Source organism: Vipera berus (assembly GCF_964194415.1).
Source record: "Vipera berus genome assembly, chromosome: 11".
Classification (NCBI taxonomy): Eukaryota; Metazoa; Chordata; class Lepidosauria; order Squamata; family Viperidae; genus Vipera; species Vipera berus.
In genome coordinates, this window is record NC_138214.1 from 9,186,881 (window position 1) to 9,405,115 (window position 218,235).

At 43.9% G+C, this 218,235-nt stretch overlaps 1 protein-coding gene across 5 annotated transcripts; it reads left to right on the top strand.

Moving 5' to 3' along the window:
• Window positions 1-18,382: 18,382 nt before the first annotated feature.
• MID2 (midline 2) lies at window positions 18,383-163,647 on the top strand. Of its 5 annotated transcripts, XM_081336612.1 has the most exons (11): window positions 18,408-18,537; window positions 32,822-32,927; window positions 52,164-52,885; window positions 113,867-113,962; window positions 124,149-124,256; window positions 133,935-134,083; window positions 136,795-136,922; window positions 138,041-138,184; window positions 145,076-145,237; window positions 154,042-154,249; window positions 159,269-163,647. In XM_081336612.1, exons 3-11 carry the CDS (start codon window positions 52,220-52,222, stop codon window positions 159,669-159,671), a joined length of 2,064 nt encoding a protein of 687 aa, XP_081192738.1. In that variant the 5' UTR covers window positions 18,408-18,537; window positions 32,822-32,927; window positions 52,164-52,219; the 3' UTR covers window positions 159,672-163,647. The 5 variants fall into 5 exon arrangements, with proteins under 5 accessions (XP_081192737.1, XP_081192741.1, XP_081192738.1 ...); XM_081336611.1 differs by lacking the exon at window positions 32,822-32,927 and having other exon boundaries at window positions 18,383-18,537; window positions 159,269-163,624; XM_081336615.1 differs by lacking the exons at window positions 32,822-32,927; window positions 159,269-163,647 and adding an exon at window positions 156,913-157,379 and having other exon boundaries at window positions 18,383-18,537.
• Window positions 163,648-218,235: the final 54,588 nt, after the last annotated feature.

Consider the following 218,235-nt stretch of genomic DNA (forward strand, 5'->3'; position numbering starts at 1 on the left):
AGAAACCCCTCTTCCAAGAAAAAGGCCGGAACCGCAAGAAAAAAAAAACCCCTTTTATTCTCACAGACCTGAGGAGGAGGAGGAGGAGGAGGAGGAGGAGGAGGAGGAGGAGGACTGTGGGATCCTTGGTTCTTTCTGAGCTTGGTTGTTTTCTTGCAGACGTTTCACTACCCAACTAGGTAACCTCATCAGTGACAAATAACCAAGCTCAGAGAACATTAAGGACCCCACAGTTCAACCTTGAGCTGCAAAATCTCTCTTCTGCCAGTACTTGAGGATTTCATGCATTAGCCTGGAACTGGATAAGATATCCCTTGAGGTTCTCTTCACTCTTGAAGGCTTTTTTGAGTGACCCCATCTTTGCTGGTGCTTGTTCTACAAGAACGTGCCATGTTGACACCACATCTGCTCTGTTTCTTTTTTTGTTTGGCAAAGGCCAAGCCGCCGCAATGATGAGAAAATGGATGTAAAGGAAATACACGTCTTGCACCATCTACCTTGGGAATGGCAAATGTACCAAGAGATGTTAATTTCTGATTGAAGAAGCCCACAGATATGAAAGCTGCAAGTGATAATAAGTTGAACGTGGAGCAAGATTGCAGCTGAGGAATGACTTACAGTTTTGGTGGCTGGACAGCTTGCATTTCTCCTTCCGCTTTGTTGGCTACTATTTCAACCCAGTCTCCCAACTTTATATTTCACCCACCCTTGTCTTGCTGGGGAGAATCTGAAGACATGGAGCAGCTGGGGAGTAAAATAAGTCTGATCCTGACACTTGAGGGATGGCGGTAAGAAATATTACAGGCTGGAAGGAGCTGAAATAGAAAGCAATTCCATTCTCAAAGGGGCCGTGGCAGAAGAGGTGACAGATTTAAAACAGGCAGAAGAAGGCTTTATGCTACAGTGCTCTCTTCTCCAAAATGAGTTTTCTTTTCAGTAGGGAGCTGGACATAGGCACAAGGCTGTCCATTCCGAAGAACCTTCCAGCACAAATGATTATTTCCAAACTTCAGCTTTATTTGCCTGTTCGCTTGTTGCTACTGTTATAACGGTTGTTTGTACAGTCAGCCAAATGTTTAGACTGGACTTGGCATTTTTTTATCCACCTTCCTGAGGACCTGGAATTGGCAGATGTTGTTGTTTGATGGGGTTAAAGGTATTGTCGCAGGATGTAAGCTCTGCCAGTAAAGCTGCCTTTTGCAATTGACTGATGGTGATTTTGTCAGCGCTGATAGGGTTCAAGTGGTGCTCCAGATGTTTTGGGATTGCACCCAAGGTGCCCATCACTATTGGTACTATCTTTGCTCTCTTTTGCCATAGTTGTTCTATTTCTGTTTGCAGGTCTTTGCATTTTATGGTTTTTCCCCCGTTCTTTCTCTTCTCTTCTGCTGTCTCCAGGTAATGCCATGTCCACTATTCAGTCTTATTTGTCCTTCCTATTAATAATTAAGTCTGGGGTTTTATGTGGCAGATGCTTCTCTGTTTGAATTCTAAAGTCCCAGAGACCTTAGCATTTTCTATTACTTTTGTGATCCCATCAGTTCTGGCTTGGAGGCAACTGGTATATTTTTTGCAGATATTCCAATGCACCATTGTTGCTACTTTGCCATGCCGTTGTCTGTAGTCACTTTGTGCAATCTTCTTGCAGCAGCTAACTAGGCTGTTATTATTAATCACTGAATTGTGGCTCGGCATTTGGAGAATGATTGCAAATGTTGGAAGACACCACCCTGAAAACAGTCTCATTTCAAAACTGAATTTTCTAGCAGTTTGCACTCAGATCCTAAACAAATTCCAGTCCCTCCCCCAGCACAGGACTGTTCTTAATTCTTCACCATGACAAATGAAAGGCGAAACAGGCAACTGTCAAGGATGCTGAAAGCATCAGTCCTACAGGTAGCACTTTTATCACAATGGCTTTCCATCATAATTTTGCAAGCACAGACACCGAAAGAGATGACAATTGCGAAGCCCATTGTGTTCAATGCTTCTCTTTTGCCTGACGGGTTCATTTGAAAGCACTTAACATTAAATAGCATACATATCACCCTCTGAAAATGCCTATTATAGAGATTCTCCTCTTACAGACTCTTCTCTTATCACAGCTTTGCCAGCTTCCCAGTCTGGAACAGGAGTTGTTTCACCCACATAGTGTGGGCCCTCGAGAACTGCGAAGCGGTTGGCCTAGGAGGTTGTTGGTCTGGCAAGCTAGAGAATGAAAAAGGAAGCCTAAGTTAACATGCATGAATGTTTTATCACAGCAGCTTTTCATCACCCTTGTTCCAAATCTCCAGCAGTCCTTTTTTCTGTCTCGAAATAAATTGTGCATCATATTTTATTCATCGGCGTTTGGGTTTTACTTCATGGGTCATGACGGAAGTGAATTATGCATTTTGACAAAATCTCCGAGCTCACGATAACAAATGGAAGATGAGATGGCGTTTGTGGATGCTCTGGTGGTCTGCTTGAACTTTTGCTTGTCTGGTCTATCCTGGGTTTCATACTTTCATCCTGTTGGTTTCTTTACTTCTGGAAGAGGAAGCTGATATCTGGGCAGCATCCAAATGGTAGATTTTCTCCCTTGGGCACGAGTAAATAAGCTGTTGGCAGTGGGGTGAAGTTTCCCTTGGGTCCCCGTAGACAAAGTGCCTGTTCTTGGCAATGGGAATGAAGTTTCCTTTGTCACCGATCACATTTATTATTGATAATAGGAAAAAGCTCTCTTGGGGTCCAAGAATGGCTGCTGTGGAGAATGGAAGGGATGTTCATCCGAGCAGTAAAGGCATCTGTGATTATTAATGAAAGGAAAGGAAAAGATCCTGGTGAATCTGGTGGCCTCAGTTATTTGCAAGGGGAATAAAGTTCTCCTGGGCATCAAGAAGAACTTTATTCCTACTGCAAAGAGCCCTTCTGGCTTCTCTTTTGATTTAAGGGCTAGGAGGAACAGAAGATCACAGCCTGATTCAGTTTGGGTCGCACTCTGGAAGAATAAAGGTAAAGGTAAAGGTTCCCCCGTACATGCGTGCTAGTCGTTTCCAACTCTAGGGGCCAGTGCTCATCTCCGTTTCAAAGAGCCAGGGCTTGTCCGAGGACGTCTCCGTGGTCATGTGGCCGGCATGACTAGATGCCAAAGGCGCATGGAACGCTGTTACCTTCCCACCGTAGGGGTCCCTATTTTTCTACTTGCATTTTAACGTGCTTTCGAACTGCTAGGTTGGCAGAAGCTGGGATGAGTAACAGGCGCTCACTCTGTTACGCGGCACTCGGGATTCGACCTGCCAAACTGCCGACCTTCTGATTGACAAGCTCAGCGTCCTAACCCACTGAGCCACCGTGTCCCTCATCTGGAAGAATATCCAGTCATAACTCCTTATGAGAAGCTTGATTAGATGGGAAGGATCCCAACCTTACTTCTGCTGCTCCTGTAAGAAGTGCACTTCAATGTTAGATGCAAATAACCAGGAATATTTGTTGAGTTCAAAGCACAGAAGAGTTTCTTATCTGGTCAACTAACAATCACAACTAGATTGATGCTAGACAAGGGCCAGCAGAATTGACAGGGAGCTAGAGGCGAGTTTCTTATGGCCATGCAATGATTCTGAACTTATGACACGTTTAACTCCGCCTTCCAGCTCAGCCTGTTCTTCTGCTACATTCAGTTCACCTCGTATTTGCAAGACTGGTGTTGAGAAGCCAGCATGTGTTGAAACCGTTTCGCGTGGGGCTGTACGCAACGGGACAAGCTGTGAGAGAATTTCAGCTCATCTCGGCTGTCCTCCTCCCATATTAAAAAGAACGCCAAACTACAAGCTGGAAGGAGGAGCAGGACTGGGTTTGTTTACAAAATAGCCAGGCTGCAGTGGGTCTTCAAAGCCACCATTGCTTTAATCCTGCATGAAAAGGTTGAGAATTGCCTGCTTTTGACATCAGCTGGTTTTGATGCTTCATTTTTCACAATGTCAGGTTTTGGCCTTCGGGGAAACTTTTATTAAGGACCCCTTTTTGAGGACTTGCCATGGAAAGCCAAAAGGCCAGTGCTCCATCTGTGTCGGTCTGGCAGAGCGGCAGAGCTGAGGGCACAAAATTAAACCCATTACTTGCCCAAATCCAAAAAGCTGACACTGATTAGCCGGCAGGTTGAAAGATTCAAGGGGGAGGAGCAGCTGCAGCGTTCCTGCCCATGTACAGTCTATTAACCTTGAACTTTCTACATATGTTTGTCTCTTGGACAAAGAGATGAGACACCAGCTAACATGACATCTTTTGCAAAATGCTAAGGGTAGCATTTCCATTAAAATTGTTTATTTTGATGTTCGTGGAGTGACCAGAAGAGATAAAATCAGGAATGAGACTGTAAGAGAAAGAACTAGCATAGAATAGAACCAATATTAACCTACATACAAAAACAGCAAATAAAGTGGTTTGCTCACCTGGAGAGGAGGTCATGGGATTCCGTACCATGCAAGGCATGTACAAAAAGAGGAGAAGGTCAAAGAACACAAGGCAGACCCAGAAGAAGAAGAAGAGGAGGAGGAGAAGCAGAAGAAGCAGAAGCAGAAGAAGGAAGAGGAGGAGGAGGAGGAGGAGGAGAAAGAGAAGGAGGAGAAGCAGAGGAAGCAGAAGCAGCAGAAGCAGCAGCAGAAGAAGAAGAAGAAGAAGAAGAAGAAGAAGAAGAAGAAGAAGAAGAAGAAGAAGAAGAAGAAGAAGAAGAAGAAGAAGAAGACTGGCAAATGGATAGAGCAAGAGAAGAATAGGCACAGAGAGTCCTTGATTTACGACCACAATAGGGAGCAGAATTTCTGTTGCTAAGCAAGTTAGGACATTTTATCCACAGTTGTTAAGTGAATCACTGCAGCTGTTTGGTGAATTATATGGTCATTAAGCAGATCCAATTTCCTCCCCATTGACTTCGCTTGTTGGAACCCAAACAGGAAGGTCACCAATGGTGATTAGATGATGATGAGATGCTGTAACCCCCATAAATACATGCTGGTTGCTAAGTGCCCGAATTTGGATAATAGGACCTTGGGCATGCTGTGATGGTCAGGGACTGGTCACAAGTCACATTTTTCAATGTCTTTGCAACTTCAAATGGTCGCTAAAAGATTAGCTGTAAGTCACGGACTACCTCTATGGTCAAAGGAAAAAGTAGCGTCTCCAGAGTATAAACCATACTTCTCTTATCTCTGAACTATTTTGACGTTGACTCCTCACATCTCTTTCAGCTTCACCTACATTTTCCAGCCTTAACACGGCAAGGTTTTAATTTTAATTTAGACAGACGTGGCTGTGCCAGCTCCATCTCTTTCAGAAGCCAGAATTGCTCACTAGATTAAGTCGTGCTCATAATCCTGTTGTTTTTCTGCTGTGTCACAGGATATAAGATAATATTATGATCCACGGGTGCTGGCATCAGAAAGACCTCCTCCCCTGACTGCTGAAATAAGCAGGATGCAGAATCCAGTGGCTGGGATGTAAATTATATATATATATATAAAAAGTCAGATGTGTTAAAGGTTTCAATTACGTGATGCAAATGGCTGTTAACTGAGTTTTATTCAGCATTTCATGCCAAGGCTGCCTTATCTTCCGAAACATCAAAAGCCCTAATAATCCTGCTGTCTGGATTATAAAGGACCCCAAAGCAGCTTACAAAACCTGTAAGGGATCATAAAAGCAAGCCATTCCCTTCACCCACCCACCCACCCACCCGCATCCAGAGAAAACCAATTTCAACCACAAGGACAACATTCAAGGAAGCCCAATCAAGCGAAAGACTGCTGTTATTCAAGAAACAGCCAGAGAAAGTTGGGTCTTTCTAAATTGCAAGACTCACAGTCTGGCTACGCCAGCCAAGAAAAACATCGTCCTGTACACAAAGGAGAGATTCGGTGAGATTCCGTCACAGTGCAGAATCCCTGGCATGGGACTTGGATGCAGACAGGGTTGTTTAGAGATCCAAAGCAAGAATTTAAAGGAAATACATAGCTCCTTTCCATTTCAGGAATTTTAAAAATATTATCAGGAAGTAGAAGAAGTTGAACTGGCCAACAAATTAGATGTGTGAGGCACGTTTTAGCAGAAACCCCTAGAGACGTAGAGCTAAAGAAATCCCTGTTTCCGGTCTGCGCTCCATTTTTCCCACCACACTCTTTATTTAGACTTTCTAGTATCTGTTATGTTTCTGAAAGTTTGCATCAGTTGAGTAGCAGGGCACTAATTATGCAAACTCGGGAGCTATAATCAACAGTTGTAACAGAGCAGGGATGTCCAATCTTGGCAATTTAAAGACTTGTGGACTTTAACTCCCAGAATTGTGGACTTGGGGGTTTTAAACCTGTGGACTTCAATTTGTAGACTTGTGGGCTTCAACTTGTGGGCTTCAACTTCCAGACTTCCACAAGTTGAAGTCCACAAGTCTACAGAATTGAAGTCCACAGGTTAAAATCCCCAAGTCCACAATTCTGGGAGTTGAAGTCCACAAGTCTCTGGTTTAGAGAGATAATGTGATTGGTTGAAGCAAGCACAGCTGAAGCCCTTGAAAAATCTTGGGACAATTATTGGACCCAGAGAAAATAAACATAACTTGAAAACAGACAAGGACAGACATCCAGTTTCAAATAATCCAAATACCTCAGCCGGGGGGGAGCGGTTGGTCTCTTGGAGGATTTTAACTGACAACTTGGAGACTTGGGCAAGGCTGAGCAAGCATGTCAAGGGTTGGATGTGAAAAGAAACCCCCAAGGAGGCTAGGTGGGTTGGGATTCCTCAATGTTGATGCAAAGAGGCTAGACTAGAGGAAGATGCCTGGCTGAAGTTGTGCTTTGCTGGGATGCATCGCCTGACAGTGAAGCCAGGAGGAAGAAATACATTTTGACACACGAGGCCTCCTTAGAGAGAAGGATGGATGGGCAGATAAAAGGTCAACCCCTGTTCAAGCTGAGGGTCCATCTCCTGAAGAGCAGAGCTGCACACAGATGCTAAACCTGCACCCCTACCCTGACTTCTGCTCTCTGCCTCTGGGGTTGGGTTGTCTACTAAACCATTAAGACCTTTGTAGGCAACGGAGACACGGGACGCCCCTGTTGGTCTCTGAAAGGCAGTGGCGGAGAGCTGGACCTTCACACTTGCAAGATTCTATGAATGTAATCTTATACAAAAGTAGATCGAACAGTATAGATTGTCCAGGTAGCCCTTGGCTGACGATCACCACTGAGCTCCAAATTTCTGTTGCTAAGTTGTTAAGTGAGTTTGGCCGTAGGGGTCCCTATTTTTCTACTTGCATTTTTACATGCTTTCGAACTGCTAGGTTGGCAGAAGCTGGGACGAGTAACAGGCGCTCACTCTGTTACGTGGCACTCGGGATTCGACCCGCCAAACTGCCGACCTTCTGATCGACAAGCTCAGCATCCTAACCCACTGAGCCACCGCGTCCATAGAGATATACAGGCCAACAAATTATAATTGTGGCCTCAATGGAATGATCTTTTAGATGAGGAAGCAGAGCACTAGGGCCAAAGCAAAATGGTCTATTCAGAGGCAGCTGAGTCCTTCTTGCTAAAATCTAAGACAGGCTTGGAAAGAGTCAGGCCGATGCAGCCGTGGGAAAGACTCTGGAAATGGGAACAAGGAGACCCTTGAATTTTATTGCTGCAAATTGCTTTGCTAAAGACTTTTTGCTCTGCTCTCCACTTTGATCTCTGCATAGCAAAGGAGGATCCCAAGAGAACTCTTCTCTCTTGCTTTAAAGAGCATCTCTTTATTCAAGGGTCAATAAAGCAGCTAAACCAATGAGATTCAACTGGAAAGGCAGGACAGGACCAGCGGGTTGGAAGGCCTTTATGGACTTTTTCTTTCTTTCTCCTGAAAATGGTCAAAAGTGAACTGGTAATTTGGGGGATTTGCTGGTGAAAAGAGTTGTTTATGGGAAGGAGGGATCCATGTGGTATAATTTGGGAAGGCGGAAATGGTAATAATCATGTTCGTAAGGGCCGAAAGGAATATTGGAAGTAGCTTCTTTAGATTTCCCCCCCACACACACTTTCTCTCTGGCTATTTTTCACTTTTCTTCTATCTTTTCGTGTCTTTTTTCTACCTTTTCCTAAATTTCCCATGTTTCTGTTGTTTTTAATCTTGTATAAAATTATTTTTGAAAAGAAATTATACCAAAAGAAAGAGAAAGAAAAAAAAGAGAAAAAGAAAGAAAGAAAGAAGAAAGAAAGAAAGAAAGAAAGAAAGAAAGAAAGAAAGAAAGAAAGAAAGAAAGAAAGAAAGAAAACATGTTCTGGTAGACCTATGTAGAATAGACTTTGCAAATCTGTTGTCAGCGCTGCTAACATTGGATGTTTTTGCATTGACAACAGATAGAAATGCAGCCATTTTCTTCTTTTTTGCTTTTAGAGTTAGATGATGCTAGGGAGGGGGGAGGGGTGTGCATGAGAGTCTCGCTAGACATAATAACACTGAACCTAGTGTGAGAACCAAGGTTATTGAAATAAGGGATTATAAGAAATGGCGGGCTGGAAAACTGGAGGGGAAGCCTGCATTTCAATCTAATTGGAGAATGTGATTTATGACTGTTAATTGGAGGAGGGAATTGTGCTTTGATACTATATGCTCAGGGCAGGGGAACTCAGGTTTTGGCTTTGATTACGTTGATGCCGATGCTATACTACTCAAATAAAGATTCTCTTAAGTTAAACAACGCCTCAAAGCTCTTTGAAGAGTTTCATCTGTCGGAACCATGACACCTGTACTGGCTGTACGTGTCTTTAAACAGGAAGATTTCATAGGCTTTTTTCACTTTTATCACTCAGCTGGCCAAAAAAGGTCTCTTCTAAAAAGGTCCGGGGGGGGGGGGGAGAGGATCAGACAGTGTAAAAAGTCTTCTCCAGTGTCTTCTCCTCCTTCAGATCCTTCTGAGTAAGCAGCTTCAGCTGTTCCCTCAAGTACTTTTCGCCCATCGGCTGCCACGGCAGAGGATTTTCTCCGTGATAAAAATGGACAGCAGATGCTTGAGGCTGCGCTGCCATCACCTCCAAGGGCTGAATCACACAGAGATAGATTTGCCGGCTAAATGCTTTTTGGAAATCCATGCAGAAGCAGGGGCGCTTGCCAATTTTATGAGGAATTAAAAGCTCACAGAGACGGGCCCTGCCGTTTAAGTACGGTTCACTCCAACTCGCAACAGATGGACTGTGCCGAGCTATGTTGCCAAATTATACAGATAGTCCTCGATTCATAACTCTGCCTTTTGTGTCCATTTGAAATTACAACGGCACTGAAAAAGGTGACTTAACACCGGTCCTCATGCTTACAATCCTCGCAGCGTCCCCGTAGTTGTGTGAATAAAATGTGGGTGCTTGGGCAACCGGCATGTATTTATGATGATTGCAGTATGACGGCCGTTTGTGATCTTCTCAACAAGCAAAGGATTCTGTTCTTCCATCGCCTTCTTCAAATCTTCCTCCTTTTAAAATCTTAAGCAGCAGAGATCTGCACTCAAGGGGCTGTGTGTGTGTGTGTGTGTGTGTGTGTGTGTGTGTGTGTGTGCATACAGGTAGTCCCCGACTTATGACTATTCATGTAGTGACCATTGAAGTTATGATAACATTGAACAAAGTGTTTCTCATAAACACTGACGACTGTGGTGTGGCAGCATCCCCACGATCAGGCGATCAAAATTCGGAGTCTCGGCAACCGACTCGTATTTATGACGGTCGCAGTGCCCCCGGGGGGTGGGGTTCATGTGATCTCCTTTTTTGACCTTCTGACAAACAAAGTCAACGGGGAAGCCAGATTCACTTGACAACTGGGTTACTAACTAATCAACTGCGGCAATTCACTTAATGACTGTGGCAAGAAAGGTCATAAAATGGGGTAAAACTCACTTAACAACTATCTTGGAGCTGACTTACGGTTGTAAGTCAAGGACTCCCTGTATATGAAACAAAGCCATGATGGTTTACCCTGATGCATGTCAGAAAAAGGATGGGTCTTGAATCACCTGTGGACAGCCACCATTCCTGCCTTTTTTTTCAGCCTTTTTTTTTTTACAAATTTTATTGATTTTCTAATATTACATTCACATATTTGAAAAGCAACGTGGTGGCTGAGTAGTAGTAATTCAATTACATACAGATATCATTAGTACAGATTTCAAATTGCTACCATAAACATTTCCTCTCTTTGTCCCTTTATACATACTGTCTATTTGTAAATTTAAAAACAACTTTTATCCGATCCATCACACAGAAAATAACTTTCTTGCATACATCCATAGTTTTTAGTTTACAAATATTCTAGTTGTTTTAACATACAATCTTTTAGACAATCAACGACCTAACAGATTTTTCAGTTTTAATTTCCACTAACATTTAGATTTAACGTTTGATACTGATCGTTCCCAAGATTTTTTAAATGTACTCCCAATTCATCTATCACCATTCCTCACCAAATCTAATATTCAAAATACACATCCCCTCTACCTAACTTCTCACCCTCTATGTCAACTAAGAATACAATATGACATCCTTCCCTTTTGCTAGTTTTCAGGGGTTTTTTTTAAAGCAGTAATCAAACTTTCTTTTTATTTCAGTATTTAAAACTTATTTTTTTTGAGACTTATTTTCCTCTCCCTGAATGCCCTTGCATGCGTTGTAATTTCTTCTATCATTCAAAATTGGGGTTTGGACCCGGTTCCAAGCAAAAACTAATCAGAGGAAGCATATGTAGCTGAGATCTCGAGCAGCTGCATCTACCTGTTTTAAACTTTGCCAATGCATTATGCCAATGTCGACTGGTGGCCCCCAGGGGGAGGGCCTTCTCTGTGGGCGCGCCAGATTTATGGAACCATCTTCCGGTTGAGCTCCGGATGGCGCCCGACCTTCGCTCCTTCCGGCGCGATCTAAAGACCTACCTGTTCGAACAAGCCGGCCTGGCCTGATGGGTGATGGGTTTGGGTTTTATTGTTTTTTATATATTTTAACTTATTGTTATAGTTTTGGGGCATCTTGTTTAATCTCTTTTAACTTTTGTATTCTTGTTTTTTAACATGTATTGCCCTGTTCACCGCCCTGAGTCCTTCGGGAGAAGGGCGGTATACAAATAAAATTATTATTATTATTATTATTATTATTATTATTATTATTATTATTATTATTATTATTATTATTATTATTATTATTATTATTATTATTATTATTATTATTATTATTATTATTATTATTATTATTATTATTGGCTCCAGCTTGGGAGAAGGATGCAGCTGTCAAGGGGACCGAGTTAATAACGGCAAGGAAACCAACCCAATGGGCTTTCTTGGCAGGCGTGATAGTAAATTTCTCAACTGTTTCTGAAATTGGCTTGTGAAAAGCCCGGGAATCTTTATTTTTCAACCTGAGCAACTTTTGAGATGTGCCGGCTTCAACCTCTCCCACAATTCCCCAGCCAGCACGGGGAACTGGCGAGCTGGGGATTTCTGGCAGGTTGAAGCTCAATACATCTTCAAAGTTGCCAAACTTGCCAAAGGAAGCCGAAGCTACAAAACAACCGGGAAAAGATACAAAGCAAGCAAAACAGCTTAGAAAATACATTTCTAGGAAGTTGTTTGTTTACTTCAGACCCCAAAATGCAGTAATGCAGAGTTCAACGACCGTAAAGACGCTGTGGTTTTTGCTTTCGGGCCGTTGGAGCTAAGTTAACTTTGTATACGTTATGGAAACGAGAGAATAGACAATGCGGCCTATTGTGGGGTTTTTTTTAATTAATTTTTTTTAAAAGGCCTTTTATCGACATTGGATCCACATGTCTAGCCTCGCAATTACCGGTGTTATTTAGTCTTCTTCTAGATGCAATACATGCACAGGAAATGGCATCTGATAATAACAGTCCTCTTCAAGCTCAACCTTCACCCTATAATATTAGCAGCATTGTATTTATTTATTTTTTGCCTTGAAGTCAGCCTCGGCTCCTGGAAACCTTTCCTCGACTTCATGACCTCAAATTGAGCCCCAAATTTTGGGTCGCTGAGCGAGAGATTTGCTAAGTGAGTTTGGCCTCATTTTATGACTTTCCTTGCCATAGTTGCTAAGTGAGCCCCTGCAGTTGTTGAGTAACTCAGTCGTTAAGTGAATCTGGCTTCCCCATTGACTTTGCTTGTCAGAAGGTCACAAAAGGGGATCGTGTCACCCCGGGATGCTGCAACCGTCGTAGGTTCATGCCAGTTGCCAAGCGCCTGAATTTTGATCATGTGATCACGAGTTGTAAGCGTGAAAACTGATCATAGGTCCCTTTTTTTTTGAACTGTTGTAAGTCAAGGGCTGCCTCTACTTCTTGTTCGGAACACCTCGTAATGTTGACAATCCTTTAGCCTTCTCTTCTTTGTCCAATTTTTTTGCAGCTTCTTCGTTTGAATATATTTCTCTTTCTCTTCACGAGAAAGATGCTTTTCTGGAAAATTGCAAACGTAACTACTCTTTTTCTGACATCCTGTGACTCCAAGTCCTTGCTTCCTTGGACCCCACGTGTTAAAAAAACAGAGCTTCCTAACCCTCTGGATTGGGCAAAAGATGAAACAGGGCCTTGAAAAGCCTAGAATTTGTTTCCAACAGAAACAAAAAGCCACAAAACTATCTCCAATTATCCTCCACCTATTTGGCAGCTCCAAATATGGTTGCTGGCCACTGAATCTTTGCTTATCCTTCTCAGCAAGCAGCCAAGCTGTTTGCCGCATTGTAAGGGAATTAATCGAATAAGCTGAAAAACCATAATGGCTTTTTACTGGCCTGCTCAGATATTTGTAAAACCCAGTTAAAACAAGGATGTGAATATAGTCGCATACATATTTAAAGATGCTAATTGGGGTATTCATAACTAGTCTAGAACAGTTGTTTTCATGGTGGTAAACCTGCCGGCAATTTACAGGCTTCTAAAAATTCATTTACTGAACCGGTTTACACTAATCTGATGACCTTGAGTGGCCCTGGATTTCAACTCCCATTTTCCCCAATCAGCATAGCTCCTATATAGTGTAGTTCCAGCAGTTGGAAGGCACAACGGTGTGTGTGTGTGTGTGTGTGTGTGCGCGCGCGCGCGCACGCGCAAGGATACAAAACTTGGAAGACCTACACTGGCTAGTAATTAAAATGGGATTAAAGGGAGGAATTTCTGCATTTTGGACCAGCGTCCCTGTATAGGGGAAGCGTTCCGTATTTCTACTGCATTTAAAAAGCGCTTCTTTCTCCTTTGCTTGTCTGCAATCTACCATGTGCATGTCAAGCCATTTAAAATATTTAAATATATTATGGAAAGGTGTTCAATTATTTAGAAGATCATTAAAACATGCGGTGAAAAAGTGATGCCAAGCCAGGCGAATGATCGCAGGGGGAAAGGGAACAGCACAAAACTCTCCTCCTATTCATTAGGAGGAATATTCCCAGCGTGAGCATATCAACAGCACCCTCTCACTTCTTAGGACTTTCTGGCTGATTAATGGCTGAATGTGAGAAGCAGCTGCCTGGGCGAGCAGGGGGTCAATGCAAGGCCACGGCTCATTCACACGTGCCTGAAGCGCAGTGATGCTTATTGAACAAAACAGATCAATTTGTGGAAAGGTAAAATACCTGGGACCCATCAATAGAAAGTCTCTGCCGTGTGTGTGTGTGTGTGTGTGTGTGTGTGTTTGTGTGTCCTTGTAGGGTGTCCAGTGCTATACAAATATTTATACTTGTCTCTGATAGAGGAGAATGTTTATAGCTCAAGCTTGAAATGAGGGGCCCTTGGTGCTCTCTGAGCTTGGTTGTTTTCTTGCAAAAGTTCCATGACCCAGCTAGGGAGCATCATTAGTGCTAGAAGGAATTGAGGTTTGGAGGAGGGGGGGGAGGAGGAGGACTGTGGGGTCCTTGGTGCTCCCCGAGGTTGGTTGTTTTCTTGCAGATGTTTCATGACCCAACTAGGTAACTTCATCAGTGCTAGAAGAGTGTGGAGAGGAGGAGGAGGAGGAGGTGGTTGTCCTTGATGCTCTCTGAGCTTGGTTGTTTTCTTGCAGATGTTTCATGACCCAACTAGGTAACCTCATCAGTGCCCCATCATATTTGTCCCTTTGAAATAAGGCAGCCTTACCAGACCACTAATGTCTAATTTACCTATCACACAAAATAGGCAGTGACCTATTTTGCAGTGACCAAGTCACAATAGCTAAGCTCTCCAGCAGCCCTGAGCTGAACCAAGCAAAATGTATTGCAGTTTAGCAAATGGTGCAACACAGGTCTAAGGCTGGATTCAAACGTGATACTGAACCATGGGTCGCTATCAAGCAGGTCAGAGTGGCTGGCTTCTTACAACAACTAAGCCAAAATTATGCAAGACACAGTGTGATTCAGTACATAGGACGAGAGCGGGGTTCACACATCCTGCTAACCCGTAAATCATGAACTACAGAATGTTTTGATTGAATCACTGTATTATAATTTAGCCCTTTGGGTGAACCAAGACTCCTGTGATCCAGGACAAACCAAGGACTGTATGGGTGAACTTCTCTTGCCTGAGTCAGCAACAAACAAACCTTTGTGATTCCAGCTTTTCAATTTCTCCGCCTTTATCCTTAGTTCTGAATTCCTGATTTCTTTAAATAAACCTCCATTTGAAGCAGCAATCATATTGATGACCCAGATTTATCCAATAACTTCTCTGCAATGGATTTAACTGCGCCCAACATATTTGCTCGCTGGCCGACATGAAAATATAATCTCATCCTGTTTCTGAGAGGCTTACTGCAATGAAATTGAATTGCAGCATCTATTTCACCGTCGGTGAATAATAAAACTCTTTATGAGGCTCATTTCCAAAGTCGAGGCTTGACACAGGTAGCAAAATGCTAAGGGCTGCCTTCAAAAGCATCACTAATCTTGGGGGTGGGTGGGGGGTTAGGGTAAAGGGTATTCCAGTCAGGGCAGGTTCAGATTCATAGCCTTCTCCCAGTAGAAGAAAAATACAAACAAGAATCCTAATTCCACCGGAAAAGGGTGGGGAGGGGGCTTTTGCATAATGCAGTCTTCGATTTGCAACTATTCAGTGACAGTTCAAAATTACAATCGCACTGAAAATAGTGGCTTATGACCATTTTACACATGACAGCTGCAGTTCCCCACGGTCATATAATCAGAATTCAGATGCTTGGTGACTGACTCATATTTATGATGGTTGCAGTGTCCCAGGGTCACTTGATTCCCCCCTTTTGGGACCTTCTGAGAAGCACAGTCAATGGGAAGCCAAATTCGCAACAACTCTGTTACTAACTGAACATCTGGCCGGCCTGGTTCAGAGCAGTTGGCCAACTTTGGTTAATAACAAGAAGCTAAGGAAAGGATACCCCTTTACTGAGGAACAGTGTATGGTATATGTTAGATGTAGCTGCACTGACGGGTCACCAGTCAGTTTCTCTGCTTAGTGCAAACTTGAACAAAATGTTCATTGTGTCCAAGCAGCTTTCATGTAGAAGTTTGATATTCTAATCTAAGCATTCAGTCTTGAAATTCTTCTCGGTTAGAATGACTTGTGTCTTGGTTTCCAGTTGCAATTGGTAAAGCATCCAGCAGAAATTAGTCTGCACGCATCACTCTGTTATAGGGCAGGCCATCTGCAACTTACAAACATTCATTTAGCGTATCTGGTTGTGTATCCTAGCCGGTCTACCTGATAAGGCTGACAGCTGACAGCGCCATAAAGAGCTTTTTTTTCTTTCCATTGAGGAAGCCCAGTTAGATGTGTTGTAGATGCTAATTTTCAAGTCATGGGTTATGGTCTAAGAAACTAGGCTGGGGACCTGTTGAAGTCACAAGAAGGCAAGTGGGTTACCGTTATGGGTTGCAACCTTAAAAGGCAGCCTTCTGAAGCCCAGTGTCCTCCTAACCCTGTAGACTCCATCTGAACTAAAGGCTGGCGGTCAACACATTTGAAAAGCTGGCCTACAAATGTTGGCTTGCAAAGATCCTGTGACACTTTTCTCAGTGATGCTTAGAGCCAGGGCTTTTTTTCTCACAGAACGCTCAGAACGGAGTTCCAGCACCTTTTTTGGATGGAACCTTGTAGGGTAGGCAAGGAGGGTTGTATGACATGTGTGAGTTCCGGCACCTTTTTCTTTTACAAAAAAAGCACTGCAGTTAGAGCCCATAATATCCACCAGGGATAGGAAATATTTCCCCTTTAGAAATATACCGGTACTTTGTTGTGTTTACATATTCCATCTCATCTCTTTCAAGCTGCAACCATGCCTTCAATGCTTCAAAGCCCTCTAAAAGCTTTAATTACCTATTTGAAAGAAAAGTCTTTTGCTAGGTAATGAGGTTAAAATATATATCCTCAGCCTCTCCCCTCTCAAAGCCCATTCTGGGATATGTGGAATACATCCTTTGCCATGGCAGAGATATTGGCAAGGGCTAGCTCAATTTACTTATTGCTTTTGCCAAAGAATTTTAATTTTAATTTTAAGTTACTGGTAATTTTAATTTTAATTTAATTGTGGGCTAGTCTTAATTTAATTCTATTTTAAAGTGTACTTATTTGTATTGTTTTAACTCGCCCTGTAAACCGCCCTGAGTCCTTCGGGAATAGGGCGGTATATAAAATCAATAAAATAAAATCAATAAATAAATAAATAAACATCCAGATGTTTTCAAAAAAAGCAGAAAGAAAATTTCTTATAAGCCAGCGGTCCCCAATCTTTCCGGCTCCATATACTGGAGCTGGGGAAGGGAATGATTTTGTGTGTGCAGCATAATGCAGAACATCTTCAAATGTAGTTTTGCACACTTGCCCGCTGCTTGTGTGACCCAGGTCCAATGGGCCGTGGATCGGTAACGGTCCACGGACCGGGAATCGGAGATCCCTGCTATAAGCCACCTATGGTTGGGTTCTCAAGCCATTTATGGTATTTATCATTATTAATCAGAGATGTTAATTAAGGTTTTAGAATTAACATGTTTTTTCCCCTCTCTATCAGGGATTTGCTTTTTCATTGTAATTTCAAACAGTTGTTAAAAGCAATGGTGGTAAGTGGAGGACTACCTGCCATACCCCACAGCAGTCAGTAGGTGGCAGCATCTGGCTTATCTTGCTTGATCTAGGAAGCAAAGCAGGATGAAGACTGGATGGTCCCTGGACAGGAGACCACACAGAAATCTCGGGGTTGAAAAGTAGGGAGAAAAACCTCTGTACTGTGAACAGGAAAATGACGCTCATGGAAAGCTGAACACAAGACTTTACCGTTTTTTAAAGATGGCAATCCTTTTTTTTTTTTTTTAAAGTCTAATTCTCCTGCAGGAACAACCAGTTATTGGCAAATAACCTGCAAACAGCTGCCAGCCTTAACCCTAACCCCCTCCTCTTTTGGGGCATCTGCTGCTCTCGGTTTTTTTGCAGTTGGCCCCTCCACCCTTACAACACAGCTGGTCGCTACGACCTTTCCCCAAGGTCAGCGAGGGCCAATTTGAGGAGTCAACGCCTCGGATCGCGCTCTTTTTTATCTTAAATCGCCGAGAGAGAGAGAGAGAGAGAGAGAGAGAGAGAGAGAGAGAGAAGGAGGGAGGGAGAGAGAGAGAGAGGGAGGGAGAGAGAGAGAGAGAGAGAGAGAGAGAGAAGGAGGGAGGGAGAGAGAGAGAGAGGGAGGGAGGGAGAGAGAGAGAGAGAGAGAGAGAGAGAGAGAGAGAGAGAAGGAGGGAGGGAGAGAGAGAGAGAGAAGATGGAGGGAATTCTGTCTCTTCCCCCCCCAGCCTCCCCCACCCCCAGCTCGCAATAACATTCTCCTCCTTTAATAAAAGCCTGGAATGAGCCGCGGATCGACGCTCTGTAGCTGCAAGCCGGGCGAAACAGACCTTACTGCCCGCGCCCGGGAGGCAGCCAAGGGTCCCAAAACCGGGGGGGGGGGGGCTGCAGCAGCAGCAGCGGCGATCCAGAGGAGAAAAAAGCGGGCAAGTGTTCCAAGCGGCTGCTTCCCAAAGCCGGGCGAAGTCCGCCCCTACTCGTAACTTGAAGCAGAAACGTTTTCCCCAGCCCCCTTTATGGACCCGCCGGAGGGGACTTGGGGTCCCCGGGGCCGTTTTTTCTTCCTCCCCCCCCTTGCTGCTCCCGGGAAAGCGCTGCATCGGGGTTCTGCCCTTCCGGGGGAGGGGGCGCCACCCGCCAGCGGGGATGGCGCGCTCCGGAGATGCGCCTTGCGCTTTCCGAGCTTGGAAGGCTCTCCAGCCGAGAGGCGGGCGAGGCGGCGGAGGAAGAAGAGGAGGAGGAGGAGGAGGAGGCGCGGCTCCGGCTCCTTCCTGCCTTTCTCCTCCCCTCGCCCGGGCCGGCCGCGCCTCTTCCCTGCCTCCTCTTCCTCCTCCCTCCTTCCCTCCCAGCCTGCCGACCGGCCGACGGCTCCCCGGCGTTCGCCTTCTCCGCCGCCACCGGCGCCGGCTCCTCCTCTTCGCGCCTCCGAACAAGATGACAGGCGGGCGGCGGCGCTGGGGCCGGCGGTGGCGGCGCGGAGGCTCCTCGCTCCGGCTGGTGAGTCGGCAGGGGTGGGTGGGGGGTGGGTGGAAGAGGTCGCTGGAAAGCCGGCGGGTGGCGGCCACCGCCCCGTGGAAGGGACACCCCCCGCCACCCCCCTGGAGACGGCTTTTGCGCGCCCGCTGGCTCCGGGGTGGGTGGGTGGAGAAGCCGGCTTGGGTTGGGGGTCTTCCGCTGGGGCAGAGGCGAGCCGGCGGCCGCGGGGTGGGCTTTGCTGCAAGCGGGGGGTGGGTGGGTGGGTAGGTGGGGGGCTCGGCTCTCCAGGGCTGGGCGAAGGGAAGGGAAGGGTTAAAAGGGCAGAGCTGCGGAAAGCAAGGCGCGCGGTGGCCGGAGGAGGAGGGGGGGGGGCCGGGAGGGTCACATGCCCGGCGCTTGCCCCTTCTCCCTCCGCCGCTTTCCGGAAGGTGCGCAACTCGAGTGGCATTTGCGGGGGCGGAGGGAGGGAGGGAGGGAGGGGAGAGGAGCGCAGGGGAGCAGCCTGCAAAATGGGTGCCCTCCCCCCCTTCCCCATATCCTTTCCCGGCCCGCGGGCGCATCCGTGCCCCCTTTTTTCCCCCCTGGCTTTGCGCCTGGCTTCGTGGCCAAGTCGCTGCCCGAAAGTTCCTCTGGATCGCGCCTCTTCCTCGGCCCTGGGAAGCCCGCTGGGGGTGGGCGGACGGACGGAAGGGTGGCGGGGTCGCCGAGACACGTGCGAGCCTCTCGCCTGGCTTCGCGGACCCTTCGCCCTCCCCTCCCCCGGCTGGTCTTTTGCGGTCCCCCATCTCGGCTCTGCCCCAGGCGGCGGTCTCGGCGCCCACCCCTCACCCCCCCCTTGCGGAAGAAGGCTCGGAGTCGCTGCCAGGCGGAGCGGAGGGGGAGGGAAGTGCCGAGCCTGGGAAAATGCCAGTCGAGACAAGTTCTTCTTTCTCTCCCAGGTGTGACTGCCGGCCCGAACGGCTGAGTTGGGAAAGACAGAAGCGGCCGGTGTGTAGTTAATGCTCTCTCCTCCTCCTCCTCCTCCTCCTCCACCTCCGGCGTTTGAGAGAGTCGCGGTTTAGTCTCCTACTTAGCGCTGCTTGCCGGTCTCCTCTCTCCGGAGGAAGAGGCATGCACGCCAGTGGGCTGCCAGCAACATGTGGCGTGTGCTTCCTCTTCCACTGGACTTGCAGTTCTGACCATCTGGAATTGGCACTCTGATGCCCGTTTCGCCCACCCCCCCCCTTTTTTTTTTTGCAAGTTCCGAATTGGGTCAGCAGCACCATTTGGTCCTCTTCTCCTGGAGATCAGGTAGAGTGCCCTCCTCCCAAAGGGGTGCTCTGGGGGGTGGGGGTTTACACAGGAAAGTAGAGATCAGGATGAAAGCAATTGCGCTGGACAGGTGTGGGCAATTAATCCGTTTATGGGGCTGGCCTGGTCTTGCCAAGAAAATTTAGCCTGATGTTTGTTGCTGGTGTTAACACCCTCCTGGGGCTTTGTGTGTGTGTGTGTGCGTGTGTGTGTGTGTGTGGAATTGAGAACACTTGCAAAAGTGGGGGTCTTTCTGAGGTTCTCCATAGAATGACAACCCCTTCCCCAGTATATCAGGCTAAGTTACTCGGTTGGTTTATCTTCTGCTTGCCTCTTCCAGGTATTTTTAAACTGTGCTTGCAGCTTGGGCGGGCATGGTTGGCTTCTGGATAATTGAAACTGAGAAGTCCTAGCTCAAAAATTTGGATTGTGGGATCTGGTTCTTGCCTGCTGAAGTCAAAATAAGTAACAGGAAGGTTGAGAAAAGGCACGCCTTCAAATTTGGGACAGCTGGTTCCTGCTTGCATCGCCCTTGAGTGAGGTTGGCCACCCTCTCTTAGAGCCCCATCTCCACCTCTGACTTTCTACATTCACCATCTTGCCTAGCAGAAAAAGCAGGCCAGGATCACTTGGGGTCAAAGGCCAGCTGATGCCCCAAGGCAGTTAGGCCCCCATCCTTCCATGCTAGGATGGTACCCTAGAGGCCATTTCAACCGCTTGAGGCCATTTCTCCAGACAGACTTTGAAAAGGGTGGCTAAGCTGCCCAGATTTCACAGTTGTTTATTGTGGAAGTAAAATGCTTTTAACACCTCTCCTTTTGATACTCAAAACAGGAGGGGAGGCTAGTTGTCACTTCTGCCTGGTTTCCTAGGGGTGTAAGGGCAATTAAGAGTTGTGTGTGGGAACCACCTCAAGTGGCAAAGATGTTTTTTTTTTGCGAAGCAAGGCGGGGATTCAGAGAGAACTTCCTCAAGAGAGTCTCTTGTGAAGTGAGAGAGCCGCTTAAGCATTTAAGGCAAGAGTTGTGTTGCAAGTGCAATGTTTGCTGTTGTTTTTTAAAAGCTGTTCTTGCTCCAAGGAGTGAAACCGAATATCTAACTCCACCCTTACGCTCCTACTGATTGTTCAGTGGGGTAGTTGACAGCTAAGCGTCTGTTCATGCCCTTGTTTGTTTGTAGGTATGTATTTTTATCTTGCCTTTGTTATTTTTATAAACAACTCAAAGTAGCATACGTACATAATACTCCTTCCTCCTATTTTCCTTATAACAAGAACCCTGTGAGGTGAGTTGGGCTGAGAGAGAGAGAGAGGGAGAGAGACTGGCGTAAAGTCACCCAGCCAGGATTCATAAAGGTGGGACTAGAACTCACTGTCTCCTGGTGATTGGCCCAAAGTCACCCAGCTGGTTTTCATGCTTACTGCAGGACTAGAATTCACCATCTCCTGGTGATTGGCCCCAAAACACCCAAAGTCACCCAGCTGGTTTTCATGCTTACTGCAGGACTAGAATTCACCATCTCCTGGTGATTGGCCCCAAAACACCCAGCCGGCTTTCGGGCCTAAAGCAGGACTAGAATTCACCGTCTCCTGGTGATTGTCCCAAAATCGCCCAGCCGGCTTTTGGGCCTAAGGGAGGACTAGAATTCATTGTCTCCTGGTGATTGGCCCAAAATCACCCAGCCGGCTTTCGGGCCTTAGGGAGGACTAGAATTCACCGCCTCCTGGTGATTGTCCCAAAGTCACCCAACTGCCTTGCATGCCTAAAGCAGGACTAGAACCCTGAGGACTCCTGATTTTTAGCTGGCCTACTGCCTTAACCACTAGACCAAGTTCTCCCCAGTTCTTCCCTACATCTCCCGGCCCGCCTGTGTCTTGCAACCAGCAGGAAGTCGTTGGCACACAGGGTGGCCATCCAGCAGCTTGTAATTTAGAGGGCAGGGATGGCAGATGGGGCAGCTTGCCTCTTTTAACTTGGCAGCGGCATGCCCAGCTCAAGGACAGACAATTGGGCAGAAAAGTAGGATGATTTCCCGTTTTTTCCTGTGGGAGCTCTTGGATTGCTTTGAAAGAGCGTGTGTGTGTGTGTGTGTGTGTGCGGGGGGGGTGTTTAAGGGGGAAGATTTGAATTATTCCAGGTGAGGGAGCGCCGGTAATATTGAAAAGCCTCCGGCAAGATTTCCTGATGGCTCCCTTTGCGCTGGGGTTTAGCGGCGCTGAATTTTTCAGGAGAAAATAATGCTTTTGATAGTGGCATTTATCTGAAAGGACGGATACTTTCCTTCCCCCCCCCCCAATAATTTATCTTGAATGCGAGAAGGGTGTCTTTAGTTCATGGAACAGTAATAGAAGCAAATGAGGGTGGGTTGTGTTTTTTTCCCCTGACTAATCTTAGTTTGAAGAGGAAGGGATGGCCCTAAATTTGGGGTCAACTTCTTTTAGGGTAAATATGAGCACATACGGTCGAAACTTTCCTTTTCTGCAGATGACTAAGCTTTCAAATCAAATCAAGAATGGGGCTGTTCCCCTGGATACGGGTATCCATCTCTCAGTGAGCTTGACACGTGTGATCTTCAGCTTCCGCTAAACGTTTAGACGTCCAATTCATGTGAAAAACAGGTGCCCATCCATTCCAAGGATAGCGGCTCTCCACTTGCTTTTCAATCCCATTTCCCCTTTCTGACTCTCTCTTCTCCCCAACTTCTCCTTTCTTGCTGTTAGGTGTTGGCACTCTGCGAGGATTTTTTAAAGCTACATATGGCTAAGCCAAAAGTAATTACTGATCGCAGTTGCTGGGTTCATACATCATGCAAGGCCAAACATAAACCCAAAACCTCACATTATGGCTTAGCTTTATGGGTCAATCAGGCCTTCTTTAGCGTTGATCCCATGTGACCTTCTTAGACCCCTGTTCCAAAATAATCTTCCTAAGCGACATCATCTCTCGATCCACCCTGAGATGGAACTGGAAATATTGCAGTGCGAGACGGTTTGTCCTGGGACGGTTTGAAATTACGATGGAGCCGCTCCAGGAAAGGAACGTATGACTGAGTTCTGGTGTTTACAGTTTTGATCAGTTTATAATAAAAGGTAAAGGTTCCCCCGCACATGCGTGCTAGTCGTTTCCAACTCTAGGGGCCGGTGCTCATCTCCGTTTCAAAGCCAAAGAGCCAGCGCTTGTCCGAGGACGTCTCCGTGGTCATGTGGCCGGCATGACTAGACGCCAAAGGCGCACGGAATGCTGTTACCTTCCCACCGTAGTGGTCCCTATTTTTCTACTTGCATTTTTACGTGCTTTCGAACTGCTAGGTTGGCAGAAGCTGGGACGAGTAACAGGCGCTCACTCTGTTATGCAGCACTCAGGATTCGATCCGCCAAACTGCCGACCTTCTGATCGACAAGCTCAGCGTCCTAACCCACTGAGCCACCTCGTCCCTTCCAGTTTATAATATAAAATACAAAAATACAAAAGCAAACAGTAGGGGGAAAAAGGGGAGGGAAATTGGAGAGGAGAAGTATGGAAAAGAAGTCCCAAAGGTGCTTTTTCACAAGGTAACTGGAATTTCCTTCTCGCTTCTCCTCCAAGAAGCTTCTTCAGACGTCTTCAAAGAAAAACAAGAAAGCCCAGTTGCCTCGTGAAAAAGCATCTTTGGGACAACCACGACCAGGATGACTGAGAATCTCCATAGACATGTAGAAAAGAAAGGGGAAAAAAGGCATTGACTTTGGACTCCCTCTAGTGCAGTAGAATAAAACAGTAATCTCAAACCTCAACTTTTTACTTTTGCATAATAGTACAAACTAGCCAGTTCTATAACAACGAATCTGTCTAATCTGTAAAACCCAAAATCAAAGTGTCATTTTTCCCCCCACCTCAAGCACAAAGTCCAGAAGCGGTTTCCAAGTAGAAACAAAAGTTCTTGTTTCCCCCCCCCCCCTTGGCTAGTCTAGTCCAACCGAGCCTCCTTCAAACAGGAGAAACTATACCATTCCAGACAAATGGCTTACTTTTGCGCTCTGTTGTGTTTTGGCTTGCAAAACCAAACATGATTTTTCTCTTCGCCTCTTATCTCTGCCACTTTCCCTACTTATCTTCCTTTCGACTGAATTTAAGATTATAAATTCCTTGAGGCAGGGAATGACTTTTTTTGGTGTGTGTGTGTGTGTGTGTGTGTGTGTGTGTGTGTGTGTGTACAGCAATTCTTTTAAAAACAAACGTGTTTGAGCAATGGCATAGAAAATGCGACACTTGTGCCTTTTGGAGACATGCGGAAGACCTGCCTCGTTATTTTGTGCGGCATCTATGGTGGGTTTGTAGACCTCCTTCACCGTTGAGAGAAGTTCACGTGTTAAGACATCTTGCAGAATTGAAGAAGTCTCCAAAATGGTGGGAGAAGCTTAGCCTAGTCAATCGGAGGTGGATGAGTTTCTTCCTGTTCTCTTGCCTAAGGGAAACATACCCTTGTGGGGAATTTTGCCAGCGCAAATAACAATTTTGCAGTCGGAAGCGCCCGTGTATACCTTCGCTGGCATACGCTGCTCGAATTCTTTGGAAGGGTAAAAGAAATGGAATCCTGTAAAGAAGGAAGACAAATTGGAATGAGGAAGCAGCCTTATCTGAGCTTTACAGTGCAAATCTTTTTCTTTCTTTTTTTTTAAAAAGGTCTCTTCTTTCTCTAGAAGGGATATAACTTTACTTGCTTGCTTGCGTTACCTGCAGTTGTTGTTTCACGAGCCTCTGCTCATTCTTGGGCATGCTTTGGTTCTGAGGGCATGGACTAGTTGTGGCTGTGTTTATACCAGGGAAATGTCTTTGTTTGGCCTTGGATACCAGGGCGCTTTCAGTGCTTGAGTAAATATTTGCTTGTGCATAGTTTTTAGTTCCTCTGCTCTCTGGCTGCCATACTGTGGTAAGAAAAGAGGTAAGTCTTTTTGTGGAACCTAGAAGTTGCATGTCGTTTACATGTTTCTAAATTTGATTGCAGGCTCCGTTCTCTCTCTCTGTCTTTCAATATCTCTCAATCTCTGACTCTCTCTCTGTGTCTCTCTCTTTCTCTGAATCTCTCTCTCTCTCTCTCTCTCTCTCTCTCTCAATCTCTCAATCTCTCAATCTCTGACTCTCTCTTTCTCTGTGTGTCTCTCTCTTTCTCTGAATATCTCTGTCTTTTTTTTCCTCTCTCTCTCTGATTCTTTCCCTTTCTCTGTATCTCTATCTATCTCTGTCTTTCTATTTCTGTCTTTCTCTGTTTGGTATTTCTGTCTCTTCTGTCTCTCTGTCTCTCTCTCTCCCTGTCTCTCGCTGTCTCTCTCCCTCTCTGTTTGCATAGTGAAGGCCTTTTTCATCAGGGCCTGGGTGATTTTTTTTTCACCTAAAAAGGTCAAGGATGGAACCTCTGACTCTCTTGCATGCAGAATATGTTCACCATCTCTGAGCTGTTAGCAGTTCCCCCAAATCTAGTTGGATTTTGCATAATTCAGCCCTGGTCTGGTCAAAAGCACCTTCCCAGTTCAGGGAGCTGATCCTGGATTTGGGGTGTGGGGGTGTGGGGGGGTGGAGAAACACCTTTCTTCTCCATTCTCTTTTCTAAAGCCGGCAGGCCCTTGAAATCTACGCTTTTCACCTCTCTTAAATTCTCCCTTCCATCTCTCAAACATAAGCCTGGAGAGAAACTGGCTAGGGATTTCCTCAGTGGGTAAACGTGGCTGCACCCTGAGTTGATATTTTCGTTTTAAAAACGGGTTTGCTTCCCAGGAAGCTTGGCATACTTCTCCATAATGAGGCTACCGGTTTTCTTCTGTTCGAGCGAACAGCTCCATTAAAGCTGCGTTGATTAACGAGCAGAAAACCCAGTAGGGGAGGCGAAGGGCTGAGCTCTCCAGCATGGGCTGTTTGTGAAACGGCTTCATCTTTGTATGCGAAGCATGAAAGGGCAGGCTTGCAATTGGGGGAACAGGCTGTGAGGGGAAAAGGAGGTCTGCCAGCTTGGAGGGAAAGAAACCAGGGCCCTACTGCCTTCAAAAGTTCTTTTCATGGCCTCCTCTCAGCTTTGGGCACAACCTTTTTGCTGCCTGGCAGACGTGGGCAAAGCTTACCCCGTGCTGATTTCCGGAAGCTTTAAATTCCTGGCAGGTTATTGTTCATGCTTGTTGCCTTCTCCTTGGGGTGTGTGCATGTGTGTGTGTGTGGGGGGGTGGGTGGGTCTGTTCTCTCTCTGTGTGTATTTGTACATTTCAACAGGTGGCTGCCCAATGATTCTTGGGACTGTTTGGACCAGGCTAGCCTTGTTTTTTTGTGGCTTCCACCCTTGCAACTGCCTGGTGGGAGAAGAGATTTAACAGAACAAACAAAATAACACAGCTGGAAGGGATCTTGAAGGTCTTCTAGTCCAACCCCTTGCTCAGGCAGGAGACCCTATACCAGGGGTCTTCAAACTTGGCCCTTTTATGACTTGTGGACTTCAAGTCCCAGAATTCCTCAGTCAGGCATGCTGGCTAAGGAATTCTGGGAGTTGAAGTCCACAAGTCATAAAAGGGCCAAGTTTGAAGACCCCTGCCCTATACCATTCCAGATAAGTGGCAGTCCAGTCTCTTTTTAAAAGCCTCCAGTGGTGGAGCACCCAAAACCTGTGGAGGCAAAAGACTGGTTAATTGTTCTCAGTGTTAGGAAGTCTTTCTTTAGTTCTAGGTTGCTTCTCTCCTTGATCAGTTTCCATGCATTGTTTCTTGTCTTGCCTTCTGGTGCTTTAGATTTGATGTAGGTCCAGCCATTGGTGAAGCAAAGTCAGGTTTCTTAAAGCTGAATGAATGTCTTCTACACAGGGCTGGGGTGTTGGAAGAGTTGCGTAAGGTCTTGGAGCGGCCTGCCAACTCTCCCCAAAGTCATGGGTGAGGCCAGGATGAAAATGAAATGTTATTCTTTTCATGTACAGTACATAAATCATTTCAAATGGAAGAACGATTCTACAGTCATACATGGAATAACTCCTTTGTTTCGACAATAATCCTTGGAGGCATTAGAGCTTGCACTCAGTGCTCTAGAGAGATAGATGCCTAGATTTTTATGACCTCTTACCCTACATACCTGTCCAGGCTTTATGCTAAACCATGATTTAAGGTTTATTGAATAAGTCACCGTATGGTAAGCCACAACTTTGCCATAACCAGTCCCTCAGATCATGCAACTTGTGAAGCCAGCCAACCCCATCATGTCTCGGTTTACAGGATGTGAATCCTAGTCTTTGTCCTGAATTATTATGGGCATGCCGAAAGAACAGTCCTGTGTCAACCTGGGCGCAAGGACATTAAATGGCTCTTTGCAGCAGAGGTCCGCAACCTTTCGGGCACCAGGGACTGGTTATGTGGAGAGAGGTTTTTCCATGGACCGGAGGGTGTGTGGTTTTGAGTGCTGCCTGCATCCAGCGGATGGGATTTCCTTGTTTGTGCAGACCGGTTGCTGGCAACCCGTGGCCCGGTACTGGACCATGGACTGGGGGTTGGGAAACCCTGCTTTATAGCATTTTCCCAGCACAGCTGGAAGAGTGTGGGGAAAATCTGTTAGTCCCACAGTGGACTAACCATGCCCCCTTTATGGCCTAGGGACTCCAACTCCCAGAATTCCTGAGGCTGCCATGTTGGCTTAGGAATTCTGAGCATTGAAATTCACAGGTTATAAAGAGGCCATAGTTGCCCATCCCTGCATTAGAGGGTCAATTGGCTGGCCTGACAGTTCTTCTCCAAGGAAGGGTATTTTCAAGCAAAGAAACTGAGCTGAGATGGTAGCCGGTCTTTTGCAATGAAACTTAGCCCGACACCCTTTGAATTGTTGAAAGAAAAATCTTCATCACGGTCCAGTCCAAGCCGGGAATAAACAACATGGAGACTGCTTTAGAAAGAAGGTTGTAGTTTATTGAATAGGAGAGCCAGACAGAAAGATGGCTCTGGAAAAACTGACCACCTGTAGTAGGGAGTGAGTTTTTATACCTTCTTGGGCTTTTGTTTGGAGTTGTTCCTGTGGCATGAACTTTGACCTGAGTCTGAGTGTGCCTTTCTGGTATTCTGATGGTGGTGGGTTAATCCTATTATGTCCCAAAGGTCATATCTTGCTTCCCTGGGGCTGTGGCTGATGAGTGTTGGGTTTTTTGGTGCGAGGGATTGTTGGTTCTAGGGACCTTTGTCTTTTTAATCCAAGCTTCCTGGCTCCAATCATTCTGACAAGATCATCACATCTGCATTTTTGCAGACCTGGTTTCTGTTTGGGGCAGAGAGACTTGGCGGCGGGGGGTTGGTTTCTTCCTTTAAAATCCTTTGGGGAAATATATTCTGCCTTTTTAATATTTCCCAAAATACTTCTTTCTCTGGATTCTTCCCACAGAATGTTTGGGATTCTGCCAGCTACCTAGCATGAAGCTCTCTACTTAGGGAGCAGAGAAAGCTTCCATTGGATATCTTTTGGGCGATTAAAGACACAGCGCCATTTTGGTTAGGGCCAGTTCCAAAGCAGACGTGCCTAGTGTTTCTCAAGCAAGCTTGTCAACTTTAAGATATGTGGACTTCAGCTCTCAGAATTCCCCAGCCGGTGTTGAGGGTTGAACTGGGTTATAGGCGCTTGGAGGTATGCTTTTGGATAATACACTATTTTAAAGCTTACATCATGGCTTTTGTAGGGTTCTCATCTTAAAAATAGTTGGAGCATCTGTTTTAAACAGGCTTTGAGAACCATCCAAAGCTGCGAGGAGCCCACTCTTATGCCAAGCTATGGTTTGTTTGAACTACCTTTTATTTATTTATTTGTTGAATTTAGATACCGCTTATGGCACTCACAGAGTGTTTAAACTAACACTAAGAGCTGGGTTCCAGCTACGGTTTGTATGCAGGGGTAGTTGGAGCCACCCAATCTACATATTGTAAAAAAATATACCACAATCCTGCCATTGGGAACCCAGTCGTAGGCACATGCCAGTTGCCAAGCATCTGAATTTTGATCACCTGATCATGGGGATGCTGCAAAGGTCGTAACTGTGAAAAATGGTCATAAGTCACTAAAGTCATAAGTTGAGGACTACCTGTATTCTGCTATTAGTTCCAGTCCTGCCATAGGCACAAAGCCAGCCCCTTTCTCTCAGCCCTAGGAAAGAAGCAATGGCAAACCACATCTGAAAAAAAAAAACCAACCTTGCTGTGAAAGCTGCAGGGACCTGTCCAGGCAATCTCTGAGAACTGAACACAATGGAATGGAAGGAAATAAAAATCTGACATTAAAGACGATTTGCCAGGTTTTCCCCACTTAGTTCTCTGTGATTTTTATAACTTCTTTGCAGCTCCTAAGGTTAGCCGAGAGGGGAGCATCCCAGAAATTTACTAGGCAATTCTGTCCTAGGGATGCTTTTATGTTACTGCTACTTCAGCCTGGCAGCCATGTTTGTCTGTGATTGACTCTGTCTTATCTCTTTTAATTTCTCCGGTGGATTAAGCGTACCTGCCTGTTTCTCCATCGGCATCTGAGCTCCTGTAATGACCGGATCTCATTTTTAACAGCCAAGTTAACCGCAGAGACGCATCCCCATTGATTTGCTATTTTATGGCTATATTAACCAGGCTGTGGTAGTGTTAATGATCTAGAAAATCTCTTTTTAATAAAGCAAGTCCACTTTTGCATTAGTCAGGCAGAAGCTGGGGGTTGGAGGGAAGAGAGAAATCTGTCAAGTTTAGGAATGGCAAAAATAGCTGGCAAAGGTGTCCAGGCAGTCCTTGAATTGTAACCTTTTGTTTAGTGACTGTTTGAAGTTACGAGGGCACTGGGCAAAGCGACTTACGACCGTTTTTCACACTTACGACCACTGCTGCATCCCCAGGGTCATATGATCAAGATTCAGATGCTTGGCGACCGAATCGTATTTATGACGGTTCCGGCGTCCCTCAGTCATGTGATTTTCCCTTTTGTGACCTTCCGACAAGCAAAGTCAACCAGGAAACCAGATTTACTTAACGACCGGGTCGCTAACTGAAGAAATGCAATGGTTCACTTCACCACTGTGGCGAGAAAGTTCGTAAAATGGGGGGGGGGGAAACTCAATTAACAACTATCTTGCTTAGCAATGGAAGTTTTGGCTTGATTGCTGTCATAAACTGAGGACTATACCTGTATCGGAATCAACATTCAGAGGCTCTAAATTCTATTACAGTAATTGACTTTTTCATAGGTTTGCACCAGGTTGATGGTATGTATGTTTGGGCTTGGTTCCTTCTGTTCTGCTTTGCTGACACTCTGATACCTTGACGGGAACTTCAGATTAAAGTGAAAACATTCCCCTCTTGCTTTAAAGAAAGATTTTTATTTTTTTTTTCTCTTTCGTCTCTAAGCTGAGACTCAAGATGCTGCTTTGGTTTGGTTTTTCTGTGTTTTGGAAACATAAACCTTGGGGTTGAGGGAAGAGGGATAATCACGTAATAGTTTGCTCCCGTTAAAAAGAGGAGAATTTTAACCTTTGCTCAGTCTGTACAATGTTCTTTAAAAAACCTTTTTTCCCCGCGTTTCCCTTAATAAAAATATAGTATAGAACATGTTGAACAGTGGGTGACTTTTTGCAGTAATAAGCTTGTGCAAATGAAATCTACATGGAGCTAAAAAGCAAGGAAAGTCATTTTGGATTAAACTAGTAATATAGACTCTGGGCTTTCATTATTTCACTATGTGTACAATAATATTTTTCGGCATAGCCTTCTAGAGAATGCATTGAAATATATAATCCAATCACTTCATTTAAGCTGACTGTGATCTGTTTGGTGTAATTTAGGTTGCATATCTTTATAACTAGGGCTAGTGGCAAAATATCCAAGTTCAAGAAGACCTCTAGCGTGTTTCCCTGAAAATATGACCCAACTGGAAAATAAGCGCTAGTAGGATTTTTCAGGAGGCTTATAATATAAGCCCCACCCCCAAAATAAGCCACAATTAAGATAGTCAGCCAGATGGATGCATTTAGTACCATATTTTCTCGAAAATAAGACCTAACCAGAAAATAAGCTCTAATGTGTCCTTTGGAACAAAAATTAATATAAGACCCAGTCTTATTTTGGGGGAAATACAGATAAGCTTCTGATGGCCCAAGGAGGTAAATCAGTTTGGGCTGCAGGATATCCTGGTTGAATAAGAAGAACAGTGACAAACAGCTTACCAGCACATTGAACTAAGAGATCTGGAATTGGAGAATTATTTTTAATAAAAACAAATGGTGTTATATCTTGAGTTTGACTGGCAGATGTATCAGAAAGAGCTTGACATCTTGTATGGTTGGTAATCTTTTGGGGTCATAAAATACAGCTTTTTGAAATCCCTAAAAAGTCTTCATTGTACGTGTGAATATTTAGGTTAGACCTAAGGACATGTTCCAAAGGGGCTTTTATTTTAAAGGCAACAAGACTTTCAGAGAGCACCAAGGACCCCACAGTCCTCCTCCTCCTCCTCCTCCTCCTCCTCCTCCTCCTCCTCCTCCTCCTCTCCACTGCCTTCTAGCACTGATGATGTCACATTGTTTGGGTAATGAAACATCTTCAAGAAAACAACCAAGCTCAGAGATCACCAAGGGGCCCACATTTTAGTGATTATCCTTTTTAGATCTCACATGAGAATGAGTGTACTAAGATCTGGGGAAATCTTGTGCAAAAATTCCCTCAATTGGGGCCATTTGAAAAATGTAGCTTTGGGAGGTCCTCTGTAGGTGTAACGTTTGGGACTGTGGCTGCATTCTTCATTAAATCACCGTGCATCTAAACCTAGGTTATTGAGCAAATTCGCAGTCCAAGTATATTGAGTGTTGATTAAACTGGAAGAACACATTGTGTCAACGTGGCCTGGAAAATGGAAACTCTTAGGAAATAACTTTGAATTAGAAAGTGTAGTAAAATTGCTGGCTGCGAGGACTGCAGAGACCATATTTACGCCTGACTTGATTCCCAGCATGGGTTGGAGTGATTTCAAATTATCCACAAGGCACAGTCCCAGTCTGAGCCGTTGCAGATTTACAATCTCTGTCTGCAAGAGAGAGCTTTGCCTCCGTTCTTTAAATCTTCCACTGTAGCGCCTCTCAAATTCTTCTGATGCATCTCTCCAGAGCAGGGCGTTCTCTGGCTCCTGATGAACTTTATGCAAAAATATGAAGAACTCCTTCAGATCAAGAGCCCTTCCACATTTGGCTGTGGCATTTAAAGTTCAGTTTCATGGGTTTTTGCTTTTTTGTTCCTGGGCCTTGCTGAGCCCAGAGCAGCTGTAGTTTAAAAGCCTTGGGCTTCACAGGGTTGATGATGAGAGGGGCGCTAAGATTTGGAGTTGGCTAAGATCTTAAGTTGGCAAGCGGAGAAGGTCAGGAGAGGCTCCTAGTCTGTTCTTACTCTCTCTCTATGGCAGCGCTTGCTCTGTTGCTCTCAACAAGCCAAGGCTTGCCTTGTTCAGGCATAGGGTAGAACACGCTTGGAGGAATTCCGCTCCCCAAGCCAAATTGGCCTAGTCTTGCAGGGAGGAGAATGGCTGGCAAGGCAATTTGGCACGGTTGCGAGGCAGCTTTGTTCGGCCTACTTGTTTTTCTCCGAAAACATCTTCTGACTTTCTTGGGAGCTGGGCTCAGCTTGACTCCCCCCCCCCCGCCTTCCTCAACTCGGATGAAATGGAAGCTTTCTCTCGGAACATGCGTGGGGCTAGCTTTCCCCCCCCCCCTGAAAAAAAGCAAAAAAAAAAGTCTGAAATTGCATTTAGGTGGCGTCCAGCTGTCTGTATCAAGCATGCTCGGAATACGGAATGGAAGGCTGATCTTTTTAGTGCCTGATGTCTCCTCCTGGATCTTCTCAGATGCCTTTTGGGTTTTTCATTCCAGTGAGGAGAAGACTTGCCTTGCCACACAAGGTTTCTTGTTGACAGGGAGATAGATGTCTGGGCTTCAGGAACTGATTTAACAGAAGGCTGTGCCAGCAGATTCCTGCTTTCTTTTTTCTCAAACTGATGACTCTCTTGGTGGCTTTTTCTAGATTTCATTGCTCGGGTGTCGGTTGTCTTCACAAAACCTCGAGAGGCAAATCCAGATGATCGATGTCAATGCATTTCTATCCTTTGGGGGTGCCATAAATGGGAGAAGTATATTTGAAACAGATTATTTCAAACCCAGGGTAGTATAAGGAAGATGACCTTGATAGAGGTCTGCAGGATCTGTTGCCTGGGCAAAAGATGCTAAAGGATTTTGAAAGTCCACAAGGAGGTCGCATCCAGAAGCGGCTCAGACAGTGAAGAAGGAAGAAGAGGTACAGCGCAATCAGACCTGTAAGGTTCCATTATTCAAGCCAATCTCAAGAAATAAAATAGTTTTAGCTTTCCTGTGGAGTTGATATCCTGGTCAGCTCTACCAAATGGGATTGACATCCTGAGCCAGATGCTAGAACATGTGTGTATGTTCTGTCTGACATGAGCCAGATGTATAACCCATATTGCCATGACCTCTCCTCCTCCCCCTCCCCTCCTCCTCCTCCTCTTCCCCCCTCCCCCTCCTCTCTACTACTTCTTCCTTCCCACTCTTCCTCTTCCTCCTCCTCCTCCTCCTCCATCTGTTGAGAAGGAGGAGATGAAGCAGTAACGTCAACACCTTTGAACCAATATTGCAAGTCATTTCAGAGTACCCCCCTAGTGAAGATTTTTTTTTCTCCAGTAGTCTGTTGCCTGATTTATAGGACGTCTCCTCCACTGAGATCATTTTTCTGGAAACAGGCTGTCATTCCTAAATTCCCTGCTCGTAGTTTGGGAAGAGGCCATGCTGTCCGAAGAGGCTTTGGACCATGAGTGTGTGTGTGTGTGTGGGACTCTCTTCGTAAGAATGCCCTTCTCTCTTTTCATGGGCCAAGGAGGTCCCCATTACTTTCAAGACTCTTTTTCTTCTTGTCATATATTTAGATTTTCTTTGTCAGTTGGATTTCTCTCAACTTCACAGAAAAGAGGCAGAGAGAACAATTGCCTGCCTTCTTCCAGGAGTGAAAACCTTTCTGAAGGTTTATGGCAAAACTGGCAGCAAAAACGGCCCAGATACTTAGATGACCATCCCATCCTGAGCTATGAGCCTCGTGGTATCCCTGATGATCACCAGGGATTCTTGAGAAGTGGCATCATCCAGCATTTAACCAACCGCGGCTACCAGTTGCTCGACTGGGGCCCTGATCGGTTTTTTTTTACAAGCTTGTTTGTTTTCCAAGAAGGGTCTTTTCCAGCAGTGTGGCAGAAATGAGCCGTGCCGAGGCTTCTTGTAATTTTCCAGAGAGAGAGTTAAACAAAAATCCTAATTTCCTTCTGCCTTTCTTGAAGCCCTAGCCTCAAAATAATCTTGATCACTGCTGATAAACTACCGGAGCATTAAAACAACAAAGTCAGAAGTGGACAGAGCATTAATCTTAGGAGGCGTCTGGTAGCCTCTTTTCCAACTAAGGCGTTTTTTTTATGAAAAGGCACAGGCTTTCCTCAACTGCAGCTCACTTTTAATCGTATTTGTTAGTTGGAAAAGGTGCTGCCAGATTCTTTGGGATTGTTTTGCTCCTGTAGACTAACCTAGGTCTGTTTTTCTGACAAGAGCATCAGCCCCGTGACTCTTCTTCACACACAGAACTCTAAATAGAGAAAGAAAAGGAAGGAAGGGAAGAAGGAAGGAAGGAGAGAGAGGGAGCGAGGGAGGGAGGAACAGTAAAGAAAGAAAAAGAAAAAGAAGGGGAGAAAATGAAGGAAGGAACAGTAAGGAAAGGAAAAGAAAAAGGGAAAGGGGGAGAAGGAAGGAAGGAAAGAAGGAAGGAAGGAGAGAGGGAGGGATGGAGGGAGGAACAGTAAGGAAAGGAAAAGAAAAAGGGAAAGGGGGAGAAGGAAGGAAGGAAGGAAGGAAGGAAGGAAGGAAGGAAGGAAGGAAGGATGGATGGATGGATGGATGGATCATGGAGTTTTTGGTGTTCTCTAAGCTTGGCGATCAAACCGGTCAGTCCTAGAGGAGATCAACCCTGACTGCTCTTTAGAAGGCCAGATCCTGAAGCTAAAACTCAAATACTTTGGCCACCTAATGAGAAAGAAGGACTCACTGGAGAAGAGCCTAACGCTGGGAAAGATCGAGGGCAATAGAAGAAGGGGACGACAGAGAATGAGGTGGCTGGATGGAGTCACTGAAGCAGTAGGCGTGAGCTTAAATGGACTCCAGAAGATGGCAGAGGACAGGAAGGCCTGGAGGAACGTTGTCCATAGGGTCGTGATGGGTTGGACCCGACTTCGCAGCTTACAACAACAAAGCTTGGTTGTTTGCTTGCAGACATTTCATTGCCTAAGTAACATCTTCAGTACCAGAAATGACCCTTGAGGAACTGGAACTCATTAAATATCTTTCCTCTAAAACAAATAACCTTAATTTTGCTTAAAACACAGCAGAACACAACAAAACAGCTTTCCCTTTTTTTTCTTTTTACAAGACAGGCAGCTGAACTCGAAAAAGCACTTTGGGGCAGAGAGTTAAAAGGGGTGGCTTTCCATTAGGTGCCTTCCCTCGCAAAACCATTAATGGCAAGGTGACTGACTGTCCAGGCGTTAATGCCACTTGCCAAAGGCATCCATTATACACTCCTTTCTTGCTGGGCAGGATTGGAGAGAGATGTGGTGCACTTCTTCAGGAATTATGGTCCCAGCTGTGTGGTTTTTGCTGCTTTCTGTTAGCCCAATGTTTATGTATCAAAGCCCAAGAATTACATTTGTGCTGGTCCGTGGACTTCTGTGCTCTCTTGATTAGTTTGGGCCAAGATGGATCATTCTGGGGTTGATTTTATACCTCAGCAGGCCCATCTGAGAGGGGAGGGGAAGTCAAAAAGTCAAGATGGTGGCTATCATTTGATTATTTTTTTTGACCCCCTCCGACACATGTAGATACGGTATTATGCTTGAATTTTGCTCTTCTTGGTTTTTTTTGCATCAAGCTGAGTATGGTTCTTGGATCCAAGGGAAAGAATAAGAGAATCAGTCTAGAAGCAATCATCATTAAGCTGTGGGTTGTTTAATCCCAGCTTGTGATGTTGTAGCGTGTTCTGTGAATGGGGCCTGTGATTTCCAGGGAAAAATGTAGAGCAGGGGTGTCCAGCCTGGGCAACTTTAAGACCTGTGGACTTCAACTCCCAGTATTCCCCAGCCAGCATGAGGAAGGAAATTTGACTGGCTGGGGAATTCTGGGAGTTGAAGTCCACAGGTTTTAAAGTTGCCAAGAATAAGAGGATAACAGAGTTGGAAGGGACCTTGGAGGTCTTCCAGTCCAATCCCCTGTTAAGGCAGGAAACGCTACACCATTTCAGACAAATGGTTGTCTGAATCTCTTCTTAAAAATCTCCAGAGTTGGATCACCTAGAACTTATTTCCATTCCTCTTTAGGGGAAAGTTTTCCCAAGACTTGCCTTCCTCTTTGTTTTGACCGACGTGCGCTGTTTTTCATGGCGTCGTACTTCGTTGTTGTGCTCCAACGTTGGTTTGTTTGTAATGCCTGCAAGCCTTTCAAGAAAACCTTGGTTGTCTTATAATGCAGAGGTCCCCAACCTTTTGGGCATCAGGGACCGGTTATGTGGAGAGAGGTTTTTTCCACGGACCAAAGAATGCATGGTTTTGCATGCTGCCTGCATCCTGTAGATGGGGCTTTGCTTGTTTGTGCGGACCGGTTGCTAGCATGCCACAGCCCGATACCGGTCCACAGACCGGGGGTTGGAGACCCCTGTTATAATGGGCTTCATGGATATTTCATAGAAATGGAAAGAGAGACAGTTGGATCCTTGTCTCTTGATAATGGCCTTGCATTTATGGCTTCGCCTCATCATAATTCTTTTAACAATTGATTTCCCCCCTCCTTATTTCAATTGCATTTTTGTTAATTGCTGTTCCTGATCTAATTTGTATCATTCATCTTCAAGGGCCTGAGTGATTTAGCGACTGAAGTTTCTAGTTATCGTGATTTATTTGCAAACAAGTCAGGAAAACAGGCTTTTAAGTCTGCATGAAATAGAGTGCATTCAAATTCAAGAAGAAGAAGAAGATTGACTGGTTGACCTCTTGGGATTGAACCAGCTGGCCAGGGACGCTGCTTAATGCCTGCATCCGATGAATGGAGAATGATACCTTGACTGAATTTAAGAGCTCAGTGGGGATAAAAGAAGCACCTTTTCAGAGAGGATCACCACTAAATGTTAGTAGTCCAAGATTGGAGTCCTTCTGCTCTAAGTAGTAGGCTTGGTGCCTACATGGCCAGCATGGTTGGCTGAGGAATTCTGGGAATTGAAGTCCACAGGTATTAAAGTTGCCATGATTGGACACCCCTGCCGTACTGGAAGCAGCATGTTGGAGATAAGAAAAGATCCCCTTTCTGATCTTAAACTCTGCTCCTCCTCAGATGAAAACCATAGAGTAGTAGACTAACACAGTTCTCCCACTGTAGTGTCTTCTCTGCAGTGTTCTTCCTCCCTTGGTTTCCTTCATCCTCATGGTCTTAGGGTGGTGTTCCTCAACCTTGGCTACCTGAGGATGTTAATAGTAATTTCTTTCTTTCTTTCTTTCTTTCTTTCTTTCTTTCTTTCTTTCTTTCTTTCTTTCTTTCTTTCTTTCTTTCTTTCTTTCTTTCTTTCTCTTTCTTTCTTTCTTTCTTTCTTTCTTTCTTTCTTTCTTTCTTTCTTTCTTTCTTTCTTTCTTTCTTTCTTTCTTCCTTCCTTCCTTCCTTCCTTCCTTCCTTCCTTCCTTCCTTCCTTCCTTCCTTCCTTTTCTAGAGTCTAGACAACCAAGGAGAAGCACCTGAAGGCAAGACAAGAAGCAATGGATGGAAACTAACCAAAGAGAGAAGCAACCTAGAACTAAGGAGAAACTTCCTGACAGTTAGAACAATTAATCAGTGGAACAAATTGCCTCCAAAACCTGTGAATGCTCCAACACTGGAAGTCTTTAAGAAGAGACTGGACAGCCATTTGTCTGAAATGGTATAGGGTTTCCTACCTGAGCAGGGGGTTGGACTAGATGACATCCAAGGTCCCTTCCAACATTATTATTATTATTATTATTATTATTATTATTATTATTATTATTATTATTATTATTATTATTATTATTATTATTAATTCTGGGAGTTGAACTCCACCCATTTTCAAGTGGCCAAGGCTGAGAAACTGACAACAATTAACCCAGTGGAATGACTTGCTTTCAGAAGTTGTGGGCACTCCAACACTGGAGGTTTTTAAGAAGAGATTGGCCAATTATTTGTGTAAATGGTATAGGTTGGGCTAGAACACCTCCAAGGTCCCTCCCAACTCTGTTATTCTGTTACCTGTGGCCATTGTTCAGGTTGGTTTTGGCTGCCAGGACTTCTGAAAATCTTTAGGTTTTCCTTCATTAGAAGCTCTTGAGAACTTTGGGCACAGCTGCCACGGAAGCGATCCAAAGTGCAGGTTCTAATGTGGCAGATGGAGAAAATGAATAAGCATATGACCGGAGGGAAATAATATTAATAACTATATTTGGTTTTAATTAAATGTAAAAACAACAATGTTCATTACCCTCCCAGAACAGGCCTTCCATTTCAGGGAGCGGCCTCTGAAAAAAGTTACCCCACCTCTGATTGATCTTGATTTAAAAGATTGAATTTATCCAAATTTATTGTAATTGACCCTTGCGTGGAAACCTTTTGAAATGCGTTGACAAGCAATGCTAGATGCCTTATTTTTACAAGGGAGTTAATTTTAGGCCAGAACCTTTAATTAATAGCATTCTTTGGTCTTGGTTGCACCCTTTTTGTGGAGCGTAGCTTCCAGCAAGTAGAGAAATCTACATAGTTATTTGCCAAATATGCTCGCACATCTCCATATTTGCACCCTGAGATTTGGATTTTGTGTGTCACTTGCTTCCCCCCCCCACCCCCGCTGGAGATTTCCTATACAGGTAGGGCCTTTTTTGCCTTGGCCCCCACCCTTTGGAACAACTTGCCCCAAGATGTGAGATCTGCCCCCACCCTTCTGATCTTTAAGGAGGAACCTGGCTGTGCCAGTTGGGCATGAGGCTTGATTTGAAGAGCTGTAGGATGGTGTTGGATGGTTCAGGGATAGAGATGGCACCACTGTTGCTCTGCTCTAAGCTCATCTTTTACCCTTTTTAATCTCTTGTCATGTTAATAGGATTTTATATTTATAATGGGTTTTATATTGAGAATATAGAATAACAGGATTGGAAGGGACCTTAGCAATCTTCTAGTTCAAACCCCACCCCCGCTTAAGCAGGAGACCCTATACCAATCCAAACTAATAGTTGTCCAACCTCTTCCTTAAGATTTCCAGTGATGGAGCACCCACAACTTCTGCAGGCAAGCTGTTCTACTGATTAATTGTTCTCATTGTCAGGAAATTTCTCCTTAATTCTAGACCAGATCTCAGCTACATGAGATGGGCAGCCGTACAAACGTGATCAAACGAACAAACATATTGAATAACACTTAGCTTCCATATCCACTTTACTTAATTTTGCGAATGTGATTCTCAAAAGAGTCCTTCTGCCCTGAAATTGATACAACCGTAACCTTGGATCATCTTGACAAATTGGAGGTCATCTAGTCCAACCCCCTGCTCAGGCAGGAAACCCTATCGCATTTCAGATAAATGGCTGTCCAGTCTCTTCTTAAAAACTTCCAGTGTTGGAGCATTCACCACTTCTGGAGGCAGGTCGTTCCACTGGTGAATTGTTCTCACTGTCAGGAAGTTTCTCCTGTATTCTAGACTGGATCCCTCTTTCATAATTTCTATTTTCATTAAATAGTAAGCTACCTAGAATCTCCCCAGACAGCAAGATGGGTGGTATATAAATTTAGTAACAAATAAATAGAATAGGATTATAAAATTATTGGAGGATGGCAAAAAAAGAAGAAAGGAAGATTTCAGGGTTGCAGATGACCCCTTAGCTAGTTCAGAGCATTTCATGTCACTCATCTAAGACTTTATGGCAACCTCTCTCTTAAGTCTGGCTGGTATTTTTATGTCTGGCTGGTATTATGCTTCTCTTGCAGACACGGGGGGGGGATATGGCGTGCACGAGGCTCCTTGTGGCTCACAGCAAAGGGCAGCGGGCACCACAAAGCAGACAATGAATTTTCAGGCCAGACATGTAAGCAAAACTCAGGAATGCAGGAAGCAGGATTCTTTTATTTACAAAAGGATGCAAATGAGGAAAGAGCCATAAGGAGGAAGAACATCTCCGATCAGCTGTTGGAGCCATGTTTCAAAACGTACAAAGGCTTCCGACAGGTCCCCGGGGAACAGTTGAGAGGGAACGGAAAATTTTTAAAAGCAGACTAAGCAACGTTGCCCTGAATTGTAGATGATCTGCAGTCTGCTTTCTGTTCTGGGAGATATTGATAAATGTTTATTATTTTCTTGGTGTGTGTGTTTTGGCAAGCTTTTCCTGCTCAAAGCTGCGCACTGTTGATTGGCTGGAGTGAAGCAGTTTCGGCATTCGTCGCCTTCAACTGAGCAGCCTCTGTGCCTTTTTCCCATCTAGAGAATCGGATTGGTGAGGTCACGGAAAAGGCCTGGAGCAGTGAAAGGTTGGAAGTGAAATTGTTGCTGCCTTCGAAGGATGGCCGGGCAGCTGGGTGATTCAGGAATTCTGGACTGAGTAAACTAGCACCCGGGATATTTTGGGGTGCCTTTTTTTGAAGGGTTATTATTGGGCACCAAGAATCAAGATCATTACATTCAGAATAACAGATCTGGAAGGGACCTTGGGGGTCTTCTAGTCCAACCCGCTGCTCAACCCTATGCCATTTCAGACAAAGGGTTGTCCAATCTCTTCTTAAAAACCTCTGGTGATGGAGCATCCACAACCTCAGGAGGCAAGTCATGAAGTTCAAGAACAGAAGATTTATTATCACAGCCTATACACAAGAATTTAGTCAACTAACGGTCAACGCTAAATTGGCGCTAGATAAGAGCCAATGAAATTCAAGAGGGGATGGACTTGGGTCTTTTGTGGGAACGCAAGGACTCTAAACTGACAGCTTGTTTAACTTCGCCCTCCAGCTTGGCCTGCTCTTCTCTCGCAGCTCATTTGTTGACCCCCCCTCCCCCCCCGGTTAGGCTGCCACAGTATCGTAGGAGAATTTATTTCTGATTTGGAACTCGAATGAGAATATACCGCACTTCCCCAACCGGTAGGCAAGCTGGAACACAGCTATCCTGTTACGGCAGGTTTCCGAAGCAATCAGTGTGCATTGACGAGATATGCAAAAAGTGTGCTTCTTAGTGAGAAGAGATATAAATATCATAAGATCATGATGGTATATTTTAGAGCAGTGGTTCTCAACCTTTGATGACTTTAAGCTGGGTGGACTTCAATTCCCAGAATTCCCCAGCCAGCACGTCTCATGACGTCCACCCGTCTCAAAGTTGCCAATGTTGAGAAACCCTACTCTAATTCATCCTCCCACCCTCCCTCCCATTTTCTCCCCTCCTCCAATTCCTTTGCTGTGACGTTAAGACGCTTTCCCCTCATCAGGTTTTGCTGCGGTTGATCTCTGGTGTGTCTTGCACATGTCCCAGCCTTGTAAGGCTTGTTAATATTTTATCATTTTGATATACAGGGAATTAATTACTGTCAACAGAGCAGATTTTAATCTAATCAGCTATTCTGCACGCGGCATCCATTGCAGACATCAAAGTCAGCATCAAAGAGCTCGGAATGAAAGCACACACTGTGCTTCCTAGGCAAGGCACAACCCCATTTGCAAGGATACCTGCCCAATAGCAATCTTTTGGCATGCCCGGCTCCCCTGCCCTTGCTCAACTCCCGGAGTTTTCAGAGGCGTTTCCAGGACTAATGGTTCTCACAAGACTTGACAGGCTTAGCAATGTCACAGGAAAAGCTAGTGGCAGGACACCAGATCAGTGCCTCCCCATTTCAACCTGCCTTTGCTGATTTTCCTGGCTCTCAGCAGTTGCACGGGTGAAACAAACAGGTCCCTTGACTTGTTTCGAGCCTTAATTGACATTACCTTAATGTCTTGCTTTTCTTCAAGAATATCATCTCCTTAGTTGGATTCTCATAACAATTCTGCAAGGAAGGATTGGGCTGAGATAGAGAGAGAGCTGGCTTGGATCTTGGGTTGTGGAAAACAGCTGTTGCAGTAGATAAACTATGAATTACAGTTTAGCATGTGGCGTGAATCCAACTGACTGGAGACGATTGGTAAATAAGACTTGGGTACGGACCACATGATAATGTCATTCATGCAGTGAGCCTGAGTTGGTGGAGATAATGGAGGACAGGGAGGCCTGGCATGCTGTGGTCCCTAGGATTGCAAAGAGTTGGACACAACTTAGCCACTCAGCAACAGGGACCACCAGTCCCAAAGTCACCTAGAGATCTTTATGGCTGTGTAGATCTGAATCTGCTCCTTCCCAGTCCCAACTTATCACTATTCTATGGGTGGGGTGCCACTTAATGCCTTGTAGATTTTTTAGATTCTCTAATCCAGAGGTCCCCAACCTTTTGGGCACTGGGGACCGGTTCCGTGGAGAGATGTTTTTCCGCGGACCGGAGGGTGCATGGTTTTGTGTGCTGCCTGCATTTCGCAAATGGGACTTTGCTTGTTTGTGCGGACCGGTTGCTGGCATGCCGCGGACTGGTATTGGTCCATGGACTGGGGATTGGGGACCCCCTGCTCTAATCTTTGCTACTGGTGATGCTGGCTGAATTCAAGCAAGGCGTATTCCCAGCCAACCTTCTTATTTGATGCCTCTGCTCATCCTATTCCTTCTTTCCACTTATTTTCTCTTTGCTGCTGTCCTGCATGCTCTTCCTCCCTGGAGTACTTATGCTGTAGTCACTCTAGACCTGTCCACCTGCACCTGGCTGTTTGGACAAAGCAAACAAGTATTTTATGTTTTGCAGCCCAATGGCTGATGGCTCCCTTGTTCCCTTGTCCAAATGAGATGATGCCTGTGGCTGTCTCCCAGTCTTTGTTTTTTAATTATTCTCAGCGTATCCCTACTTTGGACTTTCAATGTGATCTTTCTTCTTCTTTTCAACTGGGTCCAGTTCTCAGATGGGACAAAGACCCTGTGGTTTTCTTGGCAAGGTTTTCCAGAAGTGGTTTGCTATTTTCTCTTTCCTAGGGCTGAGAGACAGTGAGTGGCCCAAGGTCACCCAGCTGGTTTTGTGCCTAAGGCAGGACAAGAACTCCCAGTCTCCCACTTTCTAGCCTGCTGACTTAACCACAATACTAAACTGGCTCTCTGCTTTGATCTTAGCCCCTTTTTAAATACAGGTGAACTCTTATAGGAGGTTATTATGTTATGACTAAATTTGGCACTTGGATATCTAGAAGAAGAAAATCTGAATTATTTGAAGTAGCAGCTATATCGCCTGTATCAAGGTCTTAGACTCTGAAATGATCTTTATAGATTTGATTTCAAAATCCATTATACTGGGGAAGATTTTTTTTTAAAAAAAGATCCTTCTCATCTCCGGCTCCCTTTGCAAGTTCTTCCCCTTTGCATTACTTTTAAAACCGGAGTTGAAAACTCCATTTTTCTCGTGCAGCTTGTGGTTGAGATGCTCAGGGAGCTTTTGATTATTTTAGTAGTTTATATGGCAGCGAGATTTACATTGTTCTCCCGCCACTGCCCCCGCCTTTCTAACCATTTAAGTTGTTTTTTCTATGAACGTGTTGAGCTGTGTGATGGTTTTTTAAGACTGCTGTTCTAGTGTTCCAGTTTTACTGGAACAAGATGTTTTAGTTTAGCTTTTTTGTAATGCCTGTAAGCTGCCTTGGCAGAATTATTCAGCTTCCTTCAAAGACCGAGACATGAATACTCAAAATAAATAAACTATTGGTCTTAACTAATTGCTATTGGACTGCTGTACCCACCTGCTATTAAAAGGAAAGCATTTCTGTTTTGAACCCCATCTTCCCCTATTAACCAAACGTAGTTCCTGTTTGCAATGTTAAAGGGAAAAAACACACAGAAACTTATAAAAATCGCCTTTGGTCCCTTAAATATCTCCCCATTCCAATTACCTACAATTTTTGGCTGTGCTCGCTCTAGTATAGATACTCCTTGACTTACAAGAGTTTGCTTAGTGACACTTCGATGTTACAACGCTGCTGAAAAAAGGGACCCACAACCATTTTTCACACTGATGACCGTTGCAGCATCCCTGTGGTGACGTAATTTATGTAATTTTGGATGCTCAGCAGCTGGCTCATACTTATGACATTTGCAGCGTGCCAGGGTCACGTGATCCCCTTCTGACAAGCAAATCCATGAGGAAGCCAGATTCGCTTAACAGCCATGTGACTAACAGGGATTCACTTAACAAACGTGCAAGAAAAATGGGGCAAACCTCAAACAAATGTCTCACTTGGCAACATAAATTTTGGGCTCAATTGTGGTTGTACGTTGAGGACTACCTGTAACATTGTGATGTCACCAGGAACCTTCACAGCAGCTCTCAGAGGGTGGGGTCAAATAATGAAACAACAAAACAACAGCTGTCAAAGATGCCCATCCCTTGGTCTAGCACAGGAGTCTTCAAACTTGGCAACGCTAAGACTTGTGGACTTCGACTCCCAGATTTCCTCAGCCAGCCAGCCCATCCTAAAGTTGGCAAGGTTGAGAAGGTCTGGCAGAACTGGCATTGTGCCAAGGGTATCTTTGGCAAAGAAACCAACCTTGGTTGCCTTTTGAAGAAACATCTTGCTTTCTCGAAAGAGAGCCGGGCTCGGGAAATCTTTGTTCCCTGCGACTAGAGGATCTGCTTCATAACTGCCCAGAAGCACACACAACACAAATTCTTCCCAGGCTTTGTGGTTATTGATGCCCTTGTTTGCATTTCCTCAAGCTCTTGTTTGCATTTGTCAAAAATGGAGCAGTTGGGTCCTTGATCCTGTAGATTAGGAGGTTTAACAACAGGGACTGTGAGGCCATTTGGTTAGATTGTTTACAGTAGCGTTAGATGCTTTCCTGACAGCTGGTCCCAAGCTTTGGTGCTCTGGGGAAAAAAAAGAGATGAGAATTAAATCAGACACACTCTCTCCCCTCCCATCTAAATAGAAGAAGTTTCTTCTCTTCTAATTGGTGGCACAAATGAAAAAAAACCAGGGCCAAATGGTGTCACCGGGGTTAAAAGCTAAGGTTTTGAGGCAAGTTAACTCACCTCGGCTCCAGTTAGCGATTAGGTAACACAAAACTCCACTTTACGCTAGAATTTGTATTGTTTTACTTCCTACCACACGTGACAAGCCAATATCCTGTTTGGGCCCCCTTGTTTATTCTGCATCTTTCCCTACCTACTTACGCAAACAAAATTCTGAAATCTTGCAAGGTGGTTGATTTTTTTTTTAAAAAAATGTTGTTACTTTGGAAGTCTCTAGGTAGAGCATTCCTCCATCCATTATTTTTTTTAAAAAAAAAAATTGCAAATTGGGAAGGATCACGGCGGAGGGCAAAGGTTAGAACTTCCCTTCTCTTCTCATAGCCTGCATGAAAAAGACGAGCGAGCTTTCAGTCCATGTTCAGTGTGATGGAATAAAGCCTGGGATCAAGTTGACAATTTCATCTTTGCCAGGGAGAAATTGACCCTTGTCAGCTTACGCCATCTCTCTCTCCTGTCAACTGGAGAAGATTTAGGAAATCCTGGCTTCCTCTGCACGGTTTAGGAAGATAAAATTATGAAAGTCACGAAAGAGGCAGGAACTTGGGGGCATCCGGCCCCTTGGGTGCCTGATGTCCCTTTTTGCAGATACTCTACCCACAATGGCTGAAAATTGGTAAGATTTTCTACCAATTGGAAAAAGTTCCCCCCCAAATCTCACCTCACCCATATAATCCTGGCAAGGATGACAGTTAGAAAAATTAATCAGTGGAACAGGCTTGCCTTCAGAAGTTGTAGGTGCTTCATCACAGGAGGTGTTTTTAAGAAGTGACTGGACAACCATTTGTCTGAAATGATATAGGGTCTCCTGCTTGAGCAGGAGGTTGGACTAGATGACCTCCAAGGTCCCTTCCGACTCTGTTCTTCTATCATCCTTGCAGCTCTTAGGTGCAAGACCCCTCGCCCCAAAATAAAAGTTAGCCACTCATTTATTCAATAGCAACGTAAAACTCGATGGAGCAAGAGTTCGGCTTGGTAAAAGACAATGTTCAGTGTCTTAAAGAATTATGGTAGTTCACAGGTAGAATTCATGCAGAAAATTCAAGAAAAATTCTTCTCTCCTTGTTCAAATATTTGTCGGTTGTATAATGGACGAAACACTGTAAGTTGTTCTTGACTTGCAACCATTTGTTTAACGACCAATCAAAGTTACCAAGACATTGAAAAAAGGGGGTCCTAGCACTTACAATCATTGCAGGATTTCCACAGTCACGTGGTCAAAATCCGGATGCTTGGCAACCAGCATGTGTTTACAACAGTTGTAGCATGGCAGGGTCATGTGATCATCCTTTGAGACCTTCCCAGTTGACTTCTGACACGGAAAGTCATTGGGGGAAGCCAGATCCACTTAATGATCACATGACTCCTGAAGCTGGCAGAGAAGGTCGCAAACGGGCAGTTACGTGAGAGTGGGATGCTGCAACCCATAGTAAATACACTCCAGTGGCCAAGACCCTGAGTTGTGATCAAATAACCACGGGGATGTTGCGATGGACCATAATTAAGTGACTTTTTTTTTTAGCACCATTGTAACTTTGAACCGTTGCGAAACAAGAGCATTGGTCTGATTGAATTTACACTTCATTGTAAGCTGTATAATGTCATTTCTTTAACACGGAATGTGACACTACTCTTTAGGGCCCAATACAGCAGGTGAACCAGCTTGGCTTAAAATTCTTGGTTGCATTTATGCATGAAAACAATCCTCTCTGTTTTTCCTCTTTTGGCCTTGCTTCTTTCCATCCACTTGTGCAGAAATGGCAGCATGGAAGAAATGAACTGGCAGTTTCAGTTTTGCTGTGTTGTCAGTTTCCTTCCTCAACGGAAGGCTTCATTCACCGCCCTGCTTTACCCCTCACCCTGAGTGCAAATCCTATTTCAATCTATTCATTATGACTTTGTGTCTCCGGTAGAGCCGTATGTATCACCCTGCCTCACAGTGACAAATTTGAAGATGTTCCAACACCTTATGACGGTTTTATTCGATCGATGGCCTTGACAGTATTTGTTTTATAGTGTGCCTGGCTAGGTTGGACTTTGATGGGTCTGAGAACATGCCATTAAGTGCGGAGGGCTGGCACATGTTAACTTAGGCTCTTGTGATTGGGTGCTGCAGGGATAAAATTGGGTTTCCACATTTCAGAAGGAAAAATCTCCCCACGCCTTATTTAATTCCTCCGGATTGCTGTGGAAAGGTTCCTTATTTACGTGCTTCAGCCTTTTCCAATCTGGCTGCAGATGATGGGTATGATGATCCAACTCATCTGTAGGGCCCTGCTTGGAGAACGCGTGATGGGTATGGGCAAAGACAGCAGGATTAAACCAGAACAAAAAGTGCCAGTTTGGTCAAGTGGTTAAGATATCAGGCTGGAAGCTGGGACTTCTAGTCTTGTCTTAGGCGTGAAAGCCAGTTGGCTGACTCTGGGCCAATCACCAGGAGACTGTGAGTTCTAGTCCCACCTTAAGCATGAAAGGCAGTTGGCTGACTCTGGGCCAATCGCCAGGAGACTGTGAGTTCTAGTCCCACCTTAAGCATGAAAGGCAGTTGGCTGACTCTGGGCCAATCGCCAGGAGACTGTGAGTTCTAGTCCCGCCTTAAGCATGAAAGCCAATTGGGTGACTCTGGGCCAATCACCAGGAGACTGTGAGTTCTAGTCCCACCTTAAGCATGAAAGCCAGTTGGCTGACTCTGGGCCAATCGCCAGGAGACTGTGAGTTCTAGTCCCACCTTAAGCATGAAAGGCAGTTGGCTGACTCTGGGCCAATTGCCAGGAGACTGTGAGTTCTAGTCCCACCTTAAGCATGAAAGCCAATTGGGTGACTGGGCCAATCACCAGGAGACTGTGAGTTCTAGACCCGCCTTAAGCATGAAAGCCAATTGGGTGACTCTGGGCCAATCACCAGGAGACTGTGAGTTCTAGTCCCACCTTAAGCATGAAAGCCAATTGGGTGACTCTGGGCCAATCACCAGGAGACACTGAGTTCTAGTCCTACCTTAACATGAAAGCCAGCTAGATAACTCTGGCCCAGTCCCTGTCTCTCAGCCCAACTCGCCTCACAGGGTTGTTGTGGGGCAAATAGGAGGAGGAAGGAGTATAGGAGGAGGAAGGAGTATAACCTTGAGTTATTTATAAAAATAATAAAAGCGGGATAAAACATCTAACAAAAGGGCCAATACTACCTCAGATGCTCAAACTGTGGCCTTGCCAGCTGCCTCTTGAAAGCTGCCATCCAATTGTAGCACTGAGTATGGAAGAATAATTAACTACAGATAAGCAGTACTATTGCCAAGTTCTGCTATTGAATTCAAATTGAATTCAATTAAATTCTGCCAAATTTTGAGTACTGTATATTTCTGCATCCTACTGTATGGGTGATCTAGTGCATGTTTTCTAGAAACTCGGTATAGCCAGAAAAAAAGTTGTTTGCTCCTGATTTAAAGTACCATTAGATGCATTGATTCAAATCAAAGGGAATTGAAACAGGGAAGGCTCATCCTTTTGAATCTTGTAGACCAGGAGCAATTGTTAAGAAAATAAAATTTGGTGGGAACTAGCAAACTTCTCTTCTGTAGTAGGGAAGGCTATCTGGCTATTAAAAAAAACCCAGCCACTAACAGTAAAATTAATCCTAAAATTGGAAAGGGATTTAGAAATAACTCATAACTCTGTGCTGATAAGGTCTTAGCTGCCAGTGAAGTCTCCTTATAAGCAAAAAGTATAGGATTATTTCCAGGATAAACTTAGTGTAAACTCTGTTTAGGATTAAGTTCCAGGACAAGTGTAATTTACCAACATTTAGATAGAAATGAGCATTTGCCGTCCTTGTTCTCTAGATCTTCCACTGCACCATCGTTGAAAGATTCTGCAGATTGCTATGTAAACTAGAGGACAGTAACAATAGAGCATCATGCATAATTCCTCTGATAGGGTTTGTAGACTCTCAATGAACATGTAAGACTTGAATGCTTATCAGAGTGTAAAATCTTATGACGTGTTTGGTCTTGTTGGAAAGAGTGTGGATAAGAATGCCAACATCTCTTGAGGATGCATTATGAAATCCAGAGAACGTTAATGCTTGATTTAAAAACATACTTAAATGTTCTTAAATGTCCTTCCTCCTGAGGTGAAGCTGGCTCCAACCCTATTGACTTTCCAGAAAGCTCTTGAAACATGGTTTGGTCAACAGGCCTGGAGATTCCATGGTAGATAGTTCCATGATGTCAATCAAAGAGCATCTTTGTAGCTCAGGGATGACCTGTGAAGTCCTTGGTGCTCTCTCAGCTTGTTTACTTGCAGATGTTTCATTACCCAACTAGGTAACATCTTCAGTGCTGAAGATGTTACTGTCAAGTTTCAAAGCACGTCTTGCTGGTGTGAAAAATATTCCTTCTCAACTTGCCAACAAACCTGGATGGAGGGAAGGGATTGGAATGTGAGATGTGAAGACCAAGAGGCCAGACCCTGAGATTCCAGGACATTCTACCAAGTGTCTGGGCAGACTTGAAGATGCTTTATCATAACAATATTTTCCTGCTTGATTGGGCAATGTGACGTGGCCAGGAGGGAGGAGGAAGAATCCTATGCTTTTACTATGTGTATTTGGGAGGGGTCTGGCTCGAGCTGGTTTTGCAGTCATGATGTGCCGAATTGGTGCACTCAATAAAGTTTTACTTTTAGAGATTGGAATGTCTTGAAGATGTTTGCTTGGTTGGGTTCATCAGTCAGAACCATGACAGTTACCTAGCTGGTAATGAAACATCTGTAATAAAACAACCAAGCTCTGAGAACACCAAGGATTCCATGTTTAAAACGAAGTTTGACTAAATGTACTCTCTCTCTATTCATTAGTCATTTCAAAATATTTTAAACTTATTTTGGTTGCCTGTTTAATGGGTTTTTATCTATTTGGACCGCTTTATTGGGTACACTGCCCAGTGTTGCTATATGAGATGGGCAGCCATACAAACGTGATAAAACAAACAAACATATCGAATAACATTTAGTTTCCATATCCACTTTATTTAATTTTGCGAATGTGATTCTCAAAAGAGTCCTTCTGCCCTGAAATTGATACAAGCCTGCCTTAGATCATCTTGACAAATTAAGATTCCGATGCTTCCCATCAGCTTTTGTAGGGAATAAATGAAAAATGCTGCTTTTCAACAACTGTGTAACATGTTCCCTTGTGTGGTGGAGGAGTATAAAATTACATATGTAGTGAAGAAATAGTAGAATCTAACATTGTGCAATGAAAGTAAAAGTCAGCTTAGGCTAGATAACAGAAATACTGTGTCATGAAATAATAACAATAACAATAACAACAATAAGATTAATAATAATAATAATAATAATAATAATAATAATAATAATAATAAATAATAATAATAATAATAATAATAATAATAATAATAATAATAATAATAATAATAATAATAATAATAATAATAATAATAATACAACTGCGCTACTCGGAACATCTTACATTTTAAGGAGATACCTGGTTGATCCCTAGGATGCTGGCAGCAACCCATGTCAACCCTTAGTGCCAGTCAATTTGAGTGTTCAGTTGACTGAGTTTCATGTTTAATGAATAAAAGTTATATAATAATAACAATAACAATAATAATAATAATAATAATAATAATAATAATAATAATAATAATAATAATAATAATAATAATAATAATTTTATAATAATAATAAAAATAATTTGGAAGGGACTTTGGAGGTCATCTAGTCCAACCCCCTTATACCATTTCAGACAAATGGCTGTCCAGTCTCTTCTTTAAAACCTCCAGTGTTGGAGCATTCACAGCTTCTGGAGGCAGGTCGTTCCACTGGTTAATTGTTCGAACTGTCAGGAAATTTCTCCTTAGTTCTAGGTTGCTTCTCTGTTTGGTTAGTTTCCATCCGTTGCTTCTTGTCCTGCCCTTAGCTGCTTTGGAGAATGCATGGTTCAATGGTCAATGGTCCGATCAAAGAATGTCGATTGGTGGCCCCCAGGGGGAGGGCGTTCTCTGTGGGCGCGCCAGACCTGTGGAACCGCATTCCGGTTGAGCTCCGGATGGCCCCCGACCTGCGCTCCTTCCGGCGTGATTTAAAAACCTATCTATTTGAGCAATCTGGCCTGGTCTGATGGGTTTGGGGTTGGATTTAAATATGTTTTAACACATTTTTAGTATTGTATTTTGGGGCATAATTATTTAATTCTTTTTAATCTCTTTTTTAACTTTTGTATTTACATTTTGATATTTATTGCCCTGTACACCGCCCTGAGTCCTATGGGAGAAGGGCGGTATAAAAATTTAATAAATAAATAAATAAATAAATTCACATAGAGTTGGCCACGGATGCTTTAGAAGATCAGACAAATTATGGAGGATGAAATTTGCAATGGCTGTCATGTATCCAATGTCAGGTACTATATACTAGCTGTGGATAAAGACATGTCCAACCTGTGGGTTTTGGACAATTTGAAGCACAGTTACAAACTAGTCAGAATTTTGCTGTGCTCAAAAAGATTCTTTTCATGGTAGGCATTGAACTTGGGCAATTACGATTCACTGCTGAGTTACAACATTGACTGAGGATATGAGTGAACGAATAAAGGAGTGAATACTGAACATTTAAGCAGACGTTTTAATGCTGTCTGTGGTTTTTTTTAATGCTTTCTACTGTCTTTATTGTTTTAAAATGCTTTTTCAAATTTTTAATGGTAGGTGTTCTGGATTGAAAGCCAGCCAGAAGCATTTCTTGAGATGGGCGGCTACAGAAACCACCAATCAATTAAGCAAACGAATAAAACATAATCTTTTAGTACTTTCACTGATGGGAGATGAGGATTCTTGAGTAGGTGGAGAAAAACCAGCCGATTTCAGGTTGAGATATGGGCAGTTTTGTCAGAGGACACCGCGGAGATAAACTTGGTGGACTTCCATAAACTCATATCAGACTTGGAATCTTAGGCTTGGTGGTAGAGAAGGCCAGATTTGAAGGTACTCTGGAAGTAGTCTTATTTGATTATATCAGGGAAGCTGCAGAACCCTCAAATGCTGCTCTGGATTACTCTTTCCTGGAGACCGGGTGGGAAATGCCTGGCTTTAAACATGTTCCTTTTTCTCTGTACTCCCATTTTCTTTTGCAGATGACTGACCTGCCTCCCTCCTTTTTAACACTGAAGCCAGATTGTTTTAACTAAAGATGGAAACACTGGAGTCGGAACTGACTTGTCCAATTTGCTTAGAGTTGTTCGAAGACCCCCTCCTTCTGCCGTGTGCTCACAGCCTCTGCTTTAGCTGCGCCCACCGCATCTTGGTTTCCAGCTGCTCCTCTGGCGAGAACCTTGAACCCATCACTGCCTTCCAGTGCCCCACTTGTCGACATGTCATCTCTCTTAACCATCGGGGCCTAGAAGGCCTTAAACGCAATGTGACCTTGCAGAATATCATTGACCGATTCCAGAAGGCCTCTCTGAGTGGGCCCAGTTCCCCCAGTGACAACTACCGCGAGAGAACCTATCGCCACAGCCCGACCATGTCGACAGTGGTGGACCGGATAGCTTGCCAGTTCTGCGAGCAGGACCCTCCCCGCGACGCCGTCAAGACCTGCATTACTTGCGAGGTGTCCTACTGTGACCGCTGCCTGCGGGCCACCCACCCCAATAAGAAGCCATTCACCAGCCACCGGTTGGTGGAGCCTGTGCCGGACACTCACTTCCGGGGGCTGATGTGCCTTGAGCACGAGAATGAGAAAGTGAACATGTACTGTGTGGCTGATGACCAGCTCATCTGTGCCTTATGTAAACTGGTGGGGAGGCACCGGGATCACCAAGTGGCGTCCCTGAGTGACCGGTTTGAGAAACTGAAGGTAAGTAGAGGTGGGCAGGCGAAGCAGGGACGGGGGCCATATTAAAAGTCCAGGTCATATTTTTTTTTGGTAACAAGGTGGAATTTAGATATAATCCAGCCTCGGTTTTGAAAGTGGCACATTGGGTGAACAGGAGAGTGGACATTATTTGGATTGAACCATCATAATAAAACTTCTTTCATCCTCTCTGTCTTTTACTTGGGCTGGAATCAACACTCTTATTCAAAGGAGGAACTTTGTTTGGGGGTGGGGTGGGGGGTATTGTTAATCCTGCGATTGTGTCCCAGACTAACCAGGATACAGGATGAATTGTGATTGACAAAATCAGGACTTTAGTTTTTGGATAAATGCAGTGCTTTGGATTCCAAGGGACGAAGATGCTTCAACACTCAATAGCTCTTGGTGACTCTTTAAAGCAGCTGCATCTTGTTCTTTCTTCCACAACTGTAGAGCCATTCTGAGAGAAGATACATTTGGTGTAAGTCATTTCCAGAAGATAGTAGTGTACGTCCACCTTTTATATATTCCTATCTGTCCTGCACAGCTGGAATAGCTTGACAACAGCTGTATCTTGAGCCTGAAGTCTTTCTTAACATTTACTCCCAGAGAGGGTAGCTGCTAAATGGCTGCCAGAGGTGACTCAGCCTTCCAAACTTCTGGAGGGCTGCATGAAACCATTGGGTGACACGGTGACTGTGAGAAAGAGGCATAATGGCGTTTGGGGTTTATTTTGTGCCAGATTTGGAAGGTAATGGAAGGAGGAGGCTGGTGGGACAGGCCTGCCTGACATTCCCACCTTTAAATCCCATCTTCCTCAAATCTGAGAGCTATCCTGAAATTGCACCACTTCTGTTGCTGAGTTTTAATGATGGGATCTTTGGGTGTTGGTGAGTCATCTGGAACCTCTGGGCGGTTGGTTACGCGTCTTACTCTAGTGACTGGTTGCTCTTTTTAATAGACACATTTGCACTCAACAATATTTGCATGTGTCGTATCCTAGACAGTTGTGGGATTCAAATACGGGAACAAGCGGTTCTCTGTGTAGATGCCACTTCCGGAAGTCTGTTCTGGGCCTGGGCAATAAAAAAATTTGCTACCAGTTCTGCCGAAGTGGTGCAAACCGGCTGAATCCCACCACTGATCCTAGAGTTATATGAAAATGGGGTTTTGATGGTCAGGATTCGGGAGCCCAGCCTTCTCCCGAGGAGGTCCTGCATTTTGTAAATGAGAGCCGATATAAAGGAGGAGACGGGGTGTCTACTCTGTGGGAGGAATTGGAGCCAACCTGTCCTAGGACGAATCATTCATTAAGGAATAACTTTGTTTTCAATGGGTTGAAGTCTGCTGCACCTTCAGTGGAACAACCTGCTTTTCTCCCCCCCTCCTTTTCCCCCCCTTCCTCTCAGCTACTTGAGGGTGTTTGCAAGTCAGATTTCAGCTGCACGAGGTAATAAATGTTTTGAGCCAGCCTGCCTTGGGGAAAATAGACAACTGATGCCATTTCGGATCTAGCGGCTGTTGACAAACTGGTTTTATGCTTTGAGGGAGGTTTGATTTATGGCTGTCAGGGCTGAAAGTCACAGCCTTAGTCTGAAATGTGCAGAATTTCTATAGACTGTTTTCTAGCATATTAATTTTTGATGTTGCACCTGCTCCCCTAGGAGCTGTTTATGCCTATGCACAAGCTACCGTAGGCCTTAATTGCCCTTTTTAATTTTAGATATAGTTTCTTTGACAGTAAGAGGCACATGTTCAGAGATGCTGGCCTGTGTGGTAAGGCATCTGGAGGGTGATCCATCAGATCCAGTTTTGCATCTACGTCTGTAGGAGGCAAAAAATTAGAATATACAGATCCTTCTTTCTCTTGGCTTGTTCAATTGTCGAGGAAGGATACTTTCTCACTTTTCCAGCCCAATCAGATCTACTATCCCAACCCAGCACCCTCTACTTATTAGTGGCAGGATTTATAGAAGATGGGGACAGCTTTTCCACTGAGAACTTCATGAGGAATTTGTCAACGATCCAAATTCCATTGAGAATTTCACTGGTGGTTTGTTACCAGCGGTCCAAATTCCATTAAGGATTTCATTGGGAATTTGTGAAGGGTCCAAAATTCCCTTGAAGATTTCTTTGGGAGTGTATTAATGGGTTCAAATGGCATTGAAGATTTCATTTGGGATGTACTAATGGTCCAAATTCTAAAAAAAAATGTATTTGATTCCATGCAGTAAAAATGAAAATTAAAGAGCATTTTTTTTAACATTTAAAACATAAGAGCAAAAAAATAACCAAGTTTAGGTTTGTACTTACAGAGCTTTAGAACAAACCTAGTCTGACTTTATGCTGGGATTGCAAATATCATCAATTTCAGCAATTTGGCAGTTCCAACCCATTTTAAGAAGACCAGATTGAGATAGATGGATTTAGAATTTGGAAGGCAAATTTTGCAGTTTACTAAGTTACAGAAAATAACCTAGAAGGAGCTGTGCCACTCGACAAGAGTTTCTAGAAGACTAAAAGGAGAAATCCCAAAGATTTCTCCTTTTAAAAAAGAAAGCTGTGGTTCTTTCATCTTTGCCAAACTGGTTAAAACTGTCAAGAGAGCCAGATCAAAGCTGAGCTGCTTCAGTTTGATTTTTTTCCCCCTTTCCATTTTAGCCAGGGATTTGGAAATTCAGAGCATTTCTATTCAGCGTCCTAACCCTTAAGTAGAAAAATGCATTTCCTGCAACATTCACAATGGGGTTTTAAACTAACAGGAAGGGTCGTCTGCAGCATTAAGAAGCATTATGCACAATGCTGGATTTTCATTTCAGACAGCAGACGTGTGTGCATAAAAGAGTAATGTTGATATTTCTGACTTATATGTGCCTGTTACATATTTGTGGTACCAACGGGCTATTCTGCTGATATTCTACAGTGTCATCCTAAATATTCTGCTCGTGTTTGATTTAACGGAAGATACATGATCTCTTGGGAAATTAAAAGTCATGCAGCATATAGGCGAGGGGTGCGATGGCAGTTATAGATGCTGAGCTGGTCAGCTGCAAAGCTGTCAGCCTAGGTTTGAAACCCAAGCGCAGTGCGATGGGATGAGCTCCTGTTCCTGCCTCTCTACCAGTTCAAAAGCATGCAATTGCGAGTAGATAAATAGGTACCACTTCAGTGGGAAGGTAACGACGCTCTGTGCACCTTGGTGTATAATACTCGCCACATGGCCACGGAAAATGTCTTCAGATAATGCTGGCTTCCTTGGCTAAGAAACAGAGGTGAGCACCAGCCCATAGAGTTGGAAATGATTGGACAGGGAAAACGTCTACCTTTAACACACACACACACACGGACGCACGCACGCACACACACACATATTTCTATGAGGAATTAGATCTTTAACCAACCAGCCACCTCGGCAATTTTCTCTGTCTCTGGCAGGATGAATTGAAAAGTATCTTGTCTTGTCTAAACAAATCTCATTGCAGATGTAAACTGTTTTCAGTTGTCTTACTTGTCACTCTCCAGATAAATACACTTTTTAGCCTAGCTCAGAAAAAACACTTTCAAACGTGCAAAGATCATACGGATGTTTATGAATACAAAGTTCACTTTTTCGGAAATAGAAATAGAATTCAAGGTGTTTACAATATTTAAAACGGGAAAGGAGAGAGGCCTTAAAGCAAATTATACATTGCAGGTATCCCTGATAAAGTAAAGCCTTCACCTATTTTTGTAGCCTCAAAGCCCGATAATGCAGAATTGGAAGGAAATCTCCAGATTAAGTCAGTAGAACTCATGATAGGCAGTCTTTGACTTACAACCGTATCTGGGCCCAAAATTTCATTTGCTAAGTGAGACGGTTGTTAAGGGAATTCCACCCCATTTTATGACATTTCCCCCCACAGTTTTAAACGAATCGCTGCAATTGTTCAGCTAGTGACAAGGCTGTAAAGTAAATCTGGATTGCCCATTGACTTTCCTTGTCAGAAGGTTGCAAAGGGGGATCGCGTGACCCCGGGACACTGCAACCATTGTAAATATGAGTCAGTTGCCAAGCGCCCGAATTTTGATCATGTGACCCTGGGGATGCTGCAAGACTCGTAAGTGTGAAAAGTGGTCCTAAGTCCCCTTTTTCAGTGCTGTTGTGTAACTCAGACATGTCAAACACAAGGCCCGGGGGCCGGATCCGGCCCGCGAAGTGGTTTCATGCGGCCCGCAAAGCCATCCTGGAAACAGTGAGGGAACGGCCCCCACTGCCTTGGCCCTGGCCCAGAGACCCTCCTCCTGCCAGAGACCCTCAGATCTGTCCCACTCCTGCCCAGGCCCCCATAGGCACCCTTGATGCGAACCATGTAGAGCTGGCCACGCCCACCTAGTAGGCCATACGCACTCTAGCCACGCCCACCCAGTAGGCCACGCCCACCCTGGCCACACCCACCCGGCCCCCTGAGGGCAACCGCAATGCTGATGTGGCCCTCAATGAAATTGAGTTTGACACCCCTGGTGTAACTGAATGAATTCACTAAAGCAGGGCTTTTCAACCTTTTCACCCATTGTACCACTTTTAGGATATGGCAACATCCAAGTACCACGTCGCCTAGCAAGGTGTCAAAAACTTGATGACAAAAAAAGGGAAAAAAGTGATGAAGTACAGGTAGTCCTCGACTTAGTGACTGCTTGAAGTTACAATGGCACTGAAAAACGTGCCCCCCAAGCCACAGCCGAGCAAGACACCTGCCTGCCCGCCCGGCGACGCTCTTCCTCCTGTCCAAGGTTTTCATTGTTGTGAGCATTTCTGTTGAGGATTGGCAGCAGGGGTGGGGTGGGGGTGGGTGTTTGGTTTTTATCCTCCCTCCCTCTGCGGGGTGGTTGCAGCAGGTTTTGGTCACTTCACATGACCCTGGGACACTGTGACCATCATAAATATGAATCAGTTGCCAAGCATCTGAATGTAAATCACAAGACCCTGGAGATGCTGCAACATTCCAGCTGATCGGAGCTTCTTTTGGGCTCAGCAGAAGCGCCAGGATCAGCACCGAGCTCCAGTTGGAGCCTTGTGCTGATCCTGGCGCTTCCACTGAGCCCTGACAGCCCTGAAGAAGCGCTGATCCTGGCGCTCCCACTGAGCCCTGACAGCCCTGCAGCTCCAGCCATCTCTCGCTCAGGCTTGTGCGGTGATGCCACCGGTTCAGCTCATTCCCCTCCCCCGCTACTTTTCTAGGATGGTCGCGTACCACCTGCCAGGTGCCAATGTACCACAGGTGGTACCCGTACCACTGGTTGAAAAGCCCTGCACTGAAGGAGCTGTTCTAGGGCTGGCTGTATTGGGGGATTTTTGTCATTCTTCCCTATCTGGGTGCTTTTCAAGTGATGGTGAATTCTAAGAATTGCACTGCAGGAGACCCTGAGGTTTAGGGAAGGATACAACTAGATTTGATTTGAATTGTAGCAATCAACAAGGGCACCACATTGAAGAAGGCTAAAACCGAAGGCCCACCACAATCCGTTTACTTTGATTTGAAGTCCTGCTTTGTCGCACAGAGAAGAGTTTTGTTGTTTTGGAGGTTTCCAGTTGAGGATTTCCCCCCCCCCCTAATCTAATCAGCAGTGCTTGCTTTCAGATGGTCCCCGTTTTTCTCTCTTCTTTGAGGTGGGGGTAAGCATCCTTTCAGCAAGGCAAGCTGATTTCCTTCCTTTCCTCAGCCTTTGAACACTTCAGCCTAAGGATGAGTTCCTTGTGATTCAGCTAGAAGGATTTTGTCTTTTGCCCTCCCAGGGAATTGCTCTAGGAATGTGATGGATTAATTCATATTTATAACAGGTCTATTTCCGAGGTCTAGATGCATTCGGTCTGGCTACTGTGTCTGTTTCTATGTATTCAGAAACCCAGCCAGGGTGACTGGAATCAAAGAGAATTATTAAAAATTTCTCAAATATACCTATGCAATTAGAATCACATTAGCACCGTGTTATTTTAGCACAGTGATTCTAGAGCTCTCAGGATTGAAAAAAAGAAAATCTTAACAGCCCTTATGGAAGCTGGCAAGCTGAGCTTTGTATTCTGTGATTTTCACAGGGCAGTGGAGAAATTCGTGCTGAGGGTGGAATTCATTATGAATCACGGAGCCTATAAAAAAAAGAAACTCTTTAGAGCTAAAGGTTTTAAATAAACTTGAAAATGTAAAGGTAATATTTCTGGATCTGACATTTTGAGCAAGCAGCACGAGCAAAAGTCAATCAAAAGAGATTCTGTAACTCATGTAACCATAGTTGAATGACCAAGTATCATGGCCAGTGTTGCAGAGATTCCACAATCTGGGTTTACTGGTTTAAGAATTTGAACCCGCCCACTGCAACTTTGCAGAGTTTTTCTGGTAGAGATAATCCTGTGGCAGTGAAATTCCAAGCAGCTTTTAACATCCTTCCCTTGAATGACAAAGAACAATTAGCATCTTCAGCTAAGACTGACTTGAATTTGTTAAGAGACTTGAGAATCCCTTCAGTCAATGGGCGCCAATAATTCTGTCCTGGCATCAGGAATTAGGAAAAAAGTCTTGCTTTTATTTTGCATTGTGGTCTCTCGAAGTCTCAGACAGCAAATCACCCAGTGTGTTCTTTACTTATTTATTAAAAAAAAGGTGCACTGTGTTAATGGTTCCGGGTGGCTTACCGCATATACAGTGTAAAAGCATCCATTAACCACCCAACTAAACGCCCCATTAAAACATAATCAATATAAAGTAGAGTTGAAATAGAGGTCTTCAAAGGCTCTGAGAAACGAATGGCATTCAGAACTCCCAGCCGAATTCCAGTAAAGAGTGGGCCTCCTTCCTGATAGTTTATTCCATCTAGATCTCATCAGGAAAAAAAGGGAACTAGTCACCGAGGTCAACATTGTGCTGGAATCTCCAAAAAATATCCTGCTGGCAATCTAGCGATGTGAATATGGGGCAGAGGATGTGGGAATAGGTGGTCCTGTGAATATCTTGAGCTTAAATTAGGGATTATTTTTTTGTACCATCTTAATTGCTGGTTAAGGAATTCCAGCTGGTGCGGTTCAGGAGAAGAGCCTTTCCTGATGCGGTTCCCTCCCTCTGGAACATTGTCCTCCCCCACCCCCAAATGAGGTCCATATCCACCCTTTTGGTCTTCCAAAGGGGCCTGAAGACCTGGCTCTGCCAGTTGGCCTGGGACCCCCAATGGGAGCATGTCATTCTGGAAGGGATGAATGGACCACCTTGGCCCTTTCCTCCCCATCAATTTTGAACTGGTTCTAGTGTTACTATTTTGAAACTCAAATACTTTGACCACCTCATGAGAAGGAAGGACTCACTGGAGAAGAGCCTCATGCTGGGAAAGTTTGAGGGCAAGAGAAGAAGGGGACGACAGAGAATGAGGTGGCTGGATGGAGTCAGTGAAGCAGGAGGCGTGAGCCTAAATGGACTCCAGAAGATGGTAGAGGACAGGAAGGCCTGGAGCAACATTGTCCATGGGGTCGCGATGGGTCGGACACGACTTTGCAGCTAACAACAACAACAAGTGTTACTATTTATTGTTTTAATGTTCTAGAGTTTTATACTGATATGTTATTGATTGTAAGCCACCCAGAGATGCCTCAAGGTGAGATGGGCAGCATAAAACTTTAATAAATGCACACATAGGTCAGTCCTGAAAATTTCTTTCCCTGGATTATTCTTTGACCTTAACTCAGTGGTGTTGGGTGGGGTGTCGGAGGGAGAAGGGTCCAAAAATCTTCCAAGATGCCAAGCTCAGAGTTGCAGTTGAAAGGTTCACAAGACCAAGAGGTGGGCCTTTGATCATGATGCCAGCTCTACCATCTTGCACATCTTGACCTCTTAACACACGGACACACTTGCCCTAACCTCTGGCATCCTTCTTGACCCTCTTCATTCCAGTTACTTGATTTTTGACCTGCTGCAGTTGGGGTAATTCTTTGATTTCTTGGCCTTGCTTGTAGTTGACGATGATCAGTTTCCCCCCCCTCTCTGTGTGTCTTACTTCCAGTATTAGAAGCTGGTACAGAAGAAAGGGACGCGGTGGCTCAGTGGGTTAGGACGCTGAGCTTGTCGATCAGAAGGTCGGCAGTTTGGCGGGTCGAATCCCGAGTGCCGCGTAGCAGAGTGAGCACCTGTTACTCATCCCAGCTTCTGCCAACCTAGCAGTTCGAAAGCACGTAAAAATGCAAGTAGAAAAATAGGGACCACTAAGGTGGGAAGGTAACAGCGTTCCGTGCGCCTTCGGCGTCTAGTCATGCCGGCCACATGGCCACGGAGACGTCCTCGGACAAGCGCTGGCTCTTCGGCTTTGAAACGGAGATGAGCACCGGCCCCTAGAAGTCGGAAACGACGAGCACGGACGTGCGGGGGAACCTTTACCTTTTTACAGAAGAAAAGGATAACCTGTTTTGAAGGACCGGGCTAGCATGGGAAAAAGTTTTCTCGGACCCAATCCTGCGTTTTCTTCTACGGTTTTCAAAACAAGCCACCATCTCAGTCTTGGTTTTTTTCCATGAGTGGTGCTAAGAAGGAAATGATAGCCTTTCAGGTCTGAGATGGTTCATTTCACTCTTTTTAATGGAAGTAAAAAAAAAAGGAAAGGTAAGGCTGGAGACTCACAATGTGACAATTGCCGATTCCTTTCCTACCTCCTCCTGCCCTGGTTCCATTTCTGGCGGTTCATCAAATGAAGCAACGGGTGAAGAACGGAAGGCTGGTTCCTGTTAAGAATCTAGCACCAAAGATCCAATGAAAAATAAAAGTAAATTATTGTAAAAGCCATAGCATGACCTAGATAAAAGTATCGGAGGCAGAGGAAAGGGGCAAGAATCGATGTCAGAGGAAACAGCTGGAGAACTGGAAACTCTTCACTGCCAATTTTTTTTTCAGGGGTGCAACATCTGAGACCCAAATTCAATAGGTTGATGCCCTGTTGATGCCCTCTCTCCTCCTTATTTCCCTCTTGGTCAAATATATGGATGACATATATGGATGAGAAAACCCCCATAAGACAAATCTCTACCTGGAAAACGTTACAGACTAAAATTTTGTCAAAGGAAGAAAATTTTCCAGGTAGAGATTTGTCTTAATGGGGGTTTGTCATCTATATATTTTTGGTGGCATAACTGCAGCAGGATTATTGCTGTCAGGACTATCCCAATGACAGGCATTTAATAGGGATGTCAGAATCAGCCTAAAACACTGTTCTGCATCCTTTTGAAAATTTGGGGTTTTTAAAAAAATCCACATTACATTTGTCCTTTTTGGTGTATTTTTCCTAATAGATACTGTTTTTCCTAACAGATACTGTTTCTCCTAATAGATACTGTTTTATAAATGATTTCCCGTGATTTATGCATCTGACTATACAATTCTTCCTAAGGGATATGTGTGTGTGCTTTAATGTTCTCCAGTGAATCCATCACTGGGAGAATAATTGTCCTGTGGTCTACTCACCAGCTCAGTGTAAGTTTGAGACAATTGATATGAAAATGCGAAGTATATGAATATTTCTCCTGCCTCTAATCCCCATACTTTTGAATCCTGTGCCTTTGTTGGCTAGGAATTTTGGGACCTGTAGTTCAATACATCCGGATGGTAACTAGTATATAATATCAATTTCTCCCAATTTTGCTACCTAATGCAGCTTTGTCTCTTCTTTGTTTTATGGTTAGGCTATCTGGGATTGTTCAGAAGTATGTATGCCCAATGGGAGAGTCAGAAACGTTGAATATATAGACGTAGAGAGAGAATTTCAGTCCTATGCCAGGGTTCTGCTTTTGTGGGGGCATAATGCCTGTTCTTGTTTAAAGAATGATTCCAAGAGAAATAATATAGCACATACCTCCTGCTACCTTTGAGAATTGCTGAGCTCCAGGAGGCACTGATTCTTGACACATGTTTGGCTGCATAGACAGCAAAGGCAAAAAATAGCAGCTATTGTTTATTTCTACACTGTCAGGTGTGAAGAATCAGGGCCACATGTTAAGTTCCAGTTAAGCTGATTTATTGCTCCTGCCTAAACACAAGAATCTAGTCAACTAATGGTCAGCACTAAGTTGGTGCTAGATCAGAGTTAAAAGAATTCAAGAGAGGTTGGACTTAGAACATTTGTGGGAACATAATGATTCTAGGCTGACTCCTCTCTTGACGCCACCCCCAGTCTCTGGTTGCCCTTCTCCTACTGTTGCATTCTAATTCCACGATTGGCAATGGATGTTGGAACTGATGGCCTGTTTCCGTTGGAAAAGCATTGGCTTTTAGATGATGCTGAGAATCAGATGATTTTATCTCTGCAGGCATGATCACATGTCTGGGTCTTCAGCTGGGGATATGCTTGGACTGAACTTGACTTGACACAAAAGCAGCACTGAAAAAGAGGCCAAACTATACCACCATCAGGCAATTTACATTTCATTACAGATTCTCTTCTGCAGGAGCAGTGGCTCAAGGTGACTCCAGGCCAAGAAGTTGCATAACAGGTTTTGGGTGACTAAAATCTCCTCACTGCTCAAATATTCCTTTTGTTTTTCAGTTTTGTGACCTCATTTGAGAGTCTAGCTTTCTCTCATTTTAAAACCAGTTGGATGGCTACACTAGCAGCACGAGGGGATTGAGGCAACTCACCCCCACATCTTTGGATGACCGGGATCATGGGGGAGCTACAGTTTATTGAGTTTATTTTTCAAGCTCTTTTTTTTGAAAAGAATTTTAGTTTAAATCAGGGAGGCTAGTCATGGGTGAGGCTTGCAAGGATTTGGGGATGCGTATGAAATTTTATTCTTTCTTTCTTGTTTGTTGACCTAGCTTCAAGTTCCTAACAAAGATTCAGAGTCAGCCATAGCTGTGGGGGTGGGTGGGCGGAGGATAAAATGAACACATCAAATATGACTACTGCAGGATATATGATATAGGGGCAGTTTGTTAATGACAAATGGTGAATGACAGCTACTTTTTTTAAAAAAAATGTCTCTAGGCTTTCTTTCAGCATTGTTAAACCTCATATATTTATTTCTTGAAGCATCTCATTTATTGGGCGATGAACATTCCTTTTAAAAAAACCATCTACAAATTCCTTGCAAGTATGACTGAATTTTTTATACCTATCAGCTTAAAAAAATAGCTTGCAGGATCAGCCATGATTTTTAACCACATTGACTGGATTAACAAAACATGAGAAGCTAAACCTAAGCAAATCACATTATGGCTTAGCATATCATGCACGGTAGACCCAGCCAATGAAAGAGGCTATTGTTCATGTAGTTTGGGATTGTCCTAAATGGAAGCATTTCCCCAGGATTTCAATTTTTCCATCCCTACAAGGAGATCCCAGGCTTGAAGTGGGTGCCCTGAATGATAGCCCCTTCCCCTTTTTGGGCACAGGTAAAACTTGTTTGAGATCGCAAACGGGTACAAATTGGTTGTGCTATTTAGTAAATCTCCTGAGGGGTATTTTTTCCTTCCTCTTAAAACATAACCATGAAACAAAGACTGACAAATCAGTTCTGTTTATAAATGCTTTCTCTGCACAGCTGGTTTTTGAAGACAGTAAACCTGACACAGGGACTTTCAGCTAATTCAGTAATTTGAAGAATGGCTAAGCCTTAGAAATTCAAAATGACAAAGGAGATTAAAAAAGCATTGAAACTGACGTAGGAGATGCTAAACGAAAATGTGATTTGTCTCACAATGGCTCGCTGGGTTGAGCCTTGCCATCCTAAGAGGGTCATTCTTTTTGCACCTGAATATAACATCCGAACAGGTTAAATGGTAGCGTTCTGTCCGCCTGTTACTGACCAGGAAACTCTGATGACTCCAACTTACAATGTTTTTGCGGTATTCAGTGGAGAACAAAGGTTGGTGAGGCTGAAGGACAGATGCCGTGGAAATGTACAGTATATAACCAAGGAAGAGGCACGTTTATGTAGCCCAGAGAAGGAAAAAAAATACAGTACAACACAATTTTGCAAGAAATGTCTGTGTGTACCGTGAAATAATTACTATCATTTAAATTGTGTGTGTGTGGGGGGGAATCATCTCCCCAGAATACAGGTAGTCCTTGACTTAATCATCATTCATTCAGTGACCTTCAAGGTTACCAGGGCACTGAAAAAAGTGACTTTGCACTTACCACCGTGGCAGCATGCAAGGATGGGAATTCAGGCACTTGGTAACTGGTATGTATTTACAGCAGTTGCAGCATCCTGGATTCCAATTGCAATCTTTCCAGTTCCAGCAAGCACAATCAATAGGGAAAGCCAGATTTGCTGTGTAACTCACTTAACAACTGCCCTGCTTAGCATCGGAAGTTCTGGTTGTTAACTGAGGACGACCTGTCCTGAAAAATATGATTTATATTCTCCTACATCTGTTTTGTTTTGTTATCTCGAGTGGGCATGATATTCTCCAGTCTTTTCCAACACCAAGTTGCAAAAACGTCAATACGCTTCCTGTTGTGCTTCAGAGTCCACTTTTTCCTTCCCTGGAGTGTCACAGGGAATATCATGGCTTGCATTGTTCTGATCCTTGTAGATATTCTGGGGCGCTGCCTGGAAGAACCAGGGGGAGGAGTGAAAAGAGGCCTTGGCCTAGATCGTTATGTAGCCACAAATGAACTAAATCCAACCCACCTTGAATCTTATCTAATAATAATAATAATAAAGTTGGAAGGGACCTAGTCCAACCCCCTGCTCAGGCAGGAAACCCTATACCATTTCAGACAAAGGGCTGTCCGGTCCCTTCTTAAAAACTTCCAGTGTTGGAGCATTCACAGCTTCTGGAGGCAGGTTGTTCCACTGATGAATTGTTCTAACTGTCAGGAAATTTCTCCTTAGTTCTAGGTTGCTTCTCTCCTTGACTAGTTTCCATCTGTTGCTTCTTGTCCTGCCTTCGGGCACTTTGGAGAATAGCTTGACTCCCTCTTCTTTGGGGCAGCCCCTGAGATAGTGGAACACGGCTATCCTGTCACCCCTCGTCCTTCTCTTCATTAAACTAGACATCCCCAATTCCAGCAACCATTTCTTATATGTTTTAGCCTCCAGTCCCCTGATCGTCTTTGTTGCTCTTCTCTGCACTCTTTCTAGTGTCTCAACATCTTTTTTACATCGTGGTGACCAAAACTGGGTGCAGGATTACCAAGGCATTGTAAAGCGGTACTAACAGTTTACGTGACCTTGATTCTATCCCTCTGTTAATGCAGCCTAGCATTGTGTTGGCGTTTAAGAGTACTTTCTAAAAGTAACCAGGAGCTGACCGTTAGTTGAAAAGATTCCTATGCATAGGTTTTAGCCAAAAATCAGTTAAATCGAAACTTCAAATTGTGGATCTGGGTTTTTGGGCCTGACAGGTACCGACACATCCTGGCATCTCATTTTTTTGCCCAAGGCCTTCATTGCTACTCTACCCTGTGACGATTTTCAGCATATTTCTTGATTGCTTGATCTTTTACTATTGACTTAAAATGAGTAGTATTCTCAGCTTGGATCAAAGAACCCTTTGGTGAGTGATAAAGGCCATATTTTATCTTCGTTTTTATTTTACAACATAGGGCATCCTTGGCTTGTACAGGCTAAATGGAAGAAGGTGTCTGAGTTGCCTTCTCCCCTTCCTTTTTTGACAAAACATTTAAGATTCCTGCCATAACCAGAGTTAGTTTAATATTCAAGATGCCCCTTTCTTGCCATGATGAATATTCAGCTCATAAATTAGCATACTGCAGTGAATTTTGCATGGAGCGCTACATGTTTTTTGAACCCATCTCGACAGTCGAGAAGCTTTCCCCAGATATCAGCAGCCTCGGACTCGTATTCACTCGAAAGAGGACCAGCCCTCATTATTAAGCAATCCCATCTCTCTGTTACTTGTTAAGGGAGCCCATTTTTGTGTGTGTTTGGGCTTTGAACAACTCTTCCTTTCGCCATTCAGATTTGCCGATGTCGTTGTGGGACTTGTCTTCTTAACAAGACTGTGTCTTTCAAAAGTGTAATTTGAATGTCACTTTCAACGGAAACGTTGACGTGCTTTTGAGAGATTTCCCGTGCAGGATGCAAGGAGGAGAAAATCTCAGCTTTTCGCTTGCCAGCAGACAGGCCCCCTTCCTCCATCTCAACTTGGGGTTCTTGAAGCCCACCATTCTCCTGAACTACCCAAGACAAAATCACCATCCGTTTGGTTCATGTAGAGCAGGGCTCTTCAAACTTGGCCCTTTTATGACTTATGGACTTCAACTCCCAGAATTCCTCAGCATGGGAGTTGAAGTCCATGAGTCATAAAAGGGCCAAGTTTGAAGACCCCTGATACAGAGGTTATTTTTGACTTGATCCCTCTTCCTGGCAGCACGTAATTAAGGTTCATCCAGGCAGTTAATTCAGTTAAAATCTTTCTCTTGGTTGACCATTTCAGTTAATCTTGTGCAACTGAGGGTAGCGGAGAAGCTGGTCCTGTTTTGAAGCAGGGTGAGAAACATTTCTAGACTGCCAGCTCAAATTTCTGCAGATCAATCATTGCTATACCACAAATCCTTCTTTCCTGAGTGGAATTCTTTCTTCAGTAAGGTAAAAGATGAAACTGTTGGGAAAATAGAAGCAAAGAATTCACATGAAACACATTGTCCTTTACAAACCCTACTCATGAAAGAACAATTGCGTATGTAACCATCCCAAAAGAATGTGGGTAGATAGATAGATAGATAGCAGAAGATGCCTAAAGGGGAATTTAATGGAATAATTTAAATTTAATGCTTAACATTACACCCAAGTTCTCTGCCCTGCTAGTCTTCTAACAAGCCAGACTATGAAATAAACTTCTGAATCCAGATTTTGTTGTGGAAGCTGGCTTCCAAGATCTGGCTTTGGAGAAGGTTAGACCTTTCTACCCTGGTGTAAATTTCTGGCTAGCTTAGCTGAGAAGGAAACATTAGAAGCAGGGATGCATGCCCATGATGAATTTGGAAGATTTTCAGCTTAGTGTTCTGTGAAAAGGGGCCTTGTCTCTCCGGATCCTGCACAAATCTTGCACAAATAATGTTGCAGAGAAGCCCTCTTTGTCACTCCAAGATCTGATAAATTTCCACAACTTTTAAGAGCAATGTTTATTCTGTAAACCTTCCTCTCTGCTCTCCAGTCCTGCTAACTGGACAAACTAACTAGTGTTGCTTAATTGTCAGGATGCCCTGAGGTGCTGTGAATGGGTGCATTTTTGAAAGTCTCTTTCCCCCTCCCTCCCTCGATTAATGTTACTTTCATGAAGTGCCCTCCAAGTGCTTTTTAAGGACCTTTGCTTGTTCTTCTCACAGCTTCTTGATCACTTGCAAATTAAGAAGGGGTCGGGAGGGGAAAGAAAGGAAGGGAAGGACGAGAGAATGTCTTTATCACGAAAACATTCCAGGAAAGCCATGTTCTAATTTTTCAGCAGTTTAGAAAACTGGGATAGGCTTTTATGGTTGTCTTCTCAGCAACCGACAGGCTGTTGACAAGTTGGTGTGTTTTATTTTTAAAGCATTTTACTCCTCGTTTTCTCCAAGCAGCACACAATGAATAATGGAATTAAAGAGTTTCTCACCCATGGAAATCGACAAGAGTTGCCTGCCTTTTTCTTCTTGCTCCTTTCGCTGACTTGCAGCATCACCGTTGGCCTCCTGGTAACTGGTGGTGTGCTGTAACAAGGCAGCTGAGAAGACAGCTGTTTGGACTTTACATAGTAGCAACGTGGCCATGGACTAACACAGATGAGAGCTCAGTCCAGCACATCTAGAGGGCTTCAGTGCAGGAATGCTGCCTAGTTTCCCTCGCTGAGATTTTAATTTTAATGCGGAAGGGCTATGGATGCTCCCTCCTAGCCCATTAAACTCGAGTCTTCTCTGTGCACTTGGACAGTCGTGCATTGCAACGGAGAAGGCATCAGACTGTTACTAGCTTTGGTCTGCTGCCCCCTCTAAACCTTGGAACGAATCATCGTCCCACTTGTCCGTTTTGAAAAGGAGCCAAGGCAAGCTTGGCTTGCTATTTTATTTGATTGCTGTTCAGTTAAAGGAGGCGTGGGGTTCCCCCCTTCTTTTCCCCCTTTGACCCTGTGCAAACCTAAATCACACAAATTGTTATTTCTGAGTGAGCTCTCGCAGTTCTAGAATGGTAGCTGGGAAGCTGCACCGTTTGGGGGGAGGGGTGGGTGGGTGGGACTGATGCAAAGTAGGCAGGGCCATATTCCTGTGGGTGGGGCCAGATTGACCTGGCTTCCTGGTTAAGTTCCGAGATCACTCAGGGGCCGTCTCCTTCTATACTACCATTGTTGTGCGCTTCCCATCCCAAGAGGATGGGGATTAGAGGGGGTATTAATTGTGTTGTCTATACCAGAGGTCCCCAACCTTTTAGGGACCAGGGACCAGTTCCATGGAGAAAGGTTTTTCCGTGGACTGGAGAGTGTGTGGTTTTGTGTGCTGCCTGCATCCCACAGATGGGGCTTTGCTTGTTTGTGAGGACCGGTTGCTGGCATGCTGCGGCCCAGTATCGGTCCATGGACTTGGGGTTGGGGATCCGTGGTCTACACCATCCTTTTGTCTTGAGGGTCTTTGCAACTGGGAATCTCCTGCTATTATAATAGATTGTTTTTATCTTGGTCACTACAAAATAACTCGAAAAAATAATTTCAGTTCTTAGGTACATTGCAGCTTTTAATAATGGAGCATCGTTTATGGTTAGACCATCATTCTTTCTGGGGTACTTTTGTAAAGTTACAGATCTTTCAGCTGATTTCTTGGAATTTTTTTTTCTCCAGTGCCCGTGCCCATGATCACCACAAAATAAACAGAACCCAATATGGACTTTGAGCAATTTGTGCATGGGTGTTTCCAGTCTCTCTGAACGAGGGAGGCAAAATCAGAAGTCTAAAAGCCAAGGAATGTTTTCGTTTTTTCCTTTTATAAGAAATGTTTAATATCCTAAAATGTAGAAAACAAACAAGAACGAAGATGGAAATTGAGAGAGAGAGAAACAAGAAAGACACTGTGGAAAAACAACATCCATACCATTATGCCTTCCATCCTTCTTTCTGTTCAATAACTATCATCTTAAACTTTTCTCCAGTGTTTTCCTTTCATTTCTAATTCCCAAAATTAAAAGTCAACAGGGAGGAAAAAGGGGCAGTTGAAAGAAAAAAAGGCCCAGTGACTTCATGCCACAAGAGGAGTCTTCCTCTGAAAAACAAAATTCTATCACAATCTCATGTCCAGTACATTTTTGACTCTCCTAACAAAGAGTCAGAACTCTCAAATTTTTTTTACTAACGAGGGAGAGTTCTGAGAGTAATTATGAAAGCAATGTTTGAATTAAAGCAAGACAGAAAATTGTTTGGTAACGGCTTGATGCCTTCAAATATTGGCTTTTAATCCCTGACTCCTTGGCTCTTGCTTGTTTTCCTGAAATTTATGTATTAGGCTGGGTTGGAAAAAAAATCAAAGAAATCTATTAGATGCCAACATTTGGATATTTGGGGGGTCCTGGACAACCCATGCCCAGTTGGAACATTGTTTCAGACATATTTCTTTACCTAAAGAGGGAAACAGAATTTCCTAGGATGGCAAAGAAGCAGTGGCAATAGGAGTGACTTCCGACTTCCTACCAGCTTCCCCAATGACTCTCTTTCCTTGTGAGAGTCTGTCAGGGAATGAATGTTGGAGATGAGCATGTGACCATGGCTGCATGACAATGCGGCAGCACTGAAGCAGAATACAGAATAACAAGAGATGAAGAGAACTGTGGAGGTTCTTCTAGTCCAAAACAGCCACAGCTTTACCAAATTTCAATCCCATGGGAGTCATGGGTCCTGGGGTTTGAATGCATTCTGTAAATTAGCCCATTTCAGGTAGATTTGTTGTCCTACGGTGCACCCTTTCACCTAACTGGAGGTTATAAACGGAGAAACAGACAGAAGGAGAGTTTTTAATAGTCTCCTGAGGGGGAGGAGAGTATCTTTGTGTGAGATGGGTGGTCTCTACATTTGAGAAACATAAAATAAAATAAACAGCATACAGATTTGAAGTTATCTTAGGACAACAAGAGTCAAGGGATTAGTAACACGATTGAAATGTACAAACCTGCCTGGGAAGCTATTTTAAGTTTAAGAGGGCTAATAATTAAGATAGGAATTTAAGAACATCTATTGCAAGGCCAAAATTTTACTCCTAAATTTCATCTCCTGATGCGCCTGCTCATGTCTGCCTTTATCAAGGTCTTACAGGGTTTATGTGTTTATTTATGCTAGTAGTAAACACGTGTTTTGAAATTTAATTTTTTATACAAGTAGGTTAAATTTCCTCCCCTGCCCTCCACAGCTAGCAATATTTTTGCAGAAAGTTTTCTGCTTAGGATGCATTTATAAAGCTTAGTTAGAGGCCTCCAGCAAACTTGAAAACTCGTTGGACCAGTTTGGAGGGCAAAAAGAGTAGGTGTGTATGTGTAACTTGGGAAGGAAAGTGTCACAACAGCTTCAGCACCAACCCCCCCCCCCCGTCCCCCCACCACCACCCAATTGCCAGTTTACAGCCTGAGGTTGCACATTTATGTATTCACAGTATTTATCCACCACCCAATATTTAAATTCTCTTGCTGGCTTGCAGTTGTAATAAAACACAGCTGTAAATGAAAGCAAACGCAAATGAAGCATAAAAACTTTCCCAGCCGAGAATAAAAACAGAGTAACAACAAGCCAAGAATGCTCCAGCAATGGTTAGAATTAAACCAGTTTGAAATTCTTAAAGAGTTGAAGAGGCCCGAGGGGATTTAAAAATGTTTTTCCCCTTAGTAAAATAAAATAAAATGAAAAATAAAGAGAGTAAAATGGCATTGCTGAGAGCATTCCATGGATGAGGGCTATCAGAAAAAGCTTTAGTGGATGCTGTTGATATATGTCAGCAGAGAAATTGTCTAGAATGTACTAAGGCTGGGAATGGGGACAACAAGAGACATTTTATCACTTTTGGTGGATGTGTAGGAAAGCTATAAAATTCTGGATTCCAATAAAGGTAAAGGTTCCCCCGCACATGCGTGCTAGTCATTTCCAACTCTAGGGGCTGGTGCTCATCTTTGTTTCAAAGCCGAAGAGCCAGCACTTGTCTGAGGACATCTCTGTGGTCATGTGGCTGGCATGACTACACGCCAAAGGCGCACAGAACGCTGTTACCTTCCCACCGTAGGGGTCCCTATTTTTCTACTTGCATTTTTACGTGCTTTCGAACTGCTAGGTTGGCAGAAGCTGGGACGAGTAACTGGCGCTCACTCTGCTACGTGGCACTCGGGATTCAGCCCGCCAAACTGCCAACCTTCTGATCGACAAGCTCAGCGTCCTAACCCACTGAGCCACTGCGTCCCTTGGATTCCAATACATACCCTCATTCAGAGGACATTAAAGATTAATATGCAATTGAGACAAGAGGCCTTTTTAGTCCTTTGGGAGTGACGGACAAGCAGTTGGAATAAAATTATGGAATCCTGTGTTATTACATGATAACTGCAGCGAGATTATTGTATGCACAGAAATGGAAAGACTTGGCAGTGCCCTTGCAAAGGTGTTTTTTTCAAAAGGCAACTGGATTCCCTTGTGTGTTTTTTCCTTTGGAAATGTTTCACTTCTTATCCAAGAAGATTGTCTATGGAGATTCTCAGTCATCTAGGCCGTGGTTGTCCCAAAGGCAACTGGACAAAAGTTGACTTTGGGGACATCCAAGAAGCTTCTTTAGTTCTGAACTGAAAGACGCTTCTTGGATGAGAAGCTAAATGTTTTCATATAAAAACTTAAGAAAGTCCAGTTGCCGTTTGGAAAAAAGCACCCTTGCGACATCCAAGAAGCTTCTCTAGTTCTGAAGTGAACTGTTTTCAAAGGAAAACCCAAGAAAAGTCCAGTTGCTCTTTAGAAGAAATAAATCTGGGACAATCAGGACCTGGATGATTGAGATTTTGGCATGGCTGGGGAAGGAGATGGAATTTGCTGGCATGGCTAAATTAACTTCTTTGATCAGAGGAAAGAGAATATTTATGTTTATTGCTGACTAGAAACCCTCCGAAAAAAAATTATGTATGATTTATGATTCTGATGACTAAATAGAATAGGTTATAGAAAGATGAGACTTATGTTGTAACCATAGATTAAGAGGTTGGTTTATAATTGTACTTACAACTGCTGTAAAAATAGATTGGAATCTGCACTGTAGCTTTTCTCTTTATTTTTTACTTTTCTTCTCCCCCCCTCCTTGCATGTTTAGCTTTCTCTTCGATTGCTCCTCTTTTTTCTTACTTTGTATGAGTTCGTATTAGTGTCTATCTTCCTTTAAAAGAAAAGCTTTAATTAAAACATTATATTAAAAAAAAATAATAACAAGCTTCCTGGAGAAGATTAGAGGACCTGGTGAGATTTAAGCGTGATTGGAAATGAATCTACAGGTCGTGTGGTCCTCATAAATCTGAGGAGCACCAGGTCAAGGCAACTGCAGGCCTCATTTCCAGAGAAAGAAAGGGTACCTTACAAGTTCAATGAACTCAATAATCTAAAATTACTTTTCTCTACACTCTGGCTAAACTATTCCAATAAATTGTAACTTTGCTCCCCAAGATGCATGGAAAGTGGGGCTATAAATAAAGCCCTGCATGGTTTTCTCTGCCTCCTCTTAGATTCTATGTGATTTGTCTCTTTTCTTGCAAATCCTGCTTGCACTCGTAATCTCTGACTTATAACCATTGGTTTAATAAGCATTCAAAGTCACAATGGCACTGAAAGTATGACTTACAACTAATCCTCCCACTTATGGCCAGATTGAGGACCCAGATTGTTGGGGGCAATAAGCTGACTTTGTAATAATGCCGCTTGGGGTGTGTGTGAAAGCCCTAATAAGCAGGCATATACATAGAATGAAGGCTACTGCTAAGCTTGTAAGCTGCCCAGAGTCTTCGGAGAAGGGCGGGATATAAATGGAAATAATAAAAAAAATAGCATCCCCATGGTCAGAACAGAATAGAACAGAAAAAACAGAGTTGGGAGGGACCTTGAGAGGGACCCTCGGCTCAGACAGGAGACCCTGTATCATTTCAGACAAATGGTTGTCCAATCTCTTCTTAAAAATTTCCCTTGTTGGAGTACCCACAACTTCTGGAGGCAAGTTGTTCCACTGATTAATTGTTCTAACTGTCAGGAAATTTCTCCTTAATTCTAGGCTGCTTCTTTCTTTGATGAGTTTCCATCCATTGCTTCTTGTCCTGCTTTCAGATGCTTTGAAGAATAGCTTGACTCTCTCTTCTTTGTGGCAGCCCCTGAGATATTGGAACATTGCTATCATGCCAGCCCTCGTCCTTCTCTTCATTAAACTAGACATAGCCATTCCTTTAATCCACAGTCCTCTTTATCTTCTCAGCCTAAGAAAGTGAAGATTGAAGGGCAGCCATGATAGCTGTTTTCATGCAGATGAAAGGCTGATGTTGAGAAAATGGGAGGAATCATTTTACTTCAGATTTTAATGCACCACCTCAATTGGTGCCTTGGATGTTGTCTCTCAGCAGGACCATAGTGTGGTTTTCAGACAACATAATCTGCAACTTGGGCATTTCACATTTTTTACTTATTTAAACAATGTATGTAGCCACGCATCTCCCAGTACAGTGATTCTAGATGGTGAAAAAAGGATTAAAACAAAAACAAAAAACGTGACGCACTTACAGTAATATCTAGAAATAACAAAATAAACATAAATATATGCACAAGGTCAAAGAATATTCTATTTTCAGTCCAAGGACTGGAATCAGACAAATCAACCAACTTAGCTTCCTGGCCCCCAAAAGGGTTAACATTCAGGTCTTCAATACCTTCCAAAAGATTAACAGGGTTGTGAAGCTTCTCTTGGGAGACAGTTCAAAGCAACCACTCTTGTACGAGCCTGGAGAGAGAGGGGGAAAAAATGGTACAAAAATGCAGGCATTAGGAAAAGTGCTAATTAAAATATATACATATATTTATGTGGATTGTATTTGGGGAGTCGGATCCTGACTTGAGAGGAGAAAGGTTCAGTATCTCCAGGTTAGGAAAGAGGAGGAGGAGGAGGAGGAGCAGGAGGAGGAAATAACAGTTGTTAAAAAAGCAGTCAACAGGAATCACAGGAAGGTCTTTCACCAGCTTGGTCTTAGAGACCATACACCTGGAGAAATTGTTGCTTCACTGTGAGAGCGGGCAACTAAATTTCATTTTTGATGTGTGCTGTTGTGCCCACAGTAAAGAATGACAGTAGAGATGATCTTATCTTATCTTAGATGTATTTGAACTGGAATGACTAGTAATCACAGTCTGAAGTAACTTTCTCTGGTTATTATATCTGGCCAATTTCTCTTTATGAAAGCTGGTCATTAGAAGCTGGTTTCTTGATCTCTCTGGTGTAGGGTTTAAAAAGGGAGCCGACTTTTCTCCAAATTCAGGGAATTAACGTAACTATAGATAGAGCAGAGGGTCAGCCTCAGCAGAAGACCCCTAAAAATATTTTGAGGGAAGATGGGAGATGTTTCTCAGCTGGTATCTAAACTGCCCACCTGCAAATCTGCTGCCTTCTTCTTCCTTCTGTCTGGATTAATCAGATGCAAGAGATGTCCTGTAGGTCTCCAACGCTTTCTTCTCCAAAAGAGAAGATCAAAGAGTTTAGTCCTTGGAATTGCTCACCACTTGGGGGAGCAAAGAGTTGCAAGACTTCGGCTGTGGAGATCAAGGGGATAAATAACCTTGAAGAAGTTTTCCAGCAGAATCTGATACAACCTATTCAGCTAGCCATGGAAAATTTGATATTGTTCCTCTCCTTAATTCCCCTTTCTACTGTAAGATTCAAAATGCAGCGTGTTTTTTTGTACATCCTTCATCCTTTGTTTCTTTTTAAAATCATTCCCTCTTGAAAGTTGGGCTGATTAATTTTATATGCAGTCCATTGTACTCATTCTGGGCCAGCAGGAAAATGCAGAAAAATAGGCTCCCAAGAGTTTTGTTCTGTATATGTACGCTTTTAAATGATGCAAGAACAATGGGTCTTGGATGTTTTGTGATGCTGTTCTTGCTATTCTAGTGGGAAACTCATGTCCAACTGAATAAATACATAAAATCATAGGATGGTATAGTCCAGTCAATTTCTTTCCTTTCCTCATCCATCCCTATTATTTCTGTTGTAAAGGCAGATAAGTGAGAAGAATTTATATCGGTCCCAAAAGCTTTAATTTGTTGGCTGACTTCTTTGTTGCAAACAATTGAGTTAGTTATGGGTAGCTGTACAGTCGTGTTTCAAGAGAATTGGTGTGAAATTTGTGAAGGAAACCATTTTTGCAAATCCATGACCAGGAGCCATTAAGGGCATCTATCATTGTCTTGTGCCAGTGGTTTAATATTAATTCAGTTACCATACCATTCCACGTGATCTGTGCCTTTATGTAGAGAGGAAAAACCATGATGGGTAGCATCCTCAAAATCATTGGAATCTGGTTAAGATTTCATTCTGGTATCTAGGAACTTGGTGGACAAAATCCTATGCGTTTATTTATTCTACGCTTCGCCCTAATTTAATCTGGATTAAATCTTCAGGAGGTAAGTTGATGTCTCATTTCTGACACACACATCCTTGTTTTGAGCCGTGCTTCTGTCTCTGCCCGTTCAGCCAAGCATCCTCTCCAGTGAATATTATACGAGGAGGAATTCAAGGCTGGAACAAGATCTTGTTCCAGGATTGGGCTGTGCTGGAAAATGTTTGTGTGCAGATGGGGGCAGATGGTGACTTACCCTGTCACTTCCCATCACAGGCAGCTACAAGCTCAGTTGGGCTCCTGGGAGATAACAAGAGTGATAAATGTAAGGAATAATTGCTCTGCAAGTCAAGCTTGTGAAAGCAGAGAACTCAAGCTAACGTGCCCTTGAATCCTTCTGGAATGCTGATGGGAAGGTCTGGTGACGGTGGTGACGGTAGTCTTAAATGGGTTTAGTCTACAGACACAACATATCCAGGGTCCCCGTCACACCCCTACTGTAATGCTATGTGGGAAAGACTCGGTGAGACTGGTCCCTAGAGAGGCTGGGGAACCATCAGATAAGAGGCAGCATAACCCCCAGTTGAATAGTGGGCAAGGCAAGAGACTCAGAAGGAACTTTCCTAGTTATTTGGGCTGAAAAGAAATAGCAGGAGAATTGTCCTGTCAGGTTTGAAATATTCTCTTTATGTAGGTTCCCTGACACCACTGGATGACCTCGCCAGGGCTCGTTGCCTTGGAAGAGTGAGGAAGATTCTCAGGGATGACTCACACCCTGGACGGTATCTCTTTACTCTCCTACCATCTGGTAGGAGATATAGGAATATAGCCAGCCGTACCAACAGGCTGAAAAATAGCTTTTATCCGTGGGCTGTTAGGCTTTTAAATGGGACATAATCTCTGTGAACTTATGCAGAATTGACTTGGGAGGCCGGTGTGTGGTGTAGTTGGTCCACATGGTGTGGTAGGATGGAGGGTTTGTTGTCACTGTGTGTTGGGGGGAGAGAGCACGGGGGGAGGCTCAGCTAATCTCAATGTACACATGTTGTACTTTGACAATAAAGGTTTATTTTATCATTATAAAGCAGAATCAGCTCATCTGATTGTCTTCCCTGGACAATAGCGTTAAATTTATGTTAAGCCACAACTGGTACAGATAGTCCTTGGTGTAGCACCACAACTGAGCCCAAAATTTCTGTCGCTATATGAGACTTTGCTAAGTGAGTTTTGCCCCATTTTACAACTTTTCTCGTCCTCGTTGTTAAATGAATCACCGCAGTTGTTAAGGTAGTATCATGGTGGTTAAACAAATCTGCCTTCCCCATTAACTTTACTTCTCAGAAGGTCGCAAAAGGGGATCACATGACCCCGGGACACTGCAACTCTCGCAAGTACATGCCAGTTGCCGAGCATCCAAATTTTGATCAGGTGACCACGGAGATGCTGCAACAGTTGTAGGTGTGAGAAATGGTACTCAGTCACTTTTTTTCAGTGCTATTCTAACTTTGAGCAGTAACTAAACTTAAGTCGAGGACCACCTACATTTTGGAAACCATCAAATGAAACAATGTCTGCAACTGAATAGTTGATCTATCAGAGGACTTGCTGTGGTACACACTGGCTGGGGGATAGAGATTTGTCACTGACCATTTTTGAAGGCCACCAGTCCTGGAAAAAATGAGAGACAGTGAATCTCTCAAAGCACAACAGAAGCACAATAAAACTTCCCAAGAAAGGACTCTCTCAAATACTGAACATTTTATTAGGGCTGCAAAAAAAATTGCTGAATGTAGGGAATTAATTTCTTGGCCCAATTTCTTGCCATTGTGTCAAGTGCCAAAAATGTTGGTGGAAAGCATTGACTTCCCTGCTTGCCAAGTCAGCTAGTTTTTTTGGTTTTTTTTTAATGCTACTTCTTTCTAGCTCACCATGGACCCCACGTTTTTTTCAGTTTTGATGAGGAACGTGGCTTAAAAAACATTGAGACAAAGATGAGGAAAGCTCACGTTTAGTGCTGCCAGCTGGATTTCATCCAATTTCATGGGTAGGAAAGGAAACCCAGGCAGGATTTTCCAGATAAAGCTTATGTGGCAACGCTGGACATTGTGATTTATTTGGAAATGAATCACAAGTCTAAATAAATGTAGAAATAGAAAGGAAGACCACTCAAAAAGTTGCAGGGTCATTGTCAGGCGTGAACAACCGGATCCACATGTGAAGAGTTCAATCAGGCACTTTATTGCTTGTGCCTAATACACAGGAATCTTCCCAGACCTGGGCCACACTAGATAAGGTTCATTGGCATTCAAGGGAAGAGGGGTGGATAGTGTCCTCCTGTGCCTATGCAATGATTCCAGATTAGTTCCTTGCTTGACTCCTCCCTGTGGTTTGGCCAATCTTTCTCCAACATTCATTATAAGAATGGACTCCTCATTCCATGATCTGTAAATCCAGAGTCACCGATCTAATGTCCAGCAGCAGCCACATGCCCAAGCTTCCTTGGTATCCAAGCTCTATCTCATTTTATTTTCTCAGAGCTTTTAGTTTTTAGTTTTTTTTAAAAAAAGAGATGTTATCATGCTATCAAAAGGTCAGCCTCAAGCCCAGCGACTATGTACATGATGGTCCAAAGGATGGAGATCTCCTGAATATATTTGAAAAATCATGACATCTGATTAAGTTAAAATGGCTTTCATGAATGCTGGCTGAGGAATTCTGGGAGTTGAATTCCACAAGTCATAAAAGGGCCAAGTTTGAAGACCCCTGCCCTAGAAGCTAGGAGGCAAAAAGTGTTGACTATCAAGATGCTACTGGTTGCAAAAACAATACGAGACTCCGGGTCCCAGTTCCACAGAGAGTGCTGGAGATCTCAGAACTTGGTCCTTCTCTGATTCTGGAATTTCTGGAAGAATTGACCTATAAAGAGAGGTTCTTTTCTACGGGGTCTCCTTCAACCTAAGTGTTGAAGGAACCTTAAGATTTCTCACCTTCCGTTACAACCACACGGAGAAGGAGACGGGGAAGCTCCTGATGTTTTTTACAGGCAACCCCTCTTCCCCGCTCCCCCACCCCTGTAGCATCAGTTTCCTAGGTCAGCCAAAAATAGTGAAAATCTGTGTGATGGGATACATTCTGAATGGAGGAGAGATGCGTGATGCTGTTCCATCAGGTTGCAAAAGAGGGCTGGCGACGTTTCTCAGAGGAATATAAAAACGGATTTCTGCACAGGGGGCCGCTTTGTAAAGCCTCATTGGGCTTTCAGAAATTATTGCTATTATTGCTTTCCTTAGAGGGAAAACTGCAAACCTGTTTGCCAGGGCAAGCATTAGTGTCTGCTGTTTGTGAGATTAAAAAAGAAAAAAAAAAGAAAAAGAAAAAAAAAAGAAATGGCTCCATAGCAAAGATTAACTCCAACAGTGTGACAGTGGCTTTCAGACAGAAGGGCTCTTTTGATTGAGTTCTCCGCTGGAGGATCAAATGTATGACTTTTATATGGCTTCGGTGAAGAGGAGAGCGTCTTAAAATGACAGCCTTTCCAGATGCATTCCGCCTAGTTTGCAGAGACTAGGTAGCTAATAATGTTTTAATAATTTTAATTTTTTTGTATCTGCTTTTATGTATTGCCCTGTTAACCGCCCTGAGTCTCTTGAGAGAAGGGCGGTATATAAATTAAATAAATAAATAAATAAACAGGAACAGGAAGCAGCAGCTTACATGAAAAGATGCTTTTCCGTTTGACGCTATTGTGTTCTTTTATCCCAGCTGTCATGCATGGGGTTAAATGTTTGCTCTTAAACGCAGTTTATTTGTGGTGGTTTGAGAAGACTTCAACCCAAGTCTTTCTCAACTTCTTGGAGAGTTTTGGTGCTTGAACCCAGGCAAAGCTTCGGAATGGAGCAATGGTGCTCTTCCTGTTCCAATTCCCCTAGCCTTGGATTTTGAGTCAGTCTTGACTCCTGGCCACTGCCTGGATAGGTCCTTGCAGGGTTTTTTTGGCAAGGTTTGCCATTGCCGCCTTTCTAGGGCTGAGAGAAAGGGACTGGCCCAAGGTCACCTTCCTGACTTTGTGCCTAAGGCACTTAAACTTACAATCTTCCAGTTGCCAGCCTGATGATGCCTTAATTACTCCACCAAACTGGACCTCTCTGTTATTTTTGGGTTTTTTTTTAAGCAGCTTCAAAATATGTGCCGCAGAGCTTCCATTGCAATTGCCTTTTTCCTTGTTGCGGAAGAAGAATAGGGAAGCCCAGGTGATAAGGGAGGCAGAGGGAACGTTGGATAAACTGGCTTGATAGATTAGAAGAAGGGAGAGACTGACTACTACTCATACTGATAACATGAAGTAAAGGTAAAGGTAAAGGTTCCCCCGCACATGCATGCTAGTCGTTTCCGACTCTAGGGGCCAGTGCTCATCTCCGTTTCAAAGCCGAAGAGCCAGCGCTTGTCCGAGGACGTCTCTGTGGTCATGTGGCCGGCATGACTAGACGCCAAAGGCGCACGGAACGCTGTTACCTTCCCACCGCAGTGGTCCCTATTTTTCTACTTGCATTTTTACGTGCTTTTGAACTGCTAGGTTGGCAGAAGCTGGGACAAGTAACAGGCACTCACTCTGCTACGCGGCACTCGGGATTCGACTCGCCAAACTGCCAACCTTCCGATCGACAAGCTCAGCGTCCTAACCCACTGAGCCACCGCGTCCCTTGATAACATGAAAGCAGTTATTAAAATAATGAACAAGGCTCCGCCTTCAACAAATGAGTTAGGTATCCTTCCCTCTTCACTGACACACTGGAAGGAAACAGGCAGTTACAAGTAGACCCTGACATATGACCAGTGGCGGGATTCAAATATGTGAACAACCAGTTCTCTGTGTGGATGCCGCTTCTGGAAGTCCGTTCTGGGCCTGGGCAACAAAAAATTAGCTACCGGTTCTGCCGAAGTGGTGCGAACCAGCTGAGTCCCACCACTGCGTAAGACCACAAATGAGCCAAACATTTCTATTGCTAAGAGAGACAGTTGTTAAGTGACTTTTGTCCCATTTTACAACCTTTCTTGCCAGTTGTTAGGTGAATCACTGCAAGTTAGTAACACGTTTGTTAAGGGAATCTGGCTCCCCCATTGACTTTGCTTGTCCAAAGGGGATCACATGATCCTGGGACGTTGCAACCGTCATAAATATGAGCCAGTTGCCAAGCGTCAGAATTTTGATCAGGTGACCATGGAAACTTTGAACAATGATTGTGACTCAAGGACTACCTGTAATTGAGCATCACCAATTGCCTATATATATGTGTGAAAAACTTGCAGGGATTCTTTTGGTTGCATTTTCATCTTTCTTCTAATAAATATTAGTAATCAGAACTCTTAGGTTCTTGTTCCTTGGATTGCTGGTCTAGACTTCAGTGAGAGAGGTCCCTCAGCCACCTTGATGCATGCTGAGCTTTGATAAACTCGCTTGGGAACTTAACGAGAATGGAAACTGCCACATTGTTTGTTGGAAAGATGGCTTAATTTTCTCGCCTTTTCCAGCAAACCTCCTTGAATGTTAGGCATGCCTGTTTGTTACTGACAGCTGCTAACAGCAGAAGTTTCATTTGGCAGGGATAGTTCATGGTTAATTTAGTCTAGCTTTGGCCTCTTGACATAAGCTGGCCAAGCGCCACTTGATGCTCTTTAATGGTGTGAACAGGCAGCCACATCTTCTAGAGGTTTTGTGTTCCATAGCTGATATTTCAGTGCCTTCTGCTAGCAAACTGTGGCGTGTTTTGCAGTCCTTCACATCTCTTCCACCTTCAACCCTGGAAAGCATCTGCCCATTAGAGTCGGTGGTCAAGGAAGATGAGATTTGTAGGCCAAAAAAAGTATCTGGAGAACATCGGTTTTTGCAACTCTGCCTTTGAATGATGCCTGCTTAATGGAAAAGGGGAGAAACCTTGTTTTCCTATCAAGACTTGCTGATAGAATCATTAGTTGTACACACCAATTAATGAGCAGTGTATTTCTCTCAATTCTAGCGCAAACAAGGTGTCATTATTTTTAGGTTTAAGAACTGTATTTCTTTCCCAGTCCCCAACATTAGAGTGGTCTAGAGCAAGGGTCTTCAAACTTAGCCCTTTTATGACTTGTGGACTCCAATTCCCAGAATTCCTCAGCCAGCATGAACGCTGGCTGAAGAACTCTGGGAGTTGAAGTCCACAAGTCATAAAAGGGCCAGGTTTGAAGACCCCTGCTCTAGAGCAATGAACAGGGTGTGCCTCTGTCTCTTGGGTAGGGTACAAAGTTTAATATTCTGAACTTAAGCCTGCAAGAATAGAAAAATTACTGCATGTGACCACCACATCTCTCTGTTGCCCAATTCCTGCATCGCATGTTATGGAAATTCATTCTAGCAATGGGAATCTTGCAGAATAACTGAAGGTCCTTCGGTTCTGACTGAATGGTGGGGAATAGAAGGATTTATATTCTTTGCAGTCATCTGGTTGTTAGCATTCTGAAGGTCGGTCATGAGCTCTCCTCTCTGTTAGCAACTTGTGAGCAACAGAGAACTAACGAGCAGATGACTGCAAAGAATATAAGCCTTTATATTCCCCATCGTTCAGTCAGAACTGAAGAAGCTTCTTGGATGAGAAGCAAAACTTCTTCAAGGAAAAACAAAGAAAGTTCAGCTTTCTTTTGAAAAACACCTTTGGGACATTCCTTGCCTGATGGACAAAGCAACTTGGTCCCCCTTTTTTGGCTGACGTTCTTCCTGCAAGACCTGGCTGAAACCGTCTACTGATTCTGTCTCCAATGTTGAATGCCAGCAATCTGAAAGCAAGGGGAATCTCCAGGGATTTACCACAGAGTTTGCATCTACAGATAATCCTTAATTTATGACCCAAATTGAGCCTGCAATTATGGTTGTAAGTCACGATGGTCATTCAACGGTCACTGCATGACCCTGGTTAATTTTACGATTTTTTTTTGCAACGGTCATTAAACAAACCCATTGTTCTCATGGGATGTTTTGCAGAATAACGGTGCATAACTTTTGTGGCAAACAGCCAGGGAGAAGAGATTTTGTCCAAATAAATCCAAAAGCTGATTTTGGACAAACTTGGTCCTCGCTTTTTCTCTCTCTCTCTCTCTGCCAAAATTGCTTCCTTCGCACACTTGACGGTTCCTTCGAGAGGCTGGCGCTTCTTCAAAACCTTAACCTGTATTGTGAGTTTTGTGGCCTGGAGTTTGTTGCAAAGGCAGGTCCTTTGGAAGTATTACAAATGCTCTTTTCTTTTTTGGGGGAAAATAAAAATAGAGGCCTGACACCCAGAAATGTATGCGATAGGATGAATTTGCCGGGCCTTTTTGTTCAAATTGCAGCAGCAGCATACATTTTAATTGAACTCTAATTTTGTTCCTCTTCGACTGCAACTTGGCCCTCAGCCTCCGATTTGCAGTTGGTTATGCAGAAGGCTCAATTTCTCTGGAGTGCTTCCTCCAGCCTTGATTGCAGCTGCCAGGCATTGTCGCAATCTTCATCTCGTCCAACTGCTGGTTGGGCTTGCCAGATGCAGCCCTGCCTTGGCTTCAATCTAGCACGCTCTTGCTGATGTTGGCTGAAAACCAAGGGAATGCTGGCTTGAAGAACCAAGAAAGCTTATATAACTCCTTCTCCTGCTTCCCCACCCCCCACCCCCCAGGAGAGGTGTGCTTAAATTGGGCTCTTGCAACAATCTGCAAAGAGGCTGGGAAAAGACGGAGTCTCTGTCTGAATCCAAGGAGTTCTTCTCCTGGTCTCCAGCTACTCTTCTGACGAATCTTTTCCGCAACAGAAAACAAATCAGTAATCTCCCGTCACACACATGAGGAAGGAAGCAGGGACTTTTGTTTGTATCTCATGCCTCTGGCAAACCTGTCCACCTGTCACTCACTTGGTGTGCAAGGATAAGAAGTGACGGCTCTGGAACTTTGTGGATGTCGAGTTTTGCCTGGAGTTGGACCATCTGTGCAGCAAAATGGAGGAGAATGGGTCTTGTCGTAGATGGGTCCATGCTGCACCTATGGGAGGAGAGAGTGTGCTTTTTATCTTGTGATTTGGAAACATTACAAACCACATGTCCGCCCACTGGTACAAGATGGCTTGCAGTTGATTGTAAAAATACAGAGCTGCTTTATCGGGGAAACTCCAGTTGTCCTCGTCTTAAACTCATGAGATGATCAAGATGATCAAGGGCCTGGAGACCAAAACGTACAAAGAACGGCTGCGGGACTTGGGTTTGGCTAGTCTAAAGAAAAGAAGAAATAGGGGAGGCATGATAGCAGTGTTCCAATATCTGAGGGGCTACCGCAAGGCAGAAGGTGGCAGGTTGCTCACCAGAGCACCAGAGGGAAGGATGGGAAACAATGGTTGGAAACTGATCAAAGAGAGAAGCAACCTGGAATTAAGGAGAAACTTCCTGACAGTGAGGACAATCAACCAGTGGAACAGCTTGCCTCCAGAAATCGTGGCTGCTCCATCACTGGAGATTTTTAAGAGGAGATTGGACATTCACCTGTCTGAGATTATATAGGTTCTCCTGCTTGAGAAAGGGGCTGGACCTCCAAGGTCCCTTCCAACTCTTCTACTCTACTCTACTCTACTCTACTCTACTCTACTCTACTCTACTCTACTCTACTCTACTCTACTCTACTCTACTCTTGAGCAAAGCAGGCTGCTCATGCCAGTCCAGTCCAGCCTGAGGCTGTTTTGCAGAGAGACTTGAATAGAGATAGCACTTAGACTTCTATACCACTCCACGGTGCTTTACAGGCCTCTCTAAGGAGGTTTACAATGTCAGTCTTTTGCCCCCAACAATCTGGGTCCTCATTTTACCGACCTCAGAAGGATGGAAGGCTGAGTCAACCTTGAAGGAAGAAATCTCTCTGCTGCAGCTCCTACTCTGCCTGATGGATGAACCAACCTGGTCACCCTTTTTCGGTGAATTTTTCCTGGAAGATCTGGCTGAAACCATCTACAGGTGGTCCTCAACGTATGACCACCATAGAGCCCAACATTTCTGTTGCTAAGTGAAACCGCTAGGGAATTTTGTCTGTTTTCAACCTTTCTTAGCCACAATTGTTAAGCGAATCTGGCTTCCCCATTGACTTTGCTTGTCAGAAAGTCGCAAAAGGTGATCACGTGACCCCAGGACAGTACAACCAGTAGTACATGCCAGTAGCCAGATCTAAGTGCTATTGCTATTCTTATTCTCCAAGAGTGCCAAAGCACATCGGGTCATTATTTCCTTCATTAGAGTTGCCAAGAAGTGCAGCGTCTTGGGGGGCAGAGGCAAGGAGACCCAGATATTCTTGAGTGCTAATTTGTTGCTGGTAGAATGCATGATGAATTTCAGCTGGCACGCTGTGTGAGTGTATCCTCTGGAGGGCATTGCTGCTATCAGACCGTGCTTGGCTCCGTGCCTCTCTAGTTTAATTATCAGGTATTTTGATATTCATTAGGCAAACCGTTGCTGGAATTATATCCTGCATCAAGGCTGGAGGAAGGGGAGAGGAAAGGAAGGAAAGAAGGAAGGAAGGAAGGAAGGAAGGAAGGAAGGAAGGAAGGAAGGAAGGAAGGAAGGAAGGAAGGGAGAATGGGAGGGAGAGAGGAAGGAAGGAAGGAAGGAAGGAAGGAAGGAAGGAAGGAAGGAAGGAAGGCAAGGTGAATGGGAGGAAGAGAGGAAGGAAGGAAGGAAGGCAAGGAGAATGGGAGGGAGAGAGGAAGGAAGGAAGGAAGGAAGGAAGGCAAGGAGAATGGGAGGGAGAGAGGAAGGAAGAAAGGAAGGAAGGCAAGGAGAATGGGAGGAAGAGAGGAAGGAAGGAAGGAAGGCAAGGTGAATGGAAGGAAGAGAGGAAGGAAGGAAGGAAGGAAGGAAGGAAGGAAGGAAGAAGGGAGAATGGGAAGGAGAGAGGGAGGGATGGAGGGAGAAAAGAAGGAAGGAAGGAGGGAAGGGAGGAAGGAAAGGAGGGAAGGAGAGAGGGAGGGATGGAGGGAGAAAAGGAAGGAAGGAGGGAAGGGAGGGAGGGAGAATGGGAGGGAGGGAGAAAAGGAAGGAAGGAAGGAAAGAAGGGAAGGATCAGGTTAAAAAAAGTCTTCTTCCTGCCTCCCCGAGAAAGCTGAGCCTAAAGTTGCTATTTATATCAATTTAATTAGCCCTGCTAATGATCTGATCAAGGTGCCACAGTGGTAATTAAGTGTCTGTTTGCCATATGCTCAGGGCTGTTTAAAAATCAGCATAATTTCACTTGCCATTATTTCTACTTTTACCTTTAATTGTCAAATGGGAGAGGAGAGCGAGTAGATCCTTTGGTCTCTGTGAAAGCATGCAAGGCAGTAGTGAGCAACTGGAGGCCCCGTGGCTGGATGCAACCCCGAGTCATCATCGTCTTCTTCTTCTTCTTCTTCTTCTTCTTTTTGGTAGCCCTGGCAAGCTTCTCTGATTTGACTTGCTAAAAACGACTGGCACCATTTCCTGCCCTTTTGGCTGTGGAAGGAATGAAATAGGTAATGAAAGCCTTAAAATAGGCTCAAGAATGCGAACTGCTAAATTCTGATCCCTTCTTCAATAGAAGGAAAAACGGCTAATGGGTACGGTGGCTCCATCAGGTTTGCATTGTCGGTCTGCTGTTCATGGACTTTCGTCCTCCAGGGAGTCTGTGACAATTTGTCATGGCCAACTTGTCACGGCCAACTCACCACAGGACAACTCATTGCCAGACAAAAGTTACACTAATATCAAAGAAATGGTGGACTAGAATCATTAAAGAAAGGATGCAAAAGGAGGAACAGGATGAAATGTGTCCGACAAAAATTAAAAATAATGTTTTATTTATTTTAAATAATTAAATAGAATTATTGAATTGTTCCACAGTGAGTTGTCCTTGACAAGCTGGCCACAGTGAGTTGTCCCATTCCCCCTCCCGGCACCATCAGCATCAACCCCCCCAACGTTGGATGGCTGGAGATACCAGTTTTATTCTACCAATGATGTAATGTTGCTGGCCATGGTTTTCCATTAGGTTACTTTGATCGCCTGACCCTGGGGATGGTGCAGCGGTCGTAAGTGTGAAAACCGGTCATAAGTCCCTTTTTCAGTGCCATTGTGACTTCGACCGGTCACTGAATTGTTGTAAGTTAAGGACTACGTACATGCATTGATAGTAAGAGTGAGCAACTAAGACAATAACGATGGGGAGTGATGGGTGAAAGCTTGAAAGGGTTTTAGAAAGATTCAACATCCTGAAGGTTTCAGCTCATTATGGTCCCTACCTGGGACTGCGCGCCTTATAATAAAAATGATGAAATGTGGAGCGATGAATCCAAACGCAGCTAACAGTTTAAAAAGGTCACCAACTTAAAACTAAATCATTAAATTGCAAAACTACTTTGGGCATAAGGTGCTGAAAATCCTAAATACTAAGTTATTAAAATGCTAAATACATAGAAAGCTTCAAAAAAAATAATAATCCACACATTAGGGCCCATGGTCTAAAAAAAAAAGCAAAAGTATAAGGAGAAGGAGACAGTTGTAAAATCGAAAAGAAATAATGTAATTAGTGGTCTTTCTGAATCCCATGGAAGATTCCCCCCTCCCCTTGTTTATCTTATGAGCAGCACATCCCGGTATTCCAAAATCTGATTTCTCATCTTCATTTTCCCCCCTCATTTCTGACATTTTCAAAATTGCAGTCATGACTGAGATGTTGTGATCGTGAGTGACGCGGATGATCTATGACTGAGTCCTTTGATGTCCTTTTTTTTAATAAAAAAAATAAATAAAAAAGCAAAGCCAGAATCATGGGGGCTGGCTGGATTGGAGCCCTGATATGTGCGTGACTGTGAACATGGAAGATTTTAACCTCTCCAATAGGTCCGAGCTGCAAATCCCTCTTCTTCAGAAACTATTTTTGGCTGCTCTGCCCCCTTATAACAAACTGACTTCCAGCAGTTTGTTTAGCAAACCCTTTTTTCACACTTACGACCGTTGCAGCATCCCCAGGGTCACCTGTACAAAATTCAGACACTTGGCAACTGGTTCATATTTATGACTGTTACTGTGTCCTGGGTGTGTGTGTGTGTGTGTGTCATGTCATTTCCCCTTTTGGGACCTTCTGAGAAGCAAAGTCAATGGGGAAGCCAAGTTTGTTAAGAACTTTTGTGATTTACTTAACCCCTGTGGGAAGGAAGGTCATAAAATTTATTTTATTTTATTTTATTTTAATCCCATTTATATCCCGCCCTTCTCCGAAGACTCAGGGCGGCTTACAATCTAAAGCACAAATCAATGTGCTTAGCAATAGCCTTCATTCTATGTACAGTATATGCCTGCTTATTAGGGCTTTCGCCCCCCTCCGCCCAAGCGGCATTATTACAAAGTCAGCTTATTGCCCCCAACAATCTGGGTCCTCATTTTACCTACCTCGGAAGGATGGAAGGCTGAGTCAACCTTGAGCCTGGTGGGACTCGAACCTGCACTAATTGCAGGCAGCTGGTGTTACTTAAGGAGGCATTAGCTCACTGCTCCACCAAGGCTCTTGGGGGCAAACCTCACTTTGAGCTCACTTCTGGTTGTAAATTGAGGATTACCTGTACATTGCTTATGACCTAATGGTGTATGTGGACCCAACCATCCTGGCTTATCCAACAAACAGAGGCTGAGTGCAGCGAGTAGTCTCTAGCCCAGGGGTCCCCAACCCCCGGTCCGTGGACTGGTAGAGGGCCGTGGCATGCCAGCAACCGGTCCACACATACAAGCAAAGCTCCATCTGTGGGATGCAGGCAGCACACAAAACCAGCCCCCCCTCCGGTCCGCGGAAAACATTTCTCCACGGAACCAGTCCCTGGCACCTGAAAGGTCGGGGACCTCTGCTCTAGCCAATCTCAACAATATTGAGCTCAAGGAAGAAGTTGGTTGCTTCGATTCCTAGATTCAGCCGTTTGGCGATTCCCCTGCCACACCGCCTCTTTAGGCTGCAGAAAATCCAATTGCTTCTAAATTATCCGGTTACGCCGTTGTCCGTTTCCAGTTATAAAAGCAATAACTTTTATTGGCAAAAAGGGAGGCTTCTACTCTTTGCTCGGAGTTAATAAAGAGTAATAATGCAAAGGAAGCAGGGATTATGGGGGTGCCGTCAACTGCTAATTAGCTAAGGACAGTCTAATTTAAGGTATGCAAAGCTGAATCCAGGAGAAGAGGTTGCTAATAGAATCCCTATTTGCCTCCCGAGGAGATTTCTTTCTTAACTGTCTCTGATTTGCCACTTAAAATGAGAAGGAGCTATTTATTTATTCATTTATTTTTGCTTTCTGCCCTTCTCAGCCAATCTGCTTAAAATGCGCCAGCGATGTTCCTCCCTTTTGTAAAATTGCAATGTTAATTCATACCCTTCAGAAGAGGATTGTCTTTTCTGAGTCATCTTCCGGATTTATATTTTTCGCCCCCTTCCTTCTCCTTTTTTTGGAAAATGCAGCCAGCGAATCTCCATTGACAAGCATATTTATCAGTTCGGGTCCTTTCACGAAATGCACATGGGTGGTACGTGGGGAGAAAGCGTGGGGAAAACTTTCTGCTGAAAACTGTGGTTTGGGGAAGGGGGGGGAAAATGGGAAAATCCGCTAAACTTGTTCAACATTGCGATGTGTTTAAGGGGCAGCACTTAATTAGCCAGCCGGTGAGTGGATGGATGTGGCTTACGGCGGTAGAGCAGTATTTTGATTGCCAAATGAACGTGCAGTTTTCTAAGGAGAATCATCCCTCCTGGGAATCCAGACTCCATTCTACCAGGTCATGATTAGTTCTGATGTCACTTGTGATGGGGTGGTGCAGAATGCATTTGCACCGAAAGCATTTTTCATCACAACATCCTGGATTTCTTTTGGTTTCTTCTTGTGGATTTCAGCAGGCATCACCTACAGCAGTCTTCTCATGGAACATGAGAATAACAGAGTTGGAAGGGACCTTGGAGGTCTTCTATCCCAACCCCCTGCTTGAGCAGGAGACCCCATACCATTTCAGACAAGTGCCTGTTCAATCTTTTTGTGAAAGCCTCCAATGATGGAGCATCCACAACTTCTGAAGGCAAGCCGTTCCACTGGATAATCGCTTTCTCCTTAGTTCTAGGTTGCTTCTCTCCTTGATTTAGTTTCCATCCCTTGCTTCTTGTCCTGCCTTCAGGTGTTTTGGAGAATAGGTTGACCCCCTCATCATTGTGATAGCCCCTCAAATATTGTAACACTGCTATCGTGTCTCCTCTAGTCCTTCTTTTCACTAGACTAGATATACCCAATTCTTGCAACCGTTATTCATATATATCTAGCCTCCAGCCTCCTAACCATGCTTGTTGCTCTTGTCCAATCTCATCTCCAAATGTGTTGAACTACAGGGCTCAACATGAATTTCTGCAAAATCTGTCCTTTTTCTGGTCTTGGGCAAGTGCTACAGCAAATACAAAGTCCAGGATGATAGTTGATTTGATGAAGTGGAGGAAATTTAACTGCACCTGAGGAAGGAATGAACAACTCATTGTTGGCTAATATGTCCTCAGTGGGTATTAGGTAAGAAGAATGCAAACATGTATGCAACAATAACGATTAAATGAAACCTTCCTATTCACATCTAGTGTAGCCGGTTGCGATCACAGACGGAGAACAACCCCTTAGAGGGCCCAAGGCATTTCCATTTCTTAATGGTTGAACCATGAAGTCATCTCATTATAACAGCATCGAGAAACAAAGACAGAAGTGGCAATTTGCAAACAGTAATGCGTGATTTAAATCCAGTAAGACCTGAAAGCGCAGGAACAATGCCAAAATCATCTAAATAACCCAGTCATTCAATCCCATATTTTAAAGTCAGAAACATCAGCTGAGCTTCAAGTAGTGCAAGGATCGATTAAGCTGCAGAATGTTCCTTTAGCGTACCTTTTTGGCACATTTTCATAGCCGGAACAGCTGGGCTTAGGTTGTTTTTTTTTAATCCCATTTATATCCCGCCCTTCTCCAAAGACTCAGGGCGGCTTACAATTTTAAAGCACAAATCAATGTGCTTAGCAATAGCCTTCATTCTATGTATATGCCTGCTTTCGCCTGCTTATTAGGGCTTTCACCCCCCCCCACAAGTGGCATTATTACAAAGTCAGCTTATTGCCCCCAACAATCTGTGTCCTCATTTTACCTACCTGGGAAGGATGGAAGGCTGAGTCGACCTTGAGCCTGGTGGGACGCGAACCTGCACTAATTGCAGGCAGCTGGTGTTACTTAGGGAGGCATTAGCCCACTGCTCCACCAAGGCTCTTTTTGTTTCAAATGTCCCCTTGGACAGAATTGCACCCTTCAATTTGTGACTTTTTGAAATGTTTATGGCATTTGTTACCCAGGGTGAAACGCCAGGTAGCAATTTTTCCTTGCAACGTTGATGAGTCAGCATGGGTGAGAACTTCCAGGGAAGAATCACTGCAGGCCTTAAAGCATTCACTCAACCAAAGTGCCTCAGATGACATAGCCAGCTACAGCTAGCTGAGAAACATCCTAGGGTGGTTGGCCTGCACACAAAGTGTTCCTATCGTCTTGGACAAATCTAATTGCTGGGTGTGCTTTCTGAATCCTTTCCTTGTAGTCTGGTGATGCATTGGAGAAGAGATGGCTCTCTTGTCTGATAAAGGGAATTGCGGTGGTGAGGGGTTTATAGACCAGTTCTTGAATTGTGGGGTCTGAGCTTGGTTGTTTTCTTGCAGATGTTTCCTTACCCAACTTGGTAACATCATTACTGTTAGAAAGAGAATGGGTTTGCTCTCTGTTTATATATATAGTGACTTGTCCTGTCGGTGTTGGTGGAGTGTTCTTGGTAATTCCTTGATTAGGCTGTTGTTTAATGCTTGATTATTTATCTGAGATGGTAGTTCCCTGATTGTAATATTGTGCAAGCCACTCTTAAACAGAGAGCAAACTCCCTCTTCCTTCTAGCATGGATGATGTTACCTAGTTTAGTTCTCCTATCATTCAAGCAGCCCACAATTCCCTCCATGCTCTTCAGAATGAAGCCCTTTCTGAGCTTTTTCTCAATATTTCCAATAAGGGTCTTTTGCTCAGAAAAAGTGTGCCCACTCCTGAAACAGCGTCACCAAGAGGGAACTGTCACTTTAAATCTAGGCTGCAACAGCCCTCACACTACTAAGCCTGAGGCTGCTGCAACTGAACTGACCCTGAGAAAGCAAAGAAGCAATATACGAACTGTGTTACCCACAGCTGCAGGAACTGCTGAGGATGTGCCAGAGGAAATGTTGATTGACCTATTCAGTGCATTGCCAGAACCTGAGCAAGTTAACATCATTCAAAGATTGGATGACCTAAAAGAGGCACTGACAACAACCCAATCTACAGCAAAGCCTCTATTTAATTTGGCTCCGCTAACCACGCAACCTTGTGACAAGATATTTAATCAACAATCTGCCTTTACCTCAACAGTAAAAAAAAGGTGTTGTCACACAGGCTGAGAGTGGAGTAACTGCACTGACTGACCCAGCCTCTGAGAAACAACTGAAAGACAAAGGGCTTCATCACACAGTGCCCCCTAAGCTGACAAACACTAAGGACATAATCCAGCTTACATCCTCATTTGATTTAGAAGTTCCCACAACATCTTTCCACAAGATGAACCCTCAGCCATGCCCCTCCAAAAATGGACACAAATCTACATTTATAGACTTAAGCCAGAGTACCTGCTCTTTGGAAAAAAAATCATTCTTGGAGCAAGAGCAGAGGCACACTGGCAACCGAGATATAGTTGGGTAATGAAACACCTACAAGGAAATGTCTCTGGAGATTCTCAATCATCCAGGTCAGAGTTGTCTCAAAGGTTGGTTTTTTCCCCCAAAAGCAACTGGACTGTTGTTTGTTTTTTTTCCTTGAGGAAGAAGAAGAAAAGAAGAAGTTGTGACTGATGAAGCTTCTCGGATGAGAAGCGAAACACTTTCTTCTTCCTGAAGAAAAAAAAAACCCGCTCCACTTGCCTTTGGGGAAAGAAACCAGCACCTTTCAGATCTGCAAGAACACAACAAAGCTCAGATTGTTGCAAGGGGCTCTAGGACAATTCACAGGGGCCAACTCAATGTGGCCATTTCACCACGGCCAGCTCACCATCACCATCTCACTGTGGACAACTTGCTGTGGGACAACTCACCTCAGAAAATTCCATGCGGGGTGACTCATTGCGATAAATGTTATCTGCCCCTGTTTCTTTGACATTATTTCTATCGACCAAAAACGGGAATTATGTCAAAGAAGCAGTGGCGGATAACATTTATTTTCTTGAGTTATCCCCCATGGAATTCCATGTTGAGGTGTCCTGTGGCCTGTTGGTCATGGCGAACTGCCCTGTGGCCAGTCTGGCTGTGTCGAAATGGTCGTGTCCAAATGGTCGTGTCTAGATGGTGGTGGTGAAATGGCTGCGGTGAATTGGCCATGGCAAATTGCCCCCTTTCTGGTGGCAAGGATCCCAAGGGACCCTCAGTTCAACATTCTCTTCTGTTGGTAAGCTTTTGAATCCTAACCATACTGAGAACCAGCACTTAACGTGTCATTGAAAAGAGTTCATAATTTTAATGTAACATGAAAACCTCTTGCAAGCAGTTCTGTTTTGCCTCCCCCCCCTTATGCACACAAGCATGCATGCCTTCCTCCCAGATAGGCTTCAAAATTAATTGAACTGTGTTCCCGACTGGATAATAATACGTAGTCTACATCAATACACTGTGAAGCAAACCCTAGTTTTGAAGGGATTAAGATCGCTCTTTCTGCTGATAAATGTTTGTGTCTTTGCCTAGGGTAGACGTGCAGCAGTAGGTCTTTGTTAACGGAAACATCTGCTTGAAATATTTCCCCCTTCCGTTTGTGCTGTTTCATGTTTATTTGGCCACTATGAAACTTAAATATTTTCTTTGCTTATGTCCAAGCTGCCTTTTCTATCCCTTCGTTGTCTAGATTTTTTTTTCTTTTTTGCTCTGTAATCTGCACTTAGTTTGGGAAACAGATTCGCACAGAGCACAAGACTCCCAAATGTATTAATCAGTGGCTGCTTTCTCTTGTGAATGAATCCCTCTTTTGCATGGGCTTAATTAGAGCCACAGACAGCATCTTTTGATTGCTTTAGGAAGCCTTCAAATTTTTGCTGGAGAGGCTGAATCTCTTAACTGGGAACTTTTGTGCCTCTAAAGCTGATTTCCCCAACGTGATGTTTTCCAAATGTATAGAGACTTCAGCTCCCATAACTTTTAACCACTATAACCAAAACTCTGCCAGTCAATGATTATGGAACTTGAAGCTTACACATCTGGAAGTCCCATGTTTAAGCAAAGTTGGATCATTTGATGATTTTTTTTTCCTAAAAGAAACATCTCCTACTTTCTGGATAGTGTCTTATTCAGACAATTTTGTTGGAAGCTTTTTAAATATTTTATTGACTTGGCAAGATGAATTTTGTTTTGATTACCAAGACCATTTCACCATTGACTGATCCCTTCCAACTGTCTGGTGCCTTCCCTTTGATCTTACAGTCTCCCTTTCATTCTGTGAATTTGAAACTACATAAACTGGACATCTGAGCTCTTTTGCCAAGTTTTCTTTTTCCTCCCCTTTGTTAAAATAATCTTCTGGTTTATGGACTCTCCAGACATTCTCTTGGCCTATTTATTTATTTATTTATTTTAAAAAATGGCAATAACCTTCAGTTTATCAACTTTTCAATGTTTGAGAACCTTTTCTTCATAGAAACGCTTCTAGAAAGAATACATTTTCCACCATTTCAATAAATATGCCAAGTGTGCTTGAAAATATTCCATGGAAGTCTGGTGGAGTGATTTTTTTTTAATCTTGAAGTCTTTGCTCCAAGGTTGAATGAATTTCACAATATAACAAGGAACTCATGTACATGAAAATACTGAAGTCTTGGACTTCCGCTGGCGGCGCGGCGCCGAAGACAGCCTCCCCTGGCTGCCCGCGGCTCAGCTGTTTGTTTTTTCGCCCGAAACAGCGCCGATCAGCTGTTCGGGCGAAATTGAAGCCCCCTCCTCGGGAGAAGAGGAGGGGGTGAGGCCCCAGGTAGGGGTAGAGTTCTCCGAGGCCGCCTGAGCTTTGAGCTTGGGCGGCTGAAGGATCGAACTCCCCCGAAGCCTGGGTTGCTCCCAGCTGGCCGTCGTCTCTGCTCCGAACTTCCTGGAGCAGAGCCAGGCGTCTGCGAACCATCCCTGCCTGAAGAAAGGACTATGATTTAAAGGAGCAGGCAGAGCGGTACAAGAGGAAAAGGTGAAGAGATGAAGAGGATTATTTTATTTTACTCTCAAGCTTGATGGACTATGCTTAAAACTTAAAGTGAAAGTGCGTCACAATTGTAAGTAAAAGATGGCGGCTAAACCTCCCCCTAGAACTTTTCGGAGTGCTGGAAATTCTCCGGTGCAACAACAATCATTACTGCAGGCGTTGCATTCTCCTGATGTATTGACATCGAAGGATCTTGAAAAACATACCCAGTTAATTTTGGAGTCAATGGGTGTTAAATTTGCACAGATGGAGGAGAAATTGGAGAAATTGGAGCAGAGAATGGAAGAAAGGATGGAGCAGAAACTTAGAGAGATGAAGGTAGACATTTTGTCCTCAGTGCATAAAGTAGCTAAATGTGTGGAGGTGCTGGATGATCAAGTGGAAGACTTGACTCAAAAGAATGCTATATTAGAAGCAAAAGTATTGGAAATTGAAGATTTAAAAGACAAAATGGATAGCGAACAGAGTTTGGCTCAATTTTACCAGATGCAGTTTGCTGTTAGAATTAGAGGCCTAAAAGAGAATATTAAGGAAGATTTAAAGCAGCTGGTTTCTGAGGCTTTTGAGGGGGTATTGAACCATCCAGCATCTGAAATAAAACAAGGCATGGACAAAGTGTTTCGTGTGAATTCCTGGATTGCTAAGCAGAGAAAGTTGCCTAGAGATGTGGTGGTTTATTTTGTAAAAAGGGAAATTAGAGATGAAGTTATACAAGCTGCCTATGATACTAAAGTTGTGATTGCTGGTCAAGAAGTTTTGGTTCTAAAAGAAATTCCTCCAAAGATTTTAAAGAGAAGGAAGGACTTTATATTTCTTGTGCAAGAGCTCAAGCAAAGAGATATAAGGTTCAGATGGGAGATCCCAGCTGGGTTGAGCTTCATGTATGATGGCAAAAGGTACTGTTTGGGTACTGTGAAGCAAGCGCATGATTTTTACAACAATGTTTTAAAAGCAACCCCATCAACACTTCTGGAAGCTGCAGAGGGATCTGGAGAAGGAGAACATCAAGAGGATGAAGATGGACAGATAGACGAGAAGGGTACAGGAGGAGATCAAGCTGCAACTCTTTTGGATGATCCTAGAGAACAGAGGGTGACGCGTGCTGCCTTAAAACGCTCAAAAAAGATTAAAAAATAAGACCAGTAGAAATCTATGGAACTTCCACAATATACTTATAGTCAAGTGGTAGCTGTGTTTTTAAGAGTTTTGGGATGATATCTATGGTAACAGAATGTTCAATTTGGAATTAATGGACAATTTACTACAGAGGAAGAGGAAGAAAATTTTGTGGGTTAATGCGGGTTAATTTGTGTAAGAACCATCTATTATAGCCTATTTTGGCTAGAGAGGTTAATAGGGATAGGTGCTTGTGATGTGTAAGTGAGAATATGTCTAGGTAATAGTGAATTGTGGAAGAACATAGATGGGAATGATGCTAGTTTTCTTTTATTTTAGTTCTTTATACATATTTAGTATTGTTAAGGATTGGTTTACTCTATATAAGCTAGAGAGTGATGGATTTTAGAGTTTATAATTGTTAGTATATGATTGTTTATGATTGCTTTTTAGATATATACCTTGTATTTTGCTCTGGGAAGTCGGGGGGGGGGGGGGGAGGGGGGGAGGAGGGGAAGTAGAGGGGTGGGAGGCAGGGGAGGGAGGAGGGAGAGGGGGAGGGGGGGAGATAGGGGGGAGGTAGGGAGGGGAGGAGGGAGGGGGAAGGGGGGTTTTTCAAAGGAAAATTGTATTTTAAAACTTTTCAATAAAAAAAAAAAAAAAAAAAAAGAAAATACTGAAGTCTTGTTCCAGGCCACTAAAACCTAGGAATAAGTGGTTGGCTTTGTGGAATATTTGACAAATACCTAATTCATAGGTTGAGTGCTGATCCATCTTTTGCTTCCTTCTTTGATCCTTAAGCTCTTTAGAAATGTGTCCAGAGAGTTTAGATGGTGAATACTGGAATTTACTATCGTGAGAAATCTCAGCATTGCAAGCTGCACAGTGGTTTTTATTAATCTGGACCTACAGCCTTTTTGGCTTACAGAAGCTAATTCCAATATAATGATTCAGTGATGGCTGGAATATATGAAAATCATCCTGCAATGCAGCCATAAGATACCAGTTTGGTAGAGGCTCAGCTGCAGACAGAAGCAGGTGGGATAAAATGAGGCCCTAACAGTAACTTTGGAGTTGCCAAGCCAGTCGGATTCCAGCATCCTATTTGGGATGCATGATGAGAAATTACAGCATTTAGATTTCTTCCACATGATTAATTTCATACAAGCGGCACCTCCTTCGGCCAATCAGCAATTTCTTTAGTTTGACAAACTTTAGGAACTGGAGGAGTTCCTGAACTGTAGGAGCCTTGGTGGCACAGTGGTTAGAATGCAGTATTGCAAGCAATCTCTGCCCACAGCCAAGAGTTCGATCCTGAGTTTCATCCTTCTGAGGTCAGTAAAATGAGGACCCAGATTGTTGGGGGCAGAGATGGCTGTAAAGCACTATAGGGGGCGGTATCTAAGTCTAAGTGCTATTGCTATTTAACATTTGGTCAACTTCTTCAGAACCTCTGAAAGCTGTTGTGATAGTGGGTTGGTTATTCTGCTTATCACAGCTCAACAGCTTGTATTTTTACTTCCCACCTAGCTAATCTGCATCCCCTATTTTGCCCACCTACAGAGGATTTAAAGAAAACCCACAGCCCCAGCCCCAAATTCTGCAAGCAAGACCGTATTCCAGAAGGCAAAGAAAACAGCAATTGTTTGTAGAGAAGAAGGAGGTCAGAAGGTCTTGCTATGTGAACATCCCATTTTGGGTAATGAGATTCTGCAAAGTGTCTTCTGGGTGTGCAGAGTCCTAAAATGTGGTCCAATAAAGCAAAACACAGAGCAAGCTTTAAGAGGAGCATAATTGGTCCCTTTGTGTGCAGCCAGTCAGCAAACATCATGGCCTTTTTCTCTCTTGAGTTAATAGATGGAACATTCCTTGCTTGGGTTAACTGCCAGAGGTGTGCATCTGGGGACAAGTGCTCCACTATGTTCTTTAAACACTATCTCAGATCTTTGGGCTAAAGTCCAAAGCAGTGTAACTGAAACATTGCCCAAGGTGGGATTGGTACCATTTTCTTAAATTGTGGATACATTTAGGTGTTTCAGCACCCTTAGCTAAATCCCTTTAAGAACATCTTGAGGTAAGCAGTGGAGATGAAACCATCACTGTTTCTCTTTCTTCTTTAAAAAAAGCATAAAGAGACGCTCTAGCCAACATCTCAAAAGCTTCTGAAGACCATCAATGGACCTGGACTGCTTTCTGGGCTCTTTCTGATTCTGGTCCTTCAAGATGTAAATCTGTTTCTCTGTTTCCATATCTTTTGGAAACATGAATAAGTCAACAAAGAGCTATAAGATGTAATGTCCCCCAACCAGCATCCCCCAAGGTAAAATGAGAAACCTCCGTCTAAAATAGCTTGCTTTAAGAGCTCATCTTTCAGGTGCCTTGTGAATTCTGAAGCACATCTGCATTGTCAAGATCATGCCAATATTATGCAGAGTCTTTGCCTTCATTCTTTTCCAAACTCATCCCCAGAGGGGGAAAAAAACGTCCCCAGAGGATTTTGCTGGGAGTCAATGTTGATATCTCACTTCAGTCCTTGGAGATAAGAACCTAGCAGAAAAAAAAAGCTTGACTGATGTTTCTCCTTTCCCAGAAAAAGAAACATAAAGAACAAAGTTTTCAGATCTCTTGTAAAACATGTGAAGACATTGAAAGACAATTTCCATCATGCGTGAGCTTTTGGAAAAAAAACACAGAGCACTTTCTTCTCAGCTACTTCTAGAATCCATATGGCCATTTATGGTCCAGGTTGGATTTCAGCTGTAGCAGTAAGAGGGACGTTAGTTCCCCACACCTGCTTTTCAAATTAATAAATGATGGGAGAGTCTACATGGACAGCTTGGAGTTATTTAATGGAAACTTTGGGAAAGAGGTACTTAGAGCAGAATAACAGAGTTGGAAGGGACCTTGGAAGTCTTCTACTCCAACCCCCTGCTCAAGCAGGAGACCCTATACCAGGGGTAGGCAACCTAGGCTCTTTTATGACTCGTGGACTTCAACTCCCAGAATTCCTAAGCCAGCATGGGGGATCTATGGCTCCCTCATGACTCGTGGACTTCAACTCCCAGAATTCCTGAGCCAGCCTGGCTCAGCTTGGAAACTCCCTTTCCCCTCAGCATAGCTGGCTAAGGAATTCTGGGAGTTGAAGTCCACGAGTCATAAAAGAGCCAAGGTTGCCTACCCCTGCCCTATACCATTTCAAACAAATGAAATGTCCAATCTCTTCTTAAAAATCTTCAAGGTTGGAGCACCCGCAACTTCTGAAGGCAAGCCGTCCCACTGGTTGTGTGAAAAACGGTCATAAATCACTTTTTTCCCAGTGCCGTTGTAACTTTGAACAGTCACTGAATGACTTCCTTTCCTTAACTTATGCAACATTTGCTAGGCCTTGCCCCACTGTCTTTTGGCAGGCCCTCCACCGTGGATTTTTTCTCTCAGACATGAAGTCTTTGTGCCCATCTTGATGGTACGGGGATGGTTTTAGGTGAACGAAGTTGCCTTTGGCACATTTATGTTTCGTTCTATGTTCACGTGGGCTTGTTGTATTTGTAAACACGGGATGGGTTTTCTTTTTATAGTGTACACCATCTTGAGCTGCATGTTGATTGGATAGCTACATAAATCAATTTAATACATCCATAAATCCTAAATGCAGGTGATTTTCTTTGCTCATTGTGGTCTCCTTCTGTTTAGGAGATGCCGAAGATTAAATTTTCTTACCAACACAGCATGCAAGCCACTCCTGGAGTCCCTTCCCACTCATGTTCTTCAGGGTGAGGCATTTCAGCAGAAACAAGTGAGTCACACAGCAGGGATGTTTCTGCTGAAAGGCACGGCTCTGATGCCTCCATGAGTCAGGCGCTCGGACCCAGGAGAGCTGCTGGCTTTAAGAATCAATCCACTGACCGTCTTCCAAGCATGCCGAGGTTATTTAATTGATTGAAGAGCAGAAGCCCATCTCCGGGGCCCATTGATAAGATGGTTTATTGATTAAAGCAACAGTTCCGCCTCTAAGAGAGCCATACTCTTGATTCAGGAATGCCGGCATCACCCAGGAGCAGGCTTTGGATCTAGTAAACCATTTTGCAGGCTTGAAAGCTACCCTTGGCTCTCTTCGCTCTGTTGCTGCCGCTGTGAGCCCAGAGGCTGTGCTGGACTGGGAATACAATTTAATCTAAGTTTATTTACTGTACTGCTTACTTATTTATGAAGTTTTCTCCCCATGTCGTCAGAGGAGCATGCGTTTCTTAGTTCTACTTTTTTTCAATAAAAAAAAGAGGCTTGGAAACTCCTCCACCCCCCCCACCCCCCAATGATGGCATGCAGTGGGCCACCCATGGACATGGTTTCTTTGTCCTTAACATCTTCATTTGAAAGGGTTGCAGGGTAGCATCTCCTGTCAATGTGCCTCCTCTACCATCAGGCAGAGAGACAGAGAAGCCCTCGTTTCCAGCATAGCCATTGACCCAAGTTTTATTTTTCAGCTATCCGTCACAAAACAGCATTGTCAGCCCCCAGAGGAGAGATTAATTGGGCCATCGTAACATATTTTTTGTGTCTGTTTTTGGATGCTGTAGAATTATCTCCCTGGAGCATCGGTGGGGTGGGGTGGGGTGGAAGCCAATGTTGAACAGGAAAGCTGTGCAGGGCTTTGGAATTGAAGGCAAAAAGATGCCTTTTTGAGCATGTGGGGCCACTCAGAGATCATCTTCTCCTAATTCCATGAAAGAGCTGGGAATGGTCCTGGGTTGCACGGCCAGTCGCCCTTCACAGTTGCAATGGGAGCACAGAGAAGATCCATTTCAAAATTACAGTCTGGATCTAGCACTTAGCAATAGCACTTAGACTTATGTGCCGCTTCCCGATGCTTGACAGCCCAATCTAAGCAGTTTACAGAGTCAGGGTATTGCCCCTTAACAATCTGGCTCCTCATTTTACCGATCTCAGAGGGATGGAAAGCTGAGTCAACCTTGAGCCGGTCAGGATCGAACTGTTGGCAGTCAGCAGAATTAGCCTGCAATATTGCATACTAACCAATGTGCTACCACGGCTCTTAGTGTAGAGTCTAAGTGTGTTTTGTGTGTATCCTTGTCCTCCAAAGAAGCTTTTTGCTGCCCAGCCCTGCTGAAAAGTCTTGTCTTCTTCTTCTTGAAATATATCATTCCAAGCCAACGCTTCTCCTGATTCTCCTTTCAAGCTTTCTTGGTGCCATGGTCTTTGGTGGCTTTCTCCAAATGCCAATATTTGGGGGGTCTCTGTCAGGTGCAAAGAATCAGGACCACACGTTAACTTCCAGTTATGCTGATTTATTGCCGGTGCCTATTAATAAGAATATAGTCAACCAGTGGTCGGCATTAAATTGGCGCTAAATAAGAATTAACGGAATTCAAAAGGGGTGGACTTAGACCGCTTGCAAGAACATTATGACTCCAGGCTGATTCCTATCTTGACTCCACCCCTGGGCTCTGTCTGTCCTCCTAAAACTTCTGGGAGATCCCACCCCAAAGGTGTTGTTACAGGTGAGAATTCTTATTTTCCTTCTCCCTCTAAACTTGGGGGCTTTTTTCTAAGTCCCCGAGGCAGCTAATGAAAGCAGCAAATGATTGCTTTGGGTTTGGTTTTTACCAGGACAAAAAGCGTCATTATCGAGACTGAAGTTTATCTTCATTTGGCAGTCTTCCAAGAAGCTGGAAACCTGTTGTGGCAGCAGAGAAGGAGAGGGTTAGAAGAAGCCTTGTCAGACTGACCCCCTCCCACCTGTGCCATTCAGATGGAGCCAAAATCAATATGTAATTTTTGCTGCTGATAATTTGCATAGGAGAACGGGAGAGGGCGCGAATCGCCTGGCAACAATTTCCCAAAGAAAGACGTGAAAGGATGCTAAGGAGAATGGCTTAATTCTCTGCCATGTAAGGAAGACAGAGATTGTCCTTCTGTGTTTTGGGACCTGCTCTGTCTAATTCTCCGAGCCCATCTGTTTTTTCCTTGATGTTGTTTGGGGAATTGTGTGGTTAATTAGCCACATGTTTCAGTGAGGAAGGCAGGCCCTTCTGCCAGTGGGACAGGAAAAGCTTGAGTACCTTCCTCCCGGTAAATCTGAGCCGCATTTTAGCAAAAGGCGTTGACTGCCTCTATAACTGGCATCGGACTGTTCTTGTACCCACCTTATCTGATGGCACCGTTGATGGAGCAAATCTCTTTGGCTTTCCTATTCAAATTCTCAGGGAAGTTTTTCGTTTCGCGGGCTTAGCCTCCTGGTTCGGTACGATGAAACCCCTGAGCTTGGTTGTCCCTTTACAAGGAGTCCTCAACTTACAGCATCAGTTGAACCCAACGTTCCTGTTGCTGAGCAAAGCTGTTGTTTAAATGAGTCCTGCCCTATTTTATGACTTTCTTTTGCCGTGGTTCTTAAGCAAATTGCTACAGTTGTTAAGCGAATCATACGGTTGTTAAGCAAATCCGGCTTCCCTCGTTGGCTTTGCTGGTCAGACCCTCCCTAGGTTGCAAATGACAATCGCAGCACCCAGGGGTGTGTGTGTGTGTGTGTGTGTGCTGCAACCATTGTAAACATCTGCTGGTTGCCAAGCACCTGAAATTTGATTAAGTCACCGTGTGGATGCTTGAACAGTCACTAAATGAATGGTTATAAGTCAAGGACTACCTGCCTAGCATCTCAAAAACTACAGCAGGAGGAATGCCCTGACAATTTTAAATAGAGCTGGTAGAATGCCAGCTGAAATCTCCTTTGTTCCACGCTCCGTGGCAGCTAGATTATGCTCTATCCCGGCTGCTAATATTTTATTTCTTTGCTGATTTTCCAGTGTAATGAATTTTAAGTTCTTCATGTTTATGCTGGATTCTGGGGATGAGAGCATCTGGTACAGGCATTTATGGAAGATGCTCAGATTTGTTCCTAGTTAATGATAGAATAACATAATCATAATCATAATAGTAAAGTTGGAAGGGACCTTGGAGGTCATCTAGTCCAGCCCCCTGCTCAGGCAGGAAACCCTACACCATTTCAGACAAATGGTTGTCCAGTCTCTTCTTAAGAACTTCCAGTGTTGGAGCATCCACAGCTTCTGGAGGCAGGTGGATCTAACAGATCTAACAGATCAGATGGGAACCACCTATCTGATGTTTGACGTTCCCCAATGAATTAAAAGGTAAGATAGAAATACACCATTGATAAATAATCTTCAAACTGCCCAGAATTTCAGCAACCAAAGAAAGGCTCAGAGGCAGAGCTAGTGAGCAGTTATACATATTAAACCACCTTCCTGTTTCTAGCAAGAAATGGAATCTCATTTAGGTTTTTTCACACATCTGACTCAGGGTGCATGTAGATCCTCTGTTCCCTCCTAGAAACTCTACACAGCAGCTTGGCTGAGGTTGCACAATATCTAAGTCACAACCATAGCTTGCAAAAAAATTGGCTATTTCTTAGACGTAGAACATTTTCTCCAGTATTTCAGCAAACACATTTCACATCTCTAACACATTGAGATAGGCAAGAGGACACCTGCAACTTTTTAAAAGAGATGGATGTATCTTCAGGGAGAAGATGGCCCAATAGGTATCCTGATGGTACATCCTGTCAAGCACGGGAAATCAGGAGTCCTGGCAGTTCAAATGAACATATAGGTTCATTGCAAGTTTAAGCTCTCTACAAGTATCTGAACTATACTGCTCAAAAAAATAAAGGGAGCAGAAAATAAGACATCCTACTATTAAATACAGTACATTGTGTTGTTTAAGTGTTCCCTTTATTTTTTTGAGCAGTATACTAACAGTCAAAGCAAATTGGCGGTAAGTAAGAGTCAACAGAATTCAAGGTGGTCTGGAATTAGATCTCTTGTGGGCACAAAGGGATTGGAGACTGATGACATGTTTAACCCCTCCTTCGGTCTCAGCCTGGTCACCTGCTACACATCCATTTTCCCCCGAACTATTTTTAAGCTCTGTAAAGTTCCAACTGAGCCTGGAAACATCTCAACAATCTATGGATGTTCTTGGCAATAATGCTTAGTCTAGTACATCTGCAGTAGACAGCAACACCTAGCAAAACTTGGTTGATCTCCAAAAATAAGGACAGTTGGACTTGGATGGGAGACCAAGAAATCTTGGCAGGGAAATTAAAAACAGTCTTGGAAAAGACGGCAGTGGCATTTTTCCCCCCATACAATATTGTTGCCCAGAAATCTATAAGAATGTCCCCTTCTTAGAGACTTTACCTTTTTCTTAAGTCCTGAGTAGGTCCTGTTTTTTCTTTCCACAAAAAAACTCTTAATGCATCATGGGAATGCTTTTTTTCTTCTCTTTTTTTTTCTTCCCCTAAGCATGCAGAAAAATGTTTCACAAAGCTCAGTCCTGAATACTCAAAAACCCTTCAGGCAGACTCTCACGCCCTACCTAAAATTATGAGATTTGAGAAATAGATATCAGATATTTTAAAAACATAATTGCCTTCAGGCATACTGGAACCATGCTTCTGAGCTTTTCTCTGCAATCAAGTGAACCAGAATCTTTCAGAAACCAAAAATGTTGACTCTCATCATTACAGAATCTAGACTTTCTTCTTCTTCTTCTTCTTCTTCTTCTTCTTCTTCTTCTTCTTCTTCTTCTTCTTCTTCTTCTTCTTCTTCTTCTTCTTCTTCTTCTTCTTCTTCCTCCTCCTCCTCCCCCCCTCCACCACCACCTCCTCCTCCTCCTCCTCCCCTCCACCACCTCCTCCACCACCTCCTCCTCCTCCTCCTCCTCCTCCTCCTCCTCCTCCTCCTCCTCCTCCTCCTCCTCCTTCTTCTAAGAAAGAAATGTCTGGAAAAATATTAGCATCAAAGCAATAGCAATTGACAGTTCTGATAAGAGATCCTTATGGAATTCAGTCCTGGTGAAATCTGATATGAACTGACTTACATCTCTTGAACTGTTTTATAGATGCATGATGATCCTTGGGTTTTTCTCTTTTTGGCTTGGCTTAAAAACAAATCCCAGAATACTTTCATGAAAGCCTGTAATATAGAGATGATGCCTTATTGATGTTCTGTTAAGCTTCTTGTTATTTTAAAAATAATTAACCCATCGGTTTGGATATGAACTGAGTGGACTTCTGGATAAAAAGTAAAATAGAGAGAGGTACTGGATAAAAGTTGCAGAAGTTGCCTGTGAATTATCACAGTTGTGAAATTGACCAAGTCTGCTGTCCATTGTGCTGACGTGGATCCCAGCATTCCTGCTGTTATGGTCCTTTGAGTCAGAATAACAGAGTTGGAAGGGACCCTGGAGGTCTTCTAGTCCAACCCCCTGCTCAGGCAGGAGACCCTATACCATTTCAGACAAATGGTTGTCCAGTCTCTTCTTAAAAATTTCATGTGTTGAGCCTTGGTGGAGCCTTGGGCTAATGCCTCCTTAAGTAACACCAGCTGCCTGCAATTAGTGCAGGTTCGAGTCCCACCAGGCTCAAGGTTGACTCAGCCTTCCATCCTTCCGAGGTAGGTAAAATGAGGACCCAGATTGTTGGGGGCAATTAAGCTGACTTTGTAATAATGCCGCTTGGGGTGTGTGTGAAAGCCCTAATAAGCAGGCATATACATAGAATGAAGGCTACTGCTAAGGTTGTAAGCCACCCTGAATCTTCGGAGAAGGGCGGGATATAAATGGAATTAAAATAAAAATAAACAAATAAATGTGTTGGAGCGCCCACAGTTTCTGAAGGCAAGCCGTTCCACTGATTAATTGTTCTCACCGTTAGGAAATTTATCTTTGTTTCTAGGTTGGTTCTCTCCTTGATTAGTCTCCATCTGTTTTTTTTCCTTGTCCTGCCTTTAGGTGCTTTGGAGAATAAATTGACCCCTATGAGTCAATCTTGATTCCTGGTGACCACATGATAGGCCCATGCAGTTTTCTTGTTAACATTTTTGGAAGTGATGTCCCATTGCCTTTTTCTGGAATGTTTTTCAAGTTCCCAGTTTAGGGGATCAGATAGACTGATCTAAAGTTACCCAGCTGGTTTCCATACCTAAAGGAGAAATAGAATCTGGATCTGTTCACTCCCAGTCCAGCTCCTGAACCATTACATCGTACTGGTTCCCTTCACTTTGACTTACAAGTTTTGTCTTAAGGATTTCGATTACAGTAGTCAAAACCAAAAGACGTAGACTTAAAGAAAAAAGATTAGTAAAAAAGAATAAATAAATTCCTCCTACACCGAATCTTTCATTCCCTCTAGCGTCCAGCTTCTAAAATAATAAAGTCACTTATGTTTATGAGCCAAGATAGCCAAAATAACTCTGATTCCCATGAGAAGCTATTTTTTCCTATGGTTAATTCCAAAATCATAGAATAAAAGTCAATATTCCCAAATGTAACTGGACCCTTAAACCATCTGTAATTTTCTTAGGTAAAAATATTATTTAGGGATTTTGTTGTTTATTTTAAAACCTTTAAGTTCTTAAGCTTGTAATGATTTTTTTTCTTCTTTTATTCAGAATTGAAGCTAAACTCACCTGGCAATTTTTCAAACTTGTCACACCAAAAGTCTTTCAACAGTTTTTAAGATGGTTAATTGACAATTTTGAAAAGTGAGACTTGGAAAATAATGCCTTCTAAAAGGCTTCACCCAGTTGCAAACAAGGTGGCTAATCCCTTTGTCTCCCGATAAGGAACAGCTGTCTGGAGCACATTGGGCAATCTCCTGTTCTCTCCTTATCCAGAAAGGTTCTGGAGAACTGATTTATTCACTGGTTCTTTGGCCTTTCCCACGGCTGTTTGTTCTGAGACATTTTCAGCTTGCCATGCCTTCCCTAGACGTCTCAGCTTCCTCCACTTTTCCTGGAGTTTAATAAATATAGACCACAACAAATAAGTGTCATAGTTCTTAAATTTGTTCTCCGTTAGGCATTGCTCAAAGCAGTGTTTCTGAACCTCCACAGTTTGGAGATGTGTGGACTTCAATTCCCAGAATTCCCCAGCCAGTGCACTTCGACTTCCAGAATTCCCTAACCAGTATGCATGAATTCTGGAAGTCTATTTCATTGTTTATTAAATGTACACATTGCCCATCTTGCCAAGAGGCAACTTTAGGCAGCTACAGTGGAAGAAAGTCCACTGGCTGGGAACTGTAGTTCACACCTCTTCAAGCCGCTGAGGTTGAGCACAATATACAGTAGAAACAGCTTATCAATCAATCCATCCTTCCATCCATCCATCCATCCATCCATCCATCCCTCAAATAATGGGTCCAGGAGTTTTCAGCTTTCTTCCAGAGACCTATCAGTGGCAGAGAAACTTATGCACAAGTCAATCACTAGACTTGGGATTGTCTAGAATGTAATTTGGTCATGACCACATACAGTATTCTCACTTGAACCAGGGAAAAAAAGAGAATTCCTTTATTTGAGTTCCCCACAACAGAAATCAGAGACGTTGGCGATTTGTGTAAAACACATTGGCATCTCTAGTCCACTTTGGGAAGATTTACTTTGCATTGATGTGTGTTTGGCTTTCTGTGAATTGATGTTCTGCATAAAATGCTCCTTTAGAAAACAGAAACATGTATTAAGTTGTCTGGGCAGAAAAACTGGTTCCTTGCTGAGAGCAGTCCTGCACATTTCTGCACGTCTGGCAACTTGCTTGCGAGAGAAATCTCCCCACTAATTTTCCTTCATTAGCTGCATTAAAGAGAATCTGCCTCACTTCCAAGCTTGAAATTTTTAAGCTGCCAAACTGGCAAATGGGGGATAATTAGTGAATGAAACAGTCTTCTGTTTTTAGCCGAATTATGGCCTTAATAGCAGTGAGTTGCAGGTAAACATGATAGCAAAGGATAGTAATCAGCTGGTTTGCATTGGTTTGCTTAGATCCTCTTTAGCGAAGAGAGGGGACGTTCCTTAATTAATTAAATTTCATTAATACCACTCTGGGTAAAGTAGTCCAGATACAGGCAATCCTCAACTTACAAGCAAAATTGGGACTAACATTTTGGTTGCTAACAAGGTTGTTAAGTGATACATTCATGATTTTGTGATCTTTTTTCCCATGGGTGTTAAGCAAATTACTGGTTATTGATTGAATCATGTGGTTATTAAATGAATCCAACTTCCACCATCAACTTTGCTTGCTGAAAGCTGGCTGGGGAGACCACAAATGGTGATCACACAACCCTGGGGGTCTATGGAGATTCTCAGCCATCCAGGTCGTGGTTGTTCCAAAGGGGCTTTTTCAGGGGGCAAGTAGACTTTCTTGTTTTTCCCTTGAAGAGGTTTTGCTTCTCATCCAAGAATCTTCTTCAGCTCTGACTGGATGGTGGGGAGTGGAAGGATTTATATTGCTGGATTCTGCAAGGAGTATAAATCTTTCCGTTCCCCCACCATCCAGTCAGAGCTGAAGAAGCTTCTTGGATGAGAAGCGAAACGTCTTCAAAGGAAAAACAAGAAAGTCTACTTGCCTCCTGAAAAAGCAGCTTTGGGTTCAGCCATGACCCTGGGATGCTGCAGTTGTTGTAAATGCATGCCAGTTGCCAAGCAACTGAGTTTTGATCACATGACCATGGGGATTGTCTTGGGCAGAAGCCATCTGGTGTCTCCCATTATATTTTGGACTTCAGCTCCAAAATCTCTTTGACATGGCTGGGCAGATCAGAACTGAAAACCTGGAGTTGAGTAATGTGTCGCCAATGTGTCTGTTCATACTGGGTTATAAGGAGGGCATACTTGTAACTCTCAGGTAGTCTTGGGCTATATGTCTCTTCCCAACCTTGATCATCAGGTGGGGTGGATGGAATTGGAAGTCAAGAAGATGTAGACTTAGATGACTGATCCTTGTTATAGAATGAGGGTCTAAGGCAGTGTTTCTCAACCTTGGTCACATTTTAAGATGGGTGGACTTCAACTCCCAGAATTCCCCAGCCAGCTGTGGAAGTTGGAAGTCCACCCACCTTAACATGGCCAAAGTTGAGAAATAGTGATCTAAGGCAGGGGTCCCCAGCATGGCTGGCTGGGGAATTCTGGGAGTTGAAGTCCACAGGTCTTAAAGTTGCCAAGGTTGGGGACCCCTGATCTAAGGCATCTTAACAATCAGCAGTCAGGTCATGACTGACAGCCGACTTTCATTTATGGAGCTACGTTGCCAGTACTTGGAGACAGGAAAGAGATGAGCAGAGAAAGGGGACGACAATTTGAGTTGATTGCAGCAAACAATAAAGAGATGATGATGTTGCCATTGTTTAGCATCTTTCCTGTTTCCTTGCAGTCCAAATTTGTGACTGAAGCTTGGCAAACAGAGGCCTGGCATTTGCTTGCATTGGCTTTCTTGATACATTGCGATATTGTTCTTCCCCTGCAAAAAGAGAGATGCCGAGGTCCACCTACTTGCACAGACGTTGAATCAGCTTTCCTGATATTATTTGTACATCGTTCAGATGGTGATGCATACGTGAGGTGGTGGGAAAGCTGGCTTCTCCATGCCTCTGATATTGGGGTGTGTGTGTGTGTGTGTGTGTGCGCACAGTTTGGTCTAGTGGTTAAGGTATTAGGCCAGAAACCAGGAGACTGAGAATTCTAGTCCCACCTTAGGCATGAAAACCAGCTTGGTAATTTTGGGCCAATCACCAGGAGTTGGTGAGTTCTAGTCCTGCTTTAGGCATAAAAGCCAGCTGGGTGAGTTTGCGCACTTCCTGTCTCTCAGCTCAACCCACATCACAGGATTGTTGTTGTTGATTTTTGGATTTGGGGATTGAAAAGGGATTATTGTCACTTTGAACGTACGCTAATCGGCATACATTAAAATGAAATTTCGTTGCATACATACAGCTCTTAAAGGGTCACCACCTCTGATATGCATTACATAAAAATGTCAAAGATGGTAATGAGAAAGAAAGAAAGAGAAAGAAAGAAAGAAAGAAAGGAAGGAAGGAAGGAAGGAAGGAAGGAAGGAAGGAAGGAAGGAAGGAAGGAAGGATGGGAGATGCAATTGTATGTTCTCATTTCTTTCTCTTTTGCTTGCTTTGTATACTTTTGTTGTATTGATATTGATATTGTATGCAAATATGCACACACACACACACACATAGACACACGCATACCCACACATAAAGGCTAAAGTGCTTTTATAGGAATGATAGCAGTTGCAAAGCCGGCATTCAAAAAATGGGCAATTGAGGATATGTGTGACAAAACTGTCCCATACAACTTTGGATCAACTGGCATCTTTGTGATACCAAATTACCATTTAATAATACATAAAGAAAAGAAGAAGAAGAAAAAAGAATTGGCTTGTAGCAGCCCAAGTTTTCCTAGGTCACAGGGGAAATAAATGAAGTCAGCAAAGTGAAAACAGAAAGCAAGATTGCCGTAGCACAAACTATATTTATTTTCCTGTTTAATACATATTAAATGGAGAAAGCCGAGATGCAAAGTCCACATACTCTGGTCTCTTGTGGGAGCGAGGAGAGGAATAAAATTGCCATTTGAATATTTACTGGTGCAGCAAACCATGAATGCCGAGCAATTTCCGCAGCAACAAATGGGAGACCATTATTAGTATTGGTCTGTTTGTTTTTTTCCTGGAGGAATAGAGTTCTTAAACAAAGGAACGCCAGTAAGTTGGGCCTAAGCAGCTTCTGAGTTCTTCTGTTTTAATCTTTTGATCTTTTTCGTTGTGGTGGGTGTGTCTGGAAGGCTTTCAGCCCCTCCCAAGGGTGTTTTTTCAAAAGGCAAGAGGACTTTCTTTGTTTTTCCTTGAAGACGTTTCGCTTCTCGCCCAAGAAGCTTCTTCAGTTCTGGCTGAATTTTGGGAAACGGAAGGACTTGTATTCCTTGCAGTCATCTGCAAGAGAGTTGAGGCCACTTGGGGATTTATCTGTGCGCTCAGGGTCACCTGAATCGGAGTGCAAAAGGGCGTTGAACCTTCTTGGAACTGAGGATGCTCCTTGGATGAACCGTGAAACGTCTTAAAAAAGCAACAACAAGAAAGTCTTTTGAAATAGCACCTTGGGGACAACCATGGCCTGGATGACTGAGAATCTCCACAGACTTTAAGCGTCTCCTTGCCCAGTTAGTTTTAATGCCCGTTTTGGGCTGTTTGATCCCTTAGGTCAGGGGTGTGACCATTCTCGTGGCTTTTAAGGGCTGGCTTGGGCTTTGTCTAGTGTGCAAAAATGGAAAGGGGAAACTCGTCACGGCCAACTCGACATGGCCAACTATTTTAATTTTTGTCAGTCATATTTCATTTTGTGCCTCTTTTTGCACCCTTCCTTTAATGATTCTATTCCACCTTTTCTTCAATATTATTTAACGTTTCTCCCATGGCAAGTTGTCCCTGAGGAACTTGGCCATGGTAAATTGGCTGAGTGAGTTGTCCTAGAGCCAGGGGTAGGCAATCCTTGGCTCTTTTATGACTCGTGGACTTCAACTCCCAGAATTCCTGAGCCAGCCACGCTGAGGGGAAAGGGAGAGGTTTCCAAGCTGAGCCAGGCTGGCTCAGGAATTCTGGGAGTTGAAGTCCACGAGCCATAAAAGAGCCAAGGTTGCCTACCCCTGTGACCTAGACCTTCTGCTAGCAGCATGAAGGCCCATATTGGTGGAGAATTCCAAACTTTTAGGGGTGCATTTGCAAGGCTTAAAAGCACCTATTCTGCTCAGCTAAATCCTTCAAATGCAGATAAAAAGGCCTCCAGTTTTGGCCTCTCTGACTTGAAGAGAGTCAGGAGGCAACTAAAAAGCTGAGGGGGTCCCTCCCTGCATTTTTTTGGACCCTTAGCAAATGCTTGATGCTGGGCTCTGCTACGACTGCATCCATGCAGCACCGAAGCATAGTTTAATTTGTTATAATTTTGGAAACAAGCCAGATCTTTTATTTCCTAGTTTCAGCACCTCCTTCTCCCTCCCTCAGTAACATTGCAGCTTCTACTCTCTTTTCCCCTGGCTATGACCTGCTTTTGGATCTGTTTCTTAGTCTACATTTGTACACAGCATTTTTATCACACTTTTGGTCCCTGAGGTCTCTAGAGCAAGGAAACTACAGCTTGTATATGCAAGACCAGCAATGGCAATTCTCAAGCAGATTCCCAGCATAGCCAGTTAAGGGAACCTCGTGTTTTAGGATTAGGGCAGGAAAACTCTGCCTTTATCTTGAAGGAATATTGTTAATCAGAACAGGCAATGCTGAGATTTTCCCCCCCCCTCCAATTTGTTAATGATTTTTATACTCTTTCATTGCGTTTGACCTCTTGGTTCCTTTTTCCTTGACTTGAAACTACAATGATTTCCTAGGTCTTCAACCATATCTTACTTGAGCATGTGTATGTGTCTCATTCTCCTTCCCGATCAATTATGAACCTTCAGGTATGGCAAAATCTAGAAATGTTTGGCTTTCTGAACCTGGTTTACTCTGAATTGAGCTCATTTAGAAATATGCTGTTACATCACAGTAGTTCAGCCAATAATGCTGGAGGATGACCCATGTAAAGGAAATGTATACAAAAACTGCTGGGTTACCTAACAGGTGATTGGAAAGCAACCTGCAGCTTTCTCTCTCTCTCTCTCTCTCTCTCTCTTTGTCTCTCTCCCTCTCCCTCCCCCCCCCTCTCGTTCCTTAGAAAAAGTGAACAATCTTTGGAATCCAGATTCAGGACTGGATTCAAGATGCTTATTCCACAACAATGACTACCCTAGTTTTGCTGATGTAGGAGAGAGACTGGCAGAGCCAGGCGGAGGCGTCAAGTGGGGCATCACTTCAGAATCTCTACATAGTCAACGAGGACAAAGTCCAACCCCTCTTAAACGCTGATGATCCTATGTAGTTTTTTACCCGAACAGTTAGTTGGAGAAGATTCCAGTACATAGGCTTGAGCAATAAATTTTGAACCTTCACATGTGGACCTGGCCATTTGAATGCTTAGGAAACTTTGGCTAGCTTTATCCAGTCTCTGTGGCCTGTTGATATTTATTCCTTGTTTGTTTGTTTTTTGTTTCCTTTGTCTCCCCTTTTCTTTCGATGCTGGCAGCAAACTTTGGAGATGAACCTCACCAACTTGGTCAAACGCAATAGTGAGCTAGAAAACCAGATGGCCAAATTGATACAGATCTGTCAGCAGGTGGAGGTACGTGTTCGTGGTGGCGGCGAGGGTGTGCTGATACTCTGTGTCTGGATGGGGTGGGAGAGCAGGTGGTATGTGTGTGTGGAAATGGGGGGGGGGGAAAGGAGGAGGAGGAAGATGATATTGATCATGACCCTGAAGACCATGATGGCAACAATTCTTCTCTAACCAAGTATTTTTGAAAGTCTTTGGTTGGGTTCCTACATAATGCCAAGCTCAGCTAATTGGGGTTGTGCGTGTTTGACCATGTCTGCTTTAGTAGGATGTGACGTTAGGCCATAGTACGGTTTTACCTATTTAAGGAAAACAAAACGTAGGAACACAGTAGCTGTGTTTTGTCAACCCAACTGAATTTAAACGTGTGGTCCTCAAGGATATCAAACATTTCTATTTAATGATCTCAAGGCTGCCTTCTTTTCCACCCCTCGAATTTCCTACGCACCCCACAATTCTTACCTTCCCCTCACTGAAAACCAAATGCTGCTTTTCTTTTTTCTTTTTCCCCTGGTTTCTCTGAAGCAAGAAGAACGGAGTCACCCTAATCACGGAGATTTCACTCAGTGCATTGGAACAGCAAGGCAGAAATAGCCTGCCTTACTGCTTCCAAATGCAGAACAATTAATCGTGAATTATCTCAGTGCTTTGTTTACCAAGGCAATGCCCAGGGAGAAGCCACAGGAATTAGTTTCTTCTTAATGGCTTATTGATGCTCAGTTACTAAATTAAGAAGTGGTTCCTTGAACAAGATGCCACTTCTTTTTTTTAATAATGGAAATAGAGAACATGATTTAGGACAGTGGAAAACCAATTCAGTATGTTGTTCAGCTTCCATTTCTCATGGGAACCCGTCTGCTCTGTCATCTACCTGCCACCAGCCTCATTCTCTCATACAATTCCTTTCCATCCCTATTTCCCATAGGCACTTTAATTCTTGTGAATGAAATCAGATATACGTGTCTCAGGATAAGGTTGCAAGATCCAATCTGAGTCGGTCACTGGGACTAGTGGTTTACTCTTCCAAGCTTCCAGACTTCATACATCCTCAGGGTGTATGAACATTCTAAAGAGTGAGAAGTTTGGAAGAATAAACCTCAGAAGATGTGGAGAGGCCTTGGCCATAGAATCATCAAGAATTGGACATGAGTGAATGACTAACATCATCATCACCACCACCACCACCAATCATTTTGGCAGTGTTCCATCTCCAGGTGCAGGATTCTGGATGTACTTGAGATGCTGCGAACGGAAATGTGATATGAATTCCAGCTAATGATCTCCCCATCCACTTCTGCTGATGTTGCTGCTTTGGGAGAAAAGATTCCATCGATTGAACCCGCACTTATCCATCCCTTCCTTCTGCAAGTGCCCTCTCTGCTGATCTCTCTGCTGGTGAAAGGATTTGATCTTTGTTTGCAGCAATTTTATTTTCAAACAACTCATTGTGGAAGGCAGATTGATCTTCTTTCTCCTCCGCCCGCCCACTGGCCGCCTACTTCTCAGCCACTAAAAGGCCCCAGTGTGTGGCCTGAGCTGGCCAGAGCGGAGGCTGCAAAGCTAAATTAATGAAGAACCATCAGCAGCCCCAGCCGGAAGTGTCAGGAAGAGGCATACTGTTTAAAGTTCACCGAAGAATATATTGTCCCCTGGAGCCTATTGACTAGAAGATGACCATGTGCCATTGCAGCCACATGCTTTATAGAAATGCACAGGGGAGCCCTACTGTGTCGAACCTGCTGGTTCCATATTCAGAGAAGTCAATTTGGTTGAAAAGTTGCACTCCTCTTGCCAAAGGCCACTTCATTTTTACTAGCTTGGTTAAATCAGGCAATTGCCGCCTTCTGAAATGACACTCTGAACGTTTAGAGGCCCTGGATGACATTCATTGAGCAACTGCCTTCCCCAGCTCCAGATGAGTTGGGAGTGCAACTCTCAAAAGAAATCTTAGGCTTCTGGCAATTCTAGGAGCTGCAGTCTCCAAATATCTGGAGAGGAGGAATCTCTGAGGATTCTCTCTACGAAAGGGGGAAGTAGTGTGATGGACTAAAGAGAAGTGGCAGTTTCCCAGGAAGGAAGGAAAGGGGCAAGACGAGGCAGCACAGCCCAGAGCTGGAAAAGAGACAGAGGAAGAGAGTAAAAAGAGCCACACCCTAGAATCTTCCAGGTATATCTTATTAGGGTAAGAGTAGTATAGGTTTTCTTAAGGGACGCAGTGGCTCAGTGGGTTAGGACGCTGAGCTTGTCGATCAGAAGGTTGGCAGTTTGGCGGGTCGAATCCCGAGTGCCGCGTAACAGAGTGAGCGCCTGTTACTCGTCCCAGCTTCTGCCCACCTAGCAGTTCGAAAGCACGTAAAAATGCAAGTAGAAAAATAGGGACCACTACGGTGGGAAGGTAACAGCGTTCCGTGCGCCTCTGGCGTCTAGTCATGCCGGCCACATGACCACAGAGACGTCCTCGGACAAGCGCTGGCTCTTCGGCTTTGAAATGGAGATGAGCACTGGCCCCTAGAGTTGGAAATGACTAGCACGCATGTGCGAGGGAGCCTTTACCTTTACCTAGTATAGGTTTGGTATACTAGTATAGGTGGGATGGCTCAGTGGTTAAAGACCCTGAGCTTGTCAGCTGGAAAGCTGACAGACCAGGTTTGAGACCTGAGCTCCTTGCAATGGGGTGAGCTGCTCCAGTTCCTGCTTACCTAGCAGTTTGAAAGCATGCAAATGCGAGTAGATTAATAGGTGTCGCATTGGAGGGAAGGTAACAGAGTTCCACGTACTTTTGGTGGCCACGTTACCACGGAAATTATCTTTGGACATTGCAGGCTCCCTCAGCCAAGAAAGAGAGATGAGCACTGGGCCCTAGAGTGAGACACAACTGGACAGGGAAACTTTTACCTTTAGTGTAGGGTTAGTCCAGCAAGATTCTGTCTATTGGTGTGACCGTTTAAAGAACTCATCTTTGGCTAGATTGTTCTGTATCATTCTTGGGCTGTGCCTGACGGAATCAGGATGCTTTAAATGGCTTTGTCAGATGAGTTAGGGATTTATCTCAGAATACTAGGAAGCTCAAATGAACAGAGATTTGAATCCATCCATTGTGATCAATGCCAATCCTGGCTATTTGGGACTTGTCCTGGATATCTTGAGAATACCTTAGTGGAAGATGCCCCAAGCCACAATTCTGGTGGATCCTCATCACGTAGAACAGCTGCACACAAAGATGGCGGTCTTTGGTTTTGGTTTCAGCTGAGTCAAAGCAAAGCAAGAACACAAAAATCTCTTTCCTCCCTTCTAAAGAGTGGCCCATTTGTTCCTCAAACATCTTGGTGTCTCCATTCTCCAGCTGAATGCATTTCACCCCATTTCCCCTTCTTCTTTCAGACTTTTCCACAAGGTTAATCTTGCATTTGTGGAGGCATCAGTTCTCCAGTTTCATAGATCCAGGGGTCTTGGCCTATGAAATGCCAGCAAAAGTGGTGCATTCCTTTTACTCACCCTGCCTCCTGATCAAAAGCAAGGCAGATGAAAGGGATCAAAGGTGCCTTTTCCTCCCCAACCTCTCTGTGAAGGCAATGGGAAAGCCTCTCGCTCTAACTGCTTGTTGGCTTTTAGCTGCCCTTTCTGAAAGACCTTTTCTCCTGGGGAGACTTGATTTGGTCAAGGGGAACCAAAGAAAGGAGTGGAAGTGACCCCCGTGAGGGCTTACACCATCAAGAGTTTGATGTTTCTAAAGAATGTAATTTGGGGGTAGTATTTGTCTGTATGGATTTTCAAAGCAGTTGTTGGGAACAAAAAGGATGGCTCTTTGGTCCCCAGATGTTCTGCAAAGCCCTCTCTGCATCCTGTAGGATAATTCATTATAAAAAGGTAAAGGTTCCCCTGCACATGCGTGCTAGTCGTTTCCAACTCTAGGGGCCAGTGGTCATCTCCGTTTCAAAGCCAAAGAGCCAGCGCTTGTCCAAGGACGTCTCCGTGGTCATGTGGCCGGCATGACTAGATGCCAAAGGTGCACGGAACGCTGTTACCTTCCCACCGGAGTGGTGCCTATTTTTCTACTTGCATTTTTACGTGCTTTCGAACTGCTAGGTTGGCAGAAGCTGGGACGAGTAACAGGCGCTCACTCTGCTACGCGGCACTCGGGATTCGACCCGCCAAACTGCCGACCTTCTGATCGACAAGCTCAGTGTCCTAACCCACTGAGCCACCGTGTCCCTTATTATAGAAGTATAGAAAAGAAGCCCTGAAGTCAACATCAGAGGAGGCTTTTGGCCAAACTGGATTTCTTGCCCATGGGAGGCGGAAAAGGGGAAGTGAGAAGGTGGAATGTGGAGAAGGTAGAAAAAGGTGTGTGTGTGTGTGTGTGTTTGAGAATGACGGAAGGCTCCATTCCCTGGAACGACCTCTACTCAATAATGACGTTGAGGGACATTGACTCTTGAAGAAAGGCAACCCTCCCACAGAATGTCTTTTCCCCCACCCATGATTAAAAAGACTTCGCTTATTCAGATAGGCCTGAACAGTGGTGAGATTCAGCCGGTTCACACCACTTTGGCAGAACTGGTAGCTAATTTTTTTGTTGCTCAGGCCCAGAAGGAACGTCCAGAAGCAGCATCCACACAGAGAACCGGTTGTTCACATATTTGAATCCCACCACTGGGCCTGAAGACCAAGAGTGTTCATATAGGAAAAAGCAGTACTTGGGATTGAGTCACCATCTGTGGAACTGTCTCCTAGCTCCCATTGGTCCAGTTGACACCAGGCAAGATCCCTTAAATCGGTCCTGCCTTTTGATGTTTAGCATTTTAAATCTTGTCCAGGCTAATCTGGTATTTAGAGTGTTCTTCTCTTTCCCCCACCCAAATCATCCATCCATCCATCCATCCATCCCTTTATCCATCCATCCATCTATCTATTCATCCATTTATCCCTCCCTCTCCCCCACTCAACGGTCCACTCATTGCAATTCTTTTGGTGTATGGCATTGATTAAGTAGCATGCTTTGCTAATTCAAACCAACACAAGGAAAAGATAGTAAGGTCCGGATACAATTTGCAGTCATCATATTTATATGTATAATATATAAATATATAATATATAAAAATTCTCCCTAAGAATTTTTCCTTACCACTGATCATTTTAAAACAATTTTTTTGTAGAAAAACCTAAGTCCCTGCAAATTTTATCTGGGCTGGATTATCTCTTTCTCATGTTGGTTTTAATGATGTATAAGGGATATACAGTATGTAGATATATAGATATCTATGGACCCAGGCAAAGGAAGCAAGAAGAGGCAATGCCTGAAAATGCCAGAAGGAAAATGGTCTTTTGATGAAGTAGTGAAATTGGGTCAGCCTTTGAGGGAATTCTATTTCCATCTGTTGGATTGCAATTGCTGCATTTTTGTGGTTTTAATTACAGCATTAAAAAAAAACCCCGTCCATACAAACTCTTGAAACTAGCAAATATGAAGGGCTGCTGCTTCTCACTTCTGCAGCCATTCTGCACAGACTTTAAGACCGTGGACAGAGCTGGATTAATAGAGAAGGGCTTGAGCAAGGCACATTTCTAATGTTGAAGATGAAAACAGTAAAAGAAACAGAGGTCTGGATTTTGCCCTTTGGTTCTGAAAATCTTCACCCTTTTTCCACGTTTACAATACTATCAAGTGCCCGGCTGTCTTTCTGCACTTATTATTATTATTAATAATAATTTTGCCCTTCTTGAGCTCCTTTAACTGCAGATGTTGCAGTTGGTTGCTAGGATTTAGCTGCAGATTTCCAAGCCCCTGAACCTGCCAACCTGTCCTGCTTTTACAGCCTTCTCCTTTTGAAGTTGAAAAGGTATATTTGCCTTGAAGTTGCCTTCTCTGTCCTAACATTATTATTGGTAATTGAGGTTCGTCTCTCGGCTGAGATTCTTAGATCAAAGCGGGCATCTTGTCAGACTCCTAGCAATTTATTCTTTCAATAGGGCAAGATAGATTGATTCCTTCATATGCTCCTTAGCTAACACATATAGACAGAGACGCACACACACATCTTCATGCATTTATCCTACCCAAACTTAAGCAACATTGCCATGACCTTTGCTGTAATCCCTTGGCACCTGCTCTTGGACCTTGAACTGTTCAACAGAAGCTGATCTGGGTAATGAAAACTGTATGCCAGACAGCAACTTTACTTATTTGGGAAGATGAGTTATTTCGTTGCAGCTGCTTGATTAGGGCTCCCAAACACTTTCGCTTATCGACCTCTTTAATTTCACGAATACCACTTACATGAATAGTACTATGAATAACAGAAAGAACTGGAGAAAAACACAAAATATAAAGACCTTGCAAATAGAAATAGAACAACTGTGGAGAGAGAGAGGGAAAAAAAGCAAAGATAGTACCGATATAGTGATGGGCGCCTTCAGTGCAATCCCAAAATATCTGGAGCACCACTTGAACGCTATCAGCATTGACAAAATCACCATCAGTCAATTGCAAAAGGCAGCTTTACTTGGGACAGTTTACATCCTGCGACAGTTCTTTTAACACCATCAAACAACATCTGCCTATCTGCAAGTTAATAATAATAATAATAATAATAATAATAATAATAATAATAATAATAATAATAATAATAATAATAATAATAATAAGAAGAAGAAGAAGAAGAAGAAGAAGAAGAAGAAGTTGGAAGGGACCTTGGAGGTCATCTAGTCCAACCCCCTGCTTGGGCAGGAAACCTTATACCATTTCAGGCAAATGGCTGTCCAGTTTCTTCTTAAAAACCTCCAGTGTTGGAGCATTCACCACCTCCGGAGGCAGGTTGTTCCACTGGTTAATTGTTCTAACTGTCAGGAAGTTTCTCCTTAGTTCTAGGTTGCTTCTCTCCTTGATTAGTTTCCATCCATTGCTTCTTGTCCTACCCTCAGGCGCTTTGGAGAATAGCTTGACTCCCTCTTCTTTGTGGCAGCCCCTGAGATACTGGAACACTGCTATCCTGTCACCCCTCATCCTTCTCTTCATTAAACTACACATACCCAATTCCAGCAACCGTTCCCTATATGTTTTAGCCTCCAGCCCCCTAATCATCTTTGTTGCTCTTCTCTGTACCCTTTCTAGAGTCTCGACATCTTTTTTACATCGTGGTGACCAAAACTGGATGCAGTATTCCAGGTGTGGCCTTACCAAAGCATTGTAAAGTGGTATTAGTACTTCACTTGATCTTGATTCTATCCCTCTGTTCTTGGGAAGGACTCAATAAGTGGGCAAAAATGCCAGATCGAATCTAAACATCTGGCTGATTTCTGCCATAAATCATATAATAGTAATAATAAATAGATAATAATTACCTAAGTAGGTAATATCTGAGTTTTAGTTTTAAATCACCATGCTGCACTAGGTTCAGTCTGTTTCTGTTGACCCTCAGACATCTACTGACCCTCTTTTGACCCCCAGACATTTATCAATCCCTTGGATAGATGAGGCAGGAACAGGAGCTCACCCCCACTGCATGGCGCTTGGATCTCAAACCCGGGCTCTCGTTTTTTCAGCATCTTAAACTGCTGAGCCATTGCGCCCCCCCCTTTTGAAACAAGGATAGAACCCCAAGCCTACATTCTGTATAGATCTCCAGAGACTGCCTGCTAAATATCCAGCAGCTTTCATTCTACTACGCTCAGCAATTCCTGTGCTTCAGTTTTGTTTTGTTTTTGTTTGGGTTTTTTTCATTCAAAGTGCATGCATTCATAGACATCCTTTCCTTCTCCATGCCAATCTCTTGCTTTCCCCTTTCCTCCTCCCACACCGGATGCCTCTGGTTAGACCCGGAACCCCGTAATGGTCTCGCGTCAAATGGGATTTGCAATTTTCTTTTCAATTGGGAAGCTTCAGAACACCCCCTTCGGGGTTGCAGTTTTCCACTTCATTTACAAGTTTTAAGCTCTGTCAATTGCCCCTTCTAGCACAGCTGAAGAAAATGCATTTTTTTTCTCTCTCCATTTTAGTGAGCTTCCATCTAGCCAGTCTTCAAAGAAAAAGAGCAAACGATGCGGCAGGAAAGGGTTTTAATATTAAAGAGATGCCCCACCATCTCTTCTTCTCTGCCCTGATCCCTTAGACCGATCACGCCCTCTTAGCAAAGCCAGAAATCCTGAAACTCAGCTGGCCTTTGGAGAAAAAAAATCTCAGCAATAGCAATATGCAATTTCCCCCCTCATCTGTTTGCTTCACTCCCCTTTCCTGAGGAATTAATTGTGCAGCGTATAGGAGGATTTCCTGCAATGCAAAACGTTAACATTTTCTAAATGTTAGCATTTTCTAATTTTGTCAGAACCCCTGCGAAAAGAGATATAACTGCCTCTTTTTTTTCCCTCCTCTGATCTTCATGGTTATTTCCTTCCTCCCCAGAGGCTGCCTTTTCGTATTAGGGGGAAAAAAATGAACAGATTAAAAGTGCCCATTTTTAATGACATGGCATGTGGTGGCAATGACTCATGGAGAAAAATGTCTGCTGTGTTAAACAGCCTTCCGTCCGTTGGCTTCAAATGGCTCGCAGATGCCAGGAAAGACTAGCATGGCCATGCTAAACAAACCAACTTGCACATGGTGGAAACACAGAGCTCTTCCATTCTATGTGATGTTTGTGATGTTTGAAAGGGGGACGGGGGGGTGAATGTGTGCAGCCATTTTTGGTTGTTTTTTTTGGTTAAAGACACTGAGCTTGTCAGCTGGAAAGCTGACAGCCCGGGTTTGAGACCTGAACCCCACAGGGTGGGGTGAGTTCCCGTTCCTGCCTCAGCTCCTGCCCACCTAGCAGTTCGAAAGCATGCAAATGCAAGTAGATAAATAGGTACCACTTCAGTGGGAACGTAACAGCATTCCACATGCCTTGGCACATACTCATACTGGCCACATGACCCACAGAAGTGTCTTCGGATAACACTGGCTCCCTTGGCTAAAAAACTGCGATGAGCCCCTGCCCCACATAATTGGTAAGATAAGAATGAATGCACTTGCTCTGAGCATGTTTCAATAATCTGCAAATCTGAAGACAGGCACTGATGCGTATCTGGATAACTCTGAGGAATTCACCATTGATGTGGACTGAAACCACAAACATATATATGCACCCATAATCCCAGAGCCATCTTCTTAAACTTTACAGAAAAGCTTTTTGTGTCTTCTCTTTTCCACCCAGCCGATGCTTGGCTTTTGATGAGTAGACCAGTGAGAAATAATCACCGTGGGGAAATTTCATATCAGGCAGGAAGGTGTGGTGTGCATTGGTAATAGAGCACCATTTTTCAAAATGAAAAGTAGTCTCAAGAGGCAGCAGGGAGAGCAGGCAAGCTACAGGGAAGGAGGTGAATGCTTGTCCCTTTTCCCAAGGGCTGTTTTAATTCTCAAAATCTGTCCTGCTACCCCACAGATATATCCTGAGCCTCAGTTGGAATAGTGGTATAATTTTGTTGGGGAAAACACACGGCAGATGAAAACATGATGTCTCCCCCTTGCTCCAGATGCCAGGTGTCTATTCTAGAGGTTGCTGGAATCTGTGACTCTCCAGATGTTGCTGAGCTTCATCTCTCATCATCCAGCTGTGAGGGACGAGGAGAGACGTAAGCCCACAATATCAGGAAGGCCACTGGTTTCCAACCCAGCCATGATAACCTCTTCTGGGGTGCAACACTTTGTTATTCCACCTTTATTACTGTTTATAAGTAACTCAAGGCAGCAAACACACGTAACATTCCTTCTTCTTCCTCCTTTTTTTCTCCACAACAATCCTGTGAGGTGGGTTTGGCTGAGAGAGAGTGACTGGCTCAAAGACACCCACATGGCTTTCACTCCTGAAATAGGTGGCCAATCTCTTCTTAAAAGCCTCCAGGGTTGCAGCATCCACAACTTTTGAAGGCAAGTCATTCCACTCACAGACTCCATGTGATTGGCCCAAAGTCACCCAGCTGGTTTTCATGACTAAGGCAAGGCTAGAACTCACAGTCTCCTAGTGATTGGCCCAAAGTCAGAGAGTAGTCTTTCATGCCTAAGGTGGGACTAGAACTCACGGTCTCCCAATTTCTAGCCTACTGCCTTAACCACTGGACCAAACTCTTATAGCATTTGCTACAGACAGGACATACATAGTCCTCGTTCTGCTCCATTCTTACTGGGTCCTCCTTCCCCTCCATTTTCTCTCCTGTTTAGGTAAACACAGCCATGCATGAGGCCAAACTGATGGAGGAATGCGATAAGTTAGTGGACATCATCCGCCAGCGCAAGCAAGTGATTGCTGTCAAGATCAAAGAGACGAAGGTAGGAAAAGCGATGCTGTTAAGAGATGGGAGTGGAGTTGGAATGGTTAACAGAAGCTGCTGGTTGAGCGTGAAGCCCACTTTATTTCTGACTGCTCTCTTTAGGGCAGCTGTTCTCTTGGTGTGATAGAACCACAATGCCCTATTTGGTTGGCAAGCCAGCTCCCTTTATGAGCTTATAGACTACTTTCCAGAAGATCAACTCTTCCGTTGTCCAACTGTTTGGTTTCCACTGCAAAATGCAGCAATAATAGCAATAGCACTTACAGTTATATACCCCTTCACAGTGCTTTACAGCTCTCTTTAAGCGGTTTACAGAGTCAGCATATTGCCCTCAACAATCTGGGCCCTCATTTTACTGACCTTGGAAGGTTGGAAGGCTGAGTCAACCTTGAGCCAGTCAGGATCGAACTCCTGGCAGTGAGCAATACTGCATTCTAACCACTGTGCCCCCACAGCTCTTAATACTTTAATAACAATAAGTATGATTGTTACGGTCAGATTCCCCAAACCAGCCACCACAGAAATATATTCCCTAAAGAAGTACACCGTTATCAACTTAATATTCATGAACAGTTCATAAACTACCAACTTAATATTCATGAACGTAGCCATCAGAGAAAAATTAGCAGCTCCTTCAGTGACCACATCAAGATGGCCTGACAGTAAAGGCACAGTGTGCCGAGACTGTCAGTTTTCGAATGAAAAAAAAAGATGTTTGTTATGTGGGCATTACAAATCTCTCTGCCGTGTGAATCAGACAGGGAAATGTGGCCAGGTGACTCTTCCTTCTGTGCCATGAGTTGCAGCTGCTCCTAGATGGGCTCCTGCAAGGTACGATCCTTGCCCAGCTTCGATTCTTTGAAATTCCCAAGACAGGCTTGAAATTAAAATTATTCCTTAGAATCTTAGAAGGTAGAAGACCAGCAGAAAAGGGACCCCCAATGCCAGAATGCACTGCATAACCGACAAAGCTAACACGTATCATATTAACTACTCGCCTCCCCAAAAATAATGAAGAAAAAGACAGTCATTATGATTTCAGGATTGGTGTTTTTTTTCCCCATTGGGGGAGAATATTTTTTTAGCAAGAGGGTTTTGTGTGTTCTCGTGTCAAAGCTTTGGATTTCTGAAAATGTCTTAGATTTGGCATCAAGGGCAGGGGGGGGAACAGGAGGGAAAGTTGACAGCTGGGGGCTGTTTTGCTTTGATGTCAATAGCAATAATAGATCTTTGGTTTGAGATGTCAAATACTTTGGTTTATGAAATCTGACATTTCTCAGAACAGAACAGAATAACAGAGTTGGGAGGGATCTTGGAGGTCTTCTAGTCCAACCCCCTGCTCAAGCAGGAGAGCCTATATCATTTCAGTCAAGTGGTTGTCCAGACTCTTCTTAAAAGTCTCCAGCGATGGAGCACCCCATAACCTCTGGAGGCAAGCTGTCCCACTGATTCATGGTTCTAACTCTCAGGAAATGTCTCCTTAGTTCTGGGTTGCCTCTCTCCTTGATTAGTTTCTCCTTGAATTAGGATAAGGCGGGATGTTTCCTTGAGGACTTCCTCCTCAAAGGAGGAAGCATTTTTAAGGGGTTGGAGATAGATTAAAATCTGCTTGACATTTTACCATGCTTCTCTCACCAGGAGTTGGTATCTCTCTCTCTCCTTTTGACTCTCCCTCCCCCTTTTCTATCTCCGGATCATCTTCTTGATGAGTTTGGGCATAAATGAACCATCCATCAACCCATTAAATCTCAGCAGGAGAGTCATTTCCTTGTGCAAACAGCTGTTTGAAGCCTGGTCTGCCTGCTGTTTGCTGGAATGAGCACCTTTCTTCTGCATAGCATTGGCTGTGACATTTTCCAGTAATGAAGAAAGAAGGTGAGCAGAGAAAGATTGGCAGGAACGGAGCGACCTGCAGATTTTGGCAGGGTGGATGAAAGGAAGGTGCTAATTGTTCTGCCCAGCTGCCTTGTAGTTAAGTCTCCTGCTGAAGAAACCCAGAAGATATCCAAGAGAAGATCATTTCTTAGGAGAGCAAAGCCCATTTTAAGCAAGAAGAGTCAACTTTTCCAAGAATACAAGTGTTATTCTCGAACCAGGTTGGACTGCTTGTCCATGAACTCCAGGGGGACCTCAATTTCTTTGGTCTGGAGGGACATTTCACATTTTTAAAATATCTGTCCCATAATGACATCGTGGGAAGATTGCCCATTCACAAGACAACTGTCCTGATGGGTATAGCAAGCCATAAAACACTGATTTACTAAGAGGACAAATTGAAGAAAGTTCTTCTTTGTCTTTCAGTTCCCTAGAATGTTCTGCATTACTCCTGCCAACTTGCGTTGATAGTTATGGACCCATTTTAAGGCATGTAGGCACCTGGAATTTTTTTACTTTTTCAAAATGCATCTAGAGCTTACTCAAGACCCAAAAGCACTCTTGTAAATAAACGTGATGCTAGAAACTGGCTCAGTAGGTTAGTCTGACTTTGCAACCAGCGTCCTTCAGATTTAAAAATGAAAAGAAGCTTCTTAGAATGCTAAATTCTAATGGGGCAGGACTATGGTGAGTCTGAAGGAGCGTCCATTATTGAGGTCCATGACTCCCTAAAGTTCTCTAGACCTGTTTAATCGCTTCCTTTCAGACCCCTTGTTTTGGCAGTGAAGAGTTCAAAGATTGAACTGGAGACCTTCAGGCACAAAGCAATTTCCCCCCTCTTTGTTGGTTAGAAATCCTCCACCATTTTTGCTTATTTTCTGCTGGATTTTCTCTTTGCTATCTGCTCAGGCAGTAGTAAACAGCCTTTGGGGACATTGCCAATTTTTTCTTGTTCTTTCTTTCCTCTGGAGCTTCCAACACTGGGCAATTATAGAAAGTCACGTTGTTCTTGAAATCAAATTGGGTTCCAGCACCTTGTTGGATTAAACAGCAACACAATGCCCCTGGCCAGTGCCTCTTTTTATTAGTTATGTTTGGCCAACTGTGACAAGATAACAGGGGCAGCCTAGACTGGAGCACAACATCTGACATCAATTAAATTGTCACTGGCTGTAAATGTACAATTCCATCAGAAGATGTGTCTGTCCTCAGCCTGGTCCAAGACTTTTCACCTCCCTCCTTCAATCTGAAAGAGAAGATTTCAGGCATTATGCTGGGGGAAGAGGATGTTTGCTTGTTCATCAGAGCTTGGAATTGGCCAATGCTTGTTTCTCTCTAGACAGCTCAGGGACTCCGGTAAGATTAACCCTAGGAAATAAAGTAAAGGTAAAGTAAAGGTTCCCCTGCACATGCGTGCTAGTCGTTTCTGACTCTAGGGGCTGGTGGTCATCTCCGTTTCAAAGCCGAAGAGCCAGCGCTTGTTGGAGGACGTCTCCGTGGTCCTGTGGCATGACTAGACGCCAAAGGCGCACGGAACGCTGTTACCTTCCCACCGTAGTGGTCCCTATTTTTCTACTTGCATTTTTTACGTGCTTTCGAACTGCTAGGTTGGCAGAAGCTGGGACGAGTAACAGGCGCTCACTCTGTTACGCGGCACTCGGGATTCAACCCGCCAAACTGCCGACCTTCTGATCGACAAGCTCAGCGTCCTAACCCACTGAGCCACCGCGTCCCTTTAGGAAATAAAAGGACTGCCCTAATCTTGTTACAGTATGTTTAAAGCTACTTGCCATATGTCCCAAAGGTTCTTTTCCAAAAGGCAGCTGAACTTTCTTGTTTTTTTCTTCTTCTTGAAGCTTCTCGGGCGAGAAGTGAAATGTTTTCAAGGAAAAAAAACCCCAAGAAAACCCAGTTGTCTTTTGGAAGAAGCACCTTTGGGACAACCATGACTTGGATGATTGAGGATCTCCATAGACAGAACAGAATAACAGAATTGAAAGGGACCTTGGAGGACTTCTAGTTCAACCTCCAGCTCAAGCAGGAAACCCCATACCATGTCAGACAAATGGTTGTCCAATCTCTTCTTAAAAACCTTCAGTGTTGGAGCACCCACAACTTCTGGAGGCAATCTTCTTGCCTTATAAGATGAGTACAGCTGATTGTCTCCATCAAATGACTTTTTTTTTAAATTGAAAACCCAAATAGTAATTTGGGCATTTGTAATTTGTAATTAGGTGTGTCTAGTATAATGAATCCCGAGTGCCGTGTAACAGAGTGAGCGCCTGTTACTCGTCCCAGCTTCTGCCAACCTAGCAGTTCGAAAGCACGTAAAAAATGCAAGTAGAAAAATAGGGACCACTACGGTGGGAAGGTAACAGCGTTCCGTGCGCCTTTGGCGTCTAGTCATGCCGGCCACAAGACCACGGAGACGTCCTCGGACAAGCGCTGGCTCTTCGGCTTTGAAACGGAGATGAGCACCGGCCCCTAGAGTCGGAAACGACTAGCACGCATGTGCGGGGGAACCTTTACCTTAGTATAATGAAAAGGAGGATGAGGGGTGACATGACAGCAGTCTTCCAATATCTCAGGGGCTGCCCCAAAGAAGAGGGAGTCAAGCTATTCTCCAAAGCACCTGAAGGCAGAACAAGAAGCAACGGATGGAAACTAACCAAAGAGAGAAGCAACCTAGAACTAAGGAGAAACTTCCTGACAGTTAGTACAATTAAACAGTGGAACAACTTGCCTAAAACCCGGATGTTTTTAAAGAAGAGACCGGACAACCATTTTTCTGAAATGGTATAGGGTTTTCTACCTGGGCAAGAGGTTGGACTAGATGACCTCCAAGGTCCCTTCCAACTCCGTTATTCTGTATTTTATTCTTACGTCTTTTTTCCCCCCTTGGCTAAAAACTGGAACAAGACAGTGTAAGATATGCTTGCCATCATATTTGGTGCTGCTTTCTTTGAGTGTTTGCCGTTTTATCTTTGATAGCATTCCCTGCGTTTTATTTTCCCTCTCATTAATGGTATTGTGACAATATAGCTGACGGCTTTTAAAAAATTTATTCTATTTCTGCCTTGCCAGAAATAGGGGATGCTTTCTTTCCTACCTCAGCTCTGATTTTCTCAGTGACAGTTTCTTGCGTGTAACCAAGAGACTTTTTGTGCTGGAGGAAACTTTAAGGTGGGATTAGGTGGGAGCGTCATGTAGAAAGAAAATAGGAATTGGAGAGAGAGGGAAGGAGGGAGGGAGGGAGGGAGGGAGGGAGAGAGAGAGAGAGAGAGAGAGAGAGAGAGAGAGAGAGAGAGAGAGAGAGAGAGAGAGAGAGAGAGAGAGAGAGAGAGAGACTAATATTATGAATTCTAAAATAAATCCTCAAGCCAACCAAGCAAGGTTTTGAGGCTTGGGTTTTTTTTTTTTTTTCATTCAGCAGCTTTCTTTGACTTCTTTCTTTGGAGACAATAGAGGAGGAGAAGTTGGAAAGTATTGTGAACATCTGGGAGGACTCTCATGGGTTCAACACAAGATACAAAAGCAACAAACCCACGAACTGATTTTGAAATATTCCATTCCAAAGAGGTGGGGGTGGGGAAACAGAAAGAAATTGACAGTGGCTGGGGTCACACCATACTCTTCTTCTTAAATTCAGGTTAACAAAACACCGTGCTTGTAGGTGCAGAACAATCAATACCCAAACAAATTAACTGCACTGTGATGGCTGGTTCACCCAACGTGCTAAGAGAAGGGCTGGGTTTCCACCATACACTGAAGCCTTTACTCAACCTCATTTTGGTCTGCTATAGTGTGGGAATCTAACCCCCAAGTCTGAGATTGTGGGGAATGGAATGGCTGGCTGTGAATTCTTGCCAACAAAGGAGAATGTTTGTAGCTCAGGGTTGAAATGAGAAGTCCTTGGTACCCTCTGAGCTTGGTGGTTTTCTTGCAGACATTTCATTTATGCCAGCAGTGATGATGTTACCTTGTTTGGGGAATGAAACTAAGCTCAGAGAGCACCAAGGACCCCATAGTCGTGCTCCTCCTCCTCCTCCTCCTCCTCCTCCTCCTCCTCCTCCTCCTCCTCCTCCTCCTCCTCCTCCTCCTCCTCTCCAGAAAGCTCACTCCCTTCTAGCACTGATGATGTTACCTAGTTTGGGGGATGAAACGTCTGCAAGAAAAACAACCAAGCTCAGAGAGCACCAAGGACCCCATAGTTGTCGTCGTCGTCGTCGTCGTCGTCCTCCTCCTCCTCCTCCTCCTCCTCCTCCTCCTCCTCTCCACAAACCCCACTCCCTTCTAGCACTGATGATGTTACCTAGTTTGGGGGATGAAACGTCTGCAAGAAAAACAACCAAGCTCAGAGAGCACCAAGGACCCCTCCTGTGAATTTTTGTTTTGTAAGCTGATGTTTGCTTGCAGATTTTGTATTGCCTTCCATCTAGGATTTCTGGATGCAAGAGTATAAAAAACAAAACCCAGCAAAAGCAAAGATAGAAAGAAAGAAAGAAAGAAAGAAAGAAAGAAAGAAAGAAAGAAAGAAAGAAAGAAAGAAAGAAAGAGAAAAAACACAGCCCCCTAAAAGTTTGAGCAGAGCAAAGGGGAACGTAGGAATGGAGTTGAGGCTGCCGCTGGGGCAAGGGTTAATTGCCCCTTCTTCGACAGAAGTGACAGGCACCCACAGAGAAAGATGCTGCCACATTTCAGCCGTGGGCGTGGGTCTCTTCTAGTTTCCCATCACTTGTCAGAGAGGAGCTCAGACGGACAGCCTGCTGTTGGCAGCTACTTCAGCTCAGATTTCGAAGCTGACAAGGAAGTGTTTGGAGAGCTGCTGTCATGTTTTCCTTTTTCCCTGCAAAGCATAGAAATAATCCAGTAATCCTAGGGAAGGAATCGGGTGGAGCTAGGTATGCAAGGTGCATCTCTCTCTGGAAGGGGCAGCTGTGATAAAACAACGCACAACCCTTTTTACTCAACATTGCACCAGAGAGGGGATAAGACGAGGTCCATTCTACAGTCTTTGCAGTAATGGTGGCAAAGTAATGCAGAATGCTCCTGCACTCTTCCTTTGGGCTCCAGGGACTCTGGAGGAGCCAGAGTACATAGAATAATAGAGTTGGAAGGGAACTTGGGAGGTCATCTAGTCCAACCCCCTGCTTGAGCAGGAGACCCCCACATCATTCCAGACAAATGGTTATCCACTCTCTTTTCGAAAGCCTCCAGTGATGCAGCACCCACCACTTCTGGAGGCAAGCCCTTCCACTGATTAATTGTTCTCACCGTTAGGAAATTTCTCCTTAATTCTCGGCTGGTTCTCTCCTCGGTTGGTTTCCAGCCATTATTTCTTGTCTTGTCTTTTGGTGCTTTGGAAAATAGTTTGACCCCTTCATCTTTGTAGGAGCCCCTCAAATATTGGAAGACTGCTACCATGTCTCCCCTTAGTCTTTCTTTTCATTATTTTTTTTATTTTTTATTTTTATTCCATTTATATCCCGCCCTTCTCCATTAAACAAGACATGCCCGATTCCTGCAACCGTTCTTCGTATGTTTTAGCCTCCAGCCCCCTAATCATTTTTGTTGCTTTTCACAGCTTCCTCCAAGACAAAGGAAAGCCTAAAAAAGATGGTTGGTGATTAGCATATGCCTTCATGTTTGCATTTTTTTTTGTTTTGAAAACCTGCCTTAACTACTAAACCTGGCTTTCCAGAATAATAATTTCCAACTGGGGAACATGAGGTGAACTCCAGTCATTTATCAACTTATCAAGGAGAGAAGCAACTTAGAAATAAAGAGAAATTTCCTGACAGTGAGAACAATTAACCAGAGGAACATCCAGAAGTTGTGGGTGATCCATGACTGGTGGTTTTTAAGAAGAGACTGGACAGCCATTTGTCTGGAATGGTATAGGGTCTTGTGCTTAAGCAAGGGGGTTGGACTAGATGACCTCCAAGGTCCCTTTCAACAAAGGAAGAATTTGAACCAGGTATCTGTGTCCCCCTCCCCATTCTAATTCAATGTATTCAATGCTTTTCTTTTTTTTTTTATTGAAAAGTTTTAACATACAGTTTATCTTTAACAATCCCCCCCTCCCCTCTCCCTCCCTCCCTACCCCTCCCCCCCTCCCCCCCTCCCCCCCCCGACTTCCCAGAGCTAAATACAAGGTATAGAAAAGAAAAACAATCATAAACAAGCATATGCTAACAACCATAAACTCTAAAATCCATCACTCTCTAGCTTATACAGGATAATACAAATCTTAATAATATTAAATATATATAGAAAAGGAAAAAGAAAGGAAAAAAAAGGAAATAAAGAAAGAGAAAGCGAAGGAAGACTTATTCAAATGCAACATAAAACTTCTTAACCCTATATTTGTTCTGGATGTACTCAACCCATTTTCGCCATTCCATAATATAACGTTCTTGCGAGTGATCTTTCAGATAAGCCGAGATCTTTGCCATCTCTGCCAGGTCGGAAACCTTTAAAGTCCATTCTTCTATAGTCGGCAGTTCCTCTTTCTTCCAATACTGACCTATTAAAAGTCTTGCTGCCGTGATTAAATTCAGCATCAACTTAGTGTCCACAACCGTAGCATCCGTAATTATTCCCAGCAAGAAGAGTTGCGGACAGAACTTTATCCTTTGCTTGAAAATCTTCTGCATATTCCACCAAATTTTTATCCAAAAGGCCTGTATTCAATGCTTTTCAACCAAACACCAAGTAGAATAAAACTGGAATAAAGAAAAGATATCCAGTCTTGGTGACATTGACCACCAGGAGGCATCAAGACTCAGTTCCGAGTGACCTTCTTTACATGTTCACTTGTATTTAGAAAGAGCTGAAAGATAGCAGAAATGAAGGAGAGAGGTGTAAATGGAAACAAGTCAAAGCTATGGCAAGACACAAGTGATGGTTTGATGCTCTCCAGAGATTAGGTGGACAGCTTCCCTAAATTCCTCCAAGAGGAAGAAAAATTCTCCCATTTTTCAAGGATGGGATTCTTCCCTTTTATTGTGCTTCCTCTGGATGTCTTCCTGTGAGACCAGATGGAAACTAACTAACTGTCTGTCTGTCTGTCTGTCTGTCTGTCTGTCTGTCTGTCTATCTATCTATCTATCTCGTCTGTCTGTCTGTCTGTCCATCCATCCATCCATCCATCCATCCATCCATCCATCCATCCTCCCATCCAATTTATTGGCCATGGGAAGTTAAAGAAATGTAGTGACTTGCAGAATGTTCAGTAAAAATAAGGATATTCACATCTACTCCTGAGTGGCCTTATTGTCAGATTAGTGCAAGAAAACCATATGCCATCCATGAGTATCTCTTTAAAATTCCCTTTGTCCCTCTGAAGCAAAATTTGGAATTGAGAGAATGCTAGGAGTTTTAAAACAAAACAAAACAAAAGGGAATGTCTGTTTCTGGGTCTAGCGAAACCTGACAGAGGGATGGATCAGAAAGTGGAAATGTTTTCACGAATTCATTATGGCAACTGCTAATGATTCCATGAGCTATTAAGTACGTATTATCCTGCAGTCTGAATGTCTGGTCCCCCACGGAGAAGGTCTCTCCCTGCCCGTAGTTGTTACAACGCTTCCTTTCCCGGAATCCAGTTGGCAGCGAGATCACGCTGCTGGATCTGGAACCCCATCAACTTTCTTTCATCTGCTAGCTCATTCTCAACTTCGCTCCCCTGTCCCTTAATTTTAAAGCGATGCCTTAGACACCTTGCTGTTTCCTCCAAACATGATGCCTGCTAATGAGATTCCGGTTGTTGTTGTAGCATCCTCTGTTTTCCTTCCCCAAGGTGATGAAGCTGAGGAAGCTAGCCCAGCAGGTAGCCAACTGCCGGCAGTGCCTGGAACGGTCCACGGTCCTCATCAACCAAGCTGAACACATCTTGAAAGAGAGCGATCATGCACGGTTCCTGCAAACTGCAAAGAATGTGGCAGAAAGGTAGCACTCCAAAGATAATGTGTGTGTGTGTGTTTCCAGGTGTTGTTTTGCTAAGAGTTCTTTTAATATATATCTTATCATTTATCTTACTAATGCGTGTTAGACCCCTTTCTCCCTACCTCGTTTTTTCTAGCCATTGATAAAAGGTATCCCATCTTCTAAAATACACTGAACCTTCTTTCTCTTTCATTTTCAACGTCAATCTATCCATTTCTGCACAATCTAAAATATTTTTTAATTAACTCTTACCTCCGTTGGTAAAGCTACACTTTTCCAATGTTGAGCGAATACGATTCTTGCTGCAACTGATACCTGTAACATTAGATACAGACACTCTTTTCTCATAGTTTCCTACAATTAGGCCTAACAAAAATAATTCTGGCTTAAAATCTACATGTTTTTTTAGTCGTTTTCTCTAAGCGTTTTCTCTGGCTAAAAGTTCTGAGGGCCCCCTCCCCAGCTGCTGTCTTCCCAAGGAACCCCTATCCCAGGTTTTGTAAGTTCCGGAATATTCCCTGAGTAGCATCACAACAAAAGTCATACAAGAACACTGACTGTCCTTGTGTTTGACAAGGTTCAGAGATGGTCTACCACAAGACAGAAGCTCTTAATCCCATGGAACTCCTTGCCTCCAAGTACAGCTCAAAAGCTTTAAAGAGGTTTTCCCAACTACAACTGAAATCAGCAGGCTGTTCAGAAATCCGTGCAATGCTTCGGATTCCACTTCAAACAACACAGGGATTTTTTTGTTTTTGTTTCTGGCTGTCCCCAAAAGTTTCAATGCATCCTGCAGATGCTAGAGCAAGGACAGATCCTATACATTGAACACCGTGTGATGGGAAGCGTCAATAGTAGGAATCCCACTACTCATTCATCCTCCTCGTGAAGGGTCTTCTCTGAGCAGACATCCAGTTCTTCATTTGTGTGTAGTGAAAAGCTGGAGAGAGAGAGAGAAGTTAAGTTTGCAAAGCAGTTGTCAGTTCCTGGTGAGGAAGGGAGAAGACAAGGGAAGCACAGACCCAGAGGGGGAAGAACTTACCCAAAGTCTAAAAATGGGAAAGAGACACCCAGTGCTTTTTTTGTAAAAGAAAAAGGTGCCAGAACTCACACATGTCATACAACCCGCCTTGCCTACCCTACAAGGTTCCATCCAAAAAAGGTGCTGGAACTCCGTTCTGAGCGTTCTATGAGAAAAAAAAAAGCCCTGGAGACACCTAACTGGCAGCCAAACTGGGCCACTGAAATCCATATGCTACATACCTCCCACGTGTTGCATAATCTGAAATCAATCAATCAATCAATCAATCAATCAATCAATCAATCAATCAGAATAGAGCTGGAAGGGACCTTGGAGGTCTTCTAGTCCAACCCCCTGCTCAAGTAGGAGACCCTATCCCATTTCAGGTAAGTGACTGTCCAGCCTCTTCTTAAAAACCTCCAGTGATGAAGCACCCACAACTTCTGGAGGCAAGCTGTGCCCCTGGTTAATTGTCCTCACTGTTAGGAAGTTTCTCCTTAATTCCAGGTTGCTTCTCTCCTTGATTAGTTTCCATCCGTTGTTTCTTGTCCTGCCTTCAGGATGGAGAATGTAATGTGATGTGATGTAATGGAATGGAATGGAATAGAATAGAATAAAATAGGAGTTGGAAGGGACCTTGGAGGTCTTCTAGTCCAAACCCCTGCTCAAGCAGGAGATCCTATACAATCTCAGACAAGTGACTGTCCAATCTCTTCTTAAAAGCCTCCAGTGATGAAGCACCCACAACTTCTGAAGGCAAGCTGTGCCCCTGGTTAATTGTCCTCACTGTTAGGAAGTTTCTCCTTAATTCCAGGTTGCTTCTCTCCTTGATTAGTTTCCATCCGTTGTTTCTTGTCTTGCTTTCTGGTGCTTTGGAAAATAAGTTGACCCCCCCCTCTTCTTCGTGGCAGCCCCTCAAATACTGGAACACTGCTATCATGTTGCCACTAGTCTTTTCTTTTCTCTAGACTATCCATCTAGTCTAGAGAAATCTTCCCGGGGAAAAAAAAAAGTTTCCCCCTTTGGACTTGCTTTGAATGGATCTTGCTCCATCTTCGCAAGCAGGTTCCTTCTCAGAACAGCCCAGCATCAAGCAACACGTACTCATTATGCAAGGGTATTACATAAAGATCAGCATCAGAGGCCAGTGATGCTATCCTGGCCTTTATAGACTGATACATAACTTAATAATTAATTCAGTTATACGTGGTTAATGCATTCCAGCCCTCCTTTTACACAAGCAGCCCTTGCTGAGATCAATGACCTGTCTTTGCCGATTAGTAATATTGTCACTGTTTTGATGTTTTTAACTTCTACTTCTGCTGTATATTTCTGGGAGCCGTTTTGCAGCCGTAGCGGCATAGAAATACCAGTAGTAAGTAAATAATAAATGAAGAAATGGAATAATGAACTGGGTTAGGTAGATCAGAATGCCCTCATCCGGGTTTCCAGTCTTTTGTCTTGCCTTCCAAATTCAGGAATGTCTCCACCATCTTTGTCCTACTGGTCTCTCTCTCTCTCTCTCTCTCTCTCTCCCCTCCCCAGCCCCCTCCCCCCCCCCGCCCATCCCCTTTGCTACAAGAGTTTACAACATGGCAAGGCTGTTTCCAGCTCTTTCATCAAAAATCAAAGTGCCGCCTGGGAACGACAAGCCGCACCTAATGGTTAGCGATGCTCTTTTTCTGTCTTTCAGGGTTGCCATGGCAACTGCATCCTCTCAAGTTTTGATCCCCGATATCAATTTTAACGATGCCTTTGAAAACTTTGCTTTAGATTTTTCCAGAGAGAAGAAATTGCTGGAGGGGCTGGATTATCTAACAGGTTTGTGCCGATTTGGCAGTCTTAAGTCTTCTGCGGTTCCTTTCCCTGCCTTGCTCTTCTTCCCCCCCCCTCGTTTTTATTTTCCAGTACTGTGGACTTTTGTAGGATAAACAGAGGGGATGCAATTTGCTTCCTTCCTTTTGTGCCTTGTATAACCTCAAGAGTAAAACCTACTTGGTATTTGAAAGGGAATGTATTTCTGTCAGCCCGGCGCAAAAGAGAACAAGAATTGCGACCTAGAACCCCAGACAGGGATGCCCTGCTGCAAAGTTCACATCAGTATGGTGTAAATCAGGGCTCTTCAAAGTGGGCTGCTTTAAGACTTGTGGACTTTAATTGCCAGAATTCCTCAGCCGGCCATGCTGGCTGAGGAATTCTGGGAGTTGCAGTCCACAAGTCTTAGAGCGGCCAAGTTTGGAGACCCCTGGTATAAATGGACAGCTAGTCCTCCCTTAGCAATGGAAATTGGGACTGGAATTTCCATCACTACGTCATGCACTTGTAAATGGGAAGGTCATATCATCTCTCCATTGAGCAATGGAAATTCCAGCATTTCTGGCTGCTATTTTTAAGCGAATGGCTGTGGTTCATTAAACAAGGGTGTCACAGGATGCTCATCGGCCCGCTTCCCAGTCGGCTTCTGACAAGCAAATCAATGGGAAAAGCCAGGTTGGCTTAACGTCTGCCTGAATCAGATAACAACTGCAGTGACTGGCTTAACAACTGTGGCAAAAAGGTCATGCAATTGGGTGCAATTCACTCAACAGCCACCTTGCCTGAGCAGTGGAAATTCTGTTCCCAGTTGTGGTTTTGTGTCGAGGAAGGGAGGGAAAAAAAATAATACTTAGAAAGAATGTTGGCATTTGGAGGTGAAGGCTGAGTTTTCAATGGGAAAAAGCATCCTGTGCACCTCGGCATATAGTCGTGCTGGCCACATGACCACAGAAGTCTCTTTGGACAATGCTGGTTCCCTTGACTAAGAAACAGAGGTGTAGACAGTCCCCTAGAGCTGAGCAGGAGAAACCTTTACCTTTATAAAACAAAGACACCTTCCCTGAATGCTTTCTCCCGAGGAGGACAGGAACCTGCTCACCTCTTGTCTGCTATTGCTTCTACAGCACCCAACCCACCCTCTGTCCGTGAAGAACTTTGCACCGCCTCCCATGACACCATCACTGTCCACTGGATCTCAGATGATGAGTTCAGCGTCAGCTCATATGAGCTCCAGTATACCATCTTCACCGGCCAGGCCAACTTTATCAGTAAGTCACTGTGGACTAGCCTGTTCCTTCAGTTTCTACTGGCACCATGATTGAGGCAGGCTGCTACTCAACCATGACCATTGCAGTGTAGTTTGCTGGAGCTGCAGGTAACTTGAATGAATAGGTGGCTGTGCTAGACAATCTCATAAAAAGTTAATTAGTGGTTGGGTGAATGGTGGGATGTAGAGCATGAATCCATCAAGGATCTTGGCCTTCACAGTTGTCCAAGCAAGAATTATCCTTGTCTCTCCAGTGCACAATAAAGAAGCTTGATCCTCTCTTGCTCTCCCAGGCAGCCGGTGTGACTAATCTCTTCATTGAGCTTTCCCTGATAAGCTGCTGAATTCTTTCAAGGCTCTTTGAAGGAAATTTATGGATGCTTTTCCAGGAGATTTATTGGATTGTCTTACTTAACTACTTCGCTTTTAAAAAAATCTCATGACTTACTACAAGTTGTATGAGGTGTAGGAGCAAACCTGGCTTGCTGGACCATAGATGCAGAGTTGAACCCATGGTGGGGCAGGTGTCAGAAGTAGCCACTTGCTCTGTGGCTACTGGATACGCTTCAGATAGATTGCTAGCTGAAACCTATAGCTCAATCTATAGCTAGAGACTCTGTCCATCCTATTCCACCCCGTTGACCTCTCAACTCAGCCTGAACTTTCAGGGTGACCTTTAGCAATGTCAGAAATAGTGTGATACAATCACAGTCCAGGGAAGAAGAGGGAATAGACTGCAAGCGTTTTTACTCAGTACTCTAGGACCAACTGCTCTGGCTAGCTTGCTGGTTTCTGGTTGCTCTAATAGCTCACCTGGAAGAAAACTCATCAGAAAAGCAATAGAAGTAAGCTGCAGGTTGCACAGCTATTGCTTAACTTGGTGTGATAGTGAGAGGGGAGGGAAGCTGGCTTCCCGCAACAGTTGTTGTTTGCAAGTAATGAGACACGGCTGCGAGACCCCCAACTTCCAACTCTTATCGTTCTGCATCTCTTATCCCCCGCTAGTATTGACTTTAAATCCTTCTTAGTCAAGCAACAAAGGCCTCCGTGATTTTCATTTGCTGGCTAAAAGCCGACTTGGATAATCGCAGTGTAATTTATTTGTCTTACCTTGGAATGCATTGTAGAGTCCTGTTAGAAAGCAAAGGCACTCTTAAGATGGCTTGAATGAATGAATGAATGAACCTTTATTGTCAAAGTACAACCATGCATACATTGAGATTGGCTTGAGCCTCCCTTCGTGCCCCCACCCCCAACTCACAGTGACAACAAACCCTCCATCTTATTACACCATGTGAGCTAACTGCACAACACACCGGCCTCGCAAGTCAATCATACATAAAGTTCATAAAATTATTTCCCGTAGAAGTAGAAGAAGGAGTGGCAGAACCTGGAGGTGGAGTTAAAAGAGGGATTAACCTAGAATCCCTACATAGCCACAAGTGGACTAAGTCCCCCCCACCCCCCAAATTCAGTCGACCCGTATTTAGCTGTTATTGTTTTTATTCTTTTTAGGTTGGTTTTTTTTAAATTGTTTGTAAGTTGCCTGGAGTCACTGAGGGTGAGCAGGTGGCCCTATAAATCCTACAAATAAATAAATAAAATTCCAAGCAGGTGCTGACCTTTGGTTGAGAAGATTCCTGAGTGTAAGCATTTTAGCAACAATCCTATTTAATTGGACCTTCCCATGTATGCTGTACCTGGTCCTTGGCACCTGTCACTTCCCACCACCCCACCACCCTATTTGTGGCAAGCAAGATTGAGAAAGCACCCTAGCTTTGCCCTGGTCTGCTAGCTTTCCTTTGTGATTTAGCGTAAAGAATTCAGATGACCTCCCTTTCCTGAATTCTGAAATGGCGCTTGCTTGAGCAATCCCACCATTACGATGGGCGCTGTGTTTAATCTGTTTTTTGGTAGGTAGAAGTGTTCTAGCAAAGCATAGCCCACTGAACCTGAGGAAAAAGGGGAGGATAGATCCTACCCGAGTTTGGGGCAAAGACAGAAAGGACTACAGCTTCTCACTTGATGGTCTTGGTCAGGGGTCTTCAAACTTGGCCCTTTTATGACTTGTGGACTTCAACTCCCAGAGTTCCTCAGCCAGCCTCCATTTTGTTTGTTAGATTTAAGACAGGGGTCTTCAAACCTGGCCCTTTTATGACTTGTGGACTTCAACTCCCAGAGTTCCTCAGCCAGCCTCCATTTTGTTTGTTAGATTTAAGACAGGGGTCTTCAAACTTGGCCCTTTTATGACTTGTGGACTTCAACTCCCAGAATTCCTCAGCCAGCGCACTGGCTGAGGAATTCTGGGAGTTGAAGTCCACAAGTCATAAAAGGGCCAAGTTTGAAGACCTCTGGTCTTGGTGCATAACTTGAGATGTTACACTGAGGCAGGCCTTCTCCACCTAAGCTGGTGTTCCCGGAGATGGCAATAGTTAAAGCAATAGGAGTGAAAGATTATTGCATTCATGGGGAATCATCAGGTTCACTAAGTGGATTTCAATCGAGATAGGAATTAAAGTTGGCCTTTGGCAGGCCAGCATGTCAGTCAAAAGCTTAAATGGCCCTCCCCTCCACCCCCGAATCTATGAGCATGGATCAGTGTTCCCCAATTGTTGGCCTTGCAGAAAAGGAAATATAAAGGTTGTCGTTCCAGCCATTGTGGAAAAAGCAGAGTCAAGCTGAGAGGCTCCTGGGCAAAGATGATGGTGACATGAATGATCAACGGCCATTCATTCATTCAAGGTCGTGAAGCTTAAAGTCTGTTGACATATAACAGGAGGAAGATGCAATAGGTTTGAACTGCCTTGGGGTGTAAGGAGGATTTTGTGTCTTTGCTTTGACAGAGGATACCTCTTACGTAAGCTTCATCCTAGCCAGCAGTCAAGCTTCTTACAAAGGAGCGCCGGGCTGTGCCTCTGAGACCCCCAAGCCAAGTTCAAGGCTACCAGCTGTGTTGTTCCACACTGGGAATTTCTGCCACTATTTTGCCTGGAAACCTGATACAACACTGCTCCACCTGGAGCCTGCGGATATCTTCTCTATTTTATGCCCCTCCTTGGTCTTCTATTCTTTCCACTCAGGCGCAGAGCAATCCAATTCCTTCTGCTCTGCCAGCCTCAGCGGAACCTGAGCTTTGCGAGTGGAAAGCTTGGAAGAAACAGCCAGCAAGTTACCAAGCCTGTGCCTCCAGACAGACAGCAGGAAGATCCAAGAGAAGGGAGGGTTAGGAAGAGAAAAGAAGCATCGGAGGTTCTTGCAGAACTCCTTTCCTTTTTGAAGGAGGCCTGGCCCAACTGAATCACAGAGATTTAGCAGATCATCCCAGGCAACAGATCATCCCATGCAACAAAGCCAAGTCTCTCGTGGCACTAGCTCAGGGGCCTTCAAACCTGGCCCTTTTATGACTTGTGGACTTCAACTCCCAGAATTCCTCAGCCAGGCATGCTGGCTGATGAATTCTGGGAGTTGAAGTCCACAAGTCATAAAAGGGCCAAGTTTGAAGACCCCTGCCAAAGGTGCTGCAGCAGAGAGCCATTGTATCCTCATTTTGCCATTCCCTGCATTGTACACCTAGGTGTCAGTAGGAGAGGAGCAGATGCTACCTGTGAATTATTCCCTGAAGAAGGATTGATTGATCTCTTATCTCCCTCTCTTCCAGGCACATTATAAAAAGGCTTCCAGGCTTCCAAATTCTCCTGAAGCTTGCCCAAATTCACGTTCGTTGTATCTATGACAGCATCTAACCATCTCATCCAGGTGTTGCCTGGGTTGGGTAATCACGACACTCCTTTCAAACCTTCATTTGGCCAGGGGAAGTGGAGGGGGTGGGGAGAAACCAAAGAAAGCCAGAGGTTACAGGTGAATATAGATACCTTTAATATGCTTTCTGTGAGCAAAAAATTAGCAGCTCATCTCTGTCCATCCAGAGATCTTTGTGGAGGCCAGAACTACACTCTTGGAGAAAACATTTGGAAGTCTCTCGGACTGCAAGGAGATCAAATCAGTCCTAAAGAACATCAACGATGACTGTTCTTTGAAAGGAGAGAGGCTGAACCCCAAATACTTTGGCCCCCAAATGAGAAGAGAGGACTCATTGGGAAACACCCTGATGTTGAGAAAGATGGAAGGCAAAAAGAGAAGGGGACGGCAGAGGATGAGATGGTTAAATAGTCTCCTCAATGCAATGAACATGAGTTTGGGCAAACTCTGGGAGATGGGGGGCAGGAACTAGGAGGCCTGGGATGCTGTGGTCCATGGGGTTGCGAAGGGTCTGATATGACTTAGTGACTGAATAACAATAAGAGGAGGACAATAGGGAATATGCCAATTATTGCCATTTTCAGAGCTGCTTTGTCTGTTGAACTAGCTTTATTGGGGTTTTTGTTCCACCTTTGGGGACCAGGGACTGAACTTCTAGCTTAACCTTCAATGAAGGATGGAACAATTAACTTGGGAGTTAGTCCAGTTATGTTTCTTGGGATTTATTTCCCAATGAACTTGAATGGACTATGGAATGTTTTAAACACCAAAAAAGGCTCTCTGTATAAAAAGCACGCTGGATAAAATTAAACTATCCATCCAGTCCAAATTCATGTTTTAATCCAAAGTCTGGACAAAGTGTTGTGGATTGGACAGAAGGCCAGCAGTGCAGATAGTATTGTATAGAGAGGAGTTTCAAGATCAGATTGGTATAAAGTTCCACATTATCCCCATGAGGGTAAATCTGTATATTGTGAAGGAACAAGAAAAAGGAGATGCTTTAGAATTATAGATTTGGGGAAGGGTGCTAAGAGTACCATGCACTGCAAGAAGAATCAGTTCCTCAGTCCTGGGACAACAAAAGACTAGCTGCTCCCTTAATCCAATGATCAACAAGTAGAAACTTACTCCAGATTTGATATGCAGGCGGATGTTAATCTAGGAAAAAATGCTTGCCAAGATTGATGGAAGGACAAGAAAAGTAAGATTCATAGAGAAGATCAAGAAGATTGCTGAGGTGGCAATGAAAGAGCTATCGAGATAGTCCAGGGTGGCAAATATTTGTTCCTGTATTTAGAGGCACCTGTACACACCACACACGCATACCGGCTATAATTTGTAAATTGGGAATTAGCAGCTCAAACATCTCCTGTTCTTGTATACCAATGTTTATTTTCCTTTAGACACTCCAGAAGATCACATTCTCTAAACTGTTTACTGTTTGGGATTAGAAGGTGCAGAAAGAAGGTGTAAAATTAGACTTTGGTGATTTGTAAGAGATGTTATCTCCTATTAAAGGTATCCAGTGAACAGGGCTTGTAACGTAAGCCTGATAATCCACTTCCTGCACTTAGTTTGCCCATCTTATCTCTTACCGGCTTTGTTATCTCTCAGCTGGTTTCCGGCCATAGATCAGAGAGGGGAAGTGTGACATTTTTTTCTCAAGCTGGTGGCCAGCTCGTGGCCTCTGTGTGTCTTGCACTAAAATTGCTATAGGGAAAATCAGAGCAGATTTTTTTAAAAAAATATCCTGCTCTATTCTGTCCTATTCCCTTTGGTTTAATTTGCACCACTGTATATCTATCTATATAAGGGACGCGGTGGCTCAGTGGGTTAGGACGCTGAGATTGTCAATCAGAAGATCGGCAGTTTGGTGGGTCGAATCCCGAGTGCCGCGTAGCAGAGTGAGCGCCTGTTACTCGTCCCAGCTTCTGCCAACCTAGCAGTTCAAAAGCACGTAAAAATGCAAGTAGAAAAATAGGGACCACTACGGTGGGAAGGTAACAGCGTTCCGTGCGCCTTTGGCGTCTAGTCATGCCGGCCACATGACCGTGGAGACGTCCTCGGACAAGCGCTGGCTCTTTGGCTTTGAAACGGAGATGACCACTGGCCCCTAGAGTTGGAAACGACTAGCATGCATGTGCGGGGGAACCTTTACCTTTCTATCTATCTATCTATCTATCTATCTATCTATCTATCTATCTATCTATCTATCTATCTATCTATCTATCTACCTACCTACCTACCTTCTAACTATCTGCCTATCTACCTCCTGGTGCTCTCTCAGCCTGGTTGTTTTCGTGCAGACATTTCGTTACCTAGGTTGGAGTGAGGACATTCATACTGTATGGCTTTGGGGTCTTGGGCAGCTGTAGATTTTTCCTATGCAAAGACTCTCCATTAGGAGACAGACTATAGGTACATAACCAGCAGTTGCTTCTGGGATAGGCTTAAGCAACCCTAACCTTTCTCAATTTTCCTCAAAGAGTTTATTTCTTGCACATGTTCCCTTTGGGTAAAATTTATGACAGCACAGTTGGGTCTTCCAACTAAAATGTTGATAGGTTGGTTCTCTTGGCAGGCTAAATTTGCTTTCCTGATCTTAGACTTCTATGCAAAATCTGTTCAATCAGTTTCAATAATCTCTTTTCAGTCCTACTTCCCTTTCTACATATAGTTTCTCCAGATTGCCTGGTGAGAGATTAAGGGATCTGAAAGGATATGTGTGCCTCCTCCTGCTTACTTGGTTGTTCCTGCTCCTTCTAGTGCAGGGGTCTTCAAACTCGGCCCTTTTATGCCTGGCTGAGGAATTCTGGGAGTTGAAGTCCACAAGTCACAAAGGGGCTGAGTTTGAAGACCCCTGCTCTCGTGATCCGTGTACTGTATCTCTGCATTCCAAAAAGCTGTAGAAGTGGTACGGTATGCCAGTGGTTCCAGGTAAGCCCAAGGAAGGCTAAATACTTCAAAGGAGTAAGTGCTGAGATGAAAAGGCAGAAGGGCTATTATCTTTGGTACCTGTTCCTTGGACTCTGAAAAGCTTTCTAATTTGGCCCCAACTGCTTGTTATGTGACTCTAGCAACAATATATATATATATATATTTAGAACCGCTGTTCTACTCTTTTATTTTCCAGGTCTCTACAATTCTATGGACAGCTGGATGATCGTCCCCAACATCAAGCAGAACCATTATACAGTGCATGGGTTGCAAAGCGGCACGCGATATATCTTCCTCGTCAAGGCAATCAATCAGGCTGGCAGCCGCAATAGTGAGCCTGCAAGGCTCAAGACTAACAGTAAGCGTTTCCATGGCTTGGGACTTTTTTCCTGGTTCAGAAATGGGAGGGGAAAGAGAAAACTGCATGGAGCATGGAAGAGAAGCATGGGGGAAAAAAAAGTCTGCAAGAACGTCTTGCAGTTGCTACAAAGGTGTGGTGGTGGACTCCAGTCCTTCAGAATCTGGAATGGGGTTAAGTTTAAAGGGAGAATCCTAGACTGCTTATCAAGGCTGGCTAGCACTAGCTGGGTTTGCACACCATGTTACATTAAACCGTAACGGAGTTAAGTACTGTGTAGTTCAAGGTATTTTAGGAAATGTAGCCACCCCCTTCGGTTTTGCAAAATGAGTGATCAGGTTAAGCCATGTTGGGCACTGCATATTATCGAATCCCGACAGGCTGTGGAGTGGAGTGGCTCACGTGGTTAAGATGCTGTGCTGGAGATTAGCAAGCCCATGTTCAAGACTCAAGTGGTGCTGCTGTGTGGCAGGCTGAGCTCCTGTCATTTGCTTCAGTTCTCTGATGGGGACATGAAAGGATCTCCCAGGAGCATCCCCCGGGCAACAGTGATGTCACGACTAACCCTTTCCACCCAGAAGTGCCTCTGACACGAACAGAATGGGGTGTGTTTGTGACAGATTGCTACAGTCTCTAGTTTTTCAGTCCAACAGGGGAAAATGTGGCCACAGCGACAAAACCCAGAATGCTTGTGGTGGACTATTGAAGCTGATTGAAAGACAAGAGGAAAAAGTGACTGGAGATGGTACTTTCATTTTCAAAGAAAGCAAAAATCCTCTTTGATGTGTATTTGAGTTTTGTATTCCAAGTTGAATGAAAAGGGAAGCAATGCTGCTTGTGAGAAGGGTTGGTTCTAACATTTCGGGCATAGAGCAGATCAGGTTTTTCAGAACTGGTTGGAGAAAAGATTTAGGGCAGGCATTTTCTGTTTTGGATCTCAAGATACTGGACCACTCTTTTCCATTACTGCTGGCCAGATTGGCTGCATCTTCCTGGTTATAATAGCAATAACAATGTTTTCTGAGAAACCTCAAGGAGCTTACACCAGAGAGGTATTTTAAAAAGTCTTATATCCTGAATCCATAACACAGGGAAATTTATGGAATAAATATTTTTTTTAATCCCATTTATATCCCGCCCTTCTCCGAAGACTCAGGGCGGCTTACAATTTAAGCACAAACCAATGTGCTTAGCAATAGCCTTCATTCTATGTATATGCCTGCTTATTAGGGCTTTCGCCCCCCCCCAAGCGGCATTATTACAAAGTCAGCTTATTGCCCCCAACAATCTGGGTCCTCATTTTACCTACCTCAGAAGGATGGAAGGCTGAGTCAACCTTGAGCCTTGTGGGATGCGAACCTGCACTAATTGCAGGCAGCTGGTGTTACTTAAGGAGGCATTAGCCCACTGCTCCACCAAGGCTCCTTGCCACTTCTTACTACCACTCTGTCCAGGAAGTCCATCCAAGAGGAGACTGGAGCACTAGAAAGCTTCCTTTGGTGAACATCTCAAAGTTAACCAATCTTAGAGGTCCACTGGATTTGAACAGTTGCATGAGATGAACGAGATGGGCCAGAAGTATGGGAAGAATGGACTCAGAGATAGGAGAAGGAACCTATTATCCACAAACCTATTTTAGAGGATATTTAGACCCAACTTCATTTGTCCTGTGGAAAGTGACTTTTAATGGATCCCAGGATCCTTCCCACTTTGTTATTTCAATCTTTCCTATCTTTGGGGTTGGACTGTGCATTTAAAATGATTTATTGCCTCAGCTGCTTCCTTCAACTCCCTAGAAAGAAGAATGTATGCAAAAAATAAAAAAAAGCAAATCAAATCTTGTCTCTGCGTTGAGGAGAAAAGCACAGCTTTGATGAAAATCTTCTCTTTTTGCTTGCTTGCTTGCTTGCTTATTATGAAATCACACCACTCACAGATTTGCAAGGATTTCAGAAAGGGATGAATTGTTTGGCTGGATATGCTGAGCCCTGACGAAAGCCTCTCCTTTGGAGGGTATTGACTTGTGTCAGTAAATTGCCAGCAAGAAAGGGTTATAGGGGAAAAGAAGGTATGACATGGACTGCCGTGTCTGTCATGCAGCTGAGTGATTAGGGGGTGGCCCAATGCTCCACACTGCAGAGGAATTCCATCTGTTAAATTACTGGTAACCAAACACCCAGCTGAGGATTCATGACCTGTTAGCCAATGTATGTCAGAGAAGAAGCATAAACTGGAAAATGAGATGGCTTGGGGGCTTCTGACTGTACCACCAATTTGTAATCAGAGTCTGTTAAAGTAGACCTCACCATCTTTATTTCCTTGACTTTGGACAGGTTGCATCTGTTTTCAAACCGCTTGCATCTGCTATACAGCATGGAATGTATAGTAATACAAGGGTAGTTTTACATTTGCAATCTTCACGTCTTCTGCTGGAGTTGCAGTCCAGCAGTCGAATTAAGGTTCTTCAGAGGAATTAGGGGGATACTTTGGAAAAGAAGACCTTAAATTCTATATTTCGTGGGTTTTCCCCCCCTCTTGGACCACGTTTTTAGAGCAGAGATACAGCGTGGCTTTTTCCAGCAAAACACATTTTAGAATGGGATTGTCAGCAAGCCACATGTAAGTTACCTTCTGAAATGACATTTGCAGGATTTGAATTCTTTTAGTGCATGATAGTTTTGAATTCTCATGTGACGTCTCCGTGGGAATTACATCCAAGGAGAAGTAGTTGAGGGGATTGGGAATGTCTGGTCTTGAGAAAGGAAGATGGAAGATGGGATATTGTAGTAACATAGAAAAGGGAGTCAGCTTGAAGCTCAAAATGCGTCCTGTGTCCTCTCAAAGCACAGGGCAATGAATAGAGCCTTAAATTACAGGAAGATGCTTGTACAGTGTTAGGAATCAGTTACCCAGAGCAGTAATGGAGTCTTGTTCTCTGAACATGTCCAGATAGAAACTGGACAGATACGTGTGATGAATGGTTTAATCTTGACCCCTGCAGGTCTCAGGGGATTTGGGGTGTGAGATTGCCATAATCTTGCAGTAGTTCACCCACTTATAGTCAGGCATCAGTGCTATTGAGCAATGTCCCCATCTATTTGCAAAACGTAAGTTCTCTTGCACTCCAAGACAGCTTCTAACCACACTTAGAAAATCTAGAATATTATAAAAATACAATTAAAGGAGTGGGGAGATGAATAAACATGCAGGAGCTCTCTTGCCCAAAAGCTTCTTCAGAGCAGAGAGTCTGACAGCCTTCTTGAACTCCAAGAAAGATGTGCTTTGACGGGCTTCAGCTGAGCTCTGCTTCTGCTGGGGAATAACGATTGATTGGTTATGTCATTCCTCTCGCTTCTCAGCACTCACGTTCCTGTCAAGTACTGTTCAGAATGTTCCTCAACTTGGTTAACTCTGCAGAGCTGGAGGGTGAACTTGGTTCACCCAGGTTCATGGTCACCTGCAGGGTATCCAGAATTGTTTTTCGAGAACTCCCAACTGCAGCCATGGATTTTCAAAATCAGCGGTGGGCAGGCACCCCTCAAGGAGGCTCTGTTGCTTCTATTTAGGAGACACATAGCCACATAGCTATGCATGGAACTGGATTTCTGGATTGGTCCAAAAAGCCACTTGCAGATCCTTCACTGCACAAGAGCTTGGAGCAAATGTGCCCTCATGGGAGAGCCAGGTTGGTCTAGTCACTAGTGCAGGGGTAGGCAACCTTGGCTCTTTTATGACTCGTGGACTTCAACTCCCAGAATTCCTGAGCCAGCCATGCAGAGGAGAAAGGGAGAGGTTTCCATGCTGAGCTATGCTGGCTCAGGAATTCTTGGAGTTGAAGTCATAAAAGAGCCAAGGTTGCCTACCCCTGGTCTAGTGGTTAAGGCACTAGTCTAGAAACCAGGAGACTGTGAATTCTAGAGTTCAGTTAGCCATGAAAGCTGACTGGGTGACTATGGGCCAGTCACTGGGAGAAGGTGAGTTCTAGTCAGCTGGAGCCTTCATTCTCCTGCAACAGATGGGTAAAAAAAATTAAAAGGCTTTAATTTTAATGTAATCTAAATGTTAAGGGATGCGGTGGCTCAGTGGGTTAGGACGCTGAGCTTGTCGATCAGAAGGTCGGCAGTTTGGCAGGTCAAATCCCGAGTGCCGCGTAGCAGAGTGAGCGCCTGTTACTCGTCCCAGCTTCTGCCAACCTAGCAGTTCGAAAGCACGTAAAAATGCAAGTAGAAAAATAGGGACCACTACGGTGGGAAGGTAACAGCGTTCCGTTCGCCTTTGGCGTCTAGTCATGCCGGCCACATGACCATGGAGACGTCCTTGGACAAGCGCTGGCTCTTCAGCTTTGAAACGGAGATGAGCACCGGCCCCTAGAGTCAGAAATGACTAGCACGCATGTGCGGGTGAACCTTTACCTTTACCTTAATCTAAATATTGTTCTTTAAAAACAATCAGATATTGTAGCATTACTTTCCCATGCATTTACCCCCCCCCCCTCTCGTTATCTCTAAATTATAGTTTGAAGCTCATATCTTGAGGGATTGTGGAGGTCCTATCTAAGTCTTTCAGGAGGGTGGGGCATGGTATCTCTGGCACACGGATTGTATCATGGTTCCGGTAGATGAGGCAAAAAAGTTTCCTTAAAGAACATATTTATTTGGCTACATAGTATCGGCACAATCAAAGGTGGACCCAAGACTGTTTTCTGCCCCCAAAGGTTACAATGTTACAAAGTTGAACTTCCCGTCCCAGTAATGTGTCATAAACCATAATCCCCAATTAACTACTTGCACGGGCTCTCTGAGGGAAGCTTTAGCCTTGGTGGAGCAGTGGGCTGATGCCTCCTTAAGTAACACCAGCTGCCTGCAATTAGTGCAGGTTCGCGTCCCACCAGGCTCAAGGTTGACTCAGCCTTCCATCCTTCCGAGGTAGGTAAAATGAGGACCCAGATTGTTGGGGGCAATAAGCTGACTTTGTAATAATGCCGCTGAGGGGGGGGGCGAAAGCCCTAATAAGCAGGCATATACATAAAATGAAGGCTATTGCTAAGCACATTGATTTGTGCTTTAGATTGTAAGCCGCCCTGAGTCTTCGGAGAAGGGCGGGATATAAATGGGATTAAAATAAAATAAATAAAAAAAAATAAAGATGGAACCAGCAATGACCTTGGTTCCCACAGAACAATTTATTGTTTTGACTAAGCTAAAAAAAAACACTCATTCCCCCCCCCTTCCCAATTCTGTGGCAAATGAAAATGAAGGGAAAATGGCTTCGGCTAAATTCGTTTGTAGAGTTGACAGATTGTTCTCCTTGGCCTTGAGAACTTGTATTCCATGTTCCTTTGCATGGAGCTAATATAACGCTGATTGCTAGATTAAGGGCAACTGAACAGGAAAGATGGCAAGATTCCTTCCAGTTTTAGGTTTCCATGCAAAACCTATCAAGTCTCATCTTTTTTTTGTGTGTTTGTTTGTTTGCAGCAGTAGCTTTCAAATACTCGGAGAAATTCATGCTTGAACTATGCCTCTGTCGACTGTCCCCTGACATATGGATGGCCTCATTGAGTTATTGCAGTTTATGGCCATTAATGCTCACCGTGTGGCTGCTTGCAATTATTTAATTACAGCCAACACAATTCTTCCCCTTCCCTTGCCTCTTTCACTGTGAAATAAATCATGGCAGGCCATGTATTAGGAAGGGATTGTTCTGCAAAAAATAAAAGGCTGGCAGCATCCAGCTTTTTGTAAGTGGAAGAACAAAGAGAATACAGCTTGTTGCATGTGTGGACAACGGGCTGCCCAGTTTGTATAGAGCAGCACAAAGTGGCCTTCAAAGAGCTCTTGATGTCCACGATAAGGTGATTGACGGTGGATTTCAGTTCTCTGTAGTTCCTTCTATCAACAACCATACGAGGCATCTTGTGCCGTTGAGAAAAACCTGGCAGCGTATCTAAGAATTTCTTGCACACATTATAGATCTATCTGGACTTTGATGATTCAATAAAGCTTCTGCTGTGGATGCAGTTAAGTAGCATCAGACGATGATGGACGGCTTAAAGGAGCAGGAGAGTATCTCCTGCTACACCCCAAGTTTTCCCAGTCTTGGGAATCATGCACTGTGATGAACTAAGGTTGTATCTCATTCTGTCACTGGCAGGATGGAGGAAAACTGATTTTCAGCTTTTGATTGGTGTCTGCAGCCAGAGTCACCCCTATGAGGAAAATGCCCTTGAATCTAACCATCCATCAGGGGTGGAAAAAAGATTGTGAAGCCACGTGGGCATGTTTTCCTAGAAAACGTAATAACAGTGTTTTTGCTGTGGGGAAAGACTGGCCTTTGGGCTGTGGTTGTGGGGAGAAAGACTAAACGATATCCTGATATTTCTCTCTGCAGCTCTACCAGATTATTAGACCAGCACTTGAGGGGAGTTAGCCTTCCCCTACACAGTATGCCTGGAAAATTCACATTAATGCGAACAGAGAATAAAGGCTGCACAGAATTAGATTTTATTGTCTTCCCGGCTTTGCAAGATCTTGCTCTTCCATTTCCGCCTCTCAAAAAACCCGCACCTGGGTTGGTCTTTTTAGCAGGTCTAGAATGCAAGGCACAATAGTTAATTGGGAAATTAAATCCAGTTTCCAGTGGGACTGTTTCTGCTGAAATCCCAAAGGGTTGAGTTAAGTTCCTTTCAATTGCATGTTGCAAGCAAGGATAGGTAGCAGTTTAGAAACATGTCGGTAAAAAAAACAACTGTTGACTTGAGAAACATAAATCTTGGTGTCAGCATTCTTCAAGCAAGGCAGATGATCTGAGAGCTCTCTTGAGCCATGGTGGATTCTCCTGGAGTGATTTCCCCCCCCCCAATATTCCAGAGGATCACCCGGAAACTTTTTTTCTAGATCATTTAACATAGTCATTTCCAACCCTTTAGGAGGAATTCAAGTGGATCTTGGCTTACAATCTTTTCTTTAGTGATCATTCAAAGTTACAATAGCACTGAAAAAAGTGACATATGACCGTTTTTCACACTTAACGACTGTTGCAGCATCCCCAGGGTCATGTGATCAAAATTCAGATGCTGTCAACTGACTCATATTTATGACAGTTGCAGTGTCCCAGGATCATGATCACGTGATCGGATTTGCAAACTTCTGGCCTGATTTCCAACAAGCCACATCACTTGGGGAAGCCAGATTTGCTTAATGACCATGGTAGAAATGGTTGTAAAATTGGGTCTAGTCACATTCTGCAGCTGCATCACTTAGCAGCAGAAATTCCAGTCCCAATTCCCCTAACCGATACTATGAAATCCTCTCTAGCAAATTAAAACCCCAATTTTATTCAACCTTATTCTGGCTTTCTTCTTTTGCCAACTGGGCTTCCTTATCAGTGCTTTTAGATCGTCAAATAGATCTCCCTCTATTCTTATATATGTTATTTGAAATAAAAGAGACCATTTGATTGCCAGTTTTCTGGAAGGACTAGCCCATTTGTATTTGTTAAATTGTCTCCCTGTTATTCCAGTCCCCCATGTTTGCTCTGATATATTTGTCTTCGATTCAATCTGTTCTTCTTTCTCAAATATCTTCTGTTTTATATAGAAAGTCATTTCCATTTTCAATGTGGCCATTTCCTTTTCTGGATTTTCCATCAGCTGTATTTGTTGGTCAGTTGAGTCCTCTGTCTTAATGTTTGATTGTCCCACTTCTTCTGTTATCTTATGCATTGTTGGTTCTTTGGTTGTAGTCAAAGCTTGGATTTGTATATCTAAGCTGGCGTCTTGATCTTTTATTTTAGGTCTTATTTTATTACAAGCTGAAAGAATGGTTTCATGTATTTAGTATTTATTATATTTGTATACCGCCCTTCTCCCGAAGGACTCAGGGCAGTGAACAGGGCACATATAAAAATACAGAATACAAAAATTAAAAAAAGAATTAAACAGGAGCCCGAGCTAAAACAATAGATGGTAATAAAAAATCCACAATAAAAACCCCAACACGTCCCCCATCAGGCCAGGCCGGCTTGTTCAAATAGATAGGTCTTCAGACCGCGTCGGAAGGAGCGAAGGTCAGGTGCCATCCTGAGCTCAACCGGCAGCTTATTCCATAAAGCCGGGGCGCCCACAGAGAAGGCCCTCCCCCTGGGGGCCACCAGCCGACATTCTCTGACCGGTGGCACCCTGAGGAGGCCCTCTCTGTGGAAACACACAGGGCGGAGGGAAGTTGACGCCGGCAGCAGGTGATCCCCGAGGTACTCCGGACCCATGCCATGTAGGGCTTTGAAAACCATTACCAAAACCTTGAATGTATTACTTTCAGCATGGTCACAGGGTCACATTCAGCAACTGCATCACTTAGCAGCGGAAATTCCAATCCCAATTAAGGTCCTAAATTAAGGACTACCTGTAAAACAGTATTCTCATAATACCCAATTGGTTGTTGACTTACCCTTTTATAACTTTGATTTGTTTCTCGGAAATGACTGTACTCCTGATGAGAGAGAGTAAGAATTAGAAAAATTCCTGCCCTCTCATGCTCATTTAAACCCTTCCCTCTTGCCTGCACTAAAACAGTTAACATGGATTTTGTCCAGTTGGACTTTGGTGGTGAGAGCCCGATTCACAGTGCTTATTTATGTAACTTCTATTTTTGTATGTTTCCAGTTGGTTTAATTATTACTGTTATTGTTAAGGAATCAGGCTTCTTTAGAGAATTGAAAAATGAGAAATAATTGCACGGGAAGGTGGGAAGCTTTCGGGGAAAAAATGATTTGGATTGGGTTGACTTTGCTTTCCGTTCTTGCAGGCCAGCCTTTCAAGCTGGACCCTAAAATGGCTCATAAGAAGTTGAAGATCTCCAACGATGGACTTCAGATGGAGAAAGATGAAAGCTCCCTTAAAAAGAGTCACACCCCCGAGAGATTTAGTGGAACAGGCTGCTATGGAGTCACGGGGAATGTGTTCATTGACAGTGGCTGTCATTACTGGGAGGTAACTCTAGGAACCTCCACCTGGTAAGTGGGCCATGTTGGGTAAGAATGGGCTACCTTAATGGGTTGCGTGGATAGGTCAAGGTTCTGCATTTTTTTTCTCTTCGTTCCCCACCATAAAAGAAAAGATTATTCAAATGAATAATCACAAAGCCGGCGCAATGCAAGAAATGCAAGGCCATCAAGGTTAGGTCCAGGGGTAGAAGACATAATGAATTTGGAGGCTTCTTCAAGTGGGCTGTGGCCATGAAAGCCGATGGCTAGCATTTGGCTAGCATTGGCTAGCATTTCAGAGGCCACGAGGCTCTTGTTACTTTACCTGTTCATGATTTGAGTATTAGTACTGCATGATTTTTTTTAAAAAAAATGACACTAAGGTAGTGCCAACGGCTCTTCCCATGACCAAGGCCCTTTAATTCTCGAACCCTTTTTGTGATCAGTACATTGTCATTCGCCCCGAAGCTGACATCTTCAAAGGAGAGGTGACTTCACCTTGTTAAGAAATTTCCTGATTGTGAGAACAATCAATCAGTGGAACGACTTGCCTCCAGAAGTTGTGGCTCTCCAACACTGGAGGTTTGAAGAAGAGACTGGACAACCATTTGTCTTTGAAACGGTGTAGGTTTTCCTGCTTGAGCAAGAGGTTGGACTGGAAGAGCTGCAAGATGCCTTCCAACTCTGTTTATTCTGTTATGAAAATGGCGTCCTTGGAATCTAAGCTGCCTTATAACAGAATGGCTATGTCTGGAAGCTGGATTGTACAAAAAGAGCTTCTCTTGAATTGGGCAACCTAGAACTCATTTTCCTTTAGGCCTTTTCTGGGCTCCTGAATTTAAGGATAAGTTCTCCACCACTCCTTGATAGCCCAGGTCCTTTTACACAGTTTGTAGGGAAAATACAGGCTACTGAAGCCACGCTCCATAGAGTAACAGGAAGAGTCTGTCCCCACATTCACTGCACGGAATTGGAGATTTCACTGGTAAGTAGTTTGCTCTTGGGGTGTGTGTGTGTGCGTGTGTGTGTGTGTGTGTGTGTGTGTGTGTGTGTGTGTGAAACTCAGGTTTCTCTGAAAGCCATTTCCATTCAGCCTCTTCCGCTGGAGGGTTTCATTTAAAAATACGCACTGGCAACAGGCTGTGTGTATTCTCCCTAGGTTCATGAGCAATGCACCCACTCGCTCTGCACTGCAGGGAAAGAGGGCAGGAATAATTGAGCTGGGCTACGGCTGCGATTCAAAGCGGCCTGCCTCAGGCGTGTGTCATACAGAAATTCACTGATCAAAGGCACAGCAGGGACCAGCGGCTTTCGGTAGTTGCAATTGAAATGTCATCAGCCCCCCCCCATCTCCTACGTGCAGTTGCCGCTGCCCTTCTCTAAGCCAGTGGCCCGTTGGTTCTTCTTTTGTCTTCCTCCCACAAAGCCACTGACTCCACTTTAAAGGAGAAGGCCGTTTGGAAGCCCACGGAGCCCAGGAAGTTATTTCAAATCAGGTGTCCATGAAAATACTCTTAACAGTTCCTCGGGTCTTTCATTGTTATTATTTTTTCCACAATGTTATGAGTGAATAGTTCTCTTTCATTTGAAGAGCGGAGTAGCTGATCAAAAGGTGGAGCTACTTTGCTTTGCAGAGCAAAGCTTAGAGAGGATCGTAACGCCGGATAAACACAAAACTTTTCCTAAGGCCGAAAAGTGTTCAGCTCCATTTTTTTGCTGTGAACTTAAAAAATAACAACAACTCCTTTGGGGATAAGGAGAAACTTCCTAACAGCGAGGACAATTAACCAATGGAACTGCTTGCCTCCAGACATTGTGAGTGCTTCATCACTAGAAGTTTTAAAGAAGAGACTGGACAATCACTTGTCTGAAATGATATAGTATCTCCTGCTCGAGGAAGGGGTTGGACTAGAAGACCTCCAATGTCCCTTCTAGCTCTATTCTGATTCTGATTCCTTTGGACATTTAGGGCTTGAAATTCTCTTGCTACTGTAGTAGTAGCTATAACTATTACAGGTAATCCTCAAGTTACAACCACAACTGACCCCACAATTTCCATTGTTAAGCAAGATTTTTTTTTATTTTAATTCCATTTATATCCCGCCCTTCTCCGAAGACTCAGGGCGGCGTACAAGCTTAGCAGTAGCCTTCATTCTATGTATATGCCTGCTTATTAGGGCTTTCATACACCCCCCCCCCAAGCGGCATTATTACAAAGTCAGCTTAATTGCCCCCAACAATCTGGGTCCTCATTTTAGCTACCTCGGAAGGATGGAAGGCTGAGTCAACCTTGAGCCTGGTGGGACTCGAACCTGCACTAATTGCAGGCAGCTGGTGTTACTTAAGGAGGCATTAGCCCACTGCTCCACCAAGGCTCTTCTTAGATGTTAAGCAAATATAGATGTTAAGCAAATTCTGCCTCATTCTTGCCGCAGTAGTTTAGTGAATCGCTGCAATGGTTAAGTTAGTATCATAATGCTTGAATGAATCTGGCCTTCCCCCCATTGACTGTTCGTCAGAAGGTTGCAAATGGGGATGACCCTGGGACAGTGCAATTATGAGTTCATTTGCCAAGGGTCTGAATTATGATCACATGACTGTGGGGATGCAGGATCCAATCTGGATCGGTCACCTGGATCAGAGTTTTTACTCTTCCACGTTTTTGGATTCATGCTGGATTCATTCATCCTCAGGGTTGGTTCTCCAGCACCCATTCCGACAGATGGACGTTCCATGAGGATGGGTGCCAGCAGAAATCTGAAAGCTCGTAAGACTAAATCTCTGATCCCGGTGACAACTCAGATTAGATCCTGCAAGATTTAAGAAGTGCTAGAGGAGGTGCTAGAAAGTGGTTTGTGAAGCCTTGGATATCAGGCAATTACATTGTGTGGCTAAACAACACAGTCCTGAAGGATAAGCTGCAGGAAGAAAGCAGAGCAAAGAGACAGAGTCTCATCTCACAACAAGATAAGATAAGATAACCTTTATTGTCTTTTTTTTTACTGCGGGCACAATAAAAAGGTAAAGGTTCCCCCACACATGTGTGCTAGTCGTTTCTGACTCTAGGGGACGGTGCTCATCTCCGTTTCAAAGCCGAAGAGCCAGTGCTTGTCCAAGGACGTCTCCGTGGTCATGTGGCTGGCATGACTGGATGCCAAAGGCGCACAGAATGCTGTTACCTTCCCACCGTAGTGGTCCCTATTATTCTACTTGCATTTTACGTGCTTTTGAACTGCTAGGCTGGCAGAAGCTGGGACGAGTAACAGGTGCTCACTCTGCTACGCGGCACTCGGGATTCGACCCGCCAAACTGCCGACCTTCTGATCGACAAGCTCAGCGTCCTAACCCACTGAGCCAAAAATGAAATTTAGTTGCCCGCTCTCAAAGTGAAACGCATACATGACCCAAACCTAAACATACCATGCGCAACATGTATAGACCCACACCCCTACATATAAATAACAAATATTAAACACCGTCCCTCTTGAGTATATAAGGAAAGGAGGAAGCTTGAGAGTTCACAAGGTTAATGCTGTATGGAATGAAACTGTGGCTGAATCTGGATGTTCTGCTACGGATACCATGAAGCCCCCTCCTCCCAGAAGGGAACAAGGAAAACAGGTCGTGAAGATCCCAATTTCGTAGGATCTCTGTTATAGAAATAGAACCCTTTTCAAGAGCAGTGTCTGCTTCAGCTGATGCATGCGGTGGATGAGAAAGGGGTTGGGGTGGGCTTCTGTGCCAAGGGCCTATAAAGAAAGACCCAGCTTAGCAAGGCAAGAGCCGAAGATAGTGAAATGCACCATAATAGCTGGACTGTGAAATAGGAGAGCACACCTCACTGTCTTCCCATCATTTGCATTTGACGCAGCATGAAATTAAGAATTCTACACACCTGCTTTAACAACAACTAGAGGTTGATGGGCATAGCTGGGCAATTACTTTTTTGTGACGAGAGAATTCTCTGCCTTCCCTCCCTCCCTCCCCCCCACACTTACACACAAACACACACACACACACCCTACACACAGACTCACCTCTACCGGCATGCAAAACTATACTTCATTTTGTTTGATCGATGTAGAAATTCCCATGGCAGTTAACAAAACGCCACAGCGAGAGCGGAACGAACGCAGGGCCTTTGAAGTCACCAGCACGATGTAAAAGGGCTGTAGAACGAGAAACCGCAAAGCCATGCAAAAAAATTGTGTTGGGTATTTAAAAGTTTGGGGGGAGTAAAAGTAGACTTTGCTTCCAAGGTTTACTCGATTTGCTCATTTTTTTTACCCCCATAAAGTGAAGGTGGACGTTCCTCATTAGGATCTGCAAAACAATTCTGTGAGAGAGACTCGACTGAAAGAAACAGCAGTGAGCACAGAGCCAGCTGAGAGCCACTTGGATTTGGGGCTAAAAGATATCAGACTAGAAACTAGAAACCGGGAGACAGGGAATTCTAGTCCTCCCTTGGGCCAGTCCTTCCCTGTCAGCTCTTGGAAGAAGAATGGCAAAGGCAAACCACTTCTGTTTTGTTTGTTTTTTTAAAAAAATAAAACTGCATAGAATGGTCTGTTTAGTTGCTGGGAGCCAAGACTGGCATGAAGGCACACACAAAAATAAAGCTGGCTAATGTGTGGTCTATTTGAATGAATGTTTGGACGTCCAGCAGTTAAGTCAGTCTATCAGACTGATGAAGGGATGCTGTCTTTCCACGTCAAGCTCAAACTTCGAGATGAGGCAGTGAAATATATTTGAGTCCTATCCTTTATTTGCTTGCACTTAATGGACAGAATCTTGCCCGACTAAAGCAATAGTCTTCTAGCCTACTAGATATATCTTGAGAGATTCTAAGGTGGCTACCTTGAACTGCCCCCCCCCCGCCCCATCCAGTTTGGGACTGCATATTCTCTTGATCTGGGCCTCTTTCTAGGAAGGCTCTGAGCCCGCCAATTCTCCCCTATCTGCTGCTACAGGGGCACGTTCCATTCCATTTTGCCTCATTTCAGCTGATCTCCTGTCATTTGACTCTTGGTCCCCTTCCTGTTTTTCCAGGTACGCCATTGGCATTGCCTACAAATCAGCCCCTAAGAACGAGTGGGTCGGCAAGAACTCCTCCTCCTGGGTTTTCTCCCGCTGCAACAACAGTTTTGTAGTGCGGCACAACAACAAGGAGATGCTGCTTGACGTTCACCCCCAAATGAAGCGCTTGGGCGTCCTCCTGGACTATGACAACAATGTCTTCTCCTTCTACGATCCTGCCAACTCGCTCCATCTCCATACGTTTGAGATTGCTTTCATCCTGCCTGTCTGCCCTACCTTTACCATTTGGAACAAATCATTAATGGTGGTCACGGGTCTTCCTGCCCCAGACTTTATAGACTACCCGGAACAGCAGGAATGCAACTGCCGGCCTCAAGAGTCTCCGTATGTGTCAGGAATGAAAACCTGCCATTGAGGACCCAAGAAAAGACCTGTCTTTCCAGCTGAATCTCTGGAGCAATTGTGCAACAAGACGGGGCAATGACTTCATGCGTGTTTGGAGGCGGTCGGCAGCCTGCAAGCCTCTCTCTTGCTGAAAGTCCACCCCTCGTGGTGCACCCTGTTCAAGGAGCGTGGGTGATATTTCATGGACCAGATTTTTAAAACTTAATTTTATTTTATTTTTATTTTATTTTTCTTTTGATAGCACTACTGAATTGTCTCCAATGGAGTTGGCGTGTCTTGTTTGTTCCTGACAAGAGGAAGGGTACCATGGCAGGGTGTGGAGATGGGTCGTGCCATCTGAACTGCACGGGAATCCAAAGTGCAACAAGGGTTTTGACAGCAATACTAGGGGCCCCCACCAGCTCTATTACCTACCATCTAGGGAGAATTGGAACCAAACAAAATTGGAACCCAAGCCATTGCCTAGAAAATACAGATCTGGGTCACCTATTACCCCATAACAGTTGTACATGGGGGAGGGGGGGGCAGAATGAATTTAGCACTCTGCAGATGTTCCTCTTGCACATTCACAGACACATGGAAAAGGGACTTAGCCCATATGTAATGGCCCCATCCCCAAATTTTGTCATTTGCCATGTTCCTTCCAAATCATATATACTCAAGCACAGTGGCTGTAAGTGAGGATTGGCCCATAAACTGCTGCATGTAAATCAGTTTCCTTTGGCAGATGTTTACACTGAACCCTCAGAGGCACGAGGAGAGCAGTGGCGCTCTCTGAGTGCAGCCCACTTTCTTCCAAACCCAGTTTGAATGAATAGAGATAAGACCCATGTAGACCTAATACATGCATCCAGTGTGAAGGTGTTGGAAAAGCTTGGTTAACTGAAGCTTGGTTTGCGCCCTTTTACACCCAGTGGGAGCTCGCTGCTACTGATAGTGGTAGCAGACTAACTGTTCTTCCTACCCAGAAGTGTCTTCTGGGCAAGGAATTTTGTAAACAAGCGGAAAGTCCAAGAGCTGTAAGGAATGCATTTTATTCAGAAATGGGTGGTCTGATGCTGGCCTAAAAGCTAGAATAACTTCAGGATTTTGGCTTTTGAGAGGCAACAGATTCATGTCTTCGGGTCACAGCAGACTCTGCCTGGGATTTTAGTAGGAGAAAGGAGGCCGGTACCCAACCCAGGAAATGTAAGAGGGGGGATTTTAGTTTAGGAGAACCTGGGAACCAACAATGTATTTGGTAAAGTTAGCCTTCCAGACTGGTGGTATCCAAAAGGATTCTTCCATCTATTTGTCCCATCATCTGGTTCAGATCATTTGATCTGAGGTTGGTGGTCCTTCCTTCTTCTGGGACACAGCATCCCTGCTGCTTCCTCCTCTAGAGCGTCCCATCCTAGTAGACGCAAGTCAGCTGATTCAATTATGTCCCAGCAGGGGCAGACTAAAACTTCAGCCTATTGGAAGGCGGAGCATTGAAAGGGTCCAAAATGTATCCAGGAAAAATCTCCCAGAGGTGGTTTGGCCTTTTAATTTAATCCAACCCCACTAAATCATTAAATATTGCACTTCATAACATAGGCCATTTTAACTGCTGAATTTCTTGGCGTGGCTTGGATGCCTGAAATGACAGGCATCCCGTGGAATGCCCACTTGTGATATACGAAAAGATGGGAACTGTAATTCCCTAACCGTACACCCCAAACTGGGGGAAGCTGCTTTAGACGACTGCAGCCCATTGCCGTGGCTTCCAGAAAAGTCATACCAGACCGACCATTCAGCGCCCGGTTGCAAAGTGGCACCAACCGCCATAATGGAAGAAAGATTGAAATGTCTTGGTTTCCTTCTTTGTTCAGTATGCTGAACATTTGGGCCCTTTCTTCCTTGGGGGAACGTGGCTTCTGTTGCTTTAGGGGTGGGGGTGGCGGGTGTCAAAGAAAAACATTGGAGAGCATGATATTATTCAGGTTTGCATTGAGTTTGCCCTCAGGTTCTGTCATACAACGCAGGGAGAAGTTGACTGGGAAGATGGCAGATCAATTGTAATGCCTTCAGAAGTTTGCGGTGGGAAGACGTTGTTACAAAAAAGTAGCCATCATGCCACAGTCTTTGATGTTCTGTACCTATGGGCAGGTGCCCTGCAAGGTTTCCTCGACAGCAATGGTCAAGACTTTTATAATTGCTGCTCAATTTGTCACTCCTAAAACCTGTAAGGTCAGCTACCAAGATCAATTTCCTTCAAGTTGCATGACTGAAATGGCTCGTTGTTTTAGAGTGAGGGTGGGTTTGTTTTTTGTTGTTTTTTAAAAATTGGGTCAGTCCAAAGGAGTGGCCTAGAATAAATGAGAGGGCATCCTCACCGTCAATGAGCTTGTGCCCAGATATCAAAATTCAAGATCACTGTGATGTGGTAGTGATGTTCCTGTTGTATTTCCTGTCAACTTATGTGCGCATTATTGCACAGAATTCAATAACCTGTCATAAACCTTCAAGCATCTCAGCCATCATTTAAAAAGCAAGCAAACAGTAGCTTAAATCACTAACTTTACTTTGTGGTTACAGAGAGACTTGAAAATGTAGGCGCAAAGGCATCTCCAGAAGGCCCTGCAATTAAGAGTTGGAAAATAGGAGCTCTTCATAATTTGCCTTCTTCTAAGTAACGCACAACTCTCCATTGTGTCCTGTACCCATAATAATGTCTTCTTCTTCCCATGATCTTACCTTCTATCTCCAGTCCTCATCTCTCACTGCTTCTGTTTCTTATGAACCTGCCTCCCTTCCTCATTGCTCTGCCACAGTGCTCAGATTGATTCAGTAGAGATGCGAGATGAGACATTAGGCAAGATGAAAAATAGGACCGCAATGTATTTTGATGATCTGCTTTAATTTCAGAATGCAGTTTCTTGATGTGCTGCGTGGAAGGGGGAATTATATTCCTACAGCACAGAGAGACACTGAACAAGTCTCATTGTTCTATTTTCATTCGTTTGTCATAGATGTCTTCTTCTGTAGCATTTAAATACTCCCTTCCCTTTCCTTCCCTTCCCTTCCCTTCCCTTCCCTTCCCTTCCCTTCCCTTCCCTTCCCTTCCCTTCCCTTCCCTTCCCTTCCCTTCCCTTTCCTCCTATGAGAACTACCTCATTGCACACACTTCCAGATGGAAGTAAAAACAGGGACCTTAGATTATGGTTAGGGATTGATAACTTGACGTTTTCTAGGTATTGTGGGATTCAGTGCCCATAAACCTAAACACCAGGGATTATGGAAATTGCATCCCAAAATTTTGGAAGGGCCTTGGGTCTCCTCCTCCTGATGGGGAAGAACTGCAGCCTGCTCTCCCTTCTCCTCACCTAGGGAACCGAGTTGTACTCTCTTGATTTCGCTGTTTCTGCAAAGGTGCTCTACCATGTATCTCTGCTTGACAGTTTCCTGTCCCATCACCTGCGCTCCTAATTTCCCCCCCCCACACACACACATTCTTACAAGCATATCATCCTCCAGGCAGCTGGGCCTGGAAGGACATCATGAAGTCCTAAAGGCCAGAATTAAAAGAGGCGAATGAGGAATTAAGAATTGATTGCCCTTTTCGTTTTGAATCTGTCCTGGTCTGGCATATTATCAAGACACAAGTGTCCACAAAAAGGGTTCTGGAGGCAAAACCGGAGCTTGTCCACGGGTTAGAATGATGTTTTAGAAGACTGATGAGTCCAGCTTTAAGTGGCCTGCCAAGAAACAATGGGTGTTTGCAAGAGAACGGCTTGAAGTATGTTTAGAGAACCATGGCATATCCTGCTAATTTTTTTTTTATGAGCTGAATAAATATTATGCAGCATGAAGTCTCTCCGGGCAGTGACCTTAATGAAGGAAGAGTGAGCCATCTTTGCACAGAAGCCCTTCCAGGGGTTTACAGCACAGCTGCTCCTATCTCTTTCTCTGATCTGACATCTGCAGACAGTGTCCTGACTTCACCCTATGCAACCAGCCAGGCCTATCTCATATTGTCTGTTTTCCCCCTTGCGTTGACCTCTGATTCCAGCTGGCAGATCTTTGTGCCAGGCCTCAGGCTGTCCTCTCCTTCCTTCCACTTGTCACATCGTCTTGACCGTGCGGCTGCTTCCGGACTGCACTACATGTTCTACTGGGGCTTTCTGTAGAAAGTCAAGAGTGTTTCCCCATGGATCAAGGGTCTGGTTTTGAGAAGAGAGGACTGAACTGCCTTTCTAGGTGCACTGGGAGGAATGGTTGATGGAAGGAACCCAAGCTGTTCCTTCTACCTACCTACCTGTTTCACTGGTTGCCTTCCTTAGTGACGGCACAGTAAACTGCTACGACCGTTTAGGCATCATACAATTCTATGTGTTTCTGTGTCTGAACGAGTGAGAGAAAGAAAACGGGGGCACTTTTGGGAAAAGGAGCAGCGTTTCCTGCTGTAGTTGAAGAACATCAGGGTTGACCTCTGGAAGCATAAGTTCTTCATGATTGGACACTGGCTTCTGCTCTGCCCACAGGGCAAGTGGGCTTCCATGAAGAATTGGACCGTGGTCCGAGATCCCAACTTGCATAATTGACTACACCCATTGCTGGTGAAAATATTGGTGGGCAAACCACATGGTAATGTCTTCTTAACTCTAGGATGGACGAGCCATTTCAAGTAATGTTTAATGGATTTTGGCTGATCTGAGTGTCACTCGAAGACCCACTTAATGTCAGAGCACTGACTTTGCATCCAAAAAGATTCTATAATCCAACATCTGGTGACTCCGATTAAAAAAAAATTCTGGTGGGAGAGGGGTGATGGTAAACATCCATGCCTAAAATGCCAAAGGGCTGCTGCAGAAATAGTGGGAGGGAAGATAGAGGAGAGTAGCAAGATCCCTAACCATCTGGACCCAATGTGCACATCTGGAATGTGAGGTGTGAGTTTCACAAAATGGTTGGTGTTTAAAGAAAGGGGGCAGAAACGTTATTTGAGGTACAGATTGTGCCTGAAAGTGGTGCTTGAAACGTAGTCGGGGAGTTTAATAGATGGCAAGAATGTGTGGGTCACCCTAAACCACCAGCCTCACCAAAAACAAGCTAGCTTTCTTTGTAATCCAAGATTACAACTCAGAAGGTTGAGAGTTCAATCTTAGGTAGCAGCAGATGTTTCTCTCCTAGGGCACAAAGGAACAAAAAAATGCTGCAAACTCCGAATGGCATCAGGGAGGGCATTCCACCAGTAAACAATCAGCTGTATCCAGTTACCCTGTCTCCACCCCAAATTAAGGGATTACATCAAAAAAAGGGAGTTATTAGGAAGTTCAGTGATCTTTTGCACTGAAAGAACATTTGGACTGACTCGAGTGCATGAAGTCTTCCATTATTGCCCATGCTCTTGGTGGATACGTTTGACCTGTGGAAAAGTTATATAAACTTGGAGTCTATTGAACATATACAGAGCCCTCCAATATGTAACAATGGTAGGTATCATTGGGGTGCATCTACACTACTACTGAGGTCCTAGTGCATTCTTTCAGTGAAATGGAAACTAGTCAAGGAGAGAAGCAACCTAGAACTAAGGAGAAACTTCCTGACAGTTAGAACAATTAACCAGTGGAACAACCTGCCTCCAGAAGCTGTGAATGCTCCAACACTGGAAGTTTTTAAGAAGAGACTGGACAGCCATTTGCCTGAAATGGTATAGGGTTTCCTGCCTGAGCAGGGGGTTGGACTAGATGACCTCCAAGGTCCCTTCCAACTTTATATTATTATTATTATTATTATTATTATTAAATGTTGGGGGAACATATTCAAATTCAACCCTTCCTACTCTGTGGTAAGCTTCCACCTGCTCACTTTAAGAGCCATTTGCCTGAAATGGTATAGGGTTTCCTGCCTGAGCAGGGGGTTGGACTAGATGACCTCCAAGGTCCCTTCCAACTTTATATTATTATTATTATTAAATGTTGGGGGAACATATTCAAATTCAACCCTTCCTACTCTGTGGTAAGCTTCCACCTGCTCACTTTAAGAGCCCAGTTAGATGAAACCAAAACTTTCCTAAGTGCAGCATCCTGTTTCCACTCTGTAGCTAGCCAGTTGCCTCTGGGAACTCCAGGCAGGCTGTCAAAACATCTCCACATCCTTTGTTTCCCATTAGCAACTCACCTTGTTCCGAACGGTTTATCCCGACGTGCGCTCTTTGAGTTGCAGCTTTTGAAAAGGAAACGCTCCCCTCCGGCGATGTGTTTTTGCATGCGCTGCCCGTAGTTGAATGTTGATTGTGTACAGTCATCTTAAAGGGCTCCAAAAGCTCAAAGGTCCTTTTGCTGAATGGGTCTGGTGCACATTGATACAACAGGAGTGGTAAGTTCAGAAAACCCTTGGAATCTTATTGGAATCTTATTCAAGCTACAAGCCAGACAGACTCTTTGGTTTTCTGCCAGGAAAAATATGGGAGAGAAACTTGAGGATAGGAATATCCTAGAAAACAAAGATGGGGTGTTTTTTTTGCTGTGCGATGTTTTCATTTTCCATATCTTTGAGCTGGGGCTATTTATCGGTAGAGCAAAGATATGGACAATGAAAATACTTCAACACGCTTCTATCTACACTTCATTGGCCTCTGTTGATACTTTAAGGCAGGGGTGTCAAACTCAATTTCACTGAGGGCCGCATCAGCATTGCGGTTGCCCTCAGGGGGCTGGGTGGGTGTGGCCTGGGTGGGTGTGGCCTACTGGGTGGGCGTGGCTAGAGTGCATATAGCTTACTGGGTAGGCGTGGCCAGCTCTACATCATTGGCATCAAGGATGCCTATGGGGGCCTGGGCAGGAGTGGGACAGATCTGAGGGTCTCTGGCAGAAGGAGGGTCTCTGGGCCAGGGCCAAGGCAGTGCGGGCCGTTCCCTCACTGTTTCCAGGATGGCTTCGCGGGCCACATCAAACCACTTCGCGGGCCGGATCTGGCCCCCGGGCCTTGTATTTGACATGTCTGCTTTAAGGGAGCTATTTCAGTGCTGCTTATGTGATTCCCTCCACGTCTGCTAATGTTTGTCTGGGGACTGGGGGAAACATGGCGTGCATTTTACAGATGTGGGAATTGCCTTGTTACCCCGGGTTGCTATTGAAATGTGTATCATCTAGTTGTACATCCTGGGTTGATTTTCTACTGGGATAAAATTGATAAGTAACCAAAGCTGATGGCACTAAAAGCATTAAGGCTTTAGGATTCTTAAAAGTGTCAAAATATGTCCGCCACTAAGTCTGTAATAATAGCTACACTTAAACAGATGCATAAGTGCGTTCCCTTCTCATTCAAGAAGCAAGTGAGTGTCTCTGCAGAGCTAAATCCTCTGCTTTGGTTGCTGAAACTTCCAGATCCACGATTAGATCCAGAACATCTAATCTCTCTGGTTTCAGATAGAAGTACCCAGATGGAGGTCAAATTGGAATGAAAGCAAGCATGGTTAAACTTGTGTCTGGGGTAAGAAGTGCTATATTTTGAGTCCATAACTTGCTCCTTGACAGGACAGAAAGTTAAACAACGAAAGAGCGTTGTTTTCTCCTGGATCTGAGATTTCCAAATGGTGATTGGATGACTGTCCACTTAGAACAACAACAACAAAAATGCAGAATTAGGAACTAGGCCTTATGGTTATATATCACACAAGATTAGTGAAACCTGTGATAACGTGGTGAGCGCTAGGGGGAAACGTAGAGGCTTTTTCAGCCAAATGAATGTATGTGATAGCAATGGGCAGAATATTGACTGGGTGACTAAAATTACTCCCTCCGTGTTTCAGATTTCTAGAGCTTCATATTTTTGATGGGTAACTTTAAGCAAGTCATGCCCTCTCGAATAAGTCCAAGTTGTTACAAAAGACTGAATGCTCCACCGAACATCCAGCAGTCCTTACTAGTAAAGCATATACTTTACACCAAGTCCCAGTTTCATCTCCAGGAATTGCCAAAAGACATATCTGAAAATCTAGACAGCCAAGGTCAGTCACTCTATACACAATACTAACCTACATGAGCTAGTGATCTAACTTTATATAAAGCAGCTTTATTTCTTTGAAAACCCTCTAGTTAACCAGTATAGATTAACAGTATTAGACCAGGGGGAGAAAAAAAAATCTAACTCCCAGATCTAAAACATACCCATTCCTGAGCTTAGGTGGATCTTTGAAGCATCACATGGTCTTGCCCAAAGAAAGAGCCATAAATCCATTGTAGTGGTAATTTGTACTCGGAAATGTATGTATTAAAGAATGACATGTGCGTTGTATTTTTTTTTAATGTTTAACGGAGCTCCAGAGTACCTGGATTCTTGGGCTTTCCAAAAATCTGTCTTCCAAATTCTGATTCAAGAAATTATTGCCTGACTTGTATGAGGAGGCTGGATTGTGCACTATTAAGACCACAGCTAGGGCCTCAGTTGGGTAAGATATGGTAGGCAAGCAATGGCCTCTCTTAATAGAATGCATTTATACATACCAACGGAATCTCCATGTTTGGAAGCAAGAAGTATCTGAATGCCGTTAAAGGAGAATATTGGTAGCTCAGGGTTGAAAGGTGGGGTCCTTGGTGCCCTCTGAGCTTGGTGGTTTTCTCGCAGACGTTTTATGACCCAAACTAGGTAACATCATCGGTGTTAGAAGGGAATGTGATTTATGGAAGGGAGGAAGGAGGAGAAGATAGGAGAAGGACTATAGGGTGCTAAGCTTGCAGACATTTCATTACCCAACTAGGTAACACCCACCAGTGTTAGAAGGAATGTGATTTATGGAATGAAAGAGAAGGGAGGAGGAGGACTGTGGGGTCCTTGGTGCTCTCTGAGCTTGGTTGTTTTCTTGCAGATGTTTCAATACCAAACTAGGTAACATCAACAGTACTCAGGAGTCTGCAAGAAACAACCAAGTATAGGGAGCACCAAGGACTCCTCAGTATCCAAATGGATGGAAGGGCAGCTTCCAAAATATCAGCTACTGCTTTCATCCACTGCATGTGAGCTGGTCTTTCAGAGTTCCTGTCATCCAGAGGATACAGAGATACCATGTTTCCCCAAAAATAAGACTGGGTCTTTTTCTTTTTTGGCCTCCAAAACAAGCACTATGTTTTCGGGGTAGGCCTTACCTCATCTCCGGCACCGACAGCCCCACCCAGCCGATCTACTTCTTCTGAGGCCGAAGTTCTGCAGCTGCATTCGGGCCTGCATTTTGCAGTCAGGCCTTTACAGAAGGCCTAAGCAGCCAAGTACCAAAGCTATGGATTCAATCCATAGTTTGGTGCTCAGCTGCTGAGGTCTTGCAGAACCGAGCTATGGATTGAATCCATAGCTCGGTTCTTGGCTGCACAGGCCAAGCGGAAGCCCTGTGACTGAGAAATGCAAGCCTGGCTGCAGAAGAGGCCTCAGAAGAAGAGCAGGCGAGGAGAGGCCTGGCTGCAAGGAAAGTGCGTGTAGGGTGGTGGGGCAGCTCCACACCCTCACCCCCCCACCCTAGCTTGATTTTTAGGTTTGTGTGTCTCGCCCCAAAACTAGGGCTTATTTTTGGGATAGGGCTTATATTAGGCCGACCCCCCAAAAATCAAGCTAGGGCTTATTATTGATGTAGGCCTTACTTTCGGGAAAACATGGTAGCACATAAAGAAAACTAACAGATGAAACCCCAAGGCACAGAGACTCAGGATTCTGGATGCAGACCACAAGTTCAGGACCCAGGACAGCTGCCATTAATTTGCATCTAAATACAGTCAGTCCTAGACCAGGGGTAGGCAACCTTGGCTCTTTTATGACTCGTGGACTTCAACTCCCAGAATTCCTGAGCCAACCCTGTCCTAGACTTACCACCACAACTGAACCCAAAATTTCTGTTGTTAAGTGAAACAATTTGTTAGGTGACTTTTGCCCCATTTTATGACATTTCTTGCCACAGTTGTTAAGTGAATCACCGCAGCTGATAATGTGGTAATCCAGTTATTAAGTGAATCTTTTTTTCCCCATTGATGTTGCTGGTCAGAAGGTTGCAAAAGGGGAATCACATGACCCTGGGAACCAGTTGCCAAGCGTCTGAATTTTGATCCCGTGACCATGGGGATGCTATAATGGTCGTGAGTGTGGAAAATAGTCATAAGTCCCTTTTTTCCAGTGCCGTTGTAACTTTGAACGGTCACGAAATGAACTGTTGTAAGTCAAGGACTACCTATACAGGCATTTTGCAGCCAAGGTAGGACAAGTTATTTCTGGCAAAATGGCAGAGGTCTATACTGCCTAGGAGTGCTGCTCTAGTAAGTTGGAACTTCCCAAGTCTTGTAACTTTCTGGTTTGTTTGTTCCATTCCCTCAGGATTTCCTAGACACCAGATCAATCTTAAAATCTGTGTTTCATCCCAGGGATTCTCTGATGAGCGCGGAAACTAGGATGGACGGCCTCATTTCCCGAACGTTAGGGATGAATTTCTTCCTCAAATCTGCTGTGTTTTTATGTGAGTTCTTGAGCCCGAGTAGTTAGGACGCTGAGCTTGTCGATCAGAAGGTTGGCAGTTTGGCGGATCAAATCCCGAGTGCCGCGTAGCAGAGTGAGCGCCTGTTACTTGTCCCAGCTTCTGCCAACCTAGCAGTTCGAAAGCACGTAAAAAATGCAAGTAGAAAAATAGGGACCACTCCGGTGGGAAGGTAACAGCGTTCCGTGTGCCTTTGGCGTCTAGTCATGCCGGCCACATGACCACGGAGACGTCCTCGGACAAGCGCTGGCTCTTCGGCTTTGAAACGGAGATGAGCACCGGCCCCTAGAGTCGGAAACGACTAGCACGCATGTGCGGGGGAACCTTTACCTTTACCTTTTTAGGTTTTTGCAAGGTGGCTGAGATTTACCTCGATTAAGAACTCTGCGCCACAGAGCCTAAGGCGATTCTTTTCAGCAAAGTAAATTGGCAACATGATTTTTTTCCCCCTCCACTGAGTGCTTTGCATCATTTTGCATGCCTTGGCTGTCACTTGCATTTCCAGAAGTGCCAAATGAGGCAGCTGAAGCAAAGTAATGGAGCCACTTAGTTTCTCTCTTAAGAGGGAAGGGGCTGCGTTGCATAGTAAGTAACTTCAAGGGGTGCTTTACTCGATCCTGAGTTGAAGTGATTGCGCCTGACTCTATTGGCCACTGTGTGAAACAGGATTTTGCAGTAGAAGGCTCCCATGATGGTCCAATAGGAAGAGAATGAGGAATGTTAAAGCTAGACACGGTAGTAAAACATAACATTTTACATGCAGCCTAGCCCTAGATTCATTCTCTAGCACAGGGGTCTTCAAAGTTGGCCCTTTTATGACTTGTGGACTTCAACTCCCAGAATTCCTCAGCCAAGTTTGAAGACCCCCTGCTCTAGGATCTCCAGGCAGAATCTAGCAAAAACTCTGCTTGAAATGCTAGGAACATATATGCCAGTCACGCTCCTCAAGCTGAGGTTGTCTATATCTGTTGGGACTTGTCTGCAATTCCTTTCAACTATGGAAGACCCTTTTGGTCCTAGGAGGTCAGGATGACTTCTTACTGAAGAAGACTGGTGAAAGTAATATTGAGCCAAATGAATCAAAGATCTGCCTCAGTAGAAGACAACTTTGTATGAACTTCCTTGTGTAATTGTTGAGATGCTCCAGAGCCAGCCCATCACAAAATGGGGTTGGTGGTGGGTGGTATGTCATATTTACACTAAAACTATAAATAAAAAGGGGCCTGAGAGTGGAATCCAGAGAATGGGGAGATTGCAAGTGATTTCAGAAGCAGCAGCTAGTACATCTGTCTGTCTGTCTCTATCATTTCTCTCTAATCAACCTACTGTCACAAAAATCTAATGTCAATATTTTCTTTTCTAATGAAAGTTCAGCTCCCTTAGATTGATAAGTCAACCTCAATAACTTTTTTGAAAGCATTCACTCTGCAAATGAAAGGCAACTATCATAATGCTACCTCCCCCTCATATATATATGGGGACAAATCTTATTTCCTGTTTCAGCCTAGCCCAAGGTCATCTACAGGCAGTAGCCACAGTAGTGGCAGCTCATATTTGTGTAAATTTTATATATGTATGTATATATATGTATGTATATATGTATATATATATATATATATATATATATGTATATATATGTATATATATATATATATATATATATATATATATATATATATATATATATATATATATATATATATATATATATATATATATATATATATATATATATATATATATATATATATATATATATATATATATATATATATATATATATATATATATATATATATATATATATATATATATATATATATATAACCACACAGTTTAATGTTATGACTTTTTGAATGTGCTGTGTATCAAAGTTTTATGGAACCCCGGATTCTGTTCCCAACATTAAAGAACTGGATGCTTTCAAGCAAAACAGAGAAACAGACACACCCCCTGCTATGTTTCTCTAGCAGCAGATACTGAAACAGCCACAGCTGCTGGAAATTGCAAATCTATTTAGCTATAACGTTTGGAGCTGAATAAATCCCCCAAATCCCTTTTATGTGTCGTCTTAACTTAGTTAAATGGCCCTTTGCATCCCTTTTTAAAGCAAATAGCAGCCCTTGATGGGACTGTTAATGATTAGAATTGCAGAAAAAAAAGCAGAGATTCAGTCCTTTCCTTTAGACCTGATAAACCTTCTCCTTTGAGGTTTCCATAAGCATCTGAAGGAACATCCTATCACAAATATATAAACAGATTGATGTAGTTAGAAGGGTCCTTCCTAATGCACTTTCCTAGGGGTGTATTTTACCAAGACCACAGCAGAGTGAGTGTCAATTTATGGTCAAGAAAGCAAGATTTACAGAGAGACTCAACCAGTTTAGCCCCAGGAAAGAAAGAAAGAAAGAAAGAGAAAGAAAGAAAGAAAGAAAGAAAGAAAGAAAGAAAGAAAGAAAGAAAGAAAGAAAGAAAGAAAGAAAGAAAGAAAGAAAGAAAGAAAGAAAGAAAGAAAGATACAGAATCTTAGAAAATGAGTAAGTGAAACTTCAGGCTGCATGGGTAAGGAACAGCTTTATACTGCAGTAAAATCTGCCCCAACCTGAGGCTTAAGGTTAAAGTAGTTCTTTGTGAATTGTTTGGATGCCTTTTGTTCAGATTCCTTAACTGACAAACTTGGTTAATCTACATTAGCTAACAATCAGAAGTCTGCAGCACCTTTTTTGGTGAACAAAAAAATTACTGACATTTTCTAGTTCGAAAGCTCCTCCAGTCAACTAATTCTTAACTGAAGGACTAACGCCTCTTTTAAGAATAAGACTAAATTGCCCATCCATTCTTTCCTTTCTCTGAGCTTTCTTGCTTTCTTGCAGACATTTCATTACCCAAGCTAGACAACATCATCAGTGCAAGTAAGGAGTGCTGTTTGCGGTCAGTTTATATTCCAGAATTGAAGAGTTGAAGTCCACAAGTCTTAAAGTTGCCGAGTTTGAAGACCCCTGCACTAGAAACTGACCGCAAACAGCACTCCTTACTTGCACTGATGATGTTCCCTAGTTTGGGTAATGAAATGTCTGCAAGAAAACAAGCAAGCTGAGAGAGCATCAAGGGCCCCTCACGTCAACCCCGCCCTGAGCTACAAATATTCTCCTTTATTCTTTCCTTTGAAACATTTCAAAACTCAGATTCTCAAGAATTTTTTTATACTAAGAAATCACCCCTCTGGTGAACCCAATCTTCATTTGTTCTGCTTCCTAATTAACAAGGATTTTACCATATGAAAATTGCATTTAGCATTGCCTTGACTCAGGAAGACTCATCTATTCTAAAAGTCAGGTTCACTTCCTAAACATATGCAAAGAGTATCTATTAGTAATTTCACCTTGCTTTAATGAGCTCATTAATTTTTTTCTTAAGGAGCTTATTTTGGACTTTTCTGGATTTCTCCCTTAGACCAGGCATGTCAAACTGCCGGCCCGTGGGCTGGATGCATCATACTGAAACCGCGCCCACCCCATTGCCGGCAATGGGGGGAAAGTCACGATATGTCGTCGCGCAATGTTACGTGATGTCGCGAGTTTGACATGCCTGCCTTAGACTCTGCCCTTCCTGAAAATGGCCTTCAGCTAGACTTCTACATAGAACAGAATTCTTTATTGGCCAAGTGTGATTGGACACAGAAGGAATTTGTCTCTGGTGCATAAGCTCTTGGTGTACATACAAACAGCAAAGTGATAAGTCATACGTCATAAGGTACAATCATAAATCCATAAGGTACAGATAACAACTGATAAATCATAACATACCAATAGGAGAAGGTAGTAGGAAAAACAAGAGGTGAGACAATGACAAGGATAACAGCAATAGAGCCTAAACATCTTTAGGCACAAGACCGTGTTGTGGAAGTTAGGTGTTTAGCAGAGTGATGGTGTGGGGGAGGAATATTGTGTTTACTTGTTTTGCCATGCAATGTCCTATAGCAGTGTCCTGAGGGGAGAAGTCGAAAGAGTTTATGCCCAGGATGTGAGGAGTCTGTAGATATTTTCTCAGCCCTTTTTCTGAATTCGTGCAGCATACAGGGTCCTCAATGGAAGGCAGGCTGGTTGCACTTGTTTTTTCTGTGCATAATATGCATAAGGAAGGACTCTTCATAGATCTAATCACAGTTTCCCATCTAAGCAACTGATTTCGTGTCTTCTCTTAGAAGAGGCTGACCAGTTTGTGCAAAGATTAGATTTGTAAGGCGGTGCTTGGTCTGGCTCACCAGGTTACAAAGCAGGGACTTTGGAAAGAGAAAAGGTAGTGCTGGAATTGTAATTAAATTGCTATTAGATTGGTAGCAGATTGTCTGGCAGCTGACAGTGAGTGAAAGCGGTCTTTCTGTCATGTTTTATCAGCATGAAAACCATTTGCAAGTTGCTCTAATTACAACCTTAATTGCCAATGTGATTAGGGGGCCGCAGCTGTTCATTAAATGCATGTCATCCTTAGCCAGCAGGCTGCAAAGGGAGCTCTTACTTAATAGAATTGTGCACAAGGTGAGGCCAAGGAAGTCACACGGTGCTTTGTTTAAGCTTCAGGATTCCCAAACCAGGCCTTGCTACAAAAGGAGTTCCCTATCTTGTAGTTCTTGGAATATAAGAAATCCTCAACCCACAACCATTCATTCAGTAAGCATTTGATGTTACGATAGCACTGAAAAATGTGACTTACAGCCAGTGGTGGGATTCAAATACGTAAACAACTGGTTCTCTGCATGGATGCCACTTCCGGACGTCCATTCTGGGCCTGGGCAACCAGAAAATTAGCTACCGGTTCTGCCGAAGTGGTGTGAACCAGCTGAATCCCACCACTGCTTACAACCGGTCCTCACATTTGCAACGGTTGCATCCCCAGGTGATCAACATTCATGTGCTTGGAAGCTGGCATGTATTTATGGTTTTTGCAGCCTCCTGGGGTCATGTGATCACTTGCGACATTCCCAACCAGCTTCGGACCAGCAAAGTCAATGGGAGAAGGTGGAGTTGCTTAATGACGGAGTGATTCACTTAACAGCAGTGGCAAAAAAAGCTTGCAAAATCTGGCGTGACTGGCTTAACACTCACCTTGTTTAGCAACGGGAATTCTGGACTCAGTTGTGCTCATAAGCCGAGGACCACCTGTATGTCACACTGGGATTTTTAATGGAAGGTCTGAATTGGGAAAGGGGCTTGTACATGATGCAGGGGTCCTATCATGTGGCAAAGTGGAGTACTGGCTTTAGATGAAATTATGGGAAATTGCTGTTACAAAATACTGCATGCTAAGCTATCTGTATTGAGGACTATTACTTCCTTGCTCAAGAATCAGTTGCCTTGGCTTTATCCAAAGAAAGTATTAGATCAAGATCACAGCTTTACCTTTTTGTCTATGGAGATTCTCAGTCATCCAGGTCATGGTTGTCCCAAAGGAGCTGAAGAAGCTTCTTGGATGAGAAGCAAAACACCTTCACAGAAAAGCAAGAAAGTCCAGTTGCCTCTTGAAAAGCACCTTTGGGACAGCTTTACATTCCCTTCCTAAAAAGATGATCAAAGTTGTTGGAACTGACTAGAAAGAGCTCTGCAGAATTTCAGGGCAGGTGTTTCCAGTCTACCTGGAGAGGCTGTGCAAAGTGGAGGCTGTACCACCCATAGTGTCATGGTTCCAATAGATGAGACCAGTAGAAATAAGAACTCTGAGGCAATCGCTTTCCTCAAAGAACACATTTAATGGCTACATAGTATTGGCATGAACAAAGGTGAAACCAAGACTGAAAGTTCCCCCCCAGGTTACAAAGTAACAAGTTGTACTTCCCACCTCTGTAATATGTCATAAATCACAATTCCCAATTAACTACCTTGGCGTGCTTTCAAACTGAAGCTCCTGCCCACCAAAACTTCGGTAGCTTGACCTTGGTTCCCACAGGAAAGTTATTGTTATGACTAAACTAGAAGAATACATCTCCCCCCTCCCATTGCCATGGCAACTGAAAACGAAGCGAAGATGGCTGCAGCCAGAATCGTTTGAAAGTTGACGTTTTCATTCAGAGGGGCAAAATTGGAATCAACAGCTCCAGTTTTAGTTGCCAGCCCACATGACTATTATGGGCTGCCCAAAGCAGTCACTGTTCTCCCCTGAGTATTTGCTTCCAAAATCTGCATTCAAAGATATTTTGTGAGGCTTCTCTGGCTAACATCTCTGATGAATTCAAAATAGCATGGCTACAGAACAGAATCAAGAGATCAGTTCCTACAGAGGAAGAGAAGAGGGACCAAAACTTGTGAAAGTAATTAAACTCATGCTTCGCATAGCAAAGAGAACAGGCCATGAAACAAGAAGTAGCTGTAAGTATCCAATGTCTCACAAAGTCCTTTGGGCCCTGCTTAGATCTATCTGTTCAAAACAATTACTTTCCACATATTCTATATGGGGCTTCCCTATATAGAATGCAGGGGCAGGACACTCAGACATATGAAGAATGGTTGTAAAAATGGGGTATGTTTTACTGAAAAGGACTAGGGGTGACATGATAGCAGTGTTCCAGTATTTGAGGGGCTGCCACAAAGAAGAGGGAGTCAAGCTATTCTCCAAAGCACCTGAAAGCAGGACAAGAAGCAACGAATGGAAACTGATCAAGGAGAGAAGCAACCTAGAACTAAGGAGAAATTTCCTGTCAGTCAGAATAATTAATCAGTGGAACAACCTGCCTCCAGAGATTGTGGGTGCTCCAACACTGGAGGTTTTCAGGAAGAGAATGAACAGCCACTTGTCTGAAATGGTATAGACTCTCCTGCTTTTAGGCTGGATGACCTCCAAGGTCCCTTCCAACTCCGTTATTCGACGTTCCCAGAAAAGCCTTCATATGATTTGTTCTTCCTGATTTTTTTTCTTCTTTTTTGCGAAGCACAACATACAATGGGTATTGAAGAGACTGGAGCACAGAGGTAGCATAGCAAAAAAATGCTTAATTGTGGGACTTGAATAGGAAAGCTTTGCTCAGTAAAACACAGTTCATGACTCTGAGCCCTTGGACCTTTCCGTGTATGATGGAAGATTTTCATGAGAAATTTCTGGGGTGAGATAAGCTTCATACTCAAAACCCTTATAGTCAAAGATGGTTTTTCAGTTCTCAGAATTATCTCCTCAGGTATTCCTCTTCCCCAGTTTGGAAAATCGGATGAGAGTCCTTATGGGTCGAGGTGGCCAGCGTTTTAACAGGTGCTGGCTGTTTTCTGAACCAGCTTCCTTCCAACTCTAATGAGAGAGAACTTAACTCAGTAGGACTCAATTAGAGCTGTCCGAGGTCCTGCTGGGATGTTTGCTAGATGACCTTCTGCTTTTTTAGTTTGTTCCATCTATTGCTCTCTTCATTGACCTTAGATAGATGTTTCACTTCTTCTGCAACTGTAAAGGTAAAGGTAAAGGTTCCCCCGCACATGCGTGCTAGTCGTTTCCGACTCTAGGGGCCAGTGGTCATCTCCGTTTCAAAGCCGAAGAGCCAGCGCTTGTCCGAGGACGTCTCCATGGTCATGTGGCCGGCATGACTAGACGCCAAAGGCGCACGGAACGCTGTTACCTTCCCACCGTAGTGGTCCCTATTTTTCTACTTGCATTTTTACGTGCTTTCGAACTGCTAGGTTGGCAGAAGCTGGGATGAGTAACTGGCGCTCACTCTGTTATGCGGCACTCGGGATTCGACCCGCCAAACTGCCGACCTTCTGATCGACAAGCTCAGCGTCCTAAATTGGGACATGTGGGAAAAATAGGATGATTACACTAATTACCAGTGGAAGGACATGCTCTTCCAAAGCAGCAGCAAAACGGCATCACCTGGATTAAAATTGCTTTTAAAAGCAGCTCCGCCTCAATCTGTTGTCATTTAGGAAGAAAACTCATTGGAGATGTATCAATGGGGAAAACTGGATTCATTGAACGACTGCACAGCTCAACAACTGCTGTGATTGGCAAAATAGGTCAGAAAATCAGGTGTGACTCAACGTGCTTAGCCATGGAAAGTGTGGCCACAAATTGAAGACTTTCTATAGTAGTACATAAGACATGGTCCTGGATTCACCCCATTCATTACATCCCTGGAGAAGCCCCCATGCTTGTAATCAGAAGAAATGCCTGCAAAGAGAAGGAAAACGATGTGTTCTATTTCCTAAATGATACTGGCATTATGGGGATAATAAATAAAAACATTCCTCTCCCAACTGATCACCAGAGAGGCATCTGCCTCATAGCCTTAGCTATTTGTCCCTAATTTCTCTAGTAAAGGATGCAGCCAACACACCCTGGCTGTGTTACGAACAATAGATTTATGACTGAATTAGAGCCAATTTCATTAGTTGTCCTCACAGCCTTGATTGATCAGATGATTTTGCATGTCAAGAAAACAACAAATTCTGCAATGGCAGAGGTTAACGTATGTTTAGTTGAGTGATTTTGATTGCAAACCCTTGGCATGTTGTAAATGTTTTTCTCCCTGAGAACAAGAATAATGGGAGAGATTTCTTTTCTGGATCTTGTAATTATCTTAAAACTAAGTCTTAAAATACTGCTTCTGGATTAAACAAGAATAAACTTCTGGTCAGTCCATAGATCCAATAGTTACACACCCAATGGAGCTATGTGAGGAAAAACTTTCATGAGGTTTGGCTTCTTTACAAATGAAAAAGGGTTGCCATAAGTATTTAAGAATTAAATTTAATTTTCTGGACTGTCTTTTGCATTGGGTTCCTGATTTACGTAGAATGTCAAAGATTTATTTACAATACATGAGTCAGGAGGTGATTAAAGACCCTTGTAAAGGCATTGAGAAATTGAGCTATTGTGTCAAGCACACTGTAAGTTTAATGACATTTAAAGCTTTCATTTTTTAATTTTACAGGCTGCCACGATGATGTTGCCTTGGCTCAAATTATGAACACTTCAGTATTTCATGGGTATAACCTCCTGAGTATATCATGATAGTGTTTCAAAGCATGAGAAGCTTAATGCTTCAGCAATATAATGGGCAACAGAGACACCTGCAAGGGATATACTGTAGTTCATTAGTGGGCCGTGTTGTGGTGAAGAAGGGGGAAAGAGGTAATTAAATGTCACTTGAAGCTTTAGGACTGTCAACCTCAAAAACGGGGATGTTCAACATAGAAGCAAATCTGAGAATTTAATTAAGCTGGGTTGGAGAAAGGTGCTAATTACCCCCAATAACAAGCTGAAAACACACGACTCACTTAATTGGAAAAGGAATTATTTGTAACGTGAAAGACGCAACTCAATTATCAAGTCATAGGATTCTATGCCATGTATGTTAATGAGGCAGTAAGTAGGGTGGAAGGAATGTATGTTTGCTTCTATTTTCCCAAAATGGGAGGTTTGTTTTGGGCTGGTGCCCAACATAGTTAAAATTCAGAAAACACTGATAGTCATTTTAGAACACTGTTCCTCAACCTCAGCCACTTTATGAGGTATGGACTTCAACTCCCAGAATTCCACAGCCAGCATGGGGAATTGCATGTCTTGCTGGAGAATTCTGGAAGTTAAAGTCCATACCACATAAAGTGGCTGAGGTTGAAAAAAGGTGCTTTAGAAGATCGAAAACTAGTCCTTCAAACTAGCTGCTGGCTAGTTTGAAGGACAAACAATAATTTGAAGGCCTGGTTGTTTGTCTGATCAAACACCTTTCAACCCAAGAGACTGAACTGACAGTGGGTCAGGATTAAACCAGGGTTCTTTGGAGCAAAAGTAAGCAGCCATAATATTCTTCAACTAATTGGCTTCCTAAGGCTGATGTGAAAATAAAAGGGTCATAATTGAGAGAGGAGGCACATCTTGGATGACATTTGGGGAAAACCAAACCTAAACTTACCAATCTTCTTCCTAAAAACAATTAGGGCTTGCTTTGATTGCAAGGTTGAACCCCAGTTTAATTCTGTTTTGAGTAGGCACTCTAAAATGAATAACTAAAGCTGAAGCTTTGGTTCCCCCCCTCTTTGTAACATTTAGCTCTGAGTTTCAAAGAAAAACCTGCTCCATCATCTACCTTTTTACCTTTTTACTTCTTGTCATATTTCATTGTATTTTATGACAATGTTTTAATTGAATATTCTGTAAGCCAGCTTGGTTATTATTATTTTTCCCCAAAACTGAATGACTGGGATATATATCTACAGTATGAATAAATAAGTCAGTTGAAATGAGAATATTGCCAAGGTAATTCTTCCAGCATTAAAATTAGTATAGAATCTGGAAATATGCTGCAAATGTCACTGGCTGGTTTCATAATTTGGAGAAAGAGCTGGAAGTGGGGGAGGAAAGCATTGTTATTCCAGTTCTCCATAAACTTCCATGGCAAGCCAGCCTTTTGGTAATTTCCCACTTTACAACATGCATTTTGAGCCAAGCTGAAGTTGCTTTTGTTTATATTTTTGTTGTCGTTGTTGTTGCTCCTCCTCCTCCTCCTCCTCCTCCTCCTCCTCCTCCTCCTCCTCCTCCTCCTCCTCCTCCTCCTCTTCTTCTTCTTCTTCTTCTTCTTCTTCTTCTTCTTCTTCTTCTTCTTCTTCTTCTTCTTCTTCTTCTCCTCCTCCTCCTCCTCCTCCTCCTCCTCCTCCTCCTCCTCCTCCTCCTCCTCTTATGCCTTGTAGCACTGATGATGTCTCTTCTTAAAAGCTTCCAGTGTTGGAGCATTCACCACCTCTGGAGGCAGGTTGTTCCACTGGTTAATTGTTCTAAGAGTCAGGAAGTTTCTCCTTAGTTCTAGGTTGCTTCTCTCCTTGATCAGTTTCCATCCGTTGCTTCTTGTCCTGCCTTCAGGTGCTTTGGAGAATAGCTTGGCTCCCTCTTCTTTGTGGCAACCCCTCAAATATTGGAGCGTTGCTATATGTCACCCCTACTCTTTCTTTTCATTAAACTAGACATACCCAGTTCCAGCAACCATTCTTTATATGTTTTAGCTTCCAGTCCCCTTTGTTGCTTTTCTCTGTACTCTTTCTAGAGTCTCAACATCTTTTTTACATCATGGTGACCAAAACCATTCCATTCCATCAGCAGACTGTGTCCACTGAGCCTATTCAGTCCCCTTTAAGCCAGTGCTGAACATCTGCAAACATTAAATTTTTCATGCTGATGCAGATGTTTGCTTTCAACGCATGGAACTGCCATTGTATCTACATAAAATATTAGCTCTTGGAAGCACAATTCAAGTAAGCATATCTGCATGATGGGCTTATTTAATATGAGGTCTACGCATCCTAACTTTCTCTGTTTGGACAAGATTAGTTTATGCAGGTTAATTTATAGTCTAGTTCACTCATGAGATTAAGGCCAGGTTCAACCATGACAGGAAGACAAACTGTGGTTGGCTAGTTAATTCTTCCATGTGTCATACAAGAGAGGCAGAATTCTGATTTTGTTCCCAAGCGTACATCCCATGGAATGCTATAAGCATAGTGTGCCACTTAGAAATGCCTAAGAACTTGAGGATTTATGCCTGGCCATTCCATGTTCTATCAGAAGGATTCAAGCACTTCTATAACTGTCTTCCTTAGCCATCTTCCTTACTAGGGTCATAAGCCACTTCCCCTTCCTGTGTGCTCTTTTTCTGGCCCATTTCACAAAGAAAAGGCAGGAAGATGCAACCGGCAGATTTTTGCCAAACAAAGCAAACAGCTGTCCTGATCAACTTGCAAATATCTCAGCTATTTGGTTTTGAGAAAGGCTGAAGCAAGAATAATGTATTCTAACATAGCTTGGCTCCCACCCAAGACATGGCAGCATCCAATTGCCTCTTTATTGTTGTTGTGAAACCTGATGTGGCCTGGGGGGAATCAATGGGATTGGAAAGCAATTACAGCTCCAGAACCTAAGTGGGAAGATTTCCAACTCAACATTGTCTCCATGGAATATCATTTATTTTCAGCCTACTTGTCACTGATCCATTGTAATACGCAGCCACCTCTAACTCTTTAAATAACTTTTCAAGTCAAAGCGATGGCAGGGTGATAATGAACCCTCCCTAGATTGAAGGACCGAAGGAATCCTTTCATTTCAGGGTGCAAAATAATGTGGTGCCAAGAACTTCTTCAAGGTCAAAGGAACAGAACTGTTGGGCCCTTTTTCAGGTCTTTGGAAATTCAGGAGGCCTAAGGCACCAGGGACGCAGTGGCTCAGTGGGTTAGGACGCTGAGCTTGCCGATCAGAAGGTTGGTAGTTTGGCGGGTTGAATCCCGAGTGCCGCATAACAGAGTGAGCGCCTGTTACTCGTCCCAGCTTCTGCCAACCTAGCAGTTTGAAAGCAGGTAAAAATGCAAGTAGAAAAATAGGGACCGCTACGGTGGGAAGGTAACAGCGTTCCGTGCGCCTTTGGCGTCTAGTCATGCCGGCCACATGACCACGGAGACGTCCTTGGACAAGCGCTGGTTCTTCGGCTTTGAAATGGAGATGAGCACCAGCCCCTAGAGTTGGAAATGACTAGCATGCATGTGCGGGGGAACTTTTACCTTTACCTTTTAGGCACCAGTGGTGTTTTCTTGAGCCTCCCAATCACCATGAAAAATGAGCTGCCGCTGGAAATTGCACGTTGACAATGCAGCTGCCTGCGGTCTAATTTTCAGGGAGCTGGGTGGGTATCTGTAGGATCAAAAACAACATGGTTTAAATCCTGGATGCAATATTTGATGAATGCTTTCACCTCGTTTGGATGCTTCCTACTACTTTGGGCCTGATCCTGATAGCAGTGGGATTGATAAAATAACTTTCATGTAGTCATTATACTGAATCCACAATAAGTTTAGAGTTTAGAAGGGAACTTGGAGGTTTTCTAGCCCAACCCTCTAAAACTCTGGTTTTTAAAAGAACTCAAGCACATCTGCTCAAGGTGAGTTGATATTTAGACTCCTGGGCAGTAACCTGAGCACATTTAAGAAGGATAATATTGACCAAAGGAGAGGAAGAAGATTGGTAAGAGTTCTTCAAAGCCAAAACTGATGGAAAATGCTGGAAATTGGGTGAGATTGAATACTTGAAACTGATAGCAACTGGAAAAGTTGAACTTTTTTAATGGAGAGAAAGATCAGGGCTTTTTTTTCTCATAGAACGCTCAGAATGGAGTTCCGGCACCTTTTTGGGATGGAACCTTGTAGGGTAGACAAGGCAGGTTATATGACATGTGTGAGTTCCGGCACCTTTTTCTTTTACAAAAAAAAGCACTGAGAAAGATTAATTTTAGTCTTATGTTCTATTATCTATCTATATATCTGTCTGTCTGTCTGTCTGTCTATCTGTTTATCTGTATCAATCATCTACTTATCTCTGTCATCTATATCTATATATCTATATATGTCTGTCTATACCCATCATCTATCATCTATAACTATATCTATCTATCTCTATATCTCTATCTATACGTATATATCTATAACTATAACTATATTATATCTATATATGTCTTATCTAGGTTGACTCAAGGTTGACTCAGCCTTCCATCCTTCCGAGGTAGGTAAAATGAGGACCCAGATTGTTGGGGGCAATAAGCTGACTTTGTAATAATGCCGCTTGGGGGTGTGTGTGAAAGCCCTAACAAGCAGGCATATACATAGAATGAAGGCTACTGCTAAGCTTGTAAGCCGCCCTGAGTCTTCGGAGAAGGGCGGGATATAAATGTAATAAAAATTAAAAAATTAAATTAAATTAAATTAAATTATATCCATCATCTATCATCGATCTCTATATCTTTATCTCTATCTATATATCTATATCTATATCTACATCTACATCTACATGTCTACATCTATCCATCCATCCATCTATCTTCATACTCAAGACCACTTCTTTTCTCCAACTTGTGCTCTTCAAATATGTTGACGTTCTGGACCTCCAGAATTCCTGCTGGTGAGTAGTGGATTTCAAAGCATTTGGAAAGCACCATTTGTCAGCTTCCCTTGTCTTCTTGGAGAAGAATGTGATCAGCAGACCAAATGCTTTGCAAAGCATTGCTTGTCTAGGGACCAACAAGTGGGCCTAAAGCCAAGAGCCAAGAATTTCAAACAGCATCCATAATTTAGATGACATTCTGGCTAGCATGATTGCGGCCAAGAAGCCCTTAAAAGTAGATTTCTTGAGGGGCTTGGAAAACAATCCATCCACATCTGGGTTTCTTTAAGTCGAGAACACCCCTTAGTGCCACCAGCCACATGTAGCAAAGAGGGGGAGCTGGACAGGCTCCTACAATGGGTACCGCCAGAGGAGTGTTGCAGGTGATGCAATCATTGAAAAGAACAGGGTTCAACATTTTGAAGCAACACACCAAACAGAGAGAGTGTTACTGGAAGGTAAATACACAGGTAGACCACAACTGAGCCCAAACTTTCTGTTGCTAAGTGAAACATTTATTAAGTGAGTTTTGCCCCATTTTGTGACCCATCTTGTTGCTGTTAAATTAAATGACTGCAGATGTTAAGTTAGTAACACGGTTGTTAAGTGAATCTGGCTTTCCCCATCGACTTTGCTTGTCAGAAGATCACAAAAGCAGATCACATGGCCCCGGGACATGGCAACCGTCATAAGTATGAGTCAGCTGCCAAGAGTCTGAATTTTGATCACGTGACCATGGGGATGCTGCAATGGTTGTGTGAAAAGTGGTCCTAAGTCACTTTTTTCAGCGCCGTTGTAACTTTGAATGGCCACTAAACAAACTGCTGTTAAGTTGAGGACTGCTTGTACTGTAGAATTGGTTTTTAAGAGATTCTGTTCATTTTTTTTTAATTTCCCCATCTCAGGACTGGAGTTTTCTTAGCCCTTAATTGCTCAAGATGGAAAAGGTAACTGTTGTTGTTCTTGAGAGGGAAATGTGTACAACTGAGTTTTGTGTGTGTGTGTGTGTGTGTGTGTGTGTGTGTGTCTGGCAGGATATTGAACACGGCTACAGATCCTAGCTGATAGTCTTTAATTTAAAAGCCTGCTTGTTTCAAGGCTCTCTGATTCGTAGCTGATTTAAAAATAAAGAAACCTTATAAAGACCCACCTAGCACCTTTCTGTTGCATTTGAGAATTTATTTTATTTATTTATGTTCCCTTAACATAATGAAATATGCATAAATGCTAAAAGAGTAAGATAGGATTTTACAGCAATTAAGAAAGGTCGCTAGAGAAATCGGCGGAGGACTTGACACCTTCTGGCACAAAATCTTAAGAAGATGTGAATCTCTCCCGTCATGAGGAGACATATCAGAGTTCTGATGCATAAAAAGACGCCATAGGAAGTTGGCCAAGAATTACTTTTCATTGTTACGGAAGCTAAGGAACTTTAATAATGGATATAAGTTGAAGCGACTTAGATTTCATTTCAATGACAGGAAAAATGCCCTGATAGTAAGATCTGCGCAACACTGGAATAGTCTCAATAAAGGAGAATATTTGTAGTTCAGGATTGAGATGAGAGGGGCCCTTGGTGCTCTCTGTACTTGGCTGTTTTCTTGCAGATGTTTCATTACCCAAACTAGGTAATATCAGTGCTAGTGGAATAGTCTGTCTGTAGAGATGGTGGGTTCTCTGTCTCTGAAGTTCTTAAAAAACTGGACAGCCACCTCTTTAGGACAGAATAATAGAGTTGGAAGGGACCTTGGAGGTCTTCTAGTCCAACCCTCTGCTCAGACAAGAAACCCCACACCATTGGCTGTCCAATTTCTTCTTAAAAACCTACAGTGTTGAGCATCCATAATTTCTGGAGACAAGTTGTTCCACTGATTAATTGTTCCCACTGTTAGGAAATTTCTCTCCTCTAGGTTGCTTCTCTCCTTGATTTGTTTCCATCCGTTGTTTCTTGTTCTGCCTTCTGGGGCTTTGGAGAAGAGCTTGACTCCCTCTTCTTTGTGGTAGCCCCTGAGATATTGGAAGATGGCTATCATGTCCTCCCTTGTCCTTCTCTTCATTAAACTAGACATACCCAATTCCAGCAACCGTTCCTTATATGTTTTAGCCTCCAGTCCTCTAATCATCTTTGTTGCTCTTCTCTGCCCTCTTTCTAGAGACTCAACATCTTTTTTTTACATTGTGGCGGCCAAAACAGGATGCAGCATTCCGAGTGTGGCCTTACCAAGGCATTGTAAAGAGGTATTAACACTTCATGTGATCTTAATTCAGCCTGGGACTGCATTGGCTTTTCTGGCAGCTGCAGCACACGGCTGGCTCATATTCAAATGATTGTCCACTAGGACTTAAGAGATCCTTTCTCGCAGTTATTACCGCTGAACCATGTACTACCTATTCTATACTTGTGCATTTGTTGTTTTTTTCTTGCCTAAATATAAAGTTTAACCAGTTTGCCTGCATATTGCAGAGATTCAACAAGGGACAGAAATTTTGATAAAGTCTCTTTCTGGGATGTTTGTCTGGATGATCTGAGCCATTTCAATCAATGTTGATTCTCATAAAAAAAACCAAGGAGGGTCAAGCCTTGGTGGAGCAGTGGGCTAATGCCTCCTTAAGTAACACCAGCTGCCTGCAATTAGTGCAGGTTCGCATCCCACCAGGCTCAAGGTTGACTCAGCCTTCCATCCTTCCGAGGTAGGTAAAATGAGGACCCAGATTGTTGGGGGCAATAAGCTGACTTTGTAATAATGCCGCTTGGGGGGTGAAAGCCCTAATAAGCAGGCATATACATAGAATGAAGGCTATTGCTAAGCACATTGATTTGTGCTTAGAGTGTAAGCCGCCCTGAGTCTTCGGAGAAGGGCGGGATATAAATGGGATTAAAATAAAAATAAAATAAATTTATTTTCCTTATCTGCAGATCTCTGGGTTATAAAACAAATCCCAGAAATTAGTAGGAAATTGCTTCCATATTGCTACCAGAAAAAGTATATAGACATATTCAGATAGTCACCAGGAGTAGATTTGACTTGGGCGTCATCCAACCATCACCGTGGCAATAAATCAGTAATGGAGAGACTTACTGTCAGCTCAAAAAAAAACACCTATAAAATGCAACGAATCACTAGTGAGGAAATAACCCAAGAGAGATTAAAACAACATTCCCCCAAATCTACAGTTATGGCTGTTGAGCCCCAGTGAAGTCTCTTCCTTTTTCCAGGCCCCTTAATTGTTTAACTCTTTCTCTCCTTGACATAAACGTCTCTGCTTCTAAAAACTGCCCTCAGATTTATCAGGAATTGTAGAGGAACACAGGGATGGTGTTGGAGAAAGCACACAACAGCCCACAAGAAAGCTCAGCTCAGAAAAACAGGAAGGAGTAGAAAAAAGAAACTCGTGGTTGAGCTATTTTGACTTTCTTTAGTATAAGAAGAAGGGAAAGAAAAACGGTGTCCAGGTTTTTAGGATTTAGTTATCACCCAGCCCAGGGGTGTCAAACTCAATTTCATTGAGGGCCGCATTAGCATTGCGGTTGCCCTCAGGGGACCGGGTAGGTGTGGCCTGGGTGGGCGTAGCCTACTGGGTGGGCGTGGCCAGCTCTACATCGTTGGCATCAAGGGTGCCTATGGGGGCCTGGGCAGGAGTGGGACAGATCTGAGGGTCTCTGGCAGGAGGAGGGTCTCTGGGCCAGGGCCAAGGCAGTGGGGGCCGTTCCCTCACTGTTTCCAGGATGGCTTCGCGGGCCGCATGAAACCACTTCACGGGCCTTGTATTTGACATGTCTGACCTAGCCTATCTCAGTGAAATAGAATATTTCTTGTAGTATCTACGTATTTCCTAAACTGGTTTACCTGATTGGGTTGACAGAAATAAACCCAGCACAACCGTATAAATCCAGAGCCTAACACCCACTTGAATATAATATTTGGCATAGCTGTGAAGCCGAACAGTCTGAGACATCATGCTTTTTCGGAGGACAATGAAGTAATTCTGGAGCAAAGCAGTGGAATCAGACCAACTATTGAAATAAGTATCAGGAGACGTTCCCTTTTAAAACAATTCTTCCCCTTTTCCTCTTGAAAACGTGCTGCGGTGGAAACCTTGAAAGCGTCTGAAGGGATTAGCTGTCAAGAAGGAGATCCGGTCTTTTGCTTGCAACTCTCCTTTAGTCACTGTTTGATCCTTTTATTCCGGAAGCTTGACAAGGAACAGACGGACGGGGGAACACGGTAGGCTGATATCTGCAGTGCAAGAAGCAGGTTGAAGGAGAAAGAGCAGGACAGAGAGATGGAAAGTGGTTTTTCAGAGGCCTTAGATCTCTTTTTTTTTTAAAAAAAAAAGCTTTTTATCGCATGACTTCTTCATCCAGAAGATTTCTGCAACCTTTTTTTTTTATTCTCGGTGCCCATCTGACAATGGTTTGTGACCAGAGGTGGCCTAAGATAGGGAGTCCTACTTCCAGACCGTTTTTTTTTCTCCGCTTGGATTAACCTTGACATTAACTGCTTTATTTATGTCTTGTATTTAGCTTTTTTTTTTTTAAGAAAAACCAAATATAGAAATATAAGTCATTCTCACACGGGGATAACTACTAGACTCCCAGCAGATGTGGAGGGGGGGGAAAGGATTTATTTCTCATTTTTCCTCTTGCAACAGTTTAGAAACGTTTCTTTTGCAAAGCTATTTGGGCCCCAAGACGAAGGCAAAGGGCAGATTCCGAGAAGCTCCTTTGATAAGGATGGAAAATTGTAGCACAGATGGTGCAGAAGGCTTCTTTGAAGTTTCACCCATCAGTTTCAACCCCTTCATGATTTATTGTAAAAAATCAATTTTAAAACATGGATTTTATTAAAAAAAAACAAACCCCACGATTACTTGGATGGTCCTCCAAGTTTCACTTGAGAAACCAAACTTGGCCAAATTTTGTGCCATCTACATCCCATTTCTCAAAGTGTTCATTCATCCTGCTGCCATAATGAATGATGGCTCACAATAGTTCAAAACTTGATGAATGAATAGGTTGTGTAGCTTGGCCACAATAGCCAACCAATTCTAGAAGGAGTCTTCTATGCTGTTCTGTATTTTCTGTGATGGACAGGGCTATTTCCTCCTGTAAGTTTTTTTTTTGGGGGGGGGAAGGGCCAGGTAAGCAAAAGTGGTCAGCTGACTGACCTAAGAGGTCCCCCACCTGGATGAACAACTGGCTTGAGTCTGTATCACCATGTGCGTTAATTGAATTCCTTAGGAATGGTGGCTTGGGTTAGCTAATTGTGGTGGAATGTAGTCTGGATTCCCAGGAGGGGGGGGCTGCATTCCAGAGGAGCAAAAGACAGTGAGGTTCAGAGAGTTTGAATGGGAAGAAGATAGCTCCTCTCTAGGAATTCTCAGAGTATAGGCTTAAGGGTATAAGTCGTTTGCTTTAGTTTGGCCAAGTTTCCATCTATGGGCAAGGAAACTGTTCAGATGTACTTCCACGTGTTTCTTTTGGTTTTCGGTGTCTGACACTAACCCTTTCTTTGGAGTTTCCACAGCATAATGTTCCACTGATCCTGTGATGTGTTTGTCCCACACAAAGAATCAAGACCATTTGTAAGATTGTAGCGTAGAAGATTTATTCAAGTCTGTACACAAGAATCTGGTTAACTACAATTCAACACTAAAGGGTCAACGGAATTCAGGAGGGGTTGGATATAGAACATTTGTGGGAACACAATGATTCTAAGTTGATGGCACCCTTAACTCTCCCCACCACCAGCAGCTCTGCCTGCTCTTCTCTTTCAGTGGTCGTGGTGAGAACTGGTCCAGATATAAACAGATATCTTGGTTGACTTTTGGTTCTGCCCCGTCTTCCGCTGCAGCGTCATGCATCACCAACACCATGATGCGCTCAACACAATTGGGCAACATTGAACCAAGGGATGTGTTTCTCATGCTCAATGGTAATTCCTTCTGACCAGACACATCCAGGAAGGCAAGGCTTCTGGGTGAGAAAGTCCCACATCTTGTTGAAGAGCCCAATTTGCATTTGAATTGCTTTCTGAGTCCCCCACCTTTTCTTTTATTTCCATATGCAAAAAAGAACCCTAGCAATATTTCAGTCACCAGCCCCCCCACCCCTCCCTTTCATAGCAGCATGCTGTAATCAATTTGGCAAAGCACGTAAATAGGCAGGTTATTAATTTTTACATTAGCATTAAACTTTTACCGGCCTCTTACATCAGGAGGAAACATTCATAATATTGATTCAAAAGACTCCCTTGAGCCCAGGAGTCTAGCTGAAGTAAATAAAACTTAGCTTTCTCTGACAATGTGAAGAGGTGCTTATATTGATGATGATGATGATAATAATAATAATAACAATCATCTATTTCTCAGAATGTCATTAGGCATGGAAAAAGTGAGCCAGAAGAGCACAGGTTTAGTTGTTCCGGTAAAGGATTGGCAATCTTGTTTAGTCCTGGGGGACCTTAGCATCACGAGTTTCTGAAATCTCAGAAAATTGTAAAATGATGTGAAAATGCTCAAGGTCTGTCTCACAAACCTGTGAGGTTTCAACCTCTCCCAAGAATTCAACCACAATTATACCTAATGCAGATGGGAGAATATGACAGCCATGGGAGTGAATCCCTGTGGCTCAGGGTTTGAACTGTGGGCTCCTTGGCGATCCCTGATTTACCCAACTGTTAACCCAACTAGGTAACATCATCAGTGTTAGTAGAGGATGGGGTTTGCTCTCATTCACACTAGAATATAAAATGAACATAAAACTTCCTAACAGTAAGGACAGTTAAACAGTGGAACAGCTTGCCTTCAGACACTGTAAGTGCTTCATTCCTGGAGGTTCTTAAGAAAAGGCTGGACAGCCATTTGTCTGAATTTATTTATTATATTATTTATTTATTTATTTATTTATTTATTTATTTATTTATTTATTTATTTATTTATTTATTTATTGATTTAGGGGACTTATATGCCGCCCTATCTCCCGAAGGACTCAGAGCGGCTAACAACAATAAAATACAATGATACAAAAGTTAAAAAGAATTAAATTAACAGCCCCAAAAGATTAAAATTAATAAATCAAAAATTAAAAAAAACATTTTAAAATCCCTGTTGTCAGTCCAGGTCAGCCTGATGGAAAAGGGATGTTTTAAGGCCGCGGCGAAAGGACCGGAGATCCGGGGCCATCCGGAGCTCAAGGGGGAGTTGGTTCCACAGGGCTGGCGCTCCCACAGAGAAGGCCCTCCCCCTGGGGGTCGCCAGCTGACATTGTCTAGCCGACGGCACCCTGAGGAGGCCCTCTCTGTGTGAGCGCACTGGGTCTCCTGCTTGAGCAGAGGGTTGGACTAGAAGACCTCCAAGCTCCCTTCCAACTTTATTCTACGTTCTATGAGAACAACCCCCACTGCCTACTAGCATTGATGATGGTACCTAGTATGGTAACGAAACATCTGCAAGAAAACCACCAAGCTCAGAGAGCACCAGGGACCCCACAGAAGGAGCAATTCGAGAAAAAGAAGTATTTAGAATACTTACTACCGTACAGTACTGGCTATGTAGTCAAACATTAAGCAGCGGCAAGACAAATTCTGCAGATGCATCAGCCTGGCTAGACAGATCAAATCAGGAAATCAGCTCCCCAGGAAAATGAAAACTACTTTTACCGAGATTGGTTGCAATAACAGAATCTTGCAAGTCTGTGCTGAATCTAGTCCCCCTTCTTATACTCTAGTGGGGGGGATGTCAAACTGCCAGCCCGTGGGCCGGATGCGTCATGCTGAAACCGTGTCCATCCCATTGCCGGCAATGAGAAAAAAAATCGCAATACGTCATGACACATCACGTGACATTGCGAGTTTGACACCCCTGCTCTAGTGAATCACGGAGGTGTCTGCCTGAACTGCTTCTGAATATTATGTGTATGTTCTGGACTTAAAAAAATACTACTTCAGCCCCATTAGACTACTAGGTCATTTTCCATACTTTCTACAAAACGCTACTTGTTTATCGGGAGTAGCCTTTTCATTGTGGCCCTGCCCAGAGATCTTGGATTTCAGTTCCCACTTGACAGATCTGGGAAATGTATGCTTGAGCCAGTTCTTCTAAGCCTGAGTCAACACTGCAGGGCTGATGTGCAGAAGTCAAAATAACAAGAAAGAGCAGTTGAAGATGGTTTTTCTAACCGAGTTTGATCTGCGTGAAGAATAATAGCCAAAATTTGAAAGTCAGACTATCAGAGTCTCTTTTTTAGCAGAACAACAGAATATCAGAATTGGGAGGTACCCTGGAGGTCTTCTAGTCCAACCCCCAGTTCAAGCAGGAAATCTTATACCATTTCAGACAAGTGGCTGTCCAGTCTCTTCTTAAAAACCTCCAGTGATGGAGGACTCACAACTTCTGGAGGCAAGTCATTCCACTGGTTAATTGTCCTCACTCTTAGGAAATTTCTCCTTAATTCCAGGTTTGCTTCTCTCCTTGATTAGCTTCCATCCATTGCTTCTTGTCCTGTCTTCAGGAGCTTTGGAAAATAGCTTGACTCCCTCTTCTTTGTGGCAGCCCCTGAGAGATTGGACCACTGCTGTCATGTCACCCCTTGTCCTTTTTTTCATTCAACTAGACATGCCCGATTCCTGAATCTGTTCTTTGTATGTTTTATTTCTAGCCCTGTTCTTCTCTTTCTCTCGTCTCTATTTGTTTTTGGTCTGCTAGGCTGTGACTCCATTGATGCAATTGCTTATCAAATCCATTTACAGAAATGCTGGGTACGGTTCTTCAAGCCTTGGAAATGATTAATTCAGCAAAGATAATCCGTACTCTCATCGACCTTGGCAAATCTCACAAATGATCCAGAACCTGAACTGCTTAGGACTTAGATGAGACACCACCAGAAGCCACAGAGATGAAATCTACACTGAGAATAAAATAAAATAATCAGAATCATAATCACCTTTTTATTTGGGGCCCAAAGCCCCAAAGTCCACCCAGGTAGAAAACTAAGCTTATATGGATAGGGATTTGACTTGTTTTGTATGCTGTGCTGGCTAGAATTCATTAGACCTGGGAAATGATCAATGCAAGGAAGATAATTAGCGCCCAGTAATAGAATCAGAATAGATTGAAGAAACAATAACATTTTTTTAAAAAAAGCATTGCCAGAAAGCAGTGGCTGGTGTGTGCATGTGGAATAAAAAGCCAAGAAAATAAGAGAAAATTATCCTCTTTTTTTCCTGTTGGAGAACTCAAGAGTTTGCATAATCTCTCATTGCCAAACGCTAATGAGGATTGACAGAGTCCTTTTCAATTTGAAGATAACCATCAAACGCTTCTAAATTGGGAGACTTGTACACCATATCCAGGAAGACAACAGGCAACGTTAATGCTGCCAGATACATCATTTCCTAACTCTCCCTCCTCACTCTCATTTTTAGAATATAGAATCATAGGGCTGGAAGGGACTTTGAAGGTCTTCTAGTCCAACCCTCTGCTCAAGGCAGGAGATTATACCATCCCAGTCAAATGCTTGTCCGCTCTGTTTTTGAAAACCACCTGCGATGGAGTATCCACAACACCAAGAGGCAAGCTATTCACTGTTTCATTATTCTCACTGTCAGAAAATTTCTCCTTACCTATTATTCTATTATATCAGAGTAGAGTAGAGAATTAGTGATAGGGATAAGAATAGAGTAGAGTAGAGTAGAGAATTAGGGATAGGGATAAGAGTAGAGTAGAGTAGAGTAGAGTAGAGTAGAGTAGAGTAGAGTAGAGTAGGGCAAGGAACGTGGTGGCTCAGTGGGTTGGGACGCTGAGTTTGTCGATCAGAAGGTTGGCAGTTTGGCGGGTCGAGTGCCGTGTAACAGAGTGAGCACCTGTTACTTGTCCCAGCTTCTGCCAACCTAGCAGTTTGAAAGCACGTAAAAATGCAAGTAGAAAAATAGGGACCACTCCAGTGGGAAGGTAACAGCGTTCCATGCGCCTTGGGCGTCTAGTCATGCCGGCCACATGACCACGGAGACATCCTCGGACAAGCGCTGGGTCTTCAGCTTTGAAACGGAGATGAGCACCGGCCCCTAGAGTTGGAAACGACTAGCACGCATGTGCAGGGGAACCTTTACCTTTACCTTTAGAGTAGAGTAGAGTAGATTAGGGATAGGGATAAGAGTAGGGCAGAGCAGAGTAGAATAGAGTAGAGTAGGATTGGAATGGACTTTGAATGTCTTCTAGTCCAACCCCCTGCTGAAGGCAGCAGACTTTATACTATCCAGGTCAACTGGTTGTCCAGTCTATTTTTCAGTCCTTGTTTCTTGTCATTTGATTCTCCTGTTCCTTTTACCAATGGCTCTTAATCCCCAGAACCAAGAAAAAGAACCTCCATGTTTAGGAATAGTATATCTTTATATGCTGGAAGAAGCCATTCTTGCCCTAAGGTGAAGGTGGCTTGCTTTGACCTTTCTACCACTTAATGAAGAAATAGGTCCGTCATGAGCTGGGTTTGTCCGCTGAGCCCACCTTCCGTTTGCTCTTTTCTTTCCAGTGTTGGAACACTTTGTGTTGAAAATCAGATATCGCTAGGAAAAGAATGAGGAGAATAAATGACAGAGGAGGGAAATGTCCATTGCTGAGGAACAGAACAAAGAAATTGCCATAGCTCTGACAATGAGATTGTCCAGCAGGAGCGTAGAAAAAGTTTTTTTTCCCCAATTTGCTTTTTTTAGGGGCCAAGTCAGAATTTTTACTAGAGCTGTTTGTTGATGGACACATGTATGTTTCTCTCTCTCTCTCTCTCTCTCTCTCTCTCTCTCTCTCTCTCTCTCTCTCTCTCTCTCTCTCTCTCTCTCTCTCTCTCTCTCTCTGTGTGTATTTATACAATGTACACGCACACATATACACAAGCTATCATTGGTGTCCCTCTGCTGGCGAGCTTATGTAAAAATCTAGCTGGTTGATCACAACTTTTATGTTTTCTGAAACAAAACCATTGCTCTCAACAACAGTTTTTTTTGTTGTTTTTTTGTTTTGTTGTTGTTGTTGTTGTTGTTTTTAAAAAAAGACCAACTAAGAAATTTTCCAAAGAGAGGCAGCAATGCAACCAGAATGGTGGTCTACTACCTTCTGGATGTCAAAAACCGTAGATATTGAGGATGCCCAGAGTTGGGTGACCACAGCAGCCTTCCCGAAGAGAAAGTAATCTGTGGGAAACGCTGAGTGTCGACACACGGAAAGTACTGGAAGATTCGGGGTGTGAAGTGAAGAGCCCTGTTCCAGGACACAGATCATCGTTCCAAGTGGTGGCTCAGAATAGCAGCTGATGGACAGCTGTGCAAAGGCCTTGAGCTGCTTCTTCAAATGGCTTTACTTTATTCCTTCTTTTTCTTTCTCTCTTTCCCCTCCTCCTTTCCTTTCTCCCCTTTTCCTTTCTTCCCTCCCCTTCCCTTTCTGCTTCCCTTCCTCCCCTTCTCTTCTCCCTCCCCTCCCCTTTCTCCTTCTCTTCCCTTTCCCCTCCCCTTCTCTTCTCCTTTCCTCTTCACTTCCTTTCTCTTTCTCTTTCTCTTTCTCTTTCTCTCTTTCCCTTCCCTTCTCTCTTTCTCTCATAGTTTGAATTGTTCTAGCCCAGGGGTGTCAAACTGCCGGCCCACGCGGGCAGGAAGCGTCAAAGCAAAACCGCGCCCACCCCATTGACGGCAATGGGGAGGGAAAAAAAGTCACGATACGTCGCGACAGGTGGTGTGGCGTTGTGCGTTTGGCACCTCTGCTCAAGGAGAACTCCTAACAGCACACAGAACAGCACCCCAGCCCCTCAAATATGCCCTTGGGGTGTGTGTTTTTAAAAATACCTGCAAAACCTAGGTAGTTGATCAGCTCCATCAACCAAGTTAAAGTGTAGAAAGGCATTTGTCATCCCCAATGGAACTGACATTGATTGATTGCTGCTGAGTGACATTTCCCCCCCACACACACACACATACACCCCAATCCCTGCTACGTGCTAATGAAAGAAAATCAATTGGAACCACAGCAGCAGGTGAGGTTCTGAGCTGGGATCCAGGCTTGTGTATCAGCAGAGATCACTGTCTAAAGTGGGTCCTTTTTGGAACCTGAGTGTGCTTTGCTCTCTGTAGCTGAGCAGGACAGGATCCCAGGAGGAGACAGAAATGGTTGGCCGCAATTAAAGGAAAACTGTGAAATTGTGGAGTTTGGCTGCTGAATTCAGGAAGATGCCAAATTAACACATGCCACCAAAGCATCCATTCACCCACCTGTTCCAACAAATCTAAGAGGCCAGCTTGTCACTGCCCTGGGGATTGGGTCCATAGTCCAATGGTTTACATTGTTACTATATGTAGTCCTTGACTAACATTTAATGACCACTCAAAGTTACAACAAAACTGAAAAAAAATGTCTTATGACCAGTCTTCTCAATTACAACATCACCGTATCCCCACATATAATCAGAATTCAGATGCTGGACAACCAGCATGTATCTAAAACAATTGCAATCTCCCGATTTCCGTTTGTAACCTTCCCAGCCAACATCTGGGTTATTCACTCAACTGCACTGACCCCTAAACCAGCCAAGTGCAATTTGAAAGCTATCATTTAAGGGCTTTGCATATGCTAATTGTCATTTAGCAAACTGGTTTAGGGCAATGTCTTGAGTTCAGTCACTGCCGGGGTTTCCACTGATGATTTGTGCGAAAGAAGTTCGGAAGTACTTCCATATCATTCTTCCTGAATGACTAAGACATAAAGTACTTTGACAGAACACTTGACTTTACTTAATAATCCAATCCAATAAGGTAAAGTCTCTATCTGATTTGGTTCCTGGCGACTTTATGGACATATCCTACTGCCAGCGTCAACATCCCTCCGTCCTGTGCGCTCCCACAGAGAGGGCCTCCTCAGGGTGCCACCGGTCAGAGAATGTCGGCTGGTGACCCCCAGGGGGAGAGCATTCTCGGTGGGTGCGCCAATCCTTTGGAACCGCTTACCAGCTGAAATCCGGATGGCCCCCGACCTTCGCTCCTTCCGGCGTGATCTAAAAACTTATCTATTCCAACAAGCCGGCCTGGCCTGATGGATTTGGGTTTTAAAATTTTCTCACTTTATTGCTTTATTGTATTCTTACTTTATTGCTCTGTACACTGCCCTGAGTCCTCCGGGAGAAGGGCGGTATATAAAACAAACAAACAAACAAACAAACAAACAAACAAATAAATAAATAAATAAATATCCATGAAATTTTGTTGATAGCAATACTTGATTTTTTTAAAAAAAATATTTTGATTATTTCCTTTAGCCCTGATACTTTTTTACATCAGTAAGTGTAAATTTTTACATCAGAGTCCCAAGTTGACTCTGCTTAGCTTTTGAATCCACTCAAGGCCCACCTGACTACTTGTTGAGGCCATTGAAACAAACACAAGCACAATTTGTGTTTTGCATTCGTCACTTTGGACTTTGAGACTCAGCCCATTGAAATCAACAGAGATAATGTGTTGCCTTTCAAATGGAAACAATGAAATTCGTTATGTGAAAGCCTGGGAATAATACTCTGCGTCTTTGAATTTAATTTTGAAATGTAAATATGACATCTAAGCGAGTTCTAATGTTGTTTATTCATTGGCCAGCAGGTGTAGCTATAAACCCATTTTTGCAATTCTTTTTATTTTTTTACAACCGTGTAGATGTAACTCAAGTAGTTTCATTCTGTAATTGTAAAGTTTCTAGACTCCTTAATGATTTTGTATCATGCAAAAAAAAACCTATAAAGAAACGTCTCTGAGAGTAAACTTGAAACAAAGACGACTTTAATGTATTCCATTTAAAGTCTGGGGTCAAATGGGCGGCGGGGTGTGTGTGTTGCATTAAAGAGATCAGCTAACAATCTCCAGAAATAAGAGATGACCCATCCTATACCCAGGCTGGAAAATAACGTATATTATTAAACATATCATTTTGTTTTCATGCACAAGCGCATAAGACAGAACCCACTACTTGTGCATCACAAGGGGAATAACGGAGTTGAGAAATTCAAAAACTAATTCTGAGCATTTACAAAAAGCATACTGTGATTTGACCGGGTATCCAGTTTTGTTTTGTGAATGTTTTTAGCTGTCTGGACTCATTTTGATTCTTTAGGCGGGGATCCCAACTTTCTCCCAAGCGCGATTCCCCTTCCCCCCCCCTCTCCCCATTAAATCCACACAACAACCCTGTTTAGTAGGCCAACATGGGAAACCTTGCAGGCCGGAGAGAAAGTCATAGGCTGCAACGCGCGTCTCTTTTTCCCTGCCTCGCTCCCGACTGCTTTTGTCGGCCAGCCAGGGAGAGGCGGGTTTTTCGTGTGTGTGTGTGTAGCTTTTTTTTTTTTTTGCGCGTCCGTTTCCTTCCCCAAAGCGGTCCATTCCGGTTAAATCTCCCTTTGGCGTTGGGAAAAGCTGCGCCGCTGGCGGAGCCGCGATCCTAAAAGCAGAGCCGCGATCCTAAAAAGCAGAGCCGCGCCGTCCAACCGCGCCGCCAAGGGAAGCTTTCTTTGGCGACTCGGCTAACCCCGAGGAGATTCCTCTCCGGTCCTTCCAACAGGGCTGGGGAGAACCGAAAAGCCAGATTTGGGAAGTTAGGAAGGAAAAGCGCCTTTGCCGCCGTCCAGCATCTCCAACCGGTCGCCCGCCGCCGCGCTTTCCGGAGTCTCCCCCCCACCCACCCACCACCCACCCCCGCTTGGAAAGGAGACGCGTCCCGGCCAGTTCTTCCTCCGGCTCTTCCGACGGGCGATTCCAAGGGAGCGCGGGGCGCGCACGGACCGAGGAGGAACCGACGGCTCGCCCCCCGCCTGGTTTGCCTCTCCGTCTACGGCCCCGCAGAGCCTGGCGCCCGCCGGCCCTCGGGCCGCGACGGCGGAGCCCCCTTCGGCAAGGCGGCGGCGGCGCGATGCCTTTCTGGAAGCGCACGGTGGAGCCCCGTCGGCTGCTCCCTTCGGCGGCCACGGCTCCCAGCCTGGCCGCGCTGCCGCTGGCCCAGCTGCACGAGGTGTGCGGCCAGACGACGCTGGCTCTCCTCCGCCAGCTGGCCGACCTGTGCGGCCACTCGGCGGCGCTGCTGGGCGAGCTGGAGGGGCGCCTGCTGGAGCTCGCCCACCGCGCCCACCGCCTGCGGGGGCGCCTCCGCCGCGTGCGTGGCCTGCTCGGCCCGGGGGCTTCTTCGGAGCCAGGTAAGAGGAAGGGGAGGGGAACGGGGGACCCAGCGGAGAACCCCTCCCGGGCCAAAAGGGGGACGTTGCAACCCCGGCGAAGCGCGGAGGAAAAGGCGGTGGGCTTCAGGGGGCTTCTCCAAATCATTCCCTGGAGCTTTTCAAGAAGAGGTTGGACAGCCGTTTGTCTCAGACGGGAGAGGGTCCCTTGCTTGCGCAGTGGTGGTGGTGGTGGTGGTGGTGGGTTGGACTACATGATCTCCTAGGTCCCTTCCAACTCTCTTATTCTGATATCCACCTTTCTGCAACTCCCTAGCTTGGATGATCAGTGAGGAAGGAGTTGCGGGTTGGGGGGGGGGGGAAACGACACACTTTGCTTATGTTCAGAGGCTTTCCGCCTTTTCCGAGAACGGTGAAGGGTCGTTGCTGTCATGTTGGCTTTGCTCTCTTCCCTTCGGTTAGCCTTGGTGGTCTCCTCCGAAAGGGGGAGAGGCGGGGGGGGGAGGGGTGAAGGAAAAGGAGAGGACTCTCTTCCCCCCCCCCCCATTAAGAGGTGGAGACCTCCGGCTTGTAAGCGATGCATCCTTTGGGCTGCAAGGCCAGCTCTACCCTGCATTGCCCTGAACAGAGGCTTGAGACCAGAGCTAATTAAGGCAGGCAGATGCTGCAGCTTAATTAAGGTTAACCTTCTGATGCACTTCTTCGAATGCCTCTGGAAAGAGGCTGCCCATCCCATGCCTCTTTTGGCCCGGAAAGAGAGTGTAAGATTTTGCTCCTCTTACAAGGTTGTGTGAATGGTGTTATTGCTTCCCAGTGAGGCAACTTCTGTTTCCTGGTACAGATAAGTCCTCCTTTAACGACTGTTCAAAGTTGTATCCCCCTGCTGAAAATAGTAACTGGCACTTTTTAACCACTGTAGTATCTCCCCTCCCCTCCCACCCCCTAGTATTTTGATCAGGGCGCTTTGCCGCCAAGCATGTATTTCCGACTGCCGCAAGCATCCTGGGGTCCTATTTCTCAAGTGAGGAAGTACAGGAAAAAGTGTAAAAAGTGCCTTTCCTTCCAGAGAAAACTGTTCAAACCCTGGGAGAGTTCGGATTGGCTTTGACGTTGGCTATTAGTGCCTCTGCTCAAGACAGCCCAAAGCAGCCTTGGAATTTGGTCAGCTGCCTAAGTGGGGCAGAAGGAAAACTGCACTTGGGCGCAGAAGCTGCAGACAGATTTGTGGGGTGTGTAAAAACGATGCTTCCTGTGTGTCCAAACTTAACCTCCATTTGGCCAAACATAACCCTTGTGGAGATGCTGTTTATTTGGAAATGATATTCCGCACTAGTAGTTAATATTTCCTGCTCTTACGGAATAGTTCCCCTTTTCCTTCCGAGTTAGCAGCTGACTGGGCACATTAAAATAAAAAATAAAAAAAATCAAACAATAAATCATTGGGCAATATTCCTCAACTTTGGCAGTTTGAAGATATGTGGACTTCAATTCCCGGAATTCTCCAGCCACCATGGGGAAGCCAGTCTGTTGCAGCTTTTCCGAACCTGGATGTACTCCAGATATGTTGAAGTATAGCAGTAGCGTCTAGGCCAGGGGTCTTCAAACTTGGCCCTTTTTTGACTTGTGGACTTCAACTCCCAGAATTCAACTCCCAGAATTCCTCAGCCACAAGTCATAAAAGGGCCAAATTTGAAGACCCCCGGCCTAGACTTATATACTGCTTCATAGTGCTTTACAGCGGTTTACAATGTTAGCATATTGCCCCCAACAATCTGGGAAGGATGAAAGGCTGAGTCAACCTTGAGCCAGTCAGGATTGAACTCCTGGCAGTAGGCAGAGTCAGCCTGCAATACTGCATTCTAACCACTGCGCTACCATGCCTATTGGTACTTATCTGGTGGCAGCATAGAACCTGATGCGTATCACATTGGGCTGAGGAAACCTGTAGTCTTGGAAACTTGAATATGACCATAATACGTGTTTAAAGGTCTTCGTTTTCTTCTAGGACTTATTTAGGCAGTTTGAGGTCATCTGATCAGTTCCACTTGCAGGGAAAAACTTAAAATATGAGCCTCCTTGGTATTAGTTGGCTGCTCTCCTGCCTCCTTTGAATTCCGACTTCTGAGGTTAATAAGAAGTCGTGGCAATAAAGAGTTAAGTGTCCTGTCTCAGACTGAAGCTGTGTATCTAGGGCGCTATCCTCTCCGTTGCAATTGGATCCTCCTTCAGCTTTTGTAGTGTGTTCTGGGATGTAAGAAATCTGGCGATGATTCATCGGCTGGACTTCCAGATAGAGGGAATTAGGAGTGGGAGAATAGATGAAACCTAAACCCAGAACATCATTTAGATTTGAATTCGGCACGCAGGAAGGAGCCACAGGGCGGAGTACAGATGCTTGCAGGGTTTGGACTTCAGCCTTGCAAGGAGAACCTTGCCAAATTGGCAGAGAATCGAAACCCGAAACCGCTGGAGGGTGGGAAAGAGCGACAGGAAATCAGAGTCAATGAATCTTTATTATTCCCCAGAGTTTTGCCTCCATGTCCCTCTGCGAAACTCTGAAGCCAAACATGTGGAGACAGGAAGCTGGGCTGGAGAGGTTTCATCTGTAAAATGGGAACAATCTCCAGCAGCTTTGCAAGGACTGATGAGAAAAATGCTGTCAAAATCCTGGTCATTGTGCCTGGAGAAAGCCATTTGCGTCAAATTGTCTCCTTTGGAAGTCACTGAATTAACAGCATTTCACTCTGGCGAAAGGGGAGCTGATTTTTAAAATGGCAGCTGTTGAAGCTTTCTAGAAAATTTAAAACCCTTGTTGATGAAATTAACCCAGGCAGTTACTGTTTTAAAGTTAGTTCAGGTAGTTCTTGATTTATGACCATAATTCTCCTCTGATAGGAGGGGCAGACTCTGTGTGCGTTTCTTCAAGCATATTCTCAGCATGAAAAGTAGGAGAAATGGAGTTTTTCTTGTATAATGCTGCTGGTGACTGAAGCGCACCAAATAAGGGACTTTCAAAACATCTCAGAAGCAGACCATCCACAGAAACCATCTTCGCCAGAACAAAATGCGTATTCCAAAAATAATATCTCAAAACCAAACCGTGAATCTACTTTTACATGACAAAAAACAACAACAACCCCATTTCCATATTTTTCACTCAAACGTGAAAGGCTGTGCATGAACTGGGACCTTTTGCATGGCAAACTTCAATGACCCAAATAAAGTGCCAAAATGAGTTTTTGAAAAGAAAATACATACATAACCTCTCTCTCTCTCTCTCCTCTCTCTCTCTATATCTATCTATCTATCTATCTATCTATCTATCTATCTATCTATCTATCTATCTATCTATCTATCTATCTATCTATCTATAACTATCTGACAGCTTTCTGAAATAAAGGACGGCCTTTTATGATAAAGGATGTAGGGTCATTGTATTTGTAGCTAATGTCTATGCCTCGAGTTGGGTGGATGGACAGCTGTTGTGTTTTCTGTGGCTGAGCTAAGAATAATATTTGGGAAGGGAAGGCCATCTTCATTCCTTACTCAAGGAAGGAGCCGGGCCAAATGGACAGATTGGAGTCAACATTTCTTGGCTTGTTTTGCTTTATTTTGGGATAGTAAGGAATGGGAAGAGAACTTCTTCCATTCCCTTAACATATTCTCCGTGTCCCCTCTCAAAAAAAATAACAAGAGAAAAGATTACTTCCACCGCATTATAAGACAGCTGGGTTGGTCTTGCAACCCCCACTATCCCCTTTCCTTCCAGACTCACCCCCATATTTCCCCTGTAGCTGCTATCTGGTTAAATCTCAATCAGGACCACTGAAGGAGGACAGTTCACAGAGCTGTTTGCATCGGAGCTTCTCAACTTCAGCTAAGATGGGTGGATTCCAATTCCCAGATTTCCCCAGCCACTAGGGAGAGCAAAGTGGATCTCGGTGGAAGTTGGGCAGAGAAGAGGAGACATCCCTTGTTGGACAGACGAAGAGCTGCGCCCTTGACATTCCACAAGAAAAGAGAAGATGCCGTCCCTGGGATCAGGCTTGGCTGGGCCTTGTCCAAAGGACAGCATGTTCGCCCCAGAGGCTAAAAGGAATGCAGTGTTCCAGAAATACATTTCCCACTGGCCAAATCAGAAGTTTGCAGGGCTCCTAAACATGCTAAAGTTGCAGATCAATTGGACAGGGAGAGAGAGAGAGAGAGAGAGAGAGAGAGAGAGAGAGAGAGAGAGAGAGAGAGAGAGATAAAGAGAGAGAGAGAGAGAGAGAGAGAGAACTTAGGATCCAGCTGGAAGAACAACTTTGGGCTGTTTAGAAATAGTTGCAGTGTTTATTGGACTGGAATTGCTGATTCCATATGGTACATGACGGTTTTCCCTTCTGCTCAGCCAAAGCCCTCTAGTTTATTCCATTCCTCCTGTGCGCATTCTTTTTTTGCATGTATTTGGCAGGCCTCGCCATGCATTAGAGGCCTGCATTTTTAGAGGTGCTTTGCAATACACGTCCAGCGTTTTTAGATGATGTGGTACATTGAAGTTCCTTATTTTCATGAAGATAGGCATTTGCTGGTAGATAAACTTCCAGTGGTGTCTTTTGGGTTTTCCTGTGTTTCATTGGCAAGCTGCCTTGCCACAATTCTGCAAAATGCCAGTTTTGAACAATGATTGATTCCAAGGTGTGAAATTAGAAAAGGGCACATTTAAATACAGACCATCTCTATATGGGTGTCAGTACAGCCAAATGTCTAAGATCTTGGTGACATTAAAGAGTCCCAAATTCACATTCATTCAGAGTCACGGTGACTTTCGGCTACACATTCTCTTCTCAACTTAGTCCATGGAATGGTTCTTGTGAGGCCCATGTAAGCTACCTTAGGAAAAGTGAAAGGTCAATTTAACCAACACATTTTTTTTAGTTCCAGTCCCAGATCAACCCTCCCCACTCAAATAAGCAAGTTGCAGGTGGTAGATGACAGAGGCAGGTATTCTGTAACCTGGGGAACTTCCAAAGACCTGGGTTCAACTTCCAGGATTCTCAGCCTTGACCATACATTCGTGTTGTGACTCAGGGCCAGCCGGTGGGCCCGGCAGCCGGCTCGGATGTATCGGATGACTCAGATGAGGGGGAGGAGGAGGGTGTGGAAGACGAACCGGATGATGATGGCTTGCAGGCTTGGCAGAGCTCCCAGCCGGGGCCCTCTTCTCAGCTGCGTGAGCCCGATAGTGCGGAGGATGATGACCCACATCTGGCCCTGTTCAAGGACGCCCGACGCAGGAGGCAGTCGAGCAGGAACAAACAAAGAAAGGCTGTGGGACTCCTCGGGAGGAGGCACAGGGAGACCACGCCCTGAACTCTAAATAAAAGGAGTGTTTGGGGAGGGGCTGGTTGCTGAAAGCAACCCTTCCGCTTGAGGATTCAAGTTCTTGTGTTTCTTGTTCTGTTGTTTGGCTTGTGAATTAAACTTGGCAGACGCTTTGCAGCCTCAGACGCTCTCCAGTCTCTACTACTTGAACAGGGGTTTGCCTTATTACAAGGCCGGTAGTTGGCTGGTTCAGAACAATTCTTGGGAATTTTCTGAAACTTGAAATCCATACTTTAAGAGGTCATCCCGATTGGGATTTTTTTATTTTAAATGGATGTAGACGATACTAGCTATCTAGACAAGGAATCTCTTCCTGTTTCTTTCCATTCTGCTCTGGAGTTTGTTAAAATGCCTCCATTCGTAGAACTTGGACATCGACCCATAATTTCTTAAGCTTGAATGTTTCTCTTTGGTATTTAGAGTAAAGAGGGATGGGAACGTTCTGACTGCAAATCGAGGGAGTCTCCATGTACGAAAGGTTTATAGATGGCTGGACGGTGTTGGGAGCTGTAGTCCCAGTAAAGTCTGTACCGGGATTCAAATTGGGGAAAACTGGCTTTACAGGATTAAAGAATTAAAGGGAGAGAGGCTCTTCTGAACCACACCACCATTCCTGAGAAGCTTTCTCGACGGACCCTTTTCTTTCTGCAGGAGACAATCTTGCTAGATCAACACTGGGGTGGAAAAATAGAGTATCAAAGCAGGGCGGGGGCGCATTGGATCCGAAAGAAAACAAGAGTCCGGGTTTGGAAACGGTTTCCATCCCAGCGAGATTTATGAGGCTAGAGGCTTTCCTAACTTCCAAGCAGACCAGGATGCTTGAAGGAAGAAAATCACTTCCAGATTTCAGGCTGCGATCCAGAGGGCAGCCCAGAGTGTAGGTTTTGGCAGAGAGAAAGCAGGCTTGGCAAAGAGAAGCAAATTGCAGAGATGTGGCCCAGGTTGCAGAAAGCTGCTGGATTCTGGAAAGAAATTCCACACGGGGAACCCTTTGCTTTCCCCTTAAGCTCATCAGACACCCTTGCATGGTGCTTCAGCTGCTGTTTTCTCTCCTTGGCACATGGAGCACTTTGCAGGGAAAAAAAACACGGTGCAATCATCCGAGCAGGCTCTCTAGGACGTGTGTTAAGTTTTGTCTTCATCTGACGGGACGACGTTACTCCTCCCTCACTGTCCTGTACACAGCCCCGATCAGTGAAGTGCCTAGTTTTCTTTTAAAGTTTCTAGTCCTCATGGGAAACGGATAGGGAAAAAGAGAGCTTGAATATATATATATATATATATTTAAAAAATGGTAGAAATAGAAATGCAAACGGCTTGGAAAAGGGAAGGGAGAACAAAAGAAAAAAAACTGAATAAAATGCTCTCTTTTCTCAACGTTTTCCTTTCCCCCCCCATCTTCTTCTCAAGCCACCATATCTCTTGCCTAACTTGTAGGTGGCAAAAAGTAACATTTATTTTACTGTTAGGTCAGTCTCCCATACTATAGTTACTACCAGGTGGAGGACTCTTCCTTCCAAGGCATCTTCCTACCTGCTGTTTGTCTCCTTCTTTTGGGGGGAGAGTCTGGGAACCATTGTCTCCTCCTTCAAGGTGCTGGTAATGGTCTTTAAAGCCCTACATGGCATGGGTCCGGCGTACCTTAGGGATCACCTGCTGCTGGGATCAACTTCCCTCCGCCCTGTGCGCTCCCACAGAGAGGGCCTCCTCAGGGTGCCACCGGTCAGAGAATGTCATCTGGTGGCCCCCAGGGGGAGGGCCTTCTCTGTGGGTGCCCCGGCTTTATGGAATCAGCTGCCGGTTGAGCTCCGGATGGCGCCCGACCTTCGCTCCTTCCGGCGCGATCTGAAGACTTATTTGTTCGGACAAGCCGGCCTGGCCTGATGGGGGATGGGTTTGGATTTTAATATTGTTTTAGTGCATTTTAACTTATTGTTGTTAGTTTTGGGCACTTTGTTTAATCTTTTTTAATATTTGTAGTTTTGTATTTTTATATCTTTGCCCTGTTCACCGCCCTGAGTCCCTCGGGAGAAGGGCGGTATACAAATAAAATTATTATTATTATTATCTGACAACTAGCCTGCCCAAACTTCTCTGCCTCTAGGAAAATAAGTGATGTGAAGCCTCTTTGCACTTTAGTCTGTTTCTGGATGGGTCTGAAGTCTTCCAGTGGGAGGCAGCCCTGTGAATGGGATGTGGAGGGATGCAGCCAAGCAGAGGAGAATTGACAAAAGGCAGCCAAACAGAGATAAATTTGCAAAGAGGAGGTCCTTGGTGGACCTTCCTGTAGGCAAGTGTCTCTGTTGGTGTCTCCGGACCTCCATTATGGCTTGGCTCAGCACCCAAAAGCTTAGGCAATCTGACCAATAGATGGGTGTTCCTCAATCTCAGCAACTTTCAGGCATGTGGACTTCCAAATCCCAGAATTCCTCAGCCTACAAGGGGAGTCCACACATCTGAAAGATCCTGAGGTTGAGGAACACCACTATACATTGTAATGTAAGAGGATATCACTGAAGTTCAGACCGTTGAATGAAGCCGGGAGATCCCAGTTAGAGAATCGGGTGGTCACCTGAAGGATCCAGGCTAGATTAGCCTTCACCAGTTGCAGTTCCTTGTTCCATTGACTCCTCTCTATGCAGAAACCAATAGCCCCAATTTCTTCTCAGCTTGTGAAGGCAACAACCTTCAACCGTCTCCCACCTTCTTTGTCTTCTCTCCATTTCTGCAAATGTTTTCAGCGTTGCAGCCTGTTTCCCCAACCCACACTTAGATCTGCGCTTGCAAATTAGCCTGACAGGAATGGATCATGCACGTCAATCCTCCACTGGGCTAAAGATTTGAACAGATTTGAAGGAGAAAACAACTTGATGCATTCGGTTTTCGCATATCCCTGGAGGAAGAAACGGAGATCTGATCCCTTGGACAAGATCTCCTATTGAACGGATTCTCTGGAGCCTTCATTTAAAGAATAATCCAAATGTGTCTTTTTCTGATCCAGAAAAATCGGGGACTCATGATTAAATAGTTCCTACCATTTTTTTCCTTTAGAATGTAGGTTTCTTCAACCTGTATACACATACCGGTAACTCTTAACTCCCGCTTCACTCATTCCTGGAATGTTTTTGATTGCAAGCAAGTTGAGAAAGACACTTCGAGTGTTCTTCAAAGAACTTTGGCCCCCTTCCCCCTCCCCTGGAGTTAAAAACAGGTTGGTGCCAGCACTTCTAAATAACCCTTCGGCAGGAGAGGTGATCCGGCATGGTTGGGGGGAAATTAGATCCACCGCTTACATCCCTCTTACCCCTGGCTGCTGTTTGGAAGGAGGTTGCACCAACATTCCTGGCGATATGAAAGAACAGCGGAGAATGGGCAATCCTGCCAAAATAGATGAAAGAGGGATGGTAAAGATTTGTGCACCCGGTGTGGGAGCAGAAACAGCAAGTGCCAAGCGCCAGAATCATCTTTGGAAAAAAAAAAGCAAATTAAAATAAAATAAATCCCGCTCAGTGGGTGGCCTCTTTTGCTGTGTTTTGGTTCTGCCTGAAGTGGACTTGTGCCACCCAGGGTGTATGCAAATAACATACACAACAACACACGGCTTGGGGATGGGATGGGATGCTGAATGACTAGGGCTGAGAGGAGGAGGGTTGGGGGGTCAGGCTTAAGAAAGACATCAAACCTCACCCCCGTCCCCATGTCACTAAGCCTCAGCTCCTCAAGGTCATCCAAATTAAAAAAAAACAACCCACAACTCTGCCTTTATTTTTTTCCCTTTTTAAAAATTTTGATTCCAAAAAATTAAAATATAAAATTTTTACGAAGATAACACTTTTCTTAAAAAAAATTATGCATAAAAAAGTCAAAAGCACATATGGAGTACATAGATTGCCCCTCCATGTTGAATAGTGATATATACGTTGCAACGACAGAAGCCCCTCCCCTTGCAAAATAGGCCCAGCGGTTTATAAATTTTCCCCTATCTGTTGGCAACCGACTGACCCCACCATCTATCTGTTGTATGTAAAAAAGGATAGTTAAGAGGTAACCCAACCATAAAGTTAAACTTCAAAATTAACTGTCTGTTATTATATTTAACTCACAGAAAGTCCACAACAGCTTCTTAGCTGCCACAACCCATCCGGTCATTATCTCTGATCATCTGGGATCCACCCAGGATCAAAACATCTTCGTCTGATTCTTAATAATAATTTCCTTAAAATTATAATTAGGATCTTTCCCAACAATTGCTTTCCATTCTCCAGTCGTTGACAGACTTTTGCAAGATGGAAAGTCTCTCTCTGTCTCTCTCTGTCTCTCTGTCTCTCTCTGTCTCTGTCTCTCTCTCTCTGTCTCTCTCGCTCTCTCTCTCTCTCTGTCACACACACACACACACACACACACACTTTTACTCTCCAGAAAACTTGGGGGGGGTCTCCCAATGTTTCCCAAGCCTCCTCTCCTCCTTTGGACCGAGATCTTACCTGGAAAGTTAATACAACCCAGGTGGCCAGAAAGGCCCAACAGAGGCTTCACTTTCTCAGGGTCTTGTGGAAGAACAGGGTAGAACAACGGCTAATGACCCTCTTTTACCAGTCTACTATAGAGAGCATCCTCTCGTATGGTATTGTGGTTTGGTATGCTGGTCTGACAGCCGCGGATAGGAAAGCATTACAGAGGGGAATGAGCACAGCACAAGACATTGTGGACTGTCCCCTGACACCACTGGATGACCTTACCAGGGCTCGCTGCCTTGGAAGAGTGAGGAAAATTTTCAGGGATGACTCACACCCTGAATGGTATCTCTTTACTCTCCCACCATCAGGTAGGAGATATAGGAGTATAGCCAGCCATACCAACAGGCTGAAGAACAGCTTTTATCCATGGGCTGTTAGGCTTTTGAATGGGAAATAATTTTATAAACTTTATGCATGATTGACTTGTGAGGCCGGTGTGCTGTGCAGTTAGCTCACATGGTGTAATAAGATGGAGGGTTTGTGTCACTGTAAGTTGGGGGTGGGGGCATGAAGGGAGGCTCAGCCATTCTCAATGTATACATGGTTGTACTTTGACAATAAAGGTTCATTCATTCATTCATATCCTTTAGATGGCAGTTGTCCAGCCTGCGACTCTTCCTCCTGTCTGCCAACGTCATTCTTCCCTGTCCCACTAGGTTCCTTGTGGTTGTGGGTAGCAACAGCTGTGTGAGCAGTTTGTATAGCCAAGAATCCCTTCTCAAAATGGAGAGGGTCACTTTGGGGCATTGGCATTCTGGGAAATTAAAATGGCACCCCCAGGTAATCTCTTTTAGGTGGAACCACCACTGACATTTCCACAACACTTCTGGATAAGGCACCTAAGAGAAATTTTAAGTCAGGTAGAACAGACTACAATTTATTATTATTATTTTTACAGTTTCCATGTTGACGTTTATTTCTTCAAGGACGTTTGAATAACTCCAAGGACTCATGGACCTTTAAATGTGGCCCTGGTGATCACCACAACAGACCTCAGCATGAGAGAAATGGTCTGTAGCACCCATGACTTGATCCTCCAAGGCCCCTCAAAGGAGGCCTCAGTTGCGGTGTCATTTGTTACCAAGCCACACTTGCCGATCCTGTGCAGCAATAGCTCAGAAATGAGAGCAGTCCCATCCCTCCCACCACCATCCTGGTAGGAGTTGAAAGATATTATCCCAGTAAACGAGGGAGGCCATATCTGAAGCAGAATGACCTTGGAACTGCGCTGGCTCTTCTCCAAGTTGGAGGTGTGCCATCCATTAAAATGTGCAGGCGCTCCGCACCGCAGGCACCTCACAATCCTTCAAGTGTTTAAATTCCAGAGAGTGTCCCCCCCCTAACTTAACCATGTATCTGAAACTGTTTCTCAGGCTCTATCAGAATCACTCCTCTGCTTGGTATCTCTACAGATGGAGCTTGCTGGCCAAGCCTTCTCCAGCAGCACAAGGGCACCATTGAGCTTGGCCACAGCGCGATCCAAGGAAACTTATTCTTAGAGGCCTCCCCCAGCCCCACTCTTCCTGGCAGCATTGCCCAAAAGTACCAAGCACGCGGGGATGTTGGCTGGGCCCCAGCCGGGCAGCGAGGGCCCTGCACAGACCTGCACAGAGACCAGGCTGGCACGAAGTGAGCTTTGGAGAAGAGGCTGGGCCTGGCTTTGGGTGCTCCCCGGCCCTAATTCTATTGAATGAGCTGAGTGTGCTTACCCAAAGAAGGGACATTATTACCTCACTTGGTAATAAGCCTCCCTCAAGTCCAGCTTCCTGAAGACTTTTTTTTTCCCCCTTCGCCAAATAGCCTAGCATAAGGCAGGAGGGAATCAGCGCACTGCGCTCTGCTGCTCCAATTTGCAAAGTGCCATTCTCAGGTTTGCTGCCCAGAACAGAGCAGGTGTTTCTTCGAAGAGGGAGTTTGGACCGGCTCAAGCTGCAGATCTGGCCTGGCCAGGGGCATCCAAGCATTTATGGTACTTAAGCCGTCTTTGAACTGAAGCCGTAGGCTTGGAAATGCAGGTGAGAAACTTCTCTGCATTAACTGTCTGTCTCTGTGTGAGTGCTGGCTCGTTGTTTTTTTCTTCCTAAGTCGGTTTTTTAAAACATTTTTTGTGGTAGCAGAAACCAAATGGTGAAGACTTTTTCATTGCTGCTTCTGTGTGCAGGGGTTATAAAAAGGGCACTGGATTTTGGTGGGCTGTGGGGTTGGTGATTCAAAGCATAAAAGTGCTGCCCTGTGCATATATGCATGAGGATGTGTAAAGCATTCCAAATTTCTTATCAATGCATAATTTCTGGATGTGTTCTTAGATAATTGCAGCTGCCAAAAAAGCCGATGCAGTCCCAGGCTACATCAACAGAGGGATAGCATCAAGATCGTGTGAAGTGGTTGCACTGCTTTATACTACACTGATGAGACCACACTTGGAATTTTTGTCCAATTCTGGTCACCACGATACAAAAAAAAAGATGTTGAGACTTTAGAAGGAGTGCAGAGAAGAGCAACAAAGATGATTAGGGGGTCTGGAGGCTAAACTGTACAATGAACAATTAAGGAAAGTAAGTTTGTCTAGCCTACCAAAGAGAAAGATTAGGGGTGACATGATAGCAGTCTTCCAATACTTCAGGGATTAACACAGAGAAGAGGCAATCAATTTATTCTCCAGAAGACCCGAGGGCAGGACAAGAAAGAGCAGGTGGGAGCTTGTTAAAGAGAGATCCAATCTAGATCTAAGGAGAAATTTCCTGATGAGGGATCAGTGGAGAAGCTTGCCTCCCGGAGTTGTGGGTTGCTCTTTCATTAGATGTTTTCAAGAAGGGACTGGAATTTGTTCCAGACCATTTGTCTGGAATGATCTAGGCCAGGGGTAGGCAACCTTGGCTCTTTTATGACTCGTGGACTTCAACTCACAGAATTTCATGCTGGCTCAGGAATTCTGGGAGTTGAAGTCCACGAGTCATAAAAGAGCCAAGGTTGCCTACCCCTGATCTAGGGTCAAGGGTTTTCTGCTAGAGTAGAGGGTTGAACTAGAAGACCTCCAAGGTCCCTTCCAACTCTATTATTCTATGCTCTTTGTTGTAATTGTGTATTGTTCTGTACCAGCCTGCTACCGGCCCTGCAACAAAAGCAGGGACGACCCCTTTACAAACGGCAAGAGGCTGGAATAACGTCTGCCACATTTATTACTACAAAAACAAACAAGACACGAACCAAGATACAGGAGCTTTGAAACACTATCCGAGCGGTTGCTTTCAGCAAACCAGCCCTCCCCACACATTCCCTTTATAAAGAGTTCAGGGCGTGGCTTCTCTCTGCCTCCTTCCGAGAAGCCCCATTGCCTTCCTCTGTTTACTCCTACTTGACTGCCTCCTGCGTCGGGCGTCCTTGAACAGGGCCAGCTGTGGGTCATCTTCATCCACACTGTCTGGCTCACACAGCTGGGTCTCCGTGGTGACCAAGTGGGAGGGGCCTGGCTGAGGGCTATCATCAGCAAGATCTTCAACCCCCTCAGCAAGGTCTTCAACACCCCCCTCCTCCTCTGAGTCGTCCGACCCAACTGCCGAACCCACAGGCTGACCCTGAATCACAACATGTATGGACACCTTTGTGATGGGAAAAACTAACCTAAACTAACCCTAACCCTAACCCTAACCTAACCTAACCTTAACCCTAACCCAAACACTAAACTAAACTAAACTAAAATAAACTAAACTAAAATAAAATAAAATAAAACAAAATAAAATAAAATAATAAAATAAAATAAAATAAAATAAAATAAAATAAAATAATAAAATAAAATAAAATAAAATAAAATAAAATAAAATAAAATAAAATAAAATAAAATAAAATAAAATAAAATAAAATAAAACTGGAAGAAGAAAACTCCAAGTGCTAAACAAATATTTATATAAAGTGATCCCCCTTCTTTTTCCCATTCAGGCTTTCTTTACAATATTTGTGTATTGGAGTTATAAATACTAAATACCGAGTGTTTTTTTTTTTAAAGCATGTTTTTAAAAAAAGGCATCGAGTCTCACATCAAGAATATTTTTTCATGCTTTTATTACTCGTGGAAAGTGAGGCAAGGCAGATAAAGATGTGTAGGAGTAGGAAATAATGAAATATGGCAATAATTAATAGTGAAATAATAATTAAAAATTAAACTACAGCATAGGAAATAATGAAGCAATAATGAATCACGACATAATTATTCAAAAGGTAGAGCAGAGGAAGCAATTAAATAAGATTACTTAAATAACCATTAAAAAATCAAGCTATATAGGAAATAATTCTTCAAGGGTAATTAAATCCCAGTATTACAAAGAATGGTTTAAGCCGCTGCCGCCAGTCATGAGCATAACTCATTCGGGAACAAGACTTTAAGGCATAAACAGAATAAATAAATGTCTGTGGAGATTCTCAGTCGGAATTGTCTCCAAGATGCTTTTTTTCTTCCAAAGGCAACTGGATTTTTTTTTCCTTAAGGAAGAGGGGAAAAAAAACATTTCACTTCTCCCAAAGTTTCATGAGTTCTGATGTAGGGGAGATGGAAGGATAGGTTCTGATAGGGTGGTGGTGGCAGATGGAAAGATTGTATTTCTTTGCAGTCATCTGGTCATTAGCATTCTCAAGAGCTCTCAGGGAGAGTGCTAACAACCAGAAGACTGCAAAGAAATATAATCCTTCCATTTCCCTGCCCCCGCCCCTCTTGCCATCAGAACTGATGGAGCTTCCAGGATGAAAAGCAAAATGTTTTTTTCTTCCTCAAGGGGAAAAAACAAAACAGTCCAGCTGCCTTTGGAAATAAAAAGCAGCTTTGAGACAATATACAGGACAATTTATTTCCAACGTTCACTCACCCCAATCGTGTTTGAATTGGATTGGTGTGAGCAGAAAAAATGGGAACGAGGTGCCAAAATGGGCTATGGAAAGCTTGAGGTGCAATTATTCCAGGTTGAAAAGGCCACCTAGGACAGGTTGCTGAAGGGTTATTGGATTCACATTTCAAGTTCGGCCGTTAAGGAGCATTGGGTGATTCTCAGCCTCGTGATTATAAACCTTGATTCAGCATGATGCATGATCCCGGTTCTTTGGTGCTTAGTCTATTAACCTTTGTTGAAATGGAGCAAAGCAATATGGGAATCTAGCATTTAGCCGAGGATAGGATAGAATAGATTAGAATAGATTGCAATGGAACAGAGGATAGAGGATAGAATAGAATTAGAAATAGAATTAGAATTAGAAATAATAGAATAGAATAGAATAGAATAGAATAGAATAGAATAGAATAGAATAGAATAGAATAGAATAGAATAGAATAGAATAGAATAGAATAGAATAATAATATCTTTATTGTCACTTTGAATGTGTACTAATCGGCATACATTAAAATGAAATTTTGTTGCATACAGCTCTCAAAGGGTCACCACCTACAATATACACTACATATATATGACAAAAATAGATAAATAAATACATAATTATTAATATACCCACATATATTATATGACGCAGATAAACAACACCATCTAGTTCGGATTATGTATACATGTAGATGGCAAGAAAAGCGGGCATTTTCTTCCTGTCCTAAAACATGTCTAAAAGTTGCACTGAATGTTCAGAACTGCATGGAGGAGCACAGAGATACAGAAGCTTTGAAAAAAGTGTCGGAAGTCCCCGGCATATGACCACTTCTTTAAGAATGATTCTAAGATACAACGGCTTGGAAAAAGTTACTTATAACCTGTACTCTTACTTAACAACTGTCATACTACCTGATGATTTCAATCTGGGCTCTTGGAAACTCCACCACCACCTCACGTTTATGATCCTGCTATTTCTATTTGGGGGGAAAAATGTTCATTGGGGAGCTGGATTCACTTTATGACCTCACGACTCAGTTAACACACGATGTAAAAACAGTCGTAAAATCAGGTCCGAGTTGAGTTATGTCCAGGACTTACAGTGGAATTTCTGGTGCCAATTGTTTCTTCGTAAGTTGAGGAGTGCACGTGTCTGGCAGCCATTACACAAATATCGATTTAGTCCAGGAAGACAGGATGGGATGAGAAAGAAACTCAAGGTTGGCTCTGCATGTGACTCTCTTGATAGAGGAAGAAAGGAAGAGGGCAGCGCTGCAGGATTTTAACATTCTGTTCTGTTCTGTTCTGATAGCCAAAATCAATAGATTTCGATTGCTTTTTGCGGTGTCTGTTTCCTGACCTGGTCAAAGAGCTGACATGAAAGCCAAAGGGGGAAAAAAATCTGGATTTTAAAATAGCAGAGGTTGCAAGAGTCTATGGAGGTTCTCAGTCATCCAGGTCATGGTTGTCCCAAAGGTGTGGTTTTTTTTATTAAAGAGTTTTACAAAAACAAAATTTTATAATATATCCCCAAATCCCCCCCACCCCAAACCCGCCCACTTCCCCCCCCACTTCCCAGAGCTAAATACAGGATTATAGTTATAATAATCATATTCTAAATAAAAATTATGCATAATATACAATTAACCAAATTCATAATGTGCTTTAACTCCCCTTTAACACAACTACATACAAAGTACCAATAATAATATCCCACTAAAATCTACTCATAAGCTAAATGGAACTTTTTAGTCCCATATTTGTTCTGAATATAATCTATCCATCTCCTCCAAACTGAAATATATCTTTCCTGTGAATGATCTTTCAAGTAAGCAGAAATCTTAGACATCTCTGCAAGATTCGAAACTTTAAGCACCCATTCTTCTATAGTGGGCAAACTATCCTTCTTCCAATATTGTCCCACCAGTAACCGTGCTGCTGTTATCATATTCAACATCAAATTAGTTTCTTTAACATCACAATCTACAACAATACCCAATAAAAACAAAGGTGCTTTTTTGAAAGGCATCTGGACTTTGTTTTTCCTTGAAGACATTTCGCTTCTCATCTTAGAAGCTTCTTTAGAACTGCATGAGAAGCGAGTCACCTTCAGGGAAAAGCAAAGTCCAGTTGCCTTTTTTTTGTTGTTCTTCAATATTTTTTTTTATAATCACAGATCCTTCATATTTTATCAGCAACATATTGTCTGGGTTTCAATATTTAGCTTACTGACACGTAGTAAACTCCTTTCTCACAGGGTTGTTGTTGTTGGGAAAATAGAAAGATGGACAGATTAAATAAATAAATAACCCAGAATGACACATAGAGTGAATAGTTCCTTGCTTATCGGTCTCCTGCAAGCAGAATATTGCTTTCCATATTCCTGTTTAGTTTTAAACAATCAGTTGAATGAATCCTTAAAGATAATCAACTCAGATGGAATTGGGAAGCCGGTAAAGTCAGAGCTGCAGGTTGCCTAAAGCATCACCAGGTGGTGCTGCAAGAGAACAGCTCCAAAAGATCTTGACCTCAACATCTGCATTCCAGCTCTTCCTCCCAGGAGGATGCACATGACCTTCTACTGTCCTCTCCCTCCCAGGAACAGAGATAAGAAGACCGGAGGAATCAGTGATGATTGGCTGAGATAGGGTCAGTTTATAACCTACACCAGGGGTAGGCAACCTTAGCTCTTTTATGACTCGTCGACTTCAACTCCCAGAATTCCTGAGCCAGCCTTGCTGAGGGGAAAGGGAGAGGTTTCCAAGCTGAACCAGGCTGGCTCAGGAATTCTGGGAGTTGAAGTCCACGAGTCATAAAAGAACCAAGGTTGCCTACCCCTGGCCTAGGCCTAGGCCGCTTTATGACTCATGGACTTCAACTCCCAGAATTCCTGAGCCAGCCATGCTGAGGGGAAAGGGAGTGGTTTCCAAGCTGAGCCATGCTGGCTCAGGAATTCTGGGAGTTGAAGTCCACGAGTCATTAAAGAACCAAGGTTGCCTACCCCTGACCTACGCCATCATCCAGATAGTCTGAACAACTTCTACTAACCCCCAGGCAATAGGGCCAAGCTTGAGGAGTCCAGATCAGCTTCTAAAAAAGGGTTATCTAGTCTGCAAAAATTCAAGCAAGCACAGTGGACAGCAAAAGGTGCAGTATATCCCAACCTTGGCAACTTGTAAGATAATGTGGACTTCAACTGCCAGTATTCCCTAGCCAGCCATGCTGGCTGGGGAATCCTGGAAGTTGATGCCCACCTAACTTAAAGTTCCTAAATATGAGAAACGCTAATCTAATGGCTGAGCAGTTTTGCAAACCCAATGTGGCAATTTCACTGGAAACCAACCTTTTTTTAAAAAAAAAACACCAACCCAAACTTGGGGGACATTTTTGCCTTCATTATCAAGGATATCACGGTCTCTAAATAAGCTAGGAAAGATGGGGGGGCGGTGTTTGTCGTATTGTCCACCTTCCTGCTTAATGAATGCTCAGTGATTGAAGAAGCCCCTTCAATCTCTGTGACAAATTACTAGACACCTCCGGTTACATTCCAGTGACAACAAAGAAGACACCATCTCTTGAGAACAAAGCGCTGAGATCTTTAAGTTAAGGACCCCCAAATCAGTTTCTCTGCAATTCCCATTGGTTGAAACTCCTGGCATACGTTTCTTCTGAAAGTGGTCACTGATTTTACCTCCCCCGGCAGCAACCTAAGGGGTTGGAACATAAGCGAAAGTGATTTAACTATTTTTGGATGTGGGACCACCACAGCTAGAAGTTCTCCTTGGAGAAGAAATTTTCTCAAAAGGATTCAGAGAGCCAAAAAAATTCTGCACAGCTGCCAAAGAAACAACATGGAGATAAGCTTGAAGTTGCGTCCTTGAAGGAGACACAACCTGACCTTTTAGCCTGTGATTCAGAATCTCCTAAGCACTCCAGATGAGCTGCTGTTGATAAAGATAATCCTCCCCTGAATTTGTTTGACTTTCTTTTAAACACTTTCTAAATGGGTGGCCATCACTACAGCTGCTGGCAAGGAATTCCTCGGCTTAGCCTCAGGTAGTCAGTCCTGTAAAAGAAGAGAGAGTTAGAGAGAGAGAGAGAGAGAGAGAGATTTGACAATGTTTTTTTTCTGGTGTGCTGACATTCTTTTACAAAGTCCTGGAGAAATTGGATAATTCCGGGTGAAATGTGATTGCATGGAGAACGTCGCAGGAGTTGTGTTAGTATCTGGTAGCCAAACCGCTGAAACTTAGTAGCGCCTTTTCCAACTAACAAATTTTATT

Coding starts and splice junctions, on each gene's coding strand:
- MID2 (XM_081336611.1), top strand. CDS start 52,220: ATGGAAACACTGGAGTCGGAACTGACTTGTCCAATTTGCTTAGAGTTG. Junction 52,886..113,866: donor ACCGGTTTGAGAAACTGAAG/GTAAGTAGAGGT, acceptor CGATGCTGGCAG/CAAACTTTGGAGATGAACCT. Junction 138,185..145,075: donor CGGCCAGGCCAACTTTATCA/GTAAGTCACTGT, acceptor TTTATTTTCCAG/GTCTCTACAATTCTATGGAC.